We start from the raw sequence: 270,246 nt of genomic DNA, 5'->3' as shown, positions 1-270,246 counted from the left end.
AGCCCAGGCACGCAGGGGCAGGCCCCAACCAGCTGCACACGTCTCTGCTGGGGAGCAGAGCGCTAGGGAATCTTCGTGTGTGAGGCAGCTGCTGGGCGCCCAGGGAGTCAGCCTCCGGGTGTGCGGGGCTGAAGACCCCAGCCAGCGGCCCAGGGAGCCTGGTGCACTCCGTGCGGCACTGAGTCTGGGCGGCCAAGCAACCGCTGGAGGAGCCCAGCACTAACCCTTCCCTTCCCTCGCACAGAGCTCTTCCTGCTGGAGCCCTTGGCATGTGCAAGCCACCGGCCCCTAAGCCCTCCCAAAGGACGCCTGGGGCCTAGGTCCAAAGGTGAGGCAGGAGCGGAGCTGAGGCCAGGAAGGCGCCAGTGGCGTCTCCCAGCCTCGCGCAGCCTGCTCCTTCCTGGGCAGGAAGCCTAGCAGCCAGGCAAGTCTGGGCAAGGCTCGCCCAGGGCAGAGCAGCCTCGCGCCAGCATCTCTGCCAGATCGGGCCTCTGAGCAGAGCTGGAGCTCTGCCGTTCTGGAGGCGCACTCGGCTCCAGCCAAGTAGGGCTTGAGCCAAACGAGGCTGGGCTGCCTCTTCTTCCCTCGAGGAGGCTCGCCTCCCCGCCAGCTCTTCACTCGGCTTCCAGGTGGGGGCGCTCTTCGCCTCTTGCAGGTCTTGGCTCAGTGGCTGCTTGCCCTGAGCTGGGCCTGTGGGCCGGAGCCCAGGCACGCAGGGGCATTCCCCCAACCAGCTGCACACGTCTCTGCTGGGGAGGAGAGCGCTAGGGAAGCCAAGTGTGTAAGGCAGCTGCTAGGCGCCCAGGGAATCAGCCTCCAGGTGTGCGGGGCTGCAGACCCCAGCCAGGGGCCCTGGGAGCCTGGTGCACTCCGTGCGGCGCTGAGTCTGGGCGGCCAAGCAACTGCTGGAGGAGCCCTGCACTTGCCCTTCCCTTCCCTCTCACAGAGCTCTCCCTGCTGGAGCCCTTGACAGTGTGCAAGCCACCGGCCCTTAAGCCCTTCCCAAGGACGCCTGGGGCCTAGGTGCAAAGGCAAGGCAGGAGCGGAGCTAAGGCCAGAAAGGCGCCAGTAGCGTCTCCCAGCTTCTCGCAGCCTGCTTTTACTGCTGGAACCCTTGCCTCTGCGGCACTCAGTAGCCCCTAATCGCGACTCCAATCCCGGAACTCCACCCTGACCTCAAAACCCTATATCCCAAACCTGTAAACTGAATGCCTAGCTCGAATCCCCAAACAATGAACCTGAAACCTGATACCTTAACCCTAACCCGACCTCAAACCAAAACACCTACCCCTTAATACCAAACCCAAACTCCAATCTCCAAACCGCAACCCCAAACCGCAAACCTCTAACCCCGAAGCCGAACCCCAAACCCCAAGCCCCTAATCAGAACAAGAACCCCCAAACTCCGAACCCCAAACCCCTAACTCGAACACCATACCATGAACCCCAACCCATTTCCCGAATCCAAATCTCTAACCCCAAGCACCGAACTCCCAACCTGAACCCGAATCCCCTAACCCAATCCCCTACCTGAACCCTTTACCATAACCCGAAAACGAAACACCAAACCCCTAACCCATAACCTGAACTGCGACCCCCTACCCTAAAACAGAAGCCCCTGTCACTAACCCCTAACCAGAACAGCGAACCCCTTAACCGAACCTCAAAGGCCGAACCCCAAACCCCTAACCCGATCCGTGAACCCCTAACTCGTACCCGAACCCCTAACCCGAGCCCCAAACCCAAACCCCGACCCCCAAACCCCATACCACAAACCCCGAACCATGTAGCCCAAACCCCGAATCCATAACTCAAACCCCGAACCCCAAATCTGGAACCCGAACCCCCAACCCCAAACCGCTAACACGAACCCCACACCCAGACCGCACACCCCTAATGCCTTACCGGAAACGCAAACCCATAAAGTGAACCCCAAACCCTGAACCCAAACCCCTAACCCGTACCCCACACCCCACACCCCCAACCCAAACCCCAAACCCCTAACCCAAACTGCGAACACCTAACCCGAATTCTAAACCCCGAAACCCAAACCCCAAAACCCAACCCTCAAACCCAAACTCCAAACCCCTGATCCGAACCCCAAACCCCAAACCCCTAGCCGGAACCCCAAACCTCAAACCCCAAACCGCACACCCCAAACCCCTAAGCCGAACCCCGAACTCCCAACCCCTAACTCCTAACCTGAACAGCAAAACTCGAAACTGCACCTCACACCCCCATCCCCAAACCCTGAACCCAAACCCCCGAAGCCCAAACCCCAAACCTCAAATCTTGACCCCCGATCCACAAATCTCACTTACTGAACCTCTAATCGGAACCCCCAACCCCAATCCTCGAATCCCAATTCCCGAACCCCAAACCCAAACCCCAAACCCCTAATCCGTAACCCAAACTGCAAACCCAAAAACCGAACCCCAAACCCCCAACCCACAACCCTGAACCCAAACCCCAAACCCATAACTGGAACCCCAAACCACGAACCCCTGACCCAAATCCCAGACTCCAAACCCCAAATCCCTAACCCCTAACCAAATCCGCGAACCCCTATCCCAAACCGCGAACCCCAAACCCCAACCCTCAACCCCTAACCTGAAACGCGAACCCCAAACCTCGAACTCCAAACCCCAAACCCGAACCCCGAACCCCTAACCAGAACCCCAAACCCAAACCGCGAACCCCAAAACCCAAACCCATAACCCGAATCCCAAACCCAAAACCCCTAACCCGAATCCCAAACCTCCAACCCAAACCGCGAACCCCAAACCCCAAACCCTTCACCCTAACCTCAAACCCAAACCCGAACTGTGAACCCCTAACCCAATCCGAGAGCCCCTAACCTGATCCCCAAACCCCAAACCCAAACCTCAAACCACAAACCCAAACCGCGAACCCCAAACCCTTTACCTGAACCTCAAACCCCAAACCCAAACTGCGAACCCCGAACCTGAACTGAGAACCCATAACCTGATCCCCAAATCTGAAACGCGAACCCCTAACCCGAACCCCAAACCCCAAACCCAAACCGCGAACCCCTAACCCGAACCCCAAACCCCTAAGCTGAACCTTGAACCCCTAATCGGAACCCCAAACTTCAAACTAGAACCGCGAACCCCTAACCCCAAACGCTGAACCCCAAACCACAAACACGAACCCTGAACCCGAACCCTAAGTAGAGAGGGGATTCCCCGCACCCGAACTCTGAACCTGAACCCTAACAAGTTGGGGGGATGCCAGAACCCTAAACCTAACCCTAACAATAAAACTCTAACATAAACATAAACTTTTCTGGCCTAAGCCCCGCCCCTTGCTGTCCCTCACCCCCTAAAAGCAAACGAGGCAAAACTGGGACTTGAATGCCTGACCTACAGAGCCAAGTTGGATGTTTAACTGGTTGTCAGCCTAACCGCTTCGCTAGAGAGGATTACTGGGTTTTGTTTTGCTCCCAGGCGCTCTTCAAGCCTCACCCCGCCACTGCAGGCTAATAAAGAACTATGGACCCTATTAGCGCTCACTTTACCTGTAACCCTAGAGTTAATGCCAACCCTAACCGTAACCCGAACCCTGACCCTGACATGAACCCTAACCCAAACCCGAACTCTAAGAAGAGGGGGGTCCCCGAATTCTAACCTGAACCCGAACCCTAACAAGTGGGGGGGGGGGTTGCCCGAACCCTAACCCTAAGCTTAACAATAAACCTCTAAAATAAAAAAATTTTCTGGTCTAAGCCCTGGCTCTTGCAGTCCCCTGCCCCTTAAAAGCGAAAAGGTCAGACTGGAGACTTGAACTCCTGATTTACAGGCCATAGTCTGCCCGCCTACTGGCCCGCCTAACCCCTATGATACAGAGGCTTGCTGCTTTCAGCAGGGCTCCCGAACCCTCTTCAAGCCTCGGCCCGCCAGGGCAGGCTAATAAAGAACTATGGGCCCTATTAGGGCTCACTTTAAGCTGTAACCCCAACACTAATGCTAACCCTAACCGTAACCCGAACCCTGACCCTGACATGAACCCTAACCCAAACCCGAACTCTTAGAAGAGGGGGGATCCCCAAATTCTAACCCTAACCCTGAACCCGAACCTGAACAAGTTGGGGGGTTGCCCGAACCCTAACCCTAAGCTAAACAATAAACCTCTAAAATAAAAATAAACGTTTTTGGTCTAAGTCCCGCCTGTTGCTGTCCCCCGCCCCCTAAGAGCAAAAGAGTTAAGCTGCAGACTTGAACTCCTGACTTACAGACCATCGTCTGCCTGCTCACCAGTGCACCTAACCGCTACGCTACAGAGGCTTGCTGTTCTGACAGAGCTCCCGGACCCTCTTCAAGCCTCTGCCCGCCAGGGTCTGGCTCTATAGACTATCATGGCTGTCCTAGGTCATCTTTGCTTTCTATAGTCATAGTTTTATCCCTAAATCATAGACAGATCAGCTGAGAAAAAGCTTGGATTGTCTCGGTGGGGTGGATTTGCTTGTCCTTGTGTTTCACCTGGAGGCAGTCGCGGTCCCGCGGGCCTGTCCTGGAAGGGGGCGTGGGGGTGGGGCGCACCGTGAGCGCGTCGGGGGCGGGGCGAGCCTGGGCTGCTGGTCAGGAGCGCGGCTCACGTGAGCGGGTCTGGGGCGGGATGAACATGGCGGCGCGTCGGGGGCCAGGGCTCTCAGGGCTCGCCATTGCAGCTGGGAATGCTCGTTTCGTGGGCTCCTGGGTCCCCGTCGATTGGCATCCAGCGAGCAGAGCGCAGGGCTGTGGGCCACAGGTAAGGGAACTCGGACTGGGCGGAGCAGGGAACCATGTATTCTGCCCTCTTTGTTTGCAGTCTCGGAGCCGACTAAAATGGCGGTCGCAGAAAAGCCTCGCCTTTGAGGTCAAGGGTTTTACTGCTTTACCCCTTTGCATAAAGCTCAGACCCGCGCGGTTTTCCCAAGCAGCCTAGTGTATTGCTTCCTACAGGCCTGGAGAGGATAACAGGCAGGAAGGCCAGGGGTCTCCAGACAGAGAAAATAGACTGCAAGTGTCAGACGTTTTTTTCTCTCTCTTAAGAGGCCGGAGGAGACAAAAGAGTGCTGCATTTTTTTTTCTCCATGTTGATACAAATTTAAAAGGTTTCTCAGAAATTTCTGTGTTGCCATGACCACTCCTGGCTCCACCTGAATTTAACTTTCCTCAAACCTTGAACTAAGCAATGCATTTTTCTTATGGAAATGTTTGTCTTAAGGTATGCTAATGTACTATGTATTTACCCAAGGCTCTGTCTTCAGGTCAGTTTCCCCTAAAGGCTCAGAAAAAACTTGACAAACCAGTATGTTTTACTCATACCTTGTTCTCTTAATCTATGTGAATGAAACTATATATTTGCTTGGAAATCTGCCTTTCTTCAAGATTCATGTCCATCATTTTATGGCCTGGGATGACTCATCTGCTGCCAATGTTATCTCAATGCATGCTGTGGGTGAGGGGCCTGGTGCCATTCTCTGACACATTGTCTTTCTTTCATTAGCAGACTGCTAGTGGCTCTATAACATCTGGCTAAAGACTAGCAGGGGGTACTCTTCCCCCTTTTACTGTCTACGTCAGCAGCTCTCTCGATCTCTTTTATATTTTAATAAAACTTTTTAACAGAAAACCTCTGAGCCATCAAGCTTCGTCACTTGCCCTGGATTGAATTCTCCTCTGGAGTCCAAGAATGCTGGCATCTTTTGTGGTTTAGCAACCACCTTTCAGCCTTTTGAAATTCATATTGAATCTTCATTTCAGATTGAAGATGCATTCCATGGTATTGCCAACTGAAGCCTTTTCATCGCTATGGCATATCTGTCCATGTCTTTAGGGTATTTTTCAGCAATCATGTATCATTTCCAGTGTGCCAGTCTTGTTATCCTCATTCTGTCCATAGCAAAGTCTTTTATTAATGTTGACATGACTGAAAGGGAATCGTTTGTTTAAATTCCTTTTCAGATTGTTATTTGCTGGTGTATACAGATAACACTGTGTCATCATTCATTTGTATCAGTTTGGACAGCTTGATAGTTGTCTTTAGTTTCTTTAATTTCTCATAATTTAAGATGACCCTGTCTCATATATTTACAGTCTCACCCCTAGTCTCAGTCATTTCTTCAAAGAACTGTCCTTTTTTTAAACATTACATTATTTTTGACTGTGCTGGGTCTTTATTGCTCGTTTGTCTAGTTGTAGTGAGCAGAGGCTACCCTCTAGTTGCTGTGCCATGGCTTCTCATTGCAGTGCTTTCTCTGTTTGCAGAACTTGGGCTCTGGAGCATGCAAACTTCAAGAGCTGTTCAAGGGCTTCATTGCCCCTGGGCGTGTGGAATCTCCTACACAGGAATTGAACCCGTGTTCCCTGCATCGGTAGGCAGATTCTTTACCACCGGGCCATTGGAGATGTTTCCTGTTCCCTTTTATTAGAGAATGATATTTAAAACATACATGTAGGAGCTCAATATGCTCAGCTGACAATACATGGATATATATATATATATATATATACATGTATTCCAGCTCACCTTTGAACATATTCAGTTAAAGGTAATTTGTGATGTCTCCAACCTGATCCACCACGACATGGACATTGTAACGTTTCCTTTTGTTTATCTGTAACTTTGCATTCCAATGGTAAGATACCTGGCTTCCACCGCTTGTCATACACAGAATTCAGTGCTTGTCCCACGTGGTTACTGAAAAAAAAACTGTCAGATTGTCTTTCAAAGGGGGCTCTGCATGCATTGCACCAGTATCTTGAGTATGTTTTTGTATGATAGTTTACTATCAGTATACCCTCAGTGGCCAGGTGTCTATTTCAGTCGCTACCAATTATGAATGGGCTTGTTTGCTCTAGTGTTCTTGGACAATTCGAATACAGTTTCTTTGTCAGATATGCATTGTTTTAGGAAAACAGTTTTATTGATTGTTGGCTGTGTTGCCTCTTTGTGTGTGGGCTTTTCTCTAGTTTTGGTGAGCATGGGCCATAACTAGTGGTTTGCAGGCTTCTCACTGCAGTGTCTCCTCTTGTTGAGGGGCACAGGCTCACGGGCTTCAGTGGCTGCAGCATGTGAACTCGGCATCGTGGCTTCCAGGATCTAGAGCACAGGCTCGCTCGGCTGTTGTGGCACACGGGCTCCATAGGATGTGGGATCTTCCCATCCTAGGGATCGCACATGCATCTCCAGCACCGGGGGGTGGATTCTTTACTATGGAACCACCAGGGCATATTTTAGACTAGTTTTCCACACATGTATCTAGTGAAAGAGGCCAGGATCAAGAGGCATGGCAGCTGGGAATCCTCAGCCCCAGCTCTGGTGTGCTATCCAAAGCTCTGGGGCCTTTGGTGAGCAGCTCAGCTTCCCTGGGACTGTTTCCTCCCATCAGAAATGCCCTGCTTTTGGACTGTAGCCCACCAAGCTCCTCTGTCCCTGGGATTTCTGAGACCAGAGTACTGCAGGTGGTGCCATTTCCTTCTCTGCTGCTGCTGCTGCTGCTGCTGCTGCTGCTGCTGCTGCTGCTGCTGCTGCTGCGTCGCTTCAGTCGTGCCTGACTCTGCGCGATCCCATAGACAGCAGCCTACCAGGCTCCTCTGTCCCTGGGATTCTCCAGGCAAGAACACTGGAGTGGGTTGCCATGTCCTTCTCCAGTGCATGAAAGTGAAAAGTGAAAGTGAAGCCACTCAGTGAAGTCGTGTCCGTCTCTTAGTGACCCCGGGGTTGCAGCCTACCAGGCTCCTCTGTCCGTGGGATTCTCCAGGCAATGGTACTGGAGTGGGCTGCCATTGCCTTCTCTGATTTCCTTCTCTGCAAGATAGCGTTTTGAAGATATTTTCTCCTGGATATTGCTTTTGATGAAGGAAGGGGGATCCCTTTCAGGGCTTGAGAGTGAGTTCTTGTCTGACACTGGGCAATGAGTTGTCTGAGGAGAGGAGTGCTGTCCAAGCGAGAGGCTTTATTGGGAAGGGCTGCCAGGGTGGAGGGCAGGAGGGTGAGGGAAACGGAGAGAACCACTCTGTCACGTGGCTCACAGTCTCAGGTTTTATGGTCATCGGGCTCATTTCTGGTTTGTCTCTTGCCAGGCATTCTGAATTGGGATCCTTCTTGGGGGCACACGCATCACTCAGCTGAGATGGATTCCAGCGAAGTGGATCCTGGGAGGTTGGTAGGACCTCTGAACTGGAGCCTCCCATCTCCTGACCTCTCCAGAATTCTGGTTGGTGGTAGCTTGTTCGTTCCTTGTTCCTTCCCAGGACCTCCTGTTGTAAGATGATTCCTGCAAGTGTTTTCTTTTCTCTGTTGCCTGGCCAGGGTGGGTGGTCCGTGGTTCATTTAACAGTTTGTTTTTGGTTCTCTCGAGTAAGGTCCTCCACAGGGTAAATGTATGAAATGATAAAAGGCAATGTTTTAAATAATTTATATTCATAATTTGGTAAGTTAGCTTGTTTTGTGTATGTTAGACCTGATCACCAGACCAACGGTCATGTAGAACTTTTGCAGTTTTCTAAAATTCTATAGTTTTTTAAATGGAGTTACCTTGTTGCAAAGTTTGTGTTTATGTTCATATTTTTTTAAAGTTATTTCTTTTAGTTGATTGATCATTGCTTTACAATATTGGTTTGATTTGTCATACATCCACATGAATTAACCATAGGTGTACCTATGTCCTCTTGCTCTTGAATCTCCCTCCCACCTCGCACGCATTCCCACCTCTCCAGGTTACTACTGAGCCCCAGTTTGAGTTCCCTGAATCATACAGCAAATTCCCATTGGTTGTCTATTTACAAATGTAGGTGTACCTGCATCCATGCTGCTCTCTCCATTCATCTCACCCTCTCCCTCTTGTTCCCCACCCTCGTCTGTAAGTCTGTTCTCTATGTCTGCACCTCCATTGCTGCTCTGTGAACAGACTCGTCAGTACCATCCTTCTAGATTCCATGTTTTTCTCTCTTTGACTGACTTCCCTCCCCTTTATTAGAACAAACTCAAATGTGTTCCTTTTTATGGCTGCATTCCATGCAGGCTCTGATTGTTCCTTAGCCATGTTTTGCGGAGGGTCATGGAGCTATTCTGCTCCATTTCAGTTTGGGCTTCCAGTCTGAGTGCTCGCAGCAGAGCTGCTTCTGGGTGAGCCCTCTGAGGTCTGTGAGCACCGGGCTGCCCGCTCTTCTCTTGTGGCCCGCAGGGGGCGCCAAAGGCCCCTCTGACCCGCGGGCGCAGGACGCTTTGCCTTTAGACTCTGCTCCGTGAGCAGCTGGCGGGAGCTTTGTCTCCTCAGGACCATCGGGGCTCAGGCTTCTGGATAACAGGGCTGCATCCAGGCTGAGAGGAGCAGGGTTGCCTCAGTGCCCACCAGCAGGGAGGCGCTGCAAGAGCGAAAAATGAGGATGGAGTAGACGTTTCCTGTGTCCAGCTGAGGGCTGACTGGAGGTCCATCTCAGAGGACTCAGGGGGAAAGAGCTCCGTGTGCAAAGCGGTGGGTTTTCAGTTAGATTTGCGTTAGATGATGTAGAGGATGAACACTGATGTTCTTCCGTGTAGGTGGCCATTTTCCTGTCACTGTTTCTTGAGAAGACTGTCCTTTCCTCTTCGCTCGTTCCTGGTTTGATTTTCAGGAACTGACCATGTACAGGTGGGTTCGTTTCTGGGCTCTCTATTCTCTCCTGGAGTCCATGTGTCTGTGTTCCTGCCAGTTCCTCACTGTGGTGGTCACTACAGCTCCGTGATGTAGTTTGAAGAGGGATAGGAAGATGCCTCCAGCTGTGTTCCTCTTTCTCAGAGTCTTTTTGGCCGTTTAAGGTCCTGTTCAACAGTAGCAGCCTAATATTAGGAATATTTCTATTTCTGTGAAAAATGCCATTGAATATTATTTTGTGATTGCAGTCCGTGTATTTGTTGATGACTTTGGTTGGAATGGACCTTTTAATTCCTCATTGTTCCAGTGCATGAGCGTGGAATAATTTTCTGTGTGTTTGTATTTTCTTTGGTTTCTTTATCAGTGCCTTCTAGTTTTCTGACTACTGGTTTTTTATGTTCTTGATTAAGTTTGTTGCTAGATGTTTTATTTAAGTGGGATTTTCTTAATATTTTTTTCTGATTGTTATTAGTGTATAGAAATGCAAGTGATTTTTGGACTGTAAAGGGTAGTATTTTATGATTGTAAATTAATCCAAAATGATTCAGCTTTACTGAATGTAGTCTAACAACTTTTTGTGAAGTGATGTGGAACATTTTATCTGTAAGATCTGTTTCTCCTGCAGTAGGTCATCCAGAGGACCCAAGACATGGTGGTTACTAATAGACTTCCCACACTACTTCTTCATTCCACGTGGACTCCTTCACGGGCAGTGAGCATCGCAGCTTCCCTTGAACTTCATCTGGGTAAGTCTTGGCCTGTATCAGAAAGTTTCCTGCCTGTCTGCTCTAAATTTCTTTTGTGGTATTGACATGGTTGTTTTGAAACCTAGTATACTTTCCAGTCATTTAAAATGTACAGAAAATGCCTAGCAATGGGAACAAGTGCTAGCATTTGCCACATCATCTAAAATACTCTATGTGTTTTATCCAAAATGGGTACCTTCTGCAGAACCAGCACATAATCTCCAAAATCAGGAAATCATATGGTACCTACATTATAATGTAATCCACTGCCCCACTTCCACTTTTAGCAATTGTTCAAGTGTATGAATATATCTTTTGTTTCCATCGTCATCCTTTTTTCTTTATTTAGAGTGTTACTGAGATTTTCAGTTATTTGGACAAACTTGATGGATTGAAAGCAGACATGGTGAATAAGGGTTCTGGGTGGCCTTTTCTATGTGGATTTCTTTTTCACTGAAGATGGTTTTAATATTTATTCATGTGGTAACATGTATGAATCCTGCATTCTTTCTCCCCCCCCCCCCATAGTAATTAAAAATAAATAATATGCCATTTACCATTTAGATATTTGTAAGCATACAGTGTTGTAGCAGACAACCTTTTCTTGTTTTGCAAACCAGTTTAATAATGTGCACCTTGTGCGTGCTTTGGAGAAACTCAGGAAACTGAGTCAGTGACTGAAATGGCCCAAGATATCACCTTAGATTCCATCTTCATCTGAAAACAAAACAGGCACTTTCTGGTGGTCCAGTGGCTGAGACTGGACACTCCCAAAGAAGGAGGCCCAGGTTCATTCCCTGATCCAAGAGCTAGATCTCCCATGCCACAAAGGAGAATTTGCATGTTGTAGCTAAATATCTGGCTTACCTCAATGAAGGTTGACCTGGCGCAGCCAAATTAAAAAAGAAACAAATATTTTACAGATACAACCAAAGGAAAGGAAGGGTATGGTTGTTGTGCAGATTTACGGCTTAGCTTTCCCTATCGATAGAAAAGAAAAAAGAGTTTCAAAAGACTGTGTCTCATCCTTCTATCTGGCATATAGAGAGGATTCCTTTGAAATGAGATTTCTCTGGTAAATGTGACTCACAGAAGAGCTGTCTTGAACTTGGGTTTCAGAGATGATCATGTGTCCTCTAAAAAAAAAAGTTAATTGGGTCCCACTAATTCTCATGCTGAGGTGGTATATTTTGTGGTAGCATTTGCTCCCCTTCACTTTGGATGTATCCCCATTTGTTTACACTGTCATCTACTGAAGACATCCTGATATTTGAAAGTTTTTAGTTATTACAAGTAGAGCTGTTGTATATAATCATGTGATACTTTTTGTCTGGACGTTTTCAAAGCTGTTTAGTAAGTGCTAGCCATATAGTATTCAGGTCACAGGTGAGCTTTGTTTAGCTGTGGAAAAATCCAGCTATGTTTCTCTGTGGCATGTGGGATCTTCTGGGGTAAGGGATCAAACTAGAGTGTCTTGCATTGTCAGGCAGATTCTTTACCACTGAGCCACCGGAGAAGTTGTGCCCTACCCCCGTTTTTTTTTTTTGAGTTTACTGGATCTAATAGGTGTGCAGTGCTACCTCACTGTTATTTTAGTTTGTAATTTCCTAATGATATGTGATTTTGAGTCTTTTTGATAGGCTTATTTGCTATCTTTATATTTTTGTAGGCCAGGTGTTTAGGTGTATACATTTTTTATGAGATTGTTCTAGATTTTTTGGTATATTTGGAGTACAATCCTTTATCAGATATGTATTTTATAAATATATTTTCCTGTGGCTTGTGTTTAAGTTTTGTGAATAAGGTTTTTCACAGTTTAAATGTCTAATTCTTTAAAGTTAATGTTATATATGTTTTATATCCTTTTTTGGATAGACTTTAGTGTGTTGTTGTTGTTGTTGTTAAATTTTATAAGCAGAAGTGAGGTACTGTAGATACAGTTTTAAGCTAAGCTGAGGTACCATAGATACAGTTTTGCCTTTTGTCTGTTAAGAAGTTTGAGTGAGTTTGGTGTACACTGTATATAACATTATGTCTACATTCATTTGACTGGATATAGCTTCCAATTATTTGTCTAATTGGTTTTGGAGATATCACGGGAAGTCAGTTTTTCCAAGGGAAACTGAGGTCCATGAAACATGAACTCTTTTCGATCGGTCGGAATCACTCTCTGCTATTTCTGACAGATTTGACTTGTTTGGATATCTCATATGAGTGGAATCACAGAACGTTTGTCTTTTCTTGGTCTGGTTTATTTCACATGATCTAATGACCATAAGGTTTGTCCACATTGTCGCATTGTCAGAATTACTGACTTTGAAGGGCCGAATCAGATTCCATTGTGTGTATACCACAGTTTGTTTATGGAATTGGCTGCCATGGACACTTAGATCACTTCTGTTTGTTTGCCAGTGTGAATCATGCTGTTGTGAGTATGACGGAAGAAGTATCCATTTTTTCAGCCCCCTTTCCCAATCCTTTTGGGTACATAGCTTGAATTGGAATCGAACTATGTATTTATTCCATGTGTTTGTTTTGGAGTCATTTCTGTAATGTCTTGCAGAGTGGCAGCACCATTTAATGTACTTTTTCGTATGGTGGAATACCGTTCAAGCTTCTGAATATACCTTGTGTTGCATATTCAGTCTCCCACCAACGGACACTTGAATGAGTTCTACCTTTGAGCTATTGTGAATGTCACTATGAGTATTTGTGTACCAGTTTTTGTTTGAATTATTAACAAGTACATTACTATATATAAAAGAAGCCACAAGGACCTACTGTACAGTTTAGGAAACTATTAAATATCTTATGATAATGTATAATGGAAGAGAATCTCAAAAGGAATATATGAAAAGCACATAGTAACCATGATATTTATTGTGCCAACACTATGAGTTATCATAGCACTACTCAACGTGTATTTATACATGTCAGTAAAATATTCACATCTGTAAGGATATTATAAAAAATTATATAAAAAATCAAGAATTCAAACAGAGATTAAATAAACTTCCTGTCATTGCTCATCATCATTTATACATTCATACTACCTGTAACACTCATTGTATAAGTGCTGGACTAGCAATTGATGTTCTCGTAAACCAAGAGATTGTGAAGGTGTAAGGAAATATAGCTTATTGAATTCCTTAATGAAGGATTATAGAACTCTATGTCCATGAAGTGAATGAAATTCCATTTTATTGAACCACATTCTTACTAGAGTGATGAGCTTCCACCCCACCCAACGTTAGTTCACAATGAAATCCTGCAGTCCTCTGGCCTCAATGTCTGCTTCCTGCTACCGAGAAAGAAAAGATGAGGAAGTCCTGACAAAACCGATGCTATTTTTCTTTTTCTGATTTGTATTTTATCGCAGGGCTTGGCAAAAAGAGGGCCCAACCTGTTTTTAGAGTTCCATCCCAAGGGTCCCTCTGGCATGTTCCCTATGTTGACAAAGTGCTGATTATTTTCAACAAAGGACAATGATCTGCACTTCACTATCTGTTGCTTGAGCTGGAATAGCGGGCATCCCTTGAAGTGCATTCCTTCATGCTGAAGTAGGCATCCCTGAAGCAATAGTATAAGAGGAACACATTTATCACGTAGACATCGCAGCCCATGCATTTGTAATAATTTTTCAGTTATACCCATCATCATCGGAGGAACTGACTTGTCCCAGTAACAACGAGAGTACCCAGTATAACAGTTCCTTGACTTATGAGTACTTCCTATGAGTACCCTTATGAGTACTTCTTCCAATGTTGTTTCTCCTACTTTGGTCATGAACAGTAGAAGCTGATGGCAGTGGTCCTTGAAATGTATGTCGATTCCTAGGTGGCACAGTTGATAAATAAAAAATCTGCCTACCAGTGCAGGAGGGGGAAGTGATGTGGGTTTGATCCCTGGTTCAGGAAGATAACAATTCATACACATGTTTTATGTGAACCAGTTTGATACTCATGAGTTTTTTCTTCTGTATACAGAAAAACAAATGCTGTTCAAGGACACTGAAAGAACCCTGATGTTGAAAATCAGATCTGTATTGTGAGCAATGCTTAGATATCCATGAGTCGAAGCATAGTATTATGCCTATCATCCTTGTATTTCTCTCAGTGAAATATGTTGAGGAAAACTCTTCATTCGTGGTCTAGATTCACGAAGAAGCTAAATAGCATTCATCCTTTACGTTGACAACTGTGAATTTAAATCTCCTGTGAATCCTATGTGACAACCACACATACCAACATGAGTTATCAGTATTATATCAATATTTTTAGTCCTATTGTATGTCAACTAAAAAAATCAGTATATAATTGTACATGAAGTCAAGACATAAAATCAGTGCAAATACAAAATGTTCCATCCTTTGAGAAAGGGAGAAAAACATCTCTGTGCTTAGCCTATTGCATTTTTATGTATTAGACCCTTAAGTAGTTTATTCACCACACCCTGTGAATGATTCACAAATCTTCAGAGAAGAAAGGATCATTTCTCTTGAACAATGAGTAGTTCAACTATTCTCAAAGCAAAGCCATAAGTGAGTCTTATTTTGGGTGAGACCATGAAAACTCAGCGTTTTCATTATGCTTGTGCTTATGATGGGAGGAGGTCTGAGAAAGCACTTCTGAAGGTTTATTCATACCAGTCGTTCTCATATGTATCGAGTCTTTAAAGGTCGAATCACCAAGGTGTTGCTTCTACACTTGTACTAGGCTGAGCAGCAACATTCCCTTTCTCCGTAAGTGCAGTAGACGTGTTCCCAACCTGTCTGTCTTCTGTCCTCTGGAGTATGCATTGCTTGAGCTCATCACAGCCTAGTAGATGGAAATCATCAGGATATTCTGGAAACCCTTTTTATTTCAGTCTGTTCAGGAGGTTACCACTGCTGCAAACCTCTGGATTTTACCAAGCGCTTTTAACAACCTCAGATGAAGGATATAAGTCAACACTGGTGACAGCCACGGGCTTCCATGGCCTATCCATGATTGTTGGCTTTGCTTTCATAATCATCCTGTTTCTTATACCAGCTAAACTGTCAGTGTATTTTTTAATTACCATTTTATCTTTGATGGTTTTTAGAGCTATTATGGATTTTCCTATATATCTTCACTTATCGGTGAGGGTCTTATGTTAGTAGTAGTTATGACAACTGACTTTCTGTCTGTTAGCTGTGGCAGAATAAAAAAAGAATGACCCACTGTATATTATTAATATTATGTATCAATATATTGTTAGTTTTATTGTTTGCAGTCATCCAATTCCAAGTTTCTGAAATAAACTTTCAGAAAAATCACATCCTTTTGAATGCCCATTTGACTGAATAGGAGCACGGAAATGTTCTTCCATAAAATTGTTTACAGTTTCCATTCCGTTTCTCCTGTTTGATGTAGATATTGGCCTTTGGTTCTATCAGTAGCTTTGCAAGTAAAAAAAAAAATTAATTAGAGCTCGTATGGTAATTTTACTGTTAGCAATAAGTTTAGCATAAAATGAACACAGAAGAGGTTACAGTAGACCAAATATGAAAGTCAGTTTAAAAGAAAACATAGTGTTGAATGTTTACAGTAGGAATATAGTTATGAAGTTCCTTTATTATTATTCTATCCTTTCCTTTTGTTTTGCAGGGGTGTTAATGTACAGATTCCAGTACTATGGCTAGAGCGAATAATAGTATCATTATTCTTGAGAGCAACTCTACTAAGTCTTCACGCTCATGTCACTCAAGGTTTTTTAATACCTATTATGTTAGTCGTGTTTGTAGTTTGTGAAGTCACATAAGTTGCATTCATTCAAGCAATAGTATCAAACAGCTATGGCATCAATTATAGATGTGAATCGATATCGAATGTGAATCCATTTCACTGTGACAAGTTATTATTGTAGATATTCTATTCATGCCAGTAACAAAGCTGTGCAGAAATAATACAATGTTTATTAAGAAAATAAGATTTACTAATTTGTTTTATTATTCTATTTCTTTTAAACAGATTTAATGACAACAGGCTCAACTTTTCATTCACTTGTATGACTATGAGCAGTTTGACCAAGTTGAAGAAGATGACTCGTTTGTAGTCTTCCTCATCAGCTCATTCCATCTACTGGCTTTAAAATCATTTAGTACAGAGCTCACCGTCTAGGTGTTCATCCAGTGTTTTGTTTGCTTATCATGCAGGATCATTTTAAAAGGAAAAGTATGTGTGTATGAGTTAGAGCTCTGATCCCAGGAGTCCATGTAGAAGCTTCCCCTGAGAAATGTATCGTTTTTGCACCAATGCTACTGAAATGTGTGAATGTGGTATACCACGCGTCCCAATAAGTGTAAACAGCGTCATAGGCTACTTATTTGAAATGACCAGTACTCATGACATTCCATTCAACTGAGGACTAAATATAGCCAACGTAGGCTGTGTTTGCCAAATAGACTTTGAAGTATTCTTCACACAGTCCTTCATCGATGCCAGTTTTCAGATCGAAGAAACCCTTGCTCCATGAAGTTTGTGAACACATATACTCATGTTTTGTTTAAAGTCATTCTTCAGTTTTGTTGGAGGAATGGTTCTGTATATGCCCCGTGGATCCCCAAATCCACTGATGTTCATGTGTCTTGGGGCTTCCCAGGTGGTTCTAGTGGTAAAGAACATGCAGAACATACCCATGCAGGAGACATGGGAGGTATGGATTCCATCCCTGGGGCAGGAAGATCTCCTGAGGGAGAGCATGGCAACCCCCTCCAGTATCTTTGCCTAGAGAATCTCATGGAGAGAGGAGCCTGGTGGGGCCTAGTCCATATGATCCCAAGGAGTTGGACACAATGTAAGTGACTTCGCACAGCACATGATTCGTTGTCATAGCTAATATAATGGAGATGACATAAAAAGAAGCACCAGCGGGCGAAAGTCAATATCCATCACTTTTAAACTTTGGAATGTATTGTGATATTTTACATCCATATTTGTATGACTTGATAGTTGGAGAATCGATGCATGTGAAGGCCTGGTTGTGTTATATGTATGTTGAGGGAAGATATATTTTTATGTGGTTTGACATATAGGTCCCATTTCATTCGTAGACATATGCATACTCATCACTTATCATCATTTTTTTTTTTTTGAAAAGACCATTGTTTGGAAAGGTTGTTGTCTAACCATGAAAGATGCTTGAATTCTTGGGCTCCTTAGAGGAAGAATTCAACCCGGGGCCAGTGATGAGGCTTGATCAGTCAGAGCTTTTGTGTCCCAACGTTTTATTAAAGTATAAAAGAGAGAAAGCTTCTGACATAGACATCAGAAGGGGGCAGAAAGAGTGCCCCCCTACTCATCTTTGGCTGGATGTTATCTAGCTACTAGCAGTCTACTCATTAGAGAAAGGAATGGCAGCAGACCCCTCACCCACAAGATATATGGAGATGACCGTGGCACCAGGTGAGTCATCCTGGGCCATAAAACGATTGATATGAGCAAATGGATAGCTTCATTCACATAGATCAGGAGAGCCATGTATGAGTAAAGCATATTGGTTTGTCAAGTCAGTTCTGAGCCTTTAGGCAGAACCTACTTGAAGATAGAGTCTAGGGTAAATACATAGTACATTCACATAGCTTAAGGCAAACCTTTCCATGAGAAAAATGCCTTGGTCAGCTCAAAGTATGAGAAAAGTGAAGTTCAGGCGGAACCAGGTGTCATTATAGCAACACAGAATTGTAAGAGAAAATCTCTGTTTAAATTTGTATCAAGAAGGGGAAAAAAGATAACAGCTTGTTTCCTCCTGCCTCGGAAGTGACAGATAACAACTGTCTGACACTTGCACCCCATTTCCTCCCTTTGGAGACCCCTGGCCTTCCTGGCTGTTACCCTCTCAGTTTCATTCATTGAGCGTTTTCTGCCTTGTGAAACATTGGGCATAGAAGTATGTGTTTATTTAGGGGTATTTCATCCAATTTCATTTAAATGCATATGTGAATTAGAAAGTTTGACATGCTGTTGCTTTGTATACCGATTGGGAAATGTGAGCCTCCAAGCTTAATTTAGTTTTTCATGTTCATTTTTCTTTTTAGGGGTACAAAGAAAAATAATATGACTGTTAAGATCAGCTTTCGTATTTTTTGCCAAATATGAATTGGGATCACATCGATCAGAGATGAGTCTGTGCATGAAAGCCCTAATAACTAATGCTAATTGACTTCACTACCATGGGATGTTTTCATATCTATTGAGGATTTACTTCATGTATTTCGATTTTAACTTTCTGTCTTACAGCCTTGTTTGTAGATCAAAGCTATTTGAAATTGTCATCTGGTTTCAAATGGCTTGTGAGGTTATTCATGAGTGGTTCATAAAACCGAATGGATTGTACGTAGCCATACTTTGTTGTCATTCTATGAATTTGAAGAATGTCTGAAGAATGTCTGCAGTTATGCCTTAAAGATTCATACAATTGATGTCCAATATTTATCTCAAAAGACTTGCTTTCAATTTGTAGTTTCCTATGCGTATGTCTTTCTTTATGGATTTGGGTAGAACTTGTATTGGAACACTGAAAAATCTGTGATATCAACCGTGCTGACCTTTCTGGTGGTCATCATTAAGATTTTCACGCTCTATGGATCCTAGTGGAAACAGGTGCTGTTCATCCTACTTTTGTGAAGATTGAACTCATCGTAGAAAGTGGAATTTGTTGAAATATTTATGGTATAAATAAATCTTGTCTCTATAATTACCCAGAGTCCTGGTGCGTATTTGATTGCTAAGTTATAAAATGTATGAGATAGATGTGATCCATCAATGGCGACTGGATAAGTGGTGGAGAGGTATTTTGGTGATGCAAGAGATTTAAATGATATGATCATAGTATTTATATCCCTTTTATGTGGATAATGGGTCTTGGATCCATGTTTGAAACCTTACAACCTCGTCTTTTGTTATGCATGGGAAGTGTCAAAAATGAAGAAGATGCGGGTAGGTACTTCAAGGGTAAGTATAGGGCTGAGGGCGTGACTATGATGTGGGTTAGGGTTAGGATGTGGATGGGGGTCGGGTTAGGGTAGGGTAAAGGTTAGAGTTCGTGGAACAGCCCTCCAAACTTGTTAGGGTGAGGGGTGAGGTGTGAGGGTTCAGGATGAGGGTGAGGGTAAGGATTCAGGGTGAGGGTTAGGATTCAGGATGAGGGTGAGGATTCAGGGAGAGGGTGAGGGTGAGGGTTCAGGGAGAGGGTGAGGGTGAGGGTTCAGGGTGAGGGCGTGGGTGAGGGTAAGGGTTCGGGGTGAGGGTTCAGAGTGAGCGTTCAGGGTGAAGGTGTGGGCCTCACATCTGATACAGGATTGTACTCCAAATATACCCATCCCTTCCCTTGAACAGACCTCTCACTATGGGAGCCCTTGGCAGTGTGGAACCCACCGGCCCCTAAGGCCTCCCAAAGGACGCCTGGGGCCTAGGTGCAAAGGCAATACAGGAGTGGAGCTGAGGCCAGGAAGGCGCCAGTGGCGTCTCCCAACTTCGCAAAGGCTGCTCCTTCCTGGGTAGGAAGCCTAGCAGCGAGGCAAGTCTGGGCAAGGTTTGCCCAGGGCAGAGCAGCCTCGCACCAGGAACTCTGCCAGATCGGGCCTCTGAGCAGAGCTGGAGCTCTGCCATCCTGGAGGCGCACTCGACTCCGCCCAAGCAGGGCTTGCAGCCTAAGGCGGCTGGGCTGCTTCGTCTTCCCCCTAGGAAGCTCGATTCCCGCATGCTGTTCACTCGGCTTCCAGGCGCCGGCTCCCTGCCCCTCCTTACGGTCTAGGATCAGGGGCTGCTTCCCCTGAGCTGGGGCTGTGGGCAGGAGCCCAGACACACAGGTGCAGGACTCAACCACCTGCACACGTCTCTGCTGGAGAGGAGAGCGCTAGGGAACCTACGTGTGTGAGGCAGCTACTGGGCGCCCACGGAGTCAGACTCGAGGTGTGCGGGGCTCCAGAGCCCCGCCAGGGGTCCAAGGAGCCTGGTGCTCACCGTGCGGCGCTGAGTCTGGGCTGTCAAGCAACCGCTGGAGGAGACCTGCACTTGCCCTTCCCTTGCCTCTGACAGAGCTCTCCCTGCTGGAGCCCTTGGCAGTGTGCAACCCACCGGCCCCTAAGCCATCCCCAAGGACGCCTGGTGCAAAGGCAAGGCAGGAGCAGAGCTGAGGTCAGGAAGGCGACAGTGGCATCTCCCAGGCTCAAGGAGCCTGCTCCTTCCATGGCAGGAAGCCTAGCAGCCAGGCAAGTCAGGGCAAGGCTCGGCCAGGGCAGAGCAGCCTCAGACCAGGAACTCTGCCAGATCGGGCCTCTGAGCAGAGCTGGAGATCTGCCATACTGGAGGCGCGCTCAGATCCAGCCAAGCAGGGCTTGAGCCGCACGTGGCTGGGCTGCCTCTTCTTACCTCGAGGAGGCTTGCCACCTTGAATGCTCTTCCTTCGGCTTCCAGGCGCGGAAGCTCTGTGCCTCCTGCAGGTCTTGGCTCAGGGGCTGCTTGCCCTGAGCTGGGGCTGTGGGCGGGAGTCAAGACACGCAGGGGCATACCCCAAACTGCTGCACACTTCTCTGCTGGGGAAGAGAGTGCAAGGGAACGACATGTGAGAGGCAGCTGATCGGCACCCACGGAGTCAGCCTCCAGGTATGCCGGGATGAAGACCCCAGCCAAGGCCCTGGGAGGTGCGTTTCTTCGTGCGGCGCTGAGTCTCGGCGACCAAGCAACCGCTGGAGGATCCCTGCACTTGCCCTTCCCTTCCCTCTCACAGAGCTCGCCCTGCCTGAGCTCTTGGCAGTATGCAAGCCACCGGCCCCTAAGCATTACCCACGGACGCCTGGGGTCTAGGTTCAAAGGCAAGGCAGATGCGGAGCTGAGGTCAGGAAGGCGCCAGTGGCGTCTCCCAGGCTCACGCAGCCTGCTCCTTCCTGGGCAGGAAGCCTAGCAGTGAGGCAAGTCTGGGCAAGGCTCGCCCAGGGCAGAGCAGCCTCGCGCCAGCAACTCTGCCAGATCGGGACTCTGAGCAGAGCTGGAGCTCTGCCGTCCTGGAGGCACACTCGGCTCCAGCCAAGTAGGGCTTGAGACAAACGACGCTGGGCTGCCTCTTCTTCCCTCGAGGGCGCTCGCCTCCCCGCCAGCTGTTCACTCGGCTTCCAGGTGGGGGCGCTCAGCGACTCGTGCAAGTCTTGGCTCAGGGGCTGCTTGCCCTGAACTGGGGCTGTGGGCGGGAGCCCAGCCACGCAGGGGCAGGCCCCAACCAGCTGCACACGTCTCTGCTGGGGAGGAGAGCGCTAGGGTAGCTACGTGTGTGAGGCAGCTGCTGGGCGCCCAGAGAGTCAGCCTCCGGGTGTGCGGGGCTGCAGACCCCAGCCAGGGGCCCTGGGAGGCTGCTGCACTCCGTTCGGCGCTGAGACTGGGCGGCCAAGCAACCGCTGGAGGTGCTCTGCACTTGCCTTTCCTTCCCTCTCACAGAGCTCTCCCTGCTGGAACCCTTGGCAGGGTGCAAGCCACCGGCTCCTAAGCCCTCCCTAAGGACGCCTGGGGCCTAGGTGCAAAGGCAAGGTAGGAGCGGAAATGAGGCCAGGAAGGCGCCAGTGGCGTCTCCCAGCCTCGCGCAGCCTGCTTCTTCCGGGCAGGAAGCCTTGCAGCGAGGCAAATCTGGGCAAGGCTCGCCCAGGGCAGTGCAGCCTCGCGCCAGCAACTCTGCCAGATCGGGGCTCTGAGCAGAGCTGGAGCTCTGCCGTTCTGGAGGCGCACTCGGCTCCAGCCAAGTAGGGCTTGAGCCAAACGAGGCTGGGCTGCCTCTTCTTCCCTCGAGGAGGCTCACCTACCCGCCAGCTGTTCACTCGGCTTCCAGGTGGGGGCGCTCTGCGCCTCCTGCAGGTCTTGGCTCAGGGGCTGCTTGCCCTGAGCTGAGGCTGTGGGCGGGAGCCCAGGCACGCAGGGGCAGGCCCCAACCAGCTGCACACGTCTCTGCTGGGGAGGAGAGCGCTAGGGAAGCTACGTGTGAGAGGCAGCTGCTGGGCGCCCAGGGAGTCAGCCTCCGGGTGTGCGGGGCTGCAGACCCCAGCCAGGGGCCATGGGAGCCTGGTGCACTCCGTGCGGCGCTGAGTCTGGGCGGCCAAGTAACCGCGGGAGGAGCCCGGCACTAGCCCTTCCTTTCCTTCGCACAGAGTTCTTCCTGCTGGAGCCCTTGGCAGTGTGCAAGCCACCGGCCCCTAAGCCCTCCCAATGGACGCCTGGGGACTAGGTGCAAGGGCAAGGCAGGAGCGGAGCTGAGGCCAGGAAGGCGCCAGTGGCGGCTCCCAGCCTCGCGCAGCCGGCTCCTTCCTGGGCAGGAAGCCTAGCAGCGAGGCAAGTCTGGGCAAGGCTCGCCCAGGGCAGAGCAGCCTCGCACCAGCAACTCTGCCAGATCGGGCCTCTGAGGAGAGCTGGAGCTCTGCCGTCCTGGAGGCGCACTCGGCTCCAGCCAAGTAGGCCTTGAGCCAAACGAGGCTGGGCTGCCTCTTCTTCCCTCGAGGAGGCTCGCCTCCCCGCCAGCTGTTCACTCGGCTTCCAGGTGGGGGCGCTCTGCGCCTCCTGCAGGTTTGGCTCAGGGGCTGCTTGCCCTGAGCTGGGGCTGTGGGCGGGTGCCCAGGCACGCAGGTGCAGGCCCCAACCAGCTGCACACGTCTCTGCTGGGGAGCAGAGCGCTAGGGAAGCTACGTGTGTGAGGCAACTGCTGGGCGCCCAGGGAGTCAGCCTCCGGGTGTGCGGGGCTGCAGACCCCAGCCAGGGGCCCTGGGAGCCTGGTGTACTCCGTGTGGCGCTGAGTCTGGGCGGCCAAGTAACCGCTGGAGGAGCCCGGCACTAGCCCTTCCTTTCCTTCGCACAGAGTTCTTCCTGGTGGAGCCCTTGGCAGTGTGCAAGCCACCGGCCCCTAAGCCCTCCCATGGACGCCTGGGGCCTAGGTGCAAAGGCAAGGCAGGAGCAGAGCTGAGGCCAGGAAGGGGCCAATGGTGTCTCCCAGCCTCGCGCAGCCTGCTTCTTCCGGGCAGGAAGCCTAGCAGCGAGGCTAGTCTGGGAAAGGCTCGCCCAGGGCAGAGCAGCCTCGCCAGCAACTCTGCCTTATCGGGCCTCTGAGCAGAGATGAAGCTCTGCCGTCCTGGAGGCGCACTCGGCTCCAGCCAAGTAGGGCTTGAGCCAAACGAGGCTGGGCTGCCTCTTCTTCCCTCGAGGGGGCTCGCCTCCCCGCCAGCTGTTCATTCGGCTTCCAGGTGGGGAGGCTCAGCGACTCGTGCAGGTCTTCGCTCAGGGGCTGCTTGCCCTGAGCTGGGGCTGTGGGCGGGAGCCCAGGCACTCAGGGGCAGTCCCCAACCAGCTGCACACGTCTCTGCTGGGGAGGAGAGCGCTAGGGAAGCTATGTGTGTGAGGCAGCTGCTGAGCGCCCAGGGAGTCAGCCTCCGGGTGTGCGGGGCTGGAGACCCCAGCCAGGGGCCCTAGGAGCCTGGTGCACTCCATTTGGCGCTGAGTCTGGGCGGCAAAGCAACCGCTGGAGGTGCCCTGCACTAGCCCTTCCTTTCCCTGGCACAGAGCTCTTCCTCCTGGAGCCCTTGGCAGTGTGCAAGACACCGGCCCCTAAGCCCTTCCAAAGGAAGCCAGGGGCCTAGGTTCAAAGGCAAGGCAGGAGTGGAGCTGCGGCCAGGAAGGCGCCAGTGGCGTTTCCCAGCCTCGCGCAGCCGGCTCCTTCCTGGGCAGGAAGCCTAGAAGCGAGGCAAGTCTGGGCAAGGCTCGCCCAGGGCAGAGCAGCCTCGCGCCACCAACTCTGCCAGATCGGGCCTCTGAGCAGAGCTGGAGCTCTGCCGACCTGGAGGCGCACTCGGCTCCAGCCAAGTAGGGCTTGAGCCAAACGAGGCTGGGCTGCCTCTTCTTCCCTCGAGGAGGCTCGCCTCCCCGCCAGCTGTTCACCCGGCTTCCAGGTGGGGGCGCTCTGGGCCTCCTACAATTCATGGCTCAGGGGCTCCTTACCCTGAGCTGGGGCTGTGGACGGGAGCCCAGGCACGCAGGGGCAGGCCCCAACCAGCTGCACACGTCTTTGCTGGGGAGCAGAGCGCTAGGGAAGCTACGTGTGTGAGGCAGCTGCTGGGTGCCCATGGAGTCAGCCTCCCGGTGTGCGGGGCTGCAGACCCCAGCCAGGGGCCCTGGGAGGCTGGTGCACTCCGTTCGGCACTGAGTCTGGGCGGCCAAGCAACCGCTGGAGGTGCCCTGCACTTGCCTTTCCTTCCCTCTCACAGAGCTCTCCCTGCTGGAACCCTTGGCAATGTGCAAGCCACCGGCTCCTAAGACCTCCCAAAGGACGCCTGGGGCCTAAGTGCAAAGGCAAGGCAGGAGCAGAAATGAGGCCAGGAAGGCGCCAGTGGCGTCTCCCAGCCTCGCGCAGCAGGCTCCTTCCGGGCAGGAACCCGAGCAGCGAGGCAAGTCTGGGCAAGGCTCGCCCAGGGCAGAGCAGGCTCGCACCAGCAACTCTGCCAGATCGGGCCTCTGAGCCGAGCTGGAGCTCTGCCGTCCTGGAGGCGCACTCGGCTCCAGCCAAGCAGGGCTTGAGCCAAACGAGGCTGGGCTGCCTCTTCTTCCCTCGAGGAGGCTCGCCTCCACGCCAGCTCTTCACTCGGCTTCCAGGTGGGGGCGCTCAGCAACTCATGCAGGTCTTCGCTCAGGGGCTGCTTGCCCTGAGCTGGGGCTGTGGGCGGGAGCCCAGGCACCCAGGGGCCGGCCCCCACCAGCTGCACACGTCTCTGCTGGGGAGGAGAGCGCTAGGGAAGCTACGTGTGTGAGGCAGCTGCTGGGCGCCCAGGGAGTCAGCCTCTGGGTGTGCGGGGTTGCAGACCCCAGCCAGGGGCCCTGGGAGCCTGTTGCACTCCGTGCAGCACTGAGTCTGTGCGGCCAAGCAACCTCTGGCGAAGCCCTGCACTAGCCCTTCCTTTCCCTGGCACAGAGTTCTTCCTGCTGAAGCCCTTGGCAGTGTGCAAGCCACCGGCCCGTAAACCCTCCCAAAGGACGCCTGGGGCCTAGGTGCAAATGCGAGGGGGGATCGGAGCTGAGGACAGGAGGGCGCCAGTGGGGACTCCCAGCCTCGCGCAGCCTGCTCCTTCCTGGGCAGGAAGCTTAGCAGAGAGGCAAGTCTGGGCAAAGCTCGCCCAGGGCAGAGCAGCCTCGCGCCAGCAACTCTGCCAGATCGGGCCTCTTAGCAGAGCTGGAGCACTGCCGTCCTGGAGGCGCACTCGGCTCCAGCCAAGGAGGACTTGGGCCAAAAGAGGCTGGGCTGCCTCTTCTTCCCTCGAGGAGGCTCGCCTCCCCGCCAGCTGTTCCCTCGGCTTCCAGGTGGGGGCGCTCTGGGCCTCCAACAGTTCTTCGCTCAGGGGCTCCTTACCCTGAGCTGGGGCTGTGGGTGGGAGCCCAGGCACGCAGGGGCAGGGCCCAACCAGCTGCACATGTCTCTGCTGGGGAGGACAGCGCTAGGGAAGATACGTGTGAGAGGCAGCTGCTTGGCGTCCAGGGAGTCAGCCTCCGTGTGTGCGGGGCTGCAGACCCCAGCCAGGGGCCCTGGGAGGCTGCTGCACTCAGTGCGAGGCTGAGTCTGGGCGGCCAAGCAACCGCTGGAGGAGCCCTGCACTGCCCTTCTATTCCCTCCCAGAGAGCTCTTCCTGCTTGAGCCCTTGGCAGTGTGCAAGCCACCGGCCCCTAAGCCCTCCCAAAGGACTAATGGGGCCTAGGTGCAAAGGCAAGGCAGGAGTGCAGCTGAGGCCAGGAAGGCGCCAGTGGCATATCCCAGGCTCGCGAAGCCTGCTTCTTCCGGGCAGGAAGCCTAGCAGCGAGGCAAGTCTGGGCAAGGCTCGCCCAGGGCAGAGCAGCCTCGCGCCAGCAACTCTGCCAGATCGGGCCTCTGAGCAGAGCTGGAGCTCTGCCGTCCTGGAGGCGCACTCGGCTCCAGCCAAGTAGGCCTTGAGCCAAACGAGGCTGGGCTGCCTCTTCTTCCCTCGAGGAGGCTCGCCTCCCCGCCAGCTCTTCACTCGGCTACCAGGTGAGGGGGCTCTGCGCCTCCTGCAGGTCTTGGCTCAGGGGCTGCTTGTCCTGAGCTGGGGCTGTGGGCGGGTGCCCAGGCACTCAGGGGCAGGACCCAACCAGCTGCACACGTCTCTGCTGGGGAGGAGAGCGCTAGGGAAGCTACGTGTGTGAGGCAGCTGCTGGGCGCCCAGCGAGTCAGCCTCCGGGTGTGCGGGGCTGCAGACAAGAGCCACGGGCCCTGGGAGGCTTGTGCACTCCGTTCGGCGCTGAGTCTGGGCGGCCAAACAACCGCTGGAGGTGCCCTGCACTTGCCTTTCCTTCCCTCTCACAGAGCTCTCCCTGCTGGAACCCTTGGCAGTGTGCAAGCCACCGGCCCCTAAGCCCTCCCTAAGGATCTGGGGCCTAGGTGCAAAGGCAAGGCAGGAGCAGAGCTGAGGCCAGGAAGGGGCCAATGGCGTCTCCCAGCCTCGCGCAGCCTGCTTCTTCCGGGCAGGAAGCCTAGCAGCGAGGAAAGTCTGGGCAAGGCTCGCCCAGGGGAGCAGCCTCGCGCCAGCAACTCTGCCAGATAGGGCCTCTGATCAGAGCTGGAGCTCTGCCGTCTTGGAGGCGCACTGGGCTCCAGCCAAGTAGGGCTTGAGCCAAAGGAGGCTGGGCTGCCTCTTCTTCCCTCGAGGAGGCTCGCCTCCCCGCCAGTTCTTCACTCGGCTACAAGGTGGGGGCCCTCTGCGCCTCCTGCAGGTCTTGACTCAGGGGCTGCTTGTCCTGAGCTGGGGCTGTGGGCGGGTGCCCTGGCACGCAGGGGCAGGACCCAACCAGCTGCACACGTCTCTGCTGGGGAGGAGAGCGCTAGGGAAGCTACGTGTGTGAGGCAGCTGCTGGGCGCCCAGGGAGTCAGCCTCCGGGTGTGCGGGGCTGCAAACAAGAGCCACGGGCCCTGGGAGGCTGGTGCACTCCGTTCGGCGCTGAGTCTGGGCGGCCAAGCAACCGCTGGAGGTGCCCTGCACTTGCCTTTCCTTCCCTCTCACAGAGCTCTCCCTGCTGGAACCCTTGGCAGTGTGCAAGCCACCGGCCCCTAAGCCCTCCCTAAGGACCTGGGGCCTAGGTGCAAAGGCAAGGCAGGAGCAGAGCTGAGGCCAGGAAGGGGCCAATGGCATCTCCCAGCCTCGCGCAGCCTGCTTCTTCCGGGCAGGAAGCCTAGCAGCGAGGAAAGTCTGGGCAGGCTCGCCCAGGGCAGAGCAGCCTCGCGCCAGCAACTCTGCCAGATAGGGCCTCTGGGCAGAGCTGGAGCTCTGCCGTCCTGGAGGCGCACTTGGCTCCAGCCAAGTAGGGCTTCCGCCAAAGGAGGCTGGGCTGCCTCTTCTTCCCTCGAGGAGGCTCGCCTCCCCGCCAGCTGTTCACTCGGCTTCCAGGTGGGGGCGCTCTGCGCCTCCTACAGGTCTTGGCTCAGGGGCTGCTTGCCCTGAGCTGGGGCTGTGGGCGGGAGCCCAGGCACGCAGGGGCAGGCCCCAACCAGCTGCACACGTCTCTGCTGGGGAGGAGAGCGCTAGGGAAGCTACGTGTGTGAGGCAGCTGCTGGGGGCCCAGGGAGTCAGCCTCCGGGTGTGCGGGGTTGCAGACCCCAGCCAGGGGCCCTGGAAGCCTGGTGCACTCCGTTTGGCGCAGAGTCTGGGCGGCCAAGCAACCGCTGGAGGTGCCCTGCACTGCCCTTCTCTTTCCTCGCACAGAGCTCTTCCTGCTTGAGCCCTTGGCATTGTGCAAGCCACCGGCCCCTAAACCCTCCCAAAGGACGCCTGGGGCCTAGGTGCAAAGGCAAGGCAGGAGCAGAGCTGAGGCCAGGAAGGCGCAGTGGCGTCTCCCAGCCTCGCACAGCCTGCTCCTTCCTGGGCAGGAAGTCTAGCAGCGAGGCAAGTCTTGGCAAGGCTCGCCGAGGGCAGAGCAGCCTCGGGCCAGCAACTCTTCCAGATCGGGCCTCTGAGCAGAGCTGGAGCTCTGCCGTCCTGGAGGCGCACTTGGCTCCAGCCAAGTAGGACTTGAGCCAAAGGAGGCTGGGCTGCCTCTTCTTCCCTCGAGGAGGCTCGCCTCCCCGCCAGCTCTTCACACGGCTTCCAGGTGGGGGCGCTCTGCGCCTCCTGCAGGTCTTGGCTCAGGGGCTGCTTGCCCTGAGCTGGGGCAGTGGGCGGGAGCCCAGGCACGCAGGGGCAGGCCCCAACCAGCTGCACACGTCTCTGCTGGGGAGGAGAGCGCTAGGGAAGCTACGTGTGTGAGGCAGCTGCTGGGCGCCCAGGGAGTCAGCCTCCGGGTGTGCGGGGCTGCAGACCCCAGCCAGGGGCCCTGGGAGGCTGGTGCACTCCGTTTGGCACTGAGTTTGGGCGGCCAAGCAACCGCTGGAGGTGCCCTGCACTTGCCTTTCATTCCCTCTCACAGAGCTCTCCCTGCTGGAACCCTTGGCAGTGTGCAAGCCACCGGCCCCTAAGCCCTCCCTAAGGACGCCTGGGGCCTAGGTGCAAAGGCGAGGGGAGAGCGGAGCTGAGGACAGGAAGGCGCCAGTGGGGACTCCCAGCCTCGCGCAGCCTGCTCCTTCCTGGGCAGGAAGCCTAGCAGAGAGGCAAGTCTGGGCAAGGCTCGCCCAGGGCAGAGCAGCCTCGCGCCAGCAACTCTGCCAGATCGGGCCTCTGAGCCGAGCTGGAGCTCTGCCGTCCTGGAGGCGCACTCGGCTCCAGCCAAGTAGGACTTGGGCCAAAAGAGGCTGGGCTGCCTATTCTTCCCTCGAGGAGGCTCGCTTCCCCGCCAGCTGTTCCCTCGGCTTCCAGGTGGGGGCGCTCTGGGCCTCCTACAGTTCTAGGCTCAGGGGCTGCTTGCCCTGAGCTGGGACTGTGGGCGGGAGCCCAGGCACGCAGGGGCAGGACCCAACCAGCTGCACATGTCTCCGCTGGGGAGGACAGCGCTAGGGAAGCTACGTGTGAGAGCCAGCTGCTGGGCGCCCAGGGAGTCAGCCTCCGTGTGTGCGGGGTTGCAGACCCCAGCCAGGGGCCCTGGGAGCCTGGTGCACTCCGTGCGGGGCTGAGTCTGGGCGTCCAAGCACCGCTGGAGGAGCCCTGCACTGCCCTTCTATTCCCTCGCAAACAGCTCTTCCTGCTTGAGCCCTTGGCAGTGTGCAAGCCACCGGCCCCTAAGCCCTCCCAAAGGACTAATGGGGCCTAGGTGCAAAGGCAAGGCAGGAGTGGAGCTGAGGCCAGGAAGGCGCCAGTGGCATATCCCAGGCTCGCGAAGCCTGCTTCTTCCGGGCAGGAAGCCTAGCAGCGAGGCAAGTCTGGGCAAGGCTCGCCCAGGGCAGAGCAGCCTCGCGCCAGCAACTCTGCCAGATCGGGCCTCTGAGCAGAGCTGGAGCTCTGCCGTCCTGGAGGCGCACTCGGCTCCAGCCAAGTAGGCCTTGAGCCAAACGAGGCTGGGCTGCCTCTTCTTCCCTCGAGGAGGCTCGCCTCCCCGCCAGCTCTTCACTCGGCTACCAGGTGAGGGCGCTCTGCGCCTCCTGCAGGTCTTGGCTCAGGGGCTGCTTGTCCTGAGCTGGGGCTGTGGGCGGGTGCCCTGGTACTCAGGGGCAGGACCCAACCAGCTGCACACGTCTCTGCTGGGGAGGAGAGCGCTAGGGAAGCTACGTGTGTGAGGCAGCTGCTGGGCGCCCAGCGAGTCAGCCTCCGGGTGTGAGGGGCTGCAGACCTGAGCCACGGGCCCTGGGAGGCTGGTGCACTCCGTTCGGCGCTGAGTCTGGGCGGCCAAGGAACCGCTGGAGGTGCCCTGCACTTGCCTTTCCTTCCCTCTCACAGAGCTCTCCCTGCTGGAACCCTTGGCAGTGTGCAAGCCACCGGCCCCTAAGCCCTCCCTAAGGACGCCTGGGGCCTAGGTGCAAAGGCAAGGCAGGAGCAGAGCTGAGGCCAGGAAGGGGCCAATGGCGTCTCCCAGCCTCGCAAAGCCTGCTTCTTCCGGGCAGGAAGCCTAGCAGCGAGGCTAGTCTGGGAAAGGCTCGCCCAGGGCAGAGCAGCCTCGCCAGCAACTCTGCCTTATCGGGCCTCTGAGCAGAGATGGAGCTCTGCCGTCCTGGAGGCGCACTCGGCTCCAGCCAAGTAGGGCTTGAGCCAAACGAGGCTGGGCTGCCTCTTCTTCCCTCGAGGGGGCTCGCCACCCCGCCAGCTGTTCATTCGGCTTCCAGGTGGGGAGGCTCAGCGCCTCGTGCAGGTCTTCGCTCAGGGGCTTCTTGCCCTGAGCTGGGGCTGTGGGCGGGAGCCCAGGCACTCAGGGGCAGGCCCCAACCAGCTGCACACGTCTCTGCTGGGGAGGAGAGCGCTAGGGAAGCTACGTGTGTGAGGCAGCTGCTGAGCGCCCAGGGAGTCAGCATCTGGGTGTGCGGGGCTGCAGACCCCAGCCAGGGGCCCTGGGAGCCTGGTGCACTCCGTTTGGCCCTGAGTCTGGGCGGCCAAGCAACCGCTGGAGGTGCCCTGCACTAACCCTTCCTTTCCCTGGCACAGAGCTCTTCCTCCTGGAGCCCTTGGCAGTGTGCAAGACACCGGCCCCTAAGCCCTTCCAAAGGAAGCCAGGGGCCTAGGTTCAAAGGCAAGGCAGGAGCGGAGCTGCGGCCAGGAAGGCGCCAGTGGCGTTTCCCAGCCTCGCGCAGCTGGCTCCTTCCTGGCAGGAAGCCTAGAAGCGAGGCAAGTCTGGGCAAGGCTCGCCCAGGGCAGAGCAGCCTCGCGCCAGCAACTCTGCCAGATTGGGCCTCTGAGCAGAGCTGGAGCTCTGCCGACCTGGAGGCGCACTCGGCTCCAGCCAAGTAGGGCTTGAGCCAAACGAGGCTGGGCTGCCTCTTCTTCCCTCGAGGAGGCTCGCCTCCCCGCCAGCTGTTCACCCGGCTTCCAGGTGGGGGCGCTCTGTGCCTCCTACAAATCATGGCTCAGGGGCTCCTTACCCTGAGCTGGGGCTGTGGACGGGAGCCCAGGCACGCAGGGGCAGGCCCCAACCAGCTGCACAGGTCTTTGCTGGGGAGGAGAGCGCTTGGGAAGCTACGTGTGTGAGGCAGCTGCTGGGCACCCATGGAGTCAGCCTCCCGGTGTGCGGGGCTGCAGACCCCAGCCAGGGGCCCTGGGAGGCTGGTGCACTCCGTTCGGCACTGAGTCTGGGCGGCCAAGCAACCGCAGGAGGTGCCCTGCACTTGCCTTTCCTTCCCTCTCACAGAGCTCTCCCTGCTGGAACCCTTGGCAGTGTGCAAGCCACCGGCTCCTAAGCCCTCCCAAAGGACGCCTGGGGCCTAAGTGCAAAGGCAAGGCAGGAGCGGAAATGAGGCCAGGAAGGCGCCAGTGGCGTCTCCCAGCCTCGCGCAGCAGGCTCTTTCCGGGCAGGAAGCCTAGCAGCGAGGAAAGTCTGGGCAAGGCTCGCCCAGGGCAGAGCAGCCTCGCGCCAGCAACTCTGCCAGATCGAGCCTCTGAGCCGAGCTGGAGCTCTGCCGTCCTGGAGGCGCACTCGGCTCCAGCCAAGTAGGGCTTGAGCCAAACGAGGCTGGGCTGCCTCTTCTTCCCTCTAGGAGGCTCACCTCCCCGCCAGCTGTTCACTCGGCTTCCAGGTGGGGGCGCTCTGCGCCTCCTACAGGTCTTGGCTCAGGGGCTGCTTGCCCTGAGATGGGGCTGTGGGCGGGAGCCCAGGCACGCAGGGGCAGGCCCCAACCAGCTGCACACGTCTCTGCTGGGGAGGAGAGCGCTAGGGAAGCTACGTGTGTCAGGCAGCTGCTGGGCGCCCAGGGAGTCAGCCTCCGGGTGTGCGGGGTTGCAGACCCCAGCCAGGGGCCCTGGGAGCCTGGTGCACTCCCTGGGGCGCTGAATCTGGGCGGCCAAGCAACCGCTGGAGGAGCCCTGCTCTAGCCCTTCCTTTCCCTGGCACAGAGCTCTTCCTGCTGAGGCCCTTGGCAGTATGCAAGCCACCGGCCCCTAAGCCCTCCCAAAGGACGCCAGGGGCCTAGGTGCAAAGGCAAGGCAAGAGCAGAGATGAGGCCAGGAAGGGGCCAATGGCGTCTCCCAGCCTCGCGCATCCTGCTCCTTCCTGGGCAGGAAGCCTAGCAGCGAGGCAAGTCTGGGCAAGGCTCGCCCAGGGCAGAGCAGCCTTGCGCCAGCAACTCTGCTTGATCGGGCCTCTGAGCAGAGCTGGAGCTCTGCCATCCTGGAGGCGCACTCGGCTCCAGCCAAATAGGGCTTTAGCCAAACGAGGCTGGGCTGCCTCTTCTTCCCTCGAGGAGGCTCGCCTCCCCACCAGCTCTTCACTGGGCTTCCAGATTGGGGGCTCTCTGCGCCTCCTGCACGTCTTGGCTCAGGGGCTGTTTGCCCTGAGCTGGGGCTGTGGGCGGGAGCCCAGGCAAGCAGGGGCAGGCCCCAACCAGCTGCACACGACTCTGCTGGGGAGGAGAGCGCTAGGGAAGCTACGTGTGTGAGGCAGCTGCTGGGCGCCCAGGGAGTCAGCCTCTGGGTGTGCGGGGCTGCAGACCCCAGCCAGGGGCCCTGGAAGCCTGGTGCACTCCGTGCAGCGCTGAGTCTGGGCGGCCAAGCAACCGCTGGAGGAGCCCTGCACTGCCCTTCTCTTCCCTCGCACAGAGCTCTTCCTGCTTGAGCCCTTGGCAGTGTGCAAGCCACCGGCCCCTAACCCCTCCCAAAGGACGCCTGGGGCCTAGGTGCAAAGGCAAGGCAGGAGCAGAGCTGAGGCCAGGAAGGCCCAGTGGCGTCTCCCAGCCTCGCGCAGCCTGCTCCTTCCTGATCAGGAAGTCTAGCAGCGAGGCAAGTCTGGGCAAGGCTCGCCCAGGGAAGAGCAGCCTCGGGCCAGCAACTCTTCCAGATCGGGCCTCTGAGCAGAGCTGGAGCTCTGCCGTCCTGGAGGCGCACTTGGCCCCAGCCAAGTAGGACTTGAGCGAAAAGAGGCTGGGCTGCCTCTTCTTTCCTCGAGGAGGCTCGCCTCCCCGCCAGCTCTTCACACGGCTTCCAGGTGGGGGCGCTCTGCGCCTCCTGCAGGTCTTGGCTCAGGGGCTGCTTGCCCTGAGCTGGGGCAGTGGGCGGGAGCCCAGGCACGCAGGGGTAGGCCCCAACCAGCTGCACACGTCTCTGCTGGGGAGGAGAGCGCTAGGGAAGCTACGTGTGTGAGGCAGCTGCTGGGCGACCCGGGAGTCACCCTCCGGGTGTGCGGGGCTGCAGACAAGAGCCACGGTCCCTCGGAGGCTGGTGCACTCCGTGCGGCGCTGAGTCTTGGGGGCCAAGCAACCGCTGGAGGTGCCCTGCACTTGCCTTTCATTCCCTCTCACAGAGCTCTCCCTGCTGGAACCCTTGGCAGTGTGCAAGCCACCGGCCCCTAAGCCCTCCCTAAGGACGTCTGGGGCCTAGGTGCAAACGCAAGGAGCGAGGGGAGCTGAGGCCAGGAAGGCAACAGTGGCGTCTCCCAGCCTCGCGCAGCCTGCTTCTTCCGGGCAAGAAGCCTAGCAGCGAGGAAAGCCTGGGCAAGGCTCGCCCAGGGCAGAGCAGCCTCGCGCCAGCAACTCTGCCAGATCGGGCCTCTGAGCAGAGCTGGAGCTCTGCCGTCCTGGAGGCGCACTCGGCTCCAGCAAAGTAGGGCTTGAGCCAAACGCGCTGGGCTGCATCTTCTTCCCTCGAGGAGGCTCGCCTCCCCGCCAGCTGTTCACTCGGCTTCCAGGTGGAGGCGCTCTGCGCGTCCTGCAGGTCCTGGCTCAGGGGCTGCTTGCCCTGAGCTGGGGCTGTGGGCGGGAGCCCAGACACGCAGGGCCAGGCCCCAAAAAGCTGCACACGTCTCTGCTGGGGAGGAGAGCGCTAGGGAAGCTACGTGTGTGAGGCAGCTGCTGGGCGCCCAGGGAGTCTGCCTCCGGGTGTGCGGGGCTGCAGACCCCAGCCAGGGGCCCTGGGAGCCTGGTGCACTCCGTTTGGCGCTGAGTCTGGGCGGCCAAGCAACCGCTGGAGGTGCCCTGCACTAGCCCTTCCTTTCCCTGGCACAGAGCTCTTCCTGCTTGAGCCCTTGGCAGTGTGCAAGACACTGGCCCCTAAGCCCTTCCAAAGGAAGCCAGGGGCCTAGGTTCAAAGGCAAGGCAGGAGCGGAGCTGCGGCCAGGAAGGCGCCAGTGGCGTTTCCCAGCCTCGCGCAGCCGGCTCCTTCCTGGGCCGGAAGCCTAGAAGCGAGGCAAGTCTGGGCAAGGCTCGCCCAGGGCAGAGCAGCCTCGCGCCAGCAACTCTGCCAGATCGGGCCTCTCAGCAGAGCTGGAGCTCTGCCGACCTGGAGGAGCACTCGGCTCCAGCCAAGTAGGGCTTGAGCCAAATGAGGCTGGGCTGCCTCTTCTTCCCTCGAGGAGGCTCGCCTCCCCGCCAGCTGTTCACCCGGCTTCCAGGTGGGGGCGCTCTGGGCCTCCTACAATTCATGGCTCAGGGGCTCCTTACCCTGAGCTGGGGCTGTGGACGGAAGCCCAGGCACGCAGGGGCAGGCCCCAACCAGCTGCACAGGTCTTTGCTGGGGAGGAGAGCGCAAGGGAAGCTACGTGTGTGAGGCAGCTGCTGGGCGCCCATGGAGTCAGCCTCCGGGTGTGCGGGGCTGCAGACCCCAACCAGGGGCCCTGGGAGCATGGTGCACTCCGTGCGGCGCTGAGTCTGGGCGGCCAAGCAACCGCTGGAGGAGCTCTGCACTGCCCTTCTCTTCCCTCGCACAGAGCTCTTCCTGCTTGAGCCCTTGGCAGTGTGCAAGCCACCGGCCCCTAAGCCCTCCAAAGGACGCCTGGGGCCTAGGTGCAAAGGCAAGGCAGGAGCGGAGCTGAGGCCAGAAAGGCGCCAGTGGCGTCTCCCAGCCTCGCGCAGCCTGCTTCTTCCGGGCAGGAAGCCTAGCAGCGAGGCAAGTCTGGGCAAGGCTCGCCCAGGGCAGAGTAGCCTCGCGCCAGCAACTCTGCCAGATCGGGCCTCTGAGCAGAGCTGTAGCTCTGCCGTCCTGGAGGCACACTCGGCTCCAGCCAAGTAGGGCTTGAGCCAAACGAGGCTGGGCTGCCTCTTCTTCCCTCGAGGGGGCTCGCCTCCCCGCCAGCTGTTCACTCGGCTTCCAGGTGGGGGCGCTCTGCGTCTCCGGCAGGTCTTGACTCAGGTGCTGCTTGTCCTGATCTGGGGCTGTGGGCGGGAGCCCAGACACGCTGGGCCAGGCCCCAACCAGCTGCACACGGCTCTGCTGGGGAGGAGAGCGCTAGGGAATCTACATGTGTGAGGCAGCTGCTGGGCGCCCAGGGAGTCAGCCTCCGGGTGTGCAGGGCTGCAGACCCCAGCCAGCGGCCCTGGGAGCCTGGTGCACTCCGTTTGGAGCTGAGTCTGGGCGGCCAAGCAACCGCTGGAGGAGCCCTGCACTGCCCTTCTCTTCCCTCGCACAGAGCTCTTCCTGCTTGAGCCCTTGGCAGTGTGCAAGCCACCGGCCCCTAAGCCCTCCCAAAGGACTCCTGGGGCCTAGGTTCAAAGGCGAGGCAGGAGCGCAGCTGCGGCCAGGAAGCCGCCAGTGGGGAATCCCAGCCTCGCGCAGCCAGCTCCTTCCTGGGCAGGAAGCCTAGCAGCGAGGCAAGTCTGGGCAAGGCTTGCCCAGGGCAGAGCAGCCTCGCGCCAGCAACTCTGCCAGATCGGGCCTCTGAGCAGAGCTGGAGCTCTGCCGACCTGGAGGCGCACTCGGCTCCAGCCAAGTAGGGCTTGAGCCAAACCAGGCTGGGCTGCCTCTTCGTCGCTCGAGGGGGCTCGCCTCCTCGCCAGGTGTTCACTCGGGTTCCAGGTGGTGGCGCTCTGCGTCTCCTGCAGGTCTTGGCTCAGGGGCTGCTTGTCCTGATCTGGGGCTGTGGACGGGAGCCCAGGCACGCAGGGGCAGGCCCCAACCAGCTGCACAGGTCTTTGCTGGGGAGGAGAGCGCTTGGGAAGCTACGTGTGTGAGGCAGCTGCTGGGCACCCATGGAGTCAGCCTCCCGGTGTGCGGGGCTGCAGACCCCAGCCAGGGGCCCTGGGAGGCTGGTGCACTCCGTTCGGCACTGAGTCTGGGCGGCCAAGCAACCGCAGGAGGTGCCCTGCACTTGCCTTTCCTTCCCTCTCACAGAGCTCTCCCTGCTGGAACCCTTGGCAGTGTGCAAGCCACCGGCTCCTAAGCCCTCCCAAAGGACGCCTGGGGCCTAAGTGCAAAGGCAAGGCAGGAGCGGAAATGAGGCCAGGAAGGCGCCAGTGGCGTCTCCCAGCCTCGCGCAGCAGGCTCTTTCCGGGCAGGAAGCCTAGCAGCGAGGAAAGTCTGGGCAAGGCTCGCCCAGGGCAGAGCAGCCTCGCGCCAGCAACTCTGCCAGATCGAGCCTCTGAGCCGAGCTGGAGCTCTGCCGTCCTGGAGGCGCACTCGGCTCCAGCCAAGTAGGGCTTGAGCCAAACGAGGCTGGGCTGCCTCTTCTTCCCTCTAGGAGGCTCAGCTCCCCGCCAGCTGTTCACTCGGCTTCCAGGTGGGGGCGCTCTGCGCCTCCTACAGGTCTTGGCTCAGGGGCTGCTTGCCCTGAGATGGGGCTGTGGGCGGGAGCCCAGGCACGCAGGGGCAGGCCCCAACCAGCTGCACACGTCTCTGCTGGGGAGGAGAGCGCTAGGGAAGCTACGTGTGTCAGGCAGCTGCTGGGCGCCCAGGGAGTCAGCCTCCGGGTGTGCGGGGTTGCAGACCCCAGCCAGGGGCCCTGGGAGCCTGGTGCACTCCCTGGGGCGCTGAATCTGGGCGGCCAAGCAACCGCTGGAGGAGCCCTGCTCTAGCCCTTCCTTTCCCTGGCACAGAGCTCTTCCTGCTGAGGCCCTTGGCAGTATGCAAGCCACCGGCCCCTAAGCCCTCCCAAAGGACGCCAGGGGCCTAGGTGCAAAGGCAAGGCAAGAGCAGAGATGAGGCCAGGAAGGGGCCAATGGCGTCTCCCAGCCTCGCGCATCCTGCTCCTTCCTGGGCAGGAAGCCTAGCAGCGAGGCAAGTCTGGGCAAGGCTCGCCCAGGGCAGAGCAGCCTTGCGCCAGCAACTCTGCTTGATCGGGCCTCTGAGCAGAGCTGGAGCTCTGCCATCCTGGAGGCGCACTCGGCTCCAGCCAAATAGGGCTTTAGCCAAACGAGGCTGGGCTGCCTCTTCTTCCCTCGAGGAGGCTCGCCTCCCCACCAGCTCTTCACTGGGCTTCCAGATTGGGGGCTCTCTGCGCCTCCTGCACGTCTTGGCTCAGGGGCTGTTTGCCCTGAGCTGGGGCTGTGGGCGGGAGCCCAGGCACGCAGGGGCAGGCCCCAACCAGCTGCACACGACTCTGCTGGGGAGGAGAGCGCTAGGGAAGCTACGTGTGTGAGGCAGCTGCTGGGCGCCCAGGGAGTCAGCCTCTGGGTGTGCGGGGCTGCAGACCCCAGCCAGGGGCCCTGGAAGCCTGGTGCACTCCGTGCAGCGCTGAGTCTGGGCGGCCAAGCAACCGCTGGAGGAGCCCTGCACTGCCCTTCTCTTCCCTCGCACAGAGCTCTTCCTGCTTGAGCCCTTGGCAGTGTGCAAGCCACCGGCCCCTAACCCCTCCCAAAGGACGCCTGGGGCCTAGGTGCAAAGGCAAGGCAGGAGCAGAGCTGAGGCCAGGAAGGCCCAGTGGCGTCTCCCAGCCTCGCGCAGCCTGCTCCTTCCTGATCAGGAAGTCTAGCAGCGAGGCAAGTCTGGGCAAGGCTCGCCCAGGGAAGAGCAGCCTCGGGCCAGCAACTCTTCCAGATCGGGCCTCTGAGCAGAGCTGGAGCTCTGCCGTCCTGGAGGCGCACTTGGCCCCAGCCAAGTAGGACTTGAGCGAAAAGAGGCTGGGCTGCCTCTTCTTTCCTCGAGGAGGCTCGCCTCCCCGCCAGCTCTTCACACGGCTTCCAGGTGGGGGCGCTCTGCGCCTCCTGCAGGTCTTGGCTCAGGGGCTGCTTGCCCTGAGCTGGGGCAGTGGGCGGGAGCCCAGGCACGCAGGGGTAGGCCCCAACCAGCTGCACACGTCTCTGCTGGGGAGGAGAGCGCTAGGGAAGCTACGTGTGTGAGGCAGCTGCTGGGCGACCCGGGAGTCACCCTCCGGGTGTGCGGGGCTGCAGACAAGAGCCACGGTCCCTCGGAGGCTGGTGCACTCCGTGCGGCGCTGAGTCTTGGGGGCCAAGCAACCGCTGGAGGTGCCCTGCACTTGCCTTTCATTCCCTCTCACAGAGCTCTCCCTGCTGGAACCCTTGGCAGTGTGCAAGCCACCGGCCCCTAAGCCCTCCCTAAGGACGTCTGGGGCCTAGGTGCAAACGCAAGGAGCGAGGGGAGCTGAGGCCAGGAAGGCAACAGTGGCGTCTCCCAGCCTCGCGCAGCCTGCTTCTTCCGGGCAAGAAGCCTAGCAGCGAGGAAAGCCTGGGCAAGGCTCGCCCAGGGCAGAGCAGCCTCGCGCCAGCAACTCTGCCAGATCGGGCCTCTGAGCAGAGCTGGAGCTCTGCCGTCCTGGAGGCGCACTCGGCTCCAGCAAAGTAGGGCTTGAGCCAAACGCGCTGGGCTGCATCTTCTTCCCTCGAGGAGGCTCGCCTCCCCGCCAGCTGTTCACTCGGCTTCCAGGTGGAGGCGCTCTGCGCGTCCTGCAGGTCCTGGCTCAGGGGCTGCTTGCCCTGAGCTGGGGCTGTGGGCGGGAGCCCAGACACGCAGGGCCAGGCCCCAAAAAGCTGCACACGTCTCTGCTGGGGAGGAGAGCGCTAGGGAAGCTACGTGTGTGAGGCAGCTGCTGGGCGCCCAGGGAGTCTGCCTCCGGGTGTGCGGGGCTGCAGACCCCAGCCAGGGGCCCTGGGAGCCTGGTGCACTCCGTTTGGCGCTGAGTCTGGGCGGCCAAGCAACCGCTGGAGGTGCCCTGCACTAGCCCTTCCTTTCCCTGGCACAGAGCTCTTCCTGCTTGAGCCCTTGGCAGTGTGCAAGACACTGGCCCCTAAGCCCTTCCAAAGGAAGCCAGGGGCCTAGGTTCAAAGGCAAGGCAGGAGCGGAGCTGCGGCCAGGAAGGCGCCAGTGGCGTTTCCCAGCCTCGCGCAGCCGGCTCCTTCCTGGGCCGGAAGCCTAGAAGCGAGGCAAGTCTGGGCAAGGCTCGCCCAGGGCAGAGCAGCCTCGCGCCAGCAACTCTGCCAGATCGGGCCTCTGAGCAGAGCTGGAGCTCTGCCGACCTGGAGGAGCACTCGGCTCCAGCCAAGTAGGGCTTGAGCCAAATGAGGCTGGGCTGCCTCTTCTTCCCTCGAGGAGGCTCGCCTCCCCGCCAGCTGTTCACCCGGCTTCCAGGTGGGGGCGCTCTGGGCCTCCTACAATTCATGGCTCAGGGGCTCCTTACCCTGAGCTGGGGCTGTGGACGGAAGCCCAGGCACGCAGGGGCAGGCCCCAACCAGCTGCACAGGTCTTTGCTGGGGAGGAGAGCGCAAGGGAAGCTACGTGTGTGAGGCAGCTGCTGGGCGCCCATGGAGTCAGCCTCCGGGTGTGCGGGGCTGCAGACCCCAACCAGGGGCCCTGGGAGCATGGTGCACTCCGTGCGGCGCTGAGTCTGGGCGGCCAAGCAACCGCTGGAGGAGCTCTGCACTGCCCTTCTCTTCCCTCGCACAGAGCTCTTCCTGCTTGAGCCCTTGGCAGTGTGCAAGCCACCGGCCCCTAAGCCCTCCAAAGGACGCCTGGGGCCTAGGTGCAAAGGCAAGGCAGGAGCGGAGCTGAGGCCAGAAAGGCGCCAGTGGCGTCTCCCAGCCTCGCGCAGCCTGCTTCTTCCGGGCAGGAAGCCTAGCAGCGAGGCAAGTCTGGGCAAGGCTCGCCCAGGGCAGAGTAGCCTCGCGCCAGCAACTCTGCCAGATCGGGCCTCTGAGCAGAGCTGTAGCTCTGCCGTCCTGGAGGCACACTCGGCTCCAGCCAAGTAGGGCTTGAGCCAAACGAGGCTGGGCTGCCTCTTCTTCCCTCGAGGGGGCTCGCCTCCCCGCCAGCTGTTCACTCGGCTTCCAGGTGGGGGCGCTCTGCGTCTCCGGCAGGTCTTGACTCAGGTGCTGCTTGTCCTGATCTGGGGCTGTGGGCGGGAGCCCAGACACGCTGGGCCAGGCCCCAACCAGCTGCACACGGCTCTGCTGGGGAGGAGAGCGCTAGGGAATCTACATGTGTGAGGCAGCTGCTGGGCGCCCAGGGAGTCAGCCTCCGGGTGTGCAGGGCTGCAGACCCCAGCCAGCGGCCCTGGGAGCCTGGTGCACTCCGTTTGGAGCTGAGTCTGGGCGGCCAAGCAACCGCTGGAGGAGCCCTGCACTGCCCTTCTCTTCCCTCGCACAGAGCTCTTCCTGCTTGAGCCCTTGGCAGTGTGCAAGCCACCGGCCCCTAAGCCCTCCCAAAGGACTCCTGGGGCCTAGGTTCAAAGGCGAGGCAGGAGCGCAGCTGCGGCCAGGAAGCCGCCAGTGGGGAATCCCAGCCTCGCGCAGCCAGCTCCTTCCTGGGCAGGAAGCCTAGCAGCGAGGCAAGTCTGGGCAAGGCTTGCCCAGGGCAGAGCAGCCTCGCGCCAGCAACTCTGCCAGATCGGGCCTCTGAGCAGAGCTGGAGCTCTGCCGACCTGGAGGCGCACTCGGCTCCAGCCAAGTAGGGCTTGAGCCAAACCAGGCTGGGCTGCCTCTTCGTCGCTCGAGGGGGCTCGCCTCCTCGCCAGGTGTTCACTCGGGTTCCAGGTGGTGGCGCTCTGCGTCTCCTGCAGGTCTTGGCTCAGGGGCTGCTTGTCCTGATCTGGGGCTGTGGACGGGAGCCCAGGCACGCAGGGGCAGGCCCCAACCAGCTGCACAGGTCTTTGCTGGGGAGGAGAGCGCTTGGGAAGCTACGTGTGTGAGGCAGCTGCTGGGCACCCATGGAGTCAGCCTCCCGGTGTGCGGGGCTGCAGACCCCAGCCAGGGGCCCTGGGAGGCTGGTGCACTCCGTTCGGCACTGAGTCTGGGCGGCCAAGCAACCGCAGGAGGTGCCCTGCACTTGCCTTTCCTTCCCTCTCACAGAGCTCTCCCTGCTGGAACCCTTGGCAGTGTGCAAGCCACCGGCTCCTAAGCCCTCCCAAAGGACGCCTGGGGCCTAAGTGCAAAGGCAAGGCAGGAGCGGAAATGAGGCCAGGAAGGCGCCAGTGGCGTCTCCCAGCCTCGCGCAGCAGGCTCTTTCCGGGCAGGAAGCCTAGCAGCGAGGAAAGTCTGGGCAAGGCTCGCCCAGGGCAGAGCAGCCTCGCGCCAGCAACTCTGCCAGATCGAGCCTCTGAGCCGAGCTGGAGCTCTGCCGTCCTGGAGGCGCACTCGGCTCCAGCCAAGTAGGGCTTGAGCCAAACGAGGCTGGGCTGCCTCTTCTTCCCTCTAGGAGGCTCACCTCCCCGCCAGCTGTTCACTCGGCTTCCAGGTGGGGGCGCTCTGCGCCTCCTACAGGTCTTGGCTCAGGGGCTGCTTGCCCTGAGATGGGGCTGTGGGCGGGAGCCCAGGCACGCAGGGGCAGGCCCCAACCAGCTGCACACGTCTCTGCTGGGGAGGAGAGCGCTAGGGAAGCTACGTGTGTCAGGCAGCTGCTGGGCGCCCAGGGAGTCAGCCTCCGGGTGTGCGGGGTTGCAGACCCCAGCCAGGGGCCCTGGGAGCCTGGTGCACTCCCTGGGGCGCTGAATCTGGGCGGCCAAGCAACCGCTGGAGGAGCCCTGCTCTAGCCCTTCCTTTCCCTGGCACAGAGCTCTTCCTGCTGAGGCCCTTGGCAGTATGCAAGCCACCGGCCCCTAAGCCCTCCCAAAGGACGCCAGGGGCCTAGGTGCAAAGGCAAGGCAAGAGCAGAGATGAGGCCAGGAAGGGGCCAATGGCGTCTCCCAGCCTCGCGCATCCTGCTCCTTCCTGGGCAGGAAGCCTAGCAGCGAGGCAAGTCTGGGCAAGGCTCGCCCAGGGCAGAGCAGCCTTGCGCCAGCAACTCTGCTTGATCGGGCCTCTGAGCAGAGCTGGAGCTCTGCCATCCTGGAGGCGCACTCGGCTCCAGCCAAATAGGGCTTTAGCCAAACGAGGCTGGGCTGCCTCTTCTTCCCTCGAGGAGGCTCGCCTCCCCACCAGCTCTTCACTGGGCTTCCAGATTGGGGGCTCTCTGCGCCTCCTGCACGTCTTGGCTCAGGGGCTGTTTGCCCTGAGCTGGGGCTGTGGGCGGGAGCCCAGGCACGCAGGGGCAGGCCCCAACCAGCTGCACACGACTCTGCTGGGGAGGAGAGCGCTAGGGAAGCTACGTGTGTGAGGCAGCTGCTGGGCGCCCAGGGAGTCAGCCTCTGGGTGTGCGGGGCTGCAGACCCCAGCCAGGGGCCCTGGAAGCCTGGTGCACTCCGTGCAGCGCTGAGTCTGGGCGGCCAAGCAACCGCTGGAGGAGCCCTGCACTGCCCTTCTCTTCCCTCGCACAGAGCTCTTCCTGCTTGAGCCCTTGGCAGTGTGCAAGCCACCGGCCCCTAACCCCTCCCAAAGGACGCCTGGGGCCTAGGTGCAAAGGCAAGGCAGGAGCAGAGCTGAGGCCAGGAAGGCCCAGTGGCGTCTCCCAGCCTCGCGCAGCCTGCTCCTTCCTGATCAGGAAGTCTAGCAGCGAGGCAAGTCTGGGCAAGGCTCGCCCAGGGAAGAGCAGCCTCGGGCCAGCAACTCTTCCAGATCGGGCCTCTGAGCAGAGCTGGAGCTCTGCCGTCCTGGAGGCACACTTGGCCCCAGCCAAGTAGGACTTGAGCGAAAAGAGGCTGGGCTGCCTCTTCTTTCCTCGAGGAGGCTCGCCTCCCCGCCAGCTCTTCACACGGCTTCCAGGTGGGGGCGCTCTGCGCCTCCTGCAGGTCTTGGCTCAGGGGCTGCTTGCCCTGAGCTGGGGCAGTGGGCGGGAGCCCAGGCACGCAGGGGTAGGCCCCAACCAGCTGCACACGTCTCTGCTGGGGAGGAGAGCGCTAGGGAAGCTACGTGTGTGAGGCAGCTGCTGGGCGACCCAGGAGTCACCCTCCGGGTGTGCGGGGCTGCAGACAAGAGCCACGGTCCCTCGGAGGCTGGTGCACTCCGTGCGGCGCTGAGTCTTGGGGGCCAAGCAACCGCTGGAGGTGCCCTGCACTTGCCTTTCATTCCCTCTCACAGAGCTCTCCCTGCTGGAACCCTTGGCAGTGTGCAAGCCACCGGCCCCTAAGCCCTCCCTAAGGACGTCTGGGGCCTAGGTGCAAACGCAAGGAGCGAGGGGAGCTGAGGCCAGGAAGGCAACAGTGGCGTCTCCCAGCCTCGCGCAGCCTGCTTCTTCCGGGCAAGAAGCCTAGCAGCGAGGAAAGCCTGGGCAAGGCTCGCCCAGGGCAGAGCAGCCTCGCGCCAGCAACTCTGCCAGATCGGGCCTCTGAGCAGAGCTGGAGCTCTGCCGTCCTGGAGGCGCACTCGGCTCCAGCAAAGTAGGGCTTGAGCCAAACGCGCTGGGCTGCATCTTCTTCCCTCGAGGAGGCTCGCCTCCCCGCCAGCTGTTCACTCGGCTTCCAGGTGGAGGCGCTCTGCGCGTCCTGCAGGTCCTGGCTCAGGGGCTGCTTGCCCTGAGCTGGGGCTGTGGGCGGGAGCCCAGACACGCAGGGCCAGGCCCCAAAAAGCTGCACACGTCTCTGCTGGGGAGGAGAGCGCTAGGGAAGCTACGTGTGTGAGGCAGCTGCTGGGCGCCCAGGGAGTCTGCCTCCGGGTGTGCGGGGCTGCAGACCCCAGCCAGGGGCCCTGGGAGCCTGGTGCACTCCGTTTGGCGCTGAGTCTGGGCGGCCAAGCAACCGCTGGAGGTGCCCTGCACTAGCCCTTCCTTTCCCTGGCACAGAGCTCTTCCTGCTTGAGCCCTTGGCAGTGTGCAAGACACTGGCCCCTAAGCCCTTCCAAAGGAAGCCAGGGGCCTAGGTTCAAAGGCAAGGCAGGAGCGGAGCTGCGGCCAGGAAGGCGCCAGTGGCGTTTCCCAGCCTCGCGCAGCCGGCTCCTTCCTGGGCCGGAAGCCTAGAAGCGAGGCAAGTCTGGGCAAGGCTCGCCCAGGGCAGAGCAGCCTCGCGCCAGCAACTCTGCCAGATCGGGCCTCTGAGCAGAGCTGGAGCTCTGCCGACCTGGAGGAGCACTCGGCTCCAGCCAAGTAGGGCTTGAGCCAAATGAGGCTGGGCTGCCTCTTCTTCCCTCGAGGAGGCTCGCCTCCCCGCCAGCTGTTCACCCGGCTTCCAGGTGGGGGCGCTCTGGGCCTCCTACAATTCATGGCTCAGGGGCTCCTTACCCTGAGCTGGGGCTGTGGACGGAAGCCCAGGCACGCAGGGGCAGGCCCCAACCAGCTGCACAGGTCTTTGCTGGGGAGGAGAGCGCAAGGGAAGCTACGTGTGTGAGGCAGCTGCTGGGCGCCCATGGAGTCAGCCTCCGGGTGTGCGGGGCTGCAGACCCCAACCAGGGGCCCGGGGAGCATGGTGCACTCCGTGCGGCGCTGAGTCTGGGCGGCCAAGCAACCGCTGGAGGAGCTCTGCACTGCCCTTCTCTTCCCTCGCACAGAGCTCTTCCTGCTTGAGCCCTTGGCAGTGTGCAAGCCACCGGCCCCTAAGCCCTCCAAAGGACGCCTGGGGCCTAGGTGCAAAGGCAAGGCAGGAGCGGAGCTGAGGCCAGAAAGGCGCCAGTGGCGTCTCCCAGCCTCGCGCAGCCTGCTTCTTCCGGGCAGGAAGCCTAGCAGCGAGGCAAGTCTGGGCAAGGCTCGCCCAGGGCAGAGTAGCCTCGCGCCAGCAACTCTGCCAGATCGGGCCTCTGAGCAGAGCTGTAGCTCTGCCGTCCTGGAGGCACACTCGGCTCCAGCCAAGTAGGGCTTGAGCCAAACGAGGCTGGGCTGCCTCTTCTTCCCTCGAGGGGGCTCGCCTCCCCGCCAGCTGTTCACTCGGCTTCCAGGTGGGGGCGCTCTGCGTCTCCGGCAGGTCTTGACTCAGGTGCTGCTTGTCCTGATCTGGGGCTGTGGGCGGGAGCCCAGACACGCTGGGCCAGGCCCCAACCAGCTGCACACGGCTCTGCTGGGGAGGAGAGCGCTAGGGAATCTACATGTGTGAGGCAGCTGCTGGGCGCCCAGGGAGTCAGCCTCCGGGTGTGCAGGGCTGCAGACCCCAGCCAGCGGCCCTGGGAGCCTGGTGCACTCCGTTTGGAGCTGAGTCTGGGCGGCCAAGCAACCGCTGGAGGAGCCCTGCACTGCCCTTCTCTTCCCTCGCACAGAGCTCTTCCTGCTTGAGCCCTTGGCAGTGTGCAAGCCACCGGCCCCTAAGCCCTCCCAAAGGACTCCTGGGGCCTAGGTTCAAAGGCGAGGCAGGAGCGCAGCTGCGGCCAGGAAGCCGCCAGTGGGGAATCCCAGCCTCGCGCAGCCAGCTCCTTCCTGGGCAGGAAGCCTAGCAGCGAGGCAAGTCTGGGCAAGGCTTGCCCAGGGCAGAGCAGCCTCGCGCCAGCAACTCTGCCAGATCGGGCCTCTGAGCAGAGCTGGAGCTCTGCCGACCTGGAGGCGCACTCGGCTCCAGCCAAGTAGGGCTTGAGCCAAACCAGGCTGGGCTGCCTCTTCGTCGCTCGAGGGGGCTCGCCTCCTCGCCAGGTGTTCACTCGGGTTCCAGGTGGTGGCGCTCTGCGTCTCCTGCAGGTCTTGGCTCAGGGGCTGCTTGTCCTGATCTGGGGCTGTGGGCGGGAACCCAGGCACGCTGGGCCAGGCCCCAACCAGCTGCACACGTCTCTGCTGGGGAGAGAGCGCTACGGAAGCTACGTGTGTGAGGCAGCTGCTGGGCGCCCAGGAAATCAGCCTCCCGGTGTGCGGGGCTGCAGACAAGAGCCACGGGCCCTAGGAGGCTGGTGCATTCCGTTCGGCGCTGAGTCTGGGGGACCAAGCAACCGCTGGAGGTGCCCTGCACTTGCCTTTCCTTCCCTCTCACAGAACTCTCCCTGCTGAAACCCTTGGCAGTGTGCAAGCCACCGGCCCCTAAGCCCTCCCTAAGGACGCCTGGGGCCTAGGTGCAAAGGCAAGGCAGGAGCAGAGCTGAGGCCAGGAAGGGGCCAATGGCGTCTCCCAGCCTCCCGCATCCTGCTTCTTCCGTGCAGGAAGCCTAGCAGCTAGGAAAGTCTGGGCAAGGCTCGCCCAGGGCAGAGCAGCCTCGCGCCAGCAACTCTGCCAGATCGGGCCTCTGAGCAGAGCTGGAGCTCTGCCGTCCTGGAGGCGCACTCGGCTCCAGCCAAGTAGGCCTTGAGCCAAACGAGGCTGGACTGCCTCTTCTTCCCTCGAGGAGGCTCACCTCCCCGCCAGCTGTTTACTTGGCTTCCAGGTGGGGGCGCTCTGCGCCTCCTGCAGGTCTTGGCTCAGGGGCTGCTTGCCCTGTGCTGGGGCTGTGGGCGGGAACCCAGGCACGCAGGGGCAGGCCCCAACCAGCTGCACACGTCTCTGCTGGGGAGGAGAGCGCTAGGGAAGCTACGTGTGTGAGGCAGCTGCTGGGCGCCCAGGGAGTCAGCCTCCGGGTGTGCGGGGCTGCAGACCCCAGCCAGGGGCCCTGGGAGCCTGGTGCACTCCGTTTGGCGCTGAGTCTGGGCGGCCAAGCAACCGCTGGAGGAGCCCTGCACTAACCCTTCCCTTCCCTCGCACAGAGTTCTTCCTGCTGGAGCCCTTGGCAGTGTGCAAGCCACCGGCCCCTAAGCCCTCCCAAAGGACGCCTGGGGCCTAGGTGCAAAGGCGAGGGGGGAGCGGAGCTGAGGACAGGAAGGCGCCAGTGGCGACTCCCAGCCTCGCGCAGCCTGCTCCTTCCTGGGCAGGAAGCTTAGCAGAGAGGCAAGTCTGGGCAACGCTCGCCCAGGGCAGAGCAACCTCGCGCCAGCAACTCTGCCAGATCGGGCCTCTGAGCAGAGCTGGAGCTCTGCCGTCCTGGAGACGCACTCGGCTCCAGCCAAGTAGGACTTGAGCCAAACGAGGCTGGGCTGCCTCTTCTTCCCTCGAGGAGGCTCGCCTCCCCGCCAGCTGTTCCCTCGGCTTCCAGGTGGGGGCGCTCTGGGCCTCCTACAGTTCTTGGCTCAGGGGCTGCTTGCCCTGAGCTGGGACTGTGGGCGGGAGCCCAGGCACGCAGGGGCAGGGCCCAACCAGCTGCACATGTCTCTGCTGGGGAGGACAGCGCTAGGGAAGCTTTGTGTGAGAGGCAGCTGCTGGGGGCCCAGGAAGTCAGCCTCCGTGTGTGCGAGGTTGCAGACCCCAGCCAGGGGCCCTGGGAGCCTGGTGCACTCCGTGCGGGGCTGAGTCTGGGCGGCCAAGCAACTGCTGGAGGAGCCCTGCACTGCCCTTCTATTCCCTCGCAGAGAGCTCTTCCTGCTTGAGCCCTTGGCAGTGTGCAAGCCACCGGCCCCTAAGCCCTCCCAAAGGACTAATGGGGCCTAGGTGCAAAGGCAAGGCAGGAGTGGAGCTGAGGCCAGGAAGGCGCCAGTGGCGTCACCCAGGCTCGCGAAGCCTGCTTCTTCCGGGCAGGAAGCCTAGCAGCGAGGCAAGTTTGGGCAAGGCTCGCCCAGGGCAGAGCAGCCTCGCGCCAGCAACTCTGCCAGATCGGGCCTCTGAGCAGAGCTGGAGCTCTGCAGTCCTGGAGGCGCACTCGGCTCCAGCCAAGTAGGCCTTGAGCCAAACGAGGCTGGGCTGCCTCTTCTTCCCTCGAGGAGGCTCGCCTCCCAGCCAGTTCTTCACTCGGCTACCAGGTGAGGGCGCTCTGCGCCTCCTGCAGGTCTTGGCTCAGGGGCTGCTTGTCCTGAGCTGGGGCTGTGGGCGGGTGCCCAGGCACTCACGGGCAGGACCCAACCAGCTGCACACGTCTCTGCTGGGGAGGAGAGCGCTAGGGAAGCTACGTGTGTGAGGCAGCTGCTGGGCGCCCAGCGAGTCAGCCTCCGGGTGTGCGGGGCTGCAGACAAGAGCCACGGGCCCTGGGAGGCGGTGCACTCCGTTCGGCGCTGAGTCTTGGCGGCCCAGGAACCGCTGGAGGTGCCCTGCACTTGCCTTTCCTTCCCTCTCACAGAGCTCTCCCTGCTGGAACCCTTGGCAGTGTGCAAGCCACCGGCCCCTAAGCCCTCCCTAAGGACGCCTGGGGCCTAGGTGCAAAGGCAAGGCAGGAGCAGAGCTGAGGCCAGGAAGGGGCCAATGGCGTCTCCCAGCCTCGCAAAGCCTGCTTCTTCCGGGCAGGAAGCATAGCAGTGAGGCTAGTCTGGGAAAGGCTCGCCCAGGGCAGAGCAGCCTCGCGCCAGCAACTCTGCCTTATCGGGCCTCTGAGCAGAGATGGAGCTCTGCCGTCCTGGAGGCGCACTCGGCTCCAGCCAAGTAGGGCTTGAGCCAAACGAGGCTGGGCTGCCTCTTCTTCCCTCGAGGGGGCTCGCCACCCCGCCAGCTGTTCATTCGGCTTCCAGGTGGGGAGGCTCAGCGCCTCGTGCAGGTCTTCGCTCAGGGGCTTCTTGCCCTGAGCTGGGGCTGTGGGCGGGAGCCCAGGCACTCAGGGGCAGGCCCCAACCAGCTGCACACGTCTCTGCTGGGGAGGAGAGCGCAAGGGAAGCTACGTGTGTGAGGCAGCTGCTGAGCGCCCAGGGAATCAGCATCTGGGTGTGCGGGGCTGCAGACCCCAGCCAGGGGCCCTGGGAGCCTGGTGCACTCCGTTTGGCGCTGAGTCTGGGCGGCCAAGCAACCGCTGGAGGTGCCCTGCACTAGCCCTTCCTTTCCCTGGCACAGAGCTCTTCCTGCTTGAGCCCTTGGCAGTGTGCAAGACACCGGCCCCTAAGCCCTTCCAAAGGAAGCCAGGGGCCTAGGTTCAAAGGCAAGGCAGGAGCGGAGCTGCGGCCAGGAAGGCGCCAGTGGCGTTTCCCAGCCTCGCGCAGCCGGCTCCTTCCTGGCAGGAAGCCTAGAAGCGAGGCAAGTCTGGGCAAGGCTCGCCCAGGGAAGAGCAGCCTCGCGCCAGCAACTCTGCCAGATTGGGCCTCTGAGCAGAGCTGGAGCTCAGCCGACCTGGAGGCGCACTCGGCTCCAGCCAAGTAGGGCTTGAGCCAAACGAGGCTGGGCTGCCTCTTCTTCCCTCGAGGAGGCTCGCCTCCCCGCCAGCTGTTCACCCGGCTTCCAGGTGGGGGCGCTCTGTGCCTCCTACAAATCATGGCTCAGGGGCTCCTTACCCTGAGCTGGGGCTGTGGACGGGAGCCCAGGCACGCAGGGGCAGGCCCCAACCAGCTGCACAGGTCTTTGCTGGGGAGGAGAGCGCTTGGGAAGCTACGTGTGTGAGGCAGCTGCTGGGCACCCATGGAGTCAGCCTCCCGGTGTGCGGGGCTGCAGACCCCAGCCAGGGGCCCTGGGAGGCTGGTGCACTCCGTTCGGCACTGAGTCTGGGCGGCCAAGCAACCGCAGGAGGTGCCCTGCACTTGCCTTTCCTTCCCTCTCACAGAGCTCTCCCTGCTGAAACTCTTGGCAGTGTGCAAGCCACCGGCTCCTAAGCCCTCCCAAAGGACGCCTGGGGCCTAAGTGCAAAGGCAAGGAAGGAGCGGAAATGAGGCCAGGAAGGCGCCAGTGGCGTCTCCCAGCCTCGCGAAGCAGGCTCTTTCCGGGCAGGAAGCCTAGCAGCGAGGAAAGTCTGGGCAAGGCTCGCCCAGGGCAGAGCAGCCTCGCGCCAGCAACTCTGCCAGATCGAGCCTCTGAGCCGAGCTGGAGCTCTGCCGTCCTGGAGGCGCACTCGGCTCCAGCCAAGTAGGGCTTGAGCCAAACGAGGCTGGGCTGCCTCTTCTTCCCTCTAGGAGGCTCACCTCCCCGCCAGCTGTTCACTCGGCTTCCACGTGGGGGCGCTCTGCGCCTCCTACAGGTCTTGGCTCAGGGGCTGCTTGCCCTGAGCTGGGGCTGTGGGCGGGAGCCCAGGCACGCAGGGGCAGGCCCCAACCAGCTGCACACGTCTCTGCTGGGGAGGAGAGCGCTAGGGAAGCTACGTGTGTCAGGCAGCTGCTGGGCGCCCAGGGAGTCAGCCTCCGGGTGTGCGGGGTTGCAGACCCCAGCCAGGGGCCCTGGGAGCCTGGTGCACTCCCTGGGGCGCTGAGTCTGGGCGGCCAAGCAACCGCTGGAGGAGCCCTGCTCTAGCCCTTCCTCTCCCTGGCACAGAGCTCTCCCTGCTGAGGCCCTTGGCAGTGTGCAAGCCACCGGCCCCTAAGCCCTCCCAAAGGACGCCAGGGGCCTAGGTGCAAAGGCAAGGCAAGAGCAGAGATGAGGCCAGGAAGGGGCCAATGGCGTCTCCCAGCCTCGCGCATCCTGCTCCTTCCTGGGCAGGAAGCCTAGCAGCGAGGCAAGTCTGGGCAAGGCTCGCCCAGGGCAGAGCAGCCTTGCGCCAGCACTCTGCTTGATCGGGCCTCTGAGCAGAGCTGGAGCTCTGCCGTCCTGAAGGCGCACTCGGCTCCAGCCAAATAGGGCTTGAGCCAAACGAGGCTGGGCTGCCTCTTCTTCCCTCGAAGTGGCTCGGCTCCCCGCCAGCTGTTCACTCGGCTTCCAGGTGGGGGCGCTCAGCGACTCATGCAGGTCTTCGATCAGGGGATGCTTGCCCTGAGCAGGGGCTGTGGGCGGGAGCCCAGGCACCCAGGGGCAGGCCCCCACCAGCTGCACACGTCTCTGCTGGGGAGGAGAGCGCTAGGGAAGCTACGTGTGTGAGGCAGCTGCTGGGCGCCCAGGGAGTCAGCCTCCGGGTGTGCGGGGCTGCAAACAAGAGCCACGGGCCCTGGGAGGCTGGTGCACTCCGTTCGGCGCTGAGTCTGGGCGGCCAAGCAACCGCTGGAGGTGCCCTGCACTTGCCTTTCCTTCCCTCTCACAGAGCTCTCCCTGCTGGAACCCTTGGCAGTGTGCAAGCCACCGGCCCCTAAGCCCTCCCTAAGGACCTGGGGCCTAGATGCAAAGGCAAGGCAGGAGCAGAGCTGAGGCCAGGAAGGGGCCAATGGCATCTCCCAGCTCGAGCTGCCTGCTTCTTCCGGGCAGGAAGCCTAGCAGCGAGGAAAGTCTGGGCAAGGCTCGCCCAGGGCAGAGCAGCCTCGCGCCAGCAACTCTGCCAGATAGGGCCTCTGGGCAGAGCTGGAGCTCTGCCATCCTGGAGGCGCACTCGGCACCAGCCAAGTAGGGCTTGAGCCAAACGAGGCTGGGCTGCCTCTTCTTCCCTCGAGGAGGCTCGCCTCCCCACCAGCTCTTCACTGGGCTTCCAGATGGGGGCTCTCTGCGCCTCCTGCACGTCTTGGCTCAGGGGCTGTTTGCCCTGAGCTGGGGCTGTGGGCGGGAGCCCAGGCACGCAGGGGCAGGCCCCAACCAGCTGCACACGACTCTGCTGGGGAGGAGAGCGCTAGGGAAGCTACGTGTGTGAGGCAGCTGCTGGGCGCCCAGGGAGTCAGCCTCTGGGTGTGCGGGGCTGTAGACCCCAGCCAGGGGCCCTGGAAGCCTGGTGCACTCCCTGCAGCGCTGAGTCTGGGCGGCCAAGCAACCGCTGGAGGAGCCCTGCACTGCCCTTCTCTTCCCTCGCACAGAGCTCTTCCTGCTTGAGCCCTTGGCAGTGTGCAAGCCACCGGCCGCTAACCCCTCCCAAAGGACGCCTGGGGCCTAGGTGCAAAGGCAAGGCAGGAGCAGAGCTGAGGCCAGGAAGGCGCAGTGGCGTCTCCCAGCCTCGCGCAGCCTGCTCCTTCCTGGGCAGGAAGTCTAGCAGCGAGGCAAGTCTGGGCAAGGCTCGCCCAGGGAAGAGCAGCCTCGGGCCAGCAACTCGTCCAGATCGGGCCTCTGAGCAGAGCTGGAGCTCTGCCGTCCTGGAGGCGCACTTGGCCCCAGCCAAGTAGGACTTCAGCGAAAAGAGGCTGGGCTGCCTCTTCTTTCCTCGAGGAGGCTCGCCTCCCCGCCAGCTCTTCACACGGCTTCCAGGTGGGGGCGCTCTGCGCCTCCTGCAGGTCTTGGCTCAGGGGCTGCTTGCCCTGAGCTGGGGCAGTGGGCGGGAGCCCAGGCACGCAGGGGTAGGCCCCAACCAGCTGCACACGTCTCTGCTGGGGAGGAGAGCGCTAGGGAAGCTACGTGTGTGAGGCAGCTGCTGGGCGACCCGGGAGTCACCCTCCGGGTGTGCGGGGCTGCAGACAAGAGCCACGGTCCCTCGGAGGCTGGTGCACTCCGTGCGGCGCTGAGTCTTGGGGGCCAAGCAACCGCTGGAGGTGCCCTGCACTTGCCTTTCATTCCCTCTCACAGAGCTCTCCCTGCTGGAACCCTTGGCAGTGTGCAAGCCACCGGCCCCTAAGCCCTCCCTAAGGACGTCTGGGGCCTAGGTGCAAACGCAAGGAGCGAGGGGAGCTGAGGCCAGGAAGGCAACAGTGGCGTCTCCCAGCCTCGCGCAGCCTGCTTCTTCCGGGCAAGAAGCCTAGCAGCGAGGAAAGCCTGGGCAAGGCTCGCCCAGGGCAGAGCAGCCTCGCGCCAGCAACTCTGCCAGATCGGGCCTCTGAGCAGAGCTGGAGCTCTGCCGTCCTGGAGGCGCACTCGGCTCCAGCAAAGTAGGGCTTGAGCCAAACGCGCTGGGCTGCCTCTTCTTCCCTCGAGGAGGCTCGCCTCCCCGCCAGCTGTTCACTCGGCTTCCAGGTGGAGGCGCTCTGCGCGTCCTGCAGGTCCTGGCTCAGGGGCTGCTTGCCCTGAGCTGGGGCTGTGGGCGGGAGCCCAGACACGCAGGGCCAGGCCCCAACCAGCTGCACACGACTCTGCTGGGGAGGAGAGCGCTAGGGAAGCTACGTGTGTGAGGCAGCTGCTGGGCGCCCAGGGAGTCTGCCTCCGGGTGTGCGGGGCTGCAGACCCCAGCCAGGGGCCCTGGGAGCCTGGTGCACTCCGTTTGGCGCTGAGTCTGGGCGGCCAAGCAACCGCTGGAGGTGCCCTGCACTAGCCCTTCCTTTCCCTGGCACAGAGCTCTTCCTGCTTGAGCCCTTGGCAGTGTGCAAGACACTGGCCCCTAAGCCCTTCCAAAGGAAGCCAGGGGCCTAGGTTCAAAGGCAAGGCAGGAGCGGAGCTGCGGCCAGGAAGGCGCCAGTGGCGTTTCCCAGCCTCGCGCAGCCGGCTCCTTCCTGGGCCGGAAGCCTAGAAGCGAGGCAAGTCTGGGCAAGGCTCGCCCAGGGCAGAGCAGCCTCGCGCCAGCAACTCTGCCAGATCGGGCCTCTGAGCAGAGCTGGAGCTCTGCCGACCTGGAGGAGCACTCGGCTCCAGCCAAGTAGGGCTTGAGCCAAACGAGGCTGGACTGCCTCTTCTTCCCTCGAGGAGGCTCGCCTCCCCGCCAGCTGTTCACCCGGCTTCCAGGTGGGGGCGCTCTGGGCCTCCTACAATTCATGGCTCAGGGGTTCCTTACCCTGAGCTGGGGCTGTGGACGGGAGCCCAGGCACGCAGGGGCAGGCCCCAACCAGCTGCACAGGTCTTTGCTGGGGAGGAGAGCGCAAGGGAAGCTACGTGTGTGAGGCAGCTGCTGGGCGCCCATGGAGTCAGCCTCCGGGTGTGCGGGGCTGCAGACCCCAACCAGGGGCCCTGGGAGCATGGTGCACTCCGTGCAGCGCTGAGTCTGGGCGGCCAAGCAACCGCTGGAGGAGCTCTGCACTGCCCTTCTCTTCCCTCGCACAGAGCTCTTCCTGCTTGAGCCCTTGGCAGTGTGCAAGCCACCGGCCCCTAAGCCCTCCAAAGGACGCCTGGGGCCTAGGTGCAAAGGCAAGGCAGGAGCGGAGCTGAGGCCAGAAAGGCGCCAGTGGCGTCTCCCAGCCTCGCGCAGCCTGCTTCTTCCGGGCAGGAAGCCTAGCAGCGAGGCAAGTCTGGGCAAGGCTCGCCCAGGGCAGAGTAGCCTCGCGCCAGCAACTCTGCCAGATCGGGCCTCTGAGCAGAGCTGTAGCTCTGCCGTCCTGGAGGCACACTCGGCTCCAGCCAAGTAGGGCTTGAGCCAAACGAGGCTGGGCTGCCTCTTCTTCCCTCGAGGGGGCTCGCCTCCCCGCCAGCTGTTCACTCGGCTTCCAGGTGGGGGCGCTCTGCGTCTCCGGCAGGTCTTGACTCAGGTGCTGCTTGTCCTGATCTGGGGCTGTGGGCGGGAGCCCAGACACGCTGGGCCAGGCCCCAACCAGCTGCACACGGCTCTGCTGGGGAGGAGAGCGCTAGGGAATCTACATGTGTGAGGCAGCTGCTGGGCGCCCAGGGAGTCAGCCTCCGGGTGTGCAGGGCTGCAGACCCCAGCCAGCGGCCCTGGGAGCCTGGTGCACTCCGTTTGGAGCTGAGTCTGGGCGGCCAAGCAACCGCTGGAGGAGCCCTGCACTGCCCTTCTCTTCCCTCGCACAGAGCTCTTCCTGCTTGAGCCCTTGGCAGTGTGCAAGCCACCGGCCCCTAAGCCCTCCCAAAGGACTCCTGGGGCCTAGGTTCAAAGGCGAGGCAGGAGCGCAGCTGCGGCCAGGAAGCCGCCAGTGGGGAATCCCAGCCTCGCGCAGCCAGCTCCTTCCTGGGCAGGAAGCCTAGCAGCGAGGCAAGTCTGGGCAAGGCTTGCCCAGGGCAGAGCAGCCTCGCGCCAGCAACTCTGCCAGATCGGGCCTCTGAGCAGAGCTGGAGCTCTGCCGACCTGGAGGCGCACTCGGCTCCAGCCAAGTAGGGCTTGAGCCAAACCAGGCTGGGCTGCCTCTTCTTCGCTCGAGGGGGCTCGCCTCCTCGCCAGGTGTTCACTCGGGTTCCAGGTGGTGGCGCTCTGCGTCTCCTGCAGGTCTTGGCTCAGGGGCTGCTTGTCCTGATCTGGGGCTGTGGGCGGGAACCCAGGCACGCTGGGCCAGGCCCCAACCAGCTGCACACGTCTCTGCTGGGGAGAGAGCGCTACGGAAGCTACGTGTGTGAGGCAGCTGCTGGGCGCCCAGGAAATCAGCCTCCCGGTGTGCGGGGCTGCAGACAAGAGCCACGGGCCCTAGGAGGCTGGTGCATTCCGTTCGGCGCTGAGTCTGGGCGACCAAGCAACCGCTGGAGGTGCCCTGCACTTGCCTTTCCTTCCCTCTCACAGAACTCTCCCTGCTGAAACCCTTGGCAGTGTGCAAGCCACCGGCCCCTAAGCCCTCCCTAAGGACGCCTGGGGCCTAGGTGCAAAGGCAAGGCAGGAGCAGAGCTGAGGCCAGGAAGGGGCCAATGGCGTCTCCCAGCCTCCCGCATCCTGCTTCTTCCGTGCAGGAAGCCTAGCAGCTAGGAAAGTCTGGGCAAGGCTCGCCCAGGGCAGAGCAGCCTCGCGCCAGCAACTCTGCCAGATCGGGCCTCTGAGCAGAGCTGGAGCTCTGCCGTCCTGGAGGCGCACTCGGCTCCAGCCAAGTAGGCCTTGAGCCAAACGAGGCTGGACTGCCTCTTCTTCCCTCGAGGAGGCTCACCTCCCCGCCAGCTGTTTACTTGGCTTCCAGGTGGGGGCGCTCTGCGCCTCCTGCAGGTCTTGGCTCAGGGGCTGCTTGCCCTGTGCTGGGGCTGTGGGCGGGAACCCAGGCACGCAGGGGCAGGCCCCAACCAGCTGCACACGTCTCTGCTGGGGAGGAGAGCGCTAGGGAAGCTACGTGTGTGAGGCAGCTGCTGGGCGCCCAGGGAGTCAGCCTCCGGGTGTGCGGGGCTGCAGACCCCAGCCAGGGGCCCTGGGAGCCTGGTGCACTCCGTTTGGCGCTGAGTCTGGGCGGCCAAGCAACCGCTGGAGGAGCCCTGCACTAACCCTTCCCTTCCCTCGCACAGAGTTCTTCCTGCTGGAGCCCTTGGCAGTGTGCAAGCCACCGGCCCCTAAGCCCTCCCAAAGGACGCCTGGGGCCTAGGTGCAAAGGCGAGGGGGGAGCGGAGCTGAGGACAGGAAGGCGCCAGTGGCGACTCCCAGCCTCGCGCAGCCTGCTCCTTCCTGGGCAGGAAGCTTAGCAGAGAGGCAAGTCTGGGCAACGCTCGCCCAGGGCAGAGCAACCTCGCGCCAGCAACTCTGCCAGATCGGGCCTCTGAGCAGAGCTGGAGCTCTGCCGTCCTGGAGACGCACTCGGCTCCAGCCAAGTAGGACTTGAGCCAAACGAGGCTGGGCTGCCTCTTCTTCCCTCGAGGAGGCTCGCCTCCCCGCCAGCTGTTCCCTCGGCTTCCAGGTGGGGGCGCTCTGGGCCTCCTACAGTTCTTGGCTCAGGGGCTGCTTGCCCTGAGCTGGGACTGTGGGCGGGAGCCCAGGCACGCAGGGGCAGGGCCCAACCAGCTGCACATGTCTCTGCTGGGGAGGACAGCGCTAGGGAAGCTATGTGTGAGAGGCAGCTGCTGGGGGCCCAGGGAGTGAGCCTCCGTGTGTGCGAGGTTGCAGACCCCAGCCAGGGGCCCTGGGAGCCTGGTGCACTCCGTGCGGGGCTGAGTCTGGGCGGCCAAGCAACTGCTGGAGGAGCCCTGCACTGCCCTTCTATTCCCTCGCAGAGAGCTCTTCCTGCTTGAGCCCTTGGCAGTGTGCAAGCCACCGGCCCCTAAGCCCTCCCAAAGGACTAATGGGGCCTAGGTGCAAAGGCAAGGCAGGAGTGGAGCTGAGGCCAGGAAGGCGCCAGTGGCGTCACCCAGGCTCGCGAAGCCTGCTTCTTCCGGGCAGGAAGCCTAGCAGCGAGGCAAGTTTGGGCAAGGCTCGCCCAGGGCAGAGCAGCCTCGCGCCAGCAACTCTGCCAGATCGGGCCTCTGAGCAGAGCTGGAGCTCTGCAGTCCTGGAGGCGCACTCGGCTCCAGCCAAGTAGGCCTTGAGCCAAACGAGGCTGGGCTGCCTCTTCTTCCCTCGAGGAGGCTCGCCTCCCAGCCAGTTCTTCACTCGGCTACCAGGTGAGGGCGCTCTGCGCCTCCTGCAGGTCTTGGCTCAGGGGCTGCTTGTCCTGAGCTGGGGCTGTGGGCGGGTGCCCAGGCACTCACGGGCAGGACCCAACCAGCTGCACACGTCTCTGCTGGGGAGGAGAGCGCTAGGGAAGCTACGTGTGTGAGGCAGCTGCTGGGCGCCCAGCGAGTCAGCCTCCGGGTGTGCGGGGCTGCAGACAAGAGCCACGGGCCCTGGGAGGCGGTGCACTCCGTTCGGCGCTGAGTCTTGGCGGCCCAGGAACCGCTGGAGGTGCCCTGCACTTGCCTTTCCTTCCCTCTCACAGAGCTGTCCCTGCTGGAACCCTTGGCAGTGTGCAAGCCACCGGCCCCTAAGCCCTCCCTAAGGACGCCTGGGGCCTAGGTGCAAAGGCAAGGCAGGAGCAGAGCTGAGGCCAGGAAGGGGCCAATGGCGTCTCCCAGCCTCGCAAAGCCTGCTTCTTCCGGGCAGGAAGCCTAGCAGTGAGGCTAGTCTGGGAAAGGCTCGCCCAGGGCAGAGCAGCCTCGCGCCAGCAACTCTGCCTTATCGGGCCTCTGAGCAGAGATGGAGCTCTGCCGTCCTGGAGGCGCACTCGGCTCCAGCCAAGTAGGGCTTGAGCCAAACGAGGCTGGGCTGCCTCTTCTTCCCTCGAGGGGGCTCGCCACCCCGCCAGCTGTTCATTCGGCTTCCAGGTGGGGAGGCTCAGCGACTCGTGCAGGTCTTCGCTCAGGGGCTTCTTGCCCTGAGCTGGGGCTGTGGGCGGGAGCCCAGGCACTCAGGGGCAGGCCCCAACCAGCTGCACACGTCTCTGCTGGGGAGGAGAGCGCAAGGGAAGCTACGTGTGTGAGGCAGCGGCTGAGCGCCCAGGGAGTCAGCATCTGGGTGTGCGGGGCTGCAGACCCCAGCCAGGGGCCCTGGGAGCCTGGTGCACTCCGTTTGGCGCTGAGTCTGGGCGGCCAAGCAACCGCTGGAGGTGCCCTGCACTAGCCCTTCCTTTCCCTGGCACAGAGCTCTTCCTGCTTGAGCCCTTGGCAGTGTGCAAGACACCGGCCCCTAAGCCCTTCCAAAGGAAGCCAGGGGCCTAGGTTCAAAGGCAAGGCAGGAGCGGAGCTGCGGCCAGGAAGGCGCCAGTGGCGTTTCCCAGCCTCGCGCAGCCGGCTCCTTCCTGGCAGGAAGCCTAGAAGCGAGGCAAGTCTGGGCAAGGCTCGCCCAGGGCAGAGCAGCCTCGCGCCAGCAACTCTGCCAGATTGGGCCTCTGAGCAGAGCTGGAGCTCTGCCGACCTGGAGGCGCACTCGGCTCCAGCCAAGTAGGGCTTGAGCCAAACGAGGCTGGGCTGCCTCTTCTTCCCTCGAGGAGGCTCGCCTCCCCGCCAGCTGTTCACCCGGCTTCCAGGTGGGGGCGCTCTGTGCCTCCTACAAATCATGGCTCAGGGGCTCCTTACCCTGAGCTGGGGCTGTGGACGGGAGCCCAGGCACGCAGGGGCAGGCCCCAACCAGCTGCACAGGTCTTTGCTGGGGAGGAGAGCGCTTGGGAAGCTACGTGTGTGAGGCAGCTGCTGGGCACCCATGGAGTCAGCCTCCCGGTGTGCGGGGCTGCAGACCCCAGCCAGGGGCCCTGGGATGCTGGTGCACTCCGTTCGGCACTGAGTCTGGGCGGCCAAGCAACCGCAGGAGGTGCCCTGCACTTGCCTTTCCTTCCCTCTCACAGAGCTCTCCCTGCTGGAACCCTTGGCAGTGTGCAAGCCACCGGCTCCTAAGCCCTCCCAAAGGACGCCTGGGGCCTAAGTGCAAAGGCAAGGCAGGAGCGGAAATGAGGCCAGGAAGGCGCCAGTGGCGTCTCCCAGCCTCGCGCAGCAGGCTCTTTCCGGGCAGGAAGCCTAGCAGCGAGGAAAGTCTGGGCAAGGCTCGCCCAGGGCAGAGCAGCCTCGCGCCAGCAACTCTGCCAGATCGAGCCTCTGAGCCGAGCTGGAGCTCTGCCGTCCTGGAGGCGCACTCGGCTCCAGCCAAGTAGGGCTTGAGCCAAACGAGGCTGGGCTGCCTCTTCTTCCCTCTAGGAGGCTCACCTCCCCGCCAGCTGTTCACTCGGCTTCCAGGTCGGGGCGCTCTGCGCCTCCTACAGGTCTTGGCTCAGGGGCTGCTTGCCCTGAGCTGGGGCTGTGGGCGGGAGCCCAGGCACGCAGGGGCAGGCCCCAACCAGCTGCACACGTCTCTGCTGGGGAGGAGAGCGCTAGGGAAGCTACGTGTGTCAGGCAGCTGCTGGGCGCCCAGGGAGTCACCCTCCGGGTGTGCAGGGCTGCAGACCCCAGCCAGCGGCCCAGGGAGCCTGGTGCACTCCGTTTGGAGCTGAGTCTGGGCGGCCAAGCAACCGCTGGAGGAGCCCTGCACTGCCCTTCTCTTCCCTCGCACAGAGCTCTTCCTGCTTGAGCCCTTGGCAGTGTGCAAGCCACCGGCCCCTAAGCCCTCCCAAAGGACTCCTGGGGCCTAGGTTCAAAGGCGAGGCAGGAGCGCAGCTGCGGCCAGGAAGCCGCCAGTGGCGAATCCCAGCCTCGCGCAGCCGGCTCCTTCCTGGGCAGGAAGCCTAGCAGCGAGGCAAGTCTGGGCAAGGCTTGCCCAGGGCAGAGCAGCCTCGCGCCAGCAACTCTGCCTGATCCGGCCTCTGAGCAGAGCTGGAGCTCTGCCGACCTGGAGGCGCACTCGGCTCCAGCCAAGTAGGGCTTGAGCCAAACCAGGCTGGGCTGCCTCTTCTTCGCTCGAGGGGGCTCGCCTCCTCGCCAGGTGTTCACTCGGGTTCCAGGTGGGGGCGCTCTGCGTCTCCTGCAGGTCTTGGCTCAGGGGCTGCTTGTCCTGATCTGGGGCTGTGGGCGGGAACCCAGGCACGCTGGGCCAGGCCCCAACCAGCTGCACACGTCTCTGCTGGGGAGAGAGCGCTACGGAAGCTACGTGTGTGAGGCAGCTGCTGGGCGCCCAGGAAATCAGCCTCCCGGTGTGCGGGGCTGCAGACAAGAACCACGGGCCCTAGGAGGCTGGTGCATTCCGTTCGGCGCTGAGTCTGGGCGGCCAAGCAACCGCTGGAGGTGCCCTGCACTTGCCTTTCCTTCCCTCTCACAGAACTCTCCCTGCTGAAACCCTTGGCAGTGTGCAAGCCACCGGCCCCTAAGCCCTCCCTAAGGACGCCTGGGGCCTAGGTGCAAAGGCAAGGCAGGAGCAGAGCTGAGGCCAGGAAGGGGCCAATGGCGTCTCCCAGCCTCCCGCATCCTGCTTCTTCCGTGCAGGAAGCCTAGCAGCTAGGAAAGTCTGGGCAAGGCTCGCCCAGGGCAGAGCAGCCTCGCGCCAGCAACTCTGCCAGATCGGGCCTCTGAGCAGAGCTGGAGCTCTGCCGTCCTGGAGGCGCACTCGGCTCCAGCCAAGTAGGCCTTGAGCCAAACGAGGCTGGACTGCCTCTTCTTCCCTCGAGGAGGCTCACCTCCCCGCCAGCTGTTTACTTGGCTTCCAGGTGGGGGCGCTCTGCGCCACCTGCAGGTCTTGGCTCAGGGGCTGCTTGCCCTGAGCTGGGGCTGTGGGCGGGAACCCAGGCACGCAGGGGCAGGCCCCAACCAGCTGCACACGTCTCTGCTGGGGAGGAGAGCGCTAGGGAAGCTACGTGTGTGAGGCAGCTGCTGGGCGCCCAGGGAGTCAGCCTCCGGGTGTGCGGGGCTGCAGACCCCAGCCAGGGGCCCTGGGAGCCTGGTGCACTCCGTTTGGCGCTGAGTCTGGGCGGCCAAGCAACCGCTGGAGGAGCCCTGCACTAACCCTTCCCTTCCCTCGCACAGAGTTCTTCCTGCTGGAGCCCTTGGCAGTGTGCAAGCCACCGGCCCCTAAGCCCTCCCAAAGGACGCCTGGGGCCTAGGTGCAAAGGCGAGGGGGGAGCGGAGCTGAGGACAGGAAGGCGCCAGTGGCGACTCCCAGCCTCGCGCAGCCTGCTCCTTCCTGGGCAGGAAGCTTAGCACAGAGGCAAGTCTGGGCAACGCTCGCCCAGGGCAGAGCAGCCTCGCGCCAGCAACTCTGCCAGATCGGGCCTCTGAGCAGAGCTGGAGCACTGCCGTCCTGGAGACGCACTCGGCTCCAGCCAAGTAGGACTTGAGCCAAACGAGGCTGGGCTGCCTCTTCTTCCCTCGAGGAGGCTCGCCTCCCCGCCAGCTGTTCCCTCGGCTTCCAGGTGGGGGCGCTCTGGGTCTCCTACAGTTCTTGGCTCAGGGGCTGCTTGCCCTGAGCTGGGACTGTGGGCGGGAGCCCAGGCACACAGGGGCAGGGCCCAACCAGCTGCACATGTCTCTGCTGGGGAGGACAGCGCTAGGGAAGCTACGTGTGAGAGGCAGCTGCTGGGCGCCCAGGGAGTCAGCCTCCGTGTGTGCGAGGTTGCAGACCCCAGCCAGGGGCCCTGGGAGCCTGGTGCACTCCGTGCGGGGCTGAGTCTGGGCGGCCAAGTAACTGCTGGAGGAGCCCTGCACTGCCCTTCTATTCCCTCGCAGAGAGCTCTTCCTGCTTGAGCCCTTGGCAGTGTGCAAGCCACCGGCCCCTAAGCCCTCCCAAAGGACTAATGGGGCCTAGGTGCAAAGGCAAGGCAGGAGCAGAGCTGAGGCCAGGAAGGGGCCAATTGCGTCTCCCAGCCTCGCGCAGCCTGCTTCTTCCGGGCAGGAAGCCTAGCAGCGAGGCTAGTCTGGGCAAGGCTCGCCCAGGGCAGAGCAGCCTCGCGCCAGCAACTCTGCCAGATCGGGCCTCTGAGCAGAGCTGGAGCTGTGCCGTCCTGGAGGCGCACTTGGCTCCAGCCAAGTAGGGCTTGAGCCAAACGAGGCTGGGCTGCCTCTTCTTCCCTCGAGGAGGCTCGCCTCCCCTCCAGCTGTTCACCCGGCTTCCAGGTGGGGGCGCTCTGGGCCTCCTACAATTCATGGCTCAGGGGCTCCTTACCCTGAGCTGGGGCTGTGGACGGGAGCCCAGGAACGCAGGGGCAGGCCCCAACCAGCTGCACAGGTCTTTGCTGGGGAGGAGAGCGCTAGGGAATCTACGTGTGTGAGGCAGCTGCTGGGCGCCCATGGAGTCAGCCTCCGGGTGTGCGGGGCTGCAGACCACAGCCAGGGGCCCTGGGAGGCTGGTGCACTCCGTTCGGCACTGAGTCTGGGCGGCCAAGCAACCGCTGGACGTGCCCTGCACTTGCCTTTCCTTCCCTCTCACAGAGCTCTCCCTGCTGGAACCCTTGGCAGTGTGCAAGCCACCGGCTCCTAAGCCCTCCCTAAAGACGCCTGGTACCTAGGTGCAAAGGCAAGGCAGGAGCGGAAATGAAGCCAGGAAGGCGCCAGTGGCGTCTCCCAGCCTCGCGCAGCAGGCTCCTTCCGGGCAGGAAGCCTAGCAGCGAGGCAAGTCTGGGCAAGGCTCGCCCAGGGCAGAGCAGCCTCGCGCCAGCAACTCTGCCAGATCGGGCCTCTGAGCCGAGCTGGAGCTCTGCCATCCTGGAGGCGCACTCGGCTCCAGCCAAGTAGGGCTTGAGCCAAACGAGGCTGGGCTGCCTCTTCTTCCCTCGAGGGGGCTCGCCTCCCCGCGAGCTGTTCACTCGGCTTCCAGGTGGGGGCGCTAGGCGACTCATGCAGGTCTTCGCTCAGGGGCTGCTTGCCCTGAGCTGGGGCTGTGGGCGGGAGCCCAGGCACCCAGGGGCAGGCCCCCACCAGCTGCACACGTCTCTGCTGGGGAGGAGAGCGCTAGGGAAGCTACGTGTGTGAGGCAGCTGCTGGGCGCCCAGGGAGTCAGCCTCCGGGTGTGCGGGGCTGCAGACCCCAGCCAGGGGCCCTGGGAGGCTGGTGCACTCCGTTCGGCACTGAGGCTGGGCGGCCAAGCAACCGCTGGAGGTGCCCTGCACTTGCCTTTCCTTCCCTCTCACAGAGCTCTCCCTGCTGGAACCCTTGGCAGTGTGCAAGACACCGGCCCCTAAGCCCTTCCAAAGGAAGCCAGGGGCCTAGGATCAAAGGCAAGGCAGGAGTGTAGCTGCGGCCAGGAAGGCACCAGTGGCGTTTCCAAGCCTCGCGCAGCCGGCTCCTTCCTGGGCACGAAGCCTAGAAGCGAGGAAAGTCTGGGCAAGGCTCGCCCAGGGAAGAGCAGCCTCGCGCCAGCAACTCTGCCAGATCGGGCCTCTGAGCAGAGCTGGAGCTCTGCCGTCCTGGAGGCGCACTCGGCTCCAGCAAAGTAGGGCTTGAGCCACACGACGCTGGGCTGCCTCTTCTTCCCTCGAGGAGGCTCGCCTCCCCGCCAGCTGTTCACTCGGCTTCCAGGTGGAAGCGCTCTGCGCGTCCTGCAGGTCCTGGCTCAGGGGTTGCTTACCCTGAGCTGGGGCTGTGGGCGGGAGCCCAGACACGCAGGGCCAGGCCCCAACCAGCTGCACAGGTCTTTGCTGGGGAGGAGAGCGCTAGGGAAGCTACGTGTGTGAGGCAGCTGCTGGGCGCCCAGGGAGTCAGCCTCCGGGTGTGCGGGGCTGCAGACCCCAGCCAGGGGCCCTGGGAGGCTGGTGCACTCCGTTCGGCACTGAGTTTGGGCGGCCAAGCAACCGCTGGAGGTGCCCTGCACTTGCCTTTCCTTCCCTCTCACAGAGCTCTCCCTGCTGGAACCCTTGGCAGTGTGCAAGCCACCGGCTCCTAAGCCCTCCCTAAGGAGGCCTGGGGCCTAGGTGCAAAGGCAAGGCAGGAGCGGAAATGAGACCAGGAAGGCACGAGTGGCGTCTCCCAGCCTCGCGCAGCAGGCTCCTTCCAGGCAGGAAGCCTAGCAGCGAGGCAAGTCTGGGCAAGGCTCGCCCAGGGCAGAGCAGCCTTCCGCCAGCAACTCTGCCTTATCGGGCCTCTGAGCAGAGCTGGAGCTCTGCCGTCCTGGAGGCGCACTCGGCTCCAGCCAAGTAGGGCTTGAGCCAAACGAGGCTGGGCTGCCTCTTCTTCCCTCGAGGGGGCTCGCCTCCCCGCCAGCTGTTCATTCGGCTTCCAGGTGGGGAGGCTCAGCGACTCGTGCAGGTCTTGGCTCAGGGGCTGCTTGCCCTGAGCTGGGGCAGTGGGCGGGAGCCCAGGCACGCAGGGGCAGGCCCCAACCAGCTGCACATGTCTCTGCTGGGGAGGAGAGCGTTAGGGATGCTACGTGTGTGAGGCAGCTGCTGGGCGCCCAGGGAGTCAGCCTCCGGGTGTGCGGGGCTGCAGACCCCAGCCAGGGGCCCTGGGAGCCTGGTGCACTCCGTTTGGCGCTGAGTCTGGGCGGCCAAGCAACCACTGAAGGAGCCCTGCACTAGCCCTTCCTTTCCCTGGCACAGAGCTCTTCCTCCTGGAGCCCTTGGCAGTGTGCAAGACACCGGCCCCAAAGCACTTCCAAAGGCAGCCAGGGGCCTAGGTTCAAAGGAAAGGCAGGAGCGTAGCTGAGGCCAGGAATGCGCCAGTGGCGAATCCCAGCCTCACGCAGCCTGCTCCTTCTTGGGCAGGAAGCCTAGCAGCGAGGCAAGTCTGGGCAAGGCTTGCCCAGGGCAGAGCAGCCTCGCGCCAGCAACTCTGCCAGATCGGGCCTCTGAGCAGAGGTGGAGCTCTGCCGACCTGGAGGCGCACTCGGCTCCAGCCAAGTAGGGCTTGAGCCAAAGGAGGCTGGGCTGCCTCTTCTTCCCTCGAGGGGGCTCGGCTCCCCGCCAGCTGTTCACCCGGCTTCCCGGTGGGGGCGCTCAACGACTGGTGCAGGTCTTTGCTCAGGGGCTGCTTGCCCTGAGCTGGGGCTGTGGGCAGGAGCCCAGGCACGCAGGGGCAGGCCCCAACCAGCTGCACACGTCTCTGCTGGGGAGGAGAGCGCTAGGGAAGCTACGTGTGTGAGGCAGCTGCTGGGCGCCCAGGGAGTCAGCCTCCGGGTGTGCGGGGCTGCAGACCCCAGCCAGGGGCCCTGGGAGGCTGGTGCACTCCGTTCGGCGCTAAGTCTGGGCGGCCAAGCAACCGCTGGAGGTGCCCTGCACTAGCCCTTCTTTCCCTGGCACAGAGCTTTTCGTCCTGGAGCCCTTGGCAGTGTGCAAGACACCGGCCCCTAAGCCCTTCCAAAGGAAGCCAGGGGCCTAGGTTCAAAGGCAACCAAGAGCGGAGCTGAGGCCAGGAAGGCACCAGTGGCGTCTCCTAGCCTCGCACAGACGGCTCCTTCCTGGGCAGGAAGCCTAGCAGCGAGGCAAGTCTGGGCAAGGCTCGCCCAGGGCAGAGCAGCCTTGCCCCTGCAACTCTGCCAGATCGGGCCTCTGAACAGAGCTGGAGCTCTGCCGTCCTAGAGGCGCACTCGGCTCCAGCCAAGTAGGGCTTGAGCCACACGAGGCTGGGCTGCCTCTTCTTCCCTCGAGGAGGCTCGCCTCCCCGCCAGCTGTTCACTCGGCTTCCAGGTGGAGGCGCTCTGCGCGTCCTGCAGGTCCTGGCTCAGGGGCTGCTTGCCCTGAGCTGGGGCTGTGGGCGGGAGCCCAGGCACGCAGGGGCAGGCCCCAACCAGCTGCACACGTCTCTGCTGGGGAGGAGAGCGCTAGGGAAGCTACGTGTGTGAGGCAGCTGCTGGGCGCCCAGGGAGTCAGCCTCCGGGTGTGCGGGGCTGCAGACCACAGCCAGGGGCCCTGGGAGCCTGGTGCACCCCGTGCGGGGCTGAGTCTGGGCGGCCAAGCAACCGCTGGAGGAGCCCTGCACTGCCCTTCTCTTCCCTCGCACAGAGCTCTTCCTGCTTGAGCCCTTGGCAGTGTGCAAGCCACCGGCCCCTAAGCCCTCCAAAGGACGCCTGGGGCCTAGGTGCAAAGGCAAGGCAGGAGCGGAGCTGGGGCCAGAAAGGCGCCAGTGGCGTCTCCCAGCCTCGCGCAGCCTGCTTCTTCCGGGCAGGAAGCCTAGCAGCGAGGCTAGTCTGGGAACGGCTCGCCCAGGGCAGAGCAGCCTCGCGCCAGCAACTCTGCCTTATCGGGCCTCTGAGCAGAGCTGGAGCTCTGCCATCCTGGAGGCGCACTCGTCTCCAGCCAAGTAGGGCTTGAGCCAAACGAGGCTGGGCTGCCTCTTCTTCCCTCGAGGGGGCTCGCCTCCCCGCCAGCTGTTCATTCGGCTTCCAGGTGGGGAGGCTCAGCGACTCGAGCAGGTCTTCGCTCAGGGGCTGCTTGCCCTGAGCTGGGGCTGTGGGCGGGAGCCCAGGCACGCAGGGGCAGGCCCCAACCAGCTGCACACGTCTCTGCTGGGGAGGAGAGCGCTAGGGAAGCTACGTGTGTGAGGCAGCTGCTGGGCGCCCAGGGAGTCAGCCTCCGGGTGTGCGGGGCTGCAGACCCCAGCCAGGGGCCCTGGGAGCCTGGTGCACTCCGTTTGGCGCTGAGTCTGGGCGGCCAAGCAACCGCTGGAGGTGCCCTGCACTAGCCCTTCCTTTCCCTGGCACAGAGCTCTTCCTGCTTGAGCCCTTGGCAGTGTGCAAGACACCGGCCCCTAAGCCCTTCCAAAGGAAGCCAGGGGCCTAGGTTCAAAGGCAAGGCAGGAGCGGAGCTGCGGCCAGGAAGGCGCCAGTGGCGTTTCCAAGCCTCGCGCAGCCGGCTCCTTCCGGGCAGGAAACCTAGCAGCGAGGCTAGTCTGGGAAAGGCTCGCCCAGGGCAGAGCAGCCTCGCGCCAGCAACTCTGCCAGATCGGGCCTCTGAGCAGAGCTGCAGCTGTGCCGTCCTGGAGGCGCACTCGGCTCCAGCCAAGTAGGGCTTGAGCCAAACGAGGCTGGGCTGCCTCTTCTTCCCTCGAGGAGGCTCGCCTCCCCGCCAGCTGTTTACCCGGCTTCCAGGTGGGGGCGCTCTGGGCCTCCTGCAGGTCTTGGCTCAGGGGCTGCTTGTCCTGAGCTGGGGCTGTGGGCGGGTGCCCAGGCACGCAGGTGCAGGACCCAACCAGCCTCAAACGTCTCTGCTGGGGAGGAGAGCGCTAGGGAATCTACGTGTGTGAGGCAGCTGCTGGGCGCCCAGGGAGTCAGCCTCCGGGTGTGCGGGGCTGCAAACAAGAGCCACGGGCCCTGGGAGGCTGGTGCACTCCGTGCGGCGCTGAGTCTGGGCGGCCAAGCAACCGCTGGAGGTGCCCTGCACTTGCCTTTCCTTCCCTCTCACAGAGCTCTCCCTGCTGGAACCCTTGGCAGTGTGCAAGCCACCGGCCCCTAAGCCCTCCCTAAGGACCTGGGGCCTAGGTACAAAGGCAAGGCAAGAGCAGAGCTGAGGCCAGGAAGGGGCCAATGGCATCTCCCAGCCTCGCGCAGCCTGCTTCTTCCGGGCAGGAAGCCTAGCAGCGAGGAAAGTGTGGGCAAGTCTCGCCCAGGGCAGAGCAGCCTCGCGCCAGCAACTCTGCCAGATCGGGCCTCTGAGCAGAGGTGGAGCTCTGCCATCCTGGAGGCGCACTCGGCTCCAGCCAAGTAGGGCTTGAGCCAAACGAGGTTGGGCTGCCTCGTCTTCCCTCGAGGGACTCGCCTCCCCGCCAGCTGTTCATTCGGCTTCCAGGTGGGGAGGCTCAGCGACTCGTGCAGGTCTTCGCTCAGGGGCTGCTTGCCTTGAGCTGGGGCAGTGGGCGGGAGACCAGGCACTCAGGGGCAGGCCCCAACCAGCAGCACACGTCTCTGCTGGGGAGGAGAGCGCTAGGGAAGCTACGTGTGTGAGGCAGCTGCTGGGCGCCCAGGGAGTCAGCCTCCGGGTGTGCGGGGCTGCAGACAAGAGCCACGGTCCCTGGGAGGCTGGTGCACTCCTTTTGGCGCTGAGTCTGGTCGGCCAAGCAACCGCTGGAGGTGCCCTGCACTAGCCCTTCCTTTCCCTGGCACAGAGCTCTCCCTGCTGGAACCCTTGGCAGTGTGCAATCCACCGGCCCCTAAGCCCTCCCTAAGGACGCATGGGGCCTAGGTTCAATGGCAAGGAGCGAGGGGAGCTGAGGCCAGGAAGGCACCAGTGGCGTCTCCCAGCCTCGCGCAGCCTGCTTCTTCCGGGCAAGAAGCCTAGCAGCGAGGAAAGTCTGGGCAAGGCTCGCCCAGGGCAGAACAGCCTCGCGCCAGCAACTCTGCTTGATCGGGCCTCTGAGCAGAGCTGGAGCTCTGACGTCCTGGAGGCTCACTCGGCTCCAGCCAAATAGGGCTTGAGCCAAACGAGGCCGGGCTGCCTCTTCTTCCCTCGAAGGGGCTCGGCTCCCCGCCAGCTGTTCACTCGGCTTCCAGGTGGGGGCGCTCAGCGACTCATGCAAGTCTTCGCTCAGGGGCTGCTTGGCTGAGCTGGGGATGTGGGCGGGAGCCCAGGCACCCAGGGGCAGGCCCCCACCAGCTGCACACGTCTCTGCTGGGGAGGAGAGCGCTAGGGAAGCTACGTGTGTGAGGCAGCTGCTGGGCGCCCAGGGAGTCAGCCTCCGGGTTTGCGGGGCTGCAGACCCCAGCCAGGGGCCCTGGGAGCCTGGTGCACACCGTGCAGCACTGAGTCTGTGCGGCCAAGCAACCTCTGGCGGAGCCCTGCACTAGCCCTTCCTTTCCCTGGCACAGAGTTCTTCCTGCTGAAGCCCTTGGCAGTGTGCAAGCCACCGGCCGGTAAGCCCTCCCAAAGGACGCCTGGGGCCTAGGTGCACAGGCGAGGGGGGAGCCGAGCTGAGGTCAGGCAGGCGCCAGTGGCGACTCCCAGCCTCGCGCAGCCTGCTCCTTCCTGGGCAGGAAGCCTAGCAGCGAGGCAAGTCTGGGCAAGGCTCGCCCAGGGCAGAGCAGTCTTGCCCCAGCAACTCTGCCAGATCGGGGCTCTGAGCAGAGCTGGAGCTCTGCCGTCCTGGAGGCGCACTGGGCTCCAGCCAAGTAGGGCTTAAGCCAAACGAGGCTGGGCTGCCTCTTCTTCCCTCGAGGAGCCTCGGCTCCCCGCCAGCTGTTCACTCGGCTTCCAGGTGGGGGCGATCTGGGCCTCCTAAAATTCTTGGCTCAGGGGCTCCTTACCCTGAGCTGGGTCTGTGGGCCGGTGCCCAGGCACGCAGGGGCAGGCCCCAACCAGCTGCACACGACTCTGCTGGGGAGGAGAGCGCTAGGGAAGCTACGTGTGTGAGGCAGCTGCTGGGTGCCCAGGGAGTCAGCCTCCGGGTGGGCGATGCTGCAGACCCCAGCCAGGGGCCTGGGAGCCTGGTGCACACCTTGCGGGGCTGAGTCTGGGCGGCCAAGCAACCGCTGGGGGAGCCCTGCACTAACCCTTCCCTTCCCTCCCACAGAGTTCTTCCTGCTGGAGCCCTTGGAAGTGTGCAAGCCACCGGCCCCTAAGCCCTTCCAAAGGAAGCCAGGGGACTAGGTGCAAAGGCGAGGGGGGAGCGGAGCTGAGGACAGGAAGGCGCCAGTGGCGACTCCCAGCCTCGCGCAGCCTGCTCCTTCCTGGGCAGGAAGCCTAGCAGAGAGGCAAGTCTGGGCAAGGCTCGCCCAGGGCAGAGCAGCCTCGCGCCAGCAACTCTGCCAGATCGGGCCTCTGAGCAGAGCTGGAGCTCTGCCGTCCTGGAGGCGCAATTGGCTCCAGCCAAGTAGGACTTGAACCAAAAGAGGCTGGGCTGCCTCTTCTTCCCTCGAGGAGGCTCGCCTCCACGCCAGCTGTTCCCTCGGCTTCCAGGTGGGGGCGCTCTGGGCCTCCTACAGTTCTTGGCTCAGGGTTGCTTGCCCTGAGCTGGGACTGTGGGCGGGAGCCCAGGCACGTAGGGGCAGGGCCCAACCAGCTGCACATTGCTCTGCTGGGGAGGACAGCGCTTGGGAAGCTACGTGTGAGAGGCAGCTGCTGGGCGCCCAGGGAGTCAGCCTCCGTGTGTGCGGGGTTGCAGACCCCAGCCAGGGGCCCTGGGAGCCTGGTGCACTCCCTGCGGGGCTGAGTCTGGGCGGCCAAGCAACCGCTGGAGGAGCCCTGCACTGCCCTTCTATTCCCTCGCAGAGAGCTCTTCCTGCTTGAGCCCTTGGCAGTGTGCAAGCCACCGGCCCCTAAGCCCTCCCAAAGGACTAATGGGGCCTAGGTGCAAAGGCAAGGCAGGAGTGGAGCTGAGGCCAGGAAGGCGCCAGTGGCGTCTCCCAGCCTCGCGAAGCCTGCTTCTTCCGGGCAGGAAGCCTAGCAGCGAGGCAAGTCTGGGCAAGGCTCGCCCAGGGCAGAGCAGCCTCGCGCCAGCAACTCTGCCAGATCGGGCCTCTGAGCAGAGCTGGAGCTCTGCCGTCCTGGAGGCGCACTCAGCTCCAGCCAAGTAGGCCTTGAGCCAAACGAGGCTGGGCTGCCTCTTCTTCCCTCGAGGAGGCTCGCCTCCCAGCAAGTTCTTCACTCGGCTACCAGGTGAGGGCGCTCTGCGCCTCCTGCAGGTCTTGGCTCAGGGGCTGCTTGTCCGGAGCTGGGGCTGTGGGCGGGAGCCCAGGCACTCAGGGGCAGGACCCAACCAGCTGCACACGTCTCTGCTGGGGAGGAGAGTGCTAGGGAAGCTACGTGTGTGAGGCAGCTGCTGGGCGCCCAGCGAGTCAGCCTCCGGGTGTGCGGGGCTGCAGAGAAGAGCCACGGGCCCTGGGAGGCTGGTGCACTCCGTTCGGCGCTGAGTCTGGGCGGCCAAGCAACCGCTGGAGGTGCCCTGCACTTGCCTTTCCTTCCCTCTCACAGAGCTCTCCCTGCTGGAACCCTTGGCAGTGTGCAAGCCACCGTCCCCTAAGTCCTCCCTAAGGACGCCTGGGTCCTAGGTGCAAAGGCAAGGCAGGGGCAGAGCTGAGGCCAGGAATGGGCCAATGGCGTCTCTCAGCCTCGCGCAGCCTGCTTCCTCCGGGCAGGAAGCCTAGCAGCGAGGAAAGTCTGGGCAAGGCTCGCCCAGGGCAGAGCAGCCTCGCGCCAGCAACTCTGCCAGATAGGGCCTCTGAGCAGAGCAGGAGCTCTGCCGTCCTGGAGGCGCAGTGGGCTCCAGCCAAGTAGAGCTTGAGCCAAACGAGGCTGGGCTGCCTCTTCTTCCCTCGAGGAGGCTCGCCTCCCCGCCAGTTCTTCACTCGGCTACCAGGTGGGGGCGCTCTGCGCCTCCTACAGGTCTTGGCTCAGGGGCTGCTTGTCCTGAGCTGGGGCTGTGGGCGGGTGCCCAGGCACGCAGGGGCAGGACCCAACCAGCCTCACACGTCTCTGCTGGGGAGGAGAGCGCTAGGGAAGCTACGTGTGTGAGGCAGCTGCTGGGCGCCCAGGGAGTCAGCCTCCGGGTGTGCGGGGCTGCAGACAAGAGCCACGGGCCCTGGGAGGCTGGTGCACTCCGTTCGGCGCTGAGTCTGGGCGGCCAAGCAACCGCTGGAGGTGCCCTGCACTTGCCTTTCCTTCCCTCTCACAGAGCTCTCCCTGCTGGAACCCTTGGCAGTGTGCAAGCCACCGGCCCCTAAGCCCTCCCTAAGGACCTGGGGCCTAGGTGCAAAGGCAAGGCAAGAGCATAGCTGAGGCCAGGAAGGGGCCAATGGCATCTCCCAGCCTCGCGCAGCCTGCTTCTTCCGGGCAGGAAGCCTAGCAGCGAGGAAAGTCTGGGCAAGGCTCGCCCAGGGCAGAGCAGCCTCGGGCCAGCAACTCTGCCAGATAGGGCCTCTGGGCAGAGCTGGAGCTCTGCCATCCTGGAGGCGCACTCGGCTCCAGCCAAGTAGGGCTTGAGCCAAACGAGGCTGGGCTGCCTCTTCTTCCCTCGAGGAGGCTCGCCTCCCCGACAGCTCTTCACACAGCTTCCAGGTGGGGGCGCTCTGCGCCTCCTGCAGGTCTTGGCTCAGGGGCTGCTTGCCTTGAGCTGGGGCAGTGGGCGGGAGCCCAGGCACGCAGGGGCAGGCCCCAACCAGCTGCACACGTCTCTGCTGGGGAGGAGAGCGCTAGGGAAGCTACGTGTGTGAGGCAGCTGCTGGGCGCCCAGGGAGTCAGCCTCCGGGTGTGCGGGGCTGCAGACAAGAGCCACGGTCCCTGGGAGGCTGGTGCACTCCGTGCGGCGCTGAGTCTGTGCGGCCAAGCAACCGCTGGAGGAGCCCTGCACTTGCCCTTCCTTTCCCTGGCACAGAGCTCTCCCTGCTGGAGCCCTTGGCAGTGTGCAAGCCACCGGCCCTTTAGCCCTTCCCAAGAACGCCTGGGGCCTAGGTGCAAAGGCAAGGCAGGAGCGGAGCTGAGGCCAGGAAGGCGCCAGTGCCGTCTCCCAGCCTCGCGCAGCCTGCTTTTACTGCTGGAGCCCTTGCCTCTGCGGCACTCAGTAGCCCCTAATCGCGACTCCAATCCCCGAACTCCACCCTGACCTCAAAACCCTATATCCCAAACCCGTAAACTGAATGCCTAGATCGAATCCCCAAACAATGAACCTGAAACCTGATACCTTAACCCTAACCCGACCTCAAACCAAAACACCTACCCGTTAATCCCAAACCCAAACTCCAATCTCCAAACCGCAACCCCAAACCGCAAACCTCTAACCCCGAAGCCGAACCCCATACCCCAAACCCCAAGCCCCTATTCAGAACAAGAACCCCCAAACTCCGAACCCCAAACCCCTAACTCGAACACCATACCATGAACCCCAACCCATTTCCCGAATCCAAATCTCTAACCCCAAGCACCGAACTCCCAACCTGAACCCGAATCCCCTAACCCAATCCCCTACCTGAACCCTTTACCATAACCCGAAAACAAAACACCAAACCCCTAACCCATAACCTGAACTGCGACCCCCTACCCTAAAACAGAAGCCCCTGTCACTAACCCCTAACCAGAACAGCGAACCCCTTAACCGAACCTCAAACGCCGAACCCCAAACCCCTAACCTGATCCGTGAACCCCTAACTCGAACCCGAACCCCTAACCCGAGCCCCAAACCCAAACCCCGACCCCCAAACCCCATACCACAAACCCCGAACCATGTTGCCCAAACCCCGAATCCATAACTCAAACTCCGAACCCCAAATCTGGAACCCGAACCCCCAACCCCAAACCGCTAACACGAACCCCACACCCAGACCGCACACCCCTAATGCCTTACCGGAAACGCAAACCCATAAAGTGAACCCCAAACCCTGAACCCAAACCCCTAACCCGTACCCCACACCCCACACCCCCAACCCAAACCCCAAACCCCTAACCCAAACTGCGAACACCTAACCCGAATTCTAAACCCCGAAACCCAAACCCCAAAACCCAACCCTCAAACCCAAACTCCAAACCCCTGATCTGAACCCCAAACCGCAAACCCCTAGCCGGAACCCCAAACCTCAAACCCCAAACCGCACACCCCAAACCCCTAAGCCGAACCCCGAACTCCCAACCCCTAACTCCTAACCTGAACAGCACAACTCGAAACTGCACCTCACACCCCCATCCCCAAACCCTGAACCCAAACCCCCGAAGCCCAAACCCCAAACCTCAAATCGTGACCCCCGATCCACAAATCTCACTTACTGAACCTCTAATCGGAACCCCCAACCCCAATCCTCGAATCCCAATTCCCGAACCCCAAACCCAAACCCCAAACCCCTAATCCGTAACCCAAACTGCAAACCCAAAAACCGAACCCCAAACCCCCAACCCACAACCCTGAACCCAAACCCCAAACCCATAACTGGAACCCCAAACCACGAACCCCTGACCCAAATCCCAGACTCCAAACCCCAAATCCCTAACCCCTAACCAACTCCGCGAACCCCTATCCCAAACCGCGAACCCCAAACCCCAACCCTCAACCCCTAACCTGAAACGCGAACCCCAAACCTCGAACTCCAAACCCCAAACCCGAACCCCGAACCCCTAACCAGAACCCCAAACCCAAACCGCGAACCCCAAAACCCAAACCCATAACCCGAATCCCAAACCCAAAACCCCTAACCCGAATCCCAAACCTCCAACCCAAACCGCGAACCCCAAACCCCAAACCCTTCACCCTAACCTCAAACCCAAACCCGAACTGTGAACCCCTAACCCAATCCGAGAGCCCCTAACCTGATCCCCAAACCCCAAACCCAAACCTCAAACCACAAACCCAAACCGCGAACCCCAAACCCTTTACCTGAACCTCAAACCCCAAACCCAAACTGCGAACCCCGAACCTGAACTGAGAACCCATAACCTGATCCCCAAATCTGAAACGCGAACCCCTAACCCGAACCCCAAACCCCAAACCCAAACCGCGAACCCCTAACCCGAACCCCGAACCCCAAACCCCTAAGCTGAACCTTGAACCCCTAATCGGAACCCCAAACTTCAAACTAGAACCGCGAACCCCTAACCCCAAACGCTGAACCCCAAACCACAAACACGAACCCTGAACCCGAACCCTAAGTAGAGAGGGGATTCCCCGCACCCGAACTCTGAACCTGAACCCTAACAAGTTGGGGGGATGCCAGAACCCTAAACCTAACCCTAACAATAAAACTCTAACATAAACATAAACTTTTCTGGCCTAAGCCCCGCCCCTTGCTGTCCCTCACCCCCTAAAAGCAAACGAGGCAAAACTGGGACTTGAATGCCTGACCTACAGAGCCAAGTTGGATGTTTAACTGGTTGTCAGCCTAACCGCTTCGCTAGAGAGGATTACTGGGTTTTGTCTTGCTCCCAGGCGCTCTTCAAGCCTCACCCCGCCACTGCAGGCTAATAAAGAACTATGGACCCTATTAGCGCTCACTTTAGCTGTAACCCTAGAGCTAATGCCAACCCTAACCGTAACCCGAACCCTGACCCTGACATGAACCCTAACCCAAACCCGAACTCTAAGAAGAGGGGGGTCCCCGAATTCTAACCTGAACCCGAACCCTAACAAGTGGGGGGGGTTGCCCGAACCCTAACCCTAAGCTTAACAATAAACCTCTAAAATAAAAAAATTTTCTGGTCTAAGCCCTGGCTCTTGCAGTCCCCTGCCCCTTAAAAGCGAAAAGGTCAGACTGGAGACTTGAACTCCTGATTTACAGGCCATAGCCTACCTGCCTAGTGGCCCACCTAACCCCTATGCTACAGAGGCTTGCTGCTTTCAGCAGGGCTCCCGAACCCTCTTCAAGCCTCTGCCCGCCAGGGCAGGCTAATAAAGAACTATGGGCCCTATTAGGGCTCACTTTAAGCTGTAACCCCAACACTAATGCTAACCCTAACCGTAACCCGAACCCTGACCCTGACATGAACCCTAACCCAAACCCGAACTCTTAGAAGAGGGGGGATCCCCAAATTCTAACCCTAACCCTGAACCCGAACCTGAACAAGTTGGGGGGTTGCCCGAACCCTAACCCTAAGCTAAACAATAAACCTCTAAAATAAAAATAAACGTTTTTGGTCTAAGTCCCGCCTGTTGCTGTCCCCCGCCCCCTAAGAGCAAAAGAGTTAAGCTGCAGACTTGAACTCCTGACTTACAGACCATCGTCTGCCTGCTCACCAGTGCACCTAACCGCTACGCTACAGAGGCTTGCTGTTCTGACAGAGCTCCCGGACCCTCTTCAAGCCTCTGCCCGCCAGGGTCTGGCTCTATAGACTATCATGGCTGTCCTAGGTCATCTTTGCTTTCTATAGTCATAGTTTTATCCCTAAATCATAGACAGATCAGCTGAGAAAAAGCTTGGATTGTCTCGGTGGGGTGGATTTGCTTGTCCTTGTGTTTCACCTGGAGGCAGTCGCGGTCCCGCGGGCCTGTCCTGGAAGGGGGCGTGGGGGTGGGGCGCACCGTGAGCGCGTCGGGGGCGGGGCGAGCCTGGGCTGCTGGTCAGGAGCGCGGCTCACGTGAGCGGGTCTGGGGCGGGATGAACATGGCGGCGCGTCGGGGGCCAGGGCTCTCAGGGCTCGCCATTGCAGCTGGGAATGCTCGTTTCGTGGGCTCCTGGGTCCCCGTCGATTGGCATCCAGCGAGCAGAGCGCAGGGCTGTGGGCCACAGGTAAGGGAATTCGGACTGGGCGGAGCAGGGAACCATGTATTCTGCCCTCTTTGTTTGCAGTCTCGGAGCCGACTAAAATGGCGGTCGCAGAAAAGCCTCGCCTTTGAGGTCAAGGGTTTTACTGCTTTACCCCTTTGCATAAAGCTCAGACCCGCGCGGTTTTCCCAAGCAGCCTAGTGTATTGCTTCCTACAGGCCTGGAGAGGATAACAGGCAGGAAGGCCAGGGGTCTCCAGACAGAGAAAATAGACTGCAAGTGTCAGACGTTTTTTTCTCTCTCTTAAGAGGCCGGAGGAGACAAAAGAGTGCTGCATTTTTTTTTCTCCATGTTGATACAAATTTAAAAGGTTTCTCAGAAATTTCTGTGTTGCCATGACCACTCCTGGCTCCACCTGAATTTAACTTTCCTCAAACCTTGAACTAAGCAATGCATTTTTCTTATGGAAATGTTTGTCTTAAGGTATGCTAATGTACTATGTATTTACCCAAGGCTCTGTCTTCAGGTCAGTTTCCCCTAAAGGCTCAGAAAAAACTTGACAAACCAGTATGTTTTACTCATACCTTGTTCTCTTAATCTATGTGAATGAAACTATATATTTGCTTGGAAATCTGCCTTTCTTCAAGATTCATGTCCATCATTTTATGGCCTGGGATGACTCATCTGCTGCCAATGTTATCTCAATGCATGCTGTGGGTGAGGGGCCTGGTGCCATTCTCTGACACATTGTCTTTCTTTCATTAGCAGACTGCTAGTGGCTCTATAACATCTGGCTAAAGACTAGCAGGGGGTACTCTTCCCCCTTTTACTGTCTACGTCAGCAGCTCTCTCGATCTCTTTTATATTTTAATAAAACTTTTTAACAGAAAACCTCTGAGCCATCAAGCTTCGTCACTTGCCCTGGATTGAATTCTCCTCTGGAGTCCAAGAATGCTGGCATCTTTTGTGGTTTAGCAACCACCTTTCAGCCTTTTGAAATTCATATTGAATCTTCATTTCAGATTGAAGATGCATTCCATGGTATTGCCAACTGAAGCCTTTTCATCGCTATGGCATATCTGTCCATGTCTTTAGGGTATTTTTCAGCAATCATGTATCATTTCCAGTGTGCCAGTCTTGTTATCCTCATTCTGTCCATAGCAAAGTCTTTTATTAATGTTGACATGACTGAAAGGGAATCGTTTGTTTAAATTCCTTTTCAGATTGTTATTTGCTGGTGTATACAGATAACACTGTGTCATCATTCATTTGTATCAGTTTGGACAGCTTGATAGTTGTCTTTAGTTTCTTTAATTTCTCATAATTCAAGATGACCCTGTCTCATATATTTACAGTCTCACCCCTAGTCTCAGTCATTTCTTCAAAGAACTGTCCTTTTTTTAAACATTACATTATTTTTGACTGTGCTGGGTCTTTATTGCTCGTTTGTCTAGTTGTAGTGAGCAGAGGCTACCCTCTAGTTGCTGTGCCATGGCTTCTCATTGCAGTGCTTTCTCTGTTTGCAGAACTTGGGCTCTGGAGCATGCAAACTTCAAGAGCTGTTCAAGGGCTTCGTTGCCCCTGGGCGTGTGGAATCTCCTACACAGGAATTGAACCCGTGTTCCCTGCATCGGTAGGCAGATTCTTTACCACCGGGCCATTGGAGATGTTTCCTGTTCCCTTTTATTAGAGAATGATATTTAAAACATACATGTAGGAGCTCAATATGCTCAGCTGACAATACATGGATATATATATATATATATACATGTATTCCAGCTCACCTTTGAACATATTCAGTTAAAGGTAATTTGTGATGTCTCCAACCTGATCCACCACGACATGGACATTGTAACGTTTCCTTTTGTTTATCTGTAACTTTGCATTCCAATGGTAAGATACCTGGCTTCCACCGCTTGTCATACACAGAATTCAGTGCTTGTCCCACGTGGTTACTGAAAAAAAAACTGTCAGATTGTCTTTCAAAGGGGGCTCTGCATGCATTGCACCAGTATCTTGAGTATGTTTTTGTATGATAGTTTACTATCAGTATACCCTCAGTGGCCAGGTGTCTATTTCAGTCGCTACCAATTATGAATGGGCTTGTTTGCTCTAGTGTTCTTGGACAATTCGAATACAGTTTCTTTGTCAGATATGCATTGTTTTAGGAAAACAGTTTTATTGATTGTTGGCTGTGTTGCCTCTTTGTGTGTGGGCTTTTCTCTAGTTTTGGTGAGCATGGGCCATAACTAGTGGTTTGCAGGCTTCTCACTGCAGTGTCTCCTCTTGTTGAGGGGCACAGGCTCACGGGCTTCAGTGGCTGCAGCATGTGAACTCGGCATCGTGGCTTCCAGGATCTAGAGCACAGGCTCGCTCGGCTGTTGTGGCACACGGGCTCCATAGGATGTGGGATCTTCCCATCCTAGGGATCGCACATGCATCTCCAGCACCGGGGGGTGGATTCTTTACTATGGAACCACCAGGGCATATTTTAGACTAGTTTTCCACACATGTATCTAGTGAAAGAGGCCAGGATCAAGAGGCATGGCAGCTGGGAATCCTCAGCCCCAGCTCTGGTGTGCTATCCAAAGCTCTGGGGCCTTTGGTGAGCAGCTCAGCTTCCCTGGGACTGTTTCCTCCCATCAGAAATGCCCTGCTTTTGGACTGTAGCCCACCAAGCTCCTCTGTCCCTGGGATTTCTGAGACCAGAGTACTGCAGGTGGTGCCATTTCCTTCTCTGCTGCTGCTGCTGCTGCTGCTGCTGCTGCTGCTGCTGCTGCTGCTGCTGCTGCTGCTGCGTCGCTTCAGTTGTGCCTGACTCTGCGCGACCCCATAGACAGCAGCCTACCAGGCTCCTCTGTCCCTGGGATTCTCCAGGCAAGAACACTGGAGTGGGTTGCCATGTCCTTCTCCAGTGCATGAAAGTGAAAAGTGAAAGTGAAGCCACTCAGTGAAGTCGTGTCCGTCTCTTAGTGACCCCGGGGTTGCAGCCTACCAGGCTCCTCTGTCCGTGGGATTCTCCAGGCAATGGTACTGGAGTGGGCTGCCATTGCCTTCTCTGATTTCCTTCTCTGCAAGATAGCGTTTTGAAGATATTTTCTCCTGGATATTGCTTTTGATGAAGGAAGGGGGATCCCTTTCAGGGCTTGAGAGTGAGTTCTTGTCTGACACTGGGCAATGAGTTGTCTGAGGAGAGGAGTGCTGTCCAAGCGAGAGGCTTTATTGGGAAGGGCTGCCAGGGTGGAGGGCAGGAGGGTGAGGGAAACGGAGAGAACCACTCTGTCACGTGGCTCACAGTCTCAGGTTTTATGGTCATCGGGCTCATTTCTGGTTTGTCTCTTGCCAGGCATTCTGAATTGGGATCCTTCTTGGGGGCACACGCATCACTCAGCTGAGATGGATTCCAGCGAAGTGGATCCTGGGAGGTTGGTAGGACCTCTGAACTGGAGCCTCCCATCTCCTGACCTCTCCAGAATTCTGGTTGGTGGTAGCTTGTTCGTTCCTTGTTCCTTCCCAGGACCTCCTGTTGTAAGATGATTCCTGCAAGTGTTTTCTTTTCTCTGTTGCCTGGCCAGGGTGGGTGGTCCGTGGTTCATTTAACAGTTTGTTTTTGGTTCTCTCGAGTAAGGTCCTCCACAGGGTAAATGTATGAAATGATAAAAGGCAATGTTTTAAATAATTTATATTCATAATTTGGTAAGTTGGCTTGTTTTGTGTATGTTAGACCTGATCACCAGACCAACGGTCATGTAGAACTTTTGCAGTTTTCTAAAATTCTATAGTTTTTTAAATGGAGTTACCTTGTTGCAAAGTTTGTGTTTATGTTCATATTTTTTTAAAGTTATTTCTTTTAGTTGATTGATCATTGCTTTACAATATTGGTTTGATTTGTCATACATCCACATGAATTAACCATAGGTGTACCTATGTCCTCTTGCTCTTGAATCTCCCTCCCACCTCGCACGCATTCCCACCTCTCCAGGTTACTACTGAGCCCCAGTTTGAGTTCCCTGAATCATACAGCAAATTCCCATTGGTTGTCTATTTACAAATGTAGGTGTACCTGCATCCATGCTGCTCTCTCCATTCATCTCACCCTCTCCCTCTTGTTCCCCACCCTCGTCTGTAAGTCTGTTCTCTATGTCTGCACCTCCATTGCTGCTCTGTGAACAGACTCGTCAGTACCATCCTTCTAGATTCCATGTTTTTCTCTCTTTGACTGACTTCCCTCCCCTTTATTAGAACAAACTCAAATGTGTTCCTTTTTATGGCTGCATTCCATGCAGGCTCTGATTGTTCCTTAGCCATGTTTTGCGGAGGGTCATGGAGCTATTCTGCTCCATTTCAGTTTGGGCTTCCAGTCTGAGTGCTCGCAGCAGAGCTGCTTCTGGGTGAGCCCTCTGAGGTCTGTGAGCACCGGGCTGCCCGCTCTTCTCTTGTGGCCCGCAGGGGGCGCCAAAGGCCCCTCTGACCCGCGGGCGCAGGACGCTTTGCCTTTAGACTCTGCTCCGTGAGCAGCTGGCGGGAGCTTTGTCTCCTCAGGACCATCGGGGCTCAGGCTTCTGGATAACAGGGCTGCATCCAGGCTGAGAGGAGCAGGGTTGCCTCAGTGCCCACCAGCAGGGAGGCGCTGCAAGAGCGAAAAATGAGGATGGAGTAGACGTTTCCTGTGTCCAGCTGAGGGCTGACTGGAGGTCCATCTCAGAGGACTCAGGGGGAAAGAGCTCCGTGTGCAAAGCGGTGGGTTTTCAGTTAGATTTGCGTTAGATGATGTAGAGGATGAACACTGATGTTCTTCCGTGTAGGTGGCCATTTTCCTGTCACTGTTTCTTGAGAAGACTGTCCTTTCCTCTTCGCTCGTTCCTGGTTTGATTTTCAGGAACTGACCATGTACAGGTGGGTTCGTTTCTGGGCTCTCTATTCTCTCCTGGAGTCCATGTGTCTGTGTTCCTGCCAGTTCCTCACTGTGGTGGTCACTACAGCTCCGTGATGTAGTTTGAAGAGGGATAGGAAGATGCCTCCAGCTGTGTTCCTCTTTCTCAGAGTCTTTTTGGCCGTTTAAGGTCCTGTTCAACAGTAGCAGCCTAATATTAGGAATATTTCTATTTCTGTGAAAAATGCCATTGAATATTATTTTGTGATTGCAGTCCGTGTATTTGTTGATGACTTTGGTTGGAATGGACCTTTTAATTCCTCATTGTTCCAGTGCATGAGCGTGGAATAATTTTCTGTGTGTTTGTATTTTCTTTGGTTTCTTTATCAGTGCCTTCTAGTTTTCTGACTACTGGTTTTTTATGTTCTTGATTAAGTTTGTTGCTAGATGTTTTATTTAAGTGGGATTTTCTTAATATTTTTTTCTGATTGTTATTAGTGTATAGAAATGCAAGTGATTTTTGGACTGTAAAGGGTAGTATTTTATGATTGTAAATTAATCCAAAATGATTCAGCTTTACTGAATGTAGTCTAACAACTTTTTGTGAAGTGATGTGGAACATTTTATCTGTAAGATCTGTTTCTCCTGCAGTAGGTCATCCAGAGGACCCAAGACATGGTGGTTACTAATAGACTTCCCACACTACTTCTTCATTCCACGTGGACTCCTTCACGGGCAGTGAGCATCGCAGCTTCCCTTGAACTTCATCTGGGTAAGTCTTGGCCTGTATCAGAAAGTTTCCTGCCTGTCTGCTCTAAATTTCTTTTGTGGTATTGACATGGTTGTTTTGAAACCTAGTATACTTTCCAGTCATTTAAAATGTACAGAAAATGCCTAGCAATGGGAACAAGTGCTAGCATTTGCCACATCATCTAAAATACTCTATGTGTTTTATCCAAAATGGGTACCTTCTGCAGAACCAGCACATAATCTCCAAAATCAGGAAATCATATGGTACCTACATTATAATGTAATCCACTGCCCCACTTCCACTTTTAGCAATTGTTCAAGTGTATGAATATATCTTTTGTTTCCATCGTCATCCTTTTTTCTTTATTTAGAGTGTTACTGAGATTTTCAGTTATTTGGACAAACTTGATGGATTGAAAGCAGACATGGTGAATAAGGGTTCTGGGTGGCCTTTTCTATGTGGATTTCTTTTTCACTGAAGATGGTTTTAATATTTATTCATGTGGTAACATGTATGAATCCTGCATTCTTTCTCCCCCCCCCCATAGTAATTAAAAATAAATAATATGCCATTTACCATTTAGATATTTGTAAGCATACAGTGTTGTAGCAGACAACCTTTTCTTGTTTTGCAAACCAGTTTAATAATGTGCACCTTGTGCGTGCTTTGGAGAAACTCAGGAAACTGAGTCAGTGACTGAAATGGCCCAAGATATCACCTTAGATTCCATCTTCATCTGAAAACAAAACAGGCACTTTCTGGTGGTCCAGTGGCTGAGACTGGACACTCCCAAAGAAGGAGGCCCAGGTTCATTCCCTGATCCAAGAGCTAGATCTCCCATGCCACAAAGGAGAATTTGCATGTTGTAGCTAAATATCTGGCTTACCTCAATGAAGGTTGACCTGGCGCAGCCAAATTAAAAAAGAAACAAATATTTTACAGATACAACCAAAGGAAAGGAAGGGTATGGTTGTTGTGCAGATTTACGGCTTAGCTTTCCCTATCGATAGAAAAGAAAAAAGAGTTTCAAAAGACTGTGTCTCATCCTTCTATCTGGCATATAGAGAGGATTCCTTTGAAATGAGATTTCTCTGGTAAATGTGACTCACAGAAGAGCTGTCTTGAACTTGGGTTTCAGAGATGATCATGTGTCCTCTAAAAAAAAAAGTTAATTGGGTCCCACTAATTCTCATGCTGAGGTGGTATATTTTGTGGTAGCATTTGCTCCCCTTCACTTTGGATGTATCCCCATTTGTTTACACTGTCATCTACTGAAGACATCCTGATATTTGAAAGTTTTTAGTTATTACAAGTAGAGCTGTTGTATATAATCATGTGATACTTTTTGTCTGGACGTTTTCAAAGCTGTTTAGTAAGTGCTAGCCATATAGTATTCAGGTCACAGGTGAGCTTTGTTTAGCTGTGGAAAAATCCAGCTATGTTTCTCTGTGGCATGTGGGATCTTCTGGGGTAAGGGATCAAACTAGAGTGTCTTGCATTGTCAGGCAGATTCTTTACCACTGAGCCACCGGAGAAGTTGTGCCCTACCCCCGTTTTTTTTTTTTTGAGTTTACTGGATCTAATAGGTGTGCAGTGCTACCTCACTGTTATTTTAGTTTGTAATTTCCTAATGATATGTGATTTTGAGTCTTTTTGATAGGCTTATTTACTATCTTTATATTTTTGTAGGCCAGGTGTTTAGGTGTATACATTTTTTATGAGATTGTTCTAGATTTTTTGGTATATTTGGAGTACAATCCTTTATCAGATATGTATTTTATAAATATATTTTCCTGTGGCTTGTGTTTAAGTTTTGTGAATAAGGTTTTTCACAGTTTAAATGTCTAATTCTTTAAAGTTAATGTTATATATGTTTTATATCCTTTTTTGGATAGACTTTAGTGTGTTGTTGTTGTTGTTAAATTTTATAAGCAGAAGTGAGGTACTGTAGATACAGTTTTAAGCTAAGCTGAGGTACCATAGATACAGTTTTGCCTTTTGTCTGTTAAGAAGTTTGAGTGAGTTTGGTGTACACTGTATATAACATTATGTCTACATTCATTTGACTGGATATAGCTTCCAATTATTTGTCTAATTGGTTTTGGAGATATCACGGGAAGTCAGTTTTTCCAAGGGAAACTGAGGTCCATGAAACATGAACTCTTTTCGATCGGTCGGAATCACTCTCTGCTATTTCTGACAGATTTGACTTGTTTGGATATCTCATATGAGTGGAATCACAGAACGTTTGTCTTTTCTTGGTCTGGTTTATTTCACATGATCTAATGACCATAAGGTTTGTCCACATTGTCGCATTGTCAGAATTACTGACTTTGAAGGGCCGAATCAGATTCCATTGTGTGTATACCACAGTTTGTTTATGGAATTGGCTGCCATGGACACTTAGATCACTTCTGTTTGTTTGCCAGTGTGAATCATGCTGTTGTGAGTATGACGGAAGAAGTATCCATTTTTTCAGCCCCCTTTCCCAATCCTTTTGGGTACATAGCTTGAATTGGAATCGAACTATGTATTTATTCCATGTGTTTGTTTTGGAGTCATTTCTGTAATGTCTTGCAGAGTGGCAGCACCATTTAATGTACTTTTTCGTATGGTGGAATACCGTTCAAGCTTCTGAATATACCTTGTGTTGCATATTCAGTCTCCCACCAACGGACACTTGAATGAGTTCTACCTTTGAGCTATTGTGAATGTCACTATGAGTATTTGTGTACCAGTTTTTGTTTGAATTATTAACAAGTACATTACTATATATAAAAGAAGCCACAAGGACCTACTGTACAGTTTAGGAAACTATTAAATATCTTATGATAATGTATAATGGAAGAGAATCTCAAAAGGAATATATGAAAAGCACATAGTAACCATGATATTTATTGTGCCAACACTATGAGTTATCATAGCACTACTCAACGTGTATTTATACATGTCAGTAAAATATTCACATCTGTAAGGATATTATAAAAAATTATATAAAAAATCAAGAATTCAAACAGAGATTAAATAAACTTCCTGTCACTGCTCATCATCATTTATACATTCATACTACCTGTAACACTCATTGTATAAGTGCTGGACTAGCAATTGATGTTCTCGTAAACCAAGAGATTGTGAAGGTGTAAGGAAATATAGCTTATTGAATTCCTTAATGAAGGATTATAGAACTCTATGTCCATGAAGTGAATGAAATTCCATTTTATTGAAACACATTCTTACTAGAGTGATGAGCTTCCACCCCACCCAACGTTAGTTCACAATGAAATCCTGCAGTCCTCTGGCCTCAATGTCTGCTTCCTGCTACCGAGAAAGAAAAGATGAGGAAGTCCTGACAAAACCGATGCTATTTTTCTTTTTCTGATTTGTATTTTATCGCAGGGCTTGGCAAAAAGAGGGCCCAACCTGTTTTTAGAGTTCCATCCCAAGGGTTCCTCTGGCATGTTCCCTATGTTGACAAAGTGCTGATTATTTTCAACAAAGGACAATGATCTGCACTTCACTATTTGTTGCTTGAGCTGGAATAGCGGGCATCCCTTGAAGTGCATTCCTTCATGCTGAAGTAGGCATCCCTGAAGCAATAGTATAAGAGGAACACATTTATCACGTAGACATCGCAGCGCATGCATTTGTAATAATTTTTCAGTTATACCCATCATCATCGGAGGAACTGACTTGTCCCAGTAACAACGAGAGTACCCAGTATAACAGTTCCTTGACTTATGAGTACTTCCTATGAGTACCCTTATGAGTACTTCTTCCAATGTTGTTTCTCCTACTTTGGTCATGAACAGTAGAAGCTGATGGCAGTGGTCCTTGAAATGTATGTCGATTCCTAGGTGGCACAGTTGATAAATAAAAAATCTGCCTACCAGTGCAGGAGGGGGAAGTGATGTGGGTTTGATCCCTGGTTCAGGAAGATAACAATTCATACACATGTTTTATGTGAACCAGTTTGATACTCATGAGTTTTTTCTTCTGTATACAGAAAAACAAATGCTGTTCAAGGACACTGAAAGAACCCTGATGTTGAAAATCAGATCTGTATTGTGAGCAATGCTTAGATATCCATGAGTCGAAGCATAGTATTATGCCTATCATCCTTGTATTTCTCTCAGTGAAATATGTTGAGGAAAACTCTTCATTCGTGGTCTAGATTCACGAAGAAGCTAAATAGCATTCATCCTTTATGTTGACAACTGTGAATTTAAATCTCCTGTGAATCCTATGTGACAACCACACATACCAACATGAGTTATCAGTATTATATCAATATTTTTAGTCCTATTGTATGTCAACTAAAAAAATCAGTATATAATTGTACATGAAGTCAAGACATAAAATCAGTGCAAATACAAAATGTTCCATCCTTTGAGAAAGGGAGAAAAACATCTCTGTGCTTAGCCTATTGCATTTTTATGTATTAGACCCTTAAGTAGTTTATTCACCACACCCTGTGAATGATTCACAAATCTTCAGAGAAGAAAGGATCATTTCTCTTGAACAATGAGTAGTTCAACTATTCTCAAAGCAAAGCCATAAGTGAGTCTTATTTTGGGTGAGACCATGAAAACTCAGCGTTTTCATTATGCTTGTGCTTATGATGGGAGGAGGTCTGAGAAAGCACTTCTGAAGGTTTATTCATACCAGTCGTTCTCATATGTATCGAGTCTTTAAAGGTCGAATCACCAAGGTGTTGCTTCTACACTTGTACTAGGCTGAGCAGCAACATTCCCTTTCTCCGTAAGTGCAGTAGACGTGTTCCCAACCTGTCTGTCTTCTGTCCTCTGGAGTATGCATTGCTTGAGCTCATCACAGCCTAGTAGATGGAAATCATCAGGATATTCTGGAAACCCTTTTTATTTCAGTCTGTTCAGGAGGTTACCACTGCTGCAAACCTCTGGATTTTACCAAGCGCTTTTAACAACCTCAGATGAAGGATATAAGTCAACACTGGTGACAGCCACGGGCTTCCATGGCCTATCCATGATTGTTGGCTTTGCTTTCATAATCATCCTGTTTCTTATACCAGCTAAACTGTCAGTGTATTTTTTAATTACCATTTTATCTTTGATGGTTTTTAGAGCTATTATGGATTTTCCTATATATCTTCACTTATCGGTGAGGGTCTTATGTTAGTAGTAGTTATGACAACTGACTTTCTGTCTGTTAGCTGTGGCAGAATAAAAAAAGAATGACCCACTGTATATTATTAATATTATGTATCAATATATTGTTAGTTTTATTGTTTGCAGTCATCCAATTCCAAGTTTCTGAAATAAACTTTCAGAAAAATCACATCCTTTTGAATGCCCATTTGACTGAATAGGAGCACGGAAATGTTCTTCCATAAAATTGTTTACAGTTTCCATTCCGTTTCTCCTGTTTGATGTAGATATTGGCCTTTGGTTCTATCAGTAGCTTTGCAAGTAAAAAAAAAAATTAATTAGAGCTCGTATGGTAATTTTACTGTTAGCAATAAGTTTAGCATAAAATGAACACAGAAGAGGTTACAGTAGACCAAATATGAAAGTCAGTTTAAAAGAAAACATAGTGTTGAATGTTTACAGTAGGAATATAGTTATGAAGTTCCTTTATTATTATTCTATCCTTTCCTTTTGTTTTGCAGGGGTGTTAATGTACAGATTCCAGTACTATGGCTAGAGCGAATAATAGTATCATTATTCTTGAGAGCAACTCTACTAAGTCTTCACGCTCATGTCACTCAAGGTTTTTTAATACCTATTATGTTAGTCGTGTTTGTAGTTTGTGAAGTCACATAAGTTGCATTCATTCAAGCAATAGTATCAAACAGCTATGGCATCAATTATAGATGTGAATCGATATCGAATGTGAATCCATTTCACTGTGACAAGTTATTATTGTAGATATTCTATTCATGCCAGTAACAAAGCTGTGCAGAAATAATACAATGTTTATTAAGAAAATAAGATTTACTAATTTGTTTTATTATTCTATTTCTTTTAAACAGATTTAATGACAACAGGCTCAACTTTTCATTCACTTGTATGACTATGAGCAGTTTGACCAAGTTGAAGAAGATGACTCGTTTGTAGTCTTCCTCATCAGCTCATTCCATCTACTGGCTTTAAAATCATTTAGTACAGAGCTCACCGTCTAGGTGTTCATCCAGTGTTTTGTTTGCTTATCATGCAGGATCATTTTAAAAGGAAAAGTATGTGTGTATGAGTTAGAGCTCTGATCCCAGGAGTCCATGTAGAAGCTTCCCCTGAGAAATGTATCGTTTTTGCACCAATGCTACTGAAATGTGTGAATGTGGTATACCACGCGTCCCAATAAGTGTAAACAGCGTCATAGGCTACTTATTTGAAATGACCAGTACTCATGACATTCCATTCAACTGAGGACTAAATATAGCCAACGTAGGCTGTGTTTGCCAAATAGACTTTGAAGTATTCTTCACACAGTCCTTCATCGATGCCAGTTTTCAGATCGAAGAAACCCTTGCTCCATGAAGTTTGTGAACACATATACTCATGTTTTGTTTGAGATTTTAAAGTCATTCTTCAGTTTTGTTGGAGGAATGGTTCTGTATATGCCCCGTGGATCCCCAAATCCACTGATGTTCATGTGTCTTGGGGCTTCCCAGGTGGTTCTAGTGGTAAAGAACATGCAGAACATACCCATGCAGGAGACATGGGAGGTATGGATTCCATCCCTGGGGCAGGAAGATCTCCTGAGGGAGAGCATGGCAACCCCCTCCAGTATCTTTGCCTAGAGAATCTCATGGAGAGAGGAGCCTGGTGGGGCCTAGTCCATATGATCCCAAGGAGTTGGACACAATGTAAGTGACTTCGCACAGCACATGATTCGTTGTCATAGCTAATATAATGGAGATGACATAAAAAGAAGCACCAGCGGGCGAAAGTCAATATCCATCACTTTTAAACTTTGGAATGTATTGTGATATTTTACATCCATATTTGTATGACTTGATAGTTGGAGAATCGATGCATGTGAAGGCCTGGTTGTGTTATATGTATGTTGAGGGAAGATATATTTTTATGTGGTTTGACATATAGGTCCCATTTCATTCGTAGACATATGCATACTCATCACTTATCATCATTTTTTTTTTTGAAAAGACCATTGTTTGGAAAGGTTGTTGTCTAACCATGAAAGATGCTTGAATTCTTGGGCTCCTTAGAGGAAGAATTCAACCCGGGGCCAGTGATGAGGCTTGATCAGTCAGAGCTTTTGTGTCCCAACGTTTTATTAAAGTATAAAAGAGAGAAAGCTTCTGACATAGACATCAGAAGGGGGCAGAAAGAGTGCCCCCCTACTCATCTTTGGCTGGATGTTATCTAGCTACTAGCAGTCTACTCATTAGAGAAAGGAATGGCAGCAGACCCCTCACCCACAAGATATATGGAGATGACCGTGGCACCAGGTGAGTCATCCTGGGCCATAAAACGATTGATATGAGCAAATGGATAGCTTCATTCACATAGATCAGGAGAGCCATGTATGAGTAAAGCATATTGGTTTGTCAAGTCAGTTCTGAGCCTTTAGGCAGAACCTACTTGAAGATAGAGTCTAGGGTAAATACATAGTACATTCACATAGCTTAAGGCAAACCTTTCCATGAGAAAAATGCCTTGGTCAGCTCAAAGTATGAGAAAAGTGAAGTTCAGGCGGAACCAGGTGTCATTATAGCAACACAGAATTGTAAGAGAAAATCTCTGTTTAAATTTGTATCAAGAAGGGGAAAAAAGATAACAGCTTGTTTCCTCCTGCCTCGGAAGTGACAGATAACAACTGTCTGACACTTGCACCCCATTTCCTCCCTTTGGAGACCCCTGGCCTTCCTGGCTGTTACCCTCTCAGTTTCATTCATTGAGCGTTTTCTGCCTTGTGAAACATTGGGCATAGAAGTATGTGTTTATTTAGGGGTATTTCATCCAATTTCATTTAAATGCATATGTGAATTAGAAAGTTTGACATGCTGTTGCTTTGTATACCGATTGGGAAATGTGAGCCTCCAAGCTTAATTTAGTTTTTCATGTTCATTTTTCTTTTTAGGGGTACAAAGAAAAATAATATGACTGTTAAGATCAGCTTTCGTATTTTTTGCCAAATATGAATTGGGATCACATCGATCAGAGATGAGTCTGTGCATGAAAGCCCTAATAACTAATGCTAATTGACTTCACTACCATGGGATGTTTTCATATCTATTGAGGATTTACTTCATGTATTTCGATTTTAACTTTCTGTCTTACAGCCTTGTTTGTAGATCAAAGCTATTTGAAATTGTCATCTGGTTTCAAATGGCTTGTGAGGTTATTCATGAGTGGTTCATAAAACCGAATGGATTGTACGTAGCCATACTTTGTTGTCATTCTATGAATTTGAAGAATGTCTGAAGAATGTCTGCAGTTATGCCTTAAAGATTCATACAATTGATGTCCAATATTTATCTCAATAGACTTGCTTTCAATTTGTAGTTTCCTATGCGTATGTCTTTCTTTATGGATTTGGGTAGAACTTGTATTGGAACACTGAAAAATCTGTGATATCAACCGTGCTGACCTTTCTGGTGGTCATCATTAAGATTTTCACGCTCTATGGATCCTAGTGGAAACAGGTGCTGTTCATCCTACTTTTGTGAAGATTGAACTCATCGTAGAAAGTGGAATTTGTTGAAATATTTATGGTATAAATAAATCTTGTCTCTATAATTACCCAGAGTCCTGGTGCGTATTTGATTGCTAAGTTATAAAATGTATGAGATAGATGTGATCCATCAATGGCGACTGGATAAGTGGTGGAGAGGTATTTTGGTGATGCAAGAGATTTAAATGATATGATCATAGTATTTATATCCCTTTTATGTGGATAATGGGTCTTGGATCCATGTTTGAAACCTTACAACCTCGTCTTTTGTTATGCATGGGAAGTGTCAAAAATGAAGAAGATGCGGGTAGGTACTTCAAGGGTAAGTATAGGGCTGAGGGCGTGACTATGATGTGGGTTAGGGTTAGGATGTGGATGGGGGTCGGGATAGGGTAGGGTAAAGGTTAGAGTTCGTGGAACAGCCCTCCAAACTTGTTAGGGTGAGGGGTGAGGTGTGAGGGTTCAGGATGAGGGTGAGGGTAAGGATTCAGGGTGAGGGTTAGGATTCAGGATGAGGGTGAGGATTCAGGGAGAGGGTGAGGGTGAGGGTTCAGGGAGAGGGTGAGGGTGAGGGTTCAGGGTGAGGGCGTGGGTGAGGGTAAGGGTTCGGGGTGAGGGTTCAGAGTGAGCGTTCAGGGTGAAGGTGTGGGCCTCACATCTGATACAGGATTGTACTCCAAATATACCCATCCCTTCCCTTGAACAGACCTCTCACTATGGGAGCCCTTGGCAGTGTGGAACCCACCGGCCCCTAAGGCCTCCCAAAGGACGCCTGGGGCCTAGGTGCAAAGGCAATACAGGAGTGGAGCTGAGGCCAGGAAGGCGCCAGTGGCGTCTCCCAACTTCGCAAAGGCTGCTCCTTCCTGGGTAGGAAGCCTAGCAGCGAGGCAAGTCTGGGCAAGGTTTGCCCAGGGCAGAGCAGCCTCGCACCAGGAACTCTGCCAGATCGGGCCTCTGAGCAGAGCTGGAGCTCTGCCATCCTGGAGGCGCACTCGACTCCGCCCAAGCAGGGCTTGCAGCCTAAGGCGGCTGGGCTGCTTCGTCTTCCCCCTAGGAAGCTCGATTCCCGCATGCTGTTCACTCAGCTTCCAGGCGCCGGCTCCCTGCCCCTCCTTACGGTCTAGGATCAGGGGCTGCTTCCCCTGAGCTGGGGCTGTGGGCAGGAGCCCAGACACACAGGTGCAGGACTCAACCACCTGCACACGTCTCTGCTGGAGAGGAGAGCGCTAGGGAACCTACGTGTGTGAGGCAGCTACTGGGCGCCCACGGAGTCAGACTCGAGGTGTGCGGGGCTCCAGAGCCCCGCCAGGGGTCCAAGGAGCCTGGTGCTCACCGTGCGGCGCTGAGTCTGGGCTGTCAAGCAACCGCTGGAGGAGACCTGCACTTGCCCTTCCCTTGCCTCTGACAGAGCTCTCCCTGCTGGAGCCCTTGGCAGTGTGCAACCCACCGGCCCCTAAGCCATCCCCAAGGACGCCTGGTGCAAAGGCAAGGCAGGAGCAGAGCTGAGGTCAGGAAGGCGACAGTGGCATCTCCCAGGCTCAAGGAGCCTGCTCCTTCCATGGCAGGAAGCCTAGCAGCCAGGCAAGTCAGGGCAAGGCTCGGCCAGGGCAGAGCAGCCTCAGACCAGGAACTCTGCCAGATCGGGCCTCTGAGCAGAGCTGGAGATCTGCCATACTGGAGGCGCGCTCAGATCCAGCCAAGCAGGGCTTGAGCCGCACGTGGCTGGGCTGCCTCTTCTTACCTCGAGGAGGCTTGCCACCTTGAATGCTCTTCCTTCGGCTTCCAGGCGCGGAAGCTCTGTGCCTCCTGCAGGTCTTGGCTCAGGGGCTGCTTGCCCTGAGCTGGGGCTGTGGGCGGGAGTCAAGACACGCAGGGGCATACCCCAAACTGCTGCACACTTCTCTGCTGGGGAAGAGAGCGCAAGGGAACGACATGTGAGAGGCAGCTGATCGGCACCCACGGAGTCAGCCTCCAGGTATGCCGGGATGGAGACCCCAGCCAAGGCCCTGGGAGGTGCGTTTCTTCGTGCGGCGCTGAGTCTCGGCGACCAAGCAACCGCTGGAGGATCCCTGCACTTGCCCTTCCCTTCCCTCTCACAGAGCTCGCCCTGCCTGAGCTCTTGGCAGTATGCAAGCCACCGGCCCCTAAGCATTACCCACGGACGCCTGGGGTCTAGGTTCAAAGGCAAGGCAGATGCGGAGCTGAGGTCAGGAAGGCGCCAGTGGCGTCTCCCAGGCTCACGCAGCCTGCTCCTTCCTGGGCAGGAAGCCTAGAAGTGAGGCAAGTCTGGGCAAGGCTCGCCCAGGGCAGAGCAGCCTCGCGCCAGCAACTCTGCCAGATCGGGACTCTGAGCAGAGCTGGAGCTCTGCCGTCCTGGAGGCACACTCGGCTCCAGCCAAGTAGGGATTGAGCCAAACGAGGCTGGGCTGCCTCTTCTTCCCTCGAGGAGGCTCGCCTCCCCGCCAGCTCTTCACTCAGCTACCAGGTGGCGGCGCTCTGAGCCTCCTGCAGCTCTTGGCTCAGGGGCTGCTTGCCCTGAGCTGGGGCTGCGGGCGGGAGCCCAGGCACGCAGGGGCAGGCCCCAACCAGCTGCACACGTATCGGCTGGGGAGGAGAGCGCTAGGGAAGCTACGTGTGTGAGGCAGCTGCTGGGCGCCCAGGGAGTCAGCCTCGGGGTGTGCGGGGCAGCAGACCCCAGCCAGGGACCCTGGGAGCCTTTTGCACTCCGTGCGGCGCTGAGTCTGGGCAGCCCAGCAACCGCTGGAGGAGCCCTGCACTAGCCCTTCCCTTCCTTCGCACAGAGCTCTTCCTTCTGGAGCCCTTGGCAGTGTGCAAGCCACCGGCCCCTAAGCCCTCCCAAAGGACGCCTGGGGCCTAGGTGCAAAGGCAAGGCAGTAGCGGAGCTGAGGCCAGGAAGGCGCCAGTGGCGTCTCCCAGCCTCGCGCAGCCTGCTCCTTCCTGGGCAGGAAGCCTAGCAGCGAGGCAAGTCTGGGCAAGGCTCGCCCAGGCCAGAGCAGCCTCGCGCCAGCAACTCTGCCAGATCGGGCCTCTGAGCAGAGCTGGAGCTCTGCCGTCCTGGAGGCGCACTCGGCTCCAGCCAAGTAGGGCTTGAGCCAAACGAGGCTGGGCTGCCTCTTCTTCCCTCGAGGAGGCTCGCCTCCCCGCCAGCTGTTCACTCGGCTTCCAGGTGGGGGCGCTCTGCGCCTCCTGCAGGTCTTGGCTCAGGGGCTGCTTGCCCGGAGCTGGGGCTGTGGGCGGGAGCCCAGGCACGCAGGGGCAGGCCCCAACCAGCTGCACACGTCTCTGCTGGGGAGGAGAGCGCTAGGGAAGCTACGTGTGTGACTCAGCTGCTGGGCGCCCAGGGAGTCAGCCTCCATGTGGGCGGGTCTGCAGACCCCAGCCAGGGGCCCTGGGAGCCTGGTGCACTCCGTGTGGCGCTGAGTCTGGGCGGCCAAGCAACCGCTGGAGGAGCCCTGCACTAGCCCTTCTCTTCCCTCGCACAGAGCTCTTCCGGCTTGAGCCGTTGGCAGTGTGCAAGCCACTGGCCCCTAAGCCCTCCCAATGGACGCCTGGGGCCTAGGTGCAAGGGCAAGGCAAGAGCGGAGCTGAGGCCAGGAAGGCGCCAGTGGCGTCTCCAGGCCTAGCGCAGCCGGCTCCTTCCTGGGCAGGAAGCCTAGCAGCGAGGCAAGTCTGGGCAAGGCTCGCCCAGGGCAGAGCAGCCTCACGCCAGCAAGTCTGCCAGATCGGGCCTCTGAGCAGAGCTGGAGCTCGGCCGTCCTGGAGGCGCACTCGGCTCCAGCTAAGTAGGGCTTGAGCCAAACGAGGCTGGGCTGCCTCTTCTTCCTTCCAGGGGGCTCGCCTCCCCGCCAGCTGTTCACTCGGCTTCCAGGTGGGGGCGCTCTGCGCCTCCTGCAGGTCTTGGCTCAGGGGCTGCTTGCCCTGAGCTGGGGCTGTGGGCGGGAGCCCAGGCACGCAGGGGCAGGCCCCAACCAGCTGCACACGTTTCTGCTGGGGAGGAGAGCGCTAGGGAAGCTACGTGTGTGAGGCAGCTGCTGGACTCCCAGGGAGTCAGCCTCCGGGTGTGCGGGGCTGCAAACCCCAGCCAGGGGCCCTGGGAGCCTGGTGCACTCCGTGCGGCGTTGAGTCTCGGCGGCCAAGCAACCGCTGGAGGAGCCCTGCTCTAGCCCTTCCTTTCCCTGGCACAGAGCTCTTCCTGCTGGAGCCCTTGGCAGTGTGCAAGCCACCGGCCCCTAAGCCCTCCCCAAGGACCTCTGGGGCCTAGAGCAAAGGAAAGGCAGGAGCGGAGCTGAGGCCAGGAAGGAGCCAGTGCCGTCTCCCAGCCTCGCTCAGCCGGCTCCTTCCTGGGCAGGAAGCCTAGCAGCGAGGCAAGTCTGGGCAAGGCTTGACCAGGGTAGAGCAGCCTCGCGCCAGCAACTCTGCCAGATCGGTGCTCTCAGCAGAGCTGGAGCTTTGCCGTCCTGGAGGCGCACTCGGCTCCAGCCAAGTAGGGCTTGAGACAAACGACGCTGGGCTGCCTCTTCTTCCCTCGAGGGCGCTCGCCTCCCCGCCAGCTGTTCACTCGGCTTCCAGGTGGGGGCGCTCAGCGACTCGTGCAAGTCTTGGCTCAGGGGCTGCTTGCCCTGAACTGGGGCTGTGGGCGGGAGCCCAGCCACGCAGGGGCAGGCCCCAACCAGCTGCACACGTCTCTGCTGGGGAGGAGAGCGCTAGGGTAGCTACGTGTGTGAGGCAGCTGCTGGGCGCCCAGTGAGTCAGCCTCCGGGTGTGCGGGGCTGCAGACCCCAGCCAGGGGCCCTGGGAGGCTGCTGCACTCCGTTCGGCGCTGAGTCTGGGCGGCCAATAACCGCTGGAGGTGCTCTGCACTTGCCTTTCCTTCCCTCTCACAGAGCTCTCCCTGCTGGAACCCTTGGCAGGGTGCAAGCCACCGGCTCCTAAGCCCTCCCTAAGGACGCCTGGGGCCTAGGTGCAAAGGCAAGGTAGGAGCGGAAATGAGGCCAGGAAGGCGCCAGTGGCGTCTCCCAGCCTCGCGCAGCCTGCTTCTTCCGGGCAGGAAGCCTTGCAGCGAGGCAAATCTGGGCAAGGCTCGCCCAGGGCAGTGCAGCCTCGCGCCAGCAACTCTGCCAGATCGGGGCTCTGAGCAGAGCTGGAGCTCTGCCGTTCTGGAGGCGCACTCGGCTCCAGCCAAGTAGGGCTTGAGCCAAACGAGGCTGGGCTGCCTCTTCTTCCCTCGAGGAGGCTCACCTACCCGCCAGCTGTTCACTCGGCTTCCAGGTGGGGGCGCTCTGCGCCTCCTGCAGGTCTTGGCTCAGGGGCTGCTTGCCCTGAGCTGAGGCTGTGGGCGGGAGCCCAGGCACGCAGGGGCAGGCCCCAACCAGCTGCACACGTCTCTGCTGGGGAGGACAGCGCTAGGGAAGCTACGTGTGAGAGGCAGCTGCTGGGCGCCCAGGGAGTCAGCCTCCGGGTGTGCGGGGCTGCAGACCCCAGCCAGGGGCCATGGGAGCCTGGTGCACTCCGTGCGGCGCTGAGTCTGGGCGGCCAAGTAACCGCTGGAGGAGCCCGGCACTAGCCCTTCCTTTCCTTCGCACAGAGTTCTTCCTGCTGGAGCCCTTGGCAGTGTGCAAGCCACCGGCCCCTAAGCCCTCCCAATGGACGCCTGGGGACTAGGTGCAAGGGCAAGGCAGGAGCGGAGCTGAGGCCAGGAAGGTGCCAGTGGCGGCTCCCAGCCTCGCGCAGCCGGCTCCTTCCTGGGCAGGAAGCCTAGCAGCGAGGCAAGTCTGGGCAAGGCTCGCCCAGGCCAGAGCAGCCTCGCGCCTGCAACTCTGCCAGATCGGGCCTCTGAGCAGAGCTTGAGCTCTGCCGTCCTGGAGGCGCACTCGGCTCCAGCCAAGTAGGGCTTGAGCCAAACGAGGCTGGGCTGTCTCTTCTTCCCTCGAGGAGGCTCGCCTCCCCGCCAGCTGTTCACTCGGCTTCCAGGTGGGGGCGCTCTGGGCCTCCTACAATTCTTGGCCCAGGGGCTCCTTACCCTGAGCTGGGGCTGTGGGCAGGAGCCAAGCACGCAGGGGCAGGCCCGAACCACCTGCACACATCTCTGCTGGGGAGGAGAGCGCTAGGGAAGCTACGTGTGTGAGTCAGCTGCTGGGTGCCCACGGAGTCAGCCTACGGGTGTGCGGGGCTGCAGACCCCAGCCAGGGACCCTGGGAGCCTTTTGCACTCCGTGCGGCGAAGAGTCTGGGCAGCCCAGCAACCGCTGGATGAGCCCTGCACTAGCCCTTCCCTTCCTTCGCACAGAGCTCTTCCTACTGGAGCCCTTGGCGGTGTGCAAGCCACCGGCCCCTAAGCGCTCCCAAAGGACGCCTGGGGCCTAGGAGGCCAGGAAGGTGCCAGTGGCGTCTCCCAGCCTCGAGCAGCCGGCTCCTTCCTGGGCAGGAAGCCTAGCAGCGAGGCAAGTCTGGGCAAGGCTCGCCCAGGGCAGAGCAGCCTCGCGCCAGCAACTCTGCCAGATCGGGCCTCTGAGCAGAGCTGGAGCTCTGCCGTCCTGGAGGCGCACTCGGCTCCAGCCAAGTAGGGCTTGAGCCAAACGAGGCTGGGCTGCCTCTTCTTCCCTCGAGGAGGCTCGCCTCCCCGCCAGCTGTTCACTCGGCTTCCAGGTGGGGGCGCTCTGCGCCTCCTGCAGGTCTTGGCTCAGGGGCTGCTTGCCCTGAGCTGGGGCTGTGGGCGGGAGCCCAGGCACGCAGGGGCAGGCCCCAACCAGCTGCACACGTCTCTGCTGGGGAGGAGAGCGCTAGGGAAGCTACGTGTGTGAGTCAGCTGCTGGGCGCCCAGGGAGTCAGCCTCCATGTGGGCGGGTCTGCAGACCCCAGCCAGGGGCCCTGGGAGCCTGGTGCACTCCGTGTGGCGCTGAGTCTGGGCGGCCAAGCAACCGCTGGAGGAGCCCTGCACTAGCCCTTCTCTTCCCTCGCACAGAGCTCTTCCGGCTTGAGCCCTTGGCAGTGTGCAAGCCACTGGCCCCTAAGCCCTCCCAATGGACGCCTGGGGCCTAGGTGCAAGGGCAAGGCAAGAGCGGAGCTGAGGCCAGGAAGGCGCCAGTGGCGTCTCCAGGCCTCGCGCAGCCGGCTCCTTCCTGGGCAGGAAGCCTAGCAGCGAGGCAACTCTGGGCAAGGCTCGCCCAGGGCAGAGCAGCCTCACGCCAGCAAGTCTGCCAGATCGGGCCTCTGAGCAGAGCTGGAGCTCTGCCGTCCTGGAGGCGCACTCGGCTCCAGCTAAGTAGGGCTTGAGCCAAACGAGGCTGGGCTGCCTCTTCTTCCTTCCAGGGGGCTCGCCTCCCCGCCAGCTGTTCACTCGGCTTCCAGGTGGGGGCGCTCTGCGCCTCCTGCAGGTCTTGGCTCAGGGGCTGCTTGCCCTGAGCTGGGGCTGTGGGCGGGAGCCCAGGCACGCAGGGGCAGGCCCCAACCAGCTGCACACGTTTCTGCTGGGGAGGAGAGCGCTAGGGAAGCTACGTGTGTGTCAGCTGCTGGACTCCCAGGGAGTCAGCCTCCGGGTGTGCGGGGCTGCAAACCCCAGCCAGGGGCCCTGGGAGCCTGGTGCACTCCGTGCGGCGTTGAGTCTCGGCGGCCAAGCAACCGCTGCAGGAGCCCTGCTCTAGCCCTTCCTTTCCCTGGCACAGAGCTCTTCCTGCTGGAGCCCTTGGCAGTGTGCAAGCCACCGGCCCCTAAGCCCTCCCCAAGGACGCCTGGGGCCTAGAGCAAAGGAAAGGCAGGAGCGGAGCTGAGGCCAGGAAGGAGCCAGTGCCGTCTCCCAGCCTCGCTCAGCCGGCTCCTTCCTGGGCAGGAAGCCTAGCAGCGAGGCAAGTCTGGGCAAGGCTTGACCAGGGTAGAGCAGCCTCGCGCCAGCAACTCTGCCAGATCGGTGCTCTCAGCAGAGCTGGAGCTTTGCCGTCCTGGAGGCGCACTCGGCTCCAGCCAAGTAGGGCTTGAGACAAACGACGCTGGGCTGCCTCTTCTTCCCTCGAGGGCGCTCGCCTCCCCGCCAGCTGTTCACTCGGCTTCCAGGTGGGGGCGCTCAGCGACTCGTGCAAGTCTTGGCTCAGGGGCTGCTTGCCCTGAACTGGGGCTGTGGGCGGGAGCCCAGCCACGCAGGGGCAGGCCCCAACCAGCTGCACACGTCTCTGCTGGGGAGGAGAGCGCTAGGGTAGCTACGTGTGTGAGGCAGCTGCTGGGCGCCCAGGGAGTCAGCCTCCGGGTGTGCGGGGCTGCAGACCCCAGCCAGGGGCCATGGGAGCCTGGTGCACTCCGTGCGGCGCTGAGTCTGGGCGGCCAAGTAACCGCTGGAGGAGCCCGGCACTAGACCTTCCTTTCCTTCGCACAGAGTTCTTCCTGCTGGAGCCCTTGGCAGTGTGCAAGCCACCGGCCCCTAAGCCCTCCCAATGGACGCCTGGGGACTAGGTGCAAGGGCAAGGCAGGAGCGGAGCTGAGGCCAGGAAGGCGCCAGTGGCGGCTCCCAGCCTCGCGCAGCCGGCTCCTTCCTGGGCAGGAAGCCTAGCAGCGAGGCAAGTCTGGGCAAGGCTCGCCCAGGCCAGAGCAGCCTCGCGCCTGCAACTCTGCCAGATCGGGCCTCTGAGCAGAGCTTGAGCTCTGCCGTCCTGGAGGCGCACTCGGCTCCAGCCAAGTAGGGCTTGAGCCAAACGAGGCTGGGCTGTCTCTTCTTCCCTCGAGGAGGCTCGCCTCCCCGCCAGCTGTTCACTCGGCTTCCAGGTGGGGGCGCTCTGGGCCTCCTACAATTCTTGGCCCAGGGGCTCCTTACCCTGAGCTGGGGCTGTGGGCAGGAGCCAAGCACGCAGGGGCAGGCCCGAACCACCTGCACACATCTCTGCTGGGGAGGAGAGCGCTAGGGAAGCTACGTGTGTGAGTCAGCTGCTGGGTGCCCACGGAGTCAGCCTCCGGGTGTGCGGGGCTGCAGACCCCAGCCAGGCACCCTGGGAGCCTTTTGCACTAGGTGCGGCGAAGAGTCTGGGCAGCCCAGCAACCGATGGATGAGCCCTGCACTAGCCCTTCCCTTCCTTCGCACAGAGCTCTTCCTACTGGAGCCCTTGGCGGTGTGCAAGCCACCGGCCCCTAAGCGCTCCCAAAGGACGCCTGGGGCCTAGGAGGCCAGGAAGGTGCCAGTGGCGTCTCCCAGCCTCGAGCAGCCGGCTCCTTCCTGGGCAGGAAGCCTAGCAGCGAGGCAAGTCTGGGCAAGGCTCGCCCAGGGCAGAGCAGCCTCGCGCCAGCAACTCTGCCAGATCGGGCCTCTGAGCAGAGCTGGAGCTCTGCCGTCCTGGAGGCGCACTCGGCTCCAGCCAAGTAGGCCTTGAGCCAAACGAGGCTGGGCTGCCTCTTCTTCCCTCGAGGAGGCTCGCCTCCCCGCCAGCTGTTCACTCGGCTTCCAGGTGGGGGCGCTCTGCGCCTCCTGCAGGTCTTGGCTCAGGGCTGCTTGCCCTGAGCTGGGGCTGTGGGCGGGTGCCCAGGCACGCAGGTGCAGATCCAAACAAGCTGCACACGTCTCTGCTGGGGAGCAGAGCGCTAGGGAAGCTACGTGTGTGAGGCAACTGCTGGGCGCCCAGGGAGTCAGCCTCCGGGTGTGCGGGGCTGCAGACCCCAGCCAGGGGCCCTGGGAGCCTGGTGTACTCCGTGTGGCGCTGAGTCTGGGCGGCCAAGTAACCGCTGGAGGAGCCCGGCACTAGCCCTTCCTTTCCTTCGCACAGAGTTCTTCCTGCTGGAGCCCTTGGCAGTGTGCAAGCCACCGGCCCCTAAGCCCTCCCATGGACGCCTGGGGCCTAGGTGCAAAGGCAAGGCAGGAGCAGAGCTGAGGCCAGGAAGGGGCCAATGGCGTCTCCCAGCCTCGCGCAGCCTGCTTCTTCCGGGCAGGAAGCCTAGCAGCGAGGCTAGTCTGGGAAAGGCTCGCCCAGGGCAGAGCAGCCTCGCCAGCAACTCTGCTTATCGGGCCTCTGAGCAGAGATGAAGCTCTGCCGTCCTGGAGGCGCACTCGGCTCCAGCCAAGTAGGGCTTGAGCCAAACGAGGCTGGGCTGCCTCTTCTTCCCTCGAGGGGGCTCGCCTCCCCGCCAGCTGTTCATTCGGCTTCCAGGTGGGGAGGCTCAGCGACTCGTGCAGGTCTTCGCTCAGGGGCTGCTTGCCCGGAGCTGGGGCTGTGGGCGGGAGCCCAGGCACTCAGGGGCAGTCCCCAACCAGCTGCACACGTCTCTGCTGGGGAGGAGAGCGTTAGGGAAGCTATGTGTGTGAGGCAGCTGCTGAGCGCCCAGGGAGTCAGCCTCCGGGTGTGCGGGGCTGGAGACCCCAGCCAGGGGCCCTAGGAGCCTGGTGCACTCCGTTTGGCGCTGAGTCTGGGCGGCAAAGCAACCGCTGGAGGTGCCCTGCACTAGCCCTTCCTTTCCCTGGCACAGAGCTCTTCCTCCTGGAGCCCTTGGCAGTGTGCAAGACACCGGCCCCTAAGCCCTTCCAAAGGAAGCCAGGGGCCTAGGTTCAAAGGCAAGGCAGGAGCGGAGCTGGGGCCAGAAAGGCGCCAGTGGCGTCTCCCAGCCTCGCGCAGCCTGCTTCTTCCGGGCAGGAAGCCTAGCAGCGAGGCTAGTCTGGGAACGGCTCGCCCAGGGCAGAGCAGCCTCGCGCCAGCAACTCTGCCTTATCGGGCCTCTGAGCAGAGCTGGAGCTCTGCCATCCTGGAGGCGCACTCGTCTCCAGCCAAGTAGGGCTTGAGCCAAACGAGGCTGGGCTGCCTCTTCTTCCCTCGAGGAGGCTCGCCTCCCCGCCAGCTGTTCATTCGGCTTCCAGGTGGGGAGGCTCAGCGACTCGAGCAGGTCTTCGCTCAGGGGCTGCTTGCCTGAGCTGGGGCTGTGGGCGGGAGCCCAGGCACGCAGGGGCAGGCCCCAACCAGCTGCACACGTCTCTGCTGGGGAGGAGAGCGCTAGGGAAGCTACGTGTGTGAGGCAGCTGCTGGGCGCCCAGGGAGTCAGCCTCCGGGTGTGCAGGGCTGCAGACCCCAGCCAGGGGCCCTGGGAGCCTGGTGCACTCCGTTTGGCGCTGAGTCTGGGCGGCCAAGCAACCGCTGGAGGTGCCCTGCACTAGCCCTTCCTTTCCCTGGCACAGAGCTCTTCCTGCTTGAGCCCTTGGCAGTGTGCAAGCCACCGGCCCCTAAGCCCTCCCAAAGGACTCCTGGGGCCTAGGTTCAAAGGCGAGGCAGGAGCGCAGCTGCGGCCAGGAAGCCGCCAGTGGGGAATCCCAGCCTCGCGCAGCCAGCTCCTTCCTGGGCAGGAAGCCTAGCAGCGAGGCAAGTCTGGGCAAGGCTTGCCCAGGGCAGAGCAGCCTCGCGCCAGCAACTCTGCCAGATCGGGCCTCTGAGCAGAGCTGGAGCTCTGCCGACCTGGAGGCGCACTCGGCTCCAGCCAAGTAGGGCTTGAGCCAAACCAGGCTGGGCTGCCTCTTCTTCGCTCGAGGGGGCTCGCCTCCTCGCCAGGTGTTCACTCGGGTTCCAGGTGGTGGCGCTCTGCGTCTCCTGCAGGTCTTGGCTCAGGGGCTGCTTGTCCTGATCTGGGGCTGTGGGCGGGAACCCAGGCACGCTGGGCCAGGCCCCAACCAGCTGCACACGTCTCTGCTGGGGAGAGAGCGCTACGGAAGCTACGTGTGTGAGGCAGCTGCTGGGCGCCCAGGAAATCAGCCTCCCGGTGTGCGGGGCTGCAGACAAGAGCCACGGGCCCTAGGAGGCTGGTGCATTCCGTTCGGCGCTGAGTCTGGGCGACCAAGCAACCGCTGGAGGTGCCCTGCACTTGCCTTTCCTTCCCTCTCACAGAACTCTCCCTGCTGAAACCCTTGGCAGTGTGCAAGCCACCGGCCCCTAAGCCCTCCCTAAGGACGCCTGGGGCCTAGGTGCAAAGGCAAGGCAGGAGCAGAGCTGAGGCCAGGAAGGGGCCAATGGCGTCTCCCAGCCTCCCGCATCCTGCTTCTTCCGTGCAGGAAGCCTAGCAGCTAGGAAAGTCTGGGCAAGGCTCGCCCAGGGCAGAGCAGCCTCGCGCCAGCAACTCTGCCAGATCGGGCCTCTGAGCAGAGCTGGAGCTCTGCCGTCCTGGAGGCGCACTCGGCTCCAGCCAAGTAGGCCTTGAGCCAAACGAGGCTGGACTGCCTCTTCTTCCCTCGAGGAGGCTCACCTCTCCGCCAGCTGTTTACTTGGCTTCCAGGTGGGGGCGCTCTGCGCCTCCTGCAGGTCTTGGCTCAGAGGCTGCTTGCCCTGAGCTGGGGCTGTGGGCGGGAACCCAGGCACGCAGGGGCAGGCCCCAACCAGCTGCACACGTCTCTGCTGGGGAGGAGAGCGCTAGGGAAGCTACGTGTGTGAGGCAGCTGCTGGGCGCCCAGGGAGTCAGCCTCCGGGTGTGCGAGGCTGCAGACCCCAGCCAGAGGCCCTGGGAGCCTGGTGCACTCCGTTTGGCGCTGAGTCTGGGCGGCCAAGCAACCGCTGGAGGAGCCCTGCACTAACCCTTCCCTTCCCTCGCACAGAGTTCTTCCTGCTGGAGCCCTTGGCAGTGTGCAAGCCACCGGCCCCTAAGCCCTCCCAAAGGACTAATGGGGCCTAGGTGCAAAGGCAAGGCAGGAGTGGAGCTGAGGCCAGGAAGGCGCCAGTGGCGTCACCCAGGCTCGCGAAGCCTGCTTCTTCCGGGCAGGAAGCCTAGCAGCGAGGCAAGTTTGGGCAAGGCTCGCCCAGGGCAGAGCAGCCTCGCGCCAGCAACTCTGCCAGATCGGGCCTCTGAGCAGAGCTGGAGCTCTGCAGTCCTGGAGGCGCACTCGGCTCCAGCCAAGTAGGCCTTGAGCCAAAGGAGGCTGGGCTGCCTCTTCTTCCCTCGAGGAGGCTCGCCTCCCAGCCAGTTCTTCACTCGGCTACCAGGTGAGGGCGCTCTGCGCCTCCTGCAGGTCTTGGCTCAGGGGCTGCTTGTCCTGAGCTGGGGCTGTGGGCGGGTGCCCAGGCACTCACGGGCAGGACCCAACCAGCTGCACACGTCTCTGCTGGGGAGGAGAGCGCTAGGGAAGCTACGTGTGTGAGGCAGCTGCTGGGCGCCCAGCGAGTCAGCCTCCGGGTGTGCGGGGCTGCAGACAAGAGCCACGGGCCCTGGGAGGCGGTGCACTCCGTTCGGCGCTGAGTCTTGGCGGCCCAGGAACCGCTGGAGGTGCCCTGCACTTGCCTTTCCTTCCCTCCTACAGAGTTCTCCCTGCTGGAACCCTTGGCAGTGTGCAAGCCACCGGCCCCTAAGCCCTCCCTAAGGACGCCTGGGGCCTAGGTGCAAAGGCAAGGCAGGAGCAGAGCTGAGGCCAGGAAGGGGCCAATGGCGTCTCCCAGCCTCGCAAAGCCTGCTTCTTCCGGGCAGGAAGCCTAGCAGCGAGGCTAGTCTGGGAAAGGCTCGCCCAGGGCAGAGCAGCCTCGCGCCAGCAACTCTGCCTTATCGGGCCTCTGAGCAGAGATGGAGCTCTGCCGTCCTGGAGGCGCACTCGGCTCCAGCCAAGTAGGGCTTGAGCCAAACGAGGCTGGGCTGCCTCTTCTTCCCTCGAGGGGGCTCACCACCCCGCCAGCTGTTCATTCGGCTTCCAGGTGGCGAGGCTCAGCGCCTCGTGCAGGTCTTCGCTCAGGGGCTTCTTTCCCTGAGCTGGGGCTGTGGGCGGGAGCCCAGGCACTCAGGGGCAGGCCCCAACCAGCTGCACACGTCTCTGCTGGGGAGGAGAGCGCAAGGGAAGCTACGTGTGTGAGGCAGCTGCTGAGCGCCCAGGGAGTCAGCATCTGGGTGTGCGGGGCTGCAGACCCCAGCCAGGGGCCCTGGGAGCCTGGTGCACTCCGTTTGGCGCTGAGTCTGGGCGGCCAAGCAACCGCTGGAGGTGCCCTGCACTAGCCCTTCCTTTCCCTGGCACAGAGCTCTTCCTCCTGGAGCCCTTGGCAGTGTGCAAGACCCCGGCCCCTAAGCCCTTCCAAAGGAAGCCAGGGGCCTAGGTTCAAAGGCAAGGCAGGAGCGGAGCTGCGGCCAGGAAGGCGCCAGTGGCGTTTCCCAGCCTCGCGCAGCCGGCTCCTTCCTGGCAGGAAGCCTAGAAGCGAGGCAAGTCTGGGCAAGGCTCGCCCAGGGCAGAGCAGCCTCGCGCCAGCAACTCTGCCAGATTGGGCCTCTGAGCAGAGCTGGAGCTCTGCCGACCTGGAGGCGCACTCGGCTCCAGCCAAGTAGGGCTTGAGCCAAACGAGGCTGGGCTGCCTCTTCTTCCCTCGAGGAGGCTCGCCTCCCCGCCAGCTGTTCACCCGGCTTCCAGGTGGGGGCGCTCTGTGCCTCCTACAAATCATGGCTCAGGGGCTCCTTACCCTGAGCTGGGGCTGTGGACGGGAGCCCAGGCACGCAGGGGCAGGCCCCAACCAGCTGCACAGGTCTTTGCTGGGGAGGAGAGCGCTTGGGAAGCTACGTGTGTGAGGCAGCTGCTGGGCACCCATGGAGTCAGCCTCCCGGTGTGCGGGGCTGCAGACCCCAGCCAGGGGCCCTGGGAGGCTGGTGCACTCCGTTCGTCACTGAGTCTGGGCGGCCAAGCAACCGCAGGAGGTGCCCTGCACTTGCCTTTCCTTCCCTCTCACAGAGCTCTCCCTGCTGGAACCCTTGGCAGTGTGCAAGCCACCGGCTCCTAAGCCCTCCCAAAGGACGCCTGGGGCCTAAGTGCAAAGGCAAGGCAGGAGCGGAAATGAGGCCAGGAAGGCGCCAGTGGCGTCTCCCAGCCTCGCGCAGCAGGCTCTTTCCGGGCAGGAAGCCTAGCAGCGAGGAAAGTCTGGGCAAGGCTCGCCCAGGGCAGAGCAGCCTCGCGCCAGCAACTCTGCCAGATCGAGCCTCTGAGCCGAGCTGGAGCTCTGCCGTCCTGGAGGCGCACTCGGCTCCAGCCAAGTAGGGCTTGAGCCAAACGAGGCTGGGCTGCCTCTTCTTCCCTCTAGGAGGCTCACCTCCCCGCCAGCTGTTCACTCGGCTTCCACGTGGGGGCGCTCTGCGCCTCCTACAGGTCTTGGCTCAGGGGCTGCTTGCCCTGAGCTGGGGCTGTGGGCGGGAGCCCAGGCACGCAGGGGCAGGCCCCAACCAGCTGCACACGTCTCTGCTGGGGAGGAGAGCGCTAGGGAAGCTACGTGTGTCAGGCAGCTGCTGGGCGCCCAGGGAGTCAGCCTCCGGGTGTGCGGGGTTGCAGACCCCAGCCAGGGGCCCTGGGAGCCTGGTGCACTCCCTGGGGCGCTGAGTCTGGGCGGCCAAGCAACCGCTGGAGGAGCCCTGCTCTAGCCCTTCCTTTCCCTGGCACAGAGCTCTTCCTGCTGAGGCCCTTGGCAGTGTGCAAGCCACCGGCCCCTAAGCCCTCCCAAAGGACGCCAGGGGCCTAGGTGCAAAGGCAAGGCAAGAGCAGAGATGAGGCCAGGAAGGGGCCAATGGCGTCTCCCAGCCTCGCGCATCCTGCTCCTTCCTGGGCAGGAAGCCTAGCAGCGAGGCAAGTCTGGGCAAGGCTCGCCCAGGGCAGAGCAGCCTTGCGCCAGCAACTCTGCTTGATCGGGCCTTTGAGCAGAGCTGGAGCTCTGCCGTCCTGGAGGCGCACTCGGCTCCAGCCAAATAGGGCTTGAGCCAAACGAGGCTGGGCTGCCTCTTCTTCCCTCGAAGGGGCTCGGCTCCCCGCCAGCTGTTCACTCGGCTTCCAGGTGGGGGCGCTCAGCGACTCATGCAGGTCTTCGATCAGGGGCTGCTTGCCCTGAGCTGGGGCTGTGGGCGGGAGCCCAGGCACCCAGGGGCAGGCCCCCACCAGCTGCACACGTCTCTGCTGGGGAGGAGAGCGCTAGGGAAGCTACGTGATGAGGCAGCTGCTGGGCGCCCAGGGAGTCAGCCTCCGGGTGTGCGGGGCTGCAAACAAGAGCCACGGGCCCTGGGAGGCTGGTGCACTCCGTTCGGCGCTGAGTCTGGGCAGCCAAGCAACCGCTGGAAGTGCCCTGCACTTGCCTTTCCTTCCCTCTCACAGAGCTCTCCCTGCTGGAACCCTTGGCAGTGTGCAAGCCACCGGCCCCTAAGCCCTCCCTAAGGACCTGGGGCCTAGGTGCAAAGGCATGGCAGGAGCAGAGCTGAGGCCAGGAAGGGGCCAATGGCATCTCCCAGCTCGAGCTGCCTGCTTCTTCCGGGCAGGAAGCCTAGCAGCGAGGAAAGTCTGGGCAAGGCTCGCCCAGGGCAGAGCAGCCTCGCGCCAGCAACTCTGCCAGATAGGGCCTCTGGGCAGAGCTGGAGCTCTGCCATCCTGGAGGCGCACTCGGCACCAGCCAAGTAGGGCTTGAGCCAAACGAGGCTGGGCTGCCTCTTCTTCCCTCGAGGAGGCTCGCCTCCCCACCAGCTCTTCACTGGGCTTCCAGATGGGGGCTCTCTGCGCCTCCTGCACGTCTTGGCTCAGGGGCTGTTTGCCCTGAGCTGGGGCTGTGGACGGGAGCCCAGGCACGCAGGGGCAGGCCCCAACCAGCTGCACACGACTCTGCTGGGGAGGAGAGCGCTAGGGAAGCTACGTGTGTGAGGCAGCTGCTGGGCGCCCAGGGAGTCAGCCTCTGGGTGTGCGGGGCTGCAGACCCCAGCCAGGGGCCCTGGAAGCCTGGTGCACTCCGTGCAGCGCTGAGTCTGGGCGGCCAAGCAACCGCTGGAGGAGCCCTGCACTGCCCTTCCCTTCCCTCGCACAGAGCTCTTCCTGCTTGAGCCCTTGGCAGTGTGCAAGCCACCGGCCCCTAACCCCTCCCAAAGGACGCCTGGGGCCTAGGTGCAAAGGCAAGGCAGGAGCAGAGCTGAGGCCAGGAAGGCGCAGTGGCGTCTCCCAGCCTCGCGCAGCCTGCTCCTTCCTGGGCAGGAAGTCTAGCAGCGAGGCAAGTCTGGGCAAGGCTCGCCCAGGGCAGAGCAGCCTCGCGCCAGCAACTCTGCCAGATAGGGCCTCTGGGCAGAGCTGGAGCTCTGCCGTCCTGGAGGCGCACTTGGCCCCAGCCAAGTAGGACTTGAGCGAAAAGAGGCTGGGCTGCCTCTTCTTTCCTCGAGGAGGCTCGCCTCCCCGCCAGCTCTTCACACGGCTTCCAGGTGGGGGCGCTCTGCGCCTCCTGCAGGTCTTGGCTCAGGGGCTGCTTGCCCTGAGCTGGGGCAGTGGGCGGGAGCCCAGGCACGCAGGGGTAGGCCCCAACCAGCTGCACACGTCTCTGCTGGGGAGGAGAGCGCTAGGGAAGCTACGTGTGTGAGGCAGCTGCTGGGCGACCCGGGAGTCACCCTCCGGGTGTGCGGGGCTGCAGACAAGAGCCACGGTCCCTCGGAGGCTGGTGCACTCCGTGCGGCGCTGAGTCTTGGGGGCCAAGCAACCGCTGGAGGTGCCCTGCACTTGCCTTTCATTCCCTCTCACAGAGCTCTCCCTGCTGGAACCCTTGGCAGTGTGCAAGCCACCGGCCCCTAAGCCCTCCCTAAGGACGTCTGGGGCCTAGGTGCAAACGCAAGGAGCGAGGGGAGCTGAGGCCAGGAAGGCAACAGTGGCGTCTCCCAGCCTCACGCAGCCTGCTTCTTCCGGGCAAGAAGCCTAGCAGCGAGGAAAGCCTGGGCAAGGCTCGCCCAGGACAGAGCAGCCTCGCGCCAGCAACTCTGCCAGATCGGGCCTCTGCCAGATCTGCCGTCCTGGAGGCGCACTCGGCTCCAGCAAAGTAGGGCTTGAGCCAAACGCGCTGGGCTGCCTCTTCTTCCCTCGAGGAGGCTCGCCTCCCCGCGAGCTGTTCACTCGGCTTCCAGGTGGAGGCGCTCTGCGCGTCCTGCAGGTCCTGGCTCAGGGGCTGCTTGCCCTGAGCTGGGGCTGTGGGCGGGAGCCCAGACACGCAGGGCCAGGCCCCAACCAGCTGCACACGTCTCTGCTGGGGAGGAGAGCGCTAGGGAAGCTACGTGTGTGAGGCAGCTGCTGGGCGCCCAGGGAGTCTGCCTCCGGGTGTGCGGGGCTGCAGACCCCAGCCAGGGGCCCTGGGAGCCTGGTGCACTCCGTTTGGCGATGAGTCTGGGCGGCCAAGCAACCGCTGGAGGTGCCCTGCACTAGCCCTTCCTTTCCCTGGCACAGAGCTCTTCCTGCTTGAGCCCTTGGCAGTGTGCAAGGCACTGGCCCCTAAGCCCTTCCAAAGGAAGCCAGGGGCCTAGGTTCAAAGGCAAGGCAGGAGCGGAGCTGCGGCCAGGAAGGCCCCAGTGGCGTTTCCCAGCCTCGCGCAGCCGGCTCCTTCCTGGGCAGGAAGCCTAGAAGCGAGGCAAGTCTGGGCAAGGCTCGCCCAGGGCAGAGCAGCCTCGCGCCAGCAACTCTGCCAGATCGGGCCTCTGAGCAGAGCTGGAGCTCTGCCGACCTGGAGGCGCACTCGGCTCCAGCCAAGTAGGGCTTGAGCCAAACGAGGCTGGGCTGCCTCTTCTTCCCTCGAGGAGGCTCGCCTCCCCGCCAGCTGTTCACCCGGCTTCCAGGTGGGGGCGCTCTGGGCCTCCTACAATTCATGGCTCAGGGGCTCCTTACCCTGAGCTGGGGCTGTGGACGGGAGCCCAGGCACGCAGGGGCAGGCCCCAACCAGCTGCACAGGTCTTTGCTGGGGAGGAGAGCGCAAGGGAAGCTACGTGTGTGAGGCAGCTGCTGGGCGCCCATGGAGTCAGCCTCCGGGTGTGCGGGGCTGCAGATCCCAACCAGGGGCCCTGGGAGCATGGTGCACTCCGTGCGGCGCTGAGTCTGGGCGGCCAAGCAACCGCTGGAGGAGCTCTGCACTGCCCTTCTCTTCCCTCGCACAGAGCTCTTCCTGCTTGAGCCCTTGGCAGTGTGCAAGCCACCGGCCCCTAAGCCCTCCAAAGGACGCCTGGGGCCTAGGTGCAAAGGCAAGGCAGGAGCGGAGCTGAGGCCAGAAAGGCGCCAGTGGCGTCTCCCAGCCTCGCGCAGCCTGCTTCTTCCGGGCAGGAAGCCTAGCAGCGAGGCTAGTCTGGGAAAGGCTCGCCCAGGGCAGAGCAGCCTCGCGCCAGCAACTCTGCCAGATCGGGCCTCTGAGCAGAGCTGTAGCTCTGCCGTCCTGGAGGCACACTCGGCTCCAGCCAAGTAGGGCTTGAGCCAAACGAGGCTGGGCTGCCTCTTCTTCCCTCGAGGGGGCTCGCCTCCCCGCCAGCTGTTCACTCGGCTTCCAGGTGGGGGCGCTCTGCGTCTCCGGCAAGTCTTGGCTCAGGGGCTGCTTGTCCTGATCTGGGGCTGTGGGCGGGAGCCCAGACACGCTGGGCCAGGCCCCAACCAGCTGCACACGGCTCTGCTGGGGAGGAGAGCGCTAGGGAATCTACGTGTGTGAGGAAGCTGCTGGGCGCCCAGGGAGTCACCCTCCGGGTGTGCAGGGCTGCAGACCCCAGCCAGCGGCCCAGGGAGCCTGGTGCACTCCGTTTGGAGCTGAGTCTGGGCGGCCAAGCAACCGCTGGAGGAGCCCTGCACTGCCCTTCTCTTCCCTCGCACAGAGCTCTTCCTGCTTGAGCCCTTGGCAGTGTGCAAGCCACCGGCCCCTAAGCCCTCCCAAAGGTCTCCTGGGGCCTAGGTTCAAAGGCGAGGCAGGAGCGCAGCTGCGGCCAGGAAGCCGCCAGTGGCGAATCCCAGCCTCGCGCAGCCAGCTCCTTCCTGGGCAGGAAGCCTAGCAGCGAGGCAAGTCTGGGCAAGGCTTGCCCAGGGCAGAGCAGCCTCGCGCCAGCAACTCTGCCAGATCCGGCCTCTGAGCAGAGCTGGAGCTCTGCCGACCTGGAGGCGCACTCGGCTCCAGCCAAGTAGGGCTTGAGCCAAACCAGGCTGGGCTGCCTCTTCTTCGCTCGAGGGGGCTCGCCTCCTCGCCAGGTGTTCACTCGGGTTCCAGGTGGGGGCGCTCTGCGTCTCCTGCAGGTCTTGGCTCAGGGGCTGCTTGTCCTGATCTGGGGCTGTGGGCGGGAACCCAGGCACGCTGGGCCAGGCCCCAACCAGCTGCACACGTCTCTGCTGGGGAGAGAGCGCTACGGAAGCTACGTGTGTGAGGCAGCTGCTGGGCGCCCAGGAAATCAGCCTCCCGGTGTGCGGGGCTGCAGACAAGAGCCACGGGCCCTAGGAGGCTGGTGCATTCCGTTCGGCGCTGAGTCTGGGCGGCCAAGCAACCGCTGGAGGTGCCCTGCACTTGCCTTTCCTTCCCTCTCACAGAACTCTCCCTGCTGAAACCCTTGGCAGTGTGCAAGCCACCGGCCCCTAAGCCCTCCCTAAGGACGCCTGGGGCCTAGGTGCAAAGGCAAGGCAGGAGCAGAGCTGAGGCCAGGAAGGGGCCAATGGCGTCTCCCAGCCTCCCGCATCCTGCTTCTTCCGTGCAGGAAGCCTAGCAGCTAGGAAAGTCTGGGCAAGGCTCGCCCAGGGCAGAGCAGCCTCGCGCCAGCAACTCTGCCAGATCGGGCCTCTGAGCAGAGCTGGAGCTCTGCCGTCCTGGAGGCACACTCGGCTCCAGCCAAGTAGGCCTTGAGCCAAACGAGGCTGGACTGCCTCTTCTTCCCTCGAGGAGGCTCACCTCCCCGCCAGCTGTTTACTTGGCTTCCAGGTGGGGGCGCTCTGCGCCTCCTGCAGGTCTTGGCTCAGGGGCTGCTTGCCCTGAGCTGGGGCTGTGGGCGGGAACCCAGGCACGCAGGGGCAGGCCCCAACCAGCTGCACACGTCTCTGCTGGGGAGGAGAGCGCTAGGGAAGCTACGTGTGTGAGGCAGCTGCTGGGCGCCCAGGGAGTCAGCCTCCGGGTGTGCGGGGCTGCAGACCCCAGCCAGGGGCCCTGGGAGCCTGGTGCACTCCGTTTGGCGCTGAGTCTGGGCGGCCAAGCAACCGCTGGAGGAGCCCTGCACTAACCCTTCCCTTCCCTCGCACAGAGTTCTTCCTGCTGGAGCCCTTGGCAGTGTGCAAGCCACCGGCCCCTAAGCCCTCCCAAAGGACGCCTGGGGCCTAGGTGCAAAGGCGAGGGGGGAGCGGAGCTGAGGACAGGAAGGCGCCAGTGGCGACTCCCAGCCTCGCGCAGCCTGCTCCTTCCTGGGCAGGAAGCTTAGCACAGAGGCAAGTCTGGGCAACGCTCGCCCAGGGCAGAGCAGCCTCGCGCCAGCAACTCTGCCAGATCGGGCCTCTGAGCAGAGCTGGAGCACTGCCGTCCTGGAGACGCACTCGGCTCCAGCCAAGTAGGACTTGAGCCAAACGATGCTGGGCTGCCTCTTCTTCCCTCGAGGAGGCTCGCCTCCCCGCCAGCTGTTCCCTCGGCTTCCAGGTGGGGGCGCTCTGGGTCTCCTACAGTTCTTGGCTCAGGGGCTGCTTGCCCTGAGCTGGGACTGTGGGCGGGAGCCCAGGCACACAGGGGCAGGGCCCAACCAGCTGCACATGTCTCTGCTGGGGAGGACAGCGCTAGGGAAGCTACGTGTGAGAGGCAGCTGCTGGGCGCCCAGGGAGTCAGCCTCCGTGTGTGCGAGGTTGCAGACCCCAGCCAGGGGCCCTGGGAGCCTGGTGCACTCCGTGCGGGGCTGAGTCTGGGCGGCCAAGCAACTGCTGGAGGAGCCCTGCACTGGCCCTTCCTTTCCCTCGCACAGAGCTCTTCCTGCTGGAGCCCTTGGCAGTGTGCAAGCCACCGGCCCCTAAGCCCTCCCCAAGGACGCCTGGGGCCTAGGTGCAAAGGCAAGGCAGGAGCGGAGCTGAGGCCAGGAAGGTGCCAGTGGCGTCTCCCAGCCTCGCGCAGCCTGCTCCTTCCTGGGCAGGAAGCCTAGCAGCGAGGCAAGTCTGGGCAAGGCTCGCCCAGGGCAGAGCAGCCTCGCGCCTGCAACTCTGTCAGAACGGGCCTCTGAGCAGAGCTGGAGCTCTGCCGTCCTGGAGGCGCACTCGGCACCAGCCAAGTAGGGCTTGAGCCAAACGAGGCTGCGCTGCCTCTTCTTCCCTCGAGGAGGCTCGCCTCCCCGCCAGCTGTTCACTCGGCTTCCAGGTGGTGGCGCTCTGCGCCTCCTGCAGGTCTTGGCTCAGGGGCTGCTTGCCCTGAGCGGGGGCTGTGGGCGGGAGCCCAGGCACGCAGGGGCAGGCCCCAACCAGCTGCACACGTCTCTGCTGGGGAGGAGAGCGCTAGGGAAGCTACGTGTGTGAGGCAGCTGCTGGGCGCCCAGGGAGTCAGCCTCCGGGTGTGCGGGGCTGCAGACCCCAGCCAGGGGCCCTGGGAGCCTGGGGCACTCCGTGCGGCGCTGAGCCTGGGCGGCCAAGCAACTGCTGGAGAAGCCCTGCACTGGCCCTTCCCTTCCCTCGCACAGAGCTCTTCCTGCTGGAGCCCTTGGCAGTGTGCAAGCCACCGGCCCCTAAGCCCTCCCCAAGGACACCTGGGGCCTAGGTGCAAAGGCAAGGCAGGCGCGGAGCTGAGGCCAGGAAGGCGCCAGTGGCGTCTCCCAGCCTCGCGCAGCCTGCTCCTTCCTGGGCAGGAAGCCTAGCAGCGAGGCAAGTCTGGACAAGGCTCGCCCAGGGCAGAGCAGCCTCGCGCCAGCAACTCTGCCAGAACGGGCCTCTGAGCAGGGCTGGAGCTCTGCCGTCCTGGAGGCGCACTCGGCTCCAGCCAAATAGGGCTTGAGCCAAACGAGGCTGGGCTGCCTCTTCTTCCCTCGAGGAGGCTCGCCTCCCCGCCAGCTGTTCACTCGGATTCCAGGTGGGGGCGCTCTGCGCCTCCTGCAGGTCTTGGCTCAGGGGCTGCTTGCCCTGAGCTGGGGCTGTGCGCGGGAACCCAGGCACGCAGGGGCAGGCCCCAACCAGCTGCACACGTCTCTGCTGGGGAGGAGAGCGCTAGGGAAGCTACGTGTGTGAGGCAGCTGCTGGGCGCCCAGGGAGTCAGCCTCCGGGTGTGCGGGGCTGCAGACCCCAGCCAGGGGCCCTGGGAGCCTGGTGCACTCCGTGCGGCGCTGAGCCTGGGCGGCCAAGCAACCGCTGGAGAAGCCCTGCACTGGCCCTTCCCTTCCCTCGCACAGAGCTCTTCCTGCTGGAGCCCTTGGCAGTGTGCAAGCCACCGGCCCCTAAGCCCTCCCCAAGGAAGCCTGGGGCCTAGGTGCAAAGGCAAGGCAGGAGCGGAGCTGAGGCCAGGAAGGCGCCAGTGGCGTCTCCCAGCCTCGCGCAGCCTGCTCCTTCCTGGGCAGGAAGCCTACCAGCGAGGCAAGTCTGGGCAAGGCTCGCCCAGGGCAGAGCAGCCTCGCGCCAGCAACTCTGCCAGATCGGGCCTCTGAGCAGAGCTGGATCTCTGCCGTCCTGGAGGCGCACTCGGCTCCAGCCAAGTAGGGCTTGAGCCAAACGAGGCTGGGCTGCCTCTTCTCCCTCGAGGAGGCTCGCCTCCCAGCCAGCTGTTCACTCGGCTTCCAGGAGGGGGCGCTCTGCGCCTCCTGCAGGTCTTGGCTCAGGGGCTGCTTGCCCTGAGCTGGGGCTGTGGGCGGGAGCCCAGGCACGCAGGGGCAGGCCCCAACCAGCTGCACACGTCTCTGCTGGGGAGGAGAGCGCTAGGGAAGCTACGTGTGTGAGGCAGCAGCTGGGCGCCCAGGGAGTCAGCCTCCGGGTGTGCAGGGCTGCAGACCCCAGCCAGGGGCCCTGGGAGCCTGGTGCACTCCGTGCGGCGCTGAGCCTGGGCGGCCAAGCAACCGCTGGAGGAGCCCTGCACTGGCCCTTCCTTTCCCTCGCACAGAGCTCTTCCTGCTGGAGCCCTTGGCAGTGTGCAAGCCACCGGCCCCTAAGCCCTCCCCAAGGACGCCTGGGGCCTAGGTGCAAAGGCAAGGCAGGAGCGGAGCTGAGGCCAGGAAGGCGCCAGTATCGTCTCCCAGCCTCGCGCAGCCTGCTCCTTCCTGGGCAGGAAGCCTAGCAGCGAGGCAAGTCTGGGCAAGGCTCACCCAGGGCAGAGCAGCCTCGCGCCAGCAACTCTGCCAGAACGGGCCTCTGAGCAGAGCTGGAGCTCTGCCGTCCTGGAGGCGCACTCGGCTCCAGCCAAGTAGGGCTTGAGCCAAACGAGGCTGGGCTGCCTCTTCTTCCCTCGAGGAGGCTCGCCTCCCCGCCAGCTGTTCACTCGGCTTCCAGGTGGGGGCGCTCTGCGCCTCCTGCAGGTCGTGGCTCAGGGGCTGCTTGCCCTGAGCTGGGGCTGTGCGCGGGAACCCAGGCACGCAGGGGCAGGCCCCAACCAGCTGTACACGTCTCTGCTGGGGAGGAGAGCGCTAGCGAAGCTACGTGTGTGAGGCAGCTGCTGGGCGCCCAGGGAGTCAGCCTCCGGGTGTGTGGGGCTGCAGACCCCAGCCAGGGGCCATGGGAGCCTGGTGCACTCCGTGCGGCGCTGAGCCTGGGCGGCCAAGCAACTGCTGGAGGAACCCTGCACTGGCCCTTCCCTTCCCTCGCACAGAGCTCTTCCTGCTGGAGCCCTTGGCAGTGTGCAAGCCACCGGCCCCTAAGCCCTCCCCAAGGACGCCTGGGGCCTAGGTGCAAAGGCAAGGCAGGAGCGGAGCTGAGGCCAGAAAGGCGCCAGTGGCGTCTCCCAGCCTCGCGCAGCCGGCTCCTTCCTGGGCAGGAAGCCTAGCAGCGAGGCAAGTCTGGGCAAGGCTCGCCCAGGGCAGAGCAGCCTCGCGCCAGCAACTCTGCCAGAACGGGCCTCTGAGCAGAGCTGGAGCTCTGCCGTCTTGGAGGCGCACTCGGCTCCAGCCAAGTAGGGCTTGAGCCAAACGAGGCTGGGCTGCCTCTTCTTCCCTCGAGGAGGCTCGCCTCCCCGCCACCTGTTCACTCGGCTTCCAGGTGGGGGCGCTCTGCGCCTCCTGCAGGTCTTGGCTCAGGGGCTGCTTGCCCTGAGCTGGGGCTGTAAGCGGGAACCCAGGCACGCAGGGGCAGTCCCCAACCAGCTGCACACGTCTCTGCTGGGGAGGAGAGCGCAAGGGAAGCTACGTGTGTGAGGCAGCTGCTGGGCGCCCAGGGAGTCAGCCTCCGGGTGTGCGGGGCTGCAGACCGCATTCAGGGGCCCTGGGAGCCTGGTGCACTCCGTGCGGCGCTGAGCCTGGGCGGCCAAGCAACCGCTGGAGGAGCCCTGCACTGGCCCTTCCTTTCCCTCGCACAGAGCTCTTCCTGCTGGAGCCCTTGGCAGTGTGCAAGCCACCGGCCCCTAAGCCCTCCCCAAGGACGCCTGGGGCCTAGGTGCAAAGGCAAGGCAGGAGCGGAGCTGAGGCCAGGAAGGCGCCAGTGGCGTCTCCCAGCCTCGCGCAGCCTGCTCCTTCCTGGGCAGGAAGCCTAGCAGCGAGGCAAGTCTGGGCAAGGCTCGCCCAGGGCAGAGCAGCCTCGCGCCAGCAACTCTGCCAGAACGGGCCTCTGAGCACAGCTGGAGCTCTGCAATCCTGGGGGCGCACTCGGCTCCAGCCAAGTAGGGCTTGAGCCAAACGAGGCTGGGCTGCCTCTTCTACCCTTGAGGAGGCTCGCCTCCCCGCCAGCTGTTCACTCGGCTTCCAGGTGGGGGCGCTCTGCGCCTCCTGCAGGTCTTTGCTCAAGGGCTGCTTGCCCTGAGCTGGGGCTGTGGGCGGGAGCCCAGGCACGCAGGGGCAGGCCCCAACCAGCTGCACACGTCTCTGCTGGGGAGGAGAGCGCTAGGGAAGCTACGTGTGTGAGGCAGCTGCTGGGCGCCCAGGGAGTCAGCCTCCGGGTGTGCGGGGCTGCAGACCGCATTCAGGGGCCCTGGGAGCCTGGTGCACTCCGTGCGGCGCTGAGCCTGGGCGGCCAAGCAACCGCTGGAGGAGCCCTGCACTGGCCCTTCCTTTCCCTCGCACAGAGCTCTTCCTGCTGGAGCCCTTGGCAGTGTGCAAGCCACCGGCCCCTAAGCCCTCCCCAAGGACGCCTGGGGCCTAGGTGTAAAGGCAAGGCAGGAGCGGAGCTGAGGCCAGGAAGGCGCCAGTGGCGTCTCCCAGCCTCGCGCAGCCTGCTCCTTCCTGGGCAGGAAGCCTAGCAGCGAGGCAAGTCTGGGCAAGGCTCGCCCAGGGCAGAGCAGCCTCGCGCCAGCAACTCTGCCAGAACGGGCCTCTGAGCAGGGCTGGAGCTCTGCCGTCCTGGATGCGCACTCGGCTCCAGTCAAGTAGGGCTTGAGCCAAACGAGGCTGGGCTGCCTCTTCTTCCCTCGAGGAGGCTCGCCTCCCCGCCAGCTGTTCACTCGGCTTCCAGGTGGGGGCGCTCTGCGCCTCCTGCATGTCTTGGCTCAGGGGCTGATTGCATTGAGCTGGGGCTGTGCGCGGGAGCCCAGGCACGCAGGGGCAGGCCCCAACCAGCTGCACACGTCTCTGCTGGGGAGGAGAGCGCTAGGGAATCTACGTGTGTGAGGCAGCTGCTGGGCGCCCAGGGAGTCAGCCTCCGGGTGTGCGGGGCTGCAGACCCCAGCCAGGGGCCCTGGGAGCCTGGTGCACTCCGTGCGGCGCTGAGCCTGGGCGGCCAAGCAACCGCTGGAGGAGCCCTGCACTGGCCCTTCCCTTGCCTCGCACAAAGCTCTTCCGGCTGGAGCCCTTGGCAGTGTGCAAGCCACCGGCCCCTAAGCCCTCCCCAAGGACGCCTGGGGCCTAGGTGCAAAGGCAAGGCAGGTGCGGAGCTGAGGCCAGGAAGGAGCCAGTGGCGTCTCCCAGCCTCGCGCAGCCTGCTCCTTCCTGGGCAGGAAGCCTAGCAGCGAGGCAAGTATGGGCAAGGCTCGCCCAGGGCAGAGCAGCCTCGCGCCAGCAACTCTGCCAGAACGGGCCTCTGAGCAAAGCTGGAGCTCTGCCGTCCTGGAGGCGCACTCGGCTCCAGCCAAGTAGGGCTTGAGCCAAACGAGGCTGGGCTGCCTCTTCTTCCCACGAGGAGGCTCGCCTCCCCGCCAGCTGTTCACTCGGCTTCCAGGTGGGGGCGCTCAGCGCCTCCTGCAGGTCTTGGCTCAGGGGCTGCTTGCCCTGAGCTGGGGCTGTGGGCGGGAGCCCAGGAACGCAGGGGCAGGCCCCAACCAGCTGCACACGTCTCTGCTGGGGAGGAGAGCACTAGGGAAGCTACGTGTGTGAGGCAGCTGCTGGGCGCCCAGGGAGTCAGCCTCCGGGTGTGCGGGGCTGCAGACCCCAGCCAGGGGCCCTGGGAGCCTGGGGCACTCCGTGCGGCGCTGAGCCTGGGCGGCCAAGCAACCGCTGGAGGAGCCCTGCACTGGCCCTTCCCTTCCCTCGCACAGAGCTCTTCCTGCTGGAGCCCTTGGCAGTGTGCAAGCCACCGGCCCCTAAGCCCTCCCCAAGGACGCCTGGGGCCTAGGTGCAAAGGCAAGGCAGGAGCGGAGCTGAGGCCAGGAAGGCGCCAGTGGCGTCTCCCAGCCTCGCGCAGCCTGCTCCTTCCTGGGCAGGAAGCCTAGCAGCGAGGCAAGTCTGGGCAAGGCTCGCCCAGGGCAGAGCAGCCTCGCGCCAGCAACTCTGCCAGAACGGGCCTCTGAGCAGGGCTGGAGCTCTGCCGTCCTGGATGCGCACTCGGCTCCAGTCAAGTAGGGCTTGAGCCAAACGAGGCTGGGCTGCCTCTTCTTCCCTCGAGGAGGCTCGCCTCCCCGCCAGCTGTTCACTCGGCTTCCAGGTGGGGGCGCTCTGCACCTCCTGCATGTCTTGGCTCAGGGGCTGATTGCATTGAGCTGGGGCTGTGGGCGGGAGCCCAGGCACACAGGGGCAGGCCCCAACCAGCTGCACACGTCTCTCCTGGGGAGGAGAGCGCTAGGGAAGCTACGTGTGTGAGGCAGCTGCTGGGCGCCCAGGGAGTCAGCCTCCGGGTGTGCGGGGCTGCAGACCCCAGCCAGGGGCCCTGGGAGCCTGGTGCACTCCGTGCGGCGCTGAGCCTGGGCGGCCAAGCAACCGCTGGAGGAGCCCTGCACTGGCCCTTCCCTTCCCTCGCACAGAGCTCTTCCTACTGGAGCCCTTGGCAGTGTGCAAGCCACCGGCCCCTAAGCCCTCCCCAAGGACGCCTGGGGCCTAGGTGCAAAGGCAAGGCAGGAGCGGAGCTGAGGCCAGGAAGGCGCCAGTGGCATCTCCCAGCCTCGTGCAGCCTGCTCCTTCCTGGGCAGGAAGCCTAGCAGCGAGGCAAGTCTGGGCAAGGCTCGCCCAGAGCAGAGCAGCCTCGCGCCAGCAACTCTGCCAGAACGGGCCTCTGAGCAGAGCTGGAGCTCTGCCGTCCTGGAGGCGCACTCGGCTCCAGCCAAGTAGGGCTTGAGCCAAACGAGGCTGGGCTGCCTCTTCTTCCCTCGAGGAGGCTCGCCTCCCCACCAGCTGTTCACTCGGCTTCCAGGTGGGGGCGCTCTGCGCCTCCTGCAGGTCTTGGCTCAGGGGCTGCTTGCCCTGAGCTGGGGCTGTGGGCGGGAGTCCAGGCACGCAGGGGCAGGCCCCAACCAGCTGCACACTTCTCTGCTGGGGAGGAGAGCGCTAGGGAAGCTACGTGTGTGAGGCAGCTGCTGGGCGCCCAGGGAGTCAGCCTCCGGGTGTGCGGGGCTGCAACCCCAGCCAGGGGCCCTGGGAGCCTGGTGCACTCCGTGCGGCGCTGAGCCTGGGCGGCCAAGCAACCGCTGGAGGAGCCCTGCACTGGCCCTTCCCTTACCTCGCACAGAGCTCTTCCTGCTGGAGCCCTTAGCAGTGTGGAAGCCACCGGCCCCTAAGCCTTCCCCAAGGACGCCTGGGGCCTAGGTGCAAAGGCAAGGCAGGAGCGGAGCTGAGGCCAGGAAGGCGCCAGTGGCGTCTCCCAGCCTCGCGCAGCCTGCTCCTTCCAGGGCAGGAAGCCTAGCCGCGAGGCAAGTCTGGGCAAGGCTCGCCCAGGGCAGAGCAGCCTCGCGCCAGCAACTCTGCCAGAACGGGCCTCTGAACAGAGCTGGAGCTCTGCCGTCCTGGAGACGCACTCGGCTCCAGCCAAGTAGGGCTTGAGCCAAACGAGGCTGGGCTGCCTCTTCTTCCCTCGAGGAGGCTCGCCTCCCTGCCAGCTGTTCACTCGGCTTCCAGGTGGGGGCGCTCTGCGCCTCCGGCAGGTCTTGGCTCAGGGGCTGCTTGCCCTGAGCTGGGGCTGTGGGCGGGAGCCTAGGCACGCAGGGGCAGGCCCCAACCAGCTGCACACGTCTCTGCTGGGGAGGAGAGCGCTAGGGAAGCTACGTGTGTGAGGCAGCTGCTGGGCGCCCAGGGAGTCAGCCTCCGGGTGTGCGGGGCTGCAGACCCCAGCCAGGGGCCCTTGGAGCCTGGTGCACTCCGTGCGGCGCTGAGCCTGGGCGGCCAAGCAACCGCTGGAGGAGCCCTGCACTGGTCCTTCCCTTCCCTCGCACAGAGCTCTTCCTGCTGGAGCCCTTGGCAGTGTGCAAGCCACCGGCCCCTAAGCCCTCCCCAAGGACGCCTGGGGCCTAGGTGCAAAGGCAAGGCAGGAGCGGAGCTGAGGCCAGGAAGGCGCCAGTGGCGTCTCCCAGCCTCGCGCAGCCTGCTCCTTCCTGGGCAGGAATTCTAGCAGCGAGGCAAGTCTGGGCAAGGCTCGCCCAGGGCAGAGCAGCCTCGCACCAGCAACTCTGCCAGAACGGGCCTCTGAGCAGAGCTGGAGCTCTGCCGTCCTGGAGGCGCACTCGTCTCCAGCCAAGTAGGGCTTGAGCCAAACGAGGCTGGGCTGCCTCTTCTTCCCTCGAGGAGGCTCGCCTCCCCGCCACCTGTTCACTCGGCTTCCAGGTGGGGGCGCTCTGCGCCTCCTGCAGGTCTTGGCTCAGGGGCTGCTTGCCCTGAGCTGGGGCTGTAAGCGGGAACCCAGGCACGCAGGGGCAGTCCCCAACCAGCTGCACACGTCTCTGCTGGGGAGGAGAGCGCAAGGGAAGCTACGTGTGTGAGGCAGCTGCTGGGCGCCCAGGGAGTCAGCCTCCGGGTGTGCGGGGCTGCAGACCGCATTCAGGGGCCCTGGGAGCCTGGTGCACTCCGTGCGGCGCTGAGCCTGGGCGGCCAAGCAACCGCTGGAGGAGCCCTGCACTGGCCCTTCCTTTCCCTCGCACAGAGCTCTTCCTGCTGGAGCCCTTGGCAGTGTGCAAGCCACCGGCCCCTAAGCCCTCCCCAAGGACGCCTGGGGCCTAGGTGCAAAGGCAAGGCAGGAGCGGAGCTGAGGCCAGGAAGGCGCCAGTGGCGTCTCCCAGCCTCGCGCAGCCTGCTCCTTCCTGGGCAGGAAGCCTAGCAGCGAGGCAAGTCTGGGCAAGGCTCGCCCAGGGCAGAGCAGCCTCGCGCCAGCAACTCTGCCAGAACGGGCCTCTGAGCACAGCTGGAGCTCTGCAATCCTGGGGGCGCACTCGGCTCCAGCCAAGTAGGGCTTGAGCCAAACGAGGCTGGGCTGCCTCTTCTACCCTTGAGGAGGCTCGCCTCCCCGCCAGCTGTTCACTCGGCTTCCAGGTGGGGGCGCTCTGCGCCTCCTGCATGTCTTGGCTCAGGGGCTGATTGCATTGAGCTGGGGCTGTGCGCGGGAGCCCAGGCACGCAGGGGCAGGCCCCAACCAGCTGCACACGTCTCTGCTGGGGAGGAGAGCGCTAGGGAATCTACGTGTGTGAGGCAGCTGCTGGGCGCCCAGGGAGTCAGCCTCCGGGTGTGCGGGGCTGCAGACCCCAGCCAGGGGCCCTGGGAGCCTGGTGCACTCCGTGCGGCGCTGAGCCTGGGCGGCCAAGCAACCGCTGGAGGAGCCCTGCACTGGCCCTCCCCTTCCCTCGCACAAAGCTCTTCCTGCTGGAGCCCTTGGCAGTGTGCAAGCCACCGGCCCCTAAGCCCTCCCCAAGGACGCCTGGGGCCTAGGTGCAAAGGCAAGGCAGGTGCGGAGCTGAGGCCAGGAAGGAGCCAGTGGCGTCTCCCAGCCTCGCGCAGCCTGCTCCTTCCTGGGCAGGAAGCCTAGCAGCGAGGCAAGTCTGGGCAAGGCTCGCCCAGGGCAGAGCAGCCTCGCGCCAGCAACTCTGCCAGAACGGGCCTCTGAGCAGAGCTGGAGCTCTGCCGTCCTGGAGGCGCACTCGGCTCCAGCCAAGTAGGGCTTGAGCCAAACGAGGCTGGGCTGCCTCTTCTTCCCACGAGGAGGCTCGCCTCCCCGCCAGCTGTTCACTCGGCTTCCAGGTGGGGGCGCTCAGCGCCTCCTGCAGGTCTTGGCTCAGGGGCTGCTTGCCCTGAGCTGGGGCTGTGGGCGGGAGCCCAGGCACGCAGGGGCAGGCCCCAACCAGCTGCACACGTCTCTGCTGGGGAGGAGAGCGCTAGGGAAGCTACGTGTGTGAGGCAGCTGCTGGGCGCCCAGGGAGTCAGCCTCCGGGTGTGCGGGGCTGCAGACCCCAGCCAGGGGCCCTGGGAGCCTGGGGCACTCCGTGCGGCGCTGAGCCTGGGCGGCCAAGCAACCGCTGGAGGAGCCCTGCACTGGCCCTTCCCTTCCCTCGCACAGAGCTCTTCCTGCTGGAGCCCTTGGCAGTGTGCAAGCCACCGGCCCCTAAGCCCTCCCCAAGGACGCCTGGGGCCTAGGTGCAAAGGCAAGGCAGGAGCGGAGCTGAGGCCAGGAAGGCGCCAGTGGCGTCTCCCAGCCTCGCGCAGCCTGCTCCTTCCTGGGCAGGAAGCCTAGCAGCGAGGCAAGTCTGGGCAAGGCTCGCCCAGGGCAGAGCAGCCTCGCGCCAGCAACTCTGCCAGAACGGGCCTCTGAGCAGGCCTGGAGCTCTGCCGTCCTGGATGCGCACTCGGCTCCAGTCAAGTAGGGCTTGAGCCAAACGAGGCTGGGCTGCCTCTTCTTCCCTCGAGGAGGCTCGCCTCCCCGCCAGCTGTTCACTCGGCTTCCAGGTGGGGGCGCTCTGCACCTCCTGCATGTCTTGGCTCAGGGGCTGATTGCATTGAGCTGGGGCTGTGGGCGGGAGCCCAGGCACACAGGGGCAGGCCCCAACCAGCTGCACACGTCTCTCCTGGGGAGGAGAGCGCTAGGGAAGCTACGTGTGTGAGGCAGCTGCTGGGCGCCCAGGGAGTCAGCCTCCGGGTGTGCGGGGCTGCAGACCCCAGCCAGGGGCCCTGGGAGCCTGGTGCACTCCGTGCGGCGCTGAGCCTGGGCGGCCAAGCAACCGCTGGAGGAGCCCTGCACTGGCCCTTCCCTTCCCTCGCACAGAGCTCTTCCTACTGGAGCCCTTGCCAGTGTGCAAGCCACCGGCCCCTAAGCCCTCCCCAAGGACGCCTGGGGCCTAGGTGCAAAGGCAAGGCAGGAGCGGAGCTGAGGCCAGGAAGGCGCCAGTGGCATCTCCCAGCCTCGTGCAGCCTGCTCCTTCCTGGGCAGGAAGCCTAGCAGCGAGGCAAGTCTGGGCAAGGCTCGCCCAGAGCAGAGCAGCCTCGCGCCAGCAACTCTGCCAGAACGGGCCTCTGAGCAGAGCTGGAGCTCTGCCGTCCTGGAGACGCACTCGGCTCCAGCCAAGTAGGGCTTGAGCCAAACGAGGCTGGGCTGCCTCTTCTTCCCTCGAGGAGGCTCGCCTCCCCACCAGCTGTTCACTCGGCTTCCAGGTGGGGGCGCTCTGCGCCTCCTGCAGGTCTTGGCTCAGGGGCTGCTTGCCCTGAGCTGGGGCTGTGGGCGGGAGTCCAGGCACGCAGGGGCAGGCCCCAACCAGCTGCACACTTCTCTGCTGGGGAGGAGAGCGCTAGGGAAGCTACGTGTGTGAGGCAGCTGCTGGGCGCCCAGGGAGTCAGCCTCCGGGTGTGCGGGGCTGCAACCCCAGCCAGGGGCCCTGGGAGCCTGGTGCACTCCGTGCGGCGCTGAGCCTGGGCGGCCAAGCAACCGCTGGAGGAGCCCTGCACTGGCCCTTCCCTTCCCTCGCACAGAGCTCTTCCTGCTGGAGCCCTTAGCAGTGTGGAAGCCACCGGCCCCTAAGCCTTCCCCAAGGACGCCTGGGGCCTAGGTGCAAAGGCAAGGCAGGAGCGGAGCTGAGGCCAGGAAGGCGCCAGTGGCGTCTCCCAGCCTCGCGCAGCCTGCTCCTTCCAGGGCAGGAAGCCTAGCCGCGATGCAAGTCTGGGCAAGGCTCGCCCAGGGCAGAGCAGCCTCGCGCGAGCAACTCTGCCAGAACGGGCCTCTGAACAGAGCTGGAGCTCTGCCGTCCTGGAGACGCACTCGGCTCCAGCCAAGTAGGGCTTGAGCCAAACGAGGCTGGGCTGCCTCTTCTTCCCTCGAGGAGGCTCGCCTCCCTGCCAGCTGTTCACTCGGCTTCCAGGTGGGGGCGCTCTGCGCCTCCTGCAGGTCTTGGCTCAGGGGCTGCTTGCCCTGAGCTGGGGCTGTGGGCGGGAGCCTAGGCACGCAGGGGCAGGCCCCAACCAGCTGCACACGTCTCTGCTGGGGAGGAGAGCGCTAGGGAAGCTACGTGTGTGAGGCAGCTGCTGGGCGCCCAGGGAGTCAGCCTCCGGGTGTGCGGGGCTGCAGACCCCAGCCAGGGGCCCTTGGAGCCTGGTGCACTCCGTGCGGCGCTGAGTCTGGGCGGCCAAGCAACCGCTGGAGGAGCCCTGCACTGGTCCTTCCCTTCCCTCGCACAGAGCTCTTCCTGCTGGAGCCCTTGGCAGTGTGCAAGCCACCGGCCCCTAAGCCCTCCCCAAGGACGCCTGGGGCCTAGGTGCAAAGGCAAGGCAGGAGCGGAGCTGAGGCCAGGAAGGCGCCAGTGGCGTCTCCCAGCCTCGCGCAGCCTGCTCCTTCCTGGGCAGGAAGCCTAGCAGCGAGGCAAGTCTGGGCAAGGCTCGCCCAGGGCAGAGCAGCCTCGCACCAGCAACTCTGCCAGAACGGGCCTCTGAGCAGAGCTGGAGCTCTGCCGTCCTGGAGGCGCACTCGGCTCCAGCCAAGTAGGGCTTGAGCCAAACGAGGCTGGGCTGCCTCTTCTACCCTCGAGGAGGCTCGCCTACCCGCCAGCTGTTCACTCGGCTTCCAGGTGGTGGGGCTCTGCGCCTCCTGCAGGTCTTGGCTCAGGGGCGGCTTGCCCTGAGCTGGGGCTGTGCGCGGGAGCCCAGGCACGCAGGGGCAGGCCCCAACCAGCTGCACACGTCTCTGCTGGGGAGGAGAGCGCTAGGGAAGCTACGTGTGTGAGGCAGCTGCTGGGCGCCCAGGGAGTCAGCCTCCGGGTGTGCGGGGCTGCAGACCCCAGCAAGGGGCCCTGGGAGCCTGGTGCTCTACGTGCGGCGCTGAGCCTGGGCGGCCAAGCAACCGCTGGAGGAGCCCTGCACTGGCCCTTCCCTTCCCTCGCACAGAGCTCTTCCTGCTGGAGCCCTTGGCAGTGTGCAAGCCACCGGCCCCTAAGCCCTCCCCAAGGACGCCTGGGGCCTAGGTGCAAAGGCAAGGCAGGAGCGGAGCTGAGGCCAGGAAGGCGCCAGTGGCGTCTCCCAGCCTCGCGCAGCCTGCTCCTTCCTGAGCAGGAATTCTAGCAGCGAGTCAAGTCTGGGCAAGGCTCGCCCAGGGCAGAGCAGCCTCGCGCCAGCAACTCTGCCAGAACGGGCCTCTGAGCAGAGCTGGAGCTCTGCCGTCCTGGAGGCGCACTCGTCTCCAGCCAAGTAGGGCTTGAGCCAAACGAGGCTGGGCTGCCTCTTCTTCCCTCGAGGAGGCTCGCCTCCCCGCCAGCTGTTCACTCGGCTTCCAGGTGGGGGCGCTCTGCGCCTCCTGCAGGTCTTGGCTCTGGGGCTGCTTGCCCTGAGCTGGGGCTGTGGGCGGGAGCCCAGACACGCAGGGGCAGGCCCCAACCAGCTGCACACGTCTCTGCTGGGGAGGAGAGCGCTAGGGAAGCTACGTGTGTGAGGCAGCTGCTGGGCGCCCAGGGAGTCAGCCTCCGGGTGTGCGGGGCTGCAGACTCCAGCCAGGGGCCCTTGGAGCCTGGTGCACTCCGTGCGGCGCTGAGCCTGGGCGGCCAAGCAACCGCTGGAGGAGCCCTGCACTGGCCCTTCCCTTCCCTCGCACAGAGCTCTTCCTGCTGGAGCCCTAGGCAGTGTGCAAGCCACCGGCCCCTAAGCCCTCCCCAAGGACGCCTGGGGCCTAGGTGCAAAGGCAAGGCAGGAGCGGAGCTGAGGCAGGAAGGCGCCAGTGGCGTCTCCCAGCCTCGCGCAGCCTGCTCCATCCTGGGCAGGAAGCCTAGCAGCGAGGCAAGTCTGGGCAAGGCTCGCCCAGGGCAGAGCAGCCTCGCGCCAGCAACTCTGCCAGAACGGGCCTCTGAGCAGAGCTGGAGCTCTGCCGTCCTGGGGGCGCACTCGGCTCCAGCCAAGTAGGGCTTGAGCCAAACGAGGCTGCGCTGCCTCTTCTACCCTCGAGGAGGCTCGCCTACCCGCCAGCTGTTCACTCGGCTTCCAGGTGGGGGCGCTCTGCGCCTCCTGCAGGTCTTGGCTCAAGGGCTGCTTGCCCTGAGCTGGGGCTGTGGGCGGGAGCCCAGGCACGCAGGGGCAGGCCCCAACCAGCTGCACACGTCTCTGCTGGGGAGGAGAGCGCTAGGGAAGCTACGTGTGTGAGGCAGCTGCTGGGCGCCCAGGGAGTCAGCCTCCGGGTGTGCGGGGCTGCAGACCCCAGCCAGGGGCCCTGGGAGCCTGGTGCTCTACGTGCGGCGCTGAGCCTGGCGGCCAAGCAACCGCTGGAGGAGCCCTGCACTGGCCCTTCCCTTCCCTCGCACAGAGCTCTTCCTGCTGGAGCCCTTGGCAGTGTGCAAGCCACCGGCCCCTAAGCCCTCCCCAAGGACGCCTGGGGCCTAGGTGCAAAGGCAAGGCAGGAGCGGATCTGAGGCCAGGAAGGCGCCAGTGGCGTCTCCCAGCCTCGCGCAGTCTGCTCCACCTGGGCAGGTAGCCTAGCAGCGAGGCAAGTCTGGGCAAGGCTCGCCAAGGGCAGAGCAGCCTTGCGCCAGCAACTCTGCCAGAACGGGCCTCTGAGCAGAGCTGGAGCTCTGCAGTCCTGGGGGCGCACTTGGCTCCAGCCAAGTAGGGCTTGAGCCAAACGAGGCTGGGCTGCCTCTTCTTCCCTCGAGGAGGCTCGCCTACCCGCCAGCTGTTCACTCGGCTTCCAGGTGGTGGCGCTCTGCGCCTCCTGCAGGTCTTGGCTCAGGGGCGGCTTGCCCTGAGCTGGGGCTGTGCGCGGGAGCCCAGGCACGCAGGGGCAGGCCCCAACCAGCTGCACACGTCTCTGCTGGGGAGGAGAGCGCTAGGGAAGCTACGTGTGTGAGGCAGCTGCTGGGCGCCCAGGGAGTCAGCCTCCGGGTGTGCGGGGATGCAGACCCCAGCCAGGGGCCATGGGAGCCTGGTGCACCCCGTGCGGCGCTGAGCCTGGGCGGCCAAGCAACCGCTAGAGGAACCCTGCACTGGCCCTTCCATTCCCTCGCACAGAGCTCTTCCTGCTGGAGCCCTTGGCAGTGTGCAAGCCACCGGCCCCTAAGCCCTCCCCAAGGACGCCTGGGGCCTAGGTGCAAAGGCAAGGCAGGAGCGGAGCTGAGGCCAGGAAGGCGCCAGTGGTGTCTCCCAGGCTCGCGCAGCCTGCTCCTTCCTGGGCAGGAAGCCTAGCAGCGAGGCAAGTCTGGGCAAGGCTCGCCCAGGGAAAGAGCAGCCTCGCGCCAACAACTCTGCCAGATCGGGCCTCTGAGCAGAGCTGGAGCTCTGCCGTCCTGGAGGCGCACTCAGCCCCAGCCAAGTAGGGCTTGAGCTAAACGAGGCTGGTCTGCCTCTTCTTCCCTCGAGGAGGCTCGCCTCCCCGCCAGCTGTTCACTCGACTTCCAGGTGGGGGCGCTCTGCGCATCCTGCAGGTCTTGGCTCAGGGGCTGCTTGCCCTGAGCTGGGGCTGTGGGCGGGAGCCCAGGCACGCAGGGGCAGGCCCCAACCAACTGCACACGTCTCTGCTGGGGAGGAGAGTGCTAGGGAAGCTACGTGTGTGAGGCAGCTGCTGGGCGCCCAGGGAGTCAGCCTCCGGGTGGGCGGGGCTGCAGACCCCAGCCAGGGGCCCTGGGAGCCTGGTGCACTCCGTGCGGCGCTGACTCTGGGCGGCCAAGCAACCGCTGGAGGAGCCCTGCACTGGCCCTTCCCTTCCCTCGCACAGAGCTCTTCCTGCTGGAGCCCTTGGCAGTGTGCAAGCCACCGGCCCCTAAGCCCTCCCCAAGGACGCCTGGGGCCTAGGTGCAAAGGCAAGGCAGGAGCGGAGCTGAGGCCAGGAAGGCGCCAGTGGCGTCTCCCAGCCTCGCGCAGCCTGCTCCTTCCTGGGCAGGAAGCCTAGCAGCGAGGCAAGTCTGGGCAAGGCTCGCCCAGGGCAGAGCAGCCTCGCGCCAGCAACTCAGGCAGATCGGGCCTCTGAGCAGAGCTGGAGCTCTGCCGTCCTGGAGGCGCACTCGGCTCCAGCCAAGTAGGGCTTGATCCAAACGAGGCTGGGCTGCCTCTTCTTCCCTCGAGGAAGCTCGCCTCCCGCCAGCTGTTCACTCAGCTTCCAGGTGGGGGCGCTTGCGCCTCTTGCAGGTCCTTCTCAAGGGCTGCTTGCCCTGAGCTGGGGCTGTGGGCGGGAGCCCAGGCACGCAGGGGCAGGCCCCAACCAGCTGCACACGTCTCTGCTGTGGAGGAGAGCGCTAGGGAAGCTACGTGTGTGAGGCAGCTGCTGGGCGCCCAGGGAGTCAGCCTCCGGGTGTGCGGGGATGCAGACCCCAGCCAGGGGCCATGGGAGCCTGGTGCACCCCGTGCGGCGCTGAGCCTGGGCGGCCAAGCAACCGCTAGAGGAACCCTGCACTGGCCCTTCCATTCCCTCGCACAGAGCTCTTCCTGCTGGAGCCCTTGGCAGTGTGCAAGCCACCGGCCCCTAAGCCCTCCCCAAGGACGCCTGGGGCCTAGGTGCAAAGGCAAGGCAGGAGCGGAGCTGAGGCCAGGAAGGCGCCAGTGGTGTCTCCCAGGCTCGCGCAGCCTGCTCCTTCCTGGGCAGGAAGCCTAGCAGCGAGGCAAGTCTGGGCAAGGCTCGCCCAGGGAAAGAGCAGCCTCGCGCCAACAACTCTGCCAGATCGGGCCTCTGAGCAGAGCTGGAGCTCTGCCGTCCTGGAGGCGCACTCGGCTCCAGGCAAGTAGGGCTTGATCCAAACGAGGCTGGGCTGCCTCTTCTTCCCTCGAGGAAGCTCGCCTCCCGCCAGCTGTTCACTCAGCTTCCAGGTGGGTGCGCTTGCGCCTCTTGCAGGTCCTGGCTCAGGGGCTGCTTGCCCTGAGCTGGGGCTGTGGGCGGGAGCCCAGGCACGCAGGGGCAGGCCCCAACCAGCTGCACACGTCTCTGCTGGGGAGGTGAGCGCTAGCGAAGCTACGTGTGTGAGGCAGCTGCTGGGCGCCCAGGGAGTCAGCCTCCGGGTGTGCGGGGCTGCAGACCCCAGCCAGGGGCCCTGGGAGCCTGGTGCACTCCGTGCGGCGCTGAGCCTGGGGGGCCAGGCAACCGCTGGAGGAGCCCTGCACTGGCCCTTCCCTTCCCTCGCACAGAGCTCTTCCTGCTGGAGCCCTTGGCAGTGTGCAAGCCACCGGCCCCTAAGCCCTCCCCAAGGACGCCTGGGGCCTAGGTGCAAAGGCAAGGCAGGAGCGGAGCTGAGGCCAGGAAGGCGCCAGTGGCGTCTCCCAGCCTCGCGCAGCCTGCTCCTTCCTGGGCAGGAAGCCTAGCAGCGAGGCAAGTCTGGGCAAGGCTCTCCCAGGGCAGAGCAGCCTCGCTCCAGCAACTCTGCCAGATCGGGCCTCTGAGCAGAGCTGGAGCTCTGCCGTCCTGGAGGCGCACTCGGCTCCAGCAAAGTAGGGCTTGGGCCAAACGAGGCTGGGCTGCCTCTTCTTCCCTCGAGGAGGCTCGCCTCCCCGCCAGCTGTTCACTCGGCTTCCAGGTGGGGGCCCTCTGCGCCTCCTGCAGGTCTTGGCTCAGGGGCTGCTTGCCCTGAGCTGGGGCTGTGGGCGGGAGCCCAGGCACGCAGGGGCAGGCCCCAACCAGCTGCACACGTCTCTGCTGGGGAGGAGAGCGCTAGGGAAGCTACGTGTGTGAGGCAGCTGCTGGGCGCCCAGGGAGTCAGCCTCCGGGTGTGCGGGGCTGCAGACCCCAGCCAGGGGCCCTGGGAGCCTGATGCACTCCGTGCGGCGCTGACTCTGGGCGGCCAAGCAACCGCTGGAGGAGCCCTGCACTGGACCTTCCCTTCCCTCGCACAGAGCTCTTCCTGCTGGAGCCCTAGGCAGTGTGCAAGCCACCGGCCCCTAAGCCCTCCCCAAGGACGCCTGGGGCCTAGGTGCAAAGGCAAGGCAGGAGCGGAGCTGAGGCCAGGAAGGCGCCAGTGGCGTCTCCCAGCCTCGCGCAGCCTGCTCCTTCCTGGGCAGGAAGCCTAGCAGCGAGGCAAGTCTGGGCAAGGCTCTCCCAGGGCAGAGCAGCCTCGCTCCAGCAACTCTGCCATATCGGGCCTCTGAGCAGAGCTGGAGCTCTGCCGTCCTGGAGGCGCACTCGGCTCCAGCCAAGTAGGGCTTGAGCCAAACGAGGCTGGGCTGCCTCTTCTTCCCTCGAGCAGGCTCGCCTCCCCGCCAGCTGTTCACTCGGCTTCCAGGTGGGGGCGCTCTGCGCCTCCTGCAGGTCTTGGCTCAGGGGCTGCTTGCCCTGAGCTGGGGTTGTGGGCGGGAGCCCAGGCACGCAGGGGCAGGCCGCAACCAGCTGCACACGTCTCTGCTGGGGAGGAGAGCGCTAGGGAAGCTACGTGTGTGAGGCAGCTGCTGGGCGCCCAGGGAGTCAGCCTCCGGGTGTGCGGGGCTGCAGACCCCAGCCAGGGGCCCTGGGAGCCTGATGCACTCCGTGCGGCGCTGACTCTGGGCGGCCAAGCAACCGCTGGAGGAGCCCTGCACTGGACCTTCCCTTCCCTCGCACAGAGCTCTTCCTGCTGGAGCCCTTGGCAGTGTGCAAGCCACCGGCCCCTAAGCCCTCCCCAAGGACGCCTGGGGCCTAGGTGCAAAGGCAAGGCAGGAGCGGAGCTGAGGCCAGGAAGGCGCCAGTGGCGTCTCCCAGCCTCGCACAGCCTGCTCCTTCCTGGGCTGGAAGCCTAGCAGCGAGGCAAGTCTGGGCAAGCTCGCCCAGGGCAGAGCAGCCTCGCGCCAGCAACTCTGCCAGATCGGGCCTCTGAGCAGAGCTGGAGCTCTGCCGTCCTGGAGGCGCACTCGGCTCCAGCCAAGTAGGGCTTGAGCCAAACGAGGCTGGGCTGCCTCTTCTTCCCTCGAGGAGGCTCGCGTCCCCGCCAGCTGTTCACTCGGCTTCCAGGTGGGGGCGCTCTTCCCCTCCTGCAGGTCTTGGCTCAGGGGCTGCTTACCCTGAGCTGGGGCTGTGCGCGGGAGCCCAGGCACGCAGGGGCAGGCCCCAACCAGCTGCACACGTCTCTGCTGTGGAGGAGAGCGCTAGGGAAGCTACGTGTGTGAGGCAGATGCTGGGCGCCCAGGGAGACAGCCTCCGGGTGTGCGGGGATGCAGACCCCAGCCAGGGGCCCTGGGAGCCTGGTGCACTCCGTGCGGCGCTGAGCCTGGGTGGCCAAGCAACCGCTGGAGGACCCGTGCACTGGCCCTTCCCTTCCCTCGCACAGAGCTCTTCCTGCTGGAGCCCTTGGCAGTGTGCAAGCCACCGGCCCCTAAGCCCTCCCCAAGGACGCCTGGGGCCTAGGTGCAAAGGCAAGGAAGGAGCGGAGCTGAGGCCAGGAAGGCGCCAGTGGCGTCTCCCAGCCTCGCGCAGCCTGCTCCTTCCTGGGCAGGAAGCCTAGCAGCGAGGCAAGTATGGGCAAGGCTCGCCCAGGGCAGAGCAGCCTCGCGCCAGCAACTCAGGCAGATCGGGCCTCTGAGCAGAGCTGGAGCTCTGCCGTCCTGGAGGCGCACTCGGATCCAGCCAAGTAGGGCTTGAGCCAAACGAGGCTGGGCTGCCTCTTCTTCCCTCGAGGAAGCTCGCCTCCCGCCAGCTGTTCACTCAGCTTCCAGGTGGGGGCGCTTGCGCCTCTTGCAGGTCCTGGCTCAGGGGCTGCTTGCCCTGAGCTGGGGCTGTGGGCGGGAGCCCAGGCACGCAGGGGCAGGCCCCAACCAGCTGCACACGTCTCTGCTGGGGAGGACAGCGCTAGGGAAGCTACGTGTGTGAGGCAGCTGCTGGGCGCCCAGGGAGTCAGCCTCCGGGTGTGCGGGGCTGCAGACCCCAGCCAGGGGCCCTGGGAGCCTGGTGCACCCTGTGCGGCGCTGAGCCTGGGCGGCCAAGCAACCGCTAGAGGAGCCCTGCACTGGCCCTTCCATTCCCTCGCACAGAGCTCTTCCTGCTGGAGCCCTTGGCAGTGTGCAAGCCACCGGCCCCTAAGCCCTTCCCAAGGACGCCTTGGGCCTAGGTGCAAAGGCAAGGCAGGAGCGGAGCTGAGGCCAGGAAGGCGCCAGTGGCGTCTCCCAGCCTCGCGCAGCCTGCTCCTTCCTGGGCAGGAAGCCTAGCAGCGAGGCAAGTCTGGTCAAGGCTCGCCCAGGGCAGAGCAGCCTCGCGCCAGCAACTCTGCCAGATCGGGCCTCTGAGCAGAGCTGGAGCTCTGCCGTCCTGGAGGCGCACTCGGCTCCAGCCAAGTAGGGCTTGAGCCAAACGAGGCTGGGCTGCCTCTTCTTCCCTCGAGGAGTCTCGCCTCCCCGCCAGCTGTTCACTCGACTTCCATGTGGGGGCGCTCTGCGCATCCTGCAGGTCTTGGCTCAGGGGCTGCTTGCCCTGAGCTGAGGCTGTGGGCGGGAACCCAGGCACGCAGGGGCAGGCCCCAACCAGCTGCACACGTCTCAGCTGGGGAGGAGAGCGTGAGGGAATCTACGTGTGTGAGGCAGCTGCTGGACGCCCAGGGAGTCAGCCTCCGGGTGTGCTGGGCTGCAGACCCCAGCCAGGGGCCCTGGGAGCCTGGTGCACTCCGTGCGGCGCTGAGCCTGGGCGGCCAAGCAACCGCTGGAGGAGCCCTGCACTGGCCCTTCCCTTCCCTCGCACAGAGCTCTTCCTGCTGGAGCCCTTGGCAGTGTGCAAGCCACCGGCCCCTAAGCCCTGCCCAAGGACGCATGGGGACTAGGTGCAAAGGCAAGGCAGGAGCGGAGCTGAGGCCAGGAAGGCGCCAGTGGCGCCTCCCAGCCTCGCGCAGCCTGCTCCTTCCTGGGCAGGAAGCCTAGCAGCGAGGCAAGTCTGGGCAAGGCTCGCCCAGGGCAGAGCAGCCTCGCGCCAGCAACTCTGCCAGATCGGGCCTCTGAGCAGAGCTGGAGCTCTGCCGTCCTGGAGGCGCACTCGGCTCCAGCCAAGTAGGGCTTGAGCCAAACGAGGCTGGGCGGCCTCTTCTTTCCTCGAGGAGGCTCGCCTCCCCGCCAGCTGTTCACTCGGCTTCCAGGTGGGGGCGCTCTGCGCCTCCTGCAGGTCTTGGCTCAGGGGATGCTTGCCCGGAGCTGGGGCTGTGGGCGGGAGCCCAGACACGCAGGGGCTCGCCCCAACCAGCTGCACACGTCTCTGCTGGGGAGGAGAGTGCTAGGGAAGCTACGTGTGTGAGGCAGCTGCTGGGCGCCCAGGGAGTCAGCCTCCGTGTGTGCGGGGCGGCAGACCCCAGCCAGGGGCCCTGGGAGCCTGGTGCACTCCATGCGGCCCTGAGCCTGGGCGGCCAAGCAACCGCTGGAGGAGCCCTCCACTGTCCCTTCCCTTCCCTCGCACAGAGCTCTTCCTGCTGGAGCTCTTGGCAGTGTGCAAGCCACTGGTCCCTAAGCCCTCCCCAAGGACGCGTGTGGCCTAGGTGCAAAGGCAAGGCAGGAGCGGAGCTGAGGCCAGGAAGGCGCCAGTGGCGTCTCCCAGCCTCGCGCAGCCTGCTCCTTCCTGGGCAGGAAGCCTAGCAGCGAGGCAAGTCTGGGCAAGGCTCGCCCAGGGCAGAGCAGCCTCGCGCCATCAACTCTGCCAGATCGGGCCTCTGAGCAGAGCTGGAGCTCTGCCGTCCTGGAGGCGCACTCGGCTCCAGCCAAGTAGGGCTTGAGCCAAACGGGGCTGGGCTGCCTCTTCTTCCCTCGAGGAGGCTCGCCTCCCCGCCAGCTGTTCACTCGCCTTCCAGGTGGGGGTGCTCTGCGCCTCCTGCAGGTCTTGGCTCAGGGGCTGCTTGCCCTGAACTGCGGCTGCGGGCGGGAGCCCAGTCACGCAGGGGCAGGCCCCAACCAGCTGCACACGTCTCTGCTGGGGAGGAGAGCGCTAGGGAAGCTACGTGTGTGAGGCAGCTGCTAGGCGCCCAGGGAGTCAGCCTCCGGGTGTGCGGGGCTGCAGACCCCAGCCAGGGGCCCTGGGAGCCTGGTGCACTCCGTGCGGCGCTGAGCCTGGGCGGCCAAGCAACCGCTGGAGGAGCCCTGCACTGGCCCTTCCCTTCCCTCGCACAGAGCTCTTCCTGCTGGAGCCCTTGGCAGTGTGCAAGCCACCGGCCCCTAAGCCCTCCCCAAGGACGCCTGGGGCCTAGGTGCAAAGGCAAGGCAGGAGCGGAGCTGAGGCCAGGAAGGCGCCAGTGGCGTCTCCCAGCCTCGCGCAACCTGCTCCTTCCTGGGCAGGAAGCCTAGCAGCAAGGCAAGTCTTGACAAGGCTCTCCCAGGGCAGAACAGTCTCGCGCCAGCAACTCTGCCATATCGGGCCTCTGAGCAGAGCTGGAGCTCTGCCGTCCTGGAGGCGCACTCGGCTCCAGCCAAGTAGGGCTTGAGCCAAACGAGGCTGGGCTGCCTCTTCTTCCCTCGAGGAGGCTCGCCTCCCCGCCAGCTGTTCACTCGGCTTCCAGGTGGGGGCGCTCTGTGCCTGCTGCAGGTCTTGGCTCAGGGGCTGCTTGCCCTGAGCTGGGGCTGTGGGCGGGAGCCCAGGCACGCAGGGGCAGGCCCCAACCAGCTGCACACGTCTCTGCTGGGGAGGAGAGCGCTAGCGAAGCTACGTGTGTGAGGCAGCTGCTGGGCGCCCAGGGAGTCAGCCTCCGGGTGTGCGGGGCTGCAGACCCCAGCCAGGGGCCCTGGGAGCCTGGTGCACTCCGTGCGGCGCTGAGCCTGGGCGGCCAAGCAACCGCTGGAGGAGCCCTGCACTGGCCCTTCCCTTCCCTCGCACAGAGCTCTTCCTGCTGGAGCCCTAGGCAGTGTGCAAGCCACCGGCCCCTAAGCCCTGCCCAAGGACGCCTGGGGCCTATGTGCAAAGGCAAGGCAGGAGCGGAGCTGAGGCCAGGAAGGCGCCAGTGGCGTCTCCCAGCCTCGCGCAGCCTGCTCCTTCCTGGGCAGGAAGACTAGCAGCGAGGCAAGTCTGGGCAAGGCTCGCCCAGGGCAGAGCAGCCTCGCGCCAGCAACTCTGCCAGAACGGGCCTCTGAGCAGAGCTGGAGCTCTGCCGTCCTGGAGGCGCACTCGGCTCCAGCCAAGTAGGGCTTGAGCCAAACGAGGCTGGGCTGCCTCTTCTTCCCTCGAGGAGGCTCGCCTCCCCGCCAGCTGTTCACTCGGCTTCCAGGTGGGGGCGCTCTGCGCCTCCTGCAGGTCTTGGCTCAGGGGCTGCTTGCCCTGAGCTGGGGCTGTGGGCGGGAGCCCAGGCACGCAGGGGCAGACCCCAACCAGGTGCACTCGTCTCTGCTGGGGAGGAGAGCGCTAGGGAAGCTACGTGTGTGAGGCAGCTGCTGGGCGCCCAGGGAGTAAGCCTCCGGGTGTGCGGGGCTGCAGACCACAGCCAGGGGCCCTGGGAGCCTGGGGCACTCCGTGCGGCGCTGAGCCTGGGCGCCCAAGCAACCGCTGGAGGAGCCCTGCACTGGCCCTTCCCTTCCCTCGCACAGAGCTCTTCCTGCTGGAGCCCTTGGCACTGTGCAACCCAACGGCCCCTAAGCCCTCCCCAAGGACGCCTGGGGCCTAGGTGCAAAGGCAAGGCAGGAGCGGAGCTGAGGCCAGGAAGGCGCCAGTGGCGTCTCCCAGCCTCGCACAGCCTGCTCCAAACTGGGCAGGAAGCCTAGCAGCTAGGCAAGTCTGGGCAAGGCTCTCCCAGGGCAGAGCAGGCTCGCGCCAGCAACTCTGCCAGAACGGGCCTCTGAGCAGAGCTGGAGCTCTGCTGACCTGGAGGCGCACTCGGCTCCAGCCTAGTAGGGCTTGAGCCAAACGAGGCTGGGCTGCCTCTTCTTCCCTCGAGGAGGCTCGCCTCCCCGCCAGCTGTTCACTCGGCTTCCAGGTGAGGGCGCTCTGCGCCTCCTGCAGGTCTTGGCTCAGGGGCTGCTTGCCCTGAGCTGGGGCTGTGGGCGGGAGCCCAGGCACGCAGGGGCAGGCCCCAACCAGGTGCACTCGTCTCTGCTGGGGAGGAGAGCGCTTGGGAATCTACGTGTGTGAGGCAGCTGCTGGGCGCCCAGGGAGTCAGCCTCCGGGTGTGCGGGGCTGCAGACCCCAGCCAGGGGCCATGGGAGCCTGGTGCACTCCGTGCGGCGCTGAACCTGGGGGGCCAAGCAACCGCTGGAGGAGCCCTGCACTAACCCTTCCCTTCCTTCACACAGAGCTCTTCCTGCTGGAGCCCTTGGCAGTGTGCAAGCCACCAGCCCCTAAGCCCTCCCCAAGGACGCCTGGGGCCTAGGTGCAAAGGCAAGGCAGGAGCGGAACTGAGGCCAGGAAGGCGCCAGTGCCGTCTGCCAGCCTCGCGCAGCCTGCTCCTTCCTGGGCAGGAAGCCTAGCAGCGAGGCAAGTCTGGGCAAGGCTCGCCCAGGGCAGAGCAGCTACGCGCCAGCAACTATGCCAGATCAGGCCTCTTAGCAGAGCTGGAGCTCTGCCGTCCTGGAGGCGCACTCGGCTCCAGCCAAGTAGGGCTTGAGCCAAACGAGGCTGGGCTGCCTCTTCTTACCTCGAGGAGGCTCGCCTCCCCGCCAGCTGTTCACTCGGCTTACAGGTGGGGGCGCTCTGCGCCTCCTGCAGGTCTTGGCTCAGGGGCTGCTTGCCCTGAGCTGGGGCTGTGCGCAGGAGCCCAGGCACGAAGGGGCAGGCCCCAGCAGCTGCACACGTCTCTGCTGGGGAGGAGAGCGCTAGGGAAGCTACGTGTGTGAGGCAGCTGCTGGGCGCCCAGGGAGTCAGCCTCCGTGTGTGCGGGGCTGCAGACCCCAGCCAGGGGCCCTGGGAGCCTGGGGCACTCCGTGCGGCGCTGAGCCTGGGCGGCCAAGCAACCGCTGGAGAAGCCCTGCACTGGCCCTTCCCTTCCCTCGCACAGAGCTCTTCCTGCTGGAGCCCTTGGCAGTGTGCAAGCCACCGGCCCCTAAGCCCTCCCCAAGGACGCCTGGGGCCTAGGTGCAAAGGCAAGGCAGGAGCGGAGCTGAGGCCAGGAAGGCGCCAGTGGCGTCTCCCAGCCTCGCGCAGCCTGCTCCTTCCTGGGCAGGAAGCCTAGCAGCGAGGCAAGTCTGGACAAGGCTCGCCCAGGGCAGAGCAGCCTCGCGCCAGCAACTCTGCCAGAACGGGCCTCTGAGCAGAGCTGGAGCTCTGCCGTCTTGGAGGCGCACTCGGCTCCAGCCAAATAGGGCTTGAGCCAAACGAGGCTGGGCTGCCTCTTCTTCCCTCGAGGAGGCTCGCCTCCCCGCCAGCTGTTCACTCGGATTCCAGGTGGGGGCGCTCTGCGCCTCCTGCAGGTCTTGGCTCAGGGGCTGCTTGCCCTGAGCTGGGGCTGTGCGCGGGAACCCAGGCACGCAGGGGCAGGCCCCAACCAGCTGCACACGTCTCTGCTGGGGAGGAGAGCGCTAGGGAAGCTACGTGTGTGAGGCAGCTGCTGGGCGCCCAGGGAGTCAGCCTCCGGGTGTGCGGGGCTGCAGACCCCAGCCAGGGGCCCTGGGAGCCTGGTGCACTCCGTGCGGCGCTGAGCCTGGGCGGCCAAGCAACCGCTGGAGAAGCCCTGCACTGGCCCTTCCCTTCCCTCGCACAGAGCTCTTCCTGCTGGAGCCCTTGGCAGTGTGCAAGCCACCGGCCCCTAAGCCCTCCCCAAGGACGCCTGGGGCCTAGGTGCAAAGGCAAGGCAGGAGCGGAGCTGAGGCCAGGAAGGCGCCAGTGGCGTCTCCCAGCCTCACGCAGCCTGCTCCTTCCTGGGCAGGAAGCCTACCAGCGAGGCAAGTCTGGACAAGGCTCGCCCAGGGCAGAGCAGCCTCGCGCCAGCAAATCTGCCAGATCGGGCCTCTGAGCAGAGCTGGATCTCTGCCGTCCTGGAGGCGCACTCGGCTCCAGCCAAGTAGGGCTTGAGCCAAACGAGGCTGGGCTGCCTCTTCTCCCTCGAGGAGGCTCGCCTCCCAGCCAGCTGTTCACTCGGCTTCCAGGAGGGGGCGCTCTGCGCCTCCTGCAGGTCTTGGCTCAGGGGCTGCTTGCCCTGAGCTGGGGCTGTGGGCGGGAGCCCAGGCACGCAGGGGCAGGCCCCAACCAGCTGCACACGTCTCTGCTGGGGAGGAGAGCGCTAGGGAAGCTACGTGTGTGAGGCAGCAGCTGGGCGCCCAGGGAGTCAGCCTCCGGGTGTGCGGGGCTGCAGACCCCAGCCAGGGGCCCTGGGAGCCTGGTGCACTCCGTGCGGCGCTGAGCCTGGGCGGCCAAGCAACCGCTGGAGGAGCCCTGCACTGGCCCTTCCCTTCCCTCGCACAGAGCTCTTCCTGCTGGAGCCCTAGGCAGTGTGCAAGCCACCGGCCCCTAAGCCCTCCCCAAGGACGCCTGGGGCCTAGGTGCAAAGGCAAGGCAGGAGCGGAGCTGAGGCCAGAAAGGCGCCAGTGGCGTCTCCCAGCCTCGCGCAGCCTGCTCCTTCCTGGGCAGGAAGCCTAGCAGCGAGGCAAGTCTGGGCAAGGCTCGCCCAGGGCAGAGCAGCCTCGCGCCAGCAACTCTGCCAGAACGGGCCTCTGAGCAGAGCTGGAGCTCTGCCGTCCTGGGGGCGCACTCGGCTCCAGCCAAGTAGGACTTGAGCCAAACGAGGCTGGGCTGCCTCTTCTTCCCTCGAGGAGGCTCGCCTCCCCGCCAGCTGTTCACTCGGCTTCCAGGTGGGGGCGCTCTGCGCCTCCTGCAGGTCTTGGCTCAGGGGCTGCTTGCCCTGAGCTGGGGCTGTGCGCGGGAACCCAGGCACGCAGGGGCAGGCCCCTACCAGCTGCACACGTCTCTGCTGGGGAGGAGAGCGCTAGGGAAGCTACGTGTGTGAGGCAGCTGCTGGGCGCTCAGGGAGTCAGCCTCTGGGTGTGCGGGGCTGCAGACCCCAGCCAGGGGCCCTGGGAGCCTGGTGCACTCCGTGCGGCGCTGAGCCTGGGCGGCCAAGCAACCGATGGAGAAGCCCTGCACTGGCCCTTCCCTTCCCTCGCACAGAGCTCTTCCTGCTGGAGCCCTTGGCAGTGTGCAAGCCACCGGCCCCTAAGCCCTCCCCAAGGACGCCTGGGGCCTAGGTGCAAAGGCAAGGCAGGAGCGGAGCTGAGGCCAGGAAGGCGCCAGTGGCGTCTCCCAGCCTCGCGCAGCCTGCTCCTTCCTGGGCAGCAAGACTAGCAGCGAGGCAAGTCTGGGCAAGGCTCGCCCAGGGCAGAGCAGCCTCGCGCCAGCAACTCTGCCAGAACGGGCCTCTGAGCAGAGCTGGAGCTCTGCCGTCTTGGAGGCGCACTCGGCTCCAGCCAAGTAGGGCTTGAGCCAAACGAGGCTGGGCTGCCTCTTCTTCCCTCGAGGAGGCTCGCCTCCCCGCCACCTGTTCACTCGGCTTCCAGGTGGGGGCGCTCTGCGCCTCCTGCAGGTCTTGGCTCAGGGGCTGCTTGCCCTGAGCTGGGGCTGTAAGCGGGAACCCAGGCACGCAGGGGCAGGCCCCTACCAGCTGCACACGTCTCTGCTGGGGAGGAGAGCGCAAGGGAAGCTACGTGTGTGAGGCAGCTGCTGGGCGCCCAGGGAGTCAGCCTCCGGGTGTGCGGGGCTGCAGACCGCATTCAGGGGCCCTGGGAGCCTGGTGCACTCCGTGCGGCGCTGAGCCTGGGCGGCCAAGCAACCGCTGGAGGAGCCCTGCACTGGCCCTTCCTTTCCCTCGCACAGAGCTCTTCCTGCTGGAGCCCTTGGCAGTGTGCAAGCCACCGGCCCCTAAGCCCTCCCCAAGGACGCCTGGGGCCTAGGTGCAAAGGCAAGGCAGGAGCGGAGCTGAGGCCAGGAAGGTGCCAGTGGCGTCTCCCAGCCTCGCGCAGCCTGCTCCTTCCTGGGCAGGAAGCCTAGCAGCGAGGCAAGTCTGGGCAAGGCTCGCCCAGGGCAGAGCAGCCTCGCGCCTGCAACTCTGTCAGAACGGGCCTCTGAGCAGAGCTGGAGCTCTGCCGTCCTGGAGGCGCACTCGGCACCAGCCAAGTAGGGCTTGAGCCAAACGAGGCTGCGCTGCCTCTTCTTCCCTCGAGGAGGCTCGCCTCCCCGCCAGCTGTTCACTCGGCTTCCAGGTGGTGGCGCTCTGCGCCTCCTGCAGGTCTTGGCTCAGGGGCTGCTTGCCCTGAGCGGGGGCTGTGGGCGGGAGCCCAGGCACGCAGGGGCAGGCCCCAACCAGCTGCACACGTCTCTGCTGGGGAGGAGAGCGCTAGGGAAGCTACGTGTGTGAGGCAGCTGCTGGGCGCCCAGGGAGTCAGCCTCCGGGTGTGCGGGGCTGCAGACCCCAGCCAGGGGCCCTGGGAGCCTGGGGCACTCCGTGCGGCGCTGAGCCTGGGCGGCCAAGCAACCGCTGGAGAAGCCCTGCTCTGGCCCTTCCCTTCCCTCGCACAGAGCTCTTCCTGCTGGAGCCCTTGGCAGTGTGCAAGCCACCGGCCCCTAAGCCCTCCCCAAGGACACCTGGGGCCTAGGTGCAAAGGCAAGGCAGGCGCGGAGCTGAGGCCAGGAAGGCGCCAGTGGCGTCTCCCAGCCTCGCGCAGCCTGCTCCTTCCTGGGCAGGAAGCCTAGCAGCGAGGCAAGTCTGGACAAGGCTCGCCCAGGGCAGAGCAGCCTCGCGCCAGCAACTCTGCCAGAACGGGCCTCTGAGCAGGGCTGGAGCTCTGCCGTCCTGGAGGCGCACTCGGCTCCAGCCAAATAGGGCTTGAGCCAAACGAGGCTGGGCTGCCTCTTCTTCCCTCGAGGAGGCTCGCCTCCCCGCCAGCTGTTCACTCGGATTCCAGGTGGGGGCGCTCTGCGCCTCCTGCAGGTCTTGGCTCAGGGGCTGCTTGCCCTGAGCTGGGGCTGTGCGCGGGAACCCAGGCACGCAGGGGCAGGCCCCAACCAGCTGCACACGTCTCTGCTGGGGAGGAGAGCGCTAGGGAAGCTACGTGTGTGAGGCAGCTGCTGGGCGCCCAGGGAGTCAGCCTCCGGGTGTGCGGGGCTGCAGACCCCAGCCAGGGGCCCTGGGAGCCTGGTGCACTCCGTGCGGCGCTGAGCCTGGGCGGCCAAGCAACCGCTGGAGAAGCCCTGCACTGGCCCTTCCCTTCCCTCGCACAGAGCTCTTCCTGCTGGAGCCCTTGGCAGTGTGCAAGCCACCGGCCCCTAAGCCCTCCCCAAGGAAGCCTGGGGCCTAGGTGCAAAGGCAAGGCAGGAGCGGAGCTGAGGCCAGGAAGGCGCCAGTGGCGTCTCCCAGCCTCGCGCAGCCTGCTCCTTCCTGGGCAGGAAGCCTACCAGCGAGGCAAGTCTGGGCAAGGCTCGCCCAGGGCAGAGCAGCCTCGCGCCAGCAACTCTGCCAGATCGGGCCTCTGAGCAGAGCTGGATCTCTGCCGTCCTGGAGGCGCACTCGGCTCCAGCCAAGTAGGGCTTGAGCCAAACGAGGCTGGGCTGCCTCTTCTCCCTCGAGGAGGCTCGCCTCCCAGCCAGCTGTTCACTCGGCTTCCAGGAGGGGGCGCTCTGCGCCTCCTGCAGGTCTTGGCTCAGGGGCTGCTTGCCCTGAGCTGGGGCTGTGGGCGGGAGCCCAGGCACGCAGGGGCAGGCCCCAACCAGCTGCACACGTCTCTGCTGGGGAGGAGAGCGCTAGGGAAGCTACGTGTGTGAGGCAGCAGCTGGGCGCCCAGGGAGTCAGCCTCCGGGTGTGCAGGGCTGCAGACCCCAGCCAGGGGCCCTGGGAGCCTGGTGCACTCCGTGCGGCGCTGAGCCTGGGCGGCCAAGCAACCGCTGGAGGAGCCCTGCACTGGCCCTTCCTTTCCCTCGCACAGAGCTCTTCCTGCTGGAGCCCTTGGCAGTGTGCAAGCCACCGGCCCCTAAGCCCTCCCCAAGGACGCCTGGGGCCTAGGTGCAAAGGCAAGGCAGGAGCGGAGCTGAGGCCAGGAAGGCGCCAGTATCGTCTCCCAGCCTCGCGCAGCCTGCTCCTTCCTGGGCAGGAAGCCTAGCAGCGAGGCAAGTCTGGGCAAGGCTCACCCAGGGCAGAGCAGCCTCGCGCCAGCAACTCTGCCAGAACGGGCCTCTGAGCAGAGCTGGAGCTCTGCCGTCCTGGAGGCGCACTCGGCTCCAGCCAAGTAGGGCTTGAGCCAAACGAGGCTGGGCTGCCTCTTCTTCCCTCGAGGAGGCTCGCCTCCCCGCCAGCTGTTCACTCGGCTTCCAGGTGGGGGCGCTCTGCGCCTCCTGCAGGTCGTGGCTCAGGGGCTGCTTGCCCTGAGCTGGGGCTGTGCGCGGGAACCCAGGCACGCAGGGGCAGGCCCCAACCAGCTGTACACGTCTCTGCTGGGGAGGAGAGCGCTAGCGAAGCTACGTGTGTGAGGCAGCTGCTGGGCGCCCAGGGAGTCAGCCTCCGGGTGTGTGGGGCTGCAGACCCCAGCCAGGGGCCATGGGAGCCTGGTGCACTCCGTGCGGCGCTGAGCCTGGGCGGCCAAGCAACTGCTGGAGGAACCCTGCACTGGCCCTTCCCTTCCCTCGCACAGAGCTCTTCCTGCTGGAGCCCTTGGCAGTGTGCAAGCCACCGGCCCCTAAGCCCTCCCCAAGGACGCCTGGGGCCTAGGTGCAAAGGCAAGGCAGGAGCGGAGCTGAGGCCAGAAAGGCGCCAGTGGCGTCTCCCAGCCTCGCGCAGCCGGCTCCTTCCTGGGCAGGAAGCCTAGCAGCGAGGCAAGTCTGGGCAAGGCTCGCCCAGGGCAGAGCAGCCTCGCGCCAGCAACTCTGCCAGAACGGGCCTCTGAGCAGAGCTGGAGCTCTGCCGTCTTGGAGGCGCACTCGGCTCCAGCCAAGTAGGGCTTGAGCCAAACGAGGCTGGGTTGCCTCTTCTTCCCTCGAGGAGGCTCGCCTCCCCGCCACCTGTTCACTCGGCTTCCAGGTGGGGGCGCTCTGCGCCTCCTGCAGGTCTTGGCTCAGGGGCTGCTTGCCCTGAGCTGGGGCTGTAAGCGGGAACCCAGGCACGCAGGGGCAGTCCCCAACCAGCTGCACACGTCTCTGCTGGGGAGGAGAGCGCAAGGGAAGCTACGTGTGTGAGGCAGCTGCTGGGCGCCCAGGGAGTCAGCCTCCGGGTGTGCGGGGCTGCAGACCGCATTCAGGGGCCCTGGGAGCCTGGTGCACTCCGTGCGGCGCTGAGCCTGGGCGGCCAAGCAACCGCTGGAGGAGCCCTGCACTGGCCCTTCCTTTCCCTCGCACAGAGCTCTTCCTGCTGGAGCCCTTGGCAGTGTGCAAGCCACCGGCCCCTAAGCCCTCCCCAAGGACGCCTGGGGCCTAGGTGCAAAGGCAAGGCAGGAGCGGAGCTGAGGCCAGGAAGGCGCCAGTGGCGTCTCCCAGCCTCGCGCAGCCTGCTCCTTCCTGGGCAGGAAGCCTAGCAGCGAGGCAAGTCTGGGCAAGGCTCGCCCAGGGCAGAGCAGCCTCGCGCCAGCAACTCTGCCAGAACGGGCCTCTGAGCACAGCTGGAGCTCTGCAATCCTGGGGGCGCACTCGGCTCCAGCCAAGTAGGGCTTGAGCCAAACGAGGCTGGGCTGCCTCTTCTACCCTTGAGGAGGCTCGCCTCCCCGCCAGCTGTTCACTCGGCTTCCAGGTGGGGGCGCTCTGCGCCTCCTGCAGGTCTTTGCTCAAGGGCTGCTTGCCCTGAGCTGGGGCTGTGGGCGGGAGCCCAGGCACGCAGGGGCAGGCCCCAACCAGCTGCACACGTCTCTGCTGGGGAGGAGAGCGCTAGGGAAGCTACGTGTGTGAGGCAGCTGCTGGGCGCCCAGGGAGTCAGCCTCCGGGTGTGCGGGGCTGCAGACCGCATTCAGGGGCCCTGGGAGCCTGGTGCACTCCGTGCGGCGCTGAGCCTGGGCGGCCAAGCAACCGCTGGAGGAGCCCTGCACTGGCCCTTCCTTTCCCTCGCACAGAGCTCTTCCTGCTGGAGCCCTTGGCAGTGTGCAAGCCACCGGCCCCTAAGCCCTCCCCAAGGACGCCTGGGGCCTAGGTGTAAAGGCAAGGCAGGAGCGGAGCTGAGGCCAGGAAGGCGCCAGTGGCGTCTCCCAGCGTCGCGCAGCCTGCTCCTTCCTGGGCAGGAAGCCTAGCAGCGAGGCAAGTCTGGGCAAGGCTCGCCCAGGGCAGAGCAGCCTCGCGCCAGCAACTCTGCCAGAACGGGCCTCTGAGCAGGGCTGGAGCTCTGCCGTCCTGGATGCGCACTCGGCTCCAGTCAAGTAGGGCTTGAGCCAAACGAGGCTGGGCTGCCTCTTCTTCCCTCGAGGAGGCTCGCCTCCCCGCCAGCTGTTCACTCGGCTTCCAGGTGGGGGCGCTCTGCGCCTCCTGCATGTCTTGGCTCAGGGGCTGATTGCATTGAGCTGGGGCTGTGCGCGGGAGCCCAGGCACGCAGGGGCAGGCCCCAACCAGCTGCACACGTCTCTGCTGGGGAGGAGAGCGCTAGGGAATCTACGTGTGTGAGGCAGCTGCTGGGCGCCCAGGGAGTCAGCCTCCGGGTGTGCGGGGCTGCAGACCCCAGCCAGGGGCCCTGGGAGCCTGGTGCACTCCGTGCGGCGCTGAGCCTGGGCGGCCAAGCAACCGCTGGAGGAGCCCTGCACTGGCCCTTCCCTTGCCTCGCACAAAGCTCTTCCTGCTGGAGCCCTTGGCAGTGTGCAAGCCACCGGCCCCTAAGCCCTCCCCAAGGACGCCTGGGGCCTAGGTGCAAAGGCAAGGCAGGTGCGGAGCTGAGGCCAGGAAGGAGCCAGTGGCGTCTCCCAGCCTCGCGCAGCCTGCTCCTTCCTGGGCAGGAAGCCTAGCAGCGAGGCAAGTATGGGCAAGGCTCGCCCAGGGCAGAGCAGCCTCGCGCCAGCAACTCTGCCAGAACGGGCCTCTGAGCAAAGCTGGAGCTCTGCCGTCCTGGAGACGCACTCGGCTCCAGCCAAGTAGGGCTTGAGCCAAACGAGGCTGGGCTGCCTCTTCTTCCCACGAGGAGGCTCGCCTCCCCGCCAGCTGTTCACTCGGCTTCCAGGTGGGGGCGCTCAGCGCCTCCTGCAGGTCTTGGCTCAGGGGCTGCTTGCCCTGAGCTGGGGCTGTGAGCGGGAGCCCAGGAACGCAGGGGCAGGCCCCAACCAGCTGCACACGTCTCTGCTGGGGAGGAGAGCACTAGGGAAGCTACGTGTGTGAGGCAGCTGCTGGGCGCCCAGGGAGTCAGCCTCCGGGTGTGCGGGGCTGCAGACCCCAGCCAGGGGCCCTGGGAGCCTGGGGCACTCCGTGCGGCGCTGAGCCTGGGCGGCCAAGCAACCGCTGGAGGAGCCCTGCACTGGCCCTTCCCTTCCCTCGCACAGAGCTCTTCCTGCTGGAGCCCTTGGCAGTGTGCAAGCCACCGGCCCCTAAGCCCTCCCCAAGGACGCCTGGGGCCTAGGTGCAAAGGCAAGGCAGGAGCGGAGCTGAGGCCAGGAAGGCGCCAGTGGCGTCTCCCAGCCTCGCGCAGCCTGCTCCTTCCTGGGCAGGAAGCCTAGCAGCGAGGCAAGTCTGGGCAAGGCTCGCCCAGGGCAGAGCAGCCTCGCGCCAGCAACTCTGCCAGAACGGGCCTCTGAGCAGGGCTGGAGCTCTGCCGTCCTGGATGCGCACTCGGCTCCAGTCAAGTAGGGCTTGAGCCAAACGAGGCTGGGCTGCCTCTTCTTCCCTCGAGGAGGCTCGCCTCCCCGCCAGCTGTTCACTCGGCTTCCAGGTGGGGGCGCTCTGCACCTCCTGCATGTCTTGGCTCAGGGGCTGATTGCATTGAGCTGGGGCTGTGGGCGGGAGCCCAGGCACACAGGGGCAGGCCCCAACCAGCTGCACACGTCTCTCCTGGGGAGGAGAGCGCTAGGGAAGCTACGTGTGTGAGGCAGCTGCTGGGCGCCCAGGGAGTCAGCCTCCGGGTGTGCGGGGCTGCAGACCCCAGCCAGGGGCCCTGGGAGCCTGGTGCACTCCGTGCGGCGCTGAGCCTGGGCGGCCAAGCAACCGCTGGAGGAGCCCTGCACTGGCCCTTCCCTTCCCTCGCACAGAGCTCTTCCTACTGGAGCCCTTGGCAGTGTGCAAGCCACCGGCCCCTAAGCCCTCCCCAAGGACGCCTGGGGCCTAGGTGCAAAGGCAAGGCAGGAGCGGAGCTGAGGCCAGGAAGGCGCCAGTGGCATCTCCCAGCCTCGTGCAGCCTGCTCCTTCCTGGGCAGGAAGCCTAGCAGCGAGGCAAGTCTGGGCAAGGCTCGCCCAGAGCAGAGCAGCCTCGCGCCAGCAACTCTGCCAGAACGGGCCTCTGAGCAGAGCTGGAGCTCTGCCGTCCTGGAGGCGCACTCGGCTCCAGCCAAGTAGGGCTTGAGCCAAACGAGGCTGGGCTGCCTCTTCTTCCCTCGAGGAGGCTCGCCTCCCCACCAGCTGTTCACTCGGCTTCCAGGTGGGGGCGCTCTGCGCCTCCTGCAGGTCTTGGCTCAGGGGCTGCTTGCCCTGAGCTGGGGCTGTGGGCGGGAGTCCAGGCACGCAGGGGCAGGCCCCAACCAGCTGCACACTTCTCTGCTGGGGAGGAGAGCGCTAGGGAAGCTACGTGTGTGAGGCAGCTGCTGGGCGCCCAGGGAGTCAGCCTCCGGGTGTGCGGGGCTGCAACCCCAGCCAGGGGCCCTGGGAGCCTGGTGCACTCCGTGCGGCGCTGAGCCTGGGCGGCCAAGCAACCGCTGGAGGAGCCCTGCACTGGCCCTTCCCTTACCTCGCACAGAGCTCTTCCTGCTGGAGCCCTTAGCAGTGTGGAAGCCACCGGCCCCTAAGCCTTCCCCAAGGACGCCTGGGGCCTAGGTGCAAAGGCAAGGCAGGAGCGGAGCTGAGGCCAGGAAGGCGCCAGTGGCGTCTCCCAGCCTCGCGCAGCCTGCTCCTTCCAGGGCAGGAAGCCTAGCCGCGAGGCAAGTCTGGGCAAGGCTCGCCCAGGGCAGAGCAGCCTCGCGCCAGCAACTCTGCCAGAACGGGCCTCTGAACAGAGCTGGAGCTCTGCCGTCCTGGAGACGCACTCGGCTCCAGCCAAGTAGGGCTTGAGCCAAACGAGGCTGGGCTGCCTCTTCTTCCCTCGAGGAGGCTCGCCTCCCTGCCAGCTGTTCACTCGGCTTCCAGGTGGGGGCGCTCTGCGCCTCCGGCAGGTCTTGGCTCAGGGGCTGCTTGCCCTGAGCTGGGGCTGTGGGCGGGAGCCTAGGCACGCAGGGGCAGGCCCCAACCAGCTGCACACGTCTCTGCTGGGGAGGAGAGCGCTAGGGAAGCTACGTGTGTGAGGCAGCTGCTGGGCGCCCAGGGAGTCAGCCTCCGGGTGTGCGGGGCTGCAGACCCCAGCCAGGGGCCCTTGGAGCCTGGTGCACTCCGTGCGGCGCTGAGCCTGGGCGGCCAAGCAACCGCTGGAGGAGCCCTGCACTGGTCCTTCCCTTCCCTCGCACAGAGCTCTTCCTGCTGGAGCCCTTGGCAGTGTGCAAGCCACCGGCCCCTAAGCCCTCCCCAAGGACGCCTGGGGCCTAGGTGCAAAGGCAAGGCAGGAGCGGAGCTGAGGCCAGGAAGGCGCCAGTGGCGTCTCCCAGCCTCGCGCAGCCTGCTCCTTCCTGGGCAGGAATTCTAGCAGCGAGGCAAGTCTGGGCAAGGCTCGCCCAGGGCAGAGCAGCCTCGCACCAGCAACTCTGCCAGAACGGGCCTCTGAGCAGAGCTGGAGCTCTGCCGTCCTGGAGGCGCACTCGTCTCCAGCCAAGTAGGGCTTGAGCCAAACGAGGCTGGGCTGCCTCTTCTTCCCTCGAGGAGGCTCGCCTCCCCGCCACCTGTTCACTCGGCTTCCAGGTGGGGGCGCTCTGCGCCTCCTGCAGGTCTTGGCTCAGGGGCTGCTTGCCCTGAGCTGGGGCTGTAAGCGGGAACCCAGGCACGCAGGGGCAGTCCCCAACCAGCTGCACACGTCTCTGCTGGGGAGGAGAGCGCAAGGGAAGCTACGTGTGTGAGGCAGCTGCTGGGCGCCCAGGGAGTCAGCCTCCGGGTGTGCGGGGCTGCAGACCGCATTCAGGGACCCTGGGAGCCTGGTGCACTCCGTGCGGCGCTGAGCCTGGGCGGCCAAGCAACCGCTGGAGGAGCCCTGCACTGGCCCTTCCTTTCCCTCGCACAGAGCTCTTCCTGCTGGAGCCCTTGGCAGTGTGCAAGCCACCGGCCCCTAAGCCCTCCCCAAGGACGCCTGGGGCCTAGGTGCAAAGGCAAGGCAGGAGCGGAGCTGAGGCCAGGAAGGCGCCAGTGGCGTCTCCCAGCCTCGCGCAGCCTGCTCCTTCCTGGGCAGGAAGCCTAGCAGCGAGGCAAGTCTGGGCAAGGCTCGCCCAGGGCAGAGCAGCCTCGCGCCAGCAACTCTGCCAGAACGGGCCTCTGAGCACAGCTGGAGCTCTGCAATCCTGGGGGCGCACTCGGCTCCAGCCAAGTAGGGCTTGAGCCAAACGAGGCTGGGCTGCCTCTTCTACCCTTGAGGAGGCTCGCCTCCCCGCCAGCTGTTCACTCGGCTTCCAGGTGGGGGCGCTCTGCGCCTCCTGCATGTCTTGGCTCAGGGGCTGATTGCATTGAGCTGGGGCTGTGCGCGGGAGCCCAGGCACGCAGGGGCAGGCCCCAACCAGCTGCACACGTCTCTGCTGGGGAGGAGAGCGCTAGGGAATCTACGTGTGTGAGGCAGCTGCTGGGCGCCCAGGGAGTCAGCCTCCGGGTGTGCGGGGCTGCAGACCCCAGCCAGGGGCCCTGGGAGCCTGGTGCACTCCGTGCGGCGCTGAGCCTGGGCGGCCAAGCAACCGCTGGAGGAGCCCTGCACTGGCCCTTCCCTTCCCTCGCACAAAGCTCTTCCTGCTGGAGCCCTTGGCAGTGTGCAAGCCACCGGCCCCTAAGCCCTCCCCAAGGACGCCTGGGGCCTAGGTGCAAAGGCAAGGCAGGTGCGGAGCTGAGGCCAGGAAGGAGCCAGTGGCGTCTCCCAGCCTCGCGCAGCCTGCTCCTTCCTGGGCAGGAAGCCTAGCAGCGAGGCAAGTCTGGGCAAGGCTCGCCCAGGGCAGAGCAGCCTCGCGCCAGCAACTCTGCCAGAACGGGCCTCTGAGCAGAGCTGGAGCTCTGCCGTCCTGGAGGCGCACTCGGCTCCAGCCAAGTAGGGCTTGAGCCAAACGAGGCTGGGCTGCCTCTTCTTCCCACGAGGAGGCTCGCCTCCCCGCCAGCTGTTCACTCGGCTTCCAGGTGGGGGCGCTCAGCGCCTCCTGCAGGTCTTGGCTCAGGGGCTGCTTGCCCTGAGCTGGGGCTGTGGGCGGGAGCCCAGGCACGCAGGGGCAGGCCCCAACCAGCTGCACACGTCTCTGCTGGGGAGGAGAGCGCTAGGGAAGCTACGTGTGTGAGGCAGCTGCTGGGCGCCCAGGGAGTCAGCCTCCGGGTGTGCGGGGCTGCAGACCCCAGCCAGGGGCCCTGGGAGCCTGGGGCACTCCGTGCGGCGCTGAGCCTGGGCGGCCAAGCAACCGCTGGAGGAGCCCTGCACTGGCCCTTCCCTTCCCTCGCACAGAGCTCTTCCTGCTGGAGCCCTTGGCAGTGTGCAAGCCACCGGCCCCTAAGCCCTCCCCAAGGACGCCTGGGGCCTAGGTGCAAAGGCAAGGCAGGAGCGGAGCTGAGGCCAGGAAGGCGCCAGTGGCGTCTCCCAGCCTCGCGCAGCCTGCTCCTTCCTGGGCAGGAAGCCTAGCAGCGAGGCAAGTCTGGGCAAGGCTCGCCCAGGGCAGAGCAGCCTCGCGCCAGCAACTCTGCCAGAACGGGCCTCTGAGCAGGCCTGGAGCTCTGCCGTCCTGGATGCGCACTCGGCTCCAGTCAAGTAGGGCTTGAGCCAAACGAGGCTGGGCTGCCTCTTCTTCCCTCGAGGAGGCTCGCCTCCCCGCCAGCTGTTCACTCGGCTTCCAGGTGGGGGCGCTCTGCACCTCCTGCATGTCTTGGCTCAGGGGCTGATTGCATTGAGCTGGGGCTGTGGGCGGGAGCCCAGGCACACAGGGGCAGGCCCCAACCAGCTGCACACGTCTCTCCTGGGGAGGAGAGCGCTAGGGAAGCTACGTGTGTGAGGCAGCTGCTGGGCGCCCAGGGAGTCAGCCTCCGGGTGTGCGGGGCTGCAGACCCCAGCCAGGGGCCCTGGGAGCCTGGTGCACTCCGTGCGGCGCTGAGCCTGGGCGGCCAAGCAACCGCTGGAGGAGCCCTGCACTGGCCCTTCCCTTCCCTCGCACAGAGCTCTTCCTACTGGAGCCCTTGCCAGTGTGCAAGCCACCGGCCCCTAAGCCCTCCCCAAGGACGCCTGGGGCCTAGGTGCAAAGGCAAGGCAGGAGCGGAGCTGAGGCCAGGAAGGCGCCAGTGGCATCTCCCAGCCTCGTGCAGCCTGCTCCTTCCTGGGCAGGAAGCCTAGCAGCGAGGCAAGTCTGGGCAAGGCTCGCCCAGAGCAGAGCAGCCTCGCGCCAGCAACTCTGCCAGAACGGGCCTCTGAGCAGAGCTGGAGCTCTGCCGTCCTGGAGACGCACTCGGCTCCAGCCAAGTAGGGCTTGAGCCAAACGAGGCTGGGCTGCCTCTTCTTCCCTCGAGGAGGCTCGCCTCCCCACCAGCTGTTCACTCGGCTTCCAGGTGGGGGCGCTCTGCGCCTCCTGCAGGTCTTGGCTCAGGGGCTGCTTGCCCTGAGCTGGGGCTGTGGGCGGGAGTCCAGGCACGCAGGGGCAGGCCCCAACCAGCTGCACACTTCTCTGCTGGGGAGGAGAGCGCTAGGGAAGCTACGTGTGTGAGGCAGCTGCTGGGCGCCCAGGGAGTCAGCCTCCGGGTGTGCGGGGCTGCAACCCCAGCCAGGGGCCCTGGGAGCCTGGTGCACTCCGTGCGGCGCTGAGCCTGGGCGGCCAAGCAACCGCTGGAGGAGCCCTGCACTGGCCCTTCCCTTCCCTCGCACAGAGCTCTTCCTGCTGGAGCCCTTAGCAGTGTGGAAGCCACCGGCCCCTAAGCCTTCCCCAAGGACGCCTGGGGCCTAGGTGCAAAGGCAAGGCAGGAGCGGAGCTGAGGCCAGGAAGGCGCCAGTGGCGTCTCCCAGCCTCGCGCAGCCTGCTCCTTCCAGGGCAGGAAGCCTAGCCGCGATGCAAGTCTGGGCAAGGCTCGCCCAGGGCAGAGCAGCCTCGCGCGAGCAACTCTGCCAGAACGGGCCTCTGAACAGAGCTGGAGCTCTGCCGTCCTGGAGACGCACTCGGCTCCAGCCAAGTAGGGCTTGAGCCAAACGAGGCTGGGCTGCCTCTTCTTCCCTCGAGGAGGCTCGCCTCCCTGCCAGCTGTTCACTCGGCTTCCAGGTGGGGGCGCTCTGCGCCTCCTGCAGGTCTTGGCTCAGGGGCTGCTTGCCCTGAGCTGGGGCTGTGGGCGGGAGCCTAGGCACGCAGGGGCAGGCCCCAACCAGCTGCACACGTCTCTGCTGGGGAGGAGAGCGCTAGGGAAGCTACGTGTGTGAGGCAGCTGCTGGGCGCCCAGGGAGTCAGCCTCCGGGTGTGCGGGGCTGCAGACCCCAGCCAGGGGCCCTTGGAGCCTGGTGCACTCCGTGCGGCGCTGAGTCTGGGCGGCCAAGCAACCGCTGGAGGAGCCCTGCACTGGTCCTTCCCTTCCCTCGCACAGAGCTCTTCCTGCTGGAGCCCTTGGCAGTGTGCAAGCCACCGGCCCCTAAGCCCTCCCCAAGGACGCCTGGGGCCTAGGTGCAAAGGCAAGGCAGGAGCGGAGCTGAGGCCAGGAAGGCGCCAGTGGCGTCTCCCAGCCTCGCGCAGCCTGCTCCTTCCTGGGCAGGAAGCCTAGCAGCGAGGCAAGTCTGGGCAAGGCTCGCCCAGGGCAGAGCAGCCTCGCACCAGCAACTCTGCCAGAACGGGCCTCTGAGCAGAGCTGGAGCTCTGCCGTCCTGGAGGCGCACTCGGCTCCAGCCAAGTAGGGCTTGAGCCAAACGAGGCTGGGCTGCCTCTTCTACCCTCGAGGAGGCTCGCCTACCCGCCAGCTGTTCACTCGGCTTCCAGGTGGTGGCGCTCTGCGCCTCCTGCAGGTCTTGGCTCAGGGGCGGCTTGCCCTGAGCTGGGGCTGTGCGCGGGAGCCCAGGCACGCAGGGGCAGGCCCCAACCAGCTGCACACGTCTCTGCTGGGGAGGAGAGCGCTAGGGAAGCTACGTGTGTGAGGCAGCTGCTGGGCGCCCAGGGAGTCAGCCTCCGGGTGTGCGGGGCTGCAGACCCCAGCAAGGGGCCCTGGGAGCCTGGTGCTCTACGTGCGGCGCTGAGCCTGGGCGGCCAAGCAACCGCTGGAGGAGCCCTGCACTGGCCCTTCCCTTCCCTCGCACAGAGCTCTTCCTGCTGGAGCCCTTGGCAGTGTGCAAGCCACCGGCCCCTAAGCCCTCCCCAAGGACGCCTGGGGCCTAGGTGCAAAGGCAAGGCAGGAGCGGAGCTGAGGCCAGGAAGGCGCCAGTGGCGTCTCCCAGCCTCGCGCAGCCTGCTCCTTCCTGAGCAGGAATTCTAGCAGCGAGTCAAGTCTGGGCAAGGCTCGCCCAGGGCAGAGCAGCCTCGCGCCAGCAACTCTGCCAGAACGGGCCTCTGAGCAGAGCTGGAGCTCTGCCGTCCTGGAGGCGCACTCGTCTCCAGCCAAGTAGGGCTTGAGCCAAACGAGGCTGGGCTGCCTCTTCTTCCCTCGAGGAGGCTCGCCTCCCCGCCAGCTGTTCACTCGGCTTCCAGGTGGGGGCGCTCTGCGCCTCCTGCAGGTCTTGGCTCTGGGGCTGCTTGCCCTGAGCTGGGGCTGTGGGCGGGAGCCCAGACACGCAGGGGCAGGCCCCAACCAGCTGCACACGTCTCTGCTGGGGAGGAGAGCGCTAGGGAAGCTACGTGTGTGAGGCAGCTGCTGGGCGCCCAGGGAGTCAGCCTCCGGGTGTGCGGGGCTGCAGACTCCAGCCAGGGGCCCTTGGAGCCTGGTGCACTCCGTGCGGCGCTGAGCCTGGGCGGCCAAGCAACCGCTGGAGGAGCCCTGCACTGGCCCTTCCCTTCCCTCGCACAGAGCTCTTCCTGCTGGAGCCCTAGGCAGTGTGCAAGCCACCGGCCCCTAAGCCCTCCCCAAGGACGCCTGGGGCCTAGGTGCAAAGGCAAGGCAGGAGCGGAGCTGAGGCAGGAAGGCGCCAGTGGCGTCTCCCAGCCTCGCGCAGCCTGCTCCATCCTGGGCAGGAAGCCTAGCAGCGAGGCAAGTCTGGGCAAGGCTCGCCCAGGGCAGAGCAGCCTCGCGCCAGCAACTCTGCCAGAACGGGCCTCTGAGCAGAGCTGGAGCTCTGCCGTCCTGGGGGCGCACTCGGCTCCAGCCAAGTAGGGCTTGAGCCAAACGAGGCTGCGCTGCCTCTTCTACCCTCGAGGAGGCTCGCCTACCCGCCAGCTGTTCACTCGGCTTCCAGGTGGGGGCGCTCTGCGCCTCCTGCAGGTCTTGGCTCAAGGGCTGCTTGCCCTGAGCTGGGGCTGTGGGCGGGAGCCCAGGCACGCAGGGGCAGGCCCCAACCAGCTGCACACGTCTCTGCTGGGGAGGAGAGCGCTAGGGAAGCTACGTGTGTGAGGCAGCTGCTGGGCGCCCAGGGAGTCAGCCTCCGGGTGTGCGGGGCTGCAGACCCCAGCCAGGGGCCCTGGGAGCCTGGTGCTCTACGTGCGGCGCTGAGCCTGGCGGCCAAGCAACCGCTGGAGGAGCCCTGCACTGGCCCTTCCCTTCCCTCGCACAGAGCTCTTCCTGCTGGAGCCCTTGGCAGTGTGCAAGCCACCGGCCCCTAAGCCCTCCCCAAGGACGCCTGGGGCCTAGGTGCAAAGGCAAGGCAGGAGCGGATCTGAGGCCAGGAAGGCGCCAGTGGCGTCTCCCAGCCTCGCGCAGCCTGCTCCACCTGGGCAGGTAGCCTAGCAGCGAGGCAAGTCTGGGCAAGGCTCGCCAAGGGCAGAGCAGCCTTGCGCCAGCAACTCTGCCAGAACGGGCCTCTGAGCAGAGCTGGAGCTCTGCAGTCCTGGGGGCGCACTTGGCTCCAGCCAAGTAGGGCTTGAGCCAAACGAGGCTGGGCTGCCTCTTCTTCCCTCGAGGAGGCTCGCCTACCCGCCAGCTGTTCACTCGGCTTCCAGGTGGTGGCGCTCTGCGCCTCCTGCAGGTCTTGGCTCAGGGGCGGCTTGCCCTGAGCTGGGGCTGTGGGCGGGAGCCCAGGCACGCAGGGGCAGGCCCCAACCAGCTGCACACGTCTCTGCTGGGGAGGAGAGCGCTAGGGAAGCTACGTGTGTGAGGCAGCTGCTGAGCGCCCAGGGAGTCAGCCTCCGGGTGTGCGGGGCTGCAGACCCCAGCCAGGGGCCCTGGGAGCCTGGTGCTCTACGTGCGGCGCTGAGCCTGGGCGGCCAAGCAACCGCTGGAGGAGCCCTGCACTGGCCCTTCCCTTCCCTCGCACAGAGCTCTTCCTGCTGGAGCCCTTGGCAGTGTGCAAGCCACCGGCCCCTTAGCCCTCCCCAAGGACGCCTGGGGCCTAGGTGCAAAGGCAAGGCAGGAGCGGAGCTGAGGCCAGGAAGGCGCCAGTGGCGTCTCCCAGCCTCGCGCAGCCTGCTCCTTCCTGAGCAGGAAGCCTAGCAGCGAGTCAAGTCTGGGCAAGGCTCGCCCAGGGCAGAGCAGCCTCGCGCCAGCAACTCTGCCAGAACGGGCCTCTGAGCAGAGCTGGAGCTCTGCCGTCCTGGAGGCGCACTCGTCTCCAGCCAAGTAGGGCTTGAGCCAAACGAGGCTGGGCTGCCTCTTCTTCCCTCGAGGAGGCTCGCCTCCCCGCCATCTTTTCACTCGGGTTCCAGGCGGGGGCGTCTGCGCCTCCTGCAGGTCTTGGCTCAGGGGCTGCTTGCCCTGAGCTGGGGCTGTGGGCGGGAGCCCAGGCACGCAGGGGCAGGCCCCAACCAGCTGCACACGTCTCTGCTGGGGAGGAGAGTGCTAGGGAAGCTACGTGTGTGAGGCAGCTGCTGGGCGCCCAGGGAGTCAGCCTCCGGGTGTGCGGGGCTGCAGACCCCAGCCAGGGGCCCTGGGAGCCTGGTGCACTCCGTGCGGCGCTGAGCCTGGGCGGCCAAGCAACCGCTGGAGGAGCCCTGCACTGGCCCTTCCCTTCCCTCGCACAGAGCTCTTCCTGCTGGAGCCCTTGGCAGTGTGCAAGCCACCGGCCCCTAAGCCCTCCCCAAGGACGCCTGGGGCCTAGGTGCAAAGGCAAGGCAGGAGCGGAGCTGAGGCCAGGAAGGCGCCAGTGGCGTCTCCCAGCCTCGCGCAGCCTGCTCCTTCCTGGGCAGGAAGCCTAGCAGCGCGGCAAGTCTGGGCAAGGCTCGCCCAGGGCAGAGCAGCCTCGCGCCAGCAACTCTGCCAGAACGGGCCTCTGACCAGAGCTGGAGCTCTGCCGTCCTGGAGGCGCACTCGGCTCCCGCCAAGTAGGGCTTGAGCCAAACGAGGCTGGGCTGCCTCTTCTTCCCTCGAGGAGGCTCGCTTCCCCGCCAGCTGTTCACTCGGCTTCCAGGTGGGGGCGCTCTGCGCCTCCTGCAGGTCTTGGCTCAGGGGCTGCTTGCCCTGAGCTGGGGCTGTGCGCGGGAGCCCAGGCACGCAGGGGCAGGCCCCATCCAGCTGCACACGTCTCTGCTGGGGAGGAGAGCGCTAGGGAAGCTACGGGTGTGAGGCAGCTGCTGGGCGCCCAGGGAGTCAGCCTCCGGGTGTGCGGGGCTGCAGACCCCAGCCAGGGGCCCTGGGAGCCTGGTGCACTCCGTGCCGAGCTGAGTCTGGGCGGCCAAGCAACCGCTGGAGGGGCCCTGCACTAGCCCTTCCCTTCCCTCGCACAGAGCTCTTCCTGCTGGAGCCCTTGGCAGTGTGCAAGCCACCGGCCCCTAAGCCCTCCCCAAGGACGCCTGGGGCCTAGGTGCAAAGGCAAGGCAGGAGCGGAGCTGAGGCCAGGAAGGCGCCAGTGGCGTCTCCCAGCCTCGCGCAGCCTGCTCCTTCCTGGGCAGGAAGCCTAGCAGCGAGGCAAGTCTGGGCAAGGCTCGCCCAGGGCAGAGCAGCCTCGCGCCAGCAACTCTGCCAGATCGGGCCTCTGAGCAGAGCTGGAGCTCTGCCGTCCTGGAGGCGCACTCGGCTCCAGCCAAGTAGGGCTTGAGCCAAACGAGGCTGGGCTGCCTCTTCTTCCCTCGAGGAGGCTCGCCTCCCCGCCAGCTGTTCACTCGGCTTCGAGGTGGGGGCGCTCTGCGCCTCCTGCAGGTCTTGGCTCAGGGGCTGCTTGCCCTGAGCTGGGGCTGTGGGCGCGAGGCCAGGCACGCAGGGGCAGGCCCCAACCAGCTGCACACGTCTCTGCTGGGGAGGAGAGCGCTAGGGAAGCTACGTGTGTGAGGCAGCTGATGGGCGCCCAGGGAGTCAGCCTCCGGGTGTGCGGGGCTGCAGACCCCAGCCAGGGGCCCTGGGAGCCTGGTGCACTCCGTGCGGCGCTGAGCCTGGGCGGCCAAGCAACCGCTGAAGGAGCCCTGCACTGGCCCTTCCATTCCCTCGCACAGAGCTCTTCCTGCTGGAGCCCTTGGCAGTGTGCAAGCCACCGGCCCCTTAAGCCCTCCCCAAGGAAACCTTGGGCCTAAGTGCAAAGGCAAGGCAGGAGCGGAGCTGAGGCCAGGAAGGCGCCAGTGGCGTCTCCCAGCCTCGCGCAGCCTGCTCCTTCCTGGGCAGGAAGCCTAGCAGCGAGGCAAGTCTGGGCAAGGCTTGCCCAGGGCAGAGCAGCCTCGCGCCAGCAACTCTGCCAGATCGGGCCTCTGAGCAGAGCTGGAGCTCTGCCGTCCTGGAGGCGCACTCGGCTCCAGCCAAGTAGGGCTTGAGCCAAACGAGGCTGGGCTGCCTCTTCTTCCCTCGAGGAGGCTCGCCTCCCCGGCAGCTGTTCACTCGGCTTCCAGGTGGGGGCGCTCTGCGCCTCCTGCAGGTCTTGGCTCAGGGGCTGCTTGCCCTGAGCTGGGGCTGTGGGCGGGAGCCCAGGCACGCATGGGCAGGCCCCAACCAGCTGCACACGTCTTTGCTGGGGAGGAGAGTTCTAGGGAAGCTACGTGTGTGAGGCAGCTGCTGGGCGCCCAGGGAGTCAGCCTCCGGGTGTGCGGGGCTGCAGACCCCAGCCAGGGGCCCTGGGAGCCTGGGGCACTCCGTGCGGCGCTGAGCCTGGGCGGCAAGCAACCACTGGAGGAGCCCTGCACTGGCCCTTCCCTTCCCTCGCACAGAGCTCTTCCTGCTGGAGCCCTTGGCAGTGTGCAAGCCACCGGCCCCTAAGCCCTCCCCAAGGACGCATGGGGCCTAGGTGCAAAGGCAAGGCAGGAGCCGAGCTGAGGCCAGGAAGGCGCCAGTGGCGTCTCCCAGCCTCGCGCAGCCTGCTCCTTCCTGGGCAGGAAGCGTAGCAGCGAGGCAAGCCTGGGCAAGGCTCGCCCAGGGCAGAGCAGCCTCGCGCCAGCAACTCTGCCAGAACGGGCCTCTGAGCAGAGCTGGAGCTCTGCCGTCCTGGAGGCGCACTCGGCTCCAGCCAGGTAGGGCTTGAGCCAAACGAGGCTGGGCTGCCTCTTCTTCCCTCGAGGAGGCTCGCCTCCCCTCCAGCTGTTCACTCGGCTTCCAGGTGGGGGCGCTCTGCGCCTCCTGCAGGTCTTGGCTCAGGGGCTGCTTGCCCTGAGCTGGGGCTGTGGGCGGGAGCCCAGGCACGCAGGGGCAGGCCCCAACCAGCTGCACACGTCTCTGCTGGGGAGGAGAGCGCTAGGGAAGCTACGTGTGTGAGGCAGCTGCTGGGCGCCCAGGGAGTCAGCCTCCGGGTGTGCGGGGCTGCCGACCCCAGCCAGGGGCTCTGGGAGCCTGGTGCACTCCGTGCGGCGCTGAGTCTGGCCGGCCAAGCAACCGCTGAAGGAGCCCTGCACTGGCCCTTCCCTTCCCTCGCACAGAGCTCTTCCTGCTGGAGCCCTTGGCAGTGTGCAAGCCACCGGCCCCTAAGCCCTCCCCAAGGACGCCTGAGGCCTAAGTGCAAAGGCAAGGCAGGAGCGGAGCTGAGACCAGGAAGGCGCCAGTGGCGTCTCCCAGCCTCGCGCAGCCTGCTCCTTCCTGGGCAGGAAGCCTAGCAGCGAGGCAAGTCTGGGCAAGGCTCGCCCAGGGCAGAGCAGCCTCGCGCCAGCAACTCTGCCAGATCGGGCCTCTGAGCAGAGCTGGAGCTCTGCCGTCCTGGAGGCGCACTCGGCTCCAGCCAAGTAGGGCTTGAGCCAAACGAGGCTGAGCTGCATCTTCTTCCCTCGAGGAGGCTCGCGTCCCCGCCAGCTGTTCACTCGGCTTCCAGGTGGGGGCGCTCTGCGCCTCCTGCAGGTCTTGGTTCAGGGGCTGCTTGCCCTGAGCTGGGGCTGTGCGCGGGAGCCCAGGCACGCAGGGGCAGGCCCCAACCAGCTGCACACGTCTCTGCTGGGGAGGAGAGCGTTAGGGAAGCTACGTGTGTGAGGCAGCTGCTGGGCGCCCAGGGAGTCAGCCTCCGGGTGTGCGGGGCTGCAGACCCCAGCCAGGGGCCCTGGGAGCCTGGGGCACTCCGTGCGGCGCTGAGCCTGGGCAGCCAAGCAACCGCTGGAGGAGCCCTGCACTGGCTCTTCCCTTCCCTCGCACAGAGCTCTTCCTGCTGGAGCCCTTGGCAGTGTGCATGCCACCGGCCCCTAAGCCATCCCCAAGGACGCCTGGGGCCTAGGTGCAAAGGCAAGGCAGGAGCGGAGCTGAGGCCAGGAAGGCGCCAGTGGCGTCTCCCAGCCTCGCGCAGCCTGCTCCACATGGGCAGAAAGCCTAGCAGCGAGGCAAGTCTGGGAAAGGCTCGCCCAGGGCAGAGCAGCATCGCGCCAGCAACTCTGCCAGAACGGGCCTCTGAGCAGAGCTGGTGCTCTGCCGTCCTGGGGGCCCACTCGGCTACAGCCAAGTAGGGCTTGAGCCAAACGAGGCTGGGCTGCTTCTTCTTCCCTCGAGGAGGCTCGCCTCCCCGCCAGCTCTTCACTCGGCTTCCAGGTGGGGGCGCTCTGCGCCTCCTGCAGGTCTTGGCTCAGGGGCTGCTTGCCCTGAGCTGGGGCTGTGGGCGGGAGGCCAGGCACGCAGGGGCAGGCCCCAACCAGCTGCACACGTCTCTGCTGAGGAGGAGAGCGCTAGGGAAGCTACGTGTGTGAGGCAGCTGCTGGGCGCCCAGGGAGTCAGCCTCCGGGTGTGCGGGGCTGCAGACCCCAGCCAGGGGCCCTGGGAGCCTGGTGCACTCCGTGCGGCGCTGAGCCTGGGCGGCCAAGCAACCGCTGAAGGAGCCCTGCACTGGCCCTTCCCTTCCCTCGCACAGAGCTCTTCCTGCTGGAGCCCTTGGCAGTGTGCAAGCCACCGGCCCCTAAGCCCTCCCCAAGGAAGCCTTGGGCCTAAGTGCAAAGGCAAGGCAGGAGCGGAGCTGAGGCCAGGAAGGCGCCAGTGGCGTCTCCCAGCCTCGCGCAGCCTGCTCCTTCCTGGGCAGGAAGCCTAGCAGCGAGGCAAGTCTGGGCAAGGCTTGCCCAGGGCAGAGCAGCCTCGCGCCAGCAACTCTGCCAGATCGGGCCTCTGAGCAGAGCTGGAGCTCTGCCGTCCTGGAGGCGCACTCGGCTCCAGCCAAGTAGGGCTTGAGCCAAACGAGGCTGGGCTGCCTCTTCTTCCCTCGAGGAGGCTCGCCTCCCCGCCAGCTGTTCACTCGGCTTCCAGGTGGGGGCGCTCTGCGCCTCCTGCAGGTCTTGGCTCAGGGGCTGCTTGCCCTGAGCTGGGGCTGTGGGCGGGAGCCCAGGCACGCATGGGCAGGCCCCAACCAGCTGCACACGTCTTTGCTGGGGAGGAGAGTTCTAGGGAAGCTACGTGTGTGAGGCAGCTGCTGGGCGCCCAGGGAGTCAGCCTCCGGGTGTGCGGGGCTGCAGACCCCAGCCAGGGGCCCTGGGAGCCTGGGGCACTCCGTTCGGCGCTGAGCCTGGGCGGCCAAGCAACCACTGGAGGAGCCCTGCACTGGCCCTTCCCTTCCCTCGCACAGAGCTCTTCCTGCTGGAGCCCTTGGCAGTGTGCAAGCCACCGGCCCCTAAGCCCTCCCCAAGGACGCCTGGGGCCTAGGTTCAAAGGCAAGGCAGGAGCCAAGCTGAGGCCAGGAAGGCGCCAGTGGCGTCTCCCAGCCTCGCGCAGCCTGCTCCTTCCTGGGCAGGAAGCCTAGCAGCGAGGCAAGTCTGGGCAAGGCTCGCCCAGGGCAGAGCAGCCTCGCGCCAGCAACTCTGCCAGAACGGGCCTCTGAGCAGAGCTGGAGCTCTGCCGTCCTGGAGGCGCACTCGGCTCCAGCCAAGTAGGGCTTGAGCCAAACGAGGCTGGGCTGCCTCTTCTTCCCTCGAGGAGGCTCGCCTCCCCGCCAGCTGTTCACTCGGCTTCCAGGTGGGGGCGCTCTGCGCCTCCTGCAGGTCTTGGCTCAGGGGCTGCTTGCCCTGAGCTGGGCTGTGGGCGGGAGCCCAGGCACGCAGGGGCAGGCCCCAACCAGCTGCACACGTCTCTGCTGGGGAGGAGAGCGCTAGGGAAGCTACGTGTGTGAGGCAGCTGCTGGGCGCCCAGGGAGTCAGCCTCCGGGTGTGCGGGGATGCAGACCCCAGCCAGGGGCTCTGGGAGCCTGGTGCACTCCGTGCGGCGCTGAGTCTGGGCGGCCAAGCAACCGCTGAAGGAGCCCTGCACTGGCCCTTCCCTTCCCTCGCACAGAGCTCTTCCTGCTGGAGCCCTTGGCAGTGTGCAAGCCACCGGCCCCTAAGCCCTCCCCAAGGACGCCTGAGGCCTAAGTGCAAAGGCAAGGCAGGAGCGGAGCTGAGACCAGGAAGGCGCCAGTGGCGTCTCCCAGCCTCGCGCAGCCTGCTCCTTCCTGGGCAGGAAGCCTAGCAGCGAGGCAAGTCTACGCAAGGCTCGCCCAGGGCAGAGCAGCCTCGCGCCAGCAACTCTGCCAGATCGGGCCTCTGAGCAGAGCTGGAGCTCTGCCGTCCTGGAGGCGCACTCGGCTCCAGCCAAGTAGGGCTTGAGCCAAACGAGGCTGAGCTGCCTCTTCTTCCCTCGAGGAGGCTCACGTCCCCGCCAGCTGTTCACTCGGCTTCCAGGTGGGGGCGCTCTGCGCCTCCTGCAGGTCTTGGTTCAGGGGCTGCTTGCCCTGAGCTGGGGCTGTGGGCGGGAGCCCAGGCACGCAGGGGCAGGCCCCAACCAGCTGCACACGTCTCTGCTGGGGAGGAGAGCGCTAGGGAAGCTACGTGTGTGAGGCAGCTGCTGGGCGCCCAGGGAGTCAGCCTCCGGGTGTGCGGGGCTGCAGACCCCAGCCAGGGGCCCTGGGAGCCTGGTGCACTCCGTTTGGCGCTGAGCCTGGGCGGCCAAGCAACCGCTGAAGGAGCCCTGCACTGGCCCTTCCCTTCCCTCGCACAGAGCTCTTCCTGCTGGAGACCTTGGCAGTGTGCAAGCCACCGGCCCATAAGCCCTCCCCAAGGAAGCCTTAGGCCTAAGTGCAAAGGCAAGGCAGGAGCGGAGCTGAGGCCAGGAAGGCTCCAGTGGCGTCTCCCAGCCTCGCGCAGCCTGCTCCTTCCTGGGCAGGAAGCCTAGCAGCGAGGCAAGTCTGGGCAAGGCTCGCCCAGGGCAGAGCAGCCTCGCGCCAGCAACTCTGCCAGATCGGGCCTCTGAGCAGAGCTGGAGCTCTGCCGTCCTGGAGGCGCACTCGGCTCCAGCCAAGAAGGGCTTGAGCCAAACGAGGCTGGGCTGCCTCTTCTTCCCTCGAGGAGGCTCGACTCCCCGCCAGCTGTTCACTCGGCTTCCAGGTGGGGGCGCTCTGCGCCTCCTGCAGGTCTTGGCTCAGGGGCTGCTTGCCCTGAGCTGGGGCTGTGGGCGGGACCCCAGGCACGCAGGGGAAGGCCCCAACCAGCTGCACACGTCTCTGCTGGGGAGGAGAGCGCTAGGGAAGCTACGTGTGTGAGGCTGCTGCTGGGCGCCCAGGGAGTCAGCCTCCGGGTGTGCGGGGCTGCAGACCCCAGCCAGGGGCCCTGGGAGCCTGGTGCACTCCGTGCGGCGCTGAGCCTGGGCGGCCAAGCAACCGCTGGAGGAGCCCTGCACTAGCCCTTCCCTTCCCTCGCACAGAGCTCTTCCTGCTGGAGCCCTTGGCAGTGTGCAAGCCACCGGCCCCTAAGCCCTCCCCAAGGACGCCTGGGGCCTAGGTGCAAAGGCAAGGCAGGAGCGGAGCTGAGGCCAGGAAGGCGCCAGTGGCGTCTCCCAGCCTCGCGCAGCCTGCTCCTTCCTGGGCAGGAAGCCTAGCAGCGAGGCAAGTCTGGGCAAGGCTCGCCCAGGGCAGAGCAGCCTCGCGCCAGCAACTCTGCCAGAACGGGCCTCTGAGCAGAGCTGGAGCTCTGCCGTCCTGGAGGCGCACTCGGCTCCAGCCAAGTAGGGCTTGAGCCAAACGAGGCTGGGCTGCCTCTTCTTCCCTCGAGGAGGCTCGCCTCCCCGCCAGCTGTTCACTCGGCTTCCAGGTGGGGGCGCTCTGCGCCTCCTGCAGGTCTTGGCTCAGGGGCTGCTTGCCCTGAGCTGGGGCTGTGAGCGGGAGCCCAGGCACCCAGGGGCAGGCCCCAACCAGCTGCACACGTCTCTGCTGGGGAGGAGAGCGCTAGGGAAGCTACGTGTGTGAGGCAGCTGCTGGGCGCCCAGGGAGTCAGCCTCCGGGTGTGCGGGGCTGCAGACTCCAGCCAGGGGCCCTGTGAGCCTGGTGCACTCCGTGCGGAGCTGAGCCTGGGCGGCCAAGCAACCGCTGGAGGAGACCTGCATTGGCCCTTCCTTCCCTCGCACAGAGCTCTTCCTGCTGGAGCCCTTGGCAGTGTGCAAGCCACCGGCCCCTAAGCCCTCCCCAAGGACGCCTGGGGCCTAGGTGCAAAGGCAAGGCAGGAGCGGAGCTGAGGCCAGGAAGGCGCCAGTGGCGTCTCCCAGCCTCGCGCAGCCTGCTCCTTCCAGGGCAGGAAGCCTAGCAGCGAGGCAAGTCTGGGCAAGGCTCGCCCAGGGCAGGGCAGCATCGCGCCAGCAACTCTGCCAGAACGGGCCTCTGAGCAGAGCTGGAGCTCTGCCGTCCTGGAGGCGCACTCGGCTCCAGCCAAGTAGGGCTTGAGCCAAACGAGGCTGGGCTGCCTCTTCTTCCCTCGAGGAGTCTCGCTTCCCCGCCAGCTCTTCACTCGGCTTCCAGGTGGGGGCGCTCTGCGCCTCCTGCAGGTCTTGGCTCAGGGGATGCTTGCCCTGAGCTGGGGCTGTGCGCGGGAGCCCAGGCACGCAGGGGCAGGCCCCAACCAGCTGCACACGTCTCTGCTGGGGAGGAGAGCGCTAGGGAAGCTACGTGTGTGAGGCAGCTCCTGGGCGCCCAGGGAGTCAGCCTCCGGGTGTGCGGGGCTGCAGACCCCAGCCAGGGGCCCTGGGAGCCTGGTGCACTCCGTGCCGAGCTGAGTCTGGGCGGCCAAGCAACCGCTGGAGGAGCCTGCACTAGCCCTTCCCTTCCCTCGCACAGAGGTCTTCCTGCTGGAGCCCTTGGCAGTGTGCAAGCCACCGGCCCCTAAGCCCTCCCCAAGGACGCCTGCCTGGGGCCTAGGTGCAAAGGCAAGGCAGGAGCGGAGCTGAGGCCAGGAAGGCGCCATTGGCGTCTCCCAGCCTCGCGCAGCCTGCTCCTTCCTGGGCAGGAAGCCTAGCAGCGAGGCAAGTCTGGGCAAGGCTCGCCCAGGGCAGAGCAGCCTCGCGCCAGCAACTCTGCCAGAACGGGCCTCTGAGCAGAGCTGGAGCTCTGCCGTCCTGGAGGCGCACTCGTCTCCAGCCAAGTAGGGCTTGAGCCAAACGAGGCTGGGCTGCCTCTTCTTCCCTCGAGGAGGCTCGCCTCCCCGCCAGCTTTTCACTCGGGTTCCAGGCGGGGGCGTCTGCGCCTCCTGCAGGTCTTGGCTCAGGGGCTGCTTGCCCTGAGCTGGGGCTGTGGGCGGGAGCCCAGGCACGCAGGGGAAGGCCCCAACCAGCTGCACACGTCTCTGCTGGGGAGGAGAGCGCTAGGGAAGCTACGTGTGTGAGGCAGCTGCTGGGCGCCCAGGGAGTCAGCCTCCGGGTGTGCGGGGCTGCAGACCCCAGCCAGGGGCCCTGGGAGCCTGGTGCACTCCGTGCGGCGCTGAGCCTGGGCGGCCAAGCAACCGCTGGAGGAGCCCTGCACTGGCCCTTCCCTTCCCTCGCACAGAGCTCTTCCTGCTGGAGCCCTTGGCAGTGTGCAAGCCACCGGCCCCTAAGCCCTCCCCAAGGACGCCTGGGGCCTAGGTGCAAAGGCAAGGCAGGAGCGGAGCTGAGGCCAGGAAGGCGCCAGTGGCGTCTCCCAGCCTCGCGCAGCCTGCTCCTTCCTGGGCAGGAAGCCTAGCAGCGCGGCAAGTCTGGGCAAGGCTCGCTCAGGGCAGAGCAGCCTCGCGCCAGCAACTCTGCCAGAACGGGCCTCTGACCAGAGCTGGAGCTCTGCCGTCCTGGGGGCGCACTCGGATCCAGCCAAGTAGGGCTTGAGCCAAACGAGGCTGGGCTGCCTCTTCTACCCTCGAGGAGGCTCGCCTCCCCGCCAGCTGTTCACTCGGCTTCCAGGTGGGGGCGCTCTGCGCCTCCTGCAGGTCTTGGCTCAAGGGCTGCTTGCCCTGAGCTGGGGCTGTGGGCGGGAGCCCAGGCACGCAGGGGCAGGCCCCAACCAGCTGCACACTTCTCTGCTGGGGAGGAGAGCGCTAGGGAAGCTACGTGTGTGAGGCAGCTGCTGGGCGCCCAGGGAGTCAGCCTCCGGGTGTGCGGGGCTGCAGACCCCAGCCAGGGGCCCTGGGAGCCTGGTGCACTCCGTTTGGCGCTGAGCCTGGGCGGCCAAGCAACCGCTGAAGGAGCCCTGCACTGGCCCTTCCCTTCCCTCGCACAGAGCTCTTCCTGCTGGAGACCTTGGCAGTGTGCAAGCCACCGGCCCATAAGCCCTCCCCAAGGAAGACTTAGGCCTAAGTGCAAAGGCAAGGCAGGAGCGGAGCTGAGGCCAGGAAGGCTCCAGTGGCGTCTCCCAGCCTCGCGCAGCCTGCTCCTTCCTGGGCAGGAAGCCTAGCAGCGAGGCAAGTCTGGGCAAGGCTCGCCCAGGGCAGAGCAGCCTCGCGCCAGCAACTCTGCCAGATCGGGCCTCTGAGCAGAGCTGGAGCTCTGCCGTCCTGGAGGCGCACTCGGCTCCAGCCAAGAAGGGCTTGAGCCAAACGAGGCTGGGCTGCCTCTTCTTCCCTCGAGGAGGCTCGACTCCCCGCCAGCTGTTCACTCGGCTTCCAGGTGGGGGCGCTCTGCGCCTCCTGCAGGTCTTGGCTCAGGGGCTGCTTGCCCTGAGCTGGGGCTGTGGGCGGGACCCCAGGCACGCAGGGGAAGGCCCCAACCAGCTGCACACGTCTCTGCTGGGGAGGAGAGCGCTAGGGAAGCTACGTGTGTGAGGCTGCTGCTGGGCGCCCAGGGAGTCAGCCTCCGGGTGTGCGGGGCTGCAGACCCCAGCCAGGGGCCCTGGGAGCCTGGGGCACTCCGTTCGGCGCTGAGTCTGGGCGGCCAAGCAACCGCTGAAGGAGCCCTGCACTAGCCCTTCCCTTCCCTCGCACAGAGCTCTTCCTGCTGGAGCCCTTGGCAGTGTGCAAGCCACCAGCCCCTAAGCCCTCCCCAAGGACGCCTGGGGCCTAGGTGCAAAGGCAAGGCAGGAGCGGAGCTGAGGCCAGGAAGGCGCCAGTGGCGTCTCCCAGCCTCGCGCAGCCTGCTCCTTCCTGAGCAGGAAGCCTAGCAGCGAGTCAAGTCTGGGCAAGGCTCGCCCAGGGCAGAGCAGCCTCGCGCCAGCAACTCTGCCAGAACGGGCCTCTGAGCAGAGCTGGAGCTCTGCCGTCCTGGAGGCGCACTCGTCTCCAGCCAAGTAGGGCTTGAGCCAAACGAGGTTGGGCTGCCTCTTCTTCCCTCGAGGAGGCTCGCCTCCCCGCCAGCTTTTCACTCGGGTTCCAGGCGGGGGCGTCTGCGCCTCCTGCAGGTCTTGGCTCAGGGGCTGCTTGCCCTGAGCTGGGGCTGTGGGCGGGAGCCCAGGCACGCAGGGGCAGGCCCCAACCAGCTGCACACGTCTCTGCTGGGGAGGAGAGCGCTAGGGAAGCTACGTGTGTGAGGCAGCTGCTGGGCGCCCAGGGAGTCAGCCTACGGGTGTGCGGGGCTGCAGACCCCAGCCAGGGGCCCTGGAGCCTGGGGCACTCCGTGCGGCGCTGAGCCTGGGCGGCCAAGCAACCGCTGGAGGAGCCCTGCACTGGCCCTTCCTTTCCCTCGCACAGAGCTCTTCCTGCTGGAGCCCTTGGCAGTGTGCAAGCCACCGGCCCCTAAGCCCTCCCCAAGGACGCCTGGGGCCTAGGTGCAAAGGCAAGGCAGGAGCGGAGCTGAGGCCAGGAAGGCGCCAGTGGCGTCTCCCAGCCTCGCGCAGCCTGCTCCTTCCTGGGCAGGAAGCCTAGCAGCGAGGCAAGTCTGGGCAAGGCTCGCCCAGGGCAGAGCAGCCTCGCGCCAGCAACTCTGCCAGAACGGGCCTCTGAGCAGAGCTGGAGCTCTGCCGTCCTGGAGGCGCACTCGGCTCCAGCCAAGTAGGGCTTGAGCCAAACGAGGCTGGGCTGCCTCTTCTTCCCTCGAGGAGGCTCGCCTCCCCGCCAGCTGTTCACTCGGCTTCCAGGTGGGGGCGCTCTGCGCCTCCTGCAGGTCTTGGCTCAGGGGCTGCTTGCCCTGAGCTGGGGCTGTGAGCGGGAGCCCAGGCACCCAGGGGCAGGCCCCAACCAGCTGCACACGTCTCTGCTGGGGAGGAGAGCGCTAGGGAAGCTACGTGTGTGAGGCAGCTGCTGGGCGCCCAGGGAGTCAGCCTCCGGGTGTGCGGGGCTGCAGACTCCAGCCAGGGGCCCTGGGAGCCTGGTGCACTCCGTGCGGAGCTGAGCCTGGGCGGCCAAGCAACCGCTGGAGGAGACCTGCATTGGCCCTTCCTTCCCTAGCACAGAGCTCTTCCTGCTGGAGCCCTTGGCAGTGTGCAAGCCACCGGCCCCTAAGCCCTCCCCAAGGACGCCTGGGGCCTAGGTGCAAAGGCAAGGCAGGAGCGGAGCTGAGGCCAGGAAGGCGCCAGTGGCGTCTCCCAGCCTCGCGCAGCCTGCTCCTTCCAGGGCAGGAAGCCTAGCAGCGAGGCAAGTCTGGGCAAGGCTCGCCCAGGGCAGAGCAGCATCGCGCCAGCAACTCTGCCAGAACGGGCCTCTGAGCAGAGCTGGAGCTCTGCCGTCCTGGAGGCGCACTCGGCTCCAGCCAAGTAGGGCTTGAGCCAAACGAGGCTGGGCTGCCTCTTCTTCCCTCGAGGAGTCTCGCTTCCCCGCCAGCTCTTCACTCGGCTTCCAGGTGGGGGCGCTCTGCGCCTCCTGCAGGTCTTGGCTCAGGGGATGCTTGCCCTGAGCTGGGGCTGTGCGCGGGAGCCCAGGCACGCAGGGGCAGGCCCCAACCAGCTGCACACGTCTCTGCTGGGGAGGAGAGCGCTAGGGAAGCTACGTGTGTGAGGCAGCTCCTGGGCGCCCAGGGAGTCAGCCTCCGGGTGTGCGGGGCTGCAGACCCCAGCCAGGGGCCCTGGGAGCCTGGTGCACTCCGTGCCGAGCTGAGTCTGGGCGGCCAAGCAACCGCTGGAGTAGCCTGCACTAGCCCTTCCCTTCCCTCGCACAGAGGTCTTCCTGCTGGAGCCCTTGGCAGTGTGCAAGCCACCGGCCCCTAAGCCCTCCCCAAGGACGCCTGCCTGGGGCCTAGGTGCAAAGGCAAGGCAGGAGCGGAGCTGAGGCCAGGAAGGCGCCATTGGCGTCTCCCAGCCTCGCGCAGCCTGCTCCTTCCTGGGCAGGAAGCCTAGCAGCGAGGCAAGTCTGGGCAAGGCTCGCCCAGGGCAGAGCAGCCTCGCGCCAGCAACTCTGCCAGATCAGGCCTCTGAGCAGAGCTGGAGCTCTGCCGTCCTGGAGGCGCACTCGGCTCCAGCCATGTAGGGCTTGAGCCAAACGAGCCTGGGCTGCCTCTACTTCCCTCAAGCAGGCTCGCCTCCCCGCCAGCTGTTCACTTGGCTTCCAGGTGGGAGCGCTCTGCGCCTCCTGTAGGTCTCTGCTCAGGGGCTGCTTGCCCTTAGCTGGGGCTGTGGGCGGGAGCCCAGGCACGCAGGGGCAGGCCCCAACCAGCTGCACACGTCTGTGCTGGCGAGGAGAGCGCTAGGGAAGCTACGTGTGTGAGGCAGCTGCTGGGCGCCCAGGGAGTGAGCCTCCGGGTGTGCGGGGCTGCAGACCCCAGCCAGGGGCCCTGGGAGCATGGTGCACTCCGTGCGGCGCTGAGTCTGGGCGGCCAAGCAACCGCTGAAGGAGCCCTGCACTAGCCCTTCCCTTCCCTCGCACAGAGCTCTTCCTGCTGGAGCCCTTGGCAGTGTGCAAGCCACCAGCCCCTAAGCCCTCCCCAAGGACGCCTGGGGCCTAGGTGCAAAGGCAAGGCAGGAGCGGAGCTGAGGCCAGGAAGGCGCCAGTGGCGTCTCCCAGCCTCGCGCAGCCTGCTCCTTCCTGAGCAGGAAGCCTAGCAGCGAGTCAAGTCTGGGCAAGGCTCGCCCAGGGCAGAGCAGCCTCGCGCCAGCAACTCTGTCAGAACGGGCCTCTGAGCAGAGCTGGAGCTCTGCCGTCCTGGAGGCGCACTCGGATCCAGCCAAGTAGGGCTTGAGCCAAACGAGGCTGGGCTGCCTCTTCTACCCTCGAGGAGGCTCGCCTCCCCGCCAGCTGTTCACTCGGCTTCCAGGTGGGGGCGCTCTGCGCCTCCTGCAGGTCTTGGCTCAAGGGCTGCTTGCCCTGAGCTGGGGCTGTGGGCGGGAGCCCAGGCACGCAGGGGCAGGCCCCAACCAGCTGCACACTTCTCTGCTGGGGAGGAGAGCGCTAGGGAAGCTACGTGTGTGAGGCAGCTGCTGGGCGCCCAGGGAGTCAGCCTCCGGGTGTGCGGGGCTGCAGACCCCAGCCAGGGGCCCTGGTAGCCTGGTGCTCTACGTGCGGCGCTGAGCCTGGGCGGCCAAGCAACCGCTGGAGGAGCCCTGCACTGGCCCTTCCCTTCCCTCGCACAGAGCTCTTCCTGCTGGAGCCCTTGGCAGTGTGCAAGCCTCCGGCCCCTAAGCCCTCCCCAAGGACGCCTGGGGCCTAGGTGCAAAGGCAAGGCAGGAGCGGAGCTGAGGCCAGGAAGGCGCCAGTGGCGTCTCCCAGCCTCGCCTAGCCTGCTCCTTCCAGGGCAGGAAGCCTAGCAGCGAGGCAAGTCTGGGCAAGTCTCGCCCAGGGCAGAGCAGCCTCGTGCCAGCAACTCTGCCAGAACGGGCCTCTGAGCAGAGCTGGAGCTCTGCCGTCCTGGAGGCGCACTCGGCTCCCGCCAAGTAGGGCTTGAGCCAAACGAGGCTGGGCTGCCTCTTCTTCCCTCGAGGAGGCTCGCTTCCCCGCCAGCTGTTCACTCGGCTTCCAGGTGGGGGCGCTCTGCGCCTCCTGCAGGTCTTGGCTCAGGGGCTGCTTGCCCTGAGCTGGGGCTGTGCGCGGGAGCCCAGGCACGCAGGGGCAGGCCCCATCCAGCTGCACACGTCTCTGCTGGGGAGGAGAGCGCTAGGGAAGCTACGGGTGTGAGGCAGCTGCTGGGCGCCCAGGGAGTCAGCCTCCGGGTGTGCGGGGCTGCAGACCCCAGCCAGGGGCCCTGGGAGCCTGGTGCACTCCGTGCCGAGCTGAGTCTGGGCGGCCAAGCAACCGCTGGAGGGGCCCTGCACTAGCCCTTCCCTTCCCTCGCACAGAGCTCTTCCTGCTGGAGCCCTTGGCAGTGTGCAAGCCACCGGCCCCTAAGCCCTCCCCAAGGACGCCTGGGGCCTAGGTGCAAAGGCAAGGCAGGAGCGGAGCTGAGGCCAGGAAGGCGCCAGTGGCGTCTCCCAGCCTCGCGCAGCCTGCTCCTTCCTGGGCAGGAAGCCTAGCAGCGAGGCAAGTCTGGGCAAGTCTCGCCCAGGGCAGAGCAGCCTCGCGCCAGCAACTCCTTCAGAACGGGCCTCTGAGCAGAGCTGGAGCTCTGCCGTCCTGGAGGCGCACTCGGCTCCAGCCAAGTAGGGCTTGAGCCAAACGAGGCTGGGCTGCCTCTTCTTCCCTCGAGGAGGCTCGCCTCCCCGGCAGCTGTTCACTCGGCTTCCAGGTGGGGGCGCTCTGCGCCTCCTGCAGGTCTTGGCTCAGGGGCTGCTTGCCCTGAGCTGGGGCTGTGGGCGGGAGCCCAGGCACGCATGGGCAGGCCCCAACCAGCTGCACACGTCTTTGCTGGGGAGGAGAGTTCTAGGGAAGCTACGTGTGTGAGGCAGCTGCTGGGCGCCCAGGGAGTCAGCCTCCGGGTGTGCGGGGCTGCAGACCCCAGCCAGGGGCCCTGGGAGCCTGGGGCACTCCGTGCGGCGCTGAGCCTGGGCGGCAAGAAACCACTGGAGGAGCCCTGCACTGGCCCTTCCCTTCCCTCGCACAGAGCTCTTCCTGCTGGGGCCCTTGGCAGTGTGCAAGCCACCGGCCCCTAAGCCCTCCCCAAGGACGCATGGGGCCTAGGTGCAAAGGCAAGGCAGGAGCCGAGCTGAGGCCAGGAAGGCGCCAGTGGCGTCTCCCAGCCTCGCGCAGCCTGCTCCTTCCTGGGCAGGAAGCCTAGCAGCGAGGCAAGTCTGGGCAAGGCTCGCCCAGGGCAGAGCAGCCTCGCGCCAGCAACTCTGCCAGAACGGGCCTCTGAGCAGAGCTGGAGCTCTGCCGTCCTGGAGGCGCACTCGGCTCCAGCCAGGTAGGGCTTGAGCCAAACGAGGCTGGGCTGCCTCTTCTTCCCTCGAGGAGGCTCGCCTCCCCTCCAGCTGTTCACTCGGCTTCCAGGTGGGGGCGCTCTGCGCCTCCTGCAGGTCTTGGCTCAGGGGCTGCTTGCCCTGAGCTGGGGCTGTGGGCGGGAGCCCAGGCACGCAGGGGCAGGCCCCAACCAGCTGCACACGTCTCTGCTGGGGAGGAGAGCGCTAGGGAAGCTACGTGTGTGAGGCAGCTGCTGGGCGCCCAGGGAGTCAGCCTCCGGGTGTGCGGGGCTGCAGACCCCAGCCAGGGGCTCTGGGAGCCTGGTGCACTCCGTGCCGAGCTGAGTCTGGCCGGCCAAGCAACCGCTGAAGGAGCCCTGCACTGGCCCTTCCCTTCCCTCGCACAGAGCTCTTCCTGCTGGAGCCCTTGGCAGTGTGCAAGCCACCGGCCCCTAAGCCCTCCCCAAGGACGCCTGAGGCCTAAGTGCAAAGGCAAGGCAGGAGCGGAGCTGAGACCAGGAAGGCGCCAGTGGCGTCTCCCAGCCTCGCGCAGCCTGCTCCTTCCTGGGCAGGAAGCCTAGCAGCGAGGCAAGTTTGGGCAAGGCTCGCCCAGGGCAGAGCAGCCTCGCGCCAGCAACTCTGCCAGATCGGGCCTCTGAGCAGAGCTGGAGCTCTGCCGTCCTGGAGGCGCACTCGGCTCCAGCCAAGTAGGGCTTGAGCCAAACGAGGCTGAGCTGCATCTTCTTCCCTCGAGGAGGCTCGCGTCCCCGCCAGCTGTTCACTCGGCTTCCAGGTGGGGGCGCTCTGCGCCTCCTGCAGGTCTTGGTTCAGGGGCTGCTTGCCCTGAGCTGGGGCTGTGCGCGGGAGCCCAGGCACGCAGGGGCAGGCCCCAACCAGCTGCACACGTCTCTGCTGGGGAGGAGAGCGTTAGGGAAGCTACGTGTGTGAGGCAGCTGCTGGGCGCCCAGGGAGTCAGCCTCCGGGTGTGCGGGGCTGCAGACCCCAGCCAGGGGCCCTGGGAGCCTGGGGCACTCCGTGCGGCGCTGAGCCTGGGCAGCCAAGCAACCGCTGGAGGAGCCCTGCACTGGCTCTTCCCTTCCCTCGCACAGAGCTCTTCCTGCTGGAGCCCTTGGCAGTGTGCATGCCACCGGCCCCTAAGCCATCCCCAAGGACGCCTGGGGCCTAGGTGCAAAGGCAAGGCAGGAGCGGAGCTGAGGCCAGGAAGGCGCCAGTGGCGTCTCCCAGCCTCGCGCAGCCTGCTCCACATGGGCAGGAAGCCTAGCAGCGAGGCAAGTATGGGCAAGGCTCGCCCAGGGCAGAGCAGCATCGCGCCAGCAACTCTGCCAGAACGGGCCTCTGAGCAGAGCTGGAGCTCTGCCGTCCTGGGGGCGCACTCGGCTACAGCCAAGTAGGGCTTGAGCCAAACGAGGCTGGGCTGCTTCTTCTTCCCTCGAGGAGGCTCGCCTCCCCGCCAGCTCTTCACTCGGCTTCCAGGTGGGGGCGCTCTGCGCCTCCTGCAGGTCTTGGCTCAGGGGCTGCTTGCCCTGAGCTGGGGCTGTGGGCGGGAGGCCAGGCACGCAGGGGCAGGCCCCAACCAGCTGCACACGTCTCTGCTGGGGAGGAGAGCGCTAGGGAAGCTACGTGTGTGAGGCAGCTGATGGGCGCCCAGGGAGTCAGCCTCCGGGTGTGCGGGGCTGCAGACCCCAGCCAGGGGCCCTGGGAGCCTGGTGCACTCCGTGCGGCGCTGAGCCTGGGCGGCCAAGCAACCGCTGAAGGAGCCCTGCACTGGCCCTTCCCTTCCCTCGCACAGAGCTCTTCCTGCTGGAGCCCTTGGCAGTGTGCAAGCCACCGGCCCCTAAGCCCTCCCCAAGGAAGCCTTGGGCCTAAGTGCAAAGGCAAGGCAGGAGCGGAGCTGAGGCCAGGAAGGCGCCAGTGGCGTCTCCCAGCCTCGCGCAGCCTGCTCCTTCCTGGGCAGGAAGCCTAGCAGCGAGGCAAGTCTGGGCAAGGGTTGCCCAGGGCAGAGCAGCCTCGCGCCAGCAACTCTGCCAGATCGGGCCTCTGAGCAGAGCTGGAGCTCTGCCGTCCTGGAGGCGCACTCGGCTCCAGCCAAGTAGGGCTTGAGCCAAACGAGGCTGGGCTGCCTCTTCTTCCCTCGAGGAGGCTCGCCTCCCCGCCAGCTGTTCACTCGGCTTCCAGGTGGGGGCGCTCTGCGCCTCCTGCAGGTCTTGGCTCAGGGGCTGCTTGCCCTGAGCTGGGGCTGTGGGCGGGAGCCCAGGCACGCATGGGCAGGCCCCAACCAGCTGCACACGTCTTTGCTGGGGAGGAGAGTTCTAGGGAAGCTACGTGTGTGAGGCAGCTGCTGGGCGCCCAGGGAGTCAGCCTCCGGGTGTGCGGGGCTGCAGACCCCAGCCAGGGGCCCTGGGAGCCTGGGGCACTCCGTTCGGCGCTGAGCCTGGGCGGCCAAGCAACCACTGGAGGAGCCCTGCACTGGCCCTTCCCTTCCCTCGCACAGAGCTCTTCCTGCTGGAGCCCTTGGCAGTGTGCAAGCCACCGGCCCCTAAGCCCTCCCCAAGGACGCATGGGGCCTAGGTGCAAAGGCAAGGCAGAAGCCGAGCTGAGGCCAGGAAGGCGCCAGTGGCGTCTCCCAGCCTCGCGCAGCCTGCTCCTTCCTGGGCAGGAAGCCTAGCAGCGAGGCAAGTCTGGGCAAGGCTCGCCCAGGGCAGAGCAGCCTCGCGCCAGCAACTCTGCCAGAACGGGCCTCTGAGCAGAGCTGGAGCTCTGCCGTCCTGGAGGCGCACTCGGCTCCAGCCAGGTAGGGCTTGAGCCAAACGAGGCTGGGCTGCCTCTTCTTCCCTCGAGGAGGCTCGCCTCCCCTCCAGCTGTTCACTCGGCTTCCAGGTGGGGGCGCTCTGCGCCTCCTGCAGGTCTTGGCTCAGGGGCTGCTTGCCTTGAGCTGGGGCTGTGGGCGGGAGCCCAGGCACGCAGGGGCAGGCCCCAACCAGCTGCACACGTCTCTGCTGGGGAGGAGAGCGCTAGGGAAGCTACGTGTGTGAGGCAGCTGCTGGGCGCCCAGGGAGTCAGCCTCCGGGTGTGCGGGGCTGCAGACCCCAGCCAGGGGCTCTGGGAGCCTGGTGCACTCCGTGCGGCGCTGAGTCTGGCCGGCCAAGCAACCGCTGAAGGAGCCCTGCACTGGCCCTTCCCTTCCCTCGCACAGAGCTCTTCCTGCTGGAGCCCTTGGCAGTGTGCAAGCCACCGGCCCCTAAGCCCTCCCCAAGGACGCCTGAGGCCTAAGTGCAAAGGCAAGGCAGGAGCGGAGCTGAGACCAGGAAGGCGCCAGTGGCGTCTCCCAGCCTCGCGCAGCCTGCTCCTTCCTGGGCAGGAAGCCTAGCAGCGAGGCAAGTCTGGGCAAGGCTCGCCCAGGTCAGAGCAGCCTCGCGCCAGCAACTCTGCCAGATCGGGCCTCTGAGCAGAGCTGGAGCTCTGCCGTCCTGGAGGCGCACTCGGTTCCAGCCAAGTAGGGCTTGAGCCAAACGAGGCTGAGCTGCATCTTCTTCCCTCGAGGAGGCTCGCGTCCCCGCCAGCTGTTCACTCGGCTTCCAGGTGGGGGCGCTCTGCGCCTCCTGCAGGTCTTGGTTCAGGGGCTGCTTGCCCTGAGCTGGGGCTGTGCGCGGGAGCCCAGGCACGCAGGGGCAGGCCCCAACCAGCTGCACACGTCTCTGCTGGGGAGGAGAGCGTTAGGGAAGCTACGTGTGTGAGGCAGCTGCTGGGCGCCCAGGGAGTCAGCCTCCGGGTGTGCGGGGCTGCAGACCCCAGCCAGGGGCCCTGGGAGCCTGGGGCACTCCGTGCGGCGCTGAGCCTGGGCAGCCAAGCAACCGCTGGAGGAGCCCTGCACTGGCTCTTCCCTTCCCTCGCACAGAGCTCTTCCTGCTGGAGCCCTTGGCAGTGTGCATGCCACCGGCCCCTAAGCCATCCCCAAGGACGCCTGGGGCCTAGGTGCAAAGGCAAGGCAGGAGCGGAGCTGAGGCCAGGAAGGCGCCAGTGGCGTCTCCCAGCCTCGCGCAGCCTGCTCCACATGGGCAGGAAGCCTAGCAGCGAGGCAAGTATGGGCAAGGCTCGCCCAGGGCAGAGCAGCATCGCGCCAGCAACTCTGCCAGAACGGGCCTCTGAGCAGAGCTGGAGCTCTGCCGTCCTGGAGGCGCACTCGGCTCCAGCCAAGTAGGGCTTGAGCCAAACGAGGCTGGGCTGCCTCTTCTTCCCTCGAGGAGGCTCGCCTCCCCGCCAGCTGTTCACTCGGCTTCCAGGTGGGGGCGCTCTGCGCCTCCTGCAGGTCTTGGCTCAGGGGCTGCTTGCCCTGAGCTGGGGCTGTGGGCGGGAGCCCAGGCACCCAGGGGCAGGCCCCAACCAGCTGCACACGTCTCTGCTGGGGAGGAGAGCGCTAGGGAAGCTACGTGTGTGAGGCAGCTGCTGGGCGCCCAGGGAGTCAGCCTCCGGGTGTGCGGGGCTGCAGACTCCAGCCAGGGGCCCTGGGAGCCTGGTGCACTCCGTGCGGAGCTGAGCCTGGGCGGCCAAGCAACCGCTGGAGGAGACCTGCATTGGCCCTTCCTTCCCTCGCACAGAGCTCTTCCTGCTGGAGCCCTTGGCAGTGTGCAAGCCACCGGCCCCTAAGCCCTCCCCAAGGACGCCTGGGGCCTAGGTGCAAAGGCAAGGCAGGAGCGGAGCTGAGGCCAGGAAGGCGCCAGTGGCGTCTCCCAGCCTCGCGCAGCCTGCTCCTTCCAGGGCAGGAAGCCTAGCAGCGAGGCAAGTCTGGGCAAGGCTCGCCCAGGGCAGAGCAGCATCGCGCCAGCAACTCTGCCAGAACGGGCCTCTGAGCAGAGCTGGAGCTCTGCCGTCCTGGAGGCGCACTCGGCTCCAGCCAAGTAGGGCTTGAGCCAAACGAGGCTGGGCTGCCTCTTCTTCCCTCGAGGAGTCTCGCTTCCCCGCCAGCTCTTCACTCGGCTTCCAGGTGGGGGCGCTCTGCGCCTCCTGCAGGTCTTGGCTCAGGGGATGCTTGCCCTGAGCTGGGGCTGTGGGCGGGAGCCCAGGCACGCAGGGGCAGGCCCCAACCAGCTGCACACGTCTCTGCTGGGGAGGAGAGCGCTAGGGAAGCTACGTGTGTGAGGCAGCTGCTGGGCGCCCAGGGAGTCAGCCTCCGGGTGTGCGGGGCTGCAGACCCCAGCCAGGGGCCCTGGGAGCCTGGTGCACTCCGTGCCGAGCTGAGTCTGGGCGGCCAAGCAACCGCTGGAGGAGCCTGCACTAGCCCTTCCCTTCCCTCGCACAGAGGTCTTCCTGCTGGAGCCCTTGGCAGTGTGCAAGCCACCGGCCCCTAAGCCCTCCCCAAGGACGCCTGCCTGGGGCCTAGGTGCAAAGGCAAGGCAGGAGCGGAGCTGAGGCCAGGAAGGCGCCATTGGCGTCTCCCAGCCTCGCGCAGCCTGCTCCTTCCTGGGCAGGAAGCCTAGCAGCGAGGCAAGTCTGGGCAAGGCTCGCCCAGGGCAGAGCAGCCTCGCGCCAGCAACTCTGCCAGATCAGGCCTCTGAGCAGAGCTGGAGCTCTGCCGTCCTGGAGGCGCACTCGGCTCCAGCCATGTAGGGCTTGAGCCAAACGAGCCTGGGCTGCCTCTACTTCCCTCAAGCAGGCTCGCCTCCCCGCCAGCTGTTCACTTGGCTTCCAGGTGGGAGCGCTCTGCGCCTCCTGTAGGTCTCTGCTCAGGGGCTGCTTGCCCTTAGCTGGGGCTGTGGGCGGGAGCCCAGGCAGGCAGGGGCAGGCCCCAACCAGCTGCACACGTCTCTACTGGGGAGGAGAGCGCTAGGGAAGCTACGTGTGTGAGGCAGCTGCTGGGCGCCCAGGGAGTGAGCCTCCGGGTGTGCGGGGCTGCAGACCCCAGCCAGGGGCCCTGGGAGCATGGTGCACTCCGTGCGGCGCTGAGTCTGGGCGGCCAAGCAACCGCTGGAGGAGCCCTGCACTAGCCCTTCCCTTCCCTCGCACAGAGCTCTTCCTGCTGGAGCCCTTGGCAGTGTGCAAGCCACCGGCCCCTAAGCCCTCCCCAAGGACGCCTGGGGCCTAGGTGCAAAGGCAAGGCAGGAGCGGAGCTGAGGCCAGGAAGGCGCCAGTGGCGTCTCCCAGCCTCGCGCAGCCAGCTGCTTCCTGGGCAGGAAGCCTAGCAGCGAGGCAAGTCTGGGCAAGGCTCGCCCAGGGCAGAGCAGCCTCGCGCCAGCAACTCTGCCAGATCTGGCCTCTGAGCAGAGCTGGAGCTCTGCCGTCCTGGAGGCGCACTCGGCTCCAGCCAAGTAGGGCTTGAGCCAAATGAGGCTGGGCTGCCTCTTCTTCCCTCCAGGAGGCTCGCCTCACCGCCAGCTGTTCACTCGGCTTCCAGGTGGGGGCGCTCTGCGCCTCCTGCAGGTCTTGGCTCAGGGGCTGCATGCCTGAGTTGGGGCTGTGCGCGGGAGCCCAGGCACGCAGGGGCAGGCCCCAACCAGCTGCACACGTCTCTACTGGGGAGGAGAGCGCTAGGGAAGCTACGTGTGTGAGGCAGCTGCTGGGCGCCCAGGGAGTCAGCCTCCGGGTGTGCGGGGCTGCAGACCCCAGCCAGGGGCCCTGGGAGCCTGGTGAACTCCGTGCGGCGCTGAGTCTGGCCGGCCAAGCAACCGCTGGAGGAGCCCTGCACTAGCCCTTCCCTTCCCTCGCACAGAGCTCTTCCTGCTGGAGCCCTTGGCAGTGTGCAAGCCACCGGCCCCTAAGCCCTCCCCAAGGACGCCTGCCTGGGGCCTAGGTGCAAAGGCAAGGCAGGAGCGGAGCTGAGGCCAGGAAGGCGCCATTGGCGTCTCCCAGCCACGCGCAGCCTGCTCCTTCCTGGGCAGGAAGCCTAGCAGCGAGGCAAGTCTGGGCAAGGCTCGCCCAGGGCAGAGCAGCCTCGCGCCAGCAACTCTGCCAGATCGGGCCTCTGAGCAGAGCTGGAGCTCTGCCGTCCTGGAGGCGCACTCGGCTCCAGCCATGTAGGGCTTGAGCCAAACGAGCCTGGGCTGCCTCTACTTCCCTCAAGCAGGCTCGCCTCCCCGCCAGCTGTTCACTCGGCTTCCAGGTGGGGGCGCTCTGCGCCTCCTGCAGGTCTTGGCTCAGGGGCTGCTTGCCCTTAGCTGGGGCTGTGGGCGGGAACCCAGGCACGCAGGGGCAGGCCCCAACCAGCTGCACACGTCTCTGCTGGGGAGGAGAGCGCTAGGGAATCTACGTGTGTGAGGCAGCTGCTGGGCGCCCAGGGAGTCAGCCTCCGGGTGTGCGGGGCGGCAGACCCCAGCCAGGGGCCCTGGGAGCCTGGTGCACTCCGTGCGGCGCTGAGTCTGGGCGGCCAAGCAACCGCTGGAGGAGCCCTGCACTAGCCCTTCCCTTCCCTCGCACAGAGCTCTTCCTGCTGGAGCCCTTGGCAGTGTGCAAGCCACCGGCCCCTAAGCCCTCCCCAAGGACGCCTGGGGCCTAGGTGCAAAGGCAAGGCAGGAGCGGAGCTGAGGCCAGGAAGGCGCCAGTGGCGTCTCCCAGCCTCGCGCAGCCAGCTGCTTCCTGGGCAGGAAGCCTAGCAGCGAGGCAAGTCTGGGCAAGGCTCGCCCAGGGCAGAGCAGCCTCGCGCCAGCAACTCTGCCAGATCGGGCCTCTGAGCAGAGCTGGAGCTCTGCCGTCCTGGAGGCGCACTCGGTTCCAGCCAAGTAGGGCTTGAGCCAAACGAGGCTGGGCTGCCTCTTCTTCCCTCGAGGAGGCTCTCCTCTCCGCAGGCTGTTCACTCGGCTTCGAGGTGGGGGCGCTCTGCGCCTCCTGCAGGTCTTGGCTCAGGGGCTGCTTGCCCTGAGCTGGGGCTGTGCGCGGGAGCCCAGGCACGCAGGGGCAGGCCCCAACCAGCTGCACACGTCTCTGCTGGGGAGGAGAGCGCTAGGGAAGCTACGTGTGTGAGGCAGCTGCTGGGCGCCCAGGGAGTCAGCCTCCGGGTGTGCGGGGCTGCAGACCCCAGCCAGGGGCCCTGGGAGCCTGGTGCACTCCGTGCGGCGCTGAGCCTGGGCGGCCAAGCAACCGCTGGAGGAGCCCTGCACTGGCCCTTCCCTTCCCTCGCACAGAGCTCTTCCTGCTGGAGTCCTTGGCACTGCGCAAGCCACCGGCCCCTAAGCCTTACCCAAGGACGCCTGGGGCCTAGGTGCAAAGGCAAGGCAGGAGCGGAGCTGAAGCCAGGAAGGCGCCAGTGGCGTCTCCCAGCCTCGCGCAGCCTACTCCTTCCTGGGCAGGAAGCCTAGCAGCGAGGCAAGTGTGGGCAAGGCTCGCCCAGGGCAGAGCAGCCTCGCGCCAGCAACTCGGCCAGAACGGGCCTCTGAGCAGAGCTGGAGCTCTGCCGTCCTGGAGGCGCACTCGGCTCCAGCCAAGTAGGGCTTGAGCCAAACGAGGCTGGGCTGCCTCTTCTTCCCTCAAGGAGGCTCGCCTCCCCGCCAGCTGTTCACTCGGCTTCCAGGTGGGGGCGCTCTGCGCCTCCTGCAGGTCTTGGCTCAGGGGCTGCTTGCCCTGAGCTGGGGCTGTGGGCGGGAGCCTAGGCACGCAGGGGCAGGCCCCAACCAGCTGCACACGTCTCTGCTGGGGAGGAGAGCGCTAGGGAAGCTACGTGTGTGAGGCAGCTGCTGGGCGCCCAGGGAGTCAGCCTCCGGGTGTGCGGGGCTGCAGACCCCAGCCAGGGGCCCTGGGAGCCTGGTGCACTCCGTGCGGCGCAGAGCCTGGGCGGCCAAGCAACCGCTGGAGGAGCCCTGCACTGGCCCTTCCTTCCCTCGCACAGAGCTCTTCCTGCTGGAGCCCTTGGCAGTGTGCAAGCCACCGGCCCCTAAGCCCTCCCCAAGGACGCCTGGGGCCTAGGTGCAAAGGCAAGGCAGGAGCGGAGCTGAGGCCAGGAAGGCGCCAGTGGCGTCTCCCAGCCTCGCGCAGCCTACTCCTTCCTGGGCAGGAAGCCTAGCAGCGAGGCAAGTCTGGGCAAGGCTCGCCCAGGGCAGAGCAGCCTCGCGCCAGCAACTCGGCCAGAACGGGCCTCTGAGCAGAGCTGGAGCTCTGCCGTCCTGGAGGCGCACTCGGCTCCAGCCAAGTAGGGCTTGAGCCAAACGAGGCTGGGCTGCCTCTTCTTCCCTCAAGGAGGCTCGCCTCCCCGCCAGCTGTTCACTCGGCTTCCAGGTGGGGGCGCTCTGCGCCTCCTGCAGGTCTTGGCTCAGGGGCTGCTTGCCCTGAGCTGGGGCTGTGGGCGGGAGCCCAGGCACGCAGGGGCAGGCCCCAACCAGCTGCACACGTCTCTACTGGGGAGGAGAGCGCTAGGGAAGCTACGTGTGTGAGCCAGCTGCTGGGCACCCAGGGAATCAGCCTCCGGGTGTGCGGGGCTGCAGACCCCAGCCAGGGGCCCTGGGAGCCTGGTGAACTCCGTGCGGCGCTGAGTCTGGCCGGCCAAGCAACCGCTGGAGGAGCCCTGCACTAGCACTTCCCTTCCCTCGCACAGAGCTCTTCCTGCTGGAGCCCTTGGCAGTCTGCAAGCCACCGGCCCCTAAGCCCTCCCCAAGGACGCCTGCCTGGGGCCTAGGTGCAAAGGCAAGGCAGGAGCGGAGCTGAGGCCAGGAAGGCGCCATTGGCGTCTCCCAGCCTCGCGCAGCCTGCTCCTTCCTGGGCAGGACGCCTAGCAGCGAGGCAAGTCTGGGCAAGGCTCGCCCAGGGCAAGCAGCCTCGCGCCAGCAACTCTGCCAGATCGGGCCTCTGAGCAGAGCTGGAGCTCTGCCGTCCTGGAGGCGCACTCGGCTCCAGCCATGTAGGGCTTGAGCCAAACGAGCCTGGGCTGCCTCTACTTCCCTCGAGGAGGCTCGCCTCCCCGCCAGCTGTTCACTCGGCTTCCAGGTGGGGGCGCTCTGCGCCTCCTGCAGGTCTTGGCTCAGGGGCTGCTTGCCCTTAGCTGGGGCTGTGGGCGGGAGCCCAGGCACGCAGGGGCAGGCCCCAACCAGCTGCACACGTCTCTGCTGGGGAGGAGAGCGCTAGGGAAGCTACGTGTGTGAGGCAGCTGCTGGGCGCCCAGGGAGTCAGCCTCCGGGTGTGCGGGGCTGCAGACCCCAGCCAGGGGCCCTGGGAGCCTGGTGCACTCCGTGCGGCGCAGAGTCTGGGCGGCCAAGCAACCACTGGAGGAGCCCTGCACTAGCCCTTCCCTTCCCTCGCCCAGAGCTCTTCCTGCTGGAGCCCTTGGCAGTGTGCAAGCCACCGGCCCCTAAGCCCTCCCCAAGGACGCCTGGGGCCTAGGTGCAAAGGCAAGGCAGGAGCGGAGCTGAGGCCAGGAAGGCGCCAGTGGCGTCTCCCAGCCTCGCGCAGCCAGCTGCTTCCTGGGCAGGAAGCCTAGCAGCGAGGCAAGTCTGGGCAAGGCTCGCCCAGGGCAGAGCAGCCTCGCGCCAGCAACTCTGCCAGATCGGGCCTCTGAGCAGAGCTGGAGCTCTGCCGTCCTGGAGGCGCACTCGGTTCCAGCCAAGTAGGGCTTGAGCCAAACGAGGCTGGGCTGCCTCTTCTTCCCTCGAGGAGGCTCTCCTCTCCGCAGGCTGTTCACTCGGCTTCGAGGTGGGGGCGCTCTGCGCCTCCTGCAGGTCTTGGCTCAGGGGCTGCTTCCCCTGAGCTGGGGCTGTGCGCGGGAGCCCAGGCACGCAGGGGCAGGCCCCAACCAGCTGCACACGTCTCTGCTGGGGAGGAGAGCGCTAGGGAAGCTACGTGTGTGAGGCAGCTGCTGGGCGCCCAGGGAGTCAGCCTCCGGGTGTGCGGGGCTGCAGACCCCAGCCAGGGGCCCTGGGAGCCTGGTGCACTCCGTGCGGCACTGAGCCTGGGCGGCCAAGCAACCGCTGGAGGAGCCCTGCACTGGCCCTTCCCTTCCCTCGCACAGAGCTCTTCCTGCTGGAGTCCTTGGCACTGCGCAAGCCACCGGCCCCTAAGCCTTACCCAAGGACGCCTGGGGCCTAGGTGCAAAGGCAAGGCAGGAGCGGAGCTGAGGCCAGGAAGGCGCCAGTGGCGTCTCCCAGCCTCGCGCAGCCTACTCCTTCCTGGGCAGGAAGCCTAGCAGCGAGGCAAGTGTGGGCAAGGCTCGCCCAGGGCAGAGCAGCCTCGCGCCAGCAACTCGGCCAGAACGGGCCTCTGAGCAGAGCTGGAGCTCTGCCGTCCTGGAGGCGCACTCGGCTCCAGCCAAGTAGGGCTTGAGCCAAACGAGGCTGGGCTGCCTCTTCTTCCCTCAAGGAGGCTCGCCTCCCCGCCAGCTGTTCACTCGGCTTCCAGGTGGGGGCGCTCTGCGCCTCCTGCAGGTCTTGGCTCAGGGGCTGCTTGCCCTGAGCTGGGGCTGTGGGCGGGAGCCTAGGCACGCAGGGGCAGGCCCCAACCAGCTGCACACGTCTCTGCTGGGGAGGAGAGCGCTAGGGAAGCTACGTGTGTGAGGCAGCTGCTGGGCGCCCAGGGAGTCAGCCTCCGGGTGTGCGGGGCTGCAGACCCCAGCCAGGGGCCCTGGGAGCCTGGTGCACTCCGTGCGGCGCAGAGCCTGGGCGGCCAAGCAACCGCTGGAGGAGCCCTGCACTGGCCCTTCCTTCCCTCGCACAGAGCTCTTCCTGCTGGAGCCCTTGGCAGTGTGCAAGCCACCGGCCCCTAAGCCCTCCCCAAGGACGCCTGGGGCCTAGGTGCAAAGGCAAGGCAGGAGCGGAGCTGAGGCCAGGAAGGCGCCAGTGGCGTCTCCCAGCCTCGCGCAGCCTACTCCTTCCTGGGCAGGAAGCCTAGCAGCGAGGCAAGTCTGGGCAAGGCTCGCCCAGGGCAGAGCAGCCTCGCGCCAGCAACTCGGCCAGAACGGGCCTCTGAGCAGAGCTGGAGCTCTGCCGTCCTGGAGGCGCACTCGGCTCCAGCCAAGTAGGGCTTGAGCCAAACGAGGCTGGGCTGCCTCTTCTTCCCTCAAGGAGGCTCGCCTCCCCGCCAGCTGTTCACTCGGCTTCCAGGTGGGGGCGCTCTGCGCCTCCTGCAGGTCTTGGCTCAGGGGCTGCTTGCCCTGAGCTGGGGCTGTGGGCGGGAGCCCAGGCACGCAGGGGCAGGCCCCAACCAGCTGCACACGTCTCTACTGGGGAGGAGAGCGCTAGGGAAGCTACGTGTGTGAGCCAGCTGCTGGGCACCCAGGGAATCAGCCTCCGGGTGTGCGGGGCTGCAGACCCCAGCCAGGGGCCCTGGGAGCCTGGTGAACTCCGTGCGGCGCTGAGTCTGGCCGGCCAAGCAACCGCTGGAGGAGCCCTGCACTAGCACTTCCCTTCCCTCGCACAGAGCTCTTCCTGCTGGAGCCCTTGGCAGTGTGCAAGCCACCGGCCCCTAAGCCCTCCCCAAGGACGCCTGCCTGGGGCCTAGGTGCAAAGGCAAGGCAGGAGCGGAGCTGAGGCCAGGAAGGCGCCAGTGGCGTCTCCCAGCCTCGCGCAGCCAGCTGCTTCCTGGGCAGGAAGCCTAGCAGCGAGGCAAGTCTGGGCAAGGCTCGCCCAGGGCAGAGCAGCCTCGCGACAGCAACTCTGCCAGATCGGGCCTCTGAGCAGAGCTGGAGCTCTGCCGTCCTGGAGGCGCACTCGGCTCCAGCCAAGTAGGGCTTGAGCCAAACGAGGCTGGGCTGCCTCTTCTTCCCTCGAGGAGGCTCGCCTCCCCGCCAGCTGTTCACTCGGCTTCCAGGTGGGGGCGCTCTGCGCCTCCTGCAGGTCTTGGCTCAGGGGCTGCTTGCCCTGAGCTGGGGCTGTGCGCGGGAGCCCAGGCACGCAGGGGTAGGCCCCAACCAGCTGCACACGTCTCTGCTGGGGAGGAGAGCGCTAGGGAAGCTACGTGTGTGAGGCAGCTGCTGGGCGCCCAGGGAGTCAGCCTCCGGGTGTGCGGGGCTGCAGACTCCAGCCAGGGGCCCTGGGAGCCTGGTGCACTCCGTGCGGCGCTGAGCCTGGGCGGCCAAGCAACCGCTGGAGGAGCCCTGCACTGGCCCTTCCTTCCCTCGCACAGAGCTCTTCCTGCTGGAGCCCTTGGCAGTGTGCAAGCCACCGGCCCCTAAGCCCTCCCCAAGGACGCCTGGGGCCTAGGTGCAAAGGCAAGGCAGGAGCGGAGCTGAGGCCAGGAAGGCGCCAGTGGCGTCTCCCAACCTCGTGCAGCCTGCTCCTTCCAGGGCAGGAAGCCTAGCAGCGAGGCAAGTCTGGGCAAGGCTCGCCCAGGGCAGAGAAGCCTCGCGCCAGCAACTCTGCCAGAACGGGCCTCTGAGCAGAGCTGGAGCTCTGCCGTCCTGGAGGCGCACTCAGCTCCAGCCAAGTAGGGCTTGAGCCAAACGAGGCTGGGCTGCCTCTTCTTCCCTCGAGGAGGCCGCTTCCCCGCCAGCTGTTCACTCGGCTTCCCGGTGGGGGCGCTCTGCGCCTCCTGCAGGTCTTGGCTCAGGGGATGCTTTCCCTGAGCTGGGGATGTGCGCGGGAGCCCAGGCACCCAGGGGCAGGCCCCAACAAGTTGCACACGTCTCTGCTGGGGAGGAGAGCGCTAGGGAAGCTACGTGTGTGAGGCAGCTGCTGGGCGCCCAGGGAGTCAGCCTCCGGGTGTGCGGGGCTGCAGACTCCAGCCAGGGGCCCTGGGAGCCTGGTGCACTCCGTGCGGCGCTGAGCCTGGGCGGCCAAGCAACCGCTGGAGGAGCCCTGCACTGGCCCTTCCTTTCCCTCGCACAGAGCTCTTCCTGCTGGAGCCCTTGGCAGTGTGCAAGCCACCGGCCCCTAAGCCCTCCCCAAGGACGCCTGGGGCCTAGGTGCAAAGGCAAGGCAGGAGCGGAGCTGAGGCCAGGAAGGCGCCAGTGGCATCTCCCAGCCTCGCGCAGCCTGCTCCTTCCTGGGCAGGAAGCCTAGCAGCGAGGCAAGTCTGGGCAAGGCTCGCCCAGGGCAGAGCAGCCTCGCGCCAGCAACTCTGCCAGATCGGGCCTCTGAGCAGAGCTGGAGCTCTGCCGTCCTGGAGGCGCACTCGGCTCCAGCCAAGTAGGGCTTGAGCCAAACGAGGCTGGGCTGCCTCTTCTTCCCTCGAGGAGACTCGCCTCCCCGCCAGCTGTTCACTCGGCTTCCAGGTGGGGGCGATCTGCGCCTCCTGCAGGTCTTGGCTCAAGGGCTGCTTGCTCTGACCTGGGGCTGTGGGCGGGAGCCCAGGCATGCAGGGGCAGGCCCCAACCAGCTGCACACGTCTCTGCTGGGGAGGAGAGCGCTAACGAAGCTACGTGTGTGAGGCAGCTGCTGGGCGCCCAGGGAGTCAGCCTCCGGGTGTGCGGGGCTGCAGACCCCAGCCAGGGGCCCTGGGAGCCTGGTGAACTCCGTGCGGCGCTGAGCCTGGGCGGCCAAGAAACCGCTGGAGGAGCCCTGCACTGGCCCTTCCCTTCCCTCGCACAGAGCGCTTCCTGCTGGAGCCCTTGGCAGTGTGCAAGCCACCGGCCCCTAAGCCCTCCCCAAGGACGCCTGGGGCCTAGGTGCAAAGGAAAGGCAGGAGCGGAGCTGAGGCCAGGAAGGCGCCAGTAGCGTCTCCCAGCCTCGCGCAGCCTGCTCCTTCCTGGGCAGGAAGCCTAGCAGCGAGGCAAGTCTGGGCAAGGCTCGCCCAGGGCAGAGCAGCCTCGCGCCAGCAACTCTGCCAGATCTGGCCTCTGAGCAGAGCTGGAGCTCTGCCGTCCTGGAGGCGCACTCGGCTCCAGCCAAGTAGGGCTTGAGCCAAACGAGGCTGGGCTGCCTCTTCTTCCCTCCAGGAGGCTCGCCTCACCGCCAGCTGTTCACTCGGCTTCCAGGTGGGGGCGCTCTGCGCCTCCTGCAGGTCTTGGCTCAGGGGCTGCATGCCCTGAGCTGGGGCTGTGGGCGGGAGCCCAGGCACGCAGGGGCAGGCCCCAACCAGCTGCACACGTCTCTACTGGGGAGGAGAGCGCTAGGGAAGCTACGTGTGTGAGGCAGCTGCTGGGCGCCCAGGGAGTCAGCCTCCGGGTGTGCGGGGCTGCAGACCCCAGCCAGGGGCCCTGGGAGCCTGGTGAACTCCGTGCGGCGCTGAGTCTGGCCGGCCAAGCAACCGCTGGAGGAGCCCTGCACTAGCCCTTCCCTTCCCTCGCACAGAGCTCTTCCTGCTGGAGCCCTTGGCAGTCTGAAAGCCACCGGCCCCTAAGCCCTCCCCAAGGACGCCTGCCTGGGGCCTAGGTGCAAAGGCAAGGCAGGAGCGGAGCTGAGGCCAGGAAGGCGCCATTGGCGTCTCCCAGCCTCGCGCAGCCTGCTCCTTCCTGGGCAGGAAGCCTAGCAGCGAGGCAAGTCTGGGCAAGGCTCGCCCAGGGCAGAGCAGCCTCGCGCCAGCAACTCTGCCAGATCTGGCCTCTGAGCAGAGCTGGAGCTCTGCCGTCCTGGAGGCGCACTCGGCTCCAGCCATGTAGGGCTTGAGCCAAACGAGCCTGGGCTGCCTCTACTTCCCTCAAGCAGGCTCGCCTCCCCGCCAGCTGTTCACTCGGCTTCCAGGTGGGGGCGCTCTGCGCCTCCTGCAGGTCTTGGCTCAGGGGCTGCTTGCCCTTAGCTGGGGCTGTGGGCGGGAGCGCAGGCACGCAGGGGCAGGCCCCAACCAGCTGCACACGTCTCTGCTGGGGAGGAGAGCGCTAGGGAAGCTACGTGTGTGAGGCAGCTGCTGGGCGCCCAGGGAGTCAGCCTCCGGGTGTGCGGGGCTGCAGACCCCAGCCATGGGCCCTGGGAGCCTGGTGCACTCCGTGCGGCGCTGAGTCTGGGCGGCCAAGCAACCGCTGGAGGAGCCCTGCACTAGCCCTTCCCTTCCCTCGCACAGAGCTCTTCCTGCTGGAGCCCTTGGCAGTGTGCAAGCCACCGGCCCCTAAGCCCTCCCCAAGGACGCCTGGGGCCTAGGTGCAAAGGCAAGGCAGGAGCGGAGCTGAGGCCAGGAAGGCGCCAGTGGCGTCTCCCAGCCTCGCGCAGCCAGCTGCTTCCTGGGCAGGAAGCCTAGCAGCGAGGCAAGTCTGGGCAAGGCTCGCCCAGGGCAGAGCAGCCTCGCGCCAGCAACTCTGCCAGATCGGGCCTCTGAGCAGAGCTGGAGCTCTGCCGTCCTGGAGGCGCACTCGGCTCCAGCCAAGTAGGGCTTGAGCCAAACGAGGCTGGGCTGCCTCTTCTTCCCTCGAGGAGGCGCGCCTCCCCGCCAGCTGTTCACTCGGCTTCCAGGTGGGGGCGCTCTGCGCCTCCTGCAGGTCTTGGCTCAGGGGCTGCTTGCCCTGAGCTGGGGCTGTGCGCGGGAGCCCAGGCACGCAGGGGCAGGCCCCAACCAGCTGCACACGTCTCTACTGGGGAGGAGAGCGCTAGGGAAGCTACGTGTGTTAGGCAGCTGCTGGGCGCCCAGGGAGTAAGCCTCCGGGTGTGCGGGGCTGCAGACCCCAGCCAGGGGCCCTGGGAGCCTGGTGCACTCCGTGCCGAGCTGAGTCTGGGCGGCCAAGCAACCGCTGGAGGGGCCCTGCACTAGCCCTTCCCTTCCCTCGCACAGAGCTCTTCCTGCTGGAGCCCTTGGCAGTGTGCAAGCCACCGGCCCCTAAGCCCTCCCCAAGGACGCCTGGGGCCTAGGTGCAAAGGCAAGGCAGGAGCGGAGCTGAGGCCAGGAAGGCGCCAGTGGCGTCTCCCAGCCTCGCGCAGCCTGCTCCTTCCTGGGCAGGAAGCCTAGCAGCGAGGCAAGTCTGGGCAAGGCTCGCCCAGGGCAGAGCAGCCTCGCGCCAGCAACTCTGCCAGATCGGGCCTCTGAGCAGAGCTGGAGCTCTGCCGTCCTGGAGGCGCACTCGGCTCCAGCCAAGTAGGGCTTGAGCCAAACGAGGCTAGGCTGCCTCTTCTTCCCTCGAGGAGGCTCGCCTCCCCGCCAGCTGTTCACTCGGCTTCCAGGTGGGGGCGCTCTGCGCCTCCTGCAGGTCTTGGCTCAGGGGCTGCTTGCCCTGAGCTGGGGCTGTGCGCGGGAGCATAGGCAGGCAGGGGCAGGCCCCAACCAGCTGCACACGTCTCTGCTGGGGAGGAGAGCGCTAGGGAAGCTACGTGTGTGAGGCAGCTGCTGGGCGCCCAGGGAGTCAGCCTCCGGGTGTGCGGGGCTGCAGACCCCAGCCAGGGGCCCTGGGAGCCTGGTGAACTCCGTGCGGCGCTGAGCCTGGGCGGCCAAGAAACCGCTGGAGGAGCCCTGCACTGGCCCTTCCCTTCCCTCGCACAGAGCGCTTCCTGCTGGAGCCCTTGGCAGTGTGCAAGCCACCGGCCCCTAAGCCCTCCCCAAGGACGCCTGGGGCCTAGGTGCAAAGGAAAGGCAGGAGCGGAGCTGAGGCCAGGAAGGCGCCAGTGGCGTCTCCCAGCCTCGCGCAGCCTGCTCCTTCCTGGGCAGGAAGCCTAGCAGCGAGGCAAGTCTGGGCAAGGCTCGCCCAGGGCAGAGCAGCCTCGCGCCAGCAACTCTGCCAGATCTGGCCTCTGAGCAGAGCTGGAGCTCTGCCGTCCTGGAGGCGCACTCGGCTCCAGCCAAGTAGGGCTTGAGCCAAACGAGGCTGGGCTGCCTCTTCTTCCCTCCAGGAGGCTCGCCTCACCGCCAGCTTTTCAATCGGCTTCCAGGTGGGGGCGCTCTGCGCCTCCTGCAGGTCTTGGCTCAGGGGCTGCATGCCCTGAGCTGGGGCTGTGGGCGGGAGCCCAGGCACGCAGGGGCAGGCCCCAACCAGCTGCACACGTCTCTGCTGGGGAGGAGAGCGCTAGGGAAGCTACGTGTGTGAGGCAGCTGCTGGGCGCCCAGGGAGTCAGCCTCCGGGTGTGCGGGGCTGCAGACCCCGGCCAGGGGCCCTGGGAGCCTGGTGCACTCCGTGCGGCGCTGAGCCTGGGCGGCCAAGCAACCGCTGGAGGAGCCCTGCACTGGCCCTTCCCTTCCCTAGCACAGAGCTCTTCCTGCTGGAGCCCTTGGCAGTGTGCAAGCCACCGGACCCTAAGCCCTCCCCAAGGACGCCTGGGGCCTAGGTGCAAAGGCAAGGCAGCAGCGGAGCTGAGGCCAGGAAGGCGCCAGTGGCGTCTTCCAGCCTCGCGCAGCCTGCTCCTTCCTGGGCAGGAAGACTAGCAGCGAGGCAAGTCTGGGCAAGGCTCGCCCAGGGCAGAGCAGCCTCGCGCCAGCAACTCTGCCAGAACGGGCCTCTGAGCAGAGCTGGAGCTCTGCCGTCCTGGAGGCGCACTCGGCTCCAGCCAAGTAGGGCTTGAGCCAAACGAGGCTGGGCTGCCTCTTCTTCCCTCGAGGAGGCTCGCCTCACCGCCAGCTGTTCACTCGGCTTCCAGGTGGGGGCGCTCTGCGCCTCCTGCAGGTCTTGGCTCAGGGGCTGCTTGCCCTGAGCTGGGGCTGTGCGCAGGAGCCCAGGAACGCAGGGGCAGGCCCCAACCAGCTGCACACGTCTCTGCTGGGGAGGAGAGCACTAGGGAAGCTACGTGTGTGAGGCAGCTGCTGGGCGCCCAGGGAGTCAGCCTCCGGGTGTGCGGGGCTGCAGACCCCAGCCAGGGGCCCTGGGAGCCTGGTGCACTCCGTGCGGCGCTGAGTCTGGGCGGCCAAGCACCTCTGGAGGAGCCCTGCATTAGCCCTTCCCTTCCCTCGCACAGAGCTCTTCCTGCTGGAGCCCTTGGCAGTGTGCAAGCCACCGGCCCCTAAGCCCTCCCCAAGGACGCCTGAGGCCTAGGTGCAAAGGCAAGGCAGGAGCGGAGCTGAGGCCAGGAAGGCGCCAGTGGCGTCTCCCAGCCTCGCGCAGCCTGCTCCTTCCTGGGCAGGAAGCCTAGCAGCGAGGCAAGTCTGGGCAAGGCTCGCCCAGGGCAGAGCAGCCTCGCGCCAGCAACTCGGCCAGATCGGGCCTCTGAGCAGAGCTGGAGCTCTGCCGTCCTGGAGGCGCACTCGGCTCCAGCCATGTAGGGCTTGAGCCAAACGAGCCTGGGCTGCCTCTACTACCCTCAAGCAGGCTCGCCTCCCCGCCAGCTGTTCACTCGGCTTCCAGGTGGGGGCGCTCTGCGCCTCCTGCAGGTCTTGGCTCAGGGGCTGCTTGCCCTTAGCTGGGGCTGTGGGCGGGAGCCCAGGCACGCAGGGGCAGGCCCCAACCAGCTGCACACGTCTCTGCTGGGGAGGAGAGCGCTAGGGAAGCTACGTGTGTGAGGCAGCTGCTGGGCGCCCAGGGAGTCAGCCTCCGGGTGTGCGGGGCTGCAGACCCCAGCCAGGGGCCCTGGGAGCCTGGTGCACTCCGTGCCGAGCTGAGCCTGGGCAGCCAAGCAACCGCTGGAGGGGCCCTGCACTAGCCCTTACCTTCCCTCGCACAGAGCTCCTCCTGCTGGAGCCCTTGGCAGTGTGCAAGCCACCGGCCCCTAAGCCCTCCCCAAGGACGCCTGGGGCCTAGGTGCAAAGGCAAGGCAGGAGCGGAGCTGAGGCCAGGAAGGCGCCAGTGGCGTCTCCCAGCCTCGCGCAGCCTGCTCCTTCCTGGGCAGGAAGCCTAGCAGCGAGGCAAGTCTGGGCAAGGCTCGCCCAGGGCAGAGCAGCCTCGCGCCAGCAACTCTGCCAGATCGGGCCTCTGAGCAGAGCTGGAGCTCTGCCGTCCTGGAGGCGCACTCGGCTCCAGCCAAGTAGGGCTTGAGCCAAACGAGGCTAGGCTGCCTCTTCTTCCCTCGAGGAGGCTCGCCTCCCCGCCAGCTGTTCACTCGGCTTCCAGGTGGGGGCGCTCTGCGCCTCCTGCAGGTCTTGGCTCAGGGGCTGCTTGCCCTGAGCTGGGGCTGTGCGCGGGAGCCCAGGCACGCAGGGGCAGGCCCCAACCAGCTGCACACATCTCTGCTGGGGAGGAGAGCGCTAGGGAAGCTACGTGTGTGAGGCAGCTGCTGGGCGCCCAGGGAGTCAGCCTCCGGGTGTGCGGGGCTGCAGACCCCAGCCAGGGGCCCTGGGAGCCTGGTGCACTCCGTGCGGCGCTGAGCCTGGGCGGCCAAGCAACCGCTGGAGGAGCCCTGCACTGGCCCTTCCTTTCCCTAGCACAGAGCTCTTCCTGCTGGAGCCCTTGGCAGTGTGCAAGCCACCGGCCCCTAAGCTCTCCCCAAGGACGCCTGGGGCCTAGGTGCAAAGGCAAGGCAGGAGCGGAGCTGAGGCCAGGAAGGCGCCATTGGCGTCTCCCAGCCTCGCGCAGCCTGCTCCTTCCTGGGCAGGAAGCCTAGCAGCGAGGCAAGTCTGGGCAAGGCTCGCCCAGGGCAGAGCAGCCTCGCGCCAGCAACTCTGCCAGAACGGGCCTCTGAGCAGAGCTGGAGCTCTGCCGTCCTGGAGGCGCACTCGGCTCCAGCCAAGTAGGGCTTGAGCCAAACGAGGCTGGGCTGCCTCTTCTTCCCTCGAGGAGGCTCGCCTCCCCTCCAGCTGTTCACTCGGCTTCCAGGTGGGGGCGCTCTGCGCCTCCTGCAGGTCTTGGCTCAGGGGCTGCTTGCCCTGAGCTGGGGCTGTGCGCGGGAGCCCAGGAACGCAGGGGCAGGCCCCAACCAGCTGCACACGTCTCTGCTGGGGAGGAGAGCGCTAGGGAAGCTACATGTGTGAGGCAGCTGCTGGGCGCCCAGGGAGTCAGCCTCCGGGTGTGCGGGGCTGCAGACCCCAGCCAGGGCCCTTGGAGCCTGGTGCACTCCGTGCGGCGCTGAGTCTGGGCGGCCAAGCAACCTCTGGAGGAGCCCTGCATTAGCCCTTCCCTTCCCTCGCACAGAGCTCTTCCTGCTGGAGCCCTTGGCAGTGTGCAAGCCACCGGCCCCTAAGCCCTTCCCAAGGACGCCTGAGGCCTAGGTGCAAAGGCAAGGCAGGAGCGGAGCTGAGGCCAGGAAGGCGCCAGTGGCGTCTCCCAGCCTCGCGCAGCCTGCTCCTTCCTGGGCAGGAAGCCTAGCAGCGAGGCAAGTCTGGGCAAGGCTCGCCCAGGGCAGAGCAGCCTCGCGCCAGCAACTCTGCCAGATCAGGCCTCTGAGCAGAGCTGGAGCTCTGCCGTCCTGGAGGCGCACTCGGCTCCAGCCATGTAGGGCTTGAGCCAAACGAGCCTGGGCTGCCTCTACTTCCCTCAAGCAGGCTCGCCTCCCCGCCAGCTGTTCACTCGGCTTCCAGGTGGGGGCGCTCTGCGCCTCCTGCAGGTCTTGGCTCAGGGGCTGCTTGCCCTGAGCTGGGGCTGTGGGCGGGAGCCCAGGCACGCAGGGGCAGGCCCCAACCAGCTGCACACGTCTCTGCTGGGGAGGAGAGCGCTAGGGAAGCTACGTGTGTGAGGCAGCTGCTGGGCGCCCAGGGAGTCAGCCTCCGGGTGTGCGGGGCTGCAGACCCCGGCCAGGGGCCCTGGGAGCCTGGTGCACTCCGTGCGGCGCTGAGCCTGGGCGGCCAAGCAACCGCTGGAGGAGCCCTGCACTGGCCCTTCCCTTCCCTAGCACAGAGCTCTTCCTGCTGGAGCCCTTGGCAGTGTGCAAGCCACCGGACCCTAAGCCCTCCCCAAGGACGCCTGGGGCCTAGGTGCAAAGGCAAGGCAGCAGCGGAGCTGAGGCCAGGAAGGCGCCAGTGGCGTCTTCCAGCCTCGCGCAGCCTGCTCCTTCCTGGGCAGGAAGCCTAGCAGCGAGGCAAGTCTGGGCAAGGCTCGCCCAGGGCAGAGCAGCCTCGCGCCAGCAACTCTGCCAGAACGGGCCTCTGAGCAGAGCTGGAGCTCTGCCGTCCTGGAGGCGCACTCGGCTCCAGCCAAGTAGGGCTTGAGCCAAACGAGGCTGGGCTGCCTCTTCTTCCCTCGAGGAGGCTCGCCTCACCGCCAGCTGTTCACTCGGCTTCCAGGTGGGGGCGCTCTGCGCCTCCTGCAGGTCTTGGCTCAGGGGCTGCTTGCCCTGAGCTGGGGCTGTGCGCAGGAGCCCAGGAACGCAGGGGCAGGCCCCAACCAGCTGCACACGTCTCTGCTGGGGAGGAGAGCACTAGGGAAGCTACATGTGTGAGGCAGCTGCTGGGCGCCCAGGGAGTCAGCCTCCGGGTGTGCGGGGCTGCAGACCCCAGCCAGGGGCCCTTGGAGCCTGGTGCACTCCGTGCGGCGCTGAGTCTGGGCGGCCAAGCAACCTCTGGAGGAGCCCTGCATTAGCCCTTCCCTTCCCTCGCACAGAGCTCTTCCTGCTGGAGCCCTTGGCAGTGTGCAAGCCACCGGCCCCTAAGCCCTCCCCAAGGACGCCTGAGGCCTAGGTGCAAAGGCAAGGCAGGAGCGGAGCTGAGGCCAGGAAGGCGCCAGTGGCGTCTCCCAGCCTCGCGCAGCCTGCTCCTTCCTGGGCAGGAAGCCTAGCAGCGAGGCAAGTCTGGGCAAGGCTCGCCCAGGGCAGAGCAGCCTCGCGCCAGCAACTCTGCCAGATCGGGCCTCTGAGCAGAGCTGGAGCTCTGCCGTCCTGGAGGCGCACTCGGCTCCAGCCATGTAGGGCTTGAGCCAAACGAGCCTGGGCTGCCTCTACTTCCCTCAAGCAGGCTCGCCTCCCCGCCAGCTGTTCACTCGGCTTCCAGGTGGGGGCGCTCTGCGCCTCCTGCAGGTCTTGGCTCAGGGGCTGCTTGCCCTTAGCTGGGGCTGTGGGCGGGAGCCCAGGCACGCAGGGGCAGGCCCCAACCAGCTGCACACGTCTCTGCTGGGGAGGAGAGCGCTAGGGAAGCTACGTGTGTGAGGCAGCTGCTGGGCGCCCAGGGAGTCAGCCTCCGGGTGTGCGGGGCTGCAGACCCCAGCCAGGGGCCCTGGGAGCCTGGTGCACTCCGTGCCGAGCTGAGCCTGGGCAGCCAAGCAACCGCTGGAGGGGCCCTGCACTAGCCCTTACCTTCCCTCGCACAGAGCTCCTCCTGCTGGAGCCCTTGGCAGTGTGCAAGCCACCGGCCCCTAAGCCCTCCCCAAGGACGCCTGGGGCCTAGGTGCAAAGGCAAGGCAGGAGCGGAGCTGAGGCCAGGAAGGCGCCAGTGGCGTCTCCCAGCCTCGCGCAGCCTGCTCCTTCCTGGGCAGGAAGCCTAGCAGCGAGGCAAGTCTGGGCAAGGCTCGCCCAGGGCAGAGCAGCCTCGCGCCAGCAACTCTGCCAGAACGGGCCTCTGAGCAGAGCTGGAGCTCTGCCGTCCTGGAGGCGCACTCGGCTCCAGCCAAGTAGGGCTTGAGCCAAACGAGGCTGGGCTGCCTCTTCTTCCCTCGAGGAGGCTCGCCTCCCCGCCAGCTGTTCACTCGGCTTCCAGGTGGGGGCGCTCTGCGCCTCCTGCAGGTCTTGGCTCAGGGGCTGCTTGCCCTGAGCTGGGGCTGTGCGCGGGAGCCCAGGAACGCAGGGGCAGGCCCCAACCAGCTGCACACGTCTCTGCTGGGGAGGAGAGCGCTAGGGAAGCTACATGTGTGAGGCAGCTGCTGGGCGCCCAGGGAGTCAGCCTCCGGGTGTGCGGGGCTGCAGACCCCAGCCAGGGCCCTTGGAGCCTGGTGCACTCCGTGCGGCGCTGAGTCTGGGCGGCCAAGCAACCTCTGGAGGAGCCCTGCATTAGCCCTTCCCTTCCCTCGCACAGAGCTCTTCCTGCTGGAGCCCTTGGCAGTGTGCAAGCCACCGGCCCCTAAGCCCTCCCCAAGGACGCCTGAGGCCTAGGTGCAAAGGCAAGGCAGGAGCGGAGCTGAGGCCAGGAAGGCGCCAGTGGCGTCTCCCAGCCTCGCGCAGCCTGCTCCTTCCTGGGCAGGAAGCCTAGCAGCGAGGCAAGTCTGGGCAAGGCTCGCCCAGGGCAGAGCAGCCTCGCGCCAGCAACTCTGCCAGAACGGGCCTCTGAGCAGAGCTGGAGCTCTGCCGTCCTGGAGGCGCACTCGGCTCCAGCCAAGTAGGGCTTGAGCCAAACGAGGCTGGGCTGCCTCTTCTTCCCTCGAGGAGGCTCGCCTCCCCTCCAGCTGTTCACTCGGCTTCCAGGTGGGGGCGCTCTGCACCTCCTGCAGGTCTTGGCTCAGGGGCTGCTTGCCCTGAGCGGGGGCTGTGCCCAGGAGCCCAGGCACGCAGGGGCAGGCCCCAACCAGCTGCACAGGTCTCTGCTGGGGAGGAGAGCGCTAGGGAAGCTACGTGTGTGAGGCAGCTGCTGGTCGCCCAGGGAGTCAGCCTCCGGGTGTGCGGGGCTGCAGAACCCAGCCAGGGCCCTGGGAGCCTGGGGCACTCCGTGCGGCGCTGAGTCTGGGCGGCGAAGCAACCGCTGGAGGAGCCCTGCACTGGCCCTTCCCTTCCCTCGCACAGAGCTCTTCCTGCTGGAGCCCTTGGCAGTGTGCAAGCCACCGGCCCCTAAGCCCTCCCCAAGGACGCCTGGGGCCTAGGTGCAAAGGCAAGGCAGGAGCGGAGCTGAGGCCAGGAAGGCGCCAGTGGCGTCTCCCAGCCTCGCGCAGCCTGCTCCTTCCTGGGCAGGAAGCCTAGCAGCGAGCCAATTCTGGGCAAGGCTCGCCCAGGGCAGAGCAGCCTCGCGCCAGCAACTCTGCCAGAACGGGCCTCTGAGCAGAGCTGGAGCTCTGCCGTCCTGGAGGCGCACTCGGCTCCAGCCAAGTAGGGCTTGAGCCAAACGAGGCTGGGCTGCCTCTTCTTCCCTCGAGGAGGCTCGCCTCCCCGCCAGCTGTTCACTCGGCTTCCAGGTGGGGGCGCTCTGCGCCTCCTGCAGGTCTTGGCTCAGGGGCTGCTTGCCCTGAGCTGGGGCTGTGCGCGGGAGCCCAGGCACGCAGGGGCAGGCCCCAACCAGCTGCACACGTCTCTGCTGGGGAGGAGAGCGCTAGGGAAGCTACGTGTGTGAGGCAGCTGCTGGGCGCCCAGGGAGTCAGCCTCCGGGTGTGCGGGGCTGCAGACCCCAGCCAGGGGCCCTGGGAGCCTGGTGCACTCCGTGCGGCGCTGAGCCTGGGCGGCCAAGCAACCGCTGGAGGAGCCCTGCACTGGCCCTTCCCTTCCCTCGCACAGAGCTCTTCCTGCTGGAGCCCTTGGCAGTGTGCAAGCCACCGGCCCCTAAGACCTCCCCAAGGACGCCTGGGGCCTAGGTGCAAAGGCAAGGCAGGAGCGGAGCTGAGGCCAGGAATGCGCCAGTGGCGTCTCCCAGCCTCGCGCAGCCTGCTCCTTCCTGGGCAGGAAGCCTAGCAGCGAGGCAAGTCTGGGCAAGGCTCGCCCAGGGCAGAGCAGCCTCGCGCCAGCAACTCTGCCAGAACGGGCCTCTGAGCAGAGCTGGAGCTCTGCCGTCCTGGAGGCGCACTCGGCTCCAGCCAAGTAGGGCTTGAGCCAAACGAGGCTGGGCTGCCTCTTCTTCCCTCGAGGAGGCTCGCCGCCCCGCCAGCTGTTCACTCGGCTTCCAGGTGGGGGCGCTCTGCGCCTCCTGCAGGTCTTGGCTCAGGGGCTGCTTGCCCTGAGCTGGGGCTGTGGGCGGGAGCCCAGGCACGCAGGGGCAGGCCCCAACCAGCTGCACACGTCTCTGCTGGGGAGGAGAGCGCTAGGGAAGCTACGTGTGTGAGGCAGCTGCTGGGCGCCCAGGGAGTCAGCCTCCGGGTGTGCGGGGCTGCAGACCCCAGCCAGGGGCCCTGGGAGCCTGGTGCACTCCGTGCGGCGCTGAGCCTGGGCGGCCAAGCAACCGCTGGAGGAGCCCTGCACTGGCCCTTCCCTTCCCTCGCACAGAGCTCTTCCTGCTGGAGCCCTTGGCAGTGTGCAAGCCACCGGCCCCTAAGCCCTCCCCAAGGACGCCTGGGGCCTAGGTGCAAAGGCAAGGCAGGAGCGGAGCTGAGGCCAGGAAGGCGCCAGTGGCGTCTCCCAGCCTCGCGCAGCCTGCTCCTTCCTGGGCAGGAAGCCTAGCAGCGAGGCAAGTCTGGGCAAGGCTCGCCCAGGGCAGAGCAGCCTCGCGCCAGCAACTCTGCCAGAACGGGCCTCTGAGCAGAGCTGGAGCTCTGCCGTCCTGGAGGCGCACTTGGCTCCAGCCAAGTAGGGCTTGAGCCAAACGAGGCTGGGCTGCCTCTTCTTCCCTCGAGGAGGCTCGCCTCCCCGCCAGCTGTTCACTCGGCTTCCAGGTGGGGGCGCTCTGCGCCTCCTCCAGGTCTTGGCTCAGGGGCTGCTTGCCCTGAGCTGGGGCTGTGCGCGGGAGCCCAGGCACGCTGGGGCAGGCCCCAACCAGCTGCACACGTCTCTGCTGGGGAGGAGAGCGCTAGGGAAGCTACGTGTGTGAGGCAGCTGCTGGGCGCCCAGGGAGTCAGCCTCCGGGTGTGCGGGGCTGCAGACCCCAGCCTGGGGCCCTGGGAGCCTGGTGCACTCCGTGCAGCGCTGAGCCTGGGCGGCCAAGCAACCGCTGGAGGAGCCCTGCACTGGCCCTTCCCTTCCCTCGCACAGAGCTCTTCCTGCTGGAGCCCTTGGCAGTGTGCAAGCCACCGGCCCCTAAGCCCTCCCCAAGGACGCCTGGGGCCTAGGTGCAAAGGCAAGGCAGGAGCGGAGCTGAGGCCAGGAAGGCGCCAGTGGCGTCTCCCAGCCTCGCGCAGCCTGCTCCTTCCTGGGCAGGAAGCCTAGCAGCGAGGCAAGTCTGGGCAAGGCTCGCCCAGGGCAGAGCAGCCTCGCGCCAGCAACTCTGCCAGAACGGGCCTCTGAGCAGAGCTGGAGCTCTGCCGTCCTGGAGGCGCACTCGGCTCCAGCCAAGTAGGGCTTGAGCCAAACGAGGCTGGGCTGCCTCTTCTTCCCTCGAGGAGGCTCGCCTCCCCACCAGCTGTTCACTCGGCTTCCAGGTGGGGCCGCTCTGCGCCTCCTGCAGGTCTTGGCTCAGGGGCTGCTTGCCCTGAGCTGGGGCTGTGCGCAGGAGCCCAGGCACGCAGGGGCAGGCCCCAACCAGCTGCACACGTCTCTGCTGGGGAGGAGAGCGCTAGGGAAGCTACGTGTGTGAGGCAGCTGCTGGGCGCCCAGGGAGTCAGCCTCCGGGTGTGCGGGGCTGCAGACCCCAGCCAGGGGCCCTGGGAGCCTGGGGCACTCCGTGCGGCGCTGAGCCTGGGCGGCCAAGCAACCGCTGGAGGAGCCCTGCACTGGCCCTTCCCACCCCTCGCACAGAGCTCTTCCTGCTGGAGCCCTTGGCAGTGTGCAAGCCACCGGCCCCTAAGCCCTCCCCAAGGACGCCTGGGGCCTAGGTGCAAAGGCAAGGCAGGAGCGGAGCTGAGGCCAGGAAGGCGCCAGTGGCGTCTCCCAGCCTCGCGCAGCCTGCTCCTTCCTGGGCAGGAAGCCTAGCAGCGAGGCAAGTCTGGGCAAGGCTCGCCCAGGGCAGAGCAGCCTCGCGCCAGCAACTCTGCCAGAACGGGCCTCTGAGCAGAGCTGGAGCTCTGCCGTCCTGGAGGCGCACTCGGCTCCAGCCAAGTAGGGCTTGAGCCAAACGAGGCTGGGCTGCCTCTTCTTCCCTCGAGGAGGCTCGCCTCCCCTCCAGCTGTTCACTCGGCTTCCAGGTGGGGGCGCTCTGCACCTCCTGCAGGTCTTGGCTCAGGGGCTGCTTGCCCTGAGCTGGGGCTGTGCCCAGGAGCCCAGGCACGCAGGGGCAGGCCCCAACCAGCTGCACAGGTCTCTGCTGGGGAGGAGAGCGCTAGGGAAGCTACGTGTGTGAGGCAGCTGCTGGTCGCCCAGGGAGTCAGCCTCCGGGTGTGCGGGGCTGCAGAACCCAGCCAGGGCCCTGGGAGCCTGGGGCACTCCGTGCGGCGCTGAGTCTGGGCGGCGAAGCAACCGCTGGAGGAGCCCTGCACTGGCCCTTCCCTTCCCTCGCACAGAGCTCTTCCTGCTGGAGCCCTTGGCAGTGTGCAAGCCACCGGCCCCTAAGCCCTCCCCAAGGACGCCTGGGGCCTAGGTGCAAAGGCAAGGCAGGAGCGGAGCTGAGGCCAGGAAGGCGCCAGTGGCGTCTCCCAGCCTCGCGCAGCCTGCTCCTTCCTGGGCAGGAAGCCTAGCAGCGAGGCAATTCTGGGCAAGGCTCGCCCAGGGCAGAGCAGCCTCGCGCCAGCAACTCTGCCAGAACGGGCCTCTGAGCAGAGCTGGAGCTCTGCCGTCCTGGAGGCGCACTCGGCTCCAGCCAAGTAGGGCTTGAGCCAAACGAGGCTGGGCTGCCTCTTCTTCCCTCGAGGAGGCTCGCCTCCCCGCCAGCTGTTCACTCGGCTTCCAGGTGGGGGCGCTCTGCGCCTCCTGCAGGTCTTGGCTCAGGGGCTGCTTGCCCTGAGCTGGGGCTGTGCGCGGGAGCCCAGGCACGCAGGGGCAGGCCCCAACCAGCTGCACACGTCTCTGCTGGGGAGGAGAGCGCTAGGGAAGCTACGTGTGTGAGGCAGCTGCTGGGCGCCCAGGGAGTCAGCCTCCGGGTGTGCGGGGCTGCAGACCCAAGCCAGGGGCCCTGGGAGCCTGGGGCACTCCGAGCGGCGCTGAGCCTGGGCGGCCAAGCAACCGCTGGAGGAGCCCTGCACTGGCCCTTCCCTTCCCTCGCACAGGGCTCTTCCTGCTGGAGCCCTTGGCACTGTGCAAGCCACCGGCCCCTAAGCCCTCCCCAAGGACGCCTGGAGCCTAGGTTCAAAGGCAAGGCAGGAGCGGAGCTGAGGCCAGGAAGGCGCCAGTGGCGTCTCCCAGCCTCGCGCAGCCTGCTCCTTCCTGGGCAGGAAGCCTAGCAGCGAGGCAAGTCTGGGCAAGGCTCGCCCAGGGCAGAGCAGCCTCGCGCCAGCAACTCTGCCAGAACGGGCCTCTGAGCAGAGCTGGAGCTCTGCCGTCCTGGAGGCGCACTTGGCTCCAGCCAAGTAGGGCTTGAGCCAAACGAGGCTGGGCTGCCTCTTCTACCCTCGAGGAGGCTCGCCTCCCCGCCAGCTGTTCACTCGGCTTCCAGGTGGGGGCGCTCTGCGCCTCCTGCAGGTCTTGGCTCAGGGGCTGCTTGCCCTGAGCTGGGGATGTGCGCGGGAGCCCAGGCACGCAGGGGCAGGCCCCAACCAGCTGCACACGTCTCTGCTGGGGAGGAGAGCGCTAGGGAAGCTACGTGTGTGAGGCAGCTGCTGGGCGCCCAGGGAGTCAGCCTCCGGGTGCGCGGGGCTGCAGACCCCAGCCAGGGGCCCTGGGAGCCTGGTGCACTCCGTGCGGCGCTGAGCCTGGGCGGCCAAGCAACCGCTGGAGGAGCCCTGCACTGGCCCTTCCCTTCCCTCGCACAGAGCTCTTCCTGCTGGAGCCCTTGGCAGTGTGCAAGCCACCGGCCCCTAAGACCTCCCCAAGGACGCCTGGGGCCTAGGTGCAAAGGCAAGGCAGGAGCGGAGCTGAGGCCAGGAATGCGCCAGTGGCGTCTCCCAGCCTCGCGCAGCCTGCTCCTTCCTGGGCAGGAAGCCTAGCAGCGAGGCAAGTCTGGGCAAGGCTCGCCCAGGGCAGAGCAGCCTCGCGCCAGCAACTCTGCCAGAACGGGCCTCTGAGCAGAGCTGGAGCTCTGCCGTCCTGGAGGCGCACTCGGCTCCAGCCAAGTAGGGCTTGAGCCAAACGAGGCTGGGCTGCCTCTTCTTCCCTCGAGGAGGCTCGCCTCCCCGCCAGCTGTTCACTCGGCTTCCAGGTGGGGGCGCTCTGCGCCTCCTGCAGGTCTTGGCTCAGGGGCTGCTTGCCCTGAGCTGGGGCTGTGGGCGGGAGCCCAGGCACGCAGGGGCAGGCCCCAACCAGCTGCACACGTCTCTGCTGGGGAGGAGAGCGCTAGGAAAGCTACGTGTGTCAGGCAGCTGCTGGTCGCCCAGGGAGTCAGCCTCCGGGTGTGCGGGGCTGCAGACCCCAGCCAGGGGCCCTGGGAGCCTGGTGCACTCCGTGCAGCACTGAGTCTGTGCGGCCAAGCAACCTCTGGCGGAGCCCTGCACTAGCCCTTCCTTTCCCTCGCACAGGGCTCTTCCTGCTGGAGCCCTTGGCACTGTGCAAGCCACCGGCCCCTAAGCCCTCCCCAAGGACGCCTGGGGCCTAGGTGCAAAGGCAAGGCAGGAGCGGAGCTGAGGCCAGGAAGGCGCCAGTGGCGTCTCCCAGCCTCGCGCAGCCTGCTCCTTCCTGGGCAGGAAGCCTAGCAGCGAGGCAAGTCTGGGCAAGGCTCGCCCAGGGCAGAGCAGCCTCGCGCCAGCAACTCTGCCAGAACGGGCCTCTGAGCAGAGCTGGAGCTCTGCCGTCCTGGAGGCGCACTCGGCTCCAGCCAAGTAGGGCTTGAGCCAAACGAGGCTGGGCTGCCTCTTCTTCCCTCGAGGAGGCTCGCCTCCCCGCCAGCTGTTCACTCGGCTTCCAGGTGGGGGCGCTCTGCGCCTCCTGCAGGTCTTGGCTCAGGGGCTGCTTGCCCTGAGCTGGGGCTGTGCGCGGGAGCCCAGGCACGCAGGGGCAGGCCCCAACCAGCTGCACACGTCTCTGCTGGGGAGGAGAGCGCTAGGGAAGCTACGTGTGTGAGGCAGCTGCTGGGCGCCCAGGGAGTCAGCCTCCGGGTGTGCGGGGCTGCAGACCCCAGCCAGGGGCCCTGGGAGCCTGGTGCACTCCGTGCGGCGCTGAGTCTGGGCGGCCAAGCAACCGCTGGAGGAGCCCTGCACTGGCCCTTCCCTTCCCTCGCACAGAGCTCTTCCTGCTGGAGCCCTTGGCACTCTGCAAGCCACCGGCCCCTAAGCCCTCCCCAAGGACGCCTGGGGCCTAGGTGCAAAGGCAAGACAGGAGCGGAGCTGAGGCCAGGAAGGCGCCAGTGGCGTCTCCCAGCCTCGCGCAGCCTGCTCCTTCCTGGGCAGGAAGCCTAGCAGCGAGGCAAGTATGGGCAAGGCTCGCCCAGGGCAGAGCAGCCTCGCGCCAGCAACTCTGCCAGAACGGTCCTCTGAGCAGAGCTGGAGCTCTGCCGTCCTGGAGGCGCACTCGGCTCCAGCCAAGTAGGGCTTGAGCCAAACGAGGCTGGGCTGCCTCTTCTTCCCTCGAGGAGGCTCGCCTCCCCGCCAGCTGTTCACTCGGCTTCCAGGTGGGGGCGCTCTGCGCCTCCTGCAGGTCTTGGCTCAGGGGCTGCTTGCCCTGAGCTGGGGCTGTGCGCAGGAGCCCAGGCACGCAGGGGCAGGCCCCAACCAGCTGCACACGTCTCTGCTGGGGAGGAGAGCGCTAGGGAAGCTACGTGTGTGAGGCAGCTGCTGGGCGCCCAGGGAGTCAGCCTCCGGGTGTGCGGGGCTGCAGAACCCAGCCAGGGCCCTGGGAGCCTGGGGCACTCCGTGCGGCGCTGAGTCTGGGCGGCCAAGCAACGGCTGGAGGAGCCCTGCACTGGCCCTTCCCTTCCCTCGCACAGAGCTCTTCCTGCTGGAGCCCTTGGCAGTGTGCAAGCCACAGGCCCCTAAGCCCTCCGCAAGGAAGCCTGGGGCCTAGGTGCAAAGGCAAGGCAGGAGCGGAGCTGAGGCCAGGAAGGCGCCAGTGGCGTCTCCCAGCCTCGCGCAGCCTGCTCCTTCCTGGGCAGGAAGCCTAGCAGCGAGGCAAGTCTGGGCAAGGCTCGCCCAGGGCAGAGCAGCCTCGCGCCAGCAACTCTGCCAGAACGGGCCTCTGAGCAGAGCTGGAGCTCTGCCGTCCTGGAGGCGCACTCGGTTCCAGCCAAGTAGGGCTTGAGCCAAACGAGGCTGGGCTGCCTCTTCTTCCCTCGAGGAGGCTCGCCTCCCCTCCAGCTGTTCACTCGGCTTCCAGGTGGGGGCGCTCTGCGCCTCCTGCAGGTCTTGGCTCAGGGGCTGCTTGCCCTGAGCTGGGGCTGTGCGCGGGAGCCCAGGCACGCAGGGGCAGGCCCCAACCAGCTGCACACGTCTCTGCTGGGGAGGAGAGCGCTAGGGAAGCTACGTGTGTGAGGCAGCTGCTGGGCGCCCAGGGAGTCAGCCTCCGGGTGTGCGGGGCTGCAGACCCCAGCCAGGGGCCCTGGGAGCCTGGTGCACTCCGTGCGGCGCTGAGCCTGGGCGGCCAAGCAACCGCTGGAGGAGCCCTGCACTGGCCCTTCCCTTCCCTCGCACAGAGCTCTTCCTGCTGGAGCCCTTGGCAGTGTGCAAGCCACCGGCCCCTAAGCCCTCCCCAAGGACGCCTGGGGCCTAGGTGCAAAGGCAAGGCAGGAGCGGAGCTGAGGCCAGGAAGGCGCCAGTGGCGTCTCCCAGCCTCGCGCAGCCTGCTCCTTCCTGGGCAGGAAGCCTAGCAGCGAGGCAAGTCTGGGCAAGGCTCGCCCAGGGCAGAGCAGCCTCGCGCCAGCAACTCTGCCAGAACGGGCCTCTGAGCAGAGCTGGAGCTCTGCCGTCATGGAGGCGCACTCGGCTCCAGCCAAGTAGGGCTTGAGCCAAACGAGGTTGGGCTGCCTCTTCTTCCCTCGAGGAGGCTCGCCTCCCCTCCAGCTGTTCACTCGGCTTCCAGGTGGGGGCGCTCTGCGCCTCCTGCAGGTCTTGGCTCAGGGGCTGCTTGCCCTGAGCTGGGGCTGTGCGCAGGAGCCCAGGCACGCAGGGGCAGGCCCCAACCAGCTGCACAGGTCTCTGCTGGGGAGGAGAGCGCTAGGGAAGCTACGTGTGTGAGGCAGCTGCTGGGCGCCCAGGGAGTCAGCCTCCGGGTGTGCGGGGCTGCAGAACCCAGCCAGGGCCCTGGGAGCCTGGGGCACTCCGTGCGGCGCTGAGTCTGGGCGGCCAAGCAACGGCTGGAGGAGCCCTGCACTGGCCCTTCCCTTCCCTCGCACAGAGCTCTTCCTGCTGGAGCCCTTGGCAGTGTGCAAGCCACCGGCCCCTAAGCCCTCCCCAAGGACGCCTGGGGCCTAGGTGCAAAGGCAAGGCAGGAGCGGAGCTGAGGCCAGGAAGGCGCCAGTGGCGTCTCCCAGCCTCGCGCAGCCTGCTCCTTCCTGGGCAGGAAGCCTAGCAGCGAGGCAAGTCTGGGCAAGGCTCGCCCAGGGCAGAGCAGCCTCGCGCCAGCAACTCTGCCAGAACGGGCCTCTGAGCAGAGCTGGAGCTCTGCCGTCCTGGAGGCGCACTCGGCTCCAGCCAAGTAGGGCTTGAGCCAAACGAGGCTGGGCTGCCTCTTCTTCCCTCGAGGAGGCTCGCCTCCCCGCCAGCTGTTCACTCGGCTTCCAGGTGGGGGCGCTCTGCGCCTCCTGCAGGTCTTGGCTCAGGGGCTGCTTGCCCTGAGCTGGGGCTGTGCGCGGGAGCCCAGGCACGCAGGGGCAGGCCCCAACCAGCTGCACACGTCTCTGCTGGGGAGGAGAGCGCTAGGGAAGCTACGTGTGTGAGGCAGCTGCTGGGCGCCCAGGGAGTCAGCCTCCGGGTGTGCGGGGCTGCAGACCCAAGCCAGGGGCCCTGGGAGCCTGGGGCACTCCGAGCGGCGCTGAGCCTGGGCGGCCAAGCAACCGCTGGAGGAGCCCTGCACTGGCCCTTCCCTTCCCTCGCACCGGGCTCTTCCTGCTGGAGCCCTTGGCACTGTGCAAGCCACCGGCCCCTAAGCCCTCCCCAAGGACGCCTGGAGCCTAGGTGCAAAGGCAAGGCAGGAGCGGAGCTGAGGCCAGGAAGGCGCAAGTGGCGTCTCCCAGCCTCGCGCAGCCTGCTCCTTCCTGGGCAGGAAGCCTAGCAGCGAGGCAAGTCTGGGCAAGGCTCGCCCAGGGCAGAGCAGCCTCGCGCCAGCAACTCTGCCAGAACGGGCCTCTGAGCAGAGCTGGAGCTCTGCCGTCCTGGAGGCGCACTCGGCTCCAGCCAAGTAGGGCTTGAGCCAAACGAGGCTGGGCTGCCTCTTCTTCCCTCGAGGAGGCTCGCCTCCCCGCCAGCTGTTCACTCGGCTTCCAGGTGGGGGCGCTCTGCGCCTCCTGCAGGTCTTGGCTCAGGGGCTGCTTGCCCTGAGCTGGGGCTGTGCGCGGGAGCCCAGGCACGCAGGGGCAGGCCCCAACCAGCTGCACACGTCTCTGCTGGGGAGGAGAGCGCTAGGGAAGCTACGTGTGTGAGGCAGCTGCTGGGCGCCCAGGGAGTCAGCCTCCGGGTGTGCGGGGCTGCAGACCCCAGCCAGGGGCCCTGGGAGCCTGGTGCACTCCGTGCGGCGCTGAGTCTGGGCGGCCAAGCAACCGCTGGAGGAGCCCTGCACTGGCCCTTCCCTTCCCTCGCACAGAGCTCTTCCTGCTGGAGCCCTTGGCACTCTGCAAGCCACCGGCCCCTAAGCCCTCCCCAAGGACGCCTGGGGCCTAGGTGCAAAGGCAAGACAGGAGCGGAGCTGAGGCCAGGAAGGCGCCAGTGGCGTCTCCCAGCCTCGCGCAGCTTGCTCCTTCCTGGGCAGGAAGCCTAGCAGCGAGGCAAGTATGGGCAAGGCTCGCCCAGGGCAGAGCAGCCTCGCGCCAGCAACTCTGCCAGAACGGTCCTCTGAGCAGAGCTGGAGCTCTGCCGTCCTGGAGGCGCACTCGGCTCCAGCCAAGTAGGGCTTGAGCCAAACGAGGCTGGGCTGCCTCTTCTTCCCTCGAGGAGGCTCGCCTCCCCGCCAGCTGTTCACTCGGCTTCCAGGTGGGGGCGCTCTGCGCCTCCTGCAGGTCTTGGCTCAGGGGCTGCTTGCCCTGAGCTGGGGCTGTGCGCAGGAGCCCAGGCACGCAGGGGCAGGCCCCAACCAGCTGCACAGGTCTCTGCTGGGGAGGAAAGCGCTAGGGAAGCTACGTGTGTGAGGCAGCTGCTGGGCGCCCAGGGAGTCAGCCTCCGGGTGTGCGGGGCTGCAGAACCCAGCCAGGGCCCTGGGAGCCTGGGGCACTACGTGCGGCGCTGAGTCTGGGCGGCCAAGCAACGGCTGGAGGAGCCCTGCACTGGCCCTTCCCTTCCCTCGCACAGAGCTCTTCCTGCTGGAGCCCTTGGCAGTGTGCAAGCCACCGGCCCCTAAGCCCTCCGCAAGGAAGCCTGGGGCCTAGGTGCAAAGGCAAGGCAGGAGCGGAGCTGAGGCCAGGAAGGCGCCAGTGGCGTCTCCCAGCCTCGCGCAGCCTGCTCCTTCCTGGGCAGGAAGCCTAGCAGCGAGGCAAGTCTGGGCAAGGCTCGCCCAGGGCAGAGCAGCCTCGCGCCAGCAACTCTGCCAGAACGGGCCTCTGAGCAGAGCTGGAGCTCTGCCGTCCTGGAGGCGCACTCGGCTCCAGCCAAGTAGGGCTTGAGCCAAACGAGGCTGGGCTGCCTCTTCTTCCCTCGAGGAGGCTCGCCTCCCCTCCAGCTGTTCACTCGGCTTCCAGGTGGGGGCGCTCTGCGCCTCCTGCAGGTCTTGGCTCAGGGGCTGCTTGCCCTGAGCTGGGGCTGTGCGCGGGAGCCCAGGCACGCAGGGGCAGGCCCCAACCAGCTGCACACGTCTCTGCTGGGGAGGAGAGCGCTAGGGAAGCTACGTGTGTGAGGCAGCTGCTGGGCGCCCAGGGAGTCAGCCTCCGGGTGTGCGGGGCTGCAGACCCCAGCCAGGGGCCCTGGGAGCCTGGTGCACTCCGTGCGGCGCTGAGCCTGGGCGGCCAAGCAACCGCTGGAGGAGCCCTGCACTGGCCCTTCCCTTCCCTCGCACAGAGCTCTTCCTGCTGGAGCCCTTGGCAGTGTGCAAGCCACCGGCCCCTAAGCCCTCCCCAAGGACGCCTGGGGCCTAGGTGCAAAGGCAAGGCAGGAGCGGAGCTGAGGCCAGGAAGGCGCCAGTGGCGTCTCCCAGCCTCGCGCAGCCTGCTCCTTCCTGGGCAGGAAGCCTAGCAGCGAGGCAAGTCTGGGCAAGGCTCGCCCAGGGCAGAGCAGCCTCGCGCCAGCAACTCTGCCAGAACGGGCCTCTGAGCAGAGCTGGAGCTCTGCCGTCATGGAGGCGCACTCGGCTCCAGCCAAGTAGGGCTTGAGCCAAACGAGGTTGGGCTGCCTCTTCTTCCCTCGAGGAGGCTCGCCTCCCCTCCAGCTGTTCACTCGGCTTCCAGGTGGGGGCGCTCTGCGCCTCCTGCAGGTCTTGGCTCAGGGGCTGCTTGCCCTGAGCTGGGGCTGTGCGCAGGAGCCCAGGCACGCAGGGGCAGGCCCCAACCAGCTGCACAGGTCTCTGCTGGGGAGGAGAGCGCTAGGGAAGCTACGTGTGTGAGGCAGCTGCTGGGCGCCCAGGGAGTCAGCCTCCGGGTGTGCGGGGCTGCAGAACCCAGCCAGGGCCCTGGGAGCCTGGGGCACTCCGTGCGGCGCTGAGTCTGGGCGGCCAAGCAACGGCTGGAGGAGCCCTGCACTGGCCCTTCCCTTCCCTCGCACAGAGCTCTTCCTGCTGGAGCCCTTGGCAGTGTGCAAGCCACCGGCCCCTAAGCCCTCCCCAAGGACGCCTGGGGCCTAGGTGCAAAGGCAAGGCAGGAGCGGAGCTGAGGCCAGGAAGGCGCCAGTGGCGTCTCCCAGCCTCGCGCAGCCTGCTCCTTCCTGGGCAGGAAGCCTAGCAGCGAGGCAAGTCTGGGCAAGGCTCGCCCAGGGCAGAGCAGCCTCGCGCCAGCAACTCTGCCAGAACGGGCCTCTGAGCAGAGCTGGAGCTCTGCCGTCCTGGAGGCGCACTCGGCTCCAGCCAAGTAGGGCTTGAGCCAAACGAGGCTGGGCTGCCTCTTCTTCCCTCGAGGAGGCTCGCCTCCCCGCCAGCTGTTCACTCGGCTTCCAGGTGGGGGCGCTCTGCGCCTCCTGCAGGTCTTGGCTCAGGGGCTGCTTGCCCTGAGCTGGGGCTGTGCGCGGGAGCCCAGGCACGCAGGGGCAGGCCCCAACCAGCTGCACACGTCTCTGCTGGGGAGGAGAGCGCTAGGGAAGCTACGTGTGTGAGGCAGCTGCTGGGCGCCCAGGGAGTCAGCCTCCGGGTGTGCGGGGCTGCAGACCCAAGCCAGGGGCCCTGGGAGCCTGGGGCACTCCGAGCGGCGCTGAGCCTGGGCGGCCAAGCAACCGCTGGAGGAGCCCTGCACTGGCCCTTCCCTTCCCTCGCACCGGGCTCTTCCTGCTGGAGCCCTTGGCACTGTGCAAGCCACCGGCCCCTAAGCCCTCCCCAAGGACGCCTGGAGCCTAGGTGCAAAGGCAAGGCAGGAGCGGAGCTGAGGCCAGGAAGGCGCAAGTGGCGTCTCCCAGCCTCGCGCAGCCTGCTCCTTCCTGGGCAGGAAGCCTAGCAGCGAGGCAAGTCTGGGCAAGGCTCGCCCAGGGCAGAGCAGCCTCGCGCCAGCAACTCTGCCAGAACGGGCCTCTGAGCAGAGCTGGAGCTCTGCCGTCCTGGAGGCGCACTCGGCTCCAGCCAAGTAGGGCTTGAGCCAAACGAGGCTGGGCTGCCTCTTCTTCCCTCGAGGAGGCTCGCCTCCCCGCCAGCTGTTCACTCGGCTTCCAGGTGGGGGCGCTCTGCGCCTCCTGCAGGTCTTGGCTCAGGGGCTGCTTGCCCTGAGCTGGGGCTGTGCGCGGGAGCCCAGGCACGCAGGGGCAGGCCCCAACCAGCTGCACACGTCTCTGCTGGGGAGGAGAGCGCTAGGGAAGCTACGTGTGTGAGGCAGCTGCTGGGCGCCCAGGGAGTCAGCCTCCGGGTGTGCGGGGCTGCAGACCCCAGCCAGGGGCCCTGGGAGCCTGGTGCACTCCGTGCGGCGCTGAGTCTGGGCGGCCAAGCAACCGCTGGAGGAGCCCTGCACTGGCCCTTCCCTTCCCTCGCACAGAGCTCTTCCTGCTGGAGCCCTTGGCACTCTGCAAGCCACCGGCCCCTAAGCCCTCCCCAAGGACGCCTGGGGCCTAGGTGCAAAGGCAAGACAGGAGCGGAGCTGAGGCCAGGAAGGCGCCAGTGGCGTCTCCCAGCCTCGCGCAGCTTGCTCCTTCCTGGGCAGGAAGCCTAGCAGCGAGGCAAGTATGGGCAAGGCTCGCCCAGGGCAGAGCAGCCTCGCGCCAGCAACTCTGCCAGAACGGTCCTCTGAGCAGAGCTGGAGCTCTGCCGTCCTGGAGGCGCACTCGGCTCCAGCCAAGTAGGGCTTGAGCCAAACGAGGCTGGGCTGCCTCTTCTTCCCTCGAGGAGGCTCGCCTCCCCGCCAGCTGTTCACTCGGCTTCCAGGTGGGGGCGCTCTGCGCCTCCTGCAGGTCTTGGCTCAGGGGCTGCTTGCCCTGAGCTGGGGCTGTGCGCAGGAGCCCAGGCACGCAGGGGCAGGCCCCAACCAGCTGCACAGGTCTCTGCTGGGGAGGAAAGCGCTAGGGAAGCTACGTGTGTGAGGCAGCTGCTGGGCGCCCAGGGAGTCAGCCTCCGGGTGTGCGGGGCTGCAGAACCCAGCCAGGGCCCTGGGAGCCTGGGGCACTACGTGCGGCGCTGAGTCTGGGCGGCCAAGCAACGGCTGGAGGAGCCCTGCACTGGCCCTTCCCTTCCCTCGCACAGAGCTCTTCCTGCTGGAGCCCTTGGCAGTGTGCAAGCCACCGGCCCCTAAGCCCTCCGCAAGGAAGCCTGGGGCCTAGGTGCAAAGGCAAGGCAGGAGCGGAGCTGAGGCCAGGAAGGCGCCAGTGGCGTCTCCCAGCCTCGCGCAGCCTGCTCCTTCCTGGGCAGGAAGCCTAGCAGCGAGGCAAGTCTGGGCAAGGCTCGCCCAGGGCAGAGCAGCCTCGCGCCAGCAACTCTGCCAGAACGGGCCTCTGAGCAGAGCTGGAGCTCTGCCGTCCTGGAGGCGCACTCGGCTCCAGCCAAGTAGGGCTTGAGCCAAACGAGGCTGGGCTGCCTCTTCTTCCCTCGAGGAGGCTCGCCTCCCCTCCAGCTGTTCACTCGGCTTCCAGGTGGGGGCGCTCTGCGCCTCCTGCAGGTCTTGGCTCAGGGGCTGCTTGCCCTGAGCTGGGGCTGTGCGCGGGAGCCCAGGCACGCAGGGGCAGGCCCCAACCAGCTGCACACGTCTCTGCTGGGGAGGAGAGCGCTAGGGAAGCTACGTGTGTGAGGCAGCTGCTGGGCGCCCAGGGAGTCAGCCTCCGGGTGTGCGGGGCTGCAGACCCCAGCCAGGGGCCCTGGGAGCCTGGTGCACTCCGTGCGGCGCTGAGCCTGGGCGGCCAAGCAACCGCTGGAGGAGCCCTGCACTGGCCCTTCCCTTCCCTCGCACAGAGCTCTTCCTGCTGGAGCCCTTGGCAGTGTGCAAGCCACCGGCCCCTAAGCCCTCCCCAAGGACGCCTGGGGCCTAGGTGCAAAGGCAAGGCAGGAGCGGAGCTGAGGCCAGGAAGGCGCCAGTGGCGTCTCCCAGCCTCGCGCAGCCTGCTCCTTCCTGGGCAGGAAGCCTAGCAGCGAGGCAAGTCTGGGCAAGGCTCGCCCAGGGCAGAGCAGCCTCGCGCCAGCAACTCTGCCAGAACGGGCCTCTGAGCAGAGCTGGAGCTCTGCCGTCATGGAGGCGCACTCGGCTCCAGCCAAGTAGGGCTTGAGCCAAACGAGGTTGGGCTGCCTCTTCTTCCCTCGAGGAGGCTCGCCTCCCCTCCAGCTGTTCACTCGGCTTCCAGGTGGGGGCGCTCTGCGCCTCCTGCAGGTCTTGGCTCAGGGGCTGCTTGCCCTGAGCTGGGGCTGTGCGCAGGAGCCCAGGCACGCAGGGGCAGGCCCCAACCAGCTGCACAGGTCTCTGCTGGGGAGGAGAGCGCTAGGGAAGCTACGTGTGTGAGGCAGCTGCTGGGCGCCCAGGGAGTCAGCCTCCGGGTGTGCGGGGCTGCAGAACCCAGCCAGGGCCCTGGGAGCCTGGGGCACTCCGTGCGGCGCTGAGTCTGGGCGGCCAAGCAACGGCTGGAGGAGCCCTGCACTGGCCCTTCCCTTCCCTCGCACAGAGCTCTTCCTGCTGGAGCCCTTGGCAGTGTGCAAGCCACCGGCCCCTAAGCCCTCCCCAAGGACGCCTGGGGCCTAGGTGCAAAGGCAAGGCAGGAGCGGAGCTGAGGCCAGGAAGGCGCCAGTGGCGTCTCCCAGCCTCGCGCAGCCTGCTCCTTCCTGGGCAGGAAGCCTAGCAGCGAGGCAAGTCTGGGCAAGGCTCGCCCAGGGCAGAGCAGCCTCGCGCCAGCAACTCTGCCAGAACGGGCCTCTGAGCAGAGCTGGAGCTCTGCCGTCCTGGAGGCGCACTCGGCTCCAGCCAAGTAGGGCTTGAGCCAAACGAGGCTGGGCTGCCTCTTCTTCCCTCGAGGAGGCTCGCCTCCCCGCCAGCTGTTCACTCGGCTTCCAGGTGGGGGCGCTCTGCGCCTCCTGCAGGTCTTGGCTCAGGGGCTGCTTGCCCTGAGCTGGGGCTGTGCGCGGGAGCCCAGGCACGCAGGGGCAGGCCCCAACCAGCTGCACACGTCTCTGCTGGGGAGGAGAGCGCTAGGGAAGCTACGTGTGTGAGGCAGCTGCTGGGCGCCCAGGGAGTCAGCCTCCGGGTGTGCGGGGCTGCAGACCCAAGCCAGGGGCCCTGGGAGCCTGGGGCACTCCGAGCGGCGCTGAGCCTGGGCGGCCAAGCAACCGCTGGAGGAGCCCTGCACTGGCCCTTCCCTTCCCTCGCACCGGGCTCTTCCTGCTGGAGCCCTTGGCACTGTGCAAGCCACCGGCCCCTAAGCCCTCCCCAAGGACGCCTGGAGCCTAGGTGCAAAGGCAAGGCAGGAGCGGAGCTGAGGCCAGGAAGGCGCAAGTGGCGTCTCCCAGCCTCGCGCAGCCTGCTCCTTCCTGGGCAGGAAGCCTAGCAGCGAGGCAAGTCTGGGCAAGGCTCGCCCAGGGCAGAGCAGCCTCGCGCCAGCAACTCTGCCAGAACGGGCCTCTGAGCAGAGCTGGAGCTCTGCCGTCCTGGAGGCGCACTCGGCTCCAGCCAAGTAGGGCTTGAGCCAAACGAGGCTGGGCTGCCTCTTCTTCCCTCGAGGAGGCTCGCCTCCCCGCCAGCTGTTCACTCGGCTTCCAGGTGGGGGCGCTCTGCGCCTCCTGCAGGTCTTGGCTCAGGGGCTGCTTGCCCTGAGCTGGGGCTGTGCGCGGGAGCCCAGGCACGCAGGGGCAGGCCCCAACCAGCTGCACACGTCTCTGCTGGGGAGGAGAGCGCTAGGGAAGCTACGTGTGTGAGGCAGCTGCTGGGCGCCCAGGGAGTCAGCCTCCGGGTGTGCGGGGCTGCAGACCCCAGCCAGGGGCCCTGGGAGCCTGGTGCACTCCGTGCGGCGCTGAGTCTGGGCGGCCAAGCAACCGCTGGAGGAGCCCTGCACTGGCCCTTCCCTTCCCTCGCACAGAGCTCTTCCTGCTGGAGCCCTTGGCACTCTGCAAGCCACCGGCCCCTAAGCCCTCCCCAAGGACGCCTGGGGCCTAGGTGCAAAGGCAAGACAGGAGCGGAGCTGAGGCCAGGAAGGCGCCAGTGGCGTCTCCCAGCCTCGCGCAGCTTGCTCCTTCCTGGGCAGGAAGCCTAGCAGCGAGGCAAGTATGGGCAAGGCTCGCCCAGGGCAGAGCAGCCTCGCGCCAGCAACTCTGCCAGAACGGGCCTCTGAGCAGAGCTGGAGCTCTGCCGTCCTGGAGGCGCACTCGGCTCCAGCCAAGTAGGGCTTGAGCCAAACGAGGCTGGGCTGCCTCTTCTTCCCTCGAGGAGGCTCGCCTCCCCGCCAGCTGTTCACTCGGCTTCCAGGTGGGGGCGCTCTGCGCCTCCTGCAGGTCTTGGCTCAGGGGCTGCTTGCCCTGAGCTGGGGCTGTGCGCAGGAGCCCAGGCACGCAGGGGCAGGCCCCAACCAGCTGCACACGTCTCTGCTGGGGTGGAGAGCGCTAGGGAAGCTACGTGTGTGAGGCAGCTGCTGGGCGCCCAGGGAGTCAGCCTCCGGGTGTGCGGGGCTGCAGAACCCAGCCAGGGCCCTGGGAGCCTGGGGCACTCCGTGCGGCGCTGAGTCTGGGCGGCCAAGCAACGGCTGGAGGAGCCCTGCACTGGCCCTTCCCTTCCCTCGCACAGAGCTCTTCCTGCTGGAGCCCTAGGCAGTGTGCAAGCCACCGGCCCCTAAGCCCTCCGCAAGGAAGCCTGGGGCCTAGGTGCAAAGGCAAGGCAGGAGCGGAGCTGAGGCCAGGAAGGCGCCAGTGGCGTCTCCCAGCATCGCGCAGCCTGCTCCTTCCTGGGCAGGAAGCCTAGCAGCGAGGCAAGTCTGGGCAAGGCTCGCCCAGGGCAGAGCAGCCTCGCGCCAGCAACTCTGCCAGAACGGGCCTCTGAGCAGAGCTGGAGCTCTGCCGTCCTGGAGGCGCACTCGGCTCCAGCCAAGTAGGGCTTGAGCCAAACGAGGCTGGGCTGCCTCTTCTTCCCTCGAGGAGGCTCGCCTCCCCTCCAGCTGTTCACTCGGCTTCCAGGTGGGGGCGCTCTGCGCCTCCTGCAGGTCTTGGCTCAGGGGCTGCTTGCCCTGAGCTGGGGCTGTGCGCGGGAGCCCAGGCACGCAGGGGCAGGCCCCAACCAGCTGCACACGTCTCTGCTGGGGAGGAGAGCGCTAGGGAAGCTACGTGTGTGAGGCAGCTGCTGGGCGCCCAGGGAGTCAGCCTCCGGGTGTGCGGGGCTGCAGACCCCAGCCAGGGGCCCTGGGAGCCTGGTGCACTCCGTGCGGCGCTGAGCCTGGGCGGCCAAGCAACCGCTGGAGGAGCCCTGCACTGGCCCTTCCCTTCCCTCGCACAGAGCTCTTCCTGCTGGAGCCCTTGGCAGTGTGCAAGCCACCGGCCCCTAAGCCCTCCCCAAGGACGCCTGGGGCCTAGGTGCAAAGGCAAGGCAGGAGCGGAGCTGAGGCCAGGAAGGCGCCAGTGGCATCTCCCAGCCTCGCGCAGCCTGCTCCTTCCTGGGCAGGAAGCCTAGCAGCGAGGCAAGTCTGGGCAAGGCTCGCCCAGGGCAGAGCAGCCTCGCGCCAGCAACTCTGCCAGAACGGGCCTCTGAGCAGAGCTGGAGCTCTGCCGTCATGGAGGCGCACTCGGCTCCAGCCAAGTAGGGCTTGAGCCAAACGAGGTTGGGCTGCCTCTTCTTCCCTCGAGGAGGCTCGCCTCCCCTCCAGCTGTTCACTCGGCTTCCAGGTGGGGGCGCTCTGCGCCTCCTGCAGGTCTTGGCTCAGGGGCTGCTTGCCCTGAGCTGGGGCTGTGCGCAGGAGCCCAGGCACGCAGGGGCAGGCCCCAACCAGCTGCACAGGTCTCTGCTGGGGAGGAGAGCGCTAGGGAAGCTACGTGTGTGAGGCAGCTGCTGGGCGCCCAGGGAGTCAGCCTCCGGGTGTGCGGGGCTGCAGAACCCAGCCAGGGCCCTGGGAGCCTGGGGCACTCCGTGCGGCGCTGAGTCTGGGCGGCCAAGCAACGGCTGGAGGAGCCCTGCACTGGCCCTTCCCTTCCCTCGCACAGAGCTCTTCCTGCTGGAGCCCTTGGCAGTGTGCAAGCCACCGGCCCCTAAGCCCTCCCCAAGGACGCCTGGGGCCTAGGTGCAAAGGCAAGGCAGGAGCGGAGCTGAGGCCAGGAAGGCGCCAGTGGCGTCTCCCAGCCTCGCGCAGCCTGCTCCTTCCTGGGCAGGAAGCCTAGCAGCGAGGCAAGTCTGGGCAAGGCTCGCCCAGGGCAGAGCAGCCTCGCGCCAGCAACTCTGCCAGAACGGGCCTCTGAGCAGAGCTGGAGCTCTGCCGTCCTGGAGGCGCACTCGGCTCCAGCCAAGTAGGGCTTGAGCCAAACGAGGCTGGGCTGCCTCTTCTTCCCTCGAGGAGGCTCGCCTCCCCGCCAGCTGTTCACTCGGCTTCCAGGTGGGGGCGCTCTGCGCCTCCTGCAGGTCTTGGCTCAGGGGCTGCTTGCCCTGAGCTGGGGCTGTGCGCGGGAGCCCAGGCACGCAGGGGCAGGCCCCAACCAGCTGCACACGTCTCTGCTGGGGAGGAGAGCGCTAGGGAAGCTACGTGTGTGAGGCAGCTGCTGGGCGCCCAGGGAGTCAGCCTCCGGGTGTGCGGGGCTGCAGACCCAAGCCAGGGGCCCTGGGAGCCTGGGGCACTCCGAGCGGCGCTGAGCCTGGGCGGCCAAGCAACCGCTGGAGGAGCCCTGCACTGGCCCTTCCCTTCCCTCGCACCGGGCTCTTCCTGCTGGAGCCCTTGGCACTGTGCAAGCCACCGGCCCCTAAGCCCTCCCCAAGGACGCCTGGAGCCTAGGTGCAAAGGCAAGGCAGGAGCGGAGCTGAGGCCAGGAAGGCGCAAGTGGCGTCTCCCAGCCTCGCGCAGCCTGCTCCTTCCTGGGCAGGAAGCCTAGCAGCGAGGCAAGTCTGGGCAAGGCTCGCCCAGGGCAGAGCAGCCTCGCGCCAGCAACTCTGCCAGAACGGGCCTCTGAGCAGAGCTGGAGCTCTGCCGTCCTGGAGGCGCACTCGGCTCCAGCCAAGTAGGGCTTGAGCCAAACGAGGCTGGGCTGCCTCTTCTTCCCTCGAGGAGGCTCGCCTCCCCGCCAGCTGTTCACTCGGCTTCCAGGTGGGGGCGCTCTGCGCCTCCTGCAGGTCTTGGCTCAGGGGCTGCTTGCCCTGAGCTGGGGCTGTGCGCGGGAGCCCAGGCACGCAGGGGCAGGCCCCAACCAGCTGCACACGTCTCTGCTGGGGAGGAGAGCGCTAGGGAAGCTACGTGTGTGAGGCAGCTGCTGGGCGCCCAGGGAGTCAGCCTCCGGGTGTGCGGGGCTGCAGACCCCAGCCAGGGGCCCTGGGAGCCTGGTGCACTCCGTGCGGCGCTGAGCCTGGCGGCCAAGCAACCGCTGGAGGAGCCCTGCACTGGCCCTTCCCTTCCCTCGCACAGAGCTCTTCCTGCTGGAGCCCTTGGCAGTGTGCAAGCCACCGGCCCCTAAGCCCTCCCCAAGGACGCCTGGGGCCTAGGTGCAAAGGCAAGGCAGGAGCGGAGCTGAGGCCAGGAAGGCGCCAGTGGCGTCTCCCAGCCTCGCGCAGCCTGCTCCTTCCTGGGCAGGAAGCCTAGCAGCGAGGCAAGTCTGGGCAAGGCTCGCCCAGGGCAGAGCAGCCTCGCGCCAGCAACTCTGCCAGAACGGGCCTCTGAGCAGAGCTGGAGCTCTGCCGTCCTGGAGGCGCACTCGGCTCCAGCCAAGTAGGGCTTGAGCCAAACGAGGCTGGGCTGCCTCTTCTTCCCTCGAGGAGGCTCGCCTCCCCTCCAGCTGTTCACTCGGCTTCCAGGTGGGGGCGCTCTGCGCCTCCTGCAGGTCTTGGCTCAGGGGCTGCTTGCCCTGAGCTGGGGCTGTGCGCAGGAGCCCAGGCACGCAGGGGCAGGCCCCAACCACCTGCACAGGTCTCTGCTGGGGAGGAGAGCGCTAGGGAAGCTACGTGTGTGAGGCAGCTGCTGGGCGCCCAGGGAGTCAGCCTCCGGGTGTGCGGGGCTGCAGAACCCAGCCAGGGCCCTGGGAGCCTGGGGCACTCCGTGCGGCGCTGAGTCTGGGCGGCCAAGCAACGGCTGGAGGAGCCCTGCACTGGCCCTTCCCTTCCCTCGCACAGAGCTCTTCCTGCTGGAGCCCTTGGCAGTGTGCAAGCCACCGGCCCCTAAGCCCTCCCCAAGGACGCCTGGGGCCTAGGTGCAAAGGCAAGGCAGGAGCGGAGCTGAGGCCAGGAAGGCGCCAGTGGCGTCTCCCAGCCTCGCGCAGCCTGCTCCTTCCTGGGCAGGAAGCCTAGCAGCGAGGCAAGTCTGGGCAAGGCTCGCCCAGGGCAGAGCAGCCTCGCGCCAGCAACTCTGCCAGAACGGGCCTCTGAGCAGAGCTGGAGCTCTGCCGTCCTGGAGGCGCACTCGGCTCCAGCCAAGTAGGGCTTGAGCCAAACGAGGCTGGGCTGCCTCTTCTTCCCTCGAGGAGGCTCGCCTCCCCGCCAGCTGTTCACTCGGCTTCCAGGTGGGGGCGCTCTGCGCCTCCTGCAGGTCTTGGCTCAGGGGCTGCTTGCCCTGAGCTGGGGCTGTGCGCGGGAGCCCAGGCACGCAGGGGCAGGCCCCAACCAGCTGCACACGTCTCTGCTGGGGAGGAGAGCGCTAGGGAAGCTACGTGTGTGAGGCAGCTGCTGGGCGCCCAGGGAGTCAGCCTCCGGGTGTGCGGGGCTGCAGACCCAAGCCAGGGGCCCTGGGAGCCTGGGGCACTCCGAGCGGCGCTGAGCCTGGGCGGCCAAGCAACCGCTGGAGGAGCCCTGCACTGGCCCTTCCCTTCCCTCGCACCGGGCTCTTCCTGCTGGAGCCCTTGGCACTGTGCAAGCCACCGGCCCCTAAGCCCTCCCCAAGGACGCCTGGAGCCTAGGTGCAAAGGCAAGGCAGGAGCGGAGCTGAGGCCAGGAAGGCGCCAGTGGCGTCTCCCAGCCTCGCGCAGCCTGCTCCTTCCTGGGCAGGAAGCCTAGCAGCGAGGCAAGTCTGGGCAAGGCTCGCCCAGGGCAGAGCAGCCTCGCGCCAGCAACTCTGCCAGAACGGGCCTCTGAGCAGAGCTGGAGCTCTGCCGTCCTGGAGGCGCACTCGGCTCCAGCCAAGTAGGGCTTGAGCCAAACGAGGCTGGGCTGCCTCTTCTTCCCTCGAGGAGGCTCGCCTCCCCGCCAGCTGTTCACTCGGCTTCCAGGTGGGGGCGCTCTGCGCCTCCTGCAGGTCTTGGCTCAGGGGCTGCTTGCCCTGAGCTGGGGCTGTGCGCGGGAGCCCAGGCACGCAGGGGCAGGCCCCAACCAGCTGCACACGTCTCTGCTGGGGAGGAGAGCGCTAGGGAAGCTACGTGTGTGAGGCAGCTGCTGGGCGCCCAGGGAGTCAGCCTCCGGGTGTGCGGGGCTGCAGACCCCAGCCAGGGGCCCTGGGAGCCTGGTGCACTCCGTGCGGCGCTGAGCCTGGGCGGCCAAGCAACCGCTGGAGGAGCCCTGCACTGGCCCTTCCCTTCCCTCGCACAGAGCTCTTCCTGCTGGAGCCCTTGGCAGTGTGCAAGCCACCGGCCCCTAAGCCCTCCCCAAGGACGCCTGGGGCCTAGGTGCAAAGGCAAGGCAGGAGCGGAGCTGAGGCCAGGAAGGCGCCAGTGGCGTCTCCCAGCCTCGCGCAGCCTGCTCCTTCCTGGGCAGGAAGCCTAGCAGCGAGGCAAGTCTGGGCAAGGCTCGCCCAGGGCAGAGCAGCCTCGCGCCAGCAACTCTGCCAGAACGGGCCTCTGAGCAGAGCTGGAGCTCTGCCGTCCTGGAGGCGCACTCGGCTCCAGCCAAGTAGGGCTTGAGCCAAACGAGGCTGGGCTGCCTCTTCTTCCCTCGAGGAGGCTCGCCTCCCCTCCAGCTGTTCACTCGGCTTCCAGGTGGGGGCGCTCTGCGCCTCCTGCAGGTCTTGGCTCAGGGGCTGCTTGCCCTTAGCTGGGGCTGTGCGCGGGAGCCCAGGCACGCAGGGGCAGGCCCCAACCAGCTGCACACGTCTCTGCTGGGGAGGAGAGCGCTAGGGAAGCTACGTGTGTGAGGCAGCTGCTGGGCGCCCAGGGAGTCAGCCTCCGGGTGTGCGGGGCTGCAGACCCCAGCCAGGGGCCCTGGGAGCCTGGTGCACTCCGTGCGGCGCTGAGCCTGGGCGGCCAAGCAACCGCTGGAGGAGCCCTGCACTGGCCCTTCCCTTCCCTCGCACAGAGCTCTTCCTGCTGGAGCCCTTGGCAGTGTGCAAGCCACCGGCCCCTAAGCCCTCCCCAAGGACGCCTGGGGCCTAGGTGCAAAGGCAAGGCAGGAGCGGAGCTGAGGCCAGGAAGGCGCCAGTGGCGTCTCCCAGCCTCGCGCAGCCTGCTCCTTCCTGGGCAGGAAGCCTAGCAGCGAGGCAAGTCTGGGCAAGGCTCGCCCAGGGCAGAGCAGCCTCGCGCCAGCAACTCTGCCAGAACGGGCCTCTGAGCAGAGCTGGAGCTCTGCCGTCATGGAGGCGCACTCGGCTCCAGCCAAGTAGGGCTTGAGCCAAACGAGGTTGGGCTGCCTCTTCTTCCCTCGAGGAGGCTCGCCTCCCCTCCAGCTGTTCACTCGGCTTCCAGGTGGGGGCGCTCTGCGCCTCCTGCAGGTCTTGGCTCAGGGGCTGCTTGCCCTGAGCTGGGGCTGTGCGCAGGAGCCCAGGCACGCAGGGGCAGGCCCCAACCAGCTGCACAGGTCTCTGCTGGGGAGGAGAGCGGTAGGGAAGCTACGTGTGTGAGGCAGCTGCTGGGCGCCCAGGGAGTCAGCCTCCGGGTGTGCGGGGCTGCAGAACCCAGCCAGGGCCCTGGGAGCCTGGGGCACTCCGTGCGGCGCTGAGTCTGGGCGGCCAAGCAACGGCTGGAGGAGCCCTGCACTGGCCCTTCCCTTCCCTCGCACAGAGCTCTTCCTGCTGGAGCCCTTGGCAGTGTGCAAGCCACCGGCCCCTAAGCCCTCCCCAAGGACGCCTGGGGCCTAGGTGCAAAGGCAAGGCAGGAGCGGAGCTGAGGCCAGGAAGGCGCCAGTGGCGTCTCCCAGCCTCGCGCAGCCTGCTCCTTCCTGGGCAGGAAGCCTAGCAGCGAGGCAAGTCTGGGCAAGGCTCGCCCAGGGCAGAGCAGCCTCGCGCCAGCAACTCTGCCAGAACGGGCCTCTGAGCAGAGCTGGAGCTCTGCCGTCCTGGAGGCGCACTCGGCTCCAGCCAAGTAGGGCTTGAGCCAAACGAGGCTGGGCTGCCTCTTCTTCCCTCGAGGAGGCTCGCCTCCCCGCCAGCTGTTCACTCGGCTTCCAGGTGGGGGCGCTCTGCGCCTCCTGCAGGTCTTGGCTCAGGGGCTGCTTGCCCTGAGCTGGGGCTGTGCGCGGGAGCCCAGGCACGCAGGGGCAGGCCCCAACCAGCTGCACACGTCTCTGCTGGGGAGGAGAGCGCTAGGGAAGCTACGTGTGTGAGGCAGCTGCTGGGCGCCCAGGGAGTCAGCCTCCGGGTGTGCGGGGCTGCAGACCCAAGCCAGGGGCCCTGGGAGCCTGGGGCACTCCGAGCGGCGCTGAGCCTGGGCGGCCAAGCAACCGCTGGAGGAGCCTTGCACTGGCCCTTCCCTTCCCTCGCACCGGGCTCTTCCTGCTGGAGCCCTTGGCACTGTGCAAGCCACCGGCCCCTAAGCCCTCCCCAAGGACGCCTGGAGCCTAGGTGCAAAGGCAAGGCAGGAGCGGAGCTGAGGCCAGGAAGGCGCCAGTGGCGTCTCCCAGCCTCGCGCAGCCTGCTCCTTCCTGGGCAGGAAGCCTAGCAGCGAGGCAAGTCTGGGCAAGGCTCGCCCAGGGCAGAGCAGCCTCGCGCCAGCAACTCTGCCAGAACGGGCCTCTGAGCAGAGCTGGAGCTCTGCCGTCCTGGAGGCGCACTCGGCTCCAGCCAAGTAGGGCTTGAGCCAAACGAGGCTGGGCTGCCTCTTCTTCCCTCGAGGAGGCTCGCCTCCCCGCCAGCTGTTCACTCGGCTTCCAGGTGGGGGCGCTCTGCGCCTCCTGCAGGTCTTGGCTCAGGGGCTGCTTGCCCTGAGCTGGGGCTGTGCGCGGGAGCCCAGGCACGCAGGGGCAGGCCCCAACCAGCTGCACACGTCTCTGCTGGGGAGGAGAGCGCTAGGGAAGCTACGTGTGTGAGGCAGCTGCTGGGCGCCCAGGGAGTCAGCCTCCGGGTGTGCGGGGCTGCAGACCCCAGCCAGGGGCCCTGGGAGCCTGGTGCACTCCGTGCGGCGCTGAGCCTGGGCGGCCAAGCAACCGCTGGAGGAGCCCTGCACTGGCCCTTCCCTTCCCTCGCACAGAGCTCTTCCTGCTGGAGCCCTTGGCAGTGTGCAAGCCACCGGCCCCTAAGCCCTCCCCAAGGACGCCTGGGGCCTAGGTGCAAAGGCAAGGCAGGAGCGGAGCTGAGGCCAGGAAGGCGCCAGTGGCGTCTCCCAGCCTCGCGCAGCCTGCTCCTTCCTGGGCAGGAAGCCTAGCAGCGAGGCAAGTCTGGGCAAGGCTCGCCCAGGGCAGAGCAGCCTCGCGCCAGCAACTCTGCCAGAACGGGCCTCTGAGCAGAGCTGGAGCTCTGCCGTCCTGGAGGCGCACTCGGCTCCAGCCAAGTAGGGCTTGAGCCAAACGAGGCTGGGCTGCCTCTTCTTCCCTCGAGGAGGCTCGCCTCCCCGCCAGCTGTTCACTCGGCTTCCAGGTGGGGGCGCTCTGCGCCTCCTGCAGGTCTTGGCTCAGGGGCTGCTTGCCCTGAGCTGGGGCTGTGCGCGGGAGCCCAGGCACGCAGGGGCAGGCCCCAACCAGCTGCACACGTCTCTGCTGGGGAGGAGAGCGCTAGGGAAGCTACGTGTGTGAGGCAGCTGCTGGGCGCCCAGGGAGTCAGCCTCCGGGTGTGCGGGGCTGCAGACCCAAGCCAGGGGCCCTGGGAGCCTGGGGCACTCCGAGCGGCGCTGAGCCTGGGCGGCCAAGCAACCGCTGGAGGAGCCCTGCACTGGCCCTTCCCTTCCCTCGCACAGGGCTCTTCCTGCTGGAGCCCTTGGCACTGTGCCAGCCACCGGCCCCTAAGCCCTCCCCAAGGACGCCTGGAGCCTAGGTGCAAAGGCAAGGCAGGAGCGGAGCTGAGGCCAGGAAGGCGCCAGTGGCGTCTCCCAGCCTCGCGCAGCCTGCTCCTTCCTGGGCAGGAAGCCTAGCAGCGAGGCAAGTCTGGGCAAGGCTCGCCCAGGGCAGAGCAGCCTCGCGCCAGCAACTCTGCCAGAACGGGCCTCTGACCAGAGCTGGAGCTCTGCCGTCCTGGAGGCGCACTCGGCTCCAGCCAAGTAGGGCTTGAGCCAAACGAGGCTGGGCTGCCTCTTCTTCCCTCGAGGAGGCTCGCCTCCCCTCCAGCTGTTCACTCGGCTTCCAGGTGGGGGCGCTCTGCGCCTCCTGCAGGTCTTGGCTCAGGGGCTGCTTGCCCTGAGCTGGGGCTGTGCGCGGGAGCCCAGGCACGCAGGGGCAGGCCCCAACCAGCTGCACACGTCTCTGCTGGGGAGGAGAGCGCTAGGGAAGCTACGTGTGTGAGGCAGCTGCTGGGCGCCCAGGGAGTCAGCCTCCGGGTGTGCGGGGCTGCAGACCCCAGCCAGGGGCCCTGGGAGCCTGGTGCACTCCGTGCGGCGCTGAGCCTGGGCGGCCAAGCAACCGCTGGAGGAGCCCTGCACTGGCCCTTCCCTTCCCTCGCACAGAGCTCTTCCTGCTGGAGCCCTTGGCAGTGTGCAAGCCACCGGCCCCTAAGCCCTCCCCAAGGACGCCTGGGGCCTAGGTGCAAAGGCAAGGCAGGAGCGGAGCTGAGGCCAGGAAGGCGCCAGTGGCGTCTCCCAGCCTCGCGCAGCCTGCTCCTTCCTGGGCAGGAAGCCTAGCAGCGAGGCAAGTCTGGGCAAGGCTCGCCCAGGGCAGAGCAGCCTCGCGCCAGCAACTCTGCCAGAACGGGCCTCTGAGCAGAGCTGGAGCTCTGCCGTCCTGGAGGCGCACTCGGCTCCAGCCAAGTAGGGCTTGAGCCAAACGAGGCTGGGCTGCCTCTTCTTCCCTCGAGGAGGCTCGCCTCCCCTCCAGCTGTTCACTCGGCTTCCAGGTGGGGGCGCTCTGCGCCTCCTGCAGGTCTTGGCTCAGGGGCTGCTTGCCCTGAGCTGGGGCTGTGCGCGGGAGCCCAGGCACGCAGGGGCAGGCCCCAACCAGCTGCACACGTCTCTGCTGGGGAGGAGAGCGCTAGGGAAGCTACGTGTGTGAGGCAGCTGCTGGGCGCCCAGGGAGTCAGCCTCCGGGTGTGCGGGGCTGCAGACCCCAGCCAGGGGCCCTGGGAGCCTGGTGCACTCCGTGCGGCGCTGAGCCTGGGCGGCCAAGCAACCGCTGGAGGAGCCCTGCACTGGCCCTTCCCTTCCCTCGCACAGAGCTCTTCCTGCTGGAGCCCTTGGCAGTGTGCAAGCCACCGGCCCCTAAGCCCTCCCCAAGGACGCCTGGGGCCTAGGTGCAAAGGCAAGGCAGGAGCGGAGCTGAGGCCAGGAAGGCGCCAGTGGCGTCTCCCAGCCTCGCGCAGCCTGCTCCTTCCTGGGCAGGAAGCCTAGCAGCGAGGCAAGTCTGGGCAAGGCTCGCCCAGGGCAGAGCAGCCTCGCGCCAGCAACTCTGCCAGAACGGGCCTCTGAGCAGAGCTGGAGCTCTGCCGTCATGGAGGCGCACTCGGCTCCAGCCAAGAAGGGCTTGAGCCAAACGAGGTTGGGCTGCCTCTTCTTCCCTCGAGGAGGCTCGCCTCCCCTCCAGCTGTTCACTCGGCTTCCAGGTGGGGGCGCTCTGCGCCTCCTGCAGGTCTTGGCTCAGGGGCTGCTTGCCCTGAGCTGGGGCTGTGCGCAGGAGCCCAGGCACGCAGGGGCAGGCCCCAACCAGCTGCACAGGTCTCTGCTGGGGAGGAGAGCGCTAGGGAAGCTACGTGTGTGAGGCAGCTGCTGGGCGCCCAGGGAGTCAGCCTCCGGGTGTGCGGGGCTGCAGAACCCAGCCAGGGCCCTGGGAGCCTGGCGCACTCCGTGCGGCGCTGAGCCTGGGCGGCCAAGCAACCGCTGGAGGAGCCCTGCACTGGCCCTTCCCTTCCCTCGCACAGAGCTCTTCCTGCTGGAGCCCTTGGCAGTGTGCAAGCCACCGGCCCCTAAGCCCTCCCCAAGGACGCCTGGGGCCTAGGTGCAAAGGCAAGGCAGGAGCGGAGCTGAGGCCAGGAAGGCGCCAGTGGCGTCTCCCAGCCTCGCGCAGCCTGCTCCTTCCTGGGCAGGAAGCCTAGCAGCGAGGCAAGTCTGGGCAAGGCTCGCCCAGGGCAGAGCAGCCTCGCGCCAGCAACTCTGCCAGAACGGGCCTCTGAGCAGAGCTGGAGCTCTGCCGTCCTGGAGGCGCACTCGGCTCCAGCCAAGTAGGGCTTGAGCCAAACGAGGCTGGGCTGCCTCTTCTTCCCTCGAGGAGGCTCGCCTCCCCGCCAGCTGTTCACGCGGCTTCCAGGTGTGGGCGCTCTGCGCCTCCTGCAGGTCTTGGCTCAGGGGCTGCTTGCCCTGAGCTGGGGCTGTGCGCGGGAGCCCAGGCACGCAGGGGCAGGCCCCAACCAGCTGCACACGTCTCTGCTGGGGAGGAGAGCGCTAGGGAAGCTACGTGTGTGAGGCAGCTGCTGGGCGCCCAGGGAGTCAGCCTCCGGGTGTGCGGGGCTGCAGACCCAAGCCAGGGGCCCTGGGAGCCTGGGGCACTCCGAGCGGCGCTGAGCCTGGGCGGCCAAGCAACCGCTGGAGGAGCCCTGCACTGGCCCTTCCCTTCCCTCGCACAGGGCTCTTCCTGCTGGAGCCCTTGGCACTGTGCAAGCCACCGGCCCCTAAGCCCTCCCCAAGGACGCCTGGAGCCTAGGTGCAAAGGCAAGGCAGGAGCGGAGCTGAGGCCAGGAAGGCGCCAGTGGCGTCTCCCAGCCTCGCGCAGCCTGCTCCTTCCTGGGCAGGAAGCCTAGCAGCGAGGCAAGTCTGGGCAAGGCTCGCCCAGGGCAGAGCAGCCTCGCGCCAGCAACTCTGCCAGAACGGGCCTCTGAGCAGAGCTGGAGCTCTGCCGTCCTGGAGGCGCACTCGGCTCCAGCCAAGTAGGGCTTGAGCCAAACGAGGCTGGCTGCCTCTTCTTCCCTCGAGGAGGGTCGCCTCCCCGCCAGCTGTTCACTCGGCTTCCAGGTGGGGGCGCTCTGCGCCTCCTGCAGGTCTTGGCTCAGGGGCTGCTTGCCCTGAGCTGGGGCTGTGCGCGGGAGCCCAGGCACGCAGGGGCAGGCCCCAACCAGCTGCACACGTCTCTGCTGGGGAGGAGAGCGCTAGGGAAGCTACGTGTGTGAGGCAGCTGCTGGGCGCCCAGGGAGTCAGCCTCCGGGTGTGCGGGGCTGCAGACCCAAGCCAGGGGCCCTGGGAGCCTGGGGCACTCCGAGCGGCGCTGAGCCTGGGCGGCCAAGCAACCGCTGGAGGAGCCCTGCACTGGCCCTTCCCTTCCCTCGCACAGGGCTCTTCCTGCTGGAGCCCTTGGCACTGTGCAAGCCACCGGCCCCTAAGCCCTCCCCAAGGACGCCTGGAGCCTAGGTGCAAAGGCAAGGCAGGAGCGGAGCTGAGGCCAGGAAGGCGCCAGTGGCGTCTCCCAGCCTCGCGCAGCCTGCTCCTTCCTGGGCAGGAAGCCTAGCAGCGAGGCAAGTCTGGGCAAGGCTCGCCCAGGGCAGAGCAGCCTCGCGCCAGCAACTCTGCCAGAACGGGCCTCTGAGCAGAGCTGGAGCTCTGCCGTCCTGGAGGCGCACTCGGCTCCAGCCAAGTAGGGCTTGAGCCAAACGAGGCTGGGCTGCCTCTTCTTCCCTCGAGGAGGCTCGCCTCCCCGCCAGCTGTTCACTCGGCTTCCAGGTGGGGGCGCTCTGCGCCTCCTGCAGCTCTTGGCTCAGGGGCTGCTTGCCCTGAGCTGGGGCTGTGCGCGGGAGCCCAGGCACGCAGGGGCAGGCCCCAACCAGCTGCACACGTCTCTGCTGGGGAGGAGAGCGCAAGGGAAGCTACGTGTGTGAGGCAGCTGCTGGGCGCCCAGGGAGTCAGCCTCCGGGTGTGCGGGGCTGCAGACCCCAGCCAGGGGCCCTGGGAGCCTGGTGCACTCCGTGCGGCGCTGAGCCTGGGCGGCCAAGCAACCGCTGGAGGAGCCCTGCACTGGCCCTTCCCTTCCCTCGCACAGAGCTCTTCCTGCTGGAGCCCTTGGCAGTGTGCAAGCCACCGGCCCCTAAGCCCTCCCCAAGGACGCCTGGGGCCTAGGTGCAAAGGCAAGGCAGGAGCGGAGCTGAGGCCAGGAAGGCGCCAGTGGCGTCTCCCAGCCTCGCGCAGCCTGCTCCTTCCTGGGCAGGAAGCCTAGCAGCGAGGCAAGTCTGGGCAAGGCTCGCCCAGGGCAGAGCAGCCTCGCGCCAGCAACTCTGCCAGAACGGGCCTCTGAGCAGAGCTGGAGCTCTGCCGTCCTGGAGGCGCACTCGGCTCCAGCCAAGTAGGGCTTGAGCCAAACGAGGCTGGGCTGCCTCTTCTTCCCTCGAGGAGGCTCGCCTCCCCGCCAGCTGTTCACTCGGCTTCCAGGTGGGGGCGCTCTGCGCCTCCTGCAGGTCTTGGCTCAGGGGCTGCTTGCCCTGAGCTGGGGCTGTGCGCGGGAGCCCAGGCACGCAGGGGCAGGCCCCAACCAGCTGCACACGTCTCTGCTGGGGAGGAGAGCGCTAGGGAAGCTACGTGTGTGAGGCAGCTGCTGGGCGCCCAGGGAGTCAGCCTCCGGGTGTGCGGGGCTGCAGACCCAAGCCAGGGGCCCTGGGAGCCTGGGGCACTCCGAGCGGCGCTGAGTCTGGGCGGCCAAGCAACCGCTGGAGGAGCCCTGCACTGGCCCTTCCCTTCCCTCGCACAGAGCTCTTCCTGCTGGAGCCCTTGGCACTGTGCAAGCCACCGGCCCCTAAGCCCTCCCCAAGGACGCCTGGAGCCTAGGTGCAAAGGCAAGGCAGGAGCGGAGCTGAGGCCAGGAAGGCGCCAGTGGCGTCTCCCAGCCTCGCGCAGCCTGCTCCTTCCTGGGCAGGAAGCCTAGCAGCGAGGCAAGTCTGGGCAAGGCTCGCCCAGGGCAGAGCAGCCTCGCGCCAGCAACTCTGCCAGAACGGGCCTCTGACCAGAGCTGGAGCTCTGCCGTCCTGGAGGCGCACTCGGCTCCAGCCAAGTAGGGCTTGAGCCAAACGAGGCTGGGCTGCCTCTTCTTCCCTCGAGGAGGCTCGCCTCCCCGCCAGCTGTTCACTCGGCTTCCAGGTGGGGGCGCTCTGCGCCTCCGGCAGGTCTTGGCTCAGGGGCTGCTTGCCCTGAGCTGGGGCTGTGCGCGGGAGCCCAGGCACGCAGGGGCAGGCCCCAACCAGCTGCACACGTCTCTGCTGGGGAGGAGAGCGCTAGGGAAGCTACGTGTGTGAGGCAGCTGCTGGGCGCCCAGGGAGTCAGCCTCCGGGTGTGCGGGGCTGCAGACCCCAGCCAGGGGCCCTGGGAGCCTGGTGCACTCCGTGCGGCGCTGAGCCTGGGCGGCCAAGCAACCGCTGGAGGAGCCCTGCACTGGCCCTTCCCTTCCCTCGCACAGAGCTCTTCCTGCTGGAGCCCTTGGCAGTGTGCAAGCCACCGGCCCCTAAGCCCTCCCCAAGGACGCCTGGGGCCTAGGTGCAAAGGCAAGGCAGGAGCGGAGCTGAGGCCAGGAAGGCGCCAGTGGCGTCTCCCAGCCTCGCGCAGCCTGCTCCTTCCTGGGCAGGAAGCCTAGCAGCGAGGCAAGTCTGGGCAAGGCTCGCCCAGGGCAGAGCAGCCTCGCGCCAGCAACTCTGCCAGAACGGGCCTCTGAGCAGAGCTGGAGCTCTGCCGTCCTGGAGGCGCACTCGGCTCCAGCCAAGTAGGGCTTGAGCCAAACGAGGCTGGGCTGCCTCTTCTTCCCTCGAGGAGGCTCGCCTCCCCGCCAGCTGTTCACTCGGCTTCCAGGTGGGGGCGCTCTGCGCCTTCTGCAGGTCTTGGCTCAGGGGCTGCTTGCCCTGAGCTGGGGCTGTGGGCGGGAGCCCAGGCACGCAGGGGCAGGCCCCAACCAGCTGCACACGTCTCTGCTGGGGAGGAGAGCGCTAGGGAAGCTACGTGTGTGAGGCAGCTGCTGGACTCCCAGGGAGTCAGCCTCCGGGTGTGCGGGGCTGCAGACCCCAGCCAGGGGCCCTGGGAGCCTGGTGCACTCCGTGCGGCGCAGAGCCTGGGCGGCCAAGCAACCGCTGGAGGAGCCCTGCACTGGCCCTTCCCTTCCCTCGCACAGAGCTCTTCCTGCTGGAGCCCTTGGCACTGTGCAAGCCACCGGCCCCTAAGCCCTCCCCAAGGACGCCTGGGGCCTAGGTGCAAAGGCAAGGCAGGAGCGGAGCTGAGGCCAGGAAGGCGCCAGTGGCGTCTCCCAGCCTCGCGCAGCCTGCTCCTTCCTGGGCAGGAAGCCTAGCAGCGAGGCAAGTCTGGGCAAGGCTCGCCCAGGGCAGAGCAGCCTCGCGCCAGCAACTCTGCCAGAACGGGCCTCTGAGCAGAGCTGGAGCTCTGCCGTCCTGGAGGCGCACTCGGCTCCAGCCAAGTAGGGCTTGAGCCAAACGAGGCTGGGCTGCCTCTTCTTCCCTCGAGGAGGCTCGCCTCCCCGCCAGCTGTTCACTCGGCTTCCAGGTGGGGGCGCTCTGCGCCTCCTGCAGGTCTTGGCTCAGGGGCTGCTTGCCCTGAGCTGGGGCTGTGCGCAGGAGCCCAGGCACGCAGGGGCAGGCCCCAACCAGCTGCACACGTCTCTGCTGGGGAGGAGAGCGCTAGGGAAGCTACGTGTGTGAGGCAGCTGCTGGGCGCCCAGGGAGTCAGCCTCCGGGTGTGCGGGGCTGCAGACCCCAGCCAGGGGCCCTGGGAGCCTGGGGCACTCCGAGCGGCGCTGAGCCTGGGCGGCCAAGCAACCGCTGGAGGAGCCCTGCACTGGCCCTTCCCTTCCCTCGCACAGAGCTCTTCCTGCTGGAGCCCTTGGCAGTGTGAAAGCCACCGGCCCCTAAGCCCTCCCCAAGGACGCCTGGGGCCTAGGTGCAAAGGCAAGGCAGGAGCGGAGCTGAGGCCAGGAAGGCGCCAGTGGCGTCTCCCAGCCTCGCGCAGCCTGCTCCTTCCTGGGCAGGAAGCCTAGCAGCGAGGCAAGTCTGGGCAAGGCTCGCCCAGGGCAGAGCAGCCTCGCGCCAGCAACTCTGCCAGAACGGGCCTCTGAGCAGAGCTGGAGCTCTGCCGTCCTGGAGGCGCACTCGGCTCCAGCCAAGTAGGGCTTGAGCCAAACGAGGCTGGGCTGCCTCTTCTTCCCTCGAGGAGGCTCGCCTCCCCTCCAGCTGTTCACTCGGCTTCCAGGTGGGGGCGCTCTGCACCTCCTGCAGGTCTTGGCTCAGGGGCTGCTTGCCCTGAGCTGGGGCTGTGCCCAGGAGCCCAGGCACGCAGGGGCAGGCCCCAACCAGCTGCACAGGTCTCTGCTGGGGAGGAGAGCGCTAGGGAAGCTACGTGTGTGAGGCAGCTGCTGGTCGCCCAGGGAGTCAGCCTCCGGGTGTGCGGGGCTGCAGAACCCAGCCAGGGCCCTGGGAGCCTGGGGCACTCCGTGCGGCGCTGAGTCTGGGCGGCGAAGCAACCGCTGGAGGAGCCCTGCACTGGCCCTTCCCTTCCCTCGCACAGAGCTCTTCCTGCTGGAGCCCTTGGCAGTGTGCAAGCCACCGGCCCCTAAGCCCTCCCCAAGGACGCCTGGGGCCTAGGTGCAAAGGCAAGGCAGGAGCGGAGCTGAGGCCAGGAAGGCGCCAGTGGCGTCTCCCAGCCTCGCGCAGCCTGCTCCTTCCTGGGCAGGAAGCCTAGCAGCGAGGCAATTCTGGGCAAGGCTCGCCCAGGGCAGAGCAGCCTCGCGCCAGCAACTCTGCCAGAACGGGCCTCTGAGCAGAGCTGGAGCTCTGCCGTCCTGGAGGCGCACTCGGCTCCAGCCAAGTAGGGCTTGAGCCAAACGAGGCTGGGCTGCCTCTTCTTCCCTCGAGGAGGCTCGCCTCCCCGCCAGCTGTTCACTCGGCTTCCAGGTGGGGGCGCTCTGCGCCTCCTGCAGGTCTTGGCTCAGGGGCTGCTTGCCCTGAGCTGGGGCTTTGCGCGGGAGCCTAGGCACGCAGGGGCAGGCCCCAACCAGCTGCACACGTCTCTGCTGGGGAGGAGAGCGCTAGGGAAGCTACGTGTGTGAGGCAGCTGCTGGGCGCCCAGGGAGTCAGCCTCCGGGTGTGCGGGGCTGCAGACCCCAGCCAGGGGCCCTGGGAGCCTGGTGCACTCCGTGCGGCGCTGAGCCTGGGCGGCCAAGCAACCGCTGGAGGAGCCCTGCACTGGCCCTTCCCTTCCCTCGCACAGAGCTCTTCCTGCTGGAGCCCTTGGCAGTGTGCAAGCCACCGGCCCCTAAGACCTCCCCAAGGACGCCTGGGGCCTAGGTGCAAAGGCAAGGCAGGAGCGGAGCTGAGGCCAGGAATGCGCCAGTGGCGTATCCCAGCCTCGCGCAGCCTGCTCCTTCCTGGGCAGGAAGCCTAGCAGCGAGGCAAGTCTGGGCAAGGCTCGCCCAGGGCAGAGCAGCCTCGCGCCAGCAACTCTGCCAGAACGGGCCTCTGAGCAGAGCTGGAGCTCTGCCGTCCTGGAGGCGCACTCGGCTCCAGCCAAGTAGGGCTTGAGCCAAACGAGGCTGGCTGCCTCTTCTTCCCTCGAGGAGGCTCGCCTCCCCGCCAGCTGTTCACTCGGCTTCCAGGTGGGGGCGCTCTGCGCCTCCTGCAGGTCTTGGCTCAGGGGCTGCTTGCCCTGAGCTGGGGCTGTGCGCGGGAGCCCAGGCACGCAGGGGCAGGCCCCAACCAGCTGCACACGTCTCTGCTGGGGAGGAGAGCGCTAGGGAAGCTACGTGTGTGAGGCAGCTGCTGGGCGCCCAGGGAGTCAGCCTCCGGGTGTGCAGGGCTGCAGACCCAAGCCAGGGGCCCTGGGAGCCTGGGGCACTCCGAGCGGCGCTGAGCCTGGGCGGCCAAGCAACCGCTGGAGGAGCCCTGCACTGGCCCTTCCCTTCCCTCGCACAGGGCTCTTCCTGCTGGAGCCCTTGGCACTGTGCAAGCCACCGGCCCCTAAGCCCTCCCCAAGGACGCCTGGAGCCTAGGTGCAAAGGCAAGGCAGGAGCGGAGCTGAGGCCAGGAAGGCGCCAGTGGCGTCTCCCAGCCTCGCGCAGCCTGCTCCTTCCTGGGCAGGAAGCCTAGCAGCGAGGCAAGTCTGGGCAAGGCTCGCCCAGGGCAGAGCAGCCTCGCGCCAGCAACTCTGCCAGAACGGGCCTCTGAGCAGAGCTGGAGCTCTGCCGTCCTGGAGGCGCACTCGGCTCCAGCCAAGTAGGGCTTGAGCCAAACGAGGCTGGGCTGCCTCTTCTTCCCTCGAGGAGGCTCGCCTCCCCGCCAGCTGTTCACTCGGCTTCCAGGTGGGGGCGCTCTGCGCCTCCTGCAGGTCTTGGCTCAGGGGCTGCTTGCCCTGAGCTGGGGCTGTGCGCGGGAGCCCAGGCACGCAGGGGCAGGCCCCAACCAGCTGCACACGTCTCTGCTGGGGAGGAGAGCGCAAGGGAAGCTACGTGTGTGAGGCAGCTGCTGGGCGCCCAGGGAGTCAGCCTCCGGGTGTGCGGGGCTGCAGACCCCAGCCAGGGGCCCTGGGAGCCTGGTGCACTCCGTGCGGCGCTGAGCCTGGGCGGCCAAGCAACCGCTGGAGGAGCCCTGCACTGGCCCTTCCCTTCCCTCGCACAGAGCTCTTCCTGCTGGAGCCCTTGGCAGTGTGCAAGCCACCGGCCCCTAAGCCCTCCCCAAGGACGCCTGGGGCCTAGGTGCAAAGGCAAGGCAGGAGCGGAGCTGAGGCCAGGAAGGCGCCAGTGGCGTCTCCCAGCCTCGCGCAGCCTGCTCCTTCCTGGGCAGGAAGCCTAGCAGCGAGGCAAGTCTGGGCAAGGCTCGCCCAGGGCAGAGCAGCCTCGCGCCAGCAACTCTGCCAGAACGGGCCTCTGAGCAGAGCTGGAGCTCTGCCGTCCTGGAGGCGCACTCGGCTCCAGCCAAGTAGGGCTTGAGCCAAACGAGGCTGGGCTGCCTCTTCTTCCCTCGAGGAGGCTCGCCTCCCCGCCAGCTGTTCACTCGGCTTCCAGGTGGGGGCGCTCTGCGCCTCCTGCAGGTCTTGGCTCAGGGGCTGCTTGCCCTGAGCTGGGGCTGTGCGCGGGAGCCCAGGCACGCAGGGGCAGGCCCCAACCAGCTGCACACGTCTCTGCTGGGGAGGAGAGCGCTAGGGAAGCTACGTGTGTGAGGCAGCTGCTGGGCGCCCAGGGAGTCAGCCTCCGGGTGTGCGGGGCTGCAGACCCAAGCCAGGGGCCCTGGGAGCCTGGGGCACTCCGAGCGGCGCTGAGTCTGGGCGGCCAAGCAACCGCTGGAGGAGCCCTGCACTGGCCCTTCCCTTCCCTCGCACAGGGCTCTTCCTGCTGGAGCCCTTGGCACTGTGCAAGCCACCGGCCCCTAAGCCCTCCCCAAGGACGCCTGGAGCCTAGGTGCAAAGGCAAGGCAGGAGCGGAGCTGAGGCCAGGAAGGCGCCAGTGGCGTCTCCCAGCCTCGCGCAGCCTGCTCCTTCCTGGGCAGGAAGCCTAGCAGCGAGGCAAGTCTGGGCAAGGCTCGCCCAGGGCAGAGCAGCCTCGCGCCAGCAACTCTGCCAGAACGGGCCTCTGAGCAGAGCTGGAGCTCTGCCGTCCTGGAGGCGCACTCGGCTCCAGCCAAGTAGGGCTTGAGCCAAACGAGGCTGGGCTGCCTCTTCTTCCCTCGAGGAGGCTCGCCTCCCCGCCAGCTGTTCACTCGGCTTCCAGGTGGGGGCGCTCTGCGCCTCCTGCAGGTCTTGGCTCAGGGGCTGCTTGCCCTGAGCTGGGGCTGTGCGCGGGAGCCCAGGCACGCAGGGGCAGGCCCCAACCAGCTGCACACGTCTCTGCTGGGGAGGAGAGCGCAAGGGAAGCTACGTGTGTGAGGCAGCTGCTGGGCGCCCAGGGAGTCAGCCTCCGGGTGTGCGGGGCTGCAGACCCCAGCCAGGGGCCCTGGGAGCCTGGTGCACTCCGTGCGGCGCTGAGCCTGGGCGGCCAAGCAACCGCTGGAGGAGCCCTGCACTGGCCCTTCCCTTCCCTCGCACAGAGCTCTTCCTGCTGGAGCCCTTGGCAGTGTGCAAGCCACCGGCCCCTAAGCCCTCCCCAAGGACGCCTGGGGCCTAGGTGCAAAGGCAAGGCAGGAGCGGAGCTGAGGCCAGGAAGGCGCCAGTGGCGTCTCCCAGCCTCGCGCAGCCTGCTCCTTCCTGGGCAGGAAGCCTAGCAGCGAGGCAAGTCTGGGCAAGGCTCGCCCAGGGCAGAGCAGCCTCGCGCCAGCAACTCTGCCAGAACGGGCCTCTGAGCAGAGCTGGAGCTCTGCCGTCCTGGAGGCGCACTCGGCTCCAGCCAAGTAGGGCTTGAGCCAAACGAGGCTGGGCTGCCTCTTCTTCCCTCGAGGAGGCTCGCCTCCCCGCCAGCTGTTCACTCGGCTTCCAGGTGGGGGCGCTCTGCGCCTCCTGCAGGTCTTGGCTCAGGGGCTGCTTGCCCTGAGCTGGGGCTGTGCGCGGGAGCCCAGGCACGCAGGGGCAGGCCCCAACCAGCTGCACACGTCTCTGCTGGGGAGGAGAGCGCTAGGGAAGCTACGTGTGTGAGGCAGCTGCTGGGCGCCCAGGGAGTCAGCCTCCGGGTGTGCGGGGCTGCAGACCCAAGCCAGGGGCCCTGGGAGCCTGGGGCACTCCGAGCGGCGCTGAGTCTGGGCGGCCAAGCAACCGCTGGAGGAGCCCTGCACTGGCCCTTCCCTTCCCTCGCACAGAGCTCTTCCTGCTGGAGCCCTTGGCACTGTGCAAGCCACCGGCCCCTAAGCCCTCCCCAAGGACGCCTGGAGCCTAGGTGCAAAGGCAAGGCAGGAGCGGAGCTGAGGCCAGGAAGGCGCCAGTGGCGTCTCCCAGCCTCGCGCAGCCTGCTCCTTCCTGGGCAGGAAGCCTAGCAGCGAGGCAAGTCTGGGCAAGGCTCGCCCAGGGCAGAGCAGCCTCGCGCCAGCAACTCTGCCAGAACGGGCCTCTGACCAGAGCTGGAGCTCTGCCGTCCTGGAGGCGCACTCGGCTCCAGCCAAGTAGGGCTTGAGCCAAACGAGGCTGGGCTGCCTCTTCTTCCCTCGAGGAGGCTCGCCTCCCCGCCAGCTGTTCACTCGGCTTCCAGGTGGGGGCGCTCTGCGCCTCCGGCAGGTCTTGGCTCAGGGGCTGCTTGCCCTGAGCTGGGGCTGTGCGCGGGAGCCCAGGCACGCAGGGGCAGGCCCCAACCAGCTGCACACGTCTCTGCTGGGGAGGAGAGCGCTAGGGAAGCTACGTGTGTGAGGCAGCTGCTGGGCGCCCAGGGAGTCAGCCTCCGGGTGTGCGGGGCTGCAGACCCCAGCCAGGGGCCCTGGGAGCCTGGTGCACTCCGTGCGGCGCTGAGCCTGGGCGGCCAAGCAACCGCTGGAGGAGCCCTGCACTGGCCCTTCCCTTCCCTCGCACAGAGCTCTTCCTGCTGGAGCCCTTGGCAGTGTGCAAGCCACCGGCCCCTAAGCCCTCCCCAAGGACGCCTGGGGCCTAGGTGCAAAGGCAAGGCAGGAGCGGAGCTGAGGCCAGGAAGGCGCCAGTGGCGTCTCCCAGCCTCGCGCAGCCTGCTCCTTCCTGGGCAGGAAGCCTAGCAGCGAGGCAAGTCTGGGCAAGGCTCGCCCAGGGCAGAGCAGCCTCGCGCCAGCAACTCTGCCAGAACGGGCCTCTGAGCAGAGCTGGAGCTCTGCCGTCCTGGAGGCGCACTCGGCTCCAGCCAAGTAGGGCTTGAGCCAAACGAGGCTGGGCTGCCTCTTCTTCCCTCGAGGAGGCTCGCCTCCCCGCCAGCTGTTCACTCGGCTTCCAGGTGGGGGCGCTCTGCGCCTTCTGCAGGTCTTGGCTCAGGGGCTGCTTGCCCTGAGCTGGGGCTGTGGGCGGGAGCCCAGGCACGCAGGGGCAGGCCCCAACCAGCTGCACACGTCTCTGCTGGGGAGGAGAGCGCTAGGGAAGCTACGTGTGTGAGGCAGCTGCTGGACTCCCAGGGAGTCAGCCTCCGGGTGTGCGGGGCTGCAGACCCCAGCCAGGGGCCCTGGGAGCCTGGTGCACTCCGTGCGGCGCAGAGCCTGGGCGGCCAAGCAACCGCTGGAGGAGCCCTGCACTGGCCCTTCCCTTCCCTCGCACAGAGCTCTTCCTGCTGGAGCCCTTGGCACTGTGCAAGCCACCGGCCCCTAAGCCCTCCCCAAGGACGCCTGGGGCCTAGGTGCAAAGGCAAGGCAGGAGCGGAGCTGAGGCCAGGAAGGCGCCAGTGGCGTCTCCCAGCCTCGCGCAGCCTGCTCCTTCCTGGGCAGGAAGCCTAGCAGCGAGGCAAGTCTGGGCAAGGCTCGCCCAGGGCAGAGCAGCCTCGCGCCAGCAACTCTGCCAGAACGGGCCTCTGAGCAGAGCTGGAGCTCTGCCGTCCTGGAGGCGCACTCGGCTCCAGCCAAGTAGGGCTTGAGCCAAACGAGGCTGGGCTGCCTCTTCTTCCCTCGAGGAGGCTCGCCTCCCCGCCAGCTGTTCACTCGGCTTCCAGGTGGGGGCGCTCTGCGCCTCCTGCAGGTCTTGGCTCAGGGGCTGCTTGCCCTGAGCTGGGGCTGTGCGCAGGAGCCCAGGCACGCAGGGGCAGGCCCCAACCAGCTGCACACGTCTCTGCTGGGGAGGAGAGCGCTAGGGAAGCTACGTGTGTGAGGCAGCTGCTGGGCGCCCAGGGAGTCAGCCTCCGGGTGTGCGGGGCTGCAGACCCCAGCCAGGGGCCCTGGGAGCCTGGGGCACTCCGAGCGGCGCTGAGCCTGGGCGGCCAAGCAACCGCTGGAGGAGCCCTGCACTGGCCCTTCCCTTCCCTCGCACAGAGCTCTTCCTGCTGGAGCCCTTGGCAGTGTGCAAGCCACCGGCCCCTAAGCCCTCCCCAAGGACGCCTGGGGCCTAGGTGCAAAGGCAAGGCAGGAGCGGAGCTGAGGCCAGGAAGGCGCCAGTGGCGTCTCCCAGCCTCGCGCAGCCTGCTCCTTCCTGGGCAGGAAGCCTAGCAGCGAGGCAAGTCTGGGCAAGGCTCGCCCAGGGCAGAGCAGCCTCGCGCCAGCAACTCTGCCAGAACGGGCCTCTGAGCAGAGCTGGAGCTCTGCCGTCCTGGAGGCGCACTCGGCTCCAGCCAAGTAGGGCTTGAGCCAAACGAGGCTGGGCTGCCTCTTCTTCCCTCGAGGAGGCTCGCCTCCCCTCCAGCTGTTCACTCGGCTTCCAGGTGGGGGCGCTCTGCACCTCCTGCAGGTCTTGGCTCAGGGGCTGCTTGCCCTGAGCTGGGGCTGTGCCCAGGAGCCCAGGCACGCAGGGGCAGGCCCCAACCAGCTGCACAGGTCTCTGCTGGGGAGGAGAGCGCTAGGGAAGCTACGTGTGTGAGGCAGCTGCTGGTCGCCCAGGGAGTCAGCCTCCGGGTGTGCGGGGCTGCAGAACCCAGCCAGGGCCCTGGGAGCCTGGGGCACTCCGTGCGGCGCTGAGTCTGGGCGGCGAAGCAACCGCTGGAGGAGCCCTGCACTGGCCCTTCCCTTCCCTCGCACAGAGCTCTTCCTGCTGGAGCCCTTGGCAGTGTGCAAGCCACCGGCCCCTAAGCCCTCCCCAAGGACGCCTGGGGCCTAGGTGCAAAGGCAAGGCAGGAGCGGAGCTGAGGCCAGGAAGGCGCCAGTGGCGTCTCCCAGCCTCGCGCAGCCTGCTCCTTCCTGGGCAGGAAGCCTAGCAGCGAGGCAATTCTGGGCAAGGCTCGCCCAGGGCAGAGCAGCCTCGCGCCAGCAACTCTGCCAGAACGGGCCTCTGAGCAGAGCTGGAGCTCTGCCGTCCTGGAGGCGCACTCGGCTCCAGCCAAGTAGGGCTTGAGCCAAACGAGGCTGGGCTGCCTCTTCTTCCCTCGAGGAGGCTCGCCTCCCCGCCAGCTGTTCACTCGGCTTCCAGGTGGGGGCGCTCTGCGCCTCCTGCAGGTCTTGGCTCAGGGGCTGCTTGCCCTGAGCTGGGGCTTTGCGCGGGAGCCTAGGCACGCAGGGGCAGGCCCCAACCAGCTGCACACGTCTCTGCTGGGGAGGAGAGCGCTAGGGAAGCTACGTGTGTGAGGCAGCTGCTGGGCGCCCAGGGAGTCAGCCTCCGGGTGTGCGGGGCTGCAGACCCCAGCCAGGGGCCCTGGGAGCCTGGTGCACTCCGTGCGGCGCTGAGCCTGGGCGGCCAAGCAACCGCTGGAGGAGCCCTGCACTGGCCCTTCCCTTCCCTCGCACAGAGCTCTTCCTGCTGGAGCCCTTGGCAGTGTGCAAGCCACCGGCCCCTAAGACCTCCCCAAGGACGCCTGGGGCCTAGGTGCAAAGGCAAGGCAGGAGCGGAGCTGAGGCCAGGAATGCGCCAGTGGCGTCTCCCAGCCTCGCGCAGCCTGCTCCTTCCTGGGCAGGAAGCCTAGCAGCGAGGCAAGTCTGGGCAAGTCTCGCCCAGGGCAGAGCAGCCTCGCGCCAGCAACTCTGCCAGAACGGGCCTCTGAGCAGAGCTGGAGCTCTGCCGTCCTGGAGGCGCACTCGGCTCCAGCCAAGTAGGGCTTGAGCCAAACGAGGCTGGGCTGCCTCTTCTTCCCTCGAGGAGGCTCGCCTCCCCTCCAGCTGTTCACTCGGCTTCCAGGTGGGGGCGCTCTGCGCCTCCGGCAGGTCTTGGCTCAGGGGCTGCTTGCCCTGAGCTGGGGCTGTGCGCGGGAGCCCAGGCACGCAGGGGCAGGCCCCAACCAGCTGCACACGTCTCTGCTGGGGAGGAGAGCGCTAGGGAAGCTACGTGTGTGAGGCAGCTGCTGGGCGCCCAGGCAGTCAGCCTCCGGGTGTGCGGGGCTGCAGACCCCAGCCAGGGGCCCTGGGAGCCTGGGGCACTCCGAGCGGCGCTGAGCCTGGGCGGCCAAGCAACGGCTGGAGGAGCCCTGCACTGGCCCTTCCCTTCCCTCGCACAGAGCTCTTCCTGCTGGAGCCCTTGGCACTGTGCAAGCCACCGGCCCCTAAGCCCTCCCCAAGGACGCCTGGGGCCTAGGTGCAAAGGCAAGGCAGGAGCGGAGCTGAGGCCAGGAAGGCGCCAGTGGCGTCTCCCAGCCTCGCGCAGCCTGCTCCTTCCTGGGCAGGAAGCCTAGCAGCGAGGCAAGTCTGGGCAAGGCTCGCCCAGGGCAGAGCAGCCTCGCGCCAGCAACTCTGCCAGAACGGGCCTCTGAGCAGAGCTGGAGCTCTGCCGTCCTGTAGGTGCACTCGGCTCCAGCCAAGTAGGGCTTCAGCCAAACGAGGCTGGGCTGCCTCTTCTTCCCTCGAGGAGGCTCGCCTCCCCGCCAGCTGTTCACTCGGCTTCCAGTTGGGGGCGCTCTTCGCCTCCTGCAGGTCTTGGCTCAGGGGCTGCTTGCCCTGAGCTGGGGCTGTGCGCAGGAGCCCAGGCACGCAGGGGCAGGCCCCAACCAGCTGCACACGTCTCTGCTGGGGAGGAGAGCGCTAGGGAAGCTACGTGTGTGAGGCAGCTGCTGGGCGCCCAGGGAGTCAGCCTCCGGGTGTGCGGGGCTGCAGAACCCAGCCAGGGCCCTGGGAGCCTGGGGCACTCCGTGCGGCGCTGAGTCTGGGCGGCCAAGCAACCGCTGGAGGAGCCCTGCACTGGCCCTTCCCTTCCCTCGCACAGAGCTCTTCCTGCTGGAGCCCTTGGCACTCTGCAAGCCACCTGCCCCTAAGCCCTCCCCAAGGACGCCTGGGGCCTAGGTGCAAAGGCAAGGCAGGAGCGGAGCTGAGGCCAGGAAGGCGCCAGTGGCGTCTCCCAGCCTCGCGCAGCCTGCTCCTTCCTGGGCAGGAAGCCTAGCAGCGAGGCAAGTCTGGGCAAGGCTCGCCCAGGGCAGAGCAGCCTCGCGCCAGCAACTCTGCCAGAACGGGCCTCTGAGCAGAGCTGGAGCTCTGCCGTCCTGGAGGCGCACTCGGCTCCAGCCAAGTTGGGCTTGAGCCAAACGAGGCTGGGCTGCCTCTTCTTCCCTCGAGGAGGCTCGCCTCCCCGCCAGCTGTTCACTCGGCTTCCAGGTGGGGGCGCTCTGCGCCTCCTGCAGGTCTTGGCTCAGGGGCTGCTTGCCCTGAGCTGGGGCTGTGCGCGGGAGCCCAGGCACGCAGGGGCAGGCCCCAACCAGCTGCACACGTCTCTGCTGGGGAGGAGAGCGCTAGGGAAGCTACGTGTGTGAGGCAGCTGCTGGGCGCCCAGGGAGTCAGCCTCCGGGTGTGCGGGGCTGCAGACCCCAGCCTGGGGCCCTGGGAGCCTGGTGCACTCCGTGCGGCGCTGAGCCTGGGCGGCCAAGCAACCGCTGGAGGAGCCCTGCACTGGCCCTTCCCTTCCCTCGCACAGAGCTCTTCCTGCTGGAGCCCTTGGCAGTGTGCAAGCCACCGGCCCCTAAGCCCTCCCCAAGGACGCCTGGGGCCTAGGTGCAAAGGCAAGGCAGGAGCGGAGCTGAGGCCAGGAAGGCGCCAGTGGCGTCTCCCAGCCTCGCGCAGCCTGCTCCTTCCTGGGCAGGAAGCCTAGCAGCGAGGCAAGTCTGGGCAAGGCTCGCCCAGGGCAGAGCAGCCTCGCGCCAGCAACTCTGCCAGAACGGGCCTCTGAGCAGAGCTGGAGCTCTGCCGTCCTGGAGGCGCACTCGGCTCCAGCCAAGTAGGGCTTGAGCCAAACGAGGCTGGGCTGCCTCTTCTTCCCTCGAGGAGGCTCGCCTCCCCGCCAGCTGTTCACTCGGCTTCCAGGTGGGGCCGCTCTGCGCCTCCTGCAGGTCTTGGCTCAGGGGCTGCTTGCCCTGAGCTGGGGCTGTGGGCGGGAGCCCAGGCACGCAGGTGCAGGCCCCAACCAGCTGCACACGTCTCTGCTGGGGAGGAGAGCGCTAGGGAAGCTACGTGTGTGAGGCAGCTGCTGGACTCCCAGGGAGTCAGCCTCCGGGTGTGCGGGGCTGCAGACCCCAGCCAGGGGCCCTGGGAGCCTGGTGCACTCCGTGCGGCGCAGAGCCTGGGCGGCCAAGCAACCGCTGGAGGAGCCCTGCACTGGCCCTTCCCTTCCCTCGCACAGAGCTCTTCCTGCTGGAGCCCTTGGCACTGTGCAAGCCACCGGCCCCTAAGCCCTCCCCAAGGACGCCTGGGGCCTAGGTGCAAAGGCAAGGCAGGAGCGGAGCTGAGGCCAGGAAGGCGCCAGTGGCGTCTCCCAGCCTCGCGCAGCCTGCTCCTTCCTGGGCAGGAAGCCTAGCAGCGAGGCAAGTCTGGGCAAGGCTCGCCCAGGGCAGAGCAGCCTCGCGCCAGCAACTCTGCCAGAACGGGCCTCTGAGCAGAGCTGGAGCTCTGCCGTCCTGGAGGCGCACTTGGCTCCAGCCAAGTAGGGCTTGAGCCAAACGAGGCTGGGCTGCCTCTTCTTCCCTCGAGGAGGCTCGCCTCCCCGCCAGCTGTTCACTCGGCTTCCAGGTGGGGGCGCTCTGCGCCTCCTGCAGGTCTTGGCTCAGGGGCTGCTTGCCCTGAGCTGGGGCTGTGCGCAGGATCCCAGGCACGCAGGGGCAGGCCCCAACCAGCTGCACACGTCTCTGCTGGGGAGGAGAGCGCTAGGGAAGCTACGTGTGTGAGGCAGCTGCTGGGCGCCCAGGGAGTCAGCCTCCGGGTGTGCGGGGCTGCAGACCCCAGCCAGGGGCCCTGGGAGCCTGGGGCACTCCGAGCGGCGCTGAGCCTGGGCGGCCAAGCAACCGCTGGAGGAGCCCTGCACTGGCCCTTCCCTTCCCTCGCACAGAGCTCTTCCTGCTGGAGCCCTTGGCAGTGTGCAAGCCACCGGCCCCTAAGCCCTCCCCAAGGACGCCTGGGGCCTAGGTGCAAAGGCAAGGCAGGAGCGGAGCTGAGGCCAGGAAGGCGCCAGTGGCGTCTCCCAGCCTCGCGCAGCCTGCTCCTTCCTGGGCAGGAAGCCTAGCAGCGAGGCAAGTCTGGGCAAGGCTCGCCCAGGGCAGAGCAGCCTCGCGCCAGCAACTCTGCCAGAACGGGCCTCTGAGCAGAGCTGGAGCTCTGCCGTCCTGGAGGCGCACTCGGCTCCAGCCAAGTAGGGCTTGAGCCAAACGAGGCTGGGCTGCCTCTTCTTCCCTCGAGGAGGCTCGCCTCCCCTCCAGCTGTTCACTCGGCTTCCAGGTGGGGGCGCTCTGCACCTCCTGCGGGTCTTGGCTCAGGGGCTGCTTGCCCTGAGCTGGGGCTGTGCCCAGGAGCCCAGGAACGCAGGGGCAGGCCCCAACCAGCTGCACAGGTCTCTGCTGGGGAGGAGAGCGCTAGGGAAGCTACGTGTGTGAGGCAGCTGCTGGTCGCCCAGGGAGTCAGCCTCCGGGTGTGCGGGGCTGCAGAACCCAGCCAGGGCCCTGGGAGCCTGGGGCACTCCGTGCGGCGCTGAGTCTGGGCGGCGAAGCAACCGCTGGAGGAGCCCTGCACTGGCCCTTCCCTTCCCTCGCACAGAGCTCTTCCTGCTGGAGCCCTTGGCAGTGTGCAAGCCACCGGCCCCTAAGCCCTCCCCAAGGACGCCTGGGGCCTAGGTGCAAAGGCAAGGCAGGAGCGGAGCTGAGGCCAGGAAGGCGCCAGTGGCGTCTCCCAGCCTCGCGCAGCCTGCTCCTTCCTGGGCAGGAAGCCTAGCAGCGAGGCAATTCTGGGCAAGGCTCGCCCAGGGCAGAGCAGCCTCGCGCCAGCAACTCTGCCAGAACGGGCCTCTGAGCAGAGCTGGAGCTCTGCCGTCCTGGAGGCGCACTCGGCTCCAGCCAAGTAGGGCTTGAGCCAAACGAGGCTGGGCTGCCTCTTCTTCCCTCGAGGAGGCTCGCCTCCCCGCCAGCTTTTCACTCGGCTTCCAGGTGGGGCCGCTCTGCGCCTCCTGCAGGTCTTGGCTCAGGGGCTGCTTGCCCTGAGCTGGGGCTGTGGGCGGGAGCCCAGGCACGCAGGGGCAGGCCCCAACCAGCTGCACACGTCTCTGCTGGGGAGGAGAGCGCTAGGGAAGCTACGTGTGTGAGGCAGCTGCTGGACTCCCAGGGAGTCAGCCTCCGGGTGTGCGGGGCTGCAGACCCCAGCCAGGGGCCCTGGGAGCCTGGTGCACTCCGTGCGGCGCAGAGCCTGGGCGGCCAAGCAACCGCTGGAGGAGCCCTGCACTGGCCCTTCCCTTCCCTCGCACAGAGCTCTTCCTGCTGGAGCCCTTGGCAGTGTGCAAGCCACCGGCCCCTAAGCCCTCCCCAAGGACGCCTGGGGCCTAGGTGCAAAGGCAAGGCAGGAGCGGAGCTGAGGCCAGGAAGGCGCCAGTGGCGTCTCCCAGCCTCGCGCAGCCTGCTCCTTCCTGGGCAGGAAGCCTAGCAGCGAGGCAAGTCTGGGCAAGGCTCGCCCAGGGCAGAGCAGCCTCGCGCCAGCAACTCTGCCAGAACGGGCCTCTGAGCAGAGCTGGAGCTCTGCCGTCCTGGAGGCGCACTTGGCTCCAGCCAAGTAGGGCTTGAGCCAAACGAGGCTGGGCTGCCTCTTCTTCCCTCGAGGAGGCTCGCCTCCCCGCCAGCTGTTCACTCGGCTTCCAGGTGGGGGCGCTCTGCGCCTCCTGCAGGTCTTGGCTCAGGGGCTGCTTGCCCTGAGCTGGGGCTGTGCGCAGGAGCCCAGGCACGCAGGGGCAGGCCCCAACCAGCTGCACACGTCTCTGCTGGGGAGGAGAGCGCTAGGGAAGCTACGTGTGTGAGGCAGCTGCTGGGCGCCCAGGGAGTCAGCCTCCGGGTGTGCGGGGCTGCAGAACCCAGCCAGGGCCCTGGGAGCCTGGGGCACTCCGTGCGGCGCTGAGTCTGGGCGGCCAAGCAACCGCTGGAGGAGCCCTGCACTGGCCCTTCCCTTCCCTCGCACAGAGCTCTTCCTGCTGGAGCCCTTGGCACTCTGCAAGCCACCTGCCCCTAAGCCCTCCCCAAGGACGCCTGGGGCCTAGGTGCAAAGGCAAGGCAGGAGCGGAGCTGAGGCCAGGAAGGCGCCAGTGGCGTCTCCCAGCCTCGCGCAGCCTGCTCCTTCCTGGGCAGGAAGCCTAGCAGCGAGGCAAGTCTGGGCAAGGCTCGCCCAGGGCAGAGCAGCCTCGCGCCAGCAACTCTGCCAGAACGGGCCTCTGAGCAGAGCTGGAGCTCTGCCGTCCTGGAGGCGCACTCGGCTCCAGCCAAGTTGGGCTTGAGCCAAACGAGGCTGGGCTGCCTCTTCTTCCCTCGAGGAGGCTCGCCTCCCCGCCAGCTGTTCACTCGGCTTCCAGGTGGGGGCGCTCTGCGCCTCCTGCAGGTCTTGGCTCAGGGGCTGCTTGCCCTGAGCTGGGGCTGTGCGCGGGAGCCCAGGCACGCAGGGGCAGGCCCCAACCAGCTGCACACGTCTCTGCTGGGGAGGAGAGCGCTAGGGAAGCTACGTGTGTGAGGCAGCTGCTGGGCGCCCAGGGAGTCAGCCTCCGGGTGTGCGGGGCTGCAGACCCCAGCCTGGGGCCCTGGGAGCCTGGTGCACTCCGTGCGGCGCTGAGCCTGGGCGGCCAAGCAACCGCTGGAGGAGCCCTGCACTGGCCCTTCCCTTCCCTCGCACAGAGCTCTTCCTGCTGGAGCCCTTGGCAGTGTGCAAGCCACCGGCCCCTAAGCCCTCCCCAAGGACGCCTGGGGCCTAGGTGCAAAGGCAAGGCAGGAGCGGAGCTGAGGCCAGGAAGGCGCCAGTGGCGTCTCCCAGCCTCGCGCAGCCTGCTCCTTCCTGGGCAGGAAGCCTAGCAGCGAGGCAAGTCTGGGCAAGGCTCGCCCAGGGCAGAGCAGCCTCGCGCCAGCAACTCTGCCAGAACGGGCCTCTGAGCAGAGCTGGAGCTCTGCCGTCCTGGAGGCGCACTCGGCTCCAGCCAAGTAGGGCTTGAGCCAAACGAGGCTGGGCTGCCTCTTCTTCCCTCGAGGAGGCTCGCCTCCCCGCCAGCTGTTCACTCGGCTTCCAGGTGGGGCCGCTCTGCGCCTCCTGCAGGTCTTGGCTCAGGGGCTGCTTGCCCTGAGCTGGGGCTGTGGGCGGGAGCCCAGGCACGCAGGTGCAGGCCCCAACCAGCTGCACACGTCTCTGCTGGGGAGGAGAGCGCTAGGGAAGCTACGTGTGTGAGGCAGCTGCTGGACTCCCAGGGAGTCAGCCTCCGGGTGTGCGGGGCTGCAGACCCCAGCCAGGGGCCCTGGGAGCCTGGTGCACTCCGTGCGGCGCAGAGCCTGGGCGGCCAAGCAACCGCTGGAGGAGCCCTGCACTGGCCCTTCCCTTCCCTCGCACAGAGCTCTTCCTGCTGGAGCCCTTGGCAGTGTGCAAGCCACCGGCCCCTAAGCCCTCCCCAAGGACGCCTGGGGCCTAGGTGCAAAGGCAAGGCAGGTGCGGAGCTGAGGCCAGGAAGGCGCCAGTGGCGTCTCCCAGCCTCGCGCAGCCTGCTCCTTCCTGGGCAGGAAGCCTAGCAGCGAGGCAAGTCTGGGCAAGGCTCGCCCAGGGCAGAGCAGCCTCGCGCCAGCAACTCTGCCAGAACGGGCCTCTGAGCAGAGCTGGAGCTCTGCCGTCCTGGAGGCGCACTTGGCTCCAGCCAAGTAGGGCTTGAGCCAAACGAGGCTGGGCTGCCTCTTCTTCCCTCGAGGAGGCTCGCCTCCCCGCCAGCTGTTCACTCGGCTTCCAGGTGGGGGCGCTCTGCGCCTCCTGCAGGTCTTGGCTCAGGGGCTGCTTGCCCTGAGCTGGGGCTGTGCGCAGGATCCCAGGCACGCAGGGGCAGGCCCCAACCAGCTGCACACGTCTCTGCTGGGGAGGAGAGCGCTAGGGAAGCTACGTGTGTGAGGCAGCTGCTGGGCGCCCAGGGAGTCAGCCTCCGGGTGTGCGGGGCTGCAGACCCCAGCCAGGGGCCCTGGGAGCCTGGGGCACTCCGAGCGGCGCTGAGCCTGGGCGGCCAAGCAACCGCTGGAGGAGCCCTGCACTGGCCCTTCCCTTCCCTCGCACAGAGCTCTTCCTGCTGGAGCCCTTGGCAGTGTGCAAGCCACCGGCCCCTAAGCCCTCCCCAAGGACGCCTGGGGCCTAGGTGCAAAGGCAAGGCAGGAGCGGAGCTGAGGCCAGGAAGGCGCCAGTGGCGTCTCCCAGCCTCGCGCAGCCTGCTCCTTCCTGGGCAGGAAGCCTAGCAGCGAGGCAAGTCTGGGCAAGGCTCGCCCAGGGCAGAGCAGCCTCGCGCCAGCAACTCTGCCAGAACGGGCCTCTGAGCAGAGCTGGAGCTCTGCCGTCCTGGAGGCGCACTCGGCTCCAGCCAAGTAGGGCTTGAGCCAAACGAGGCTGGGCTGCCTCTTCTTCCCTCGAGGAGGCTCGCCTCCCCTCCAGCTGTTCACTCGGCTTCCAGGTGGGGGCGCTCTGCACCTCCTGCGGGTCTTGGCTCAGGGGCTGCTTGCCCTGAGCTGGGGCTGTGCCCAGGAGCCCAGGCACGCAGGGGCAGGCCCCAACCAGCTGCACAGGTCTCTGCTGGGGAGGAGAGCGCTAGGGAAGCTACGTGTGTGAGGCAGCTGCTGGTCGCCCAGGGAGTCAGCCTCCGGGTGTGCGGGGCTGCAGAGCCCAGCCAGGGCCCTGGGAGCCTGGGGCACTCCGTGCGGCGCTGAGTCTGGGCGGCGAAGCAACCGCTGGAGGAGCCCTGCACTGGCCCTTCCCTTCCCTCGCACAGAGCTCTTCCTGCTGGAGCCCTTGGCAGTGTGCAAGCCACCGGCCCCTAAGCCCTCCCCAAGGACGCCTGGGGCCTAGGTGCAAAGGCAAGGCAGGAGCGGAGCTGAGGCCAGGAAGGCGCCAGTGGCGTCTCCCAGCCTCGCGCAGCCTGCTCCTTCCTGGGCAGGAAGCCTAGCAGCGAGGCAATTCTGGGCAAGGCTCTCCCAGGGCAGAGCAGCCTCGCGCCAGCAACTCTGCCAGAACGGGCCTCTGAGCAGAGCTGGAGCTCTGCCGTCCTGGAGGCGCACTCGGCTCCAGCCAAGTAGGGCTTGAGCCAAACGAGGCTGGGCTGCCTCTTCTTCCCTCGAGGAGGCTCGCCTCCCCGCCAGCTGTTCACTCGGCTTCCAGGTGGGGGCGCTCTGCGCCTCCTGCAGGTCTTGGCTCAGGGGCTGCTTGCCCTGAGCTGGGGCTTTGCGCGGGAGCCCAGGCACGCAGGGGCAGGCCCCAACCAGCTGCACACGTCTCTGCTGGGGAGGAGAGCGCTAGGGAAGCTACGTGTGTGAGGCAGCTGCTGGTCGCCCAGGGAGTCAGCCTCCGGGTGTGCGGGGCTGCAGACCCAAGCCAGGGGCCCTGGGAGCCTGGGGAACTCCGAGCGGCGCTGAGCCTGGGCGGCCAAGCAACCGCTGGAGGAGCCCTGCACTGGCCCTTCCCTTCCCTCGCACAGGGCTCTTCCTGCTGGAGCCCTTGGCACTGTGCAAGCCACCGGCCCCTAAGCCCTCCCCAAGGACGCCTGGAGCCTAGGTGCAAAAGCAAGGCAGGAGCGGAGCTGAGGCCAGGAAGGCGCCAGTGGCGTCTCCCAGCCTCGCGCAGCCTGCTCCTTCCTGGGCAGGAAGCCTAGCAGCGAGGCAAGTCTGGGCAAGGCTCGCCCAGGGCAGAGCAGCCTCGCGCCAGCAACTCTGCCAGAACGGGCCTCTGAGCAGAGCTGGAGCTCTGCCGTCCTGGAGGCGCACTTGGATCCAGCCAAGTAGGGCTTGAGCCAAACGAGGCTGGGCTGCCTCTTCTACCCTCGAGGAGGCTCGCCTCCCCGCCAGCTGTTCACTCGGCTTCCAGGTGGGGGCGCTCTGCGCCTCCTGCAGGTCTTGGCTCAGGGGCTGCTTGCCCTGAGCTGGGGCTGTGCGCGGGAGCCCAGGCACGCAGGGGCAGGCCCCAACCAGCTGCACACGTCTCTGCTGGGGAGGAGAGCGCTAGGAAAGCTACGTGTGTCAGGCAGCTGCTGGTCGCCCAGGGAGTCAGCCTCCGGGTGTGCGGGGCTGCAGACCCCAGCCAGGGGCCCTGGGAGCCTGGTGCACTCCGTGCGGCGCTGAGCCTGGGCGGCCAAGCAACCGCTGGAGGAGCCCTGCACTGGCCCTTCCCTTCCCTCGCACAGAGCTCTTCCTGCTGGAGCCCTTGGCAGTGTGCAAGCCACCGGCCCCTAAGCCCTCCCCAAGGACGCCTGGGGCCTAGGTGCAAAGGCAAGGCAGGAGCGGAGCTGAGGCCAGGAAGGCGCCAGTGGCGTCTCCCAGCCTCGCGCAGCCTGCTCCTTCCTGGGCAGGAAGCCTAGCAGCGAGGCAAGTCTGGGCAAGGCTCGCCCAGGGCAGAGCAGCCTCGCGCCAGCAACTCTGCCAGAACGGGCCTCTGAGCAGAGCTGGAGCTCTGCCGTCCTGGAGGCGCACTCGGCTCCAGCCAAGTAGGGCTTGAGCCAAACGAGGCTGTGCTGCCTCTTCTTCCCTCGAGGAGGCTCGCCTCCCCGCCAGCTGTTCACTCGGCTTCCAGTTGGGGGCGCTCTTCGCCTCCTGCAGGTCTTGGGTCAGGGGCTGCTTGCCCTGAGCTGGGGCTGTGCGCAGGAGCCCAGGCACACAGGGGCAGGCCCCAACCAGCTGCACACGTCTCTGCTGGGGAGGAGAGCGTTAGGGAAGCTACGTGTGTGAGGCAGCTGCTGGGCGCCCAGGGAGTCAGCCTCCGGGTGTGCGGGGCTGCAGAACCCAGCCAGGGCCCTGGGAGCCTGGGGCACTCCGTGAGGCGCTGAGTCTGGGCGGCCAAGCAACCGCTGGAGGAGCCCTGCACTGGCCCTTCCCTTCCCTCGCACAGAGCTCTTCCTGCTGGAGCCCTTGGCACTCTGCAAGCCACCGGCCCCTAAGCCCTCCCCAAGGACGCCTGGGGCCTAGGTGCAAAGGCAAGACAGGAGCGGAGCTGAGGCCAGGAAGGCGCCAGTGGCGTCTCCCAGCCTCGCGCAGCTTGCTCCTTCCTGGGCAGGAAGCCTAGCAGCGAGGCAAGTATGGGCAAGGCTCGCCCAGGGCAGAGCAGCCTCGCGCCAGCAACTCTGCCAGAACGGTCCTCTGAGCAGAGCTGGAGCTCTGCCGTCCTGGAGGCGCACTCGGCTCCAGCCAAGTAGGGCTTGAGCCAAACGAGGCTGGGCTGCCTCTTCTTCCCTCGAGGAGGCTCGCCTCCCCGCCAGCTGTTCACTCGGCTTCCAGGTGGGGGCGCTCTGCGCCTCCTGCAGGTCTTGGCTCAGGGGCTGCTTGCCCTGAGCTGGGGCTGTGCGCAGGAGCCCAGGCACGCAGGGGCAGGCCCCAACCAGCTGCACACGTCTCTGCTGGGGAGGAGAGCGCTAGGGAAGCTACGTGTGTGAGGCAGCTGCTGGGCGCCCAGGGAGTCAGCCTCCGGGTGTGCGGGGCTGCAGACCCCAGCCAGGGGCCCTGGGAGCCTGGGGCACTCCGAGCGGCGTTGAGCCTGGGCGGCCAAGCAACCGCTGGAGGAGCCCTGCACTGGCCCTTCCCTTCCCTCGCACAGAGCTCTTCCTGCTGGAGCCCTTGGCAGTGTGCAAGCCACCGGCCCCTAAGCCCTCCCCAAGGACGCCTGGGGCCTATGTGCAAAGGCAAGGCAGGAGCGGAGCTGAGGCCAGGAAGGCGCCAGTGGCGTCTCCCAGCCTCGCGCAGCCTGCTCCTTCCTGGGCAGGAAGCCTAGCAGCCAGGCAAGTCTGGGCAAGGCTCGCCCAGGGCAGAGCAGCCTCGCGCCAGCAACTCTGCCAGAACGGGCCTCTGAGCAGAGCTGGAGCTCTGCCGTCCTGGAGGCGCACTCGGCTCCAGCCAAGTAGGGCTTGAGCCAAACGAGGCTGGGCTGCCTCTTCTTCCCTCGAGGAGGCTCGCCTCCCCGCCAGCTGTTCACTCGGCTTCCAGGTGGGGGCGCTCTGCGCCTCCTGCAGGTCATGGCTCAGGGGCTGCTTGCCCTGAGCTGGGGCTGTGGGCGGGAGCCCAGGCACGCAGGGGCAGGCCCCAACCAGCTGCACACGTCTCTGCTGGGGAGGAGAGCGCTAGGAAAGCTACGTGTGTCAGGCAGCTGCTGGTCGCCCAGGGAGTCAGCCTCCGGGTGTGCGGGGCTGCAGACCCCAGCCAGGGGCCCTGGGAGCCTGGTGCACTCCGTGCGGCGCTGAGCCTGGGCGGCCAAGCAACCGCTGGAGGAGCCCTGCACTGGCCCTTCCCTTCCCTCGCACAGAGCTCTTCCTGCTGGAGCCCTTGGCAGTGTGCAAGCCACCGGCCCCTAAGCCCTCCCCAAGGACGCCTGGGGCCTAGGTGCAAAGGCAAGGCAGGAGCGGAGCTGAGGCCAGGAAGGCGCCAGTGGCGTCTCCCAGCCTCGCGCAGCCTGCTCCTTCCTGGGCAGGAAGCCTAGCAGCGAGGAAACTCTGGGCAAGGCTCGCCCAGGGCAGAGCAGCCTCGCGCCAGCAACTCTGCCAGAACGGGCCTCTGAGCAGAGCTGGAGCTCTGCCGTCCTGGAGGCGCACTCGGCTCCAGCCAAGTAGGGCTTGAGCCAAACGAGGCTGTGCTGCCTCTTCTTCCCTCGAGGAGGCTCGCCTCCCCGCCAGCTGTTCACTCGGCTTCCAGTTGGGGGCGCTCTTCGCCTCCTGCAGGTCTTGGGTCAGGGGCTGCTTGCCCTGAGCTGGGGCTGTGCGCAGGAGCCCAGGCACACAGGGGCAGGCCCCAACCAGCTGCACACGTCTCTGCTGGGGAGGAGAGCGCTAGGGAAGCTACGTGTGTGAGGCAGCTGCTGGGCGCCCAGGGAGTCAGCCTCCGGGTGTGCGGGGCTGCAGAACCCAGCCAGGGCCCTGGGAGCCTGGGGCACTCCGTGAGGCGCTGAGTCTGGGCGGCCAAGCAACCGCTGGAGGAGCCCTGCACTGGCCCTTCCCTTCCCTCGCACAGAGCTCTTCCTGCTGGAGCCCTTGGCACTCTGCAAGCCACCGGCCCCTAAGCCCTCCCCAAGGACGCCTGGGGCCTAGGTGCAAAGGCAAGACAGGAGCGGAGCTGAGGCCAGGAAGGCGCCAGTGGCGTCTCCCAGCCTCGCGCAGCTTGCTCCTTCCTGGGCAGGAAGCCTAGCAGCGAGGCAAGTATGGGCAAGGCTCGCCCAGGGCAGAGCAGCCTCGCGCCAGCAACTCTGCCAGAACGGTCCTCTGAGCAGAGCTGGAGCTCTGCCGTCCTGGAGGCGCACTCGGCTCCAGCCAAGTAGGGCTTGAGCCAAACGAGGCTGGGCTGCCTCTTCTTCCCTCGAGGAGGCTCGCCTCCCCGCCAGCTGTTCACTCGGCTTCCAGGTGGGGGCGCTCTGCGCCTCCTGCAGGTCTTGGCTCAGGGGCTGCTTGCCCTGAGCTGGGGCTGTGCGCAGGAGCCCAGGCACGCAGGGGCAGGCCCCAACCAGCTGCACACGTCTCTGCTGGGGAGGAGAGCGCTAGGGAAGCTACGTGTGTGAGGCAGCTGCTGGGCGCCCAGGGAGTCAGCCTCCGGGTGTGCGGGGCTGCAGACCCCAGCCAGGGGCCCTGGGAGCCTGGGGCACTCCGAGCGGCGTTGAGCCTGGGCGGCCAAGCAACCGCTGGAGGAGCCCTGCACTGGCCCTTCCCTTCCCTCGCACAGAGCTCTTCCTGCTGGAGCCCTTGGCAGTGTGCAAGCCACCGGCCCCTAAGCCCTCCCCAAGGACGCCTGGGGCCTAGGTGCAAAGGCAAGGCAGGAGCGGAGCTGAGGCCAGGAAGGCGCCAGTGGCGTCTCCCAGCCTCGCGCAGCCTGCTCTTTCCTGGGCAGGAAGCCTAGCAGCGAGGCAAGTCTGGGCAAGGCTCGCCCAGGGCAGAGCAGCCTCGCGCCAGCAACTCTGCCAGAACGGGCCTCTGAGCAGAGCTGGAGCTCTGCCGTCCTGGAGGCGCACTCGGCTCCAGCCAAGTAGGGCTTGAGCCAAACGAGGCTGGGCTGCCTCTTCTTCCCTCGAGGAGGCTCGCCTCCCCGCCAGCTGTTCACTCGGCTTCCAGGTGGGGGCGCTCTGCGCCTCCGGCAGGTCTTGGCTCAGGAGCTGCTTGCCCTGAGCTGGGGCTGTGCGCGGGAACCCAGGCACGCAGGGGCAGGCCCCAACCAGCTGCACACGTCTCTGCTGGGGAGGAGAGCGCTAGGGAAGCTACGTGTGTGAGGCAGCTGCTGGGCGACCAGGCAGTCAGCCTCCGGGTGTGCGGGGCTGCAGACCCCAGCCAGGGGCCCTGGGAGCCTGGTGCACTCCGTGCGGCGCTGAGCCTGGGCGGCCAAGCAACCGCTGGAGGAGCCCTTCACTGGCCCTTCCCTTCCCTCGCACAGAGCTCTTCCTGCTGGAGCCCTTGGCAGTGTGCAAGCCACCGGCCCCTAAGCCCTCCCCAAGGACGCCTGGGGCCTAGGTGCAAAGGCAAGGCAGGAGCGGAGCTGAGGCCAGGAAGGCGCCAGTGGCGTCTCCCAGCCTCGCGCAGCCTGCTCCTTCCTGGGCAGGAAGCCTAGCAGCGAGGCAAGTCTGGGCAAGGCTCGCCCAGGGCAGAGCAGCCTCGCGCCAGCAACTCTGCCAGAACGGGCCTCTGAGCAGAGCTGGAGCTCTGCCGTCCTGGAGGTGCACTCGACTCCAGCCAAGTAGGGCTTGAGCCAAACGAGGCTGGGCTGCCTCTTCTTCCCTCGAGGAGGCTCGCCTCCCCGCCAGCTGTTCACTCGGCTTCCAGTTGGGGGCGCTCTTCGCCTCCTGCAGGTCTTGGCTCAGGGGCTGCTTGCCCTGAGCTGGGGCTGTGCGCGGGAGCCCAGGCACGCAGGGGCAGGCCCCAACCAGCTGCACACGTCTCTGCTGGGGAGGAGAGCGCTAGGGAAGCTACGTGTGTGAGGCAGCTGCTGGACACCCAGGGAATCAGCCTCCGGGTGTGCGGGGCTGCAGACCCCAGCCAGGGGCCCTGGGAGCCTGGTGCACTCCGTGCGGTGCTGAGCCTGGGCGGCCAAGCAACCGCTGGAAGAGCCCTGCACTGGCCCTTCCCTTCCCTCGCACAGAGCTCTTCCTGCTGGAGCCCTTGGCAGTGTGCAAGCCACCGGCCCCTAAGCCCTCCCCAAGGACGCCTGGGGCCTAGGTGCAAAGGCAAGGCAGGAGCGGACCTGAGGCCAGGAAGGCGCCAGTGGCGTCTCCCAGCCTCGCGCAGCCTGCTCCTTCCTGGGCAGGAAGCCTAGCAGCGAGGCAAGTCTGGGGAAGGCTCGCCCAGGGCAGAGCAGCCTCGCGCCAGCAACTCTGCCAGAACGGCCTCTGAGCAGAGCTGGAGCTCTGCCGTCCTGGAGGCGCACTCGGCTCCAGCCAAGTAGGGCTTGAGCTAAACGAGGCTGGGCTGCCTCTTTTTCCCTCGAGGAGGCTCCCCTCCCCGCCAGCTGTTCACTCGGCTTCCAGGTGGGGGCGCTCTGCGCCTCCTGCAGGTCTTGGCTCAGGGGCTGCTTGCCCTGAGCTGGGGCTGTGGGCGGGAGCCCAGGCACGCAGGGGCAGGCCCCAACTAGCTGCACACGTCTCTGCTGGGGAGGAGAGCGCTAGGGAAGCTACGTGTGTGAGGCAGCTGCTGGACTCCCAGGGAGTCAGCCTCCGGGTGTGCGGGGCTGCAGACCCCAGCCAGGGGCCCTGGGAGCCTGGTGCACTCCGTGCGGCGCTGAGCCTGGGCGGCCAAGCAACCGCTGGAGGAGCCCTGCACTGGCCCTTCCCTTCCCTCGCACAGAGCTCTTCCTGCTGGAGCCCTTGGCAGTGTGCAAGCCACCGGCCCCTAAGCCCTCCCCAAGGACGCCTGGGGCCTAGGTGCAAAGGCAAGGCAGGAGCGGTGCTGAGGCCAGGAATGCGCCAGTGGCGTCTCCCAGCCTCGCGCAGCCTGCTCCTTCCTGGGCAGGAAGCCTAGCAGCGAGGCAAGTCTGGGCAAGGCTCGCCCAGGGCAGAGCAGCCTCGCGCCAGCAACTCTGCCAGAACGGGCCTCTGAGCAGAGCTGGAGCTCTGCCGTCCTGGAGGCGCACTCGGCTCCAGCCAAGTAGGGCTTGAGCCAAACGAGGCTGGGCTGCCTCTTCTTCCCTCGAGGAGGCTCGCCTCCCCGCCAGCTGTTCACTCGGCTTCCAGGTGGGGGCGCTCTGCGCCTCCGGCAGGTCTTGGCTCAGGGGCTGCTTGCCCTGAGCTGGGGCTGTGCGCGGGAGCCCAGGCACGCAGGGGCAGGCCCCAACCAGCTGCACACGTCTCTGCTGGGGAGGAGAGCGCTAGGGAAGCTACGTGTGTGAGGCAGCTGCTGGGCGCCCAGGCAGTCAGCCTCCGGGTGTGCGGGGCTGCAGACCCCAGCCAGGGGCCCTGGGAGCCTGGGGCACTCCGAGCGGCGCTGAGCCTGGGCGGCCAAGCAACCGCTGGAGGAGCCCTGCACTGGCCCTTCCCTTCCCTCGCACAGAGCTCTTCCTGCTGGAGCCCTTGGCAGTGTGCAAGCCACCGGCCCCTAAGACCTCCCCAAGGACGCCTGGGGCCTAGGTGCAAAGGCAAGGCAGGAGCGGAGCTGAGGCCAGGAAGGCGCCAGTGGCGTCTCCCAGCCTCGCGCAGCCTGCTCCTTCCTGGGCAGGAAGCCTAGCAGCGAGGCAAGTCTGGGCAAGGCTCTCCCAGGGCAGAGCAGCCTCGCGCCAGCAACTCTGCCAGAACGGGCCTCTGAGCAGAGCTGGAGCTCTGCCGTCCTGGAGGCGCACTCGGCTCCAGCCAAGTAGGGCTTGAGCCAAACGAGGCTGGGCTGCCTCTTCTTCCCTCGAGGAGGCTCGCCTCCCCGCCAGCTGTTCACTCGGCTTCCAGGTGGGGGCGCTCTGCGCCTCCTGCAGGTCTTGGCTCAGGGGCTGCTTGCCCTGAGCTGGGGCTGTGGGCGGGAGCCCAGGCACGCAGGGGCAGGCCCCAACCAGCTGCTCACGTCTCTGCTGGGGAGGAGAGCGCTAGGAAAGCTACGTGTGTCAGGCAGCTGCTGGTCGCCCAGGGAGTCAGCCTCCGGGTGTGCGGGGCTGCAGACCCCAGCCAGGGGCCCTGGGAGCCTGGTGCACTCCGTGCGGCGCTGAGCCTGGGCGGCCAAGCAACCGCTGGAGGAGCCCTGCACTGGCCCTTCCCTTCCCTCGCACAGAGCTCTTCCTGCTGGAGCCCTTGGCAGTGTGCAAGCCACCGGCCCCTAAGCCCTCCCCAAGGACGCCTGGGGCCTAGGTGCAAAGGCAAGGCAGGAGCGGAGCTCAGGCCAGGAAGGCGCCAGTGGCGTCTCCCAGCCTCGCGCAGCCTGCTCCTTCCTGGGCAGGAAGCCTAGCAGCGAGGCAAGTCTGGGCAAGGCTCGCCCAGGGCAGAGCAGCCTCGCGCCAGCAACTCTGCCAGAACGGGCCTCTGAGAAGAGCTGGAGCTCTGCCGTCCTGGAGGCGCACTCGGCTCCAGCCAAGTAGGGCTTGAGCCAAACGAGGCTGTGCTGCCTCTTCTTCCCTCGAGGAGGCTCGCCTCCCCGCCAGCTGTTCACTCGGCTTCCAGTTGGGGGCGCTCTTCGCCTCCTGCAGGTCTTGGCTCAGGGGCTGCTTGCCCTGAGCTGGGGCTGTGCGCAGGAGCCCAGGCACGCAAGGGCAGGCCCCAACCAGCTGCACACGTCTCTGCTGGGGAGGAGAGCGCTAGGGAAGCTACGTGTGTGAGGCAGCTGCTGGGCGCCCAGGGAGTCAGCCTCCGGGTGTGCGGGGCTGCAGAACCCAGCCAGGGCCCTGGGAGCCTGGGGCACTCCGTGCGGCGCTGAGTCTGGGCGGCCAAGCAACCGCTGGAGGAGCCCTGCACTGGCCCTTCCCTTCCCTCGCACAGAGCTCTTCCTGCTGGAGCCCTTGGCACTCTGCAAGCCACCGGCCCCTAAGACCTCCCCAAGGACGCCTGGGGCCTAGGTGCAAAGGCAAGACAGGAGCGGAGCTGAGGCCAGGAAGGCGCCAGTGGCGTCTCCCAGCCTCGCGCAGCTTGCTCCTTCCTGGGCAGGAAGCCTAGCAGCGAGGCAAGTATGGGCAAGGCTCGCCCAGGGCAGAGCAGCCTCGCGCCAGCAACTCTGCCAGAACGGTCCTCTGAGCAGAGCTGGAGCTCTGCCGTCCTGGAGGCGCACTCGGCTCCAGCCAAGTAGGGCTTGAGCCAAACGAGGCTGGGCTGCCTCTTCTTCCCTCGAGGAGGCTCGCCTCCCCGCCAGCTGTTCACTCGGCTTCCAGGTGGGGGCGCTCTGCGCCTCCTGCAGGTCTTGGCTCAGGGGCTGCTTGCCCTGAGCTGGGGCTGTGCGCAGGAGCCCAGGCACGCAGGGGCAGGCCCCAACCAGCTGCACACGTCTCTGCTGGGGAGGAGAGCGCTAGGGAAGCTACGTGTGTGAGGCAGCTGCTGGGCGCCCAGGGAGTCAGCCTCCGGGTGTGCGGGGCTGCAGACCCCAGCCAGGGGCCCTGGGAGCCTGGGGCACTCCGAGCGGCGTTGAGCCTGGGCGGCCAAGCAACCGCTGGAGGAGCCCTGCACTGGCCCTTCCCTTCCCTCGCACAGAGCTCTTCCTGCTGGAGCCCTTGGCAGTGTGCAAGCCACCGGCCCCTAAGCCCTCCCCAAGGACGCCTGGGGCCTAGGTGCAAAGGCAAGGCAGGAGCGGAGCTGAGGCCAGGAAGGCGCCAGTGGCGTCTCCCAGCCTCGCGCAGCCTGCTCTTTCCTGGGCAGGAAGCCTAGCAGCGAGGCAAGTCTGGGCAAGGCTCGCCCAGGGCAGAGCAGCCTCGCGCCAGCAACTCTGCCAGAACGGGCCTCTGAGCAGAGCTGGAGCTCTGCCGTCCTGGAGGCGCACTCGGCTCCAGCCAAGTAGGGCTTGAGCCAAACGAGGCTGGGCTGCCTCTTCTTCCCTCGAGGAGGCTCGCCTCCCCGCCAGCTGTTCACTCGGCTTCCAGGTGGGGGCGCTCTGCGCCTCCGGCAGGTCTTGGCTCAGGGGCTGCTTGCCCTGAGCTGGGGCTGTGCGCGGGAGCCCAGGCACGCAGGGGCAGGCCCCAACCAGCTGCACACGTCTCTGCTGGGGAGGAGAGCGCTAGGGAAGCTACGTGTGTGAGGCAGCTGCTGGGCGACCAGGGAGTCAGCCTCCGGGTGTGCGGGGCTGCAGACCCCAGCCAGGGGCCCTGGGAGCCTGGGGCACTCCGAGCGGCGCTGAGCCTGGGCGGCCAAGCAACCGCTGGAGGAGCCCTGCACTGGCCCTTCCCTTCCCTCGCACAGAGCTCTTCCTGCTGGAGCCCTTGGCACTGTGCAAGCCACCGGCCCCTAAGCCCTCCCCAAGGACGCCTGGGGCCTAGGTGCAAAGGCAAGGCAGGAGCGGAGCTGAGGCCAGGAAGGCGCCAGTGGCGTCTCCCAGCCTCGCGCAGCCTGCTCCTTCCTGGGCAGGAAGCCTAGCAGCGAGGCAAGTCTGGGCAAGGCTCGCCCAGGGCAGAGCAGCCTCGCGCCAGCAACTCTGCCAGAACGGGCCTCTGAGCAGAGCTGGAGCTCTGCCGTCCTGGAGGCGCACTCGGCTCCAGCCAAGTAGGGCTTGAGCTAAACGAGGCTGGGCTGCCTCTTCTTCCCTCGAGGAGGCTCCCCTCCCCGCCAGCTGTTCACTCGGCTTCCAGGTGGGGGCGCTCTGCGCCTCCTGCAGGTCTTGGCTCAGGGGCTGCTTGCCCTGAGCTGGGGCTGTGGGCGGGAGCCCAGGCACGCAGGGGCAGGCCCCAACTAGCTGCACACGTCTCTGCTGGGGAGGAGAGCGCTAGGGAAGCTACGTGTGTGAGGCAGCTGCTGGACTCCCAGGGAGTCAGCCTCCGGGTGTGCGGGGCTGCAAACCCCAGCCAGGGGCCCTGGGAGCCTGGTGCACTCCGTGCGGCGCTGAGCCTGGGCGGCCAAGCAACCGCTGGAGGAGCCCTTCACTGGCCCTTCCCTTCCCTCGCACAGAGCTCTTCCTGCTGGAGCCCTTGGCAGTGTGCAAGCCACCGGCCCCTAAGCCCTCCCCAAGGACGCCTGGGGCCTAGGTGCAAAGGCAAGGCAGGAGCGGAGCTGAGGCCAGGAAGGCGCCAGTGGCGTCTCCCAGCCTCGCGCAGCCTGCTCCTTCCTGGGCAGGAAGCCTAGCAGCGAGGCAAGTCTGGGCAAGGCTCGCCCAGGGCAGAGCAGCCTCGCGCCAGCAACTCTGCCAGAACGGGCCTCTGAGCAGAGCTGGAGCTCTGCCGTCCTGGAGGCGCACTCGGCTCCAGCCAAGTAGGGCTTGAGCCAAACGAGGCTGGGCTGCCTCTTCTTCCCTCGAGGAGGCTCGCCTCCCCGCCAGCTGTTCACTCGGCTTCCAGGTGGGGGCGCTCTGCGCCTCCTGCAGTTCTTGGCTCAGGGGCTGCTTGCCCTGAGCTGGGGCTGTGGGCGGGAGCCCAGGCACGCAGGGGCAGGCCCCAACCAGCTGCACACGTCTCTGCTGGGGAGGAGAGCGCTAGGAAAGCTACGTGTGTCAGGCAGCTGCTGGTCGCCCAGGGAGTCAGCCTCCGGGTGTGCGGGGCTGCAGACCCCAGCCAGGGGCCCTGGGAGCCTGGTGCACTCCGTGCGGCGCTGAGCCTGGGCGGCCAAGCAACCGCTGGAGGAGCCCTGCACTGGCCCTTCCCTTCCCTCGCACAGAGCTCTTCCTGCTGGAGCCCTTGGCAGTGTGCAAGCCACCGGCCCCTAAGCCCTCCCCAAGGACGCCTGGGGCCTAGGTGCAAAGGCAAGGCAGGAGCGGAGCTGAGGCCAGGAAGGCGCCAGTGGCGTCTCCCAGCCTCGCGCAGCCTGCTCCTTCCTGGGCAGGAAACCTAGCAGCGAGGCAAGTCTGGGCAAGGCTCGCCCAGGGCAGAGCAGCCTCGCGCCAGCAACTCTGCCAGAACGGGCCTCTGAGCAGAGCTGGAGCTCTGCCGTCCTGGAGGCGCACTCGGCTCCAGCCAAGTAGGGCTTGAGCCAAACGAGGCTGGGCTGCCTCTTCTTCCCTCGAGGAGGCTCGCCTCCCCGCCAGCTGTTCACTCGGCTTCCAGGTGGGGGCGCTCTGCGCCTCCGGCAGGTCTTGGCTCAGGGGCTGCTTGCCCTGAGCTGGGGCTGTGCGCGGGAGCCCAGGCACGCAGGGGCAGCCCCAACCAGCTGCACACGTCTCTGCTGGGGAGGAGAGCGCTAGGGAAGCTACGTGTGTGAGGCAGCTGCTGGGCGCCCAGGCAGTCAGCCTCCGGGTGTGCGGGGCTGCAGACCCCAGCCAGGGGCCCTGGGAGCCTGGGGCACTCCGAGCGGCGCTGAGCCTGGGCGGCCAAGCAACCGCTGGAGGAGCCCTGCACTGGCCCTTCCCTTCCCTCGCACAGAGCTCTTCCTGCTGGAGCCCTTGGCACTGTGCAAGCCACCGGCCCCTAAGCCATCCCCAAGGACGCCTGGGGCCTAGGTGCAAAGGCAAGGCAGGAGCGGAGCTGAGGCCAGGAAGGCGCCAGTGGCGTCTCCCAGCCTCGCGCAGCCTGCTCCTTCCTGGGCAGGAAGCCTAGCAGCGAGGCAAGTCTGGGCAAGGCTCGCCCAGGGCAGAGCAGCCTCGCGCCAGCAACTCTGCCAGAACGGGCCTCTGAGCAGAGCTGGAGCTCTGCCGTCCTGGAGGCGCACTCGGCTCCAGCCAAGTAGGGCTTGAGCTAAACGAGGCTGGGCTGCCTCTTCTTCCCTCGAGGAGGCTCCCCTCCCCGCCAGCTGTTCACTCGGCTTCCAGGTGTGGGCGCTCTGCGCCTCCTGCAGGTCTTGGCTCAGGGGCTGCTTGCCCTGAGCTGGGGCTGTGGGCGGGAGCCCAGGCACGCAGGGGCAGGCCCCAACCAGCTGCACACGTCTCTGCTGGGGAGGAGAGCGCTAGGGAAGCTACGTGTGTGAGGCAGCTGCTGGACTCCCAGGGAGTCAGCCTCCGGGTGTGCGGGGCTGCAGACCCCAGCCAGGGGCCCTGGGAGCCTGGTGCACTCCGTGCGGCGCTGAGCCTGGGCGGCCAAGCAACCGCTGGAGGAGCCCTGCACTGGCCCTTCCCTTCCCTCGCACAGAGCTCTTCCTGCTGGAGCCCTTGGCAGTGTGCAAGCCACCGGCCCCTAAGCCCTCCCCAAGGACGCCTGGGGCCTAGGTGCAAAGGCAAGGCAGGAGCGGAGCTGAGGCCAGGAAGGCGCCAGTGGCGTCTCCCAGCCTCGCGCAGCCTGCTCCTTCCTGGGCAGGAAGACTAGCAGCGAGGCAAGTCTGGGCAAGGCTCGCCCAGGGCAGAGCAGCCTCGCGCCAGCAACTCTGCCAGAACGGGCCTCTGAGCAGAGCTGGAGCTCTGCCGTCCTGGAGGCGCACTCGGCTCCAGCCAAGTAGGGCTTGAGCCAAACGAGGCTGGGCTGCCTCTCCTTCCCTCGAGGAGGCTCGCCTCCCCGCCAGCTGTTCACTCGGCTTCCAGGTGGGGGCGCTCTGCGCCTCCTGAAGGTCTTGGCTCAGGGTCTGCTTGCCCTGAGCTGCGGCTGTGCGCGGGAGCCCAGGCACGCAGGGGCAGGCCCCAACCAGCTGCACACGTCTCTGCTGGGGAGGAGAGCGCTAGGAAAGCTACGTGTGTCAGGCAGCTGCTGGTCGCCCAGGGAGTCAGCCTCCGGGTGTGCGGGGCTGCAGACCCCAGCCAGGGGCCCTGGGAGCCTGGTGCACTCCGTGCGGCGCTGAGCCTGGGCGGCCAAGCAACCGCTGGAGGAGCCCTGCACTGGCCCTTCCCTTCCCTCGCACAGAGCTCTTCCTGCTGGAGCCCTTGGCAGTGTGCAAGCCACCGGCCCCTAAGCCCTCCCCAAGGACGCCTGGGGCCTAGGTGCAAAGGCAAGGCAGGAGCGGAGCTGAGGCCAGGAAGGCGCCAGTGGCGTCTCCCAGCCTCGCGCAGCCTGCTCCTTCCTGGGCAGGAAGCCTAGCAGCGAGGCAAGTCTGGGCAAGGCTCGCCCAGGGCAGAGCAGCCTCGCGCCAGCAACTCTGCCAGAACGGGCCTCTGAGCAGAGCTGGAGCTCTGCCGTCCTGGAGGCGCACTCGGCTCCAGCCAAGTAGGGCTTGAGCCAAACGAGGCTGGGCTGCCTCTTCTTCCCTCGAGGAGGCTCGCCTCCCCGCCAGCTGTTCACTCGGCTTCCAGGTGGGGGCGCTCTGCGCCTCCTGCAGGTCTTGGCTCAGGGGCTGCTTGCCCTGAGCTGGGGCTGTGCGCAGGAGCGCAGGCACGCAGGGGCAGGCCCCAACCAGCTGCACACGTCTCTGCTGGGGAGGAGAGCGCTAGGGAAGCTACGTGTGTGAGGCAGCTGCTGGGCGCCCAGGGAGTCAGCCTCCGGGTGTGCGGGGCTGCAGACCCCAGCCAGGGGCCCTGGGAGCCTGGTGCACTCCGTGCGGCGCTGAGCCTGGGCGGCCAAGCAACCGCTGGAGGAGCCCTGCACTGGCCCTTCCCTTCCCTCGCACAGAGCTCTTCCTGCTGGAGCCCTTGGCAGTGTGCAAGCCACCGGCCCCTAAGACCTCCCCAAGGACGCCTGGGGCCTAGGTGCAAAGGCAAGGCAGGAGCGGAGCTGAGGCCAGGAATGCGCCAGTGGCGTCTCCCAGCCTCGCGCAGCCTGCTCCTTCCTGGGCAGGAAGCCTAGCAGCGAGGCAAGTCTGGGCAAGGCTCGCCCAGGGCAGAGCAGCCTCGCGCCAGCAACTCTGCCAGAACGGGCCTCTGAGCAGAGCTGGAGCTCTGCCGTCCTGGAGGCGCACTCGGCTCCAGCCAAGTAGGGCTTGAGCCAAACGAGGCTGGGCTGCCTCTTCTTCCCTCGAGGAGGCTCGCCTCCCCGCCAGCTGTTCACTCGGCTTCCAGGTGGGGGCGCTCTGCGCCTCCTGCAGGTCTTGGCTCAGGGGCTGCTTGCCCTGAGCTGGGGCTGTGGGCGGGAGCCCAGGCACGCAGGGGCAGGCCCCAACCAGCTGCACACGTCTCTGCTGGGGAGGAGAGCGCTAGGAAAGCTACGTGTGTCAGGCAGCTGCTGGTCGCCCAGGGAGTCAGCCTCCGGGTGTGCGGGGCTGCAGACCCCAGCCAGGGGCCCTGGGAGCCTGGTGCACTGCGTGCGGCGCTGAGCCTGGGCGGCCAAGCAACCGCTGGAGGAGCCCTGCACTGGCCCTTCCCTTCCCTCGCACAGAGCTCTTCCTGCTGGAGCCCTTGGCAGTGTGCAAGCCACCGGCCCCTAAGCCTTCCCCAAGGACGCCTGGGGCCTAGGTGCAAAGGCAAGGCAGGAGCGGAGCTGAGGCCAGGAAGGCGCCAGTGGCGTCTCCCAGCCTCGCGCAGCCTGCTCCTTCCTGGGCAGGAAGCCTAGCAGCGAGGCAAGTCTGGGCAAGGCTCGCCCAGGGCAGAGCAGCCTCGCGCCAGCAACTCTGCCAGAACGGGCCTCTGAGCAGAGCTGGAGCTCTGCCGTCCTGGAGGCGCACTCGGCTCCAGCCAAGTAGGGCTTGAGCCAAACGAGGCTGGGCTGCCTCTTCTTCCCTCGAGGAGGCTCGCCTCCCCGCCAGCTGTTCACTCGGCTTCCAGGTGGGGGCGCTCTGCGCCTCCGGCAGGTCTTGGCTCAGGGGCTGCTTGCCCTGAGCTGGGGCTGTGCGCGGGAGCCCAGGCACGCAGGGGCAGGCCCCAACCAGCTGCACACGTCTCTGCTGGGGAGGAGAGCGCTAGGGAAGCTACGTGTGTGAGGCAGCTGCTGGGCGCCCAGGCAGTCAGCCTCCGGGTGTGCGGGGCTGCAGACCCCAGCCAGGGGCCCTGGGAGCCTGGGGCACTCCGAGCGGCGCTGAGCCTGGGCGGCCAAGCAACCGCTGGAGGAGCCCTGCACTGGCCCTTCCCTTCCCTCGCACAGAGCTCTTCCTGCTGGAGCCCTTGGCAGTGTGCAAGCCACCGGCCCCTAAGCCCTCCCCAAGGACGCCTGGGGCCTAGGTGCAAAGGCAAGGCAGGAGCGGAGCTGAGGCCAGGAAGGCGCCAGTGGCGTCTCCCAGCCTCGCGCAGCCTGCTCCTTCCTGGGCAGGAAGCCTAGCAGCGAGGCAAGTCTGGGCAAGGCTCGCCCAGGGCAGAGCAGCCTCGCGCCAGCAACTCTGCCAGAACGGGCCTCTGAGCAGAGCTGGAGCTCTGCCGTCCTGGAGGTGCACTCGGCTCCAGTCAAGTAGGGATTGAGCCAAACGAGGCTGGGCTGCCTCTTCTTCCCTCGAGGAGGCTCGCCTCCCCGCCAGCTGTTCACTCGGCTTCCAGTTGGGGGCGCTCTTCGCCTCCTGCAGGTCTTGGCTCAGGGGCTGCTTGCCCTGAGCTGGGGCTGTGCGCAGGAGCCCAGGCACGCAGGGGCAGGCCCCAACCAGCTGAACACGTCTCTGCTGGGGAGGAGAGCGCTAGGGAAGCTACGTGTGTGAGGCAGCTGCTGGGCGCCCAGGGAGTCAGCCTCCGGGTGTGCGGGGCTGCAGAACCCAGCCAGGGCCCTGGGAGCCTGGGGCACTCCGTGCGGCGCTGAGTCTGGGCGGCCAAGCAACCGCTGGAGGAGCCCTGCACTGGCCCTTCCCTTCCCTCGCACAGAGCTCTTCCTGCTGGAGCCCTTGGCAGTGTGCAAGCCACCGGCCCCTAAGCCCTCCCCAAGGACGCCTGGGGCCTAGGTGCAAAGGCAAGGCAGGAGCGGAGCTGAGGCCAGGAAGGCGCCAGTGGCGTCTCCCAGCCTCGCGCAGCTTGCTCCTTCCTGGGCAGGAAGCCTAGCAGCGAGGCAAGTCTGGGCAAGGCTCGCCCAGGGCAGAGCAGCCTCGCGCCAGCAACTCTGCCAGAACGGGCCTCTGAGCAGAGCTGGAGCTCTGCCGTCCTGGAGGCGCACTCGGCTCCAGCCAAGTAGGGCTTGAGCCAAACGAGGCTGGGCTGCCTCTTCTTCCCTCGAGGAGGCTCGCCTCCCCGCCAGCTGTTCACTCGGCTTCCAGGTGGGGGCGCTCTGCGCCTCATGCAGGTCTTGGCTCAGGGGCTGCTTGCCCTGAGCTGGGGCTGTGCGCGGGAGCCCAGGCACGCAGGGGCAGGCCCCAACCAGCTGCACACGTCTCTGCTGGGGAGGAGAGCGCTAGGGAAGCTACGTGTGTGAGGCAGCTGCTGGGCGCCCAGGGAGTCAGCCTCCGGGTGTGCGGGGCTGCAGACCCCAGCCAGGGGCCCTGGGAGCCTGGTGCACTCCGTGCGGGGCTGAGCCTGGGCGGCCAAGCAACCGCTGGAGGAGCCCTGCACTGGCCCTTCCCTTCCCTCGCACAGAGCTCTTCCTGCTGGAGCCCTTGGCAGTGTGCAAGCCACCGGCCCCTAAGACCTCCCCAAGGACGCCTGGGGCCTAGGTGCAAAGGCAAGGCAGGAGCGGAACTGAGGCCAGGAATGCGCCAGTGGCGTCTCCCAGGCTCGCGCAGCCTGCTCCTTCCTGGGCAGGAAGCCTAGCAGCGAGGCAAGTCTGGGCAAGGCTCGCCCAGGGCAGAGCAGCCTCGCGCCAGCAACTCTGCCAGAACGGGCCTCTGAGCAGAGCTGGAGCTCTGCCGTCCTGGAGGCGCACTCGGCTCCAGCCAAGTAGGGCTTGAGCCAAACGAGGCTGGGCTGCCTCTTCTTCCCTCGAGGAGGCTCGCCTCCCCGCCAGCTGTTCACTCGGCTTCCAGGTGGGGGCGCTCTGCGCCTCCTGCAGGTCTTGGCTCAGGGGCTGCTTGCCCTGAGCTGGGGCTGTGCGCAGGAGCCCAGGCACGCAGGGGCAGGCCCCAACCAGCTGCACACGTCTCTGCTGGGGAGGAGAGCGCTAGGGAAGCTACGTGTGTGAGGCAGCTGCTGGGCGCCCAGGGAGTCAGCCTCCGGGTGTGCGGGGCTGCAGACCCCAGCCAGGGGCCCTGGGAGCCTGGGGCACTCCGAGCGGCGTTGAGCCTGGGCGGCCAAGCAACCGCTGGAGGAGCCCTGCACTGGCCCTTCCCTTCCCTCGCACAGAGCTCTTCCTGCTGGAGCCCTTGGCAGTGTGCAAGCCACCGGCCCCTAAGCCCTCCGCAAGGACGCCTGGGGCCTAGGTGCAAAGGCAAGGCAGGAGCGGAGCTGAGGCCAGGAAGGCGCCAGTGGCGTCTCCCAGCCTCGCGCAGCCTGCTCTTTCCTGGGCAGGAAGCCTAGCAGCGAGGCAAGTCTGGGCAAGGCTCGCCCAGGGCAGAGCAGCCTCGCGCCAGCAACTCTGCCAGAACGGGCCTCTGAGCAGAGCTGGAGCTCTGCCGTCCTGGAGGCGCACTCGGCTCCAGCCAAGTAGGGCTTGAGCCAAACGAGGCTGGGCTGCCTCTTCTTCCCTCGAGGAGGCTCGCCTCCCCGCCAGCTGTTCACTCGGCTTCCAGGTGGGGGCGCTCTGCGCCTCCGGCAGGTCTTGGCTCAGGGGCTGCTTGCCCTGAGCTGGGGCTGTGCGCGGGAGCCCAGGCACGCAGGGGCAGGCCCCAACCAGCTGCACACGTCTCTGCTGGGGAGGAGAGCGCTAGGGAAGCTACGTGTGTGAGGCAGCTGCTGGGCGCCCAGGCAGTCAGCCTCCGGGTGTGCGGGGCTGCAGACCCCAGCCAGGGGCCCTGGGAGCCTGGGGCACTCCGAGCGGCGCTGAGCCTGGGCGGCCAAGCAACCGCTGGAGGAGCCCTGCACTGGCCCTTCCCTTCCCTCGCACAGAGCTCTTCCTGCTGGAGCCCTTGGCACTGTGCAAGCCACCGGCCAATAAGCCCTCCCCAAGGACGCCTGGGGCCTAGGTGCAAAGGCAAGGCAGGAGCGGAGCTGAGGCCAGGAAGGCGCCAGTGGCGTCTCCCAGCCTCGCGCAGCCTGCTCCTTCCTGGGCAGGAAGCCTAGCAGCGAGGCAAGTCTGGGCAAGGCTCGCCCAGGGCAGAGCAGCCTCGCGCCAGCAACTCTGCCAGAACGGGCCTCTGAGCAGAGCTGGAGCTCTGCCGTCCTGGAGGCGCACTCGGCTCCAGCCAAGTAGGGCTTCAGCTAAACGAGGCTGGGCTGCCTCTTCTTCCCTCGAGGAGGCTCCCCTCCCCGCCAGCTGTTCACTCGGCTTCCAGGTGGGGGCGCTCTGCGCCTCCTGCAGGTCTTGGCTCAGGGGCTGCTTGCCCTGAGCTGGGGCTGTGGGCGGGAGCCCAGGCACGCAGGGGCAGGCCCCAACTAGCTGCACACGTCTCTGCTGGGGAGGAGAGCGCTAGGGAAGCTACGTGTGTGAGGCAGCTGCTGGACTCCCAGGGAGTCAGCCTCCGGGTGTGCGGGGCTGCAAACCCCAGCCAGGGGCCCTGGGAGCCTGGTGCACTCCGTGCGGCGCTGAGCCTGGGCGGCCAAGCAACCGCTGGAGGAGCCCTGCACTGGCCCTTCCCTTCCCTCGCACAGAGCTCTTCCTGCTGGAGCCCTTGGCAGTGTGCAAGCCACCGGCCCCTAAGCCCTCCCCAAGGACGCCTGGGGCCTAGGTGCAAAGGCAAGGCAGGAGCGGAGCTGAGGCCAGGAAGGCGCCAGTGGCGTCTCCCAGCCTCGCGCAGCCTGCTCCTTCCTGGGCAGGAAGCCTAGCAGCGAGGCAAGTCTGGGCAAGGCTCGCCCAGGGCAGAGCAGCCTCGCGCCAGCAACTCTGCCAGAACGGGCCTCTGAGCAGAGCTGGAGCTCTGCCGTCCTGGAGGTGCACTCGGCTCCAGCCAAGTAGGGCTTGAGCCAAACGAGGCTGGGCTGCCTCTTCTTCCCTCGAGGAGGCTCGCCTCCCCGCCAGCTGTTCACTCGGCTTCCAGTTGGGGGCGCTCTTCGCCTCCTGCAGGTCTTGGCTCAGGGGCTGCTTGCCCTGAGCTGGGGCTGTGCGCAGGAGCCCAGGCACGCAGGGGCAGGCCCCAACCAGCTGCACACGTCTCTGCTGGGGAGGAGAGCGCTAGGGAAGCTACGTGTGTGAGGCAGCTGCTGGGCGCCCAGGGAGTCAGCCTCCGGGTGTGCGGGGCTGCAGAACCCAGCCAGGGCCCTGGGAGCCTGGGGCACTCCGTGCAGCGCTGAGTCTGGGCGGCCAAGCAACCGCTGGAGGAGCCCTGCACTGGCCCTTCCCTTCCCTCGCACAGAGCTCTTCCTGCTGGAGCCCTTGGCAGTGTGCAAGCCACCGGCCCCTAAGCCCTCCCCAAGGACGCCTGGGGCCTAGGTGCAAAGGCAAGGCAGGAGCGGAGCTGAGGCCAGGAAGGCGCCAGTGGCGTCTCCCAGCCTCGCGCAGCCTGCTCCTTCCTGGGCAGGAAGCCTAGCAGCGAGGCAAGTCTGGGCAAGGCTCGCCCAGGGCAGAGCAGCCTCGCGCCAGCAACTCTGCCAGAACGGGCCTCTGAGCAGAGCTGGAGCTCTGCCGTCCTGGAGGCGCACTCGGCTCCAGCCAAGTAGGGCTTGAGCCAAACGAGGCTGGGCTGCCTCTTCTTCCCTCGAGGAGGCTCGCCTCCCCGCCAGCTGTTCACTCGGCTTCCAGGTGGGGGCGCTCTGCGCCTCCTGCAGGTCTTGGCTCAGGGGCTGCTTGCCCTGAGCTGGGGCTGTGCGCGGGAGCCCAGGCACGCAGGGGCAGGCCCCAACCAGCTGCACACGTCTCTGCTGGGGAGGAGAGCGCTAGGGAAGCTACGTGTGTGAGGCAGCTGCTGGACACCCAGGGAGTCAGCCTCCGGGTGTGCGGGGCTGCAGACCCCAGCCAGGGGCCCTGGGAGCCTGGTGCACTCCGTGCGGTGCTGAGCCTTGCCGGCCAAGCAACCGCTGGAAGAGCCCTGCACTGGCCCTTCCCTTCCCTCGCACAGAGCTCTTCCTGCTGGAGCCCTTGGCAGTGTGCAAGCCACCGGCCCCTAAGCCCTCCCCAAGGACGCCTGGGGCCTAGGTGCAAAGGCAAGGCAGGAGCGGAGCTGAGGCCAGGAAGGCGCCAGTGGCGTCTCCCAGCCTCGCGCAGCCTGCTCCTTCCTGGGCAGGAAGCCTAGCAGCGAGGCAAGTCTGGGGAAGGCTCGCCCAGGGCAGAGCAGCCTCGCGCCAGCAACTCTGCCAGAACGGCCTCTGAGCAGAGCTGGAGCTCTGCCGTCCTGGAGGCGCACTCGGCTCCAGCCAAGTAGGGCTTGAGCTAAACGAGGCTGGGCTGCCTCTTCTTCCCTCGAGGAGGCTCCCCTCCCCGCCAGCTGTTCACTCGGCTTCCAGGTGGGGGCGCTCTGCGCCTCCTGCAGGTCTTGGCTCAGGGGCTGCTTGCCCTGAGCTGGGGCTGTGGGCGGGAGCCCAGGCACGCAGGGGCAGGCCCCAACTAGCTGCACACGTCTCTGCTGGGGAGGAGAGCGCTAGGGAAGCTACGTGTGTGAGGCAGCTGCTGGACTCCCAGGGAGTCAGCCTCCGGGTGTGCGGGGCTGCAGACCCCAGCCAGGGGCCCTGGGAGCCTGGTGCACTCCGTGCGGCGCTGAGCCTGGGCGGCCAAGCAACCGCTGGAGGAGCCCTGCACTGGCCCTTCCCTTCCCTCGCACAGAGCTCTTCCTGCTGGAGCCCTTGGCAGTGTGCAAGCCACCGGCCCCTAAGCCCTCCCCAAGGACGCCTGGGGCCTAGGTGCAAAGGCAAGGCAGGAGCGGAGCTGAGGCCAGGAAGGCGCCAGTGGCGTCTCCCAGCCTCGCGCAGCCTGCTCCTTCCTGGGCAGGAAGCCTAGCAGCGAGGCAAGTCTGGGCAAGGCTCGCCCAGGGCAGAGCAGCCTCGCGCCAGCAACTCTGCCAGAACGGGCCTCTGAGCAGAGCTGGAGCTCTGCCGTCCTGGAGGTGCACTCGGCTCCAGTCAAGTAGGGCTTGAGCCAAACGAGGCTGGGCTGCCTCTTCTTCCCTCGAGGAGGCTCGCCTCCCCGCCAGCTGTTCAATCGGCTTCCAGTTGGGGGCGCTCTTCGCCTCCTGCAGGTCTTGGCTCAGGGGCTGCTTGCCCTGAGCTGGGGCTGTGCGCAGGAGCCCAGGCACGCAGGGGCAGGCCCCAACCAGCTGAACACGTCTCTGCTGGGGAGGAGAGCGCTAGGGAAGCTACGTGTGTGAGGCAGCTGCTGGGCGCCCAGGGAGTCAGCCTCCGGGTGTGCGGGGCTGCAGAACCCAGCCAGGGCCCTGGGAGCCTGGGGCACTCCGTGCGGCGCTGAGTCTGGGCGGCCAAGCAACCGCTGGAGGAGCCCTGCACTGGCCCTTCCCTTCCCTCGCACAGAGCTCTTCCTGCTGGAGCCCTTGGCAGTGTGCAAGCCACCGGCCCCTAAGCCCTCCCCAAGGACGCCTGGGGCCTAGGTGCAAAGGCAAGGCAGGAGCGGAGCTGAGGCCAGGAAGGCGCCAGTGGCGTCTCCCAGCCTCGCGCAGCTTGCTCCTTCCTGGGCAGGAAGCCTAGCAGCGAGGCAAGTCTGGGCAAGGCTCGCCCAGGGCAGAGCAGCCTCGCGCCAGCAACTCTGCCAGAACGGGCCTCTGAGCAGAGCTGGAGCTCTGCCGTCCTGGAGGCGCACTCGGCTCCAGCCAAGTAGGGCTTGAGCCAAACGAGGCTGGGCTGCCTCTTCTTCCCTCGAGGAGGCTCGCCTCCCCGCCAGCTGTTCACTCGGCTTCCAGGTGGGGGCGCTCTGCGCCTGCTGCAGGTCTTGGCTCAGGGGCTGCTTGCCTTGAGCTGGGGCTGTGCGCGGGAGCCCAGGCACGCAGGGGCAGGCCCCAACCAGCTGCACACGTCTCTGCTGGGGAGGAGAGCGCTAGGGAAGCTACGTGTGTGAGGCAGCTGCTGGGCGCCCAGGGAGTCAGCCTCCGGGTGTGCGGGGCTGCAGACCCCAGCCAGGGGCCCTGGGAGCCTGGTGCACTCCGTGCGGGGCTGAGCCTGGGCGGCCAAGCAACCGCTGGAGGAGCCCTGCACTGGCCCTTCCCTTCCCTCGCACAGAGCTCTTCCTGCTGGAGCCCTTGGCAGTGTGCAAGCCACCGGCCCCTAAGACCTCCCCAAGGACGCCTGGGGCCTAGGTGCAAAGGCAAGGCAGGAGCGGAGCTGAGGCCAGGAATGCGCCAGTGGCGTCTCCCAGCCTCGCGCAGCCTGCTCCTTCCTGGGCAGGAAGCCTAGCAGCGAGGCAAGTCTGGGCAAGGCTCGCCCAGGGCAGAGCAGCCTCGCGCCAGCAACTCTGCCAGAACGGGCCTCTGAGCAGAGCTGGAGCTCTGCCGTCCTGGAGGCGCACTCGGCTCCAGCCAAGTAGGGCTTGAGCCAAACGAGGCTGGGCTGCCTCTTCTTCCCTCGAGGAGGCTCGCCTCCCCGCCAGCTGTTCACTCGGCTTCCAGGTGGGGGCGCTCTGCGCCTCCTGCAGGTCTTGGCTCAGGGTCTGCTTGCCCTGAGCTGCGGCTGTGCGCGGGAGCCCAGGCACGCAGGGGCAGGCCCCAACCAGCTGCACACGTCTCTGCTGGGGAGGAGAGCGCTAGGAAAGCTACGTGTGTCAGGCAGCTGCTGGTCGCCCAGGGAGTCAGCCTCCGGGTGTGCGGGGCTGCAGACCCCAGCCAGGGGCCCTGGGAGCCTGGTGCACTCCGTGCGGCGCTGAGCCTGGGCGGCCAAGCAACCGCTGGAGGAGCCCTGCACTGGCCCTTCCCTTCCCTCGCACAGAGCTCTTCCTGCTGGAGCCCTTGGCAGTGTGCAAGCCACCGGCCCCTAAGCCCTCCCCAAGGACGCCTGGGGCCTAGGTGCAAAGGCAAGGCAGGAGCGGAGCTGAGGCCAGGAAGGCGCCAGTGGCGTCTCCCAGCCTCGCGCAGCCTGCTCCTTCCTGGGCAGGAAGCCTAGCAGCGAGGCAAGTCTGGGCAAGGCTCGCCCAGGGCAGAGCAGCCTCGCGCCAGCAACTCTGCCAGAACGGGCCTCTGAGCAGAGCTGGAGCTCTGCCGTCCTGGAGGCGCACTCGGCTCCAGCCAAGTAGGGCTTGAGCCAAACGAGGCTGGGCTGCCTCTTCTTCCCTCGAGGAGGCTCGCCTCCCCGCCAGCTGTTCACTCGTCTTCCAGGTGGGGGCGCTCTGCGCCTCCTGCAGGTCTTGGCTCAGGGGCTGCTTGCCCTGAGCTGGGGCTGTGCGCAGGAGCCCAGGCACGCAGGGGCAGGCCCCAACCAGCTGCACAGGTCTCTGCTGGGGAGGAGAGCGCTAGGGAAGCTACGTGTGTGAGGCAGCTGCTGGGCGCCCAGGGAGTCAGCCTCCGGGTGTGCGGGGCTGCAGACCCCAGCCAGGGGCCCTGGGAGCCTGGGGCACTCCGAGCGGCGCTGAGCCTGGGCGGCCAAGCAACCGCTGGAGGAGCCCTGCACTGGCCCTTCCCTTCCCTCACACAGAGCTCTTCCTGCTGGAGCCCTTGGCAGTGTGCAAGCCACCGGCCCCTAAGCCCTCCCCAAGGACGCCTGGGGCCTAGGTGCAAAGGCAAGGCAGGGGCGGAGCTGAGGCCAGGAAGGCGCCAGTGGCGTCTCCCAGCCTCGCGCAGCCTGCTCCTTCCTGGGCAGGAAGCCTAGCAGCGAGGCAAGTTTGGGCAAGGCTCGCCCAGGGCAGAGCAGCCTCGCGCCAGCAACTCTGCCAGAACGGGCCTCTGAGCAGAGCTGGAGCTCTGCCGTCCTGGAGGCGCACTCGGCTCCAGCCAAGTAGGGCTTGAGCCAAACGAGGCTGGGCTGCCTCTTCTTCCCTCGAGGAGGCTCGCCTCCCCTCCAGTTGTTCACTCGGCTTCCAGGTGGGGGCGCTCTGCGCCTCCTGCAGGTCTTGGCTCAGGGGCTGCTTGCCCTGAGCTGGGGCTGTGCGCGGGAGCCCAGGCACGCAGGGGCAGGCCCCAACCAGCTGCACACGTCTCTGCTGGGGAGGAGAGCGCTAGGGAAGCTACGTGTGTGAGGCAGCTGCTGGGCGCCCAGGCAGTCAGCCTCCGGGTGTGCGGGGCTGCAGACCCCAGCCAGGGGCCCTGGGAGCCTGGGGCACTCCGAGCGGCGCTGAGCCTGGGCGGCCAAGCAACCGCTGGAGGAGCCCTGCACTGGCCCTTCCCTTCCCTCGCACAGAGCTCTTCCTGCTGGAGCCCTTGGCACTGTGCAAGCCACCGGACCCTAAGCCCTCCCCAAGGACGCCTGGGGCCTAGGTGCAAAGGCAAGGCAGGAGCGGAGCTGAGGCCAGGAAGGCGCCAGTGGCGTCTCCCAGCCTCGCGCAGCCTGCTCCTTCCTGGGCAGGAAGCCTAGCAGCGAGGCAAGTCTGGGCAAGGCTCGCCCAGGGCAGAGCAGCCTCGCGCCAGCAACTCTGCCAGAACGGGCCTCTGAGCAGAGCTGGAGCTCTGCAGTCCTGGAGGCGCACTCGGCTCCAGCCAAGTAGGGCTTGAGCCAAACGAGGCTGGGCTGCCTCTTCTTCCCTC

Source organism: Ovis canadensis, chromosome 22 (assembly GCF_042477335.2).
Source record: "Ovis canadensis isolate MfBH-ARS-UI-01 breed Bighorn chromosome 22, ARS-UI_OviCan_v2, whole genome shotgun sequence".
Classification (NCBI taxonomy): Eukaryota; Metazoa; Chordata; class Mammalia; order Artiodactyla; family Bovidae; genus Ovis; species Ovis canadensis.
The sequence above is the reverse complement of the archived record's forward strand: the minus strand, read 5'-3'. Positions refer to the sequence as shown.